The sequence below is a fragment of the Anomaloglossus baeobatrachus genome, chromosome 4 (genome assembly GCF_048569485.1).
Source record: "Anomaloglossus baeobatrachus isolate aAnoBae1 chromosome 4, aAnoBae1.hap1, whole genome shotgun sequence".
Taxonomy (NCBI): Eukaryota; Metazoa; Chordata; class Amphibia; order Anura; family Aromobatidae; genus Anomaloglossus; species Anomaloglossus baeobatrachus.
Genome location: NC_134356.1, coordinates 322,783,093 through 323,071,450, shown reverse-complemented (window position 1 = coordinate 323,071,450; position 288,358 = coordinate 322,783,093). Strand labels below are relative to the sequence as shown.

Below are 288,358 nucleotides of genomic sequence, written 5' to 3'. Positions count from 1 at the left end.
ATGTTAATAATAGAGAGGTGTCTATCAGACACCCTTATTACTAACCAAGTAAGTCAAAAGAAGAAAACACACACAAAAATAGTTTATTTAAAAAAAACAATCACCGAGACTTTCCTGGTCTTCAAATAGAAACCTGAGAAAAAAAACACCCTCCATCATTCACCAATTTATTAGAAAGCAAATTCCCAGATCTGACATAGTTCCGGGGTCCGACGACATTCCTCAATTACCTAGATCACAGACTATGGAGCCTCAGAATGAGGCCCATTAGGCTTTGTGCAGCCGTCACACTGCAGTTCGCAAGATCCGGGACTATGATATGCGGTGACGGTGGACCTTTTTTTTATTAAATGGCAAAACAGGGAAAGTGTGGGGGAGTGTTCTATTTCAAATCAGCTATTTTTCTATGTTTTTTTCTCTCTTCACTCACTGGGTTAGTAATGAGGACGTCTGATCAACACATCTGCATTACTAACCCCTAGGCTTGATGCCATCTGACATTACACAGCTCACATCAACCCCAACTACCAATACCTCAATTGCCACCACACCAGTGCAATGAAGAAGAGCCTAAGTAAAGCACCAGAATTGGCTCATGCAATGTTAAGCACCACTTCTTGAGTGGCGGCTGGCTGGAATTTTTAGGCTATGTGCTCACTTTGCTTTTTACCTGCTTTTTTGCTGCTTTTTCAACTGCAGCGTTTAATGCCAAAATGGTTGTGTTCTGCTTCTCAAGCATAGTCTATGGGAATTTGGGTTTCTTGTGCACACTATGCTGTTCAAAATGCTGCCTTTTTTGATTAAAATACAAGCACAGATCTCATCTTTTGTTTGGCAAGGGAAGGTTCCCAGAATCTCTAAACTTACCTTATTTAAGCATAAGAAAAATGGAGGTATTGGCTTGCCTAATATCCAAGCCTATTATTTGATGAATTTGGTCAAGCAAACCCAAAACACATTACTGGATCATTTCAACAATAGTTGGATATACATTGAGAAAGGCCTGTGCCATATTCGTCATAAACGGGATGTGATCTTGTCATATTTAATAAAAAGAAACAAACGTTTAGTGGATAATCCGACTACCAAGGCAGAAATAAGAGCGTGGAGATTACTGCAAGATATTTTATTACGCCAGGGCGAACCCCTCAGCGAGATTAGAGAGGTCTCATTAGATCTATTAGAATTATTAATCCCACGTATTAAACTAGATGTTGGAAAAAGAAGGGAATTTTAAACGTGTAATTTATTAAGAAATAATTCTCTTTTAGGATTTGAGGCTCTTGCTGAGGTATACCATCTTCCTGATACAGAAAAGATTAATTCGGTTAGGATAAGTAAATTCTTGGCAGATACAAAAACTTCTGCCTTCAAGATTCTGAGATTACTGAATGTTCTTTTGCACAATCCAACTAATGAGATCTTCTGGAAAACTAGTAATTATTCAATGATGATCTCCAATTGACTAAATTACAGTATATGAAATCTTGGGAGAGAGATCTGGATTGCTCATTCTCACTTAAACGATGGCAAACGTCCTTGAAACACACATATATGAATTGTGCTTGTGCTAATTTGCAGGAAACACACTATAAATTACTTAGTAGATGGTAATATATGCCTCAGAGATTGAATGTCATCTCATCCTCTAATTCAAGTCTTTGTTGGAGGGGTTGTGGCTGTACTGGCTCTTTTTTCCATATTTTTTGGAGTTGTCCTTTGTTGGGTACCCTATGGAAAGACTCAGAACATCTTATGACCTCAGTTAGAATTCATTTGACCTCTGAGCTAGTTCTAATATCTATTGGTTTGGAGGAGTTGAAAAAGCGGTGTAAACAAATTACTTGCCATATTCTTTTGGTCATTAAATCTTTACTAGCGTCCAAATGGAAGGAAATAGATGTCCCCTCAATACAAGAAGTTATAGATAGGGTTTCCTTACACAACATAAATGAGTACAACATAGCCCTGAAGGAAGGTAACTTTTCTAGATATGCTGAGAGGTGGTATTTGTGGCCTCTTAAATTTAACCCAACCCTTAACCCCTTAACGACCGCGGGCAGTAAAATTATGTCCTAAATGACATAATGTTACTGCCTGCGGTCCTCCGGCGGCAGCATGCCGCGATCGGCGCACATCTCAGCTGATTTTCACAGCTGAGATGTGTGCCTGCTAGGCACGAGCAGAATCGTTATCTGCTCATGCCGATTAACCCCTTATATGGCGCTGTCAATATGTGACAGCGCCATTATAAGCGCAATCGCGGTAATGTTTTACTTACCGCCTGATACCGGAAGTCACGTGATGCGATGACGTGACTCCCGATAGTTGTCATGGTAGCACAGGGCCATGTGATGACTCCTGTACTACACCTGACTTGGTTTCACTTTCGCTGTGCCAGCAGCACAGCAAAAGAGAAAGACAGCGTATCTGCTGTTTACAGCCGTGTAGCTGTGATCAGCAGATACTGCAGAGCGATCGGAATGCTGATCGCAATAGCCCCCTAGGGGGATTAGTAAAATAAAGAAAAAGTTAAAAAAAGTTTTAAAAAATTAAAAAAAAACAAAAAAACCTAAAAGTTCAAATCACCCCCCATTCGCCCCATTGAAAATTAAAGGGTTAAAAAAATAAAAAATATACACACATTTGGTATCGCCGCGTTCATAAACGCCCGATCTATCAAAATATGAAATCAATTAATCTGATCAGTATACGGTGTAGCGGAAAAAAAATTCCAAACGCCAAAACAATGTTTTTTTGTCGCCACTTTTGCGCAAAATGCAATAAGAGGCGATCAAAACGTAGCATCTGCGCAAAAATGGTACCGTTAAAAACGTCAGCTCGAGACGCAAAAAAATAAGCTGACACTGAGCCATAGATCCTGAAAAATGAGAACGCTACGGGTCACGGAATATGGCGTAAAACGTGCGCCACTTTTTTCGGACAAACTTCCGATTTTTTTTATCCCCTTATATAAAAGTAAACCTATACATGTTTGATGTCTACGAACTCGCACTGACCTGAGGCATCACACCCACACATCCGTTTTACCATATAATGAACACAGTGAATAAAATATCTCAAAAACCATAGTGCTATCGCACTTTTTTTGCAATTTTTCAGCATTTGGAATTTTTTTGCCGTTTTCTAGTACACTATATGGTAAAACTGATGGTTTCATTTAAAAGTACAGCTCGTTCCGCAAAAAATGAGCTCTCACATGACCATATTGACTGAAAAATAAAAAAGTTACGTCTCTCAGAAAAAGAAGGGCGAAAAAAAAAACGGAAAGCGAAAAATCGGCCGGTCGTGAAGGGGTTAAAATATACGACCTTTGATGTTTTTCTCTTGTTTTTTTTTTCTTCATATATTAATTGTTTGAATTTTTTTACTGTTTGCAAAATTTGCCTTATATTTGCAGTATGTTTCTTTTGCATAGTAATAGTTGCTAGGAATCCTGGAGTTGTATATTTTTATTTATTTATTTTTTTAATGTTGCCTTTCAAATTATATCTAAAGCCTATTGTTTGTTAAAAAATGACAAAAATTGTAAAATAAGTAATTTCAATGCTTGCTACACCTCATTTTATGTTTCCCCTTTCCCTTTTCCCTGTTAGAAATAAAGACAGTATACAAAATGCTGCTAGTTTGTGGCAGAAATTTGGGCAAAAACTCTGCTTTTCAAAGAAGCAACATGTCAAGTGTTTTTGCCATTTGCGTTTTGAACTGCAAAGCTGAGTTTTTGCCCAAATTTCTGCCATAAAAAGGCAGCATTTTGAACAGCATAGTGTGCACAAGAAACAAATTCTCATAGACTTTGCTTGAGAAGCAGAACACATCCATTTTGGCATTAAACGCTGCAGTTGAAAAAACAGCAAAAAAGCAGTTAAAAAGCAGGTAAAAAGCAAAGTGTGCACATAGCCTTAGGCCAGAGTCACACTTGTGAGAGACTCGTGCAAGTCTTGCATCACATCACCCGACATGGTCTGCAGCTCTCCGGACAGGAGCATCTCAGCTGCAAAGAAATACATGCAGCTGACCTGCTCCTGTCAGGAGAGTGTGTGGCCATGCCGGGTGATGCGATGTGAGACTCGGGCGAGTCTCTCGCAAGTGTGACTCCAGCCTTAGTCTAAAAAAGGCACAATAACCATGGACCTTCCCAGCCTGGTAATATCAGCCCATAGCTGTCTGCTTTACTTTTGCTGGTTATCAAAAATAGAAGGGCAAAATGTTGGTTTCCTTTCATTATTTCTTTATTTATTAATTAGGCTAAACCAGGCTAAATCACCTTTAGTGCCACATGAAAGGCACTAAAGGGCGCAAGGTTAAATTATGTAAGAGGGTTGGGAAATTTATATAGCTGCAGGATATCTATCTCTCTATCTATTCTCATATATTTTTATATTCTATCTAGCTATATCTTTATATTTTTTGTGTATCTGTATATGTGTGTTTGTGTATTGGGATATGGGCACTAATAGTGTTCTTTATAAAATAATCTGTATAATAAACTTCCATCTTTGCTTTGGATAACTTCCTGGAAGTTGTTTGCTCTGAGACAAAAATGCATGCTTCAAATCACATAGAAAACACATGTGTAAAAAAGAACACATAAAAAAATGCAAGGAAAGATGTAAGTGAACTTAGGTGTGGAATTAGTGCAGAAATTTAGTGTTTACTATTTTAAAAAGTAAAAATAAAATTCTTTATAAAGAAGAATCAATTTAAAAGAATTTGGGATGTGCTGACTTTCTCCATTTTTGTCTATGTCGTCAGAGCACAAACCTCAGAAATAGAAATAGAAAGATATAGGCCTAAAACATAGGACATACTGTATATTCCAGATATGAATTTGTTGGACAACAGCAGCACTGAAGATGATGGGTGTAGTGGTCTGTGAATAATACAGAGATTCACTTGATACAGCAATGCCAGACTCAGTTTAATAGATCACTTACAGTGCCTACAAGTAGTATTCAACCCCCTGCAGATTTAGCAGGTTTGATAAGATGCAAATAAGTTAGAGCCTGCAAACTTCAAACAAGAGCAGGATTTATTAATAGATGCATACATCTTACAAACCAACAAGTTATGTTGCTCAGTTAAATTTTAATAAATTTTCAACATAAAAGTGTGGGTCAATTATTATTCAACCCCTAGGTTTAATATTTTGTGGAATAACCCTTGTTTGCAATTACAGCTAATAATCGTCTTTTATAAGACCTGATCAGGCCGGAACAGGTCTCTGGAGTTATCTTGGCCCACTCCTCCATGCAGATCTTCTCCAAGTTATCTAGGTTCTTTGGGTGTCTCATGTGGGCTTTAATCTTGAGCTCCTTCCACAAGTTTTCAATTGGGTTAAGGTCAGGAGACTGACTAGGCCACTGCAACACCTTGATTTTTTCCCTCTTGAACCAGGCCTTGGTTTTCTTGGCTGTGTGCTTTGGGTCGTTGTCTTGTTGGAAGATGAAATGACGACCCATCTTAAGATCCTTGATGGAGGAGCGGAGGTTCTTGGCCAAAATCTCCAGGTAGGCCGTGCTATCCATCTTCCCATGGATGCGGACCAGATGGCCAGGCCCCTTGGCTGAGAAACAGCCCCACAGCATGATGCTGCCACCACCATGCTTGACTGTAGGGATGGTATTCTTGGGGTCGTATGCAGTGCCATCCAGTCTCCAAACGTCACGTGTGTTGTTGGCACCAAAGATCTCGATCTTGGTCTCATCAGACCAGAGAACCTTGAACCAGTCTGTTTCAGAGTCCTCCAAGTGATCATGAGCAAACTGTAGACGAGCCTTGACATGATGCTTTGAAAGTAAAGGTACCTTACGGGCTCGTCTGGAACGGAGACCATTGCGGTGGAGTACGTTACTTATGGTATTGACTGAAACTAATGTCCCCACTGCCATGAGATCTTCCCGGAGCTCCTTCCTTGTTGTCCTTGGGTTAGCCTTGACTCTTCGGACAAGCCTGGCCTCGTCACGGGTGGAAACTTTCAAAGGCTGTCCAGGCCGTGGAAGGCTAACAGTAGTTCCATAAGCCTTCCACTTCCGAATGATGCTCCCAACAGTGGAGACAGGTAGGCCCAACTCCTTGGAAAGGGTTTTGTACCCCTTGCCAGCCTTGTGACCCTCCACGATCTTGTCTCTGATGGCCTTGGAATGCTCCTTTGTCTTTCCCATGTTGACCAAGTATGAGTGCTGTTCACAAGTTTGGGGAGGGTCTTAATTAGTCAGAAAAGGCTGGAAAAAGAGATAATTAATCCAAACACGTGAAGCTCATTGTTCTTTGTGCCTGACATACTTCTTAATACTTTAGGGGAACCAAACAGAATTCTGGTGATTTGAGGGGTTGAATAATAAATGACCCTCTGAATAAACTTTTCACAATTTAAAAAAAAAAAAGAAATAACATTCTTTTTTGCTGCAGTGCATTTCAGACTTCCAGGCTGATCTACAGTCCAAATGTCACAATGCCAAGTTAATTCCGAATGTGTAAACCTGCTAAATCTGCAGGGGGTTGAATACTACTTGTAGGCACTGTATATGCTTTAGTTGGCATCTGTCCTGCTGCAAATCATAATTTACACGTTTTTCATTATTCTTAGCCCCTTTACCCCAAGGCGATTTTCCTTTTTTTTTTTGTTTTGTTTTATTGCTCCCCTTCTTCTAGGAGTTGTAACTTTTTTATTTTTTCATCAATCATGCCATATAAAGGCTTGTTTTTTGCAGGACAAGCTGTATAGGTTTTCTTTTATCTAAGGGGTTAAAAAATTCACATGTTTGTCCAAAAAAAAGTGGCACACTTTTTGCACCATATTTCGAAACACATAGCATTCTCATTTTTTGGGATCAATGGCTCAGTAAGGGCTTATTTTTTGCGTCTCGAGCTGACGCTTTTAATGGCACTATTTTTGCGCAGATGCTACGTTTTCACTGCCTTTTATTGCATTTTGCGTAAAAATTTGCGGTGACTAAAAAAAGTAATTTTGGCATTTGGAATATATTTGCCGCTACGCCATTTTCTGATCGGATTAATTGATTTATATTTTGATAGATTGGGCATTTCTGAAAGTGGCGATACCAAATATGTGCATATTTTTTATTTTTTTAACCCTTTGATTTTCAATGGGCCGAATGGAGGGTGATTTGTACTTTTAGGTTTTTTTATTTTTTTAAAAAAATGTTCAACTTTTTATTTTTACTTTACTAGTCCCCTAGGGGCTATAAGGATCAGCAGTCTGATCGTTCTTCCATTTCCCCAGATCACAGCTACACAGTTGAGATCTGGAGAAAAGATGCTTTATTCTCACAAACGGCAGTCTGCTGGCACTGAGAGAAAGTGACTCATGATAGCTACAGGAGCCATCACATGACCCTGTGCTACCATGGCAACCACCGGAAGTCACGTGATCACATCACGTGACTTCCGATGGGGGGTGGGTAAGTTATCCTTAAGGCAGCGTGCTGCTGCATCTCACTGTCAGAATTTGACAGTAAGATGTAAGGGGTTAATAGGCATGGTTGAATAGCGATTCCACTTGCGCCTGGCACGCAGACATGTCAGCTGTTGAAATCAGCTGATATGTGCGCGGATCACCACGGACTGCACACAGCAGCCCGCGGGGATTAACCTCACAAGATCCATGACATACCCAGTACGTCATGTGTCGTGGAGAAGTTAATGCATAAAAAGCAGCAAGCCAACACAACAAAAAAAAATGAAATCTCTGTCAGGCAGTGTGCTTATTTGTCACAAGCAACTGTACTAAGTTTTTTTATTTTTTTATGCAATTAGTTTTGTGAAGGTCATGGGGGTAATTACTTTTTAAAAATACAAAAGAAGAGTCTCCAAAATACAGACATTTAACTGCAAATATCTACCTCATACACCATTTGTATTTTTGCAGATTTGCTTTAATAGACAAATTTTACATCCATACAATACTCTGTTGCAGGTTCTGCCTTTCTTGATGTGTACCTTCCTGATACTCTAATTTTTTTGTGTAATTTTTGTGAAAAAGGTTGAATTTTATTAAGTCCTTTTTTCATAATTTTTAAGTATGCATTTTTGTTTTTGCACACATGCTTTACTAGTTAATAGGGATCAGCGAATACTAAAATACTCGGTTGCTCCATACTTGAATCGAGCAAATCAGAATTCTTGGGTGCTCGTCTCAAATATAATGGAAGTCAATGGGAAACTTGAGCATTTTTCCAACAGATCCTAACAGGAGGTCTGAGGGCTAGTAAAAATGCTGAAATGAATGGAAAATGTGCTCAAATGGAATGGGAACAACATGGAGAAGATGCCTAGACACATCTCTGACAACACCGTTCCCAACAGCGGACCTGGGAGTCAGACCTAAAAACATACAAAACTGAGGATAAAATTAATTTTACAGGAAAAAATGTTAGGAAACATTCTTTCCTGTATAATGGCTTGCATATAAGGCAAATGAAAAAAAAAAACAAAAAAAAAACACCTCCACCCCTTATGCTATGTTTTGTTTTTTTTTCCATTTCTGATTGTTTTAATTGATGAAAAAAAAATATTCACAGGTAAATGTAATTTTAACATTTTACTACCTTATCTGGTCGTGTGGTGTGTGTGTGACATAGTCACACCCTTCCACTAGTTCACCAGGAAATGTAATCTTTGTGAGTTCAGGGCTTACAGGTCCAGCTATCCAAGCCAGCAGAACCCTGCTTTTGGCAGTACCCACTGACAGGAAATAACGGCAAGCTTTGAAAGCTGACCAAACACAGCAAGTAAGTAAGTAGCCAGGTGATAGGATTGTCTCAGCCTGGGTTCTAGAAAGCAAATTCATGGGCTCAGTATTGGGCAGTGAAACAGTCCTGCATAATGTTGTTGGTCACAGGAGAAAGACACTAAGGCGGGCTTTGCACACTACGACATCGCAGGTGCGATGTCGGTGGGGTCAAATTGAAAATGACGCACTTCCGGCATCACATGCGACATCGTAGTGTGTAAAGGCTCGATGATACGATTAACGAGCGCAAAAGCATTGTAATCGTATCATCGGTGCAGCGTCGGCGTAATCCATGATTACGCTGACGCGACGGTCCGATGTTGTTCCTCGCTCCTGCGGCTGTACACATCGCTGTGTGTGAAGCCGCAGGAGTGAAGAACATCTCCTACCGGCGTCACTGCGGCTTCCGTAGGATATGCGGAAGGAAGGAGATGGGCGGGATGTTTACATCCCACTCATCTCCGCCCCTCCGCTCCGATTGGCCGCCTGGCGTGTGACGTCGCTATGACGCCGCACGACCCGCCCCCTTAACAAGGAGGCGGGTCGCCGGCCAGAGCGCCGGTCGCAGGACAGGTGAGTCCATGTGAAGCTGCCGTAGCGATAATGTTCGCTACGGCAGCTATCACAAGGAAATCGCTGCTGTGACGGGGGCGGAGATTATCGCGCTCGGCATCGCAGCATCGGCCTGCGATGTCGCAGCGTGCAAAGTACCCCTTAGAGTGATGGCAGACTTCCTGCCTTCTGATCGTGCACCCCTTGCCCGTTAGCGACAGGTGTTTTTCTTCTCTAGTAGCAGGTTCATACTTGCCCATATGTACCGCCCCGCGTCAGCAGCCTGCCGCCGCTGCTCGGATCCAGGTCCGCGGTGGGTCGAGGGGTCTCCGACCCGGGGGTCGGCGTCACGCGGCCACTTGGAATAAAAGGGTGGTTATTCACAGGGGATTGTAAGGACAGTTCGTGACGCCACCCGTGGTGTGTGGTAAGGTGTAGTACCACCGCTGCAATGGGGAGTACCTGGTGGCGATGGTGTGGGCAGCCAGATGTTTAACCGCTCCACGGGTAGGGTGGATGCCCCAGGACTCAGTGTTGGTGACAGGGAGGTGCCGTTGGGACGGTCAGGGATCACTTTAGTACTCACTCAGTCCAATAACGCTGACACCGAAAATTGTGGTAAACCAAAGTTCTTAGCACCGCTGCAGCAGGGAGGGAGCATGCCTGGATCCCGTGCCCATTGGTGCTGCTTGTTAGACTGTGGCCTTTTCCGAGGCACCTCACTTCTAATTGGTCCCTCTAGCTTGGAACTAGTAAGGCTAACTGGGTGAGCTTGCTCTCAGGGTTCACGCTTAGGATTTTCTGGACTATGTAGTAGGAAAGTCCTATCCCCCTCGTTGCGCTAGTAACCTGATTTTGGAGCGGGTGGAGAATGGATCTTGAAGGCTCCGTCCTCGTTGAGTAAATTGTCAAGACGCTTGAAGTTCCTTTTTGAACTAGGGTCCACATGCCCGGTCGTGCCCTGGCCCCTGCCCGGTGATGGAACAAGGCCGTCGGCTGTCCTCCTTGACAGTCCGTGCCCCTTGTCAAGATCCCCTGCGACCGGGGTCCAGCTCATACCAGGCCCAGACCAACGTCTGCCACCTAGTAACCAAGGAGCCCAGCTCCTGACCTCCTTTCCCTTTCACCTCCAACACTACACAGTTCTGCTCCTAACACTCGTGACCTCCCCTTAACCAACCCCCCAAGTGGGCGACCCTATTCCCTTCAGGTCAGCCACTGGTGTGTCTTATAGGTTTGGTGCAGAGTGTTCCTAGGAATTTTGATTAGCTTGTTCTTGGCAAAACCAAAGGACAGGGACCCGTAACCAAGGAGTAGGTGGATACTGTGCAGAAGGGCAGATTGTACAATACCCTGTGACAACCTGATAGGCCAGGGCGTCACACATACACATGGAGGTTTGTAATCCCAGAGAGAGGCTTCAGTTCAGAGTAGGTACCCAGTAATATAAGATTGCCTTGACAAAGCTACTGAGCAGATATAGAAATGGCCATTTTGTATGCTAAATATCTCAATTTTTTCTTTGATTTCCTTTAGCAGTAATGTATGTTTCTATTTTTATATTCAAGGTTTGCATGCTTTAGCATTAGAGTGCAACTGTCTTTTTGTCATTGTATCTCCTGTTCAGTTATGATCAGAAGTGCCATCAGTCTTTTTGTCTAGACTTTCATTTGAAATATGGGCAAGCCATTTAATTATAAAATTAAGTGTGACACCCCTGAACTAGTCAGGGTGTCACAGGGTCCTGCACCCCCTTTCACTTCTGGTGCAGGACTCAACCTCCCATGGTACTGGGATCCTAACTTTTGGTATTTCTCTATCAGCATGCAAATCCTAGTCACACCTCACACCACATCCTGTCAGGCACACCAGTGGGTGGTCTTGCTAGAAAAGGGACACTCGCCTAAGGGTCAGGCAGACTGGTGGGAGGGAGGAAGTCAGAGAGAGGAAATGGAGAGCACAGCTTAGTCAGTGTAGTAGTAGCCCCCAAAGAGTGAGGAGCTGGGAGTTGGAGCTCCCTGGGGACTTTTGACTAGATCGCGGACGGTGGTCTGGGACCGAAGGAGTTGGCGAACCCAGTCGCAGGGTACTGGAGAAAGTTGCCAGGCTTAGTTTTAGAGAATGGCGGGCAATGGAGTACCTAGTAATTGAACCAGTACCGAGCACGGCGGGGTACTGGACCCTAGATCAGGGAGTAGCTTCACGCAACCTGATAATTAACCTGTGGAGGATAGTCTCTTTTTGAACTTTCCTCAAGAGCTCAGAGATCGAAGGCATCAACACAAAGAGGGGGATAGGGCTTTCCAGCTTATGCGGCCAACTGAAATCCCAAGTGTCAGCCATCGAGAGCACAGCTTCCCTACTTAACAGTGGAGAGCGGGACACCAACAGCTTCTAGCATAGGGGTCACAACGAACACTAAAATATTGTGCATGGAAGCAAGGTACAGATCATCAGCAATACTAAAGGGAGCGGACTCCCGGTTGAGCTCCCCTGAAGTGGCAGCAGCACCCAGAGACTTGGTTTACTCCTGTGTCAGAGTCTGCTCTGCGGTCACATCACTACCAACACTGCCTGAGTGAGTATGCTGTCCTTCTCTGCTTCCAATCTGCACCACGCTCCCCTACACTACCTCCATCATCCTGAGTCCCGGGGCCTCCCCTACCCGTGGATGGAATGTCATCTGGCTGCCCCACTCCATCTCCCCCAGGTACTCCCATCGGCAGCGGCGGTACTCCCCTTACTGCAAATCACGGGTGGCGTCACAAACTTTTATCCCCTGTAAATACCCCCTTTGCATTTGAAGTGGCCGCGAGCCCCCGGGTCAAGAGACCCTCGAGCCACAGCAACCCCCGGATCCGAGCAGTTCGTCCGCTGCAGAGGCGGCACATAAGCACTATGGCATGTCAATCCTAACAGCATGTAATATTCTCACTGTCAGGATTCAGCTCTGCTTGCTGGTTCCAGCAGTTATCACATGGCCATTTCACTCATTTGCGACTTTCACACTTATGATGATGTGACAACTAGCTTTTCTTCCTGCTTCTCTCAGTTTTTCATAGAAAATTGAGAGAATTATTAAGAGCAGCCCGTAAGCATGTGAGTGTAAATGTGCAAATCATATATGAATGATTGATAACACGATGACTACTCAAACCACTTGGGGGCCAAAATGTAACTTTGCACCAGGTTCCGGAAAATCTTGATTAGTTACATAGTTACATAGGTTGAAAAAAGACCTATGTCCATCTAGCTCAACCTTCCTCCACCAGTTCTACATTTTGTCCCTAAGTCATTTATAACCAACAATGTTGTGTGTACTGAGAAAATCATCCAGCCCTTTTTTAAAAGCTGTTATAGTACCTGCCATTACTACCTCTTGTGGTAGGGCATTCCACAGTCTGACTCCTCTAACTGTAAAGAACCCTTTCCTATTTAGCTGCCGGAATCGCTTTTCTTCCACTCGCAGTGAGTGCACCCTGGTCCTTAGTACTGTCTTTGGAAGAAATAAGTCATGTGCCAGTCCTTTATATTGACCACACATGCATTTATACATATAAATGAGATCTCCTCTGAGACAACTTTTTTCTAAGCTAAACATATCTAACTTTTTCAACCTCTCATCATATGTGAGGCCTTCCATTCCTTGTAGTAGTCTAGTTGCCCCATTTGAACTTATTATAACTTCTGTATGTCCTTCTTAAAATGCGGAGCCCAAAACTGGATCCTATATTCCAGATGTGGCCTTACAAGTGATTTATAGAGGGATAACAATACGTTGGGATCACAGGATCTAATCTCTATTTTTATGCACTCTAAAATCTTGTTTGCTTTAGCAGCTACTGCTTGACATTGAGTGCTGCTGCTCAGCTTGTTTGTAATGAGAATACCCAAGTCCTTCTCCTGTTCTGTAGTCCCGAGTTTACTTCCATTTAATGTATACGCAGTTATAGGATTACTACGTCCTAGGTGCATTACTTTACATTTATCCACATTAAATCTCATTTGCCAAGTATCTGCCCATTCTGACATCTTATCCCGATCTTTTTATAATATTGTACTATCAAGGTCAGTTTTTAATATCCTACATAGTTTAGTGTTATCAGCAAAGACTGACACTTTACTTTCAATCCCATCCACAAGGTCATTAATAAAGAGATTAAACAGAATCGGTCTTAGCACAGATCCCTGTGGTACACCACTGCTGACTATAGTAGGTACATAAATGGTATATGTACCATTTATGACTATTCTTTGTTTCCTATCTTTTAGCCAATTCCTTACCCAGTTGCATATAGTTTCCCCTAGTCCTTGCTTCTGGAGCTTTAGTATAAGGCTATTATATGGTACAGTATCAAATGCCTTTGCAAAGTCCAAATAAATCACATCAGCTGCATTACCAATATCCAGATTTGCACTTACCCCCTCATAGAACCCCAACAGATTGGTTAGACACGACATATCTTTCATGAATCATACTGTCTGTCAATTATTATATTATTTTCTGCAATATATTTTTGCATGTCATCCCTTAAAATGCCCTAAACAATTTGCAAACTACTGATGTCAGGCTTACTGGACGGTAGTTGCCTGCATCTACCCTCTTACCTTTCTTAAATATCGGTAGCACATCAGCAATCCTCTAATCTTGAGGCACCAACCCTGTTACAAGTCTAAAAAGATGAGATACAGCGGTCTGTCGATTACAGAGCTCAATTCCCTCAATATTCGTGGATGAATGCCATCTGGCCCTGGGGATTTGTCAATGTTTAATTTACTCAGATGCAGGCATAGGTGCTCAGATAGGATCCTACTCCATGTTATAATGTAGAAGAGAATCTGGCACTCAAAATATGTTGCAAAGATTTATTTCAATGGTTGTTGGAGAAGTATACAAACGTGTGACATTCTCTTCTGCCTTAAAATCCAAAAAATTGTTGACAATCGGATCTGCCTTGAATCTCTGATTTCAATCAAACCATTCTCTCCATATGTGATCTATAGTAAAAAAAAGTAAAGAAAACGTATGTTAAAAACACATATCTAAGAAACAAAGTAATTAGAAAAGTCAGACCAATGTAATATTAAAAAGGACAGCTATATATATTATAGTCACTATTTTGCCCTTTTGGTTGAAGACAGTCAAGTTCATGAATTCAATGTACAGAAATTCCTTTTTCTTAAACAATCTCGATCTATCTTCCCTTCATCTTGACAATTGGATAACAAAATGTCTATATTACTCTAAGGGGTACTTTACATGTTGCGACATCACATCCGAAATATCGTCGGGGTCACGTCGTTAGTGACGCACATCCGGCGTCGGTGATGACATCGCAACGTGTAAATCCTAGATGCGCCGATAAATGATCGCAAAAGCGTCGTAAATCGGTGATCTGTGTAGTGTTGGGCATTTTCATAATGTCGGGTCGACCGCAGGTACGATGTTGTTTGTCGCTCCTGCAGCAGCACACATCGCTGTGTGTAAATCCGCAGGAGTGACAAACATCTCCTTACCTGCATCCCGACAGTAATGCGGAAGGAAGAAGGTGGGCGGGATGTTATGTCCCGCTCATCTCCGGCCCTCCGCTTCTATTGGCCGGCCGATTAGTGACGTCGTGGTGATGTCGCTGTGACGCTGAACGCAACTCCCCCTTGAAGGAAGGATAGTTCGGCAGTCACAGCGACATCGCCGAGCAGGTATGTGTGTGTGAAGCTGCCGTAGCGATAATGTTCGCTACAGCAGCAATCACCACATATAGCATGTGCGGCGGGGGCGGGTACTATCGCGCTCGGCATCTCTAGTCGATGCTAGCGATGTCGCAACGTGTAAAGTACCCCTAAGTGTTAGGTACTAGTACATCTACTAAGCCTCTTCTGATGGTACTTTCATGTTTGCTGATATGCAAGAAATCACATAAATCGCAAAGCAAGACGAGCAGGACCCTAATTCAATTTTTTTTATCACTTTTTAAGATGGTAAAAGTTGGCACAACATGCAAACCCCAAGCATGGGAAATTAACCATCCTAGGGGTGATAAAAATTGTTTGGGCTAGTTTTTTTTTTTTGTTTTGTTTTTTTTAAATCCCACATTAGATTTAACCAACTAAACATGTACTAGTCTTTGAAGACAGTTCCCTGAAAACTCCCCACTGAAAAATTGCCCACATGTAAAATTGCCCACATGGAAAAATGCTCACACAGACAATTGCCAATTGCAACATCACAAAGTTTCATATCTATGATATTTGAGGTGCAAGGTAAGGATGTTCACATGATAGGTGATCATCTTTTGATTTACAGTTCACCTTGTGCAAAACGGCAAAAATGTTGAATATCTGTGGTTTGTAGCAGTCTATCATTATCGTCCCAAGTTCTGTCTTCTCCCTTCTGATGATGCTGCGCTCATGCGCAGAAGCGCGCCCGCATCACCGCTGACGTCACGCGTGCATGCGCAGTGACGCTCGTGACTCATACCAGGAAGTGTCACCCATCATTTAAAAAGACGCTCCTCTGCACACAACAGCGCCACACGCCTCCTGCCTGCTCCTCTGGGACCCTGTCCCCATTCCATGTGCCCGTAAGGTAAATCTTTGTCACATTATATGCTCTGCTTTCTAACTGCATACATGTATCTGGTTTTCCTTAACATAGCCAGTTAGCTTTATCTTATCTTGTTTTTCCCTCAGGCACCTCCTCTACCTCTTCATTAGCCTCTCGCTTCTCCCTGACTCTGGGTATGTTATGTTTTTGCATATGATCTCATGCCTCGCATAAGTTGCCTGTATGCCATCACGCTAGGTTTTGACACAAACCTATATATAGCCATCCTCACACTTGGTTATACCCATTACATGCTTGACTGTACCTATATTACAATGCCTCCTTACTAGCCTTTTCATTGTCTAGTCGGATACCTCCTCATGGTTTTTGCCCTCTGATTACACATTACCATAATGATGCCTATTCCTCTGTTACTCATCTTACTATTTTTGATTACTTACCATGATGCTGTCCATATGACACCGTCCCACTACAGGACGATCTGGGTTTATTTACGTGTTGTGCCCCTTTAAATATTGACAAGTATTACCTATTGGTATACCTTCTCTTGATCTACAGTTATACCAGCGCACGCTTGTGCTTGCTATACAGTCTGTTCATACTATGCCTGTGGTGCTAAATTATTCCTCTCATTTAGCGAACTACGCCTGAAAAGTAAAAACGCCCTACCCGTGGTACAATCCTCGGATGTTTAACTCATCCATATTCACCGGTCTCTTACAAACGTATGTGTATATACATTACCTGTAAATATGTAAATTGTTACAATGTGTTACTTTTGGTGTGTAAATAATCTTTATTATTTCTTATAGGCAAGACCTTGACAAAGGCCTAACACAGGCCGAAACGTTGGCTTGGCTTTGCTCTATTGGTAGTGGCATTTTTTCTTTTTGATTATAATCCACAAATAAAAAAACTTTTTGCATTACCTTTGCGTCTGACTGAGTGCTTGGGATTCATCACATTACCTGTAGATTTTTCCTTTAAGCACCTCCCCTATATAACAGTTGAGCCAAGCTTTACTCCTACTATAGGTACTAGTACATCTACTAAGCCTCTTCTGATGGTGCTTTTGTGTTTGCTGATATGCAAGAAATCACATAAATCGCAAAGCAAAAAGAGCAGGAATATCTGACCCTAATTCAATTTTTTTTTATCACTTTTTAAGATGGTAAAAGTTGGCACAACATGCCAACTCCAAGCATGGGAAATTAACCATCCTAGGGGTGATAAAAATTGTTTGGGCTAGTTTTTGTTTTTTTGTTTTGTTTTGTTTCTTTTTAAATCCCACATTAGATTTAACCAACTAAACATGTACCAGTTTTTGAAGACAGTTCCGTGAAAACTCCCCACTGAAAAATTGCCCACAGGAAAAATACTCACAGGAAAATTGCCCAAACAGAAAACTGCCCACATGTAAAATTGCCCACATGGAAAAATGCTCACACAGACAATTGCCAATTGCAACATCACAAAGTTTCAGATCTATGATATTTGAGGTGCAAGGTGAGGATGTTCACATGATAGGTGATCAACTTGTGATTTACAGTTGACCTAGTGCAAAACTGCAAAAATGTTGAATATCTGTGGTTTGTAGCAGTCTGTCATTATCAGCAATAGATAGATAGTCTGCTCTCATCTCTCACTGATTCTGCCTTACTCCTCCCACCAGCCCAAAACAGCAGCACATGCAGAACCAGCAGCAGTGTGATCCAGAGGAGCAATCACTACTATCTGTATGCACAAAAGTATCACTGTATTTGTTGCGGGCGGAGGGGACGCGCTCGCCACGCTCGAGTCCGGGGCTTCTGCTGCTGCTGCTCGGTGGCTCGAGTGGTGGACCGGACCCGGGGACTCGAGCAGTGCTCCTCACCCGTGAGTGAAAAGGGGGTGGTTTGGTTAGGGAGATTGTTCGTGACGCCACCCACGGGTCGTGGTGATAATGGCACCACCGCTGCTGGTAACGGGGATCCCAGGAGAGATGGTAGGGTGCAGCTGAGATGTTGTCCCCTCCGTGGGCAGGGTTTGGTGCAGGATTGCAGGGACAGCGCAGCGCAGTGCCTGACGGCACTGGTGTACTCACTCAGACAATCACTGAGAAAGTCTCTGGTAAACCAAAACGGCCAGATGGACGGGTCCCGCAGCCGGCTGCCGTGTTGTTGTTGTGCTCTCCCCAGACGGCTGATGGTGGCTGTCTTTCCCTGCACCTTTTAGAATGTTCTAACTCCTGCCCACCGGTAGGAGCCCATTTTGCCCGCAGGCGCTGGCCCTTGGATCTTTAGCCTGTGGCGGTGGCTGTATATCCTCTCTGGGAGAACGGTTGCCTTCAATCGGGACTTGGTAGTTGGGAAACCCCTGGGGTTCCTGTCACATTCGGATTTGACTATTGACGGCGGCTCCAAGCCTGGTCGGGGTCCGATGGCCCTGCCTGTGTGCTTAGCTTCACTCCGTTCCACGGTCCGGTATCGGTGGGCCGACGCCCGACCCCAGTCCTTACGGCTCTGCGGAGTTCCACTAACTCATGCAGACGGCCACCACCATCTGCCAACCTTGCTGTTAGTGTCTGGGCTCCTACCCAGACACCCAAGTGTTCACTCCTCTCACTTTCACCTCCAAGACTAATCTCTCACTTTTCCCGCCTCCAGGCCTGTGAACTCCTCGGTGAGTGGGGCCAACCGCCTGGCCCCGCCCCACCTGGTGTGGACATCAGACCCTGGAGGGAGGCAACAAGGGTTTTGTGTTTGGCTGCTGTACCTGCCTAGGGTGGGGGTGTGTGTGTTGGTATGCTTGTGACTACCTGGCTAGTCCTGGGCGTCACATATTATCTGTTGAGTTACTTGAGACTGCAGGTCACATCTAATACTTTATCATCTCAGTGGGAGCCCACCAAAAGCAGGGTGCTACTGGCAGAGATAGTTAGTCCTGGAAGCCCAGAAGGCACAGCAGAAAGGTGAGACTCTGTCACTTGCACCACCTTGTGTTCTTGATGAGAATGTGTGATATGTTTTTGCAGTGGTGTAACTAGAGTCCAATGAGCCCCAGTGTGAAATTTGGACCTGCCTCCCCACACACACGTTTTTCAGGTGTATGGCCCCTTGTAGCATGCTAAATTCTATAAAGATTTATGAATTTCACCCCTCCCCCTTCATTATGTAATAATGCCCCTTATCCTGGTATATATGTCCATCATTCTGGTGAATATATCCGCATCCTGGTATATACCTCTAATGGTGTATATATATATGGTGACCATCCTGGTATGTATGGTCCACATGGTCTCCATAATCGTATATATGCCCCCTTCCTGGTACAGTTAGGTCCAGAAATATTTGGACAGTGACACAATTTTCACGAGTTGGGCTCTGCATGCCACCACATTGGATTTGAAATGAAACCTCTACAACAGAATTCAAGTGCAGATTGTAACGTTTAATTAACTTAATTTAATTAACGTTAAATATCTGATAGAAATTGTAGGAATTGTACACATTTCTTTACAAACACTCCACATTTTAGGAGGTCAAAAGTAATTGGACAAATAAACCAAACCCAAACAAAATATTTTTATTTTCAATATTTTGTTGCGAATCCTTTGGAGCCAATCACTGCCTTAAGTCTGGAACCCATGGACATCACCAAACGCTGGGTTTCCTCCTTCTTAATGCTTTGCCAGGCCTTTACAGCCGCAGCCTTCAGGTCTTGCTTGTTTGTGGGTCTTTCCGTCTTAAGTCTGGATTTGAGCAAGTGAAATGCATGCTCAATTGGGTTAAGATCTGGTGATTGACTTGGCCATTGCAGAATGTTCCACTTTTTTGCACTCATGAACTCCTGGGTAGCTTTGGCTGTATGCTTGGGGTCATTGTCCATCTGTACTATGAAGCGCCGTCCGATCAACTTTGCGGCATTTGGCTGAATCTGGGCTGAAAGTATATCCCGGTACACTTCAGAATTCATCCGGCTACTCTTGTCTGCTGTTATGTCATCAATAAACACAAGTGACCCAGTGCCATTGAAAGCCATGCATGCCCATGCCATCACGTTGCCTCCACCATGTTTTACAGAGGATGTGGTGTGCCTTGGATCATGTGCCGTTCCCTTTCTTCTCCAAACTTTTTTCTTCCCATCATTCTGGTACAGGTTGATCTTTGTCTCATCTGTCCATAGAATACTTTTCCAGAACTGAGCTGGCTTCATGAGGTGTTTTTCAGCAAATTTAACTCTGGCCTGTCTATTTTTGGAATTGATGAATGGTTTGCATCTAGATGTGAACCCTTTGTATTTACTTTCATGGAGTCTTCTCTTTACTGTTGACTTAGAGACAGATACACCTACTTCACTGAGAGTGTTCTGGACTTCAGTTGATGTTGTGAACGGGTTCTTCTTCACCAAAGAAAGTATGCGGCGATCATCCACCACTGTTGTCATCCGTGGACGCCCAGGCCTTTTTGAGTTCCCAAGCTCGCCAGTCAATTCCTTTTTTCTCCGAATGTACCGACTGTTGATTTTGCTACTCCAAGCATGTCTGCTATCTCTCTGATGGATTTTTACTTTTTTTAAGCCTCAGGATGTTCTGCTTCACCTCAATTGAGGGTTCCTTAGACCGCATGTTGTCTGGTCACAGCAACAGCTTCCAAATGCAAAACCACACACCTGTAATCAACCCCAGACCTTTTAACTACTTCATTGATTACAGGTTAACGAGGGAGACGCCTTCAGAGTTAATTGCAGCCCTTAGAGTCCCTTGTCCAATTACTTTTGGTCCCTTGAAAAAGAGGAGGCTATGCATTACAGAGCTATGATTCCTAAACCCTTTCTCCGATTTGGATGTGAAAACTCTCATATTGCAGCTGGGAGTGTGCACTTTCCGCCCATATTATATATATATATATATATATATATATATATATAATTGTATTTCTGAACATGTTTTTGTAAACAGCTAAAATAACAAAACTTGTGTCACTGTCCAAATATTTCTGGACCTAACTGTATATATGTCCTCATGCTGGTTTACATAGTCCCCAATCCTAGTGTATGTGTCCCTGTTCTGCCCCTGATGCATAATTAAAAACTAAAACATTCTATTCACCTTTACTCTGCTCCCACATCACCTGGTGTCTTCTGTAGCCACCGCACAGCCCAGCATCTGACATGGGTGTGTGCCTTACTGTCATGTTCCACTCCCTGTGGCTGCACCTCCGACATCAGCTCACAGCCACTGTGCCGGCAGCATGTATTGCAGTGCAGGGACCCAACGGTCTCTGCCACACGATACATGTCACCTAGATCTGCGTCTTCAGTGAGAACGCAGATCCAACAAAAACAGGTACCGAAGTTGGCAGGCCCCTGTACCCCCATGCGTGGTCATGGCCTTGATCACTGCGACCATAGTCATTATACCTATGTGTTTTTTTCCCACATTTATTAATTTATTTTTAATAAAAGTGTATTTTGAGTTTATCTAAAGTATTCTATTCCTTCTTGTAGTGCAAACAATGGAGTTTTCTAGAAGCCAGAGGAACAACAAAGTCATGATTTACTTGGGGTTTGAATATTTTGAATTATCAGCGCAGTGGTGATTGGAGATGCCAGCTGCATCGCTCTTCAATGTTGCATTCATTGCTCAAAACAAAAGATAATAACATAGTTCAAGAACCAACAGAACTTTGTCATGACTCCTGTCTTCAGAAAGCAGATGCAAACATTGGCAGAAGCAAAATGAGAGACGGCATGAGGGCAGTAAACAACACTCCTCGCAATGTGATGGGAAATGTGTTGTCTGTGTTGAGTAATGATGTATTGGCCCATATGCCAAGACAATCTTCTCTTGCAAGAAGCCTGGTCTATCATAGAACAGATGGTAATTTGCCTAATCCAAAAACTATACATTTTTGCATTCTGGAAAAATATAGTCAACTGATACTTCATGATTCAGGAAAGGATGATCTAAACAGAATTCTAGCTTTAGGAGATAGAGATCTTATGCTTGAACTGAACAAAGATACAATCTGTGAGCATGGCACCTTTGATAAAGTGCCCAATGTGTTTTACCAACTGTATACTTGGCATGCCAAGGTGGGTAACTCATATTCACCATGTTTGTACATTTTACTACAAAGAAAGGACACGAGCATGTGTAAGGGAATGTTTGAAGTAATGAAGCTATTGTCTGGCACCTCAAAAGGTTTTAGTGGATTTTGAGAAGGCTTGTATGACTGCAGTAAGGCTAGGTTCGCACACTGCGTCTTTTTGACGCTGCGTTTTTGTGCGTTTTTGGCTGCTAAAAACGCACAAAAACGCACCTGCGTCAAAAAAACGCATAAAAAAATGCATGCGTTTTTGCCGCGATTTGGTGCGTTTTTGATCTCTGCGTTTTGCTGCGTTTTTCCAATGCATTGCATGGGCGGAAAACGCAGAAAAACACAGGAAAGAACTGACATGTCCATTTTTTTTTTAACTCAAAAACGCAGGTAAAAAAAACAGATGTGTGCGGACAGCAAAAATGAAAACTCATAGACTTTGCTGGGGAAGCAAAGTCCTGCAGTTTTAAGGCCAAAAACGCAGCCGAAAAACGCGCAAAAACGCCGCGAAAAACGCACTGTGCGCACATAGCCTAAGGGTGGCCTTTCCACACGCTGATGTTAAAGGGTGTTATTTTCATCTTTGTCAGAGTCTCATTAGAAAAATAAAAAATGTTTTAAAAAAAATATGAATCTAATATCAGCATAAAAATTACACTGAAGTCTCTTGCTGCATTAGCATTTGTGCCAATTGAAGATTTGAGATGTTTTTTGACAAGCTTGCTGCCACATTCCCAGATGAAGAATGCTATAATGATGTGCCACATAATTTTTATCTACATATATTGAGGGTGCACCTGGAAGAAATTCTCAATTTCCTATAAGAATATGGGATCATCATTATGCAGCCCTGGAACAGTCACCAAAAACCACAAACTGTTGTGAAGGATTTCACAATGGACTTAATTCCATGTTCCACTGCAGTCATCCCAGCTCGTGGTTTCTTTTTGATGGATTGCAGAAGGACCTGGCTTGCCCCAAATTAACACTGGCTAATGCACAGGCAGGTCGCCTTGAGATAAAAAAGAGGAAGTATGAGGCGCTGTATGACATGGTTGCAACTTCTGTACAGGACTATCACCAGGTGGAAGATAAACTAAAGTACTTAAGGAGAATAGCTAATTTGCAGTGAAATGGCTAATTTGCAGGTGTGCAATGATTGTTTAATAAACAGAAGTTATTGCTGTTATTAGACCTCATTAATAAACTGTTCTTAATAAACTTGTGGGCAATTTCCTATGTGGGAAATTTTTGCCAACATTCTTCTGTGCTGCAGAGCATCTCACCTATAACTATATTATTCTGTCCTGCAGAGCATCTCATCTATAATTCTATATTATTGTCCTGCAGAGCATATCACATATACCAGCATACTATCCCCTGTCCTGCAGAACATTCAACCTATAATTCTTTACTATTCTCTGTACTGAAGAGCATCTGACCTATAACTTTATACTGTTTTCCTGTGGGCATTTATGTCTGTGGGCAATTTTCTGTGGGCATTTGTCACATATCATGTGAACATCCTCACTTTGGACCTCAAATATCATAGATCTGAAACTTTGGGATGATGAAATTGGCATTTTTCCATGTGTGCAATTTTCTGTGTGGGCAATTTTCCATGTGGGCAATATACCATGAGGGCAATTCTCCGCGTGGTCAATTTTCCATGTGGGCAATATTCCATGTGGGCAATTTTCCTGTGGGCATTTTTCCTGTGGGCATTTTTCCCGTGGGCAATTTTCCCGTGGGCAATTTTCCAATGGGGATTTTTCCTGTGGGCTTTTTTCTGGTCACCCTCGAAGACAACCATGTAGATGTTATCAGAAGTGGTGGCTACATTGGACCCAAAAGCTGTCCCTATCTGCTGCCGGAAGAAGTAATAAAAAAATAGGAAATAAATCCTCTACAGAATGAATTCCAACAGTGAAAGGACAAGTTATACACATTCTGGTACCATGTCAGAGCCAGAAAGCAGATCAACAGCTGCTAATAGGTCCTCCTTATCATGCTCAATTTAAGGGCATAGAGACACTCAAGCAAAAAGGCAAAATAGTAGTAACCCCTTTAATTTAACTCAAAAAGTCATTAGTGTCTCTAATGTACTAGTAGTAACAGGCATTAGCAGCAAATTTCTGCAACAGCCAGTCTAGAAATATCGCCACCTTATTAAGGGAGTCAAGGAGTAGGAGCTGCAGAGGTGGAAGCACAGAAGGAAGGGGGAGAAGACTGGATCAGAAGTTGATGAAACTAACTATGAAGAAGATGCAAGGGAAGAATGGAAGAAAAGACACACTTAACTACTAGCGAATTGGTGGTAAACATCTCATTCATTACTTTGATCAATGTGCAATTGAAATTATCTAGAAAACTCTACATTTCTCCATCTAATAAGCATGAGTGGTTCCAATTGGAGAATGATTTATATGTCTTTTTTAGGAGATTGTTTAACATCTTTCTTTTGAGCATTAACAGATAAGTAGGCAACACAGAGTGAGAACTCCTCTAATAGGTTCTCTTTGCAAGGTTTGGGCCTTTATAATAATAGTAATTTTCAGCCCCCTTGTACTGACTAGATTGTGAAGTCATATATTAAATTGGTACAAAACAATATTACCACAGTGAAAAGGCACTCCTCTAGAGGTTGTAAGGAAAAAATATAGCCACCTTGGAATGTGAAGCATCAAAGGAATACTGTAACTATCAAGCAAGCCGATAAAGATGGGAGTATTGTTGTATTGCATTAATTATGTAGATATGTAGCAAAAGAATTTCTAATATTCTTGGAAACATAGTCTATGGCTTCTGCTTACCATGGTAGGGGGTGTGAGTTTTAATCCATGGAAAGGAGAGAGTTAATCAATGAATGGGCAGAGCACAGACAGATGTTACAGCTCCCCAAAGCTTCTGAGTCTGAGGAGGGATTGAAAAATCACAAAGCTTAAGTAGGGACATAGCCCTGACCTCTTATCATAGTGGACATCTTGCCCAATTCAGGACAGTTCTGTTGGCTTTTACCATATAAAGTACAGACCAAAAGTTTGGACACACTTTTCCATTCAAAGAGTGTCCTTTATTTTCATGACTCTAAAAATTGTAGATTCACATTGAAGGCATCAAAACTATGAATTAAAACATGTGGCATGAAATACTTAAAAGAGTGTGAAACAACTGAAAATATGTCTTATATTCTAGGTTCTTCAAAGTAGCCACCTTTTGCTTTCATTACTACTTTGCACACTCTTGGCATTCTCTTGATGAGCTTCAAAAGGTAGTCACCGGAAATGGTTTTCCAACAGTCTTGAAGGAGTTCCCAGAAATGCTTAGCACTTGTTGGCCCTTTTGCCTTCACTCTGTGATCCAGCTCACCCCAAACCACCTCGATTGGGTTCAGGTCTGGTGACTGTGAAGACCAGGTCATCTGGCATAGCACCCCATCTCCTTCTTAGTCAACTAGCCCTTACACAACCTGGAGGTGTGTTTGGGTCATTGTCCTGTTGAAAAATAAATGATGGTCCAACTAAACACAAACCGGATGGAATAGCACGCCACTGCAAGATGCTGTGGTAGCCATGATGGTTCAGTATGCCTTCAATTTTGAATAAATCCCCAAAAGTGTCACCAGCAAAGCACCCCAACGTCATCACACCTCCTCCTCCATGCTTCACAATGGGAACCAGCCATGTAACGTCCATCCGTTCACCTTTTCTACAAAGACACGGTGGTTGGATCCAAAGATCTCAAATTTAGACTCATCAGACCAAAGCACAGATTTCCACTGGTCTAATGTCCATTCCTTGTGTTCTTTAGCCCAAACAAGTCTCTTCTGCTTGTTGCCTGTCCTTAGCAGTGGTTTCCTAGCAGCTATTTTACCATAAAGGCCTGCTGCACAAAGTCTCTTCTTAACAGTTGTTCTAGAGATGAGAAGGTATGTCCAAACTTTTGGTCTGTACTGTACGTTTCACCCTAAAGGACTGTATGCCTCATGTCAGGTGGGGTGACACTGACAAGTGTAGTGCCCTGAGCCATCAGGAGCTACAGGGAACTGCATCCTGTCAGATATGCAAGGCCTACCCCCATTGGTTGGAACCAATGGATGGCCACCTAGGGGTGAAACCGATCCAGTCCACTAGACGACAACCAGGGAGGATGGGCCAGACAGTCAGTAAGTGGAAGTGAAAGAAGAAAAATGTAACGGTACTGATGGGGGAGTGTAGCAGTGACCTGTCAGGTTCAGGCGTGTGGTTGCCGAAGAAGTATGGTGGAGTACTCTCGGAACCATAGCACCGACGGGGTGCAGAGTCCTAGGTCAAGAAAATGCTCCAGGCAGACCTGATAAAATCTGCATGGTGAGGGGACCATCCTGGACCTCACCGATTATAAAGTCCGAGGCACAGTAACAACGGGAGAACCTGGGAACAAGACAGAGATCTGACCCAACAGGGTTCAAGTTACCTGCCATACGTACTAAGACTGAAAGACTACCAGGAGGGGACCCTCAGACACTCCAAGCCACGGTGACCCAACAACTAGAGACAGGTCCTGGTGATGTAAGCCACCAGATCATCATGCCGACACTGGAACAAAGGAGACCAGTGGTGAGGACAGGCCTCCATCAGGTTTCAAGCAACATCTCTGTGAGTAAAGAACCAGATACACTGCAATCCCTTGTGTGGCCTACCTTATTTCTGCGACCCAGTATTATCAACGGACATAAACAACCACACCATCATTTACCCCTAGGGTCCAGCCCTACTTGTGGAGGGCCTCAACATCCAGACTGCCATTAACATCAGTCCCAGTAGTGAGAAACTGTGCAGAGGCGGCTTCATCTATATAGCTGCAACCTGCAAGTAGTGTCACGACAAAAACTTTGTTGATAATGCCTGTAAATATCCCCCTTTTAAAAGCGACCCCCCCTCCAGGGTCATGGAACCGGGCACCGGCAATTACACCTGTGACACATCCCAGTGAAACCAGGCCAGGGACCAAGTACCCTATAGCCCTGGGGTGCGACACAAGCAAAAAGGGTAATATGTTTTGAACTTTTGAATTTCAGATTACATATCTCTCCTTCCACTACAGTTTTGTCCTTCATTTTATTGACAATCATCTTTTCTATCTCATAGAAAAATGTGACTTGCAGCTATTTAGTATATAATTAATTATGCAGATTCTTTTCAGGTAACTGCATTGTTACTGTTTTGCTCCAGGTGGTGGAAAAATCTTTTTCTTATTATATACTACAAATTACAACCTGTACTCCCATTTCCTAATAGCTCAGTGTGTTATTAGGGTTATTTCCAAGTGAAATGTGACTGGTTCAAATCGAGGAGCAGCCATGATTTCTCAGGAAAAGAGAAACAACATCATCCAGCTCATCAATAGGGGTCCCTCGGCCAAGACAATTGCTAAACTATAATATGTGAGTGCTATGACAGTTGAAAGACTCTGAAATAATGTCCAACAATCCATTCAAAAGCCAAGAGATTGATGTCCAGGTAAAATATCGGAGTCAACAAGTCAGTTCATTGTAAGATCTATCAGTTCCCGCACGACAAACACAGTAGTGGAGGTGGCTCATATACTTTGTAATAGTGATATCACAGGTGTCCATGCAAGTACTGTGCAAGTCTGTAATGGTACCAAGAAAAAAGTTGAATAAGCCTCTGCTTTAATATATTGTCATAAGAACTGTTGACTCAAGTTTGCAATAAAGTATGAAAAGTGGACAGTAGATTGAATTGGGGGATGATTCCGCCTCTGTTATCCCCTTTGGTTCCGACAAGGATACCTGATTCTCCTGCCAACCTGTCCCATTACCCAGTGCCCCTGTGTAAGTCCAGATCCCTGTAAAGGAGTTAAAGATTGAAGGTCTGTGTTCCCCGGGACCTGATAATCGAAGTAGCTAGCACAAACTCTGTTCATCAAAGGTCTATTTAAAGTTGCCATAATACCACAGATAGAGCCCCTATTAGAATTCCATTAATGTGCATATTGGCCCTGATTCATCATCAATTTTGAGCCTGATTATTATCTACTTTTGACTATTTTGCAACCTTCTTGAAGTCTATTTTATATGTGCTCACTTGTTTTGCTTTGTTTTCTTTTGTTTTGTTTTTGCTTAGGCTACAGAGTTTAGTGATTCCAAATATCTTTGCCTGATTCATCAGCAGTGACTTTTTAAAAAGTCCCAAAACATTGCTCAAAATCACTTCAAGTTTGGAATAGATTTAATGTGTACATGGTTTATCTTTTAAAATCATGTAGAGGGCATGTATGTGGTTCATGGATATCTGAATGATGCGTTATATTAAGAACTAGTTTAAGTAACCTACAATTTCATGAGACAGTAGCAGCTGAAGACCTCTGGACAGCTTGCACATTAGTCTCTCTTTAAATCTGCCTGGCTATAATCATCACTGTTATGACAAAGGAATTTAAAGAAAATGTCAAAGGATGTGACCTACAAAAAGGTCTTCACTTTTTAATTTTGGACCATATCAAACTGCTTATGCCCTTCACGACAGGGGGACGTATGGTACGTCCTATTTTAATGTGACTTAACGACCAGGGATATACAGGTACATCCCAAATATCAGGGGCCTGTGCAGCCACGATCACGGACGGTGACTTGGCTTACCTGACAGCCAAGCCTATCCCACTAAAAGTGTATTTTAGTGTGATAGTCACCAAGCCTAAAAAAAAATATAAACCTGGTATCGCTGTAATCATACTAAGTGGAGGAATAAAGCAGCCTAATAACCTATACCGCAAGGTGAACGGAATAAATAAATAAGGCCAGTTCTTCAACTGCTACTAATTTGTTCATTCAGTCTCTAAAAGATCACAGTATGGCGCAGCTCATATTTATCCTGCACTCCATGCTGATCGCTCACATGATTACATGTATGGGTGCGTTCCCATGATTAGGAATAGTAGCATATTGTACGCAGCGTGCTTTTGCTGCTTCCAAACCACTGTGTTGTGTGGTACATGCACAGTGGATGGATTGATAGAAATCCCATGCACACTGCTTCTTTTCTCTGCACCATAAACTGACATGCAGTGCAGCTTCCCTAGATGCAGTATGTCAAATTATGCTGTGGAGACGTGAGTGTCGTCAGCTAGGAAAACAGAGTCTGCTGCCTCATTAGTTTATAGATCTGCCATGGGTTTCACCTAGATCTTATATTTCAGAGATGTAGATGGAAACCCCAATGAAAGTGCTTAGCATAAAGCACAAGAAAAATGTGAAATGGTTCAAAATGTTCTGTACCCAAATTGTCACCAAACAGCATTCAACTCAACCCAAAAAAAACACAAGTCCTCACTCAGGTACATCATCAGCTAATGGAAATATAGGGGACTTTCATATACAGTAACTGGTATCACAAAAGCTCTCAAAAAACACTACAGCTCCTCCCCTCAGAAAAAGAAATGCAGCAAAATCTGCACTCCCAATCCAAATGCCCCCCTCTCTTCTGAGCCCCACAATGTGCCTAAACCACAGTTGGCCCACTTAAACGTATGGGGTGCAGGTTTACAGAAGAACAAGCTGGGAACAATGTACATGCACTACATAGTACAGGGCACAAGGGCTTATTTGCAATTTTTATTTCTGCAACATTCACTGTGTTTGACACCATTGGTGTTTTCCAGAGACTAAATCATCACTACAGCCATAGATGAATTCCAAGAGGGGTGTAATTTTCAAAATTTGTCACTTGAGATGGGATTTCTTCTATTCTGTCACTTAGGGGCTCTGCAAATCGAGTCCGCAAACTATTATAGAAAAATCTGTGCTCCAAATATCAAATGGCGCTCTTTCTCCTCCGAGCCCTATGGTGCACCCAAACAGTACTGTACGGTCACATGTGGGGTATTTCCACGTTCAGGAGAAATTGTGTAACACATTATGGGGCCTTTTTTACTTCATCTCTTTGTGAAAATTGGAAATCTGGGGTTAACCCTTTCACGACCGGCCGATTTTTCGCTTTCCGTTTTTTTTTTTCGCCATTCTTTTTCTGAGAGACGTAACTTTTTTATTTTTCAGTCAATATGGTCATGTGAGGGCTCATTTTTTGCGGAACGAGCTGTACTTTTAAATGAAACCATCAGTTTTACCATATTGTGTACTAGAAAATGGCAAAAAAATTCCAAATGCTGAAAAATTGCAAAAAAAGTGCGATAGCACTATGGTTTTTGAGATATTTTATTCACTGTGTTCACTATATGGTAAAACTGATGTGTGGGTGTGATGCCTTAGGTCAGTGCGAGTTCGTAGACACCAAACATGTATAGGTTTACTTTTATATAAGGGGTTAAAAAAAAATCGGAAGTTTGTCCGAAAAAAGTGGCGCACGTTTTACGCCATATTCCGTGACCCGTAGCGTTCTCATTTTTCGGGATCTTAGGCTCAATGACGGCTTATTTTTTGCGTCTCGAGCTGACGTTTTTAACGGTACGATTTTTGCGCAGATGCTACGTTTTGATCGCCTCTTATTGCATTTTGCGCAAAAGTTGTGGCGACAAAAAAACGTCGTTTTGGCGTTTGGAATTTTTTTGCCGCTACGCCGTTTACTGATCAGATTAATTGATTTTATATTTTGATAGATCGGGCGTTTCTGAACGCGGCGATACCAAATGTGTGTATATTTTTTATTTTTTTAACCCTTTAATTTTCAATGGGGCGAATGGGGGGTGATTTGAACTTTTAGGTTTTTTTGTTTTTTTTTAATTTTTTAAAACTTATTTTTTTACTTTTTTTTTTATTTTACTAGTCCCCCTAGGGGGCTATTGCGATCAGCATTCCGATCGCTCTGCAGTATCTGCTGATCACAGCTGGAAGGCTGTAAACAGCAGATACGCTGTCTTTCTCTTTTGCTGTGGCCCGGGCACAGCGAAAGTGAAACCAATTCATGTGTAGTACAGGAGTCATCACATGACCCTGTACTACCATGACAACTATCGGGAGTCACGTGATCGCGTCACGTGACTTCCGGTTTCGGCGGTAAGTAAAAACTTTACCGCGATTGTGCTTATAATGGCGCTGTCATGTATTGACAGCGCCATATAAGGGGTTAATCGGCACGAGCAGATAACGATTCTGCTCGTGCCTAGCAGGCACACATCTCAGCTGTGAAAATCAGCTGAGATGTGTGCCGATCGCGGCATGCTGCCGCCGGAGGACCGCGGGCAGTAAGATTATGTCATTTAGGACGTAATTTTACGGCCCGCGGTCGTTAAGGGGTTAAAACAACATTTTAATGGTAAAAATGTAATTATTTTTTGTTGACCGCCCAATAGTATAACATTTTATGACACACCTGTAGCGTCAATATGCTCATTGCACCTCTGGATTAATTGATTGAGAGGTGCAGTTTGTAAGATGAGGTCATTTAGGGAGGGGGGGGTCTGCTGTTCTGGCACCTCCAGGGGCTTTGCCAATGTGACATGGCATGCCCACACCTTTCCAATTAAATCTGCACTCCAATATGGAGCTTCTTCCCTTCTTCATTTTGTACTGTGTAAAAGTAGTTTTCGTACAGATATGGGGTACTGGCCTATTCAGAGAAATTGAGAAATTGCACAACAAATTGTATGTTTCATTATCTCCTGTTACCCTAGTGAATTTGAAAAACTTTGGCATTAACGCAACATTTTTGTGAATAAAATTTTTTCTTTTGTTTTTCACAGCTCAACATTATAAATTACTGTAGAGCCCCCAGGGATTCCAGGTGCTCATTAACCAGCTAGATAAAATCCTTGAGGGGTCTAGTTTCCAAAAGGGGGCACTTGTGGGGGGGCTCAGCTGTTTAGCCTCATCAAATGCTCTCCAGATGCATCATGGCGTCCGTTAATAATTCAGGCCATTTTTCTTGGCCAAATGGCGCTTGTTCCCTTTTGAGCTCTGCTGTGCGCCCAAAGAGTTGATTTCCACCACATATGAGGTATCTATATACTCATGAGAAATTGCACAATAAATTTTATGATGCACTTTTCCCTGAAACTCTTGTGGAAAAAACGCTACTTGGTTGAAGTAACAATTTTTTGTGGTAAAATTATATTTTTTTTATTTTCATGGCTCAATGTTATAAACTTTTATAAAACCCCTGAGGGTTCAAGGTGCTCACCAAACATCTAGATACATTCCTAGAGGGGTTTAGTTTCCAAAATGGGGTCACTTGTGGGGGAGCTCTATTGCTTATACACTTCAGGGGGTCTCCAAATGCAACATGGTGTCTGCTAATGATTCCAGCTAATTTTGCTTTCAAAAATTCAAATGGCACTCCTTCCCTTCCGAGCCCTGTGTGCACAAACAATTGATTATCACCCCTTATAAGGTATATGTACTCAGGAGAAATTGCACAATAAATGTTATGGTTCATTTTTTTTGGTACCCTTGTGAAAATCCAAATGTTTATGGCTAAAGTAACATTTTTGTGTAAAAAAAAAGTAAAATTTTCATTGCTTTGGTTCCTGAGAAGGGTTAGTAAACTTCCTGTATGTTGGTTTGAGCAGTGTGAGGTGTGCAGTTTATAATGGTGTCACTTTTGGGTATTATCTGTCACCTAGGCATCTCAAAGTCACTTCAAATGTAATGTGGTCCCTTTAAAAAATGATTTTATAAATTTTGCTGGAAAATTGAGAAATTGCTGATGAAATCTGAACCCTTTTAACTTGCTAACAAAAAAAATGATGTTTCAAAATTGCGCTGGTGTAAAGTACACGTGAGAAATGTTTTTTTTTTTTAAACTCGTTTTATTGAAGGGTATACAAATATACAAAAATACTTTGTTTCAAATATGAAGACATGGAATCAAAACATAGATATCAATCATTACAGTTTGAAAGAATACGTATCATAACATATATAATTTAATATACTCATGACAAGTTAACTTGTATGTCACAAACTCTTTGAACAGTCCCCAGAGTTCTATTCAACTCAAGGGTCAACTTAAGGAAACCAGAAATAAACCCAACCTTAAAACAAGTTGGTGTGGATCACATAAACACGATTACAATATAACTATAAAGGATTCAAAACAAAAATGCGATCATCATATCAAGGGCTTATCAGGTCCTTGATCTGAGATCTAAAGCCCGATACAGTTCCCGCAGTCAGTAGTGAGTTCAGCCATCCTCCCCATACCCTGTCAAACTTCTGCAGGTAACCTCTATTTTTGTAAATGAAGTGTTCAAAGGACGACATAATGTTAACCAGCTGTATTCAGTTAGATATGCTAGGAGGGCGTCTGTCCATCCATCTTAAGACTATCCCCTTACGTGCCAAGAATAGCGTCTTCTTCAAGAAAATATTATTATACCATGACCATTCCTCAACATCAAGAACTCCAAAAACACATAAGGCGTCAAGAGGGACTTCGAGATCCAGAATCTCCGATAAGAAAACTACCAACCTCCCTCCAATATTGCTAAAGGTTTGTGCAGCCCCAAATCATGTGAAAAAAATTTGCTGCCTCCTCCCTGCATCTCGGACAGCAATGACCCCTAGCACCACCCATTTTACCCAGTCTGGCAGGAGTAATATAGCTTTGGTATACAATATATAATTGAATCAGCTTATTATTTATAGCAGCTGAGACCAGTGTATGAGATTCAAGAATGTTGCTTTCAATAATGTCATCTAAAGCAGGAATTTGTGATCTCCATTTATCCATAACTGGGTGGGGAGAGCTGTGAGCCTTGGCCATGATAAGGGAGGAGTATAGACCAGGCCCTGGGATTGGAATGCATGACATATCTGGAGGTATTTAAAGAAATGAGAGTGCGGTAGCTCAACTGTTTCTTGAATTTGGGCAAAAGATTTCAATGAATTATCCCGTATTAAGTCCCCAAACATAGCTATTCCTCTAGTCTCCCAGTCATCAAACCCTTTGAGTTGACCAAACTGAGGCAGACTCGCATTGCACCAAATCGGGGTTTCCAGGGGGACATCCATGTGGTTATAAATTAATTTTGCCTGCTTCCAGGTGTTAACTGCTAACCTGTGTACCGGGAGCAACTTGTTGGAGGGAACAGATTTAAGCCCCTCCAGCATTGGCCACAGCAGCTTCAGATAAACATTTTTCACCAGACAGGACTCAAGGAATCTAAGGGGGCTCGTCCATGTCTAGAATCCCAAATACTTAAGCTGCCCTGCAACATAATACATATATAGGTCCAGGACCGCGATACCGCCAAGAGTTTTAGGTTTCTGCAGTTTGGCGAATTGAAGCTTTGGTCTAGCTGGGCCCCATATGACGGTAATTATCATTGACCTGAAGAATGAGCGAGGGATCCACACAAAGATATTCTGGGTGATATATAGTCACTTTGGCTGCACTATCATCTTAATTAAATTAATTCTCCCTGCCACCGAAAGAGGAAGGGAGATCCATCATTTGAATTTATCTTTAAATAGAGGGAGCAGAGGGGAGACATTGGAGGCTATTATCTCTGCTGAAGATCTAGACAGGAGAGCCCCCAGGTATTTGAATTGATTTACCACTTTGATTCCATGCATGCTGAAGCCCAGCAGATGCTCTCTGCCATGAGACATGAAAAGTGCATAAGATTTGGCCCAGTTTATTACTAGGCCTGAAAATTCTCCAAACCTGTAAATCAACTCCATGGCCCTCGAAATTGAGGAGTCCGGGGTTGAGGAAAAGAGAAGCAGGTTGTCTGCATACAATACCAACCTCTCCTCTCCCAGCCCACACCGCACTCCAGCATACAGGTGATCTCCCCGAATACGCTTCACCAGTGGTTTGATTGCCAGTGCAAACAAGGGGGGACAAAGGGCAACCTTGCCGTATGCCTCTACCCAGACGAAAAGTATCTGATATATCTCCATTTAACTGAATATTAGCGCTAGGGCACTTGTATATTAATTTGCACCATTGTTCCCAAAATTGCTCCCAAACCTCGAGACCTCATATAGGTATGGCCATTCGATGGTATCAAAGGCCTGGGCTGCTTGGGCTGCATCTCGATACACCAAGGCCTAGTCCTTCTCCTCTCTGTCCCCCATATGAAGAACTATCTGTGCCCTCCTCAAGTTGTCTGAGGTGCTCCTATCCGGCATGAACCCCGCCTGATCTTTGTGAATAATGGCGTCTATTACTTTATTCAGACTACTAGCTAGGACTTTGGTGAGTAGTTTGTAATCTGTATTTAGTAGAGATATGTGGCAAAAGGAGCCACAGTCTAGTGGATCCTTATCTGGTTTCAAAATTAATACTATGGTCGCTTCATAGAAAGAATCTGGCAGACACCCATTCTGGATGGAGGCACTAAAAAGTTTCAACAGGGTGGAGAGAATTTCTGCACTATACTGGGAAAATATCTCAATAGGGAATTCATCTGGTCCCGACGGTCTTCTCCAATTCATGTCTGATAATCCATTCTCTAGCTCCTCTAAGCTGATATCATAATTAGAATTGAGCCACCCACCTAGTGTTCGTGTTCAGTTCGGTTTGTCGAACAGCGGGTGTGTTCGGCGAACGTTCGACGAACACCTTCGAACCCCATTGAAAACAATGGCAGGCAAACACAAACACATACAAACACATTATACATGTGCACATACAGTTAATAAACATTGCCATTATATTTACAGGTCCCTGCGATGCGTCCTGCAGACTGTTACGGGGGAACCGGCAGATTAGGACCAGGGGGTATATATCCCAATCGCCAGTCGGGGCCCACCGTGCTCCAGATGGCAATGGAGCTGCTGGCACCCTGTGGGTTAGGCGGAGACTATAGAGCTGGACGGCTCTGAGATAACCCAGGGACACGGTCACGTGTGTAGGGACACGTCAGACCGGACGACAACCCAGTTAGTGTTTCGGTGGAGCGGACGCTACTCCGACCACGTGTGTAGGGAATACGTCAGGCCGGATGGTGACCAGTTAGCGTTGACCGAGAAGACCGCTGCGACAGCGCCCTGTCGGCCACATGTGTAAGACACGTCAGGCCGAGCGGTCTTCCGATTAGCGTTTCTGGCCACCAATCGACTGGCCACGTGTGTAAAGGACACGTCAGACCAGGTAGTCACACCAGTAGCATTTGACTGGGAAGCCGAGGAGGATAATAGGGTTCACACACCCAATCCAGGAACACCCTGTTAACTTCACAGGGGTTCTGGGGTGCGCTGTCTGTGCGCGTAGGAGGCACAACCGGACAGGTGGCGCAACAGGTGCGTTGTCCGTGTGCGTAGAGGGCACTCTCGGACAGGTGACGCAACAGGTATGCTGTCCGTGTGCGTAGGAGGCACAACCGGACAGATGACACAGCAGCCGCAGCCCAGTTAACGCCACTGGATTGCTATAGCACAACAGGAACGGTAGCAAGGAAGCACGGGGCCTGACCCTCATGTGCTGAGCCACGAATCTTGGCGTGACAAGCACCGTTCGCCCCTACCTACCGTTTCCAACAAGGCTTATGCCACCATTAACACTAAATGAAGACTGCGCACCTCCATGTTGTTTCCAGCCCCTTTCACAACCTGGGTCCACCCCAAACCCAGGGTGGAACCACCAAGGTCCAACAGCAGAGTGCCATGTCATCAGTGACGTCACCAGCGACCTATCCGGAACCGCCACGTCAGCGATGACCTCATGGCAGCCACACCCCAAACACCTCACCAGTCATCGTCCGACGACCAATACCGAGGTGCCAGATAATAGGGGCGGGCCTCTGCGAGCCAGTCCGGAGTTGCCATGCCATCAGGACACCTGACACCCTCTGCCCCATCAGGGCCTGCCACCTCACGGACATGCTCAGTGAGGTCCCTACCGGACCTAGCCTCTGATGCACCAAGTGCCTGAGCATGCCCAGTAGCCTGAGCAACAGGCTCAGAAAGCAGACTATCAATTTGAGCATGCTCAGTAGGCACATCCCAGAACTTAGACACAGCACAAAGTCCAAGTACCTGTGCAAAGAGGCTGTTAGGGTTAATTGTGGGAGCATGCTCAGTAGCCTGAACTCAGGACCTAGTCTCAGACATAACACAATCAGGCTGAGCATGCTCACTAGGCAAAACACCGGGCTTAAACTCCGGCTGGGGTAAATCGGCGCACGCATGCGCACCAGCCGCCTCGCCCCACCTAGACGTGGTGGAAGGAACAGCCAACTGGACGACCCGAGGCACGGCCAAGAACGGCAGCCGGCGCCTGGGCGCAACAGGAAGCGCAGCAGGCTGTTTGCGGCTATGGCAGCGCCGGTTGGTAACACAGACTCTGTCTCCCGCCGCTTTTCCTTCCGATCATTGCTGCGCCCTCCCGGTAACCAGCACTGATGATAGGATCTTCCGTGATGTTACCATAGCATGTGACCAGTCACGTGTCTATTATCTTATTGGCTACAGACTGGTCACATGGCTAGACATCATGCTAGGTCCTGTCAGTGCATCTCTCCGGTACGCGGTGCTCATTTGAGCGAGATACTTGGGCACACGCTTGGCTCCTCATTCCTGTATGTCGGCGCTCTTTACACAGTCAGCCCACGTGCACAGACTGGATGCCACAGCCGGTGAATAGCAGCACTGGGAATCAGGTGATCAGAGATCCCCATTGCTATAGTAACCTGCCTGTCAGATTACTATTGCAACGATGGCAGTGGTGACATCACCGCTTACAACCCGCAGCCTCTGCTCACTCACTGAGTAATTAGACAACACGGGAGCAGCAGCGTCTTTCACCCATGCAGTGCTGTCTGATGAAGCCCATGTAATTTTTTTGGGCACAAAAAACTACTGCATACAGTCCTGGATGGAGGATGCTGAGCCTTGTAGTTCTGCTGCTACTGTCTGCTCTCCTCCATACAGACAGCAGACAGCAGCTGCAGAACTACAAGGCTCAGCATACTCCATCCAGGACTTAATTGAGGGATTTCACCAGCACAAAACTCCAGGCACTTTGTTCTTTAAAATAAAAACTTCTTTATTTTCTTGTCATTAAAAAGTCCATGCTATAGTGGTTAAGCCCATGTCAGAGAGGACGCGTTTCGAACATCCAGTTCTTATTCAGTCTCTAAATCATCTAGTCACAGGATTTTATATTTTACATCAATAATAATGCCCACAATCTTTTTTTCACTTTTTTTCATGATGTATCAAAAATTAATTTTTTGGATATACAATTTCATGGGAAGGGTGACAATGGAGAAATTAATTGCAGCCTCTACAGAAAACCTATATCAGGCAACTCGCTACTACATGCGGGAAGCTGCCATCCAAAACATGTTATAGATAACATCCCTACAGGTGAATATGTCCGTGCTAGGAGGTGTTGCAACACCCAAAATGGTTTTGAGGTGGAATGCAGCACTATTGAAAAAAGGTTTTTGGCAAGAGGTTATAAAATGAAAAATCTCCAAAAAGCCAAAACCAAGGCAACTAAAGTGAGTAGGTCACAATATTTGGACATGAATAAAATCAAAGATAGTCCCCAGAAAGAATTGTCAGTTGTTTTTTCAACAACATACAGTAAGAACTATTATGATGTAATTAAAATTATCAAAAAATATTTACCCATTTTATCTACAGATGACACATTATATCAAATCTTAAAAAATGGAGTTAAATTTGTTTCAAAAAGGAACATTACATTGGGATCCATGTTATCACCTAGTGATCACATGAATAGGTGCGGTTCCACTAAATGGGAAAAAAATACCGGCAATTGGTTACCCAGTACAGGTTCTTTTAAATGTGGCCACAGATCGTGTGGACTATGCGGTTATATGTTAAATGTGAAGGATTTTTCTTCATTCACTGATAAAAAAACTTATAAAATAATGTCACTCATAAACTGCGGTTCAGACCATGTGGTTTATTTAATATCTTGTACTATTTGTCAGTTACAATATATAGGCAGCACTTGTCGTTCTCTCAGAAAGAGGATATCTGAACACATTTATGATGTGAATAATGCCACCACGAGAAAATTATCAGGAGTGTCTCAACATTTTCGCGACGCACATGCAGGTGATTTGAAAGGCATGAAAGTCAATGCCATTGAAAAAATCAAACTACCTAGAAGAGGTGGAAATTTGAAAGATATCCTTTTTCAGAGAGAAATAAAATGGATGTTTTTAATGGGCACAAGATTTCCTAAGGGTCTAAATAAAAGAAATGAATTGATGTTTGCATATTAATCTTGCTTAAATACTATGTATGTATATAAGTGTTATGGCACTATATGGAGTGATCCAACTTAAGGGGTTAATGTTTTTGTAATTGTCTTGCTCTCTCCTTGCATTTGATCACATGTTTGGGTTCAGCCCTTTTTAAACAGTTCTGTGACTAGATGGTTTAGAGACTGAATAAGAACTGGATGTTCGAAACGCGTCCTCTCTGATATGGGCTTACCATTATAGCATGGACTTTTTAATGACAAGAAAATAAAGAAGTTTTTATTTTAAAGAACAAAGTGCCTGGAGTTTTGTGCTGGTGAAATCCCTCAATTACTTCCTATGCACATGGACTGGCTCTCCAAACCTCTTCTCCGTGCACAGCCCAGGATTACTGGCTTCCATTGCACAGGTGAGCTGGGCAAAAAACCCTTTTTCACTATCCATCCAGGACTGTATGCAGTAGTTTTTTGCGCCGAAAAAAATTACGTGGGCTTCGCCATATTTTTGTATGCTAGCCAGGTACAGCAGGCAGCTACGGGCTGCCCCCAACCCCCAGCTGCCTATTTGTACCCGGCTGGGAACCAAAAGTATAGGGAAGCCCTTTTTTTTAATTATTTCACGAATTTCATGAAATTAAAAAAAAAAAAATGACGTGGGCTTCGCCCAATTTTTGTGTCCAGCCGGGTACAGCTAGGCAGCTGGGGATTGGAATCCTCAGAACAGGGTGCCCAAGCTTTCTGGGCACCCCTGCTTAAAATTGCAGTCTGCAGCCACCCCAGAAAATGGCGCTTTCATAGAAGCGTCATCTTCTGGCGCTGTATCCAACTCTTCTAGCTGCCCTGGTGATGGGTGGCTTGCTGGGTAATAATGGGGTTAGGACTAGAGATGAGCGAACCGGTCGCAGTTCAATTCGAGTCGGTTCACCAAACGGAGGCCGCAATCGAGTTTGTTTCGGCGAACCGTTAGACGAACCACTTGAACCCCATAGGAAACAATGGGAGGCAATCACAAACACATAAAAACACCTAGAAAACACCCTCAAAAGGTGTCCAAAAGGTGACAAACAACTCACAAGACAACACAAACACATGGGAAAGTGACAAGAACGAATTCTCATGCAAAAACAAAACAGCTTGACGAGGAAAAAGAGGTCGAGACACAGATATATGAGTATATGCAAGGGAACATCAATGCCATTACTGAGCAACTTGAGCCTTGCTCATTTTAGGCTTCCAATCTGGATAAATTGCCTGAGCTCGCCACGTACGCCTTGGGGATCTTGTAGTGTCCCGCAGCCAGCGTTCCCTCGGAATGTGTCTTCAGTGCTGCTGGGGGTGTGCTGACAGATAAGGACACGCGTCTGTCCACTGACAAGGTGGACATACTAACGTTCACCAAGATGAGGAAGTCATTGATCACAGAGAACTTTTCTTCCCCTGGGTCATCCAAAGGAGGCGAAAGGCACGTGCATTTTTGATAGTGCTTCATGCAAAGCATCTTTGTAAGCTTGAAAATGGGGGTCAACTGATGCCAGTCAAGTGGGGTGTGTGTGGACCAATTAGTGGAAACGAGGGAGACTGTGGTTGGAGTCCCATCGTTATGTTTTACATGATTTTTGAAGGGCATGACATGCCTAAGAGGTTGAGTTTCAGCATCTGCAACTTGTTGGCTGCAGAAAGGCTACCTTTACACCCTTTTGAGACCGAGGATTTTCGAGACCTTATGCCCATTGCAGTGCCCCAAGAGCCGATGCCCAGTCACCACTCCTTCTCCAAGAAAGGCATGCCCGCGCTACCACAGCAGGTCGCACACAACATCACCGCTTCCTTGAGAAACTCTGTGTGTGACAGGGTGCATTTCACCACAGATACTTGGACCAGTAAGCATGGACAGGGGAGTTACATGTCGCTGACTGGGCACTGGGTAACTATGGTGAGAGATGGAGAAGGGTCTGCTGTACAAGTCTTGCCGTCCCCACGAGTTGTGTGTCAATCCTTTCTCTGTATGTAGAAGTTAATACACTGCTTCAGTCTCCTCCACCTCGTCAGGGTCCTCCACCTCGGCCCAAACCCTGTGTGGTCAGGCCACCCTTCCTTGTAACTGCACACAAGGAATCCCACACACCTCCTTACTATGCTGGCAGTAGAGCTCAATGCCATCAGGCGGTCAAATGTTTGCTTTGAAATGTATGGGAAATGTGAGACACCGCTGAGGAGTTGTGGACGGTTAGCTCTGGAGACCGAGTTTCATCAATGGTTGTCTCCACTCAACCAGCAGCCAGGGAAGGCCTGGTGCGACAATGATGCAAACCAGGCTTCGGCCCTTCTTCAGGCCAATATGACACACGTGCCTTGTATGGCTCACGTGTTGAACCTGATTGTCCAGCAATTTTTAAACCACCATCCCGGCCTACATGGCCTTGTGCAGCAGGGCAGGCTCACTATGTGCTCACTTACATCATTCGCATCCAGCAGCTCAACAACTTTCAACGCTCCAGAATTCTTTTGGTCTGGCGGTTCAACGCCTGAAATGCGATGTGCCGACAGGCAGGAATTTGAAACAGCACATGTTGCAGCGACTGTGGCAGCACCGCCAAGCCGTGCTGCAATACGTTATGACGTATACTGTCACGCTCCCCGGGTCCTCGGCTCCCCTCCCCGGGTCCTCAGCTCCGCTCCCCGGCTCACCTGCCATGCTCCCCGCTCTCCAACCTCCGGTGCCCGTCCTTCCCAGGCCCCCTGGTCTCCGCTCCCGGCGCCCGACGGCTTCCCAGGTCCTGGCCGGCTCCCCTGCGTCCTCCTCTCAGCTTCCTTCCCTGGCTTCTGGCACCCGGGCCGCGCGCATGCGCATTAGGGCGCGCGCGCGGTCACTGACCCTTTCTTAAAGGGCCAGTGTCAAATTACAGGAAATGATGCACATAGGTACAGGGTATATAGGGGGTTAATGTCCAAGGGAGCGGGGCCTGTTCTTCGTGTTTTCCCAAGCTAGGAGTCAGGTCTCCTTGTGTTTTGTGAGATACTTACCTCTCTATCTTCTAGAGCCGATCCTGCATCGCCATCCGGTCCTGCGGTACCTCGAACCCCGAACGCTGCCCATCTGCCATCCTGACAGTCCGTACCATCTCGGATCCCTGCGGTGACCCGTCATCTCGCTCCAACGGTTCCGGACCCCGCCTGACACCATCACGGCTTCCGAACCTGAGCTCCGTCACCCGGACCACCATCAGTGACCTCGTGGTCCCAGGGACTTCTCCATTTTCTCCCAGTGCACGGACTGTCCTGCTACCTACAGTGCTCCGGCTACCGGACTCCTTTCCCTCATCCGGGAGTTCGGCCCAGTGGATCCACCTCCAGGGTCTACCCGTCCATCTGGCCCTAACAGTAAGAACAGGCCATGGATCCCGCCGAAGCACTAGTGGCCTTGCATGAGGAACTCCAACGCCAGCGTGAAGTTCAGACCCGCATGCTGAACTTTATGACTTCCGTGGACACCCGCCTGACCACGCTACAAGCGGCAGTCACGTCTTCAACATCCCGAGCCTCCACTAGTCAAGCCACGACCCCCGCTCCCGTGGCTGCCTCTTCGGATGCTTCCAGACTGCGTTTGGCCTCACCACCCCGGTACGCCGGAGATCCCAAGACCTGCAGGGGGTTTATAAACCAATGCTCCCTCCATTTCACGCAGCTGCCACATCTGTTTGCCTCCGACCAAGCCAAGGTCACCTTCATCATGTCTCACCTAGAGGGCGAGGCACTGGAGTGGAGGAACCTATGACCAAGAACCTCCAGGAGTTCCTGCAGGCCTTTCGCAGCACCTTTGACGAACCCGGACGCGCCTCCGCGTCTGCGTCATCACTTCTCCGGTTACGTCAGGGAACATTGACGGTGGGTCAATACGCCATCCGTTTCCGCACCTTGGCTTCAGAACTCGGGTGGAATAACGAGGCCCTAACCGCCGCCTTCTGGGAAGGACTATCGGGTCGAATCAAAGATGAGCTGGCTGGACGTGATGTACCGTCCACCCTGGACGCCCTGATTACCCTAGCGACTCGAGTGGACATACGCTTTCAGGAGCGGTCCAAAGAGGTATCCCGTGAGAGACGTCCGGTACGGCATTCCTCTCCTCCACGGAAGCCCGCCGTACTCCAGTCAACGGCCTCTGGTGTCTCCGTCCATGAGCCCATGCAGATCGACCGTGTGCGACAGTCTGAACAACGTCGAGCAGAGTGGCTCGCCAAGGGTCTCTGCTTTTACTGCGGAGAGGGCACACACCTGCTACGCGCCTGTCCAGAGAGGCCGGGAAACTCCAAAGCCTAGGGTTGGTAGGAGAGGCCACCCTAGGTGCTGGGACTCTCTCAGACCCAGTTACATGGACTGTGCAAGTAACAACGGGAGAGACGCGGTTTACGGCTGAGGCGTACCTCGATTCTGGGGCAGCAGGCAATTTCATCCAGCAGGCCACGGTGGACAAGTACCAGGTGCCTGTTACTCCACTCGACAAGCCCCTCGTGATTGCCTCTGTGGATGGGAGACCTCTCTCTGACACCATCTCCTGGATCACCAAGCCGCTTGAACTGCGTATCGGTGCTCTGCACACCGAGAACATCGCTCTCTACGTCCTCCCACGTATGTCACATCAAATTCTGCTGGGCCTTCCCTGGTTGCGGACACACGAGCCTTCAGTCAGCTGGGGCACTGGCGATATTACTCGATGGGGGCCTTCTTGCCATGAGAGGTGTCTGAAGACCATACAACCCATCCGGCGACCTCCGGTTCCCGAGTCCCTACCGGGACTGCCCTCAGCCTATTGGTCCTTCGTGGACGTCTTTGACAAGAAGAAGTCCGAAGTACTTCCACCACATCGTCCTTACGATTGTGCCATTGACCTGCTCCCGGGAACTACACCACCTCGAGGACGGATATATCCACTGTCTCCAGCCGAAACAAGGGCCATGTCTACGTACATCACAGAGAGCCTGGCTAAGGGATTCATCCGGAGATCCTCCTCTCCTGCTGGAGCAGGCTTCTTCTTCGTAAAGAAGAAAGAGGGTGACCTATGCCCATGTATAGACTACCGGGGATTGAACCTGATCACCGTGAAAAACAAGTACCCCCTGCCGCTCATCCCCGAATTGTTTGATCGGCTCAGAGGAGCTCGTGTGTTCACCAAGTTGGATCTTCGGGGTGCCTACAACCTGGTCCGTATCCGCTCAGGGGATGAATGGAAGACCGCGTTCAACACTCGCGATGGGCACTATGAATACTGCGTGATGCCCTTCGGCCTGTGTAATGCACCAGCTGTCTTCCAAGAATTAGTGAACGATGTGTTTCGGGACCTTCTCTACGTCTGTGTGGTGGTATATCTGGACGACATCCTTGTCTTCTCTCCGGACCTCCAGACCCACCGAGAGAACGTGCAACTGGTTCTACAACGACTGAGAGAGAATCGTCTGTACGCCAAGTATGAGAAGTGCGTCTTCGAACAGTCTTCTCTCCCCTTCCTGGGGTACCTCATCACCGATACCGGACTGCAGATGGATCCCAAGAAGGTCTCCTCCATTCTCAACTGGCCTCCTCCTTCTGGACTGAAGGCAATCCAACGCTTTCTGGGATTCGCTAACTATTACCGCCAGTTCATTCCTCACTTCTCGGCTCTGACTGCTCCTCTCTCCGCCTTGACCAAGAAGGGGGCTAATCCAAAGGACTGGTCACCTGCGGCCGACGCCGCGTTTGGCGCTCTAAAGCGAGCCTTTGCCTCCTCTCCTGTACTCCACCGTCCAGAGTTAAACCGCCAGTTCACCTTGGAGGTGGATGCCTCCTCCTCGGGAGCCGGAGCAGTGCTCATGCAGAAGTCCTCCTCCGGGAAGATGGTGACGTGCGGTTTCTTCTCCAAGAGCTTCTCCGCGCCTGAACGCAATTACACCATCGGTGACCGAGAGCTATTGGCGGTCAAACTGGCTCTGGAGGAATGGCGCTATCTTCTGGAAGGAGCAGTGTACCCTGTCATTGTTTACACGGACCACAAAAACCTGGAATACCTGCGGACTGCTCAGCGACTGAACCCACGGCAAGCCAGGTGGTCCTTGTTCTTTGCCCGGTTCGACTTCCAGCTTCATTTCCGACCCGCAAACAAGAATGTACGCGCTGATGCCTTGTCTAGGTCTTTCGTGCCCATGGAACAGGAGGAAGAGACATCTCAACCCATCATCTGTCCAAGCAAGATTATTCCGGTGACTCCTGTCACCCTGGCTCAGATACCGCCCGGGAAGACCTATGTCTCTGAGACTGACAGGCAAAAAGTGTTACACTGGGGCCATGCCTCGAAAACAGCCGGTCATGCAGGTCAGAAGAAAACATGGAACGCTATTGTACGTCATTACTGGTGGCCATCCCTGCGCACGGACGTCGCCTCTTTTGTCTCTGCCTGCTCCTCCTGTGCCAGGAACAAGACACCCAAACACCTGCCATACGGCCGTCTTCTGCCTCTGCCCATACCCTCAGTTCCCTGGCAACACATAGCGATGGACTTTATTACGGACTTGCCATTGTCCTCCGGACACACAGTCATATGGGTCGTGGTGGATCGATTCTCTAAAATGGCCCATTTCGTTCCTATGGCTGGATTGCCCTCTGCTCAGGAACTCGCGGACGCCTATATACATCACATCTTCCGCTTGCATGGCTTTCCATCACACATCGTGTCCGACAGAGGAACTCAGTTCACCTCCCGCTTCTGGAGGGCTCTCTGCAAACATCTGGGAGTGACTCTAGACTTTTCATCTGCCTACCATCCTCAGTCTAATGGCCAAGTGGAGAGGGTCAATCAGATATTGACCTCTTTCTTACGTCACTACGTGAACGCCCATCATGACGATTGGTCCACGCTTCTTCCTTGGGCAGAATTCTCCCATAATCACCACGTCAGTGAGTCCTCCTCCAGTTCTCCCTTCCATGTCGTCTACGGACTTCAGCCGTCTGTCCCATTGCCTGTATCCTCGTCCTCGGACATCCCTGCTGCAGATGCAGTACTCCGTGACTTTACTACCATTTGGGACTCAGTTAAGGCATCCCTTGCACGGGCAACCCTGCGGATGAAGAGACACGCGGACAAGAGACGCCTAGATCCTCCGTGTTTCTCTCCGGGAGATCTCGTCTGGCTTGCTTCCAAGTACATCCGACTGAAGATACCATCCTACAAGCTGGGACCTCGCTACATCGGGCCGTTTAAAGTCCTCGGCAAGATCAATGAGGTTTCCTACAAACTACAGCTCCCGGCCACAATGAAAATACCCAACTCCTTCCACGTCTCTCTGCTCAAGCCGGTTGTCCTTGGTCCCTTCTCCGCTGCCGCCAGCCCGGCTCCTCCTCCTATTGCTGAGGACGACATCTATGCGGTAAGAGATATCGTGGCCATGAAGACCGTACGTGGTCGGCAGTTCTTCCTGGTGGACTGGGAGGGGTATGGTCCTGAGGATAGGTCCTGGGAGCCCAGGGAGAACGTGGGCACTCCTCTGATTCGTGCCTTCATGTCCCGGTTGCGGGGAGGGGGGCGTGGGGGGGGTACTGTCACGCTCCCTGGGTCCTCGGCTCCCCTCCTCGGGTCCTCAGCTCCGCTCCCCGGCTCACCTGCCATGCTCCCCGCTCTCCAACCTCCGGTGCCCGTCCTTCCCAGGCCCCCTGGTCTCCGCTCCCGGCGCCCGACGGCTTCCCAGGTCCTGGCCGGCTCCCCTGCGTCCTCCTCTCAGCTTCCTTCCCTGGCTTCTGGCACCCGGGCCGCGCGCATGCGCATTAGGGCGCACGCGCGGTCACTGACCCTTTCTTAAAGGGCCAGTGTCAAATTACAGGAAATGATGCACATAGGTACAGGGTATATAGGGGGTTAATGTCCAAGGGAGCGGGGCCTGTTCTTCGTGTTTTCCCAAGCTAGGAGTCAGGTCTCCTTGTGTTTTGTGAGATACTTACCTCTCTATCTTCTAGAGCCGATCCTGCATCGCCATCTGGTCCTGCGGTACCTCGAACCCCGAACGCTGCCCATCTGCCATCCTGACAGTCCGTACCATCTCGGATCCCTGCGGTGACCTGTCATCTCGCTCCAACGGTTCCGGACCCCGCCTGACACCATCACGGCTTCCGAACCTGAGCTCCGTCACCCGGACCACCATCAGTGACCTCGTGGTCCCAGGGACTTCTCCATTTTCTCCCAGTGCACGGACTGTCCTGCTACCTACAGTGCTCCGGCTACCGGACTCCTTTCCCTCATCCGGGAGTTCGGCCCAGTGGATCCACCTCCAGGGTCTACCCGTCCATCTGGCCCTAACATATACCCTGGTCTAACTTGATCCAGAGGTGGTGAAGATCACGCTGCTGGAGTGGTGTCAGATCAAGGACCTATGCACCCTTCTACACAGTTTACAAATGTCGACGAAGATGTTTAGCACTGGCGATGCCATTCTCAGCGTGACAATTCTGGTCATCTACATGATGGAGCACACTGTAAGCATTATTCGGAGTCAGGTGTTGGGACAAGAGGAAGGGGAGGAAGTACAGGAGCAGTCATATGCGGAAGGGATAACAAGATTTCCAAGGTCCAGACGGTCAGCGGCACCTAGGCGGCAGTCATGGGACGGTGGGGGAGAGGGATTAACAAGGTCACATAGTATCAGCAAAACTGTTAAGGAAAGTGCAGGAGCCCATGAAGAAATGGAGGACGAACTGGGGATGGGCATGGAAGACTCAGCAGATGAGTGAGAGCTTGCTCACATTTCGGTTTTGCAAGGTTGAGGGGAGAGGGCAGAGGAAGGAGGCACGATTCTCACCTCTCCGCCACCAACACACCAAGGACTTGGTCCTCCTGGATGCACAAGACACATGAGCACCTTCTTGCTGCACTACCTACAACATGACCCTCGGATTGTACGAATTCCAAGTAATGCTGACTACTGGGTTGCCACACAGTTAGATCCCCGGTACAAGACAAAATTTGGCGAAATAATTCCTGCCATAGAAAGGGACGCACGTATGCAGGAGTATCAGCAGAAGGTGGTACGCAATCTTAGATCTGCTTTTCCACTAAACACCAGTGCTGCACAGAGTGTATCTCAACGCTTTGTCATGGATAGGAGGAAATGGTCTTTTACTTGTCCACATCTGAGGGACCTAGGGCTGGCTGCTGTGCTGAGACGGCGTTGAGTATGGTGTCCCTGCAGAGTTGCACTTTTGGTCATATACCAAAATGAGTTGAAAAAGGACAGATGCAGGTGGAAAGGGGAACTGGTGTGTTGGAAAGGGGAAAAAAGTTTTTGGCCGTGGGTTTGGTGGTTAAGCAACAGTAACATTTGCTGAAGAAGCACAATCTGTTATGGTGGGACTGGCAGATTTGAATAAGGTGGTATATACTAGGTTACCGCTATATAAAAAAATTAAGACGAAAAGAAAGAGAAAGGTATATATCCCCATCGCCAGTCGGTGTCCACTGTGGTCCCAGATGGAAAAGGAGAGGTTGGAAAAGGAGAGGTTGGCAACTGGAAGGTTAGGTGGAGGATACAGAGCTGGATGGCTCTGAAACAAATAGTAGCCTGAATTGAGTTAGAGGACACTCGGATCTAGAGACTGGGAGCCCTGTTAGCGTCACAGGGTCCACACGCCCACCCAGCCCAGGAACTCCCTGTTAACAACACAGGGGCAATTGGGTACGCTGTCCTTGTGCGTAGGGGCCACACCTGTGGACAGCAGGCGCATCAGCAGCAGGCCTGTTAATGCCACTGGGCTGCACTAGCAGGACTGGTAGGACAGGAGCTGGTCTTAACCGTTCTGCGTTACCAACTGTGGTGGCGGACTGCATCGATGTCCTATCCTTGCCTACCTCTGGCCTAAAGCCACAATGGGTTCAACGCATGGAAGTGTGCTCTTTCGGAGCATAATAGAAGACTGCGCACCTCCTTATTGGCTCCAGCCCCTTTTATAACCTGAGTCTGCCCCAAACCAGGGTGGACCACAATGCACCTCCTGGAGACAAAAGCAGAGGGACATGTCATGAGTGGCATAACTAGCGTCCTATTCGGAACCGCCACTTCACTGATGACCTCATGGCTGCCACGACCCAAACACCTCACCAGTCATCGTCTGACCAACAATAATGAGGTGACAAGTCATAGGGGCGGGCCTCTGCAAGCCAGTTGGGAGTTGCCTGGCCACATCGTCAGGACACCTGATGCCCTGTGGTCTATATGTGCCCCCCACATCAGGGACAGGGCCAAAGAGTTCATTACTGGACCTAGCCTCTGATGCAGTAAGTGCCTGAGCATGCTTAGTAGCATGAAATACAGTCTCCGAAAAAAGACTATCAGCTTCAGCATGCTGTCTAGGCACAACACAGGACTAAGGCGGGCCTTGCACATTGCGACATAGCAAGCCGATGCTCCGATGTTGCACGCGATAGTCCCGGCCCCCAACGCAGGTACGATATCTTGTGATAGCTGGCGTAGCGAAAATTATCGCTACGCCAGCTTCACATGCACTCACCTGCCCTGCGACCATCGCTCTGGCTGGCGACCCGCCTCCTCCCTAAGGGGGCGGGTCGTGCGGCGTCATAGCGACGTCACACGGCAGGCGCCCAATAGCGGCGGAGGGGTGGAGATGAGCAGGATGGAAACATCCCGCCCACCTCCTTCCTTCCGTACAGCCGCCGGCGGCAGGTAAGGAGATGTTCCTCGCTCCTGCGGCTTCATACACAGCGATGTGTGCTGCTGCAGGAACGAGGAACTACATCATACCTGTCGCGGCACCGGCATTATGGAAATGTCGGAGAATACACCGATTATACGATAACGACGCTTTTGCGCTCGTTCATCGCATCATCTAGGATTTACACACTACGACATCGCAAGTGACGCCAGATGTGCGTCACTTTCGATTTGACCCCACCGACATCGCACCTGCGATGTCGTAGTGTGCAAAGCCGACCTTAGAGCCGGCCAGAAGTCCAAGTACCTGTGCAAAGAGGCTTTTCACACAAAGTGTGGGAGCATGTGCTGTAGCCCGAAATGAAGGCTTAGCCTCAGGAATGGCACAGTCAGGCTGAGCATACTCACTAGGCAAAACACTGGAGTTAGGCTGCGACTGGGGTAAATCGGCACACGCATGCGCACTAGCTGCCTAGGTTATTCAGGGGGGGCAATGTGTTTTGTCTATCTTTAGGTACATAACTTTGAAGCTCTTGTGATGCGCCACTGGTAAGTCGTGTTCGCACACACACGCACACACACGCACACACGCACAAACACAATTACTGCTGCTACGCAGAGGGATTAGCAGGTAGTAGGCAACTGAATAGATTGTTCTATTATTTCAATTTTATGCATGGTTCTTCTTGTTTGTTTTGGGAAAGTTAAACAATCATTTATCAACCCAACTGCCTAGAGTTCTTTTCCTGTTGCGTGGTTTTGCTGCATACTGGGGAGCCCACCAAATACAAGACTTAAAATGAAGCATAAGTTGCAATGGGAATTTCACTATGCTACAATGCGGCCTAGCGGGGCTGGGCAACCACCGCCTGTCCCATCAAATGCATCAAATGCTCTTCATCCTCTGTGACTGTGGGGACAGCAGTCACACATGCTTTTTCACGCTGAACTTCCACCCCTTTACCCGTAAGCGGGAGTGTGATTGGCAGGTCGTCACTTGTTTTGGAATTGGAAACAGATGGTATTGTTGAGCTGTCAGACAGCGAGAGAACCACCATTGGATGAAGGCAACATTATATCCACGCCTGCACCTACCGTCACAGATTGGCTGGACTACCTGCAGTTAATAACTGCGTTCCAGAAATGGAAAGGAGTGTAGAATGCACATGTGTTGTACCTTGCTTGGCAGCAAAGGAACACTAACTTAGTATTCCAGACAATTTTATGATGGCAGAAAAAGTGTCAGCTCTTTGGGCAAATTAAATAGCATGGCAAAAGTGGGCAGGTGGGTACAGTGGCCGTGTTCTGTGGGTACCAGGACAGTAAAGGAAGCCTCACTTTCTACCCCTCCTAATGATGAAATGCAACGTTTGCTATAAAAATAGCGTAGTAAAATGTGCAAGAGGGTTGAATGCAGAGGTGCTGGAAAATGCTTGCCACCAGTGGGACACAAAATTAGTATAGCAGCCACTTTGTGGATGCCACTTATGTTTAGCACTCTTTGCTATTAAAATAGCTTTGCAAAAAAGGGCAGCATGGTACAATGCAGAGGTGGTGGGACTTGCTTGGCACAAGTGGGACACAAATGGAGTACAGCAGCCACATTTTGGATGGCACTAACTGGCAGCACTCTGCTATTAAAATAGCTTTGCAAAAAAGGGCAGCATGGTACAATGCAGAGGTGGTGGGACTTGCTTGGCACAAGTGGGACACAAATGGAGTACAGCAGCCACTTTTTGGATGGCACTAACTGGCAGCACTCTTTGCTATTAAAATAGCTTTGCAAAAAAAGGAGGAGGGTACAGTGGCTGGGTTGTGGGTCAGTGTAGAGGAAAGGAAGCCTCACTTTCTATCCCTCTTAATGGTGAAATGCAGCAAGGAATTCCCTGAGCTTAGGTACACAGACGCTGTTATCTGAAGCTGTATACAGCATTTCCACGGACCTGACTGTCACCTATGGCTCTGAGCCTGAGGAAATGAGCCCTGAAAAGGGCTGAAATAAACTTCTGTCCCTATTCTGTAGAGCGCTTTGTGTATAGCATACACAGCAGGACCGGCGACAGGAGCTGCGTGATCGGTGACTGCCACCCAGACACAGAAGGCAGATAATGGCGCCATGAGGGAAAATGGCCGTATTTATAATGCAAGGACATGTGACATTCACAACCTATGACACATGCCCTTGCTTGTCTGGCAAAAAGTCCACTTACCTGTGTGTGTGTGTGTGTGTGTGTGTGTGTGTGTGTGTGTGTGTGTGTGTGTGTGTGTGTGTGTGTGTGTGTGTGTCTGGGATTGGCTGACATGCTGGCCCGCCCCACTACACGCGCACTTAGGGAAGAAGAAAAAAAAAGGCGATTGGCATTCTTTCAGCAACACAGATCTAAACCCCGTCCCCCCGCATACTATACGCTGAAATTTTATTAGGCTACGTGCGCACGTTTTTCGCGGCGTTTTTGCGTGTTTTTCGGGTGCGTTTTTGGCCTCAAAACTGCATGACTTTGCTTCCCCAGCAAAGTCTATGAGTTTTCATTTTTGCTGTCCGCACACAACTTTTTTTTTAAGCTGCATTTTTGAGCTTAAAAAAAAAATGGACATGTCAATTCTTTCCTGTGTTTTTCTGTGTTTTCCCCCCATGCAATGCATTGGAAAAACGCAGCAAAATGCAGAGATCAAAAATGCAGCAAAACGCAGCCAAAAATGCACCAAATCGCGGTAAAAACGCGTTTGACGCATTTTTTCGACGCGGGTGAGTTTTTGTGCCTTTTTAGCGGCCAAAAATGCACAAAAACGCAGCGTCAAAAAAACGCAGTGTGTGAACTTAGCCTTACAGTGAAAAGCCATCTAGTAATTAGCTAGGCTTTTTGCTGATCGAACCGTTCTCGAACGTAACTCGAGCTGCCGAACTTTTAGCAAAAAGCTCGAGTTCTAGTTCGATCTAGAACACCCCCCAAAATCACTCGAACATAAAATTGGCGAAACTCGAACCGCGCTCAACTCTAGTTATAATTAAAGTCAATGGTTCCATTAATGGATCCATTATTGTATTTTATTACTAGATAAAAAAGTAGATTGCAAAATAGATAAATTAGATAGCTGGATAGATAGCTAATAGAAAGATAGAGAGATATAACAGATAAAAAGCTAGATACATAGGTAAATACAGTAGATACATGAATAGAAAGAATACATCGATAGAGAGATAGCTAGATAGCTTAGACAGCTGTTTAGCTGATTTAAAAATTAATTTTTGAATAAAAATGACGTGGGGTTCCCCCCAATTTTCATAACCAGCACAAGTATAACAGTAGCTGCAACCCTCAGCTATCAGCTGTACCTTGGTTGGTTATCCTTAAATAAAGGGGATACCATGCTTATTTTTTTAATTATTTGACTAAATAATTTAAAAAAAAAATGACATTAAAAAATGGCATGGGGTCTCCCCTATTTTTACAAAACCAGCCAAAGGACTGCAGGCATCTGGGGCTTATATTATTAGAGTGTCAAGGGCCATGGTTATTTGGCCCTTACCTGCCTAACAATAGCAGCATCAACAACCCCAGAAGCGGCGCATCCATCAGATGCTGGTGCTCTACTCGACTCTTCCCATTCCCCTGGTGCTTTGGAAAATGGGGTAATATATGAGGTTGAAACAAGCTGTGAATAGCTAGCTGGCATCAAGCCCTGGTATTAGTAATGGGTGGGCATCTAGCAGACACCCTCATTACTTATTCCAGTTGTAGTTAAAAAAAAAAAATATTTGGATAAAGATCCCCGACTCAAGCCCTCAATCACCAATTTATTACAAAAAAAACCCAAAACGTTCCACATAATCCATAGTAATGGCCCACGATGATCCCCAAAAGCGAATCTGAATGACGTAAAGGGAGAAAATCAATAATGAAATAAAGATAAGAGACACTCTCTTTCACTAATTTATTTCCCTATCAAATCTTTGTGAAATAAAAACTACAACTCGTCTCACAAAAACTAAGCTGCCATATGTTTATGTTGATGAAAAAAAAAAGTTATGGCTTTTGGAAGAAGGAAAAGAAAAAAAACTAAAGAGCAAAAATGAAATGTTTTCATTTGTTAACCTGCCAGTCCTTCATTAGAAGCAGGCTTCTTAGCTTACTGTCAGATGTGAATCAGTTCTGTAAGTACAATAAGCTGCATATTGAATATAGGAACAAGAAAACAGAAAACACACTTTTAGATTTTTCAGTGCAGACTACTATTTATTTTAACCCCTTTTTGAAGCTTGTCTTACATATATGTGTCCCTCAACTTAACATATAAGTATATACTAATGAGTATATGTCTGTGGGTAACAGTGTGTGGTATTTGTACGTAGACTAAAACTTTTTCTTGTGGTTGTACAGACTAAGAACAAGAATAATGTCCATAAATTATACAAATTGATGTGCATGGTTTGATTTTTAACATGGTAAGTAACACTCAGGCATCAGAAATGAAACCTTTAGGTGGAAGGCCAGCATAGTTTACAAGCCACCACGCTTATTAATAGGCCTGACTACCCTTTGCAATGTCATGTGTAATGTTAATCCTCATCCTAAGTCACACAGTCTCAAATGTCAGCTGTCAGAAGCCGTTCTGTTTGTCTCCTGAGCACATCTAGGAGAAAGATGGAGAGTTTTGAAGAAAGTAATGCAAGTAAAGATAACCTGTTAGAGCCACCAAGTATAAATAATTTTACTATAGATGATGAGGATGTAAAACCTACAATCAAACCTCGTTTATCTCCGCTTCCTAGAAGACGTAGCTCTGTATCTTCAGATGATGGAGACCTGGAACCACCACCAACTGTTGCAAGGAAGGTGTCCTTTGCAGATGCGTTTGGATTTGATCTGGTATCGGTAAAAGAGTTTGATACCTGGGAAATTCCAACTGTAACACAAACCTTTGTTATGGAAAGCGTTAAAATTGAGGAATTTTATTTAACACCAGACTTTATATTACCTCCTGTTGGTGGTATTGTGGAAAAGCTGAATGCAAAGAAAGTGACCCTGGAAGCAGTGGATTTCATACCAGGAACATCATCCATGAAAGGGATTATACGAGTTCTTAATGTTTCATTTGAAAAACAGGTTTATGTTAGAATGTCCTTGGATAGCTGGCAAAGCTACTATGACCTATTGGCAGAGTATGTACCCGATTCTTGTAATGGGGAGACAGATCAATTCTTCTTTACGATAGCATTGGTCAGTCCATATCAAAAAGAGGGAGCAAGAGTGGAATTCTGTATATGCTATGAAACAACAGCGGGTACCTTTTGGGATAACAATGATGGACAGAATTATGTGCTAACATGTCAAAAGAAGGAACTAATTGTAGAAGTTGATAAGCCCTCAGAGCAGGTAATAGACAAAAATAAGAAAAGCTGTTTGAAGCCATCACTAAGGTAAGTCAAATAATGAAGCTTTAAATTTCATGCTTGAATAATTGCTACTAATGTGATACAGGTGTCTGCAAATATAGCAACTACATCATGTAAAGCATGATAAAATAGGTTATGCTGACTTTGTTTCACAATTCAGATTTGCTTCTCACATTGTCTTAAATGGGAGAGCTCTATTGCGCCATGGGTTTTCCGCTTGCTTTTAGAAGTGACTTGTCACTTATTGGAGTATTTTTTAGCCTATATTGATTTTTTTTTAACATTTATCAGTAACTACAATAAAACTAAAAAAAAAGAATAACATAAGTTTAGTTAAATATAATATTTGTTGTGCTCGCTATTTTTCTTTTTTTTTAGGAAATCCATTAAATAACAGTGTGTTATTTCTCTGCACATTTGTTTTTTATTGCTTTGTGACTTACTTTGTTTTATGGCTTTGTGAATCTGTAGTAAACTGCTGCATTGGTGTACTAAAAAAATTAGGGCGCAGCTTTTTAAGTTGTCCATAATACAAAGTATGATCAACCTTAATTATACAAACCTAAACAAAAAACTGTATTAACATGGTATTTGATTTTTTTTTTTTATAATATATTTCAGTCATTTATCTTTAAAGGTTTTAAGCTGAGTTATTGATACCCATTAATATATGGTGATGTGATCTGACACAAAGGTCACTCTTACGTATATGAGAATGTGAGCTTGGCTATGGGGTTTGTTCTCCCTTTTCTCGAGAGTCATGTGACACAAGTAGAAAGTTTGAAAGGAGAAGGTGAAAGGGTTTCATCAAGGTCAGGAGTGCTTACAATCTCTTTTAACAAGACAATTTTATTGAGGTGGCAGTCAAACTAGCAGAGATTTTAAGGCATGCTGTTTTTTTCCCTTTTTTTATACCATATTTTTTCAATGGTTAGTAAAATAAAAAAAACATCTACATGACAATGGTATATTTCTAAACACATTTCTCTATTAATTGTGTCAACAGGAATTGATTTGGCTTCAATATACTTTTACTTTTCTGTACTGTGATTTTCATGATAGTCAGTTTAATATTAATGTTAGTTCATAAGGATTAGGAGTTATAGCTATTAACAAAGATTGTTTAACATGAGACCCAAATTTATCTTATTAAGGCATCACAGTATGTCTAAATAAACTTCAGATATGGGCATGAAAACTAAAGAGATGACATGTCTCTCCAAAATTATTTCCTTTTAAATAATGTTTTTTTTTGTCTAGCCTTCAAGTATAGGTTGAAAAAAATTGATACCATAATGCGGTTTAATCTCTCCCATTCATGCAAGTTCACTAATGTGAACACACACTAAGGCGGGCTTTGCACGTTGCGACATCGCAAGCCGATGCTGCGATGTCGCACGCGATAGTCCCCGCCCCCATCGCAGGTACGATATCTTGTGATAGCTTGCGTAGCAAAAATTATCGCTACGCCAGCTTCACATGCACTCACCTGCCCTGCGACCGTCGCTCTGGCCGGCGACCCGCCTCCTTCCTAAGGGGGCGGGTCGTGCTGCGTCATAGCGACGTCACACGGCAGGCAGCCAATAGCGGCGGAGGGGCGGAGATGAGCAGGATGTAAACATCCCACCCACCTCCTTCCTTCCGTATAGCCGCCGGCGGCAGGTAAGGTGAAGTTCCTCGCTCCTGCGGCGTAATGCACAGCGATGTGTGCTGCCGCAGGAATGAGGAACAGCATCGTACCATCGCTGCAGCAAAATTATGAAAAAGTCGGAGCTTGCAACGATGATACGATAACGACGCTTTTGCGCTCGTTTATCGTATCATTTAGGATTTACACACTACGACATCGCAAGTGACGCCGGATGTGCGTCACTTTCGATTTGACCCCACCGACATCGCACCTGCGATGTCGTAGTGTGCAAAGCCGCCCTAAGGCTCATTTTGAATGGCTGCAACTTGAGGGGCCAATAGTAACTATTCATGTTCTGATAATGCTTACCGAATACCAAGTAATGTTCCAGTTTTCATCACACTAAGAAAAATACCTGGGTTCCTCATTGACTTGCATTAGGTTAACTAGTCATGACACATACAGAATTAGTACTTTGGGATTCATTACAAATAATCCAAACACAAATAGTTACTATTCGCAAATCACTAGTTATCACATGCCGAAATATTGATGTCCAGATTTTGGTTTTACTCAGCCATGCTTAGACTGCCATAAAACTATGGTGATCTATGTTTAGTTTAGAAAAATCATTGATAGACATGGTGCAAATCAATAAGAAGGACTCTGTCCAGTGGCTATGACAATAATCTGTGGCCCTGCAAACTCTCCTACCTGCTAGCATCCACATCTCTTTTTGGCTGAGCAAGTGCAATGTCATATGTGCTTCTTTCTACAAGTGTTCCACCAGGTCAATTAATCAAAAAAGAGTGTGGGGATGCTGACAGGTATGCATAGCAATTCAGTCCATCTGTGTTGATGAATCATTCTAAGCTCTGTGTGAAATGCTCACATACAGAACTAGAGTTTTATTGTGATGCCAAGCATTTAAGTGAGAACAGTGGAAAGAATCTTAATCTGTACCCCAACTCCAGTCTTCAAAAGCCACCAACGGTGCATTTTTTCAGGATTTCCTTAGTATTGAACAGGTGATAGAATCATCCCCTGGGCAGGTGGTTAAATTATCACCTGTGCAATACTAATGAAATACTGAAAACATGCACTATTGTTGACTTTTGAGGATTGGAGTTGGGGAACACTGCCTTAAGGCTGTGTGCGCACATTGCGTTTTTTTCTTGCGTTTCCGCAGTGTTTTCAACTGCAGCGTTTTAATGCAAAAATGCATGCGTTTTGATATTCAAGCAAAGTCTATGGGATATTGGGCTTTCTTTTGCACACAATGCTGTTAAAAACACAGTGTTTTAGTTGCAGAAAATTTGTCAAAATCTCTGCGTTTAAAGAAGCAGCATGTCAATTGTTTTTGCCATTTTGGCAGCGTTTTGCTAACATTAGAGTCAATGAGAAGTTTCAAAACGCAAGCAACATCAAAATACTAGCGTTTTACATGCTTTTTTTGATGCAGAAAGCATGATTTTTTGACAAAATAAACGCATGCGAAAATAAACGCATGCGAAAATAAACGCATGCGTTTTTGACATTATATTAAGGGGATGATATGTCCCTTTACACACACACATAGTCCGGCAATTAAATTAATGAAAATCCATAAATTAACATTATTTCAAATATAACTATTAGATCACAGTTATCATTTTAATAAAATAAGCTATTTTGTGTAAGATTTTAAACATGATTTTTGTTATCATTTTTTTTCCTTTTTTTCATAGTGTTTGAATGTTTAATCTTTATTTAGCAGTGTATTTGTATTGAAAACGCATCTGACTTTAAGCAATGAAAAAGCATGTAAAGCGCGGTAAAAACGCGGCCAAAACGCAATATAAATGCAAGTGTATTTTTAGCATTTTTGTGGTCAAAACCAAATTTGATAAAGACTATTTCTGCCAGAGGATGCGTTTAGAACTGAAACTAACTCAATGCAAAGTGCGCACATAGCCTAACAGATAAAACAGGGATGAAGATTCTTTCCACTGTTCTCACTTTCATTATGGCTCACATTACGTAATAACTTGACGTGACCCTCGGGAGAGCGAGTCATGCCACCACTGGAACGGTGCTGACACTGGAAGTGAATATGCTACTTTCTCATGATCAGTGTTTGTTGCGTTTTTGACGTTGAAGAATTTCTGCACCTTAGTTTACTTGCGTTTTTTCATTGCATTTTTGAGTGTTTTTTTTATCACGTCTTTGTTTCGTGTGCCATGCATCAGAGATAAGTACAAGTGCTTTTATTTCAATGGGAGCACTCTAAATGAAAAGTCGCTGTCCGAGTAGTGGAAAATGTTTAAGAAGTAAAAAATTAATTCTGTGGGTGCATACCTGAAGAAAGTTATTGGCTTTAGTAGGGCATAGAAATAATCCAAAATGGAAGCATATTGGGTAAATGTAATCAGCATCTAAACGTCATTTTATCAAACTACAAGTCACCTCTTCACAAAAGAAAAGCATTCATAATAGTGTAAAAAAAAACTACAGCTAGTTCTGTATTTATGTCAGAAAGTAATACATATATATATAACTGATTCAAACAACATAGTGGGTGGCTGGAAGATATTTCATGAATTCTGCAAATTCTGTTATGCCTGGCAGATAAATTAAAAAACATATAAATACATATGCCCATGCCCAAGTAACTTGTTTCTAAAAACAAAATGCAGTGATAAAAGTAGTAACAACTATATATACATGAATGATATAATTCCTCCGGCTGCTGGCGTCTTCTTGTCTAAAACAGAAATCCACTTTGCTTTTCATATGAGAAGTATTTTAATCTTTTTGTTGAAGAGGTTTTGAAAAAAAGTACTTGTCACTTCATTAAAGCGTATCCTGAAGTAAAAGTCTCCAAATTAGGCATTGTCCAAGGCTGGAGTCACACTTGTGATAGACCCACGCAAGTCTCGCATCACATTACCCGGCACGGCCGCACACTCTCCTGACAGGAACAGGTTGATTGCATGGACTTCTATGCAGCTGAGACACTCCTGTCCGGAGGGCGTCAGGCCGTGCCAGGTGATGCAATGCGAGACTAGCACAAGTATCTCACAAGTGTGACTCCAGCCTAAATAAAAGGCTGCCAATAAAGCTACAGGATGAAAAAAACCTTTTCAAAAATTTTTCAAAATCTTTTCAGAAAACTGTTCAGGAAAACAAAAACTCTTCCTTCCAAAAAAGTTTCTTGAAGTAGTTCCACCTTGAAAAACTATTATTTTTTTAATGCCTCAAGCTGGACAGAAAAATGTATGCTGTTTCTGCATGTGACTATACATTTTTAGAAAGATGCACAAAGTGCAACCTTTTTTATCATTTTTTTCAGCTCACATAAAAATCCCACTGTACAAAATACAAAACATATATGTAAAAGTGAAACTCTTCCCTCACTTGACATATCCGCTTTAACAAATTGTCTTAAGGGCACTTTACACGCTGCAATATCGCTATCGATATCGCTAGCGAGCGTACCCGCCCCGTCGGTTGTGCGTCATGGGCAAATCGCTGCCCGTGGCGCAGAACATCGCTAACACCCGTCACACATACTTACCTGCCTAGCGACGTCGCTGTGGCCGGCGAACTACCTCCTTTCTAAGGGGGCGGTTCATTCGGCGTCACAGTGACATCACTAAGCGGCCGCCCAATAGAAGCAGAGGGGCGGAAATAAGCGGGACGAACATCCCGCCCACCTCCTTTCTACCTTATTGCGGGCGGCCGCTGGTACGAGGTTGTTCCTCGTTCCTGCAGTGTCACACATAGCGATGTGTGCTGCTGCAGGAATGACAAACAACCTGCGTCCTGCAACAGCAACAATAATCGGGAATGGAACGACGTGTCAACGATCAATGATAAGGTAAGTAATTTTGATAATTAACGGTCGTTCGTGCGTTTCACAAGCAACAACGTCACTAAGGAGTCCGGATGTGCATTACGAATTCCGTGACCCCAACGACATCTCGTTAGCAATGTCGTTGCATGTAAAGCAGCCTTTACTCCCCATGAGATAACAATTCTGAAGTAACTTTCCTTAAAGCTCTACTTTCTGCTGTTCCTCTAGTCCTTATAGAAACTTATGAAAAAAAAATGCCAACTTCATGTTAACTATTAGTGAAGGATGGTCACACTGTCCATCGTGGTTCTGTCAGTGCTGATAGTGTCACATTGTGTGAAGACACACCTTTTTGACAAAGAGAATGATAACAGCAAGTTGTTAATTACGTATACATTTCTTGGAGAAATAACAAAAATTAATGGCACAACAAAGAGTTATAATAGAATTTTTCTTTCATAAGGAATACAATATATACAGTATACTGAAATTGTCATGACATAAATAATGAACAGTAAGGTCATCACTTCACACTTAGATCCGGGGCCCTTGCACTGGATCTTAGGAGTATTGCTCCGAAATGTCAGTGAAAGAAGAAGGGGTTATCCAGCTCCTTCAAAAAACTAGATTAAATTCTTCTATAAAAACATTAACTTTATTGGAATAACAATTATTAAAATTACAAACCCTGAGCAGTGGGGAGCGGGATACACCCTTCCTCTTTCCTTCAGTTACTGCTGGGAGACGGCCTATTCTGTGCACCGCACTCTGTGTTGAATCTCCATATGGATATGGTGGTCTGATGTTTGAAACTTACACTGTTTATCCAAAACTTCAGTGACTTTTTTTTTTAAAGAAAAGTAAATAAATTGGATTTGACAGACATAGCCCTGCAAGGTTTTTACCTCCATGATTCCTCCTCATGGCTCTCCAGTCTTCCTCCAAGTAAAGCTGGACTCACACGAGCGTATGGCATCCAATGCGAGAGCATCAGATGCGATATGCTAATGACCCCCGCCTCAGGCTCGGCTGTGAGCGTGAGCCGAGTGTCATGCGACTGTGACCCAATCCTGCAATCAGGTCCTAGCTGTGAAGCTGAGGACGGGCGCTGCTGAGGAGAGGGAGGAGATAATCTCCCCATCTCCTCCATTGTCAGCCTGTGCGTATATCGCACTGCACTGGAATAACATCCGAGTGCAGTCCGATGTATCTCTCACATCCATTCACTTGAATGGGTGCAAGAGATATGGCTGTAGCAGAAAATCGCAGCATGCTGACGCTTTTCTCGCATCCAGAATCTGGATGCGATAAAAGCTGCCCAACTGCTCACCCTCATTGATTAGCTTTGGTCATAGTGCAATGCGAGATTTTCTCGCATTGAACTCATCCGATTTTCACGCTCATGTGAGCGTACCCTAAGGTGGTGTCTTTTCTTCAACTACTTGCATGGTGCGCACACTTGCCCAAAACAGCAGGAATGGTGCAGGCAGTTCAAAAGTTGACAAAGCTCTGGGTCAGGCTGGGGTCACAATAGCGTACAGCATCAAATGCAAGAGAATAGGATGAAATATGCCAATGACACTCAGCTCAATGTCTGATGCGAGTGTGAGCCGAATGTCATCTACTGTGATCCAATTCTCTCCCATGCGAGAATCGGAACACAGGTGAGGAAAAGGAGAGATTAATCTCACCATCTCTTGTCCCTGCATATATTGGACTGCACTCTGATGTCATTAGTGCAGTCTGATGTTTCATACGCACCCATAGACTCATATGGGTAAGTGTGATCCAATATGAGCAGGCACTCGCAGCATGCTGCGATTAATAATAATCTTTATTTTTATATAGTGCCAACATATTCCACAGTGCTTTACATACATCAGCAACACTGTTCTCATAATATAAATTCCCTATCTGTGTATCTTTGCAGTGTGGGAGGAAACCAGAGAACCTGGAGGAAACCCACTGAAACATGGAGAGAACATACAAACTCCTTGCAGATGTTGTTCTTGGTGGGGGTTTGAACCCAGGACGCATTGGTCAGGGCAGATATATATGTTGACGCGTTTCGATTAACTGGTCTTAATTGTAACAAAATCTACTTGTACAATGAAACAGTTTAAAAACAATTGTCCATTCCCATTTCATGACATCATTTCATGTTAACATAATTAATTGGTTAAAACAGAGTCTGAACAATGATACTGAGAAAAAAAGGGTTCAATATATATACATCAAGTCATTATGAACATTTAACCCATAAGGCATTCTGGTATTAAAATTCACTATCCAAAGGGCTTCTGCTTCTAACAATGCTTTTCTCTAATTGCCTCCACGCCTGCGTTTATTAATACTGAGAAAAAACATATATTTAAAATCATTAAGATTACCATCATATTGTTAAGAAAAGTGTTTAGCCACACCTAAGGTGTTAATAATCTTTTCTTTTTGATGTCAGCAATGTTTTCCGCCGTTCTATATTTCAACTTTCTTGTTGTATATACAATATGACTAAGCAGAGATGTAGTTCTAGAATATAAATCGTTAAGATCCTTCTCTACAAAAGTATGAAACTGATCACATGCTGGTGTTCTTTGTGGGATGGATAATATTTGGGATTAATTAAGTCATAATAAATTTCCTATGGTTCACACAATTGCTATCATCCTCCATATTTGACTTTTGTGCACATAACTCATTCAAAGTGGACAATGCTATCTGTTCCTGAAAGGATAAACCCACAAATGGATTATTGGCATCCATTTCTGTAACAGACCCCTCCAATTTATTAACATTAGTATCATTTTCCAATTTTTTATTTTTATTTTTTTTTTTTTACTATGAGAGATCTTACAAATTTATTAACGTCCATAACAGTGTCCAATAACTTAAACTTACAGGATGGTACAAAAATTAAATCCTTTGGACAAAACAGTAATCTGTGCTATTGTACCAATTGTCAGTGTCAATATAGTAACATTATTCAGTTCATGCGATTCCGATATTAGCGTCTCTTGTTCCAAAACGGATAAGGATCCCTGGTAGCTTGAACATTTTTTGGGTCCTTTAATATTAGCATGTGAAATCACCTCACCTGAAGAATAAGCAGGATCCTCCATGTCACCTCTATCCCTAAACAAAACATCTGAGACAGAACCTGAAGAATCCAAATCCGTAGATGTTACAGTGCTGGCCAAAAGTATTGGCACCCCTGCAATTCTGTCAGATAATACTCAGTTTCTTCTTGAAAATGATTGCAATCACAAATTCTTTGGTATTAACTTCATTTATTTTGCTTGCAATAAAAAAACACAAAAGAGAATGAAACAAAAATGAAATCATTGATCATTTCACACAAAACTTCAAAAATGGGCCAGACAAAAGTAATGGCACCCTTAGCCTAATACTTGGTTGCACAACCTTTAGCCAAAATAACTGCGAACAACCGCTTCCGGTAACCATCAATGAGTTTCTTACAATGCTCTGCTGGAATTTTAGACCATTCTTCTTTGGCAAACTGCTCCAGGTCCCTGAGATTTGAAGGGTGCCTTCTCCAAACTGCCATTTTGAGAACTCTCCACAGGTGTTCTATGGGATTCACGTCTGGACTCATTGCTGGCCAGTTTAATATTCTCCAGTGCTTTCTCTCAAACCATTTTTAGTGCTTTTTGAAGTGTGTTTTGGGTCATTGTCCTGCTGGAAGACCCATGACCTCTGAGGGAGACCCAGCTTTCTCACACTGGGCCCTACATTATGCTGCAAAATTTGTTGGTAGTCTTCAGACTTCATAATGCCATGCACACGGTCAAGCAGTCCAGTGCCAGAGGCAGCAAAGCAACCCCAAAACATCAGGGAACCTCCGCTATGTTTGACTGTAGGGACCGTGTTTCTTTTCTTTGAATGCCTCTTTTTTTTCCCTGTAAACTCTATGTTGATGGCTTTTCTCAAAAAGCTCTACTTTTGTCTCATCTGACCAGAGAACATTCTTCCAAAACGTTTTAGGCTTTCACAGTGGAGTTTTGGCAAACTCCAGCCTGGCTTTTTTATGTCTCGGGGTAAGAAGTGGGGTCTTCCTAGGTATCCTACCATACAGTCCCTTTTCATTCAGATGCCGATGGATAGTACGGGTTGACACTGTTGTACCCTCGGACTGCAAGGCAGCTTGAACTTGTTTGGATGTTAGTCGAGGTTCTTTATCCACCATCCACACAATCTTGCGTTGAAATCTCTCGTCAATTTTTCTTTTCCTTCCACATTTAGGGAGGTTAGCCACAGTGCCATGGGCTTTAAACTTCTTGATGACACTGCGCACCGTAGACACAGGAACTTTCAGGTCTTTGGAGATGGACTTGTAGCCTTGAGATTGCTCATGCTTCCTTTCAATTTGGATTCTCAAGTCCTCAGACAGTTCTTTGGTCTTCTTTCTTTTCTCCATGCTCAATGTGGTACACACAATGACACAGGACAGAGGTTGAGTCAACTTTAATCCATGTCAACTGGCTGCAAGTGTGATTTAGTTATTGCCAACACCTGTTAGGTGCTACAGGTAAGTTACAGGTGCTGTATATTACACATATTAGAGAAGCATCACATGATTTTTCAAACAGTGCCAATACTTTTGTCCACCCTCTTTTTTATGTTAGGTGTGGAATTATATCCAATTTGGCTTTATGACCATTTTTTTAAATTGTTTAATTGAAGACAAATTAAATGAAGATAATAATACCAAAGAATTTGTGATTGAAATAATTTTCAGGAAGAAACTGAGTATTCTCTGACAGAATTGCAGGGGTGGGAATACTTTTGGCCAGCACTGTATATCAAAATTCACATGGCTGGAGTTGAAGGAGCGTCCCCTTTGTCATCTGTTATTCCTGGGAATGGATTTGGGGGTATGCAAATGATCCTTCATCCATGAATAAACTCGATTCTCCTGATAATCCAAATAATCCCTGTTGTGTTTTTGCTTTTTAATGCGCATAATGTCCTTCTCCATTTTATCTAATCTCTCCTTCATCTTAATATGGAGCTCGTTATACTCAGTAATGTTCACATATTTGTTTAAAGATCTCTCCAAATCAGAAATCTTGCCCTGTTTTTCATTTAGTTTGAACTCCTCATTCTTGTAAATGTAAATGTAATGTATAGTTAGGTAGAGAAATATTTAGACAGTGACTGAATCTTTGTGATTTTGGCTCTGCATGTTGCTATTTTTTATTTAAAACGAAACAACTCAGATGCATCTCAAGTGTAGACTTGCAGGGTTAATTAAAGTGGTTGTACAAAAAAAACTTGTGAAATGTTTAAATGTTAAAAGGGGTTGGCTTGGTTTTCTCTATTACTTGTGTTTGCACCTAGGCTACGGAATGCTGACAGTTTGTAAAATACTCATTGTCAGTATTCTGCTACCTAGCTACCAAACTTAATCTTGTGACAGCTCTCTTCTGATTTTGAGCTGCTCCCCAACCCTGCTAGAGTTTTCCTGCCTGGCAAAGACCAGTCTTAATGTCACAAATTAGACTGCCGAGATACTACTAGACCCGTCTCATGAAGCCACGCCCAGTCTCTGCCAGCCCTGCCTCCTGCTTCAGCCTTCCCATGCACCACACACTGCAGGCAGCAGGGGAAGGACTAACCAGACCAATCAGCTGTTAGCAGGGGCAGAATTGAATAGTGGAAAATAAAAATGAAGGGTTTTTTTCTAAACCCTTCAGTCTCAGGAAAGCCTGAAGAGCCTGCCAGGACTTTTGTTTCATATGACAGAGTCATGTGAGTGGTATAAATAAACTTAATACCCACTGCTCTCCTGAAACCCAGGAAGGAAAAGACTTTGATGAGTATAATGTGCTGTGTTTATCTATCTATCTATCTATCTATCGATCTATCATTATCTTTACATATCTTTAACACATAAAAATCAGTCATTTCTTACAAGCACTTTATTCCGGTATGTATCACACAGAACACACAGGTATGATGCATGGATGACATACCATATTTTTCGGACTATAAGTCGCACCGGACCATAAGACCACCCTGGTTTTAGAGAAGGAAAATAGGAAAATAACATTTTAAGCAAAAAATGTGGTCATGACTAGAGTTGAGCGCGGTTCGTGGTTCGAGGTTCTCCAGTTCGCGGCTCGAGTGTTTTTGGGGGCTGTTCTAGATCGAACTAAAACTCAAGCTTTTTGCTAAAGCTCAATAGTTCTAGATTCGTTCGAGAACGGTTCTAGCAGCAAAAAGACCAGCTAATTCCTAGCTGGCTTTCCGCTGTAATAGTGTAAGTCACTTTGTGACTCACACTATTATGAAATTTCAGCATATAGTGTGCGGGAACAGCGCATTCAGATTACTGCTGCTGGGATAATGGCGATTGCCATTTTTTTTTTTCCTTGACTTCCTTCCCTAAGCGCGCGCATGTAGTGGGGCGGGCCAGCATATCAGCCAATCCCAGACACACACACAGCTAAGTGGACTTTTAGACAGAGAAGCAACGGCATGTGTGATAGGATGTCCATGTCACATGTCCCTGCATTATAAAAACGGACATTTTCCTCCAGCACGCCATTATCTGCCTTCTGCGTCCTTGGTGTCAGTCATCACTGGCGCAGCTCCTATCTCCGATACTGCTGTGTACGCTCCATACACAGCACTGTACAGAATAGGAATAGAAGTTTCTATCAGTCCTTTTAAGGGCTAATACCGGCAGGGTCAGAGCCATAGGTGACAGGTCCGTGAAAACAGAGTTTAACAGCTACACAAGATGACAGCGTCTGTGTAGCTAAGGTCAGGGATTTCCTCGCTGCATTTCCCCATTAGGAGGGGTAGAAAGGCAGGCTTCCTTTCCTCTACCCAGAGACCCACAACCCTGGCACTGTACCCTCCTGCCCTTTGCACACTCAAACTCATTGTTACTAAGCCATTATACTAGCAAACATTGAGTGAACTTAGTGGCACCCTAAACGTGGCTGTTGGACTTCTGTATTGTCCCACTAGTGCAAAGATATTTGCAGCACGTCTGCCTGCATTGCACACTCAAACTCATTGTTACTAAGCCATTATACTAGCAAACACTGAGTGAACTTAGTGGCATCCTAAACGTGGCTGTTGGACTTCTGTATTGTCCCACTAGTGCAAAGATATTTGCAGCACGTCTGCCTGCATTGCACACTCAAACTCATTGTTACTAAGCCATTATACTAGCAAACACTGAGTGAACTTAGTGGCATCCTAAAAGTGGCTGTTGGACTTCTGTATTGTCCCACTAGTGCAAAGATATTTGCAGCAGGTCTGCCTGCATTGCACACTCAAACTCATTGTTACTAAGCCATTATACAAGCAAACACTGAGTGAACTTAGTGGCATCCTAAACGTGGCTGTTGGACTTCTGTATTGTCCCACTAGTGCAAAGATATTTGCAGCACGTCTGCCTGCATTGCACACTCAAACTCATTGTTACTAAGCCATTATACTAGCAAACACTGACTGAACTTAGTGGCATCCTAAAAGTGGTGTTGGACTTCTGTATTGTCCCACTAGTGCAAAGATATTTGCAGCACGTCTGCCTGCATTGCACACTCAAACTCATTGTTACTAAGCCATTATACTAGCAAACACTGAGTGAACTTAGTGGCATCCTAAACGTGGCTGTTGGACTTCTGTATTGTCCCACTAGTGCAAAGATATTTGCAGCACGTCTGCCTGCATTGCACACTCAAACTCATTGTTACTAAGCCATTATACTAGCAAACACTGAGTGAACTTAGTGGCATCCTAAAAGTGGCTGTTGGACTTCTGTATTGTCCCACTAGTGCAAAGATATTTGCAGCATGTCTGCCTGCATTGCACACTCAAACTCATTGTTACTAAGCCATTATACTAGCAAACACTGAGTGAACTTAGTGGCATCCTAAACGTGGCTGTTGGACTTCTGTATTGTCCCACTAGTGCAAAGATATTTGCAGCACGTCTGCATTGAACATCAAAGCTCATTGTTACAAAGCTATTATACTAGCAATTTATGCTGCCAGTTTAAGGGCCGTAGTTGCATTGTCAGGGATAATTATTGTTGTTTATTTTGCTGTTAATAAAGCTAGACCACCGCTGCAATCTACACTACCTCTCAATTTTTACTACCACATTTTAAGTGCACAATCTTGTCGCAATCAACATGAGTGGCAAAATGACAGATGCTGGAAAGGGGAAGAGGCGTGTTGGAAAAGGAAAAAAAGGGTTTGTCCGTGGGGAAGGTGGCAAAGCTCCATTAACATCTGCTGAAGATAGACCATCTACCAGCAAAAGTAAGATGTTTACTACCTACCGTGGACAATCCGATGTGCTCCCTTTTTTATGGACACGAACAACTGGAACAAAGGTAGATGATGGCCAAAAAAGGAAAATGCTTGAATGGATCTCAAGTGGTCCAACAAGTGCCCTCTCAGCCACCTCAACTACCGCATCCAAAAAACTCCAGTCCTCTGAGTTGTCATCCCAATCAAACTTGCTTTCTCCCAGCTCTGAAGTCTCCATCCGCCCTGCAGAGTATGGTGGAACTGAGATGGCTGAGTCTGCAGAGCTGTTCAGTCACACTATAGCCTGGGAATCAGAGGTCTGCTCCCAAGCTACAGTGAGTACAGACCAGGAAATGGTCTGCAGTGATGCCCAGAACCTTTGTGACTCTGATTCAGGCCGTGAGGATCAAGTTTCTGAGCATAATGTTGACCCTTTGTCACAAACTGTAACACCTGTGGTTATAGACAATGAGGAACATACTGATGATGATGAGACGCAGATACCAAATTGGGATGACAACTTAAATATTCGGTCAGGGCAAGAAGAGGCTCGGTCTGAGGGTGAGGGGAGTGCAAACACAACAATTGATGAGGAAGTTCTAGATACCATCTACTGTAAACCCACAGTCAGGCACTCGAGGAGGTCAACAGAGGCGGTGGAGGAGGATGCAACCGACGATGAAGTTACCTTGCGCCTTCCTGGACAGAGTCGGAGCACTGGTAGCACGTCTACAACTGCATCATCAGCCACCACTTTGCCTCTGAGCACTAGTCGGGGTGGATCAGCAGGTCGCATGCCCTCTAAGCCTTGCCTAGCCTGCTCCTTTTTTGACATAGAAAAAGATCGCCCAAATTATGTGATCTGTAAAATTTGTCGTGATTCTGTTAGTAGAGGGTAAAACCTCAGCAGTTTGACAACTTCTTCCATGAATCGTCACATGAATAAATATCATATGTCCCAGTGGGAAGCTCACCGTGCTGCAATGCGGCCTAGCGGAGCGAACCATCCACCGCCTGCCCCATCCAGTGCATCCTCGCGCTCTTCATCTTCTAGGACTGTGGGGACAGCTGTTACACCTGGTTTTCCACGCACAACTTCCACCACTGTAACCGCAACAGGCAGTTTGCTTGGTAGGTCGTCAGTTGGTTTGGAAGGGGAAACAAGTGAGTGTGTACAGCTCTCTCAGACATCGATAGCACCAACGTTGGATGAAGGCAACATCATGTCTACGCCTGCACTTTCCTCACAAACCTGCATTTTTCCAGGGACACCCTACTCAACACCGTCTACACACAGCAGCCAGATCTCTGTCCCTCAGATGTGGACAAATAAAAGGCCATTTCCTGCGACCCATGACAAAGCTAAGAGGTTGACTTTATCCCTCTGTAAGCTCTTGGCTACCGAAATGCTGCCTTTCCGCCTGGTGGACACACAGGATTTTAGAGACCTTATGTCTGTCGCTGTGCCCCAGTACCAGATGCCCAGTCGCCACTACTTCTCTAAGAAAGGTGTGCCCTCGCTACACCAGCATGTTGCACACAACATCACCACTTCCTTGAGAAACTCTGTCTGTGAACGGGAGCATTTCACCACCGATACTTGGACCAGTAAGCATGGACAAGGACGTTACATGTCGCTGACTGGGCACTGGGTAACTATGGTGATAGATGGTGAAGGGTCTGCTGCACAAGTCTTGCCGTCCCCACGACTTGTGTGTCAATCCTCTGTCTGTCCAAGTTCCGCCACTGCTTCTGCCTCCTCCACCTCATCTGTGTCCTCCACCTCCACCCCAAGCCTGCCTGGTCAGGCCACCAGCATTCTCACTGCGCAGAAGGAATCACGCACCCCTCATTACTATGCTGGCAGCAGAGCGCAACGGCATCAGGCGGTCTTTAGCTTGACATGTCTTGGGAATAAGAGTCACACAGCTGAGGAGTTGTGGTCAGCTCTGCGGTCCGAGTTTAATAAATGGTTGTCTCCACTCAACCTGCAGCCTGGTAAGGCCGTGTGCGACAATGCTGCAAACCTGGGTGCGGCCCTTCGCCTGGGCAAGGTGACACACGTGCCTTGTATGGCTCACGTGTTGAACCTTGTTGTCCAGCAATTCTTAACACACTATCCCGGCCTAGATGGCCTTCTGAACAGGGCACGAAAACTGTCTGCTCACTTCCGCCGTTCAACCGCCGCAGCTGAGCGACTTGCATCGCTCCAGAAGTCTTTCGGCCTGCCGGTTCATCGCCTGAAATGCGATGTGGCGACACACTGGAATTCGACTCTCCACATGTTACAGCGACTTTGGCAGCACCGCTGAGCCCTGGTGCAATACGTCATGATGTATAGCCTGGGCCAACGAGATGCAGAGGTGGGGCAGATCACCCTGATGGAGTGGTCTCAGATCAAGGACCTATGCACCCTTCTGCACAGTTTCAACATGGCGACGAATATGTTTAGCGCTGACAATGCCATTATCAGCATGACAATTCCAGTCATTTACATGCTGGAGCACACGCTAAACACTATTCGGAGTCAGGGGGTGGGACAACAAGAAGGGGAGGAACTACAGGAGGATTTATATGCGCAAGGGACAACAACATCACCAAGGTCCAGACGTTCATCAACACCAACGCGGCAGGCATGGGACCATGGGGGACAGGGATCAACAAGGGCGCATGGTAGCAGGCAAAATGTTGAGGAAGGTGCAGGAGAACAGGAAGAAATGGAGGACGAACTGTCAATGGACATGGAAGACTCAGCGGATGAGGGAGACCTTGGTCAAATTTCAGTTGAAAGAGGTTGGAGGGAGATGTCAGAGGAAGAAAGAATGGTTAGCACCTCTATGCCACAAACACAGCGTGGACTTGGTCCGCATGGCTGCGAAAGACACATGAGTGCTTTCTTGCTGCACTACCTCCAACATGACCCTCGTATTGTCAAAATTAGAAGTGATGATGACTACTGGCTTGCCACACTATTAGATCCCCGGTACAAGTCCAAATTTTGTCACATAATTCCAGCCATAGAAAGGGACGCACGTATGCAGGAGTATCAGCAGAAGCTGTTACTCGATCTTAGCTCGGCTTTTCCACCAAACAACCGTGCAGGTGCAGGGAGTGAATCTCCCAGTTGTAACTTGACAAATATGGGACAGTCTTGTCATCTTCAACAGTCTACCCGTACCAGTAGCACCGTATCTGGTGCTGGTAACAGCAATTTTATTGAATCTTTTCATAATTTTTTTAGACCCTCCTTTGCAAGGCCAACAGAGACAACAAGTCTGACACATAGTCAACGGCTGGAGAGGATGATACAGGAGTATCTCCAAATGAACATCGATGCCATGACTTTGCAAATGGAGCCTTGCTCATTTTGGGCTTCAAATCTTGAAAAATGGCCAGAGCTCTCCACTTACGCCTTGGAGATTTTGTCGTGTCCAGCTGCCAGCGTTGTCTCTGAACGTGTCTTCAGTGCTGCTGGGTGTGTGCTGACAGATAAGCGCACGCGTCTGTCCAGTGACAATGTGGACAGACTAACGTTCATCAAAATGAACAAGTCATGGATCCACAAGGAATTTACTACCTCTGTGTCATCCTGGGGAGAGTAAATGCTTGTAGATTTGGAATGTGCTTGATGCAAATCAAAACATCCTGTTTGCAACTAGGGCACAAGTGCTGCCACTGATGGGGTGTCTGTGTGGCCCAATTTTTGGAAAAAAGGGAGACTCCGCTTGGAGTAACCCTTGCTTACAGTGTTTTTAAAAAGGAGCCAAGATGAACAGAGCTGGGATCAGGAAAGACTTAGCTACCTACCCCGGTGTCATGCTGGGGACGGTTAATTATGGCGTATTTTTGAATGTGCTTGATGCAAATCAAAACATCCTGTTTGCAGCTAGGGCACAAGTGCTGCCACTGATGGGGTGTCTGTGTGGCCCAATTTTTGGAAAAAAGGGAGACTCCGCTTGGAGTAACCCTTGCTTGCTATGTTTTTTAAAAGGCGCCAAGATGAACAAGTCATGGTTCAGCAAAGACTTTGCTACCTACACCGGTGTCATCCTGGGGACGGTTAAGCATGGCGTATTTTTGAATGTGCTTGATGCAAATCAAAACATCCTGTTTGCAGCTAGGGCACAAGTGCTGCCACTGATGGGGTGTCTGTGGGGCCCAATTTTTGGAAAAAAGGGAGACTCCGCTTGGAGTAACCCTTGCTTGCTATGTTTTTTAAAAGGCGCCAAGATGAACAAGTCATGGTTCAGCAAAGACTTTGCTACCTACACCGGTGTCATCCTGGGGACGGTTAAGCATGGCTTATTTTTAAATGTGCTTGATGCAAATCTAGCTGTGAAGTGTACAACTGGGGCACAACTGCTGCCACTTAAGGAGGGGGTGTGTGTGGCCCAATTTTTGGAAAAAAGGGAGACTCCGCTTGGAGTCACCTTGCGGTGTTTTACATGATTTTAGAAGGGCGTGCCATGCCTATATCTGTGTCTCCTCCTCTTTTTCCTTGTCCAGCTCTTTTGTTTTCGCATGAGTATATGTCCTTGTCACTTTCCCATGTGTTTGTGTTGTGTTGTGAGTTGTTTGTCACCTTTTGGACACCTTTGAAAGTGTTTTCTAGGTGTTTTTATGTGTTTTTTAATGCCTACCATTGTTTCCTATGCGGTTCGAGTTCGGTTCGTCGAACGTTCGACAAACCGAACTCGAACGGGACCTCCGTTCGGTGAACCGAACTCGAGCCGAACCACGACCGGTTTGCTCATCTCTAGTCATGACACACTGTTATGGGGCGAGGATCTGCTGCTGACACTATTATGGGGGTAATACCCCCAAATTCTCTTCTAAGGTACCCCATCTTGGTAATGATCCTCCTGCCTTGTGTATATATTTATGTCCCTGATCCTGGTATAGCCCCATCTTGCTATATACTGCATCCTGTTATGTGCTCCCATCCTGCTATATACGCCATCATCCTGCTCATATACGCCATGATCCTGCTCATATACGCCTATCATCCTGCTCATATACCCCCATCATCCTGCTCATATACCCCTATCATTCTGCTCATATACCCCCATCATCCTGCTATATGCAATCATCCTGTTCCTATACTCCCATCATCATGGTATATGGCCCCATCCTGCTCATATACCCCCATCATCCTGCTATATGCCATCATCCTGTTCATATACCCCCAGCATCCTGGTATATGGCCCCATCATCCTGCTCATATACCCCCATCATCTGCTCATATACCCCCATCATCCTGCTATATGCCATCATCCTGTTCATATACTCCCATCATCCTGGTATATGGCCCCATCATCCTGCTCATATACCCCCATCATCCTGCTATATGCCATCAGCCTGTTCATATACTCCCATCATCCTGGTATATGGCCCCATCATCCTGCTCATATACCCCCATCCTGCGGCACACACAAAAAAATAAATAAACGTTTACACTCACCTTTCCTCGTTCCACGCAGCGTCGCTCCTCCTCCTGTCTGTGCCGGCAGTGCTGTGTTGAGCCAGCCACGTTCCCTGCAGCACTGCGATGTATTGTCCTCCAGTCTGCTGGTGCGGCTGTGAAGACATACGTGCGCACAGTGATGACGTCATCGCTGTGAGCCCCGCTAGTCTCCACAGTACAGCACGGCCGGAAGACTGGAGGACATCGCGGTGCTGCAGGGGAACAGTGAGTACTTTGATTCACTGCACCCCGCGCTGATGATGATGCGCGGGGAGCAGTGAATACAGCCGCATGATCACTCTAGGCTGTAGTTACCAGGGGTGATCACGGCCGGCTGTTACTTATGCGCGCATCCCCGCCCATCATCCCGCCCACCGCGGGAGGATGAGCATACATATGTAATGAGAGGGCCCTTGTGTTCACGGCAGGCGCTACTGCTGCCTGCTCGTGCCCCCGATGACCCGCTCCACCGCAGCACCCTCATTCCCCGCAGCCATGCCCTACATTCAGACCATTAGAGGCCCCCCCCACTTTCCCCCAACATTTGGGGGAAAAAAAGTGCGTCTTACGGTCCGAAAAATACATTATGTGATGACACAGGTCTGTGGGGTAATCGGTCCCGGGCGGGCGGTGCGCAGGGGTATACAGTCGTGGGCACGGCCGATTCCTGGTTCCGTGACCCTGGGGGTCGGTCCGATAAAAATATGGGTGGAAAATAAAAGGGGATAAAATAAAAGAGTTCTCAACTACGCCACTTGTGGTGTGCGGCCAGGATATTGAGGCCGCCGCTGCAGGGTCCTGCTGGGGCTGATGGAGTAGTGCAGCTTAGGTGTTTTGGGCCCTCTGCAACAAGGACAGGAGCAAGCAGTGGATGGTGAAGGATTAATGATAGGGGACAGTCAGTATATGTGCAGAGGTGCAAAGGAAACAGTCCACATTAGTATTGCAGTTTCAACTTTCCTTTACTGGCCTGGTACCTGGACTCACTGGTGCCGGTTACAGGTGTTCCTGCTCCCCTTGTTCTCCGTGCCAGCTGTGACCTGGGTTGGCTGTCCTTCTTGCACACTTGCTGTTAATGGGCTCCCGTGGCCTAGAGCTGCTTGGGAGTCCCTTCTCCTTAGTCTTATTGCAGGCAGCCTGGACTATTTGAGAGGTTCAGTCCCCAGTCCCCTCTTTGCTGCTGATGCTTCAGACTCTTTGGGTTGGCAATGGACCCTGGAGATCTTCTCACCTGGCAGATTTAACAGTTGACCATAAAGTGTCCTGCTGTCCTAGGGTCTGCACCCCACCTTGTGCTGAGTCCTGTGAGCCTTGGTCCCAGACTTCCACAGGTGTCCCGTGGTTCCGAGAGTCTTACACTTCCACAGGTAACCCACGGTTCCTGGATCTGTACTCCGCAGTCCCTCACTCCTACTACAGCACTCCGGTGTTACTTCAGGTCTTTCTGTACTTTTGCTCTCGCTCCTTCTCTCTCTTCTCACAATTCCTTCTTCTACTCCTCACACTTAACTGACTACTTCCTCCCGCCAACTTCCCAACTGACCACTGGCCCCTCCCCCTCACTGGGTCTCTCCCTACAGATTGGGTGGTGACTGTCCAATCTTTATTTTTTTCTCTATATAGCGCTAACATATTCCGCAGCGCTTTACATACATCAGGAATGCTGTCCCCATTGGGGCTCACAATCTAAATTCCCTATCTGTATGTCTTTGGAGAGTGGGAGGAAACCGGAGTACCCGGAGGAAACCCACACAAACACGGGGAGAACATACAAACTCCTTGCAGTTGTTCTCCTTGGTGGGATTTGAACACAGGACCCCAGCGCAGCAAGACTGCAGTGCTAATTACTGAGCCACCGTACTGCCCAATCAGTGCCAATCCCTTTTACCTGTTGCTAGGCAGTCTCCCAGTCTGGTGTTGGGGTTGTGCATGTGGCCTGAAGGTGTTGGTGTACTGGCTGTCATGGATATTCCAGGGTTTGGGTTTCCACAGGTTACATTTTGTGGTACCTGATACCTCGGGGGTGCTACACATACATGTAAACACACATGACCACACAGATGCTAAAAATGGACCCATGTCACAAGTTCGTGTTTACACATGTGTACATGTGTAAAAGACCTAAGATATATTGCGAGTTACTATGAGATTCTGAAGCAGCTGAGGTGTGAATTTTAAGGTTCTGCAGCAGCTGGGGTTTGAGTTATGAGATTCTATAGCAGCGAGGTGTGTATTATGAGATTTTGCAGTTGCTTACGTATGAATTATGAGGTTCTGCAGCAGCTTATGTGTGTATTAAGAGGTTATTATAAGATATATATTGTCACGATTCTTCCACTTAGTGCGTCTAGGATGCAATTAATGACTGCTGCTGTATCTATGGAGTCAGGGTGTGCTAAGCTGTCAGTGTATTGAGAGACAGCTCAGTCATCCAATCTGATTATGGGAGTTGCTGGTGTCACACAGAGTTTTACACAAAACTCACCGACTGTCATGGTGGCATCAGACGCTGTTCACATTGCAGATTCTGATACTGCCCGATTGTATCTCTGGGGTTTCTGATCTTCTCAGGCTGACTCGTGTGTCGACCAGTAGTGTGCTAAGTCATAGACAGGCTAACAAGAGTTAACCTCTGCTAAGCTGCTTGTCAGGCTGCTGGGATCATATGTTGTAAGGAAGACTATCACATTTCCTCCTCTCATAGTTAGGTTGGAGGAGATCTTCCACACAGTCAGTATAAAGACCAGTTCATTGGTTGTGCAGACATATTGCTGTGAATAGCGCAGGAATAGGATGCTATTGGAGTGAGGAACAGTGATAAGTTGCAGTGGGGCATACTCTTACAAAAGGCTCTGTGTGGTGACTCTGCACCAGGCTTTGTGGGCTCAATCGCTAAAAAAGCTTTCAGTGCACTGCACCAGGCTCTGTGTTGCAAACCTATAACAAGCTCTTTTTTGTCACTGTGCACCAATTTCTGTGGGCTTAATCTCTAAAAAAGCTCTGTTACTCCACTACATCGGCTCTGTGTGGGTAAAAGTGTGTAGATACTCTTCAAAAAGGGTCCGTGGGGGCACTGACCGTAGAGGTAGTGTAATACTGCTGTGCAGTCTCTTTCTGTGTACAGTCCATCTAATAATTTGCACATTTTTGAGGAGCAAAGAATTAGGAGAACATCCAATAGGGAACTTGTTAGTGCTGCTGGTCATGGGAGCTGCTTCAGGGTAGGATGTGGTAGATCTATGCCTGGCTCAAACCTGTCACACACACAGATAAATCTTTGGCAGATCTGTAGTTGCAGTGAAATTGTGGACAACCAGTGCTAGGTTTGTGGCTGTGTACAAATGGAACAATATGTCCATGATTTCACTGCAACCACAGATCTGCCAAAGATTTATCTCTGTGTGTGACATGGCCTTTAAGCACCAACATTAAACATCTCCTCTGGGCCACGCAGGCCACAGGCCATTCGTCTTCATTGTGTAGGCCCAAACACCGCTGCACGAATGTCGAGGCCAGAAGATGTTGAGGTGGTTTTATATTATATGGCAAACAGTGCCTCCAGTTCCTTATCATTATCTTCCACCCAGTCCACAGCTGAAAGCACAGAGTTGGCCCCTGAGGTCCATGGTCCATGGCACATGGTCAGCGGCCCACCACAGCACATCTTAAGGAGGGCAGGGGTAAGGAAGGAAGATGATGCAATGGATGATGAGGCACTAGACTCCACCTATAGCAAAGGACTTGACACAGATGTGCACAGTTCAGAGGAAGAGGAGATGTCCACAAAAAGAGGGAGCAGAGGTCAAAAGCACAGTACGTCAGCTGCTACAGTCCATCATGCCAGGGAAAACTCACACCAAAGGCAGGTGAAATGAGCTCCCTGGTGTGGAATTTCTTCTGGGAATGTGCTGATGACAAGAGGCGTTTACTTTGCATGCTTTGCCATCAGAGGATGACGTGAGGCAACAATTTTGTGAGCCTCAGCATCACCTGCATGATGCATCATCTGACTTCCAAGCTTCAGTGGAGTAGTTTCCATAAAAGCAAAGGAAGAACTGAGTCTCCTCCTGCTCCCTCTTTTGCTACAGTGCCGACCTCTTCCTCATGCTCATGATCACCAGGGTCACCTGCCTTCCTGCAAACACATGATGTGCCAGCAACAGAACCAGCAATGTCACTTAGCATCTCCACACCTTCCCATATAAGTCTTCAGCACTCCAATCCCCCAAATGTCACGGATGTGTCACGCTTGACAGACAGTCCTATGGTGTCCGGCTGTAGATGTTTGCCATGTTTAGCTAAACAAGCTGCTCCCTGACTTTCCCTTCTTCCCTTACTGGGGTTTATCCATTCCTCTTTGCTGGAGATAGACTTAGAAACCTACACAGGCCCTGGATGCAAGTGTACCACCCCAGCATCAGTCGAACCGCTCAGATATCACTGCTCGGGGCTATTTACAGGGGAAGCTATATAGTACTCGGGGTGATGGAGTGGGGCAGCTAGATGACATTAACCTCCATGGGTAGGGAAAGGCCCCGGGACCCCGGATGGTGATATAGACTGCAGGGGGAGCGCAGGCTCACTGGTTGCAGGGGCTAATCAGGTACTCACTCAGCAAGAAAGCAGATGCTGACAATGTAGTAAACTAAGTCTCTGGGTGCCACTGCCCTCTTGGGGGGAGCTCATCCGGGTCCTGTCCCCTGCAGCACTGCCTAGTGGCCTGTGGCCTGCCTCCTGGCAAAGTAATTTTAGAGTGTCCAAGTGGCCCGTCAGCTTGGAGCTTTCCGGGCCCCACTCCCTGCCAAGAGTAGCAGAGGAGCTTGCTATCAGGAGCTCACGCTCGGGGTTTCAGTGGGCTGCTTTGCTTGGAAAGCCCTATCCACCTCCTTGCGCTAGTGCCCCCAATCTCTGAGCTTCGTGGGAACAGTGCATAGAGGCCCTGTCCTCCGCAGGTTAAATGCCGGGTTGATTAAAGCTTCTCCCGACCTAGGGTCCATGTACCCCAACGTGCCTTCGGTCCCAGCCCGGCTATTGAACTCTGGCTTCTGGCTATCCTCCAAGACTAGCCAAGCACCCAGTCCAAATCTCCCGTGACCAGGTCTCCGACTCCTCCGGGTCCAGACCACCGTCTGCGACCTAGGCTGCTTTTCCCCTGGGAGCTGCAACTCCCAGCTTCCTCAAGCTCCTCACAGCTCGAGGGCTACCACTGAACTTCCTCTCACTTTGCTCCCCTTGAGCCGTCTGACTTGTCACCTCCCATCTCTCGGCCTTATTCCAGCTTAGCAGCCCACTGGTGTGCATGACAGGGTGTGGTGCAAGGTGTCACTAGGATTTGTAGATGCTGGTGGAGGCAGTACTGCAGATGGGAACCCAGAACCATGAGGGGTTGAGTCCTGCACTGGGAGAGAAAGATTGTGCAGTACCCTGTGACGATCTGACTAGTCCAATGCGTCACATTCCCTCTTGGTTAAACGTAGATCGTCTCCGAGCTACAGGACATCCAGAGGTTTATTTTTTTAACTAGAAAAAGAGAAAGATAACAGGTTTAATAAATAATTTCTCTTCCCTCACAGGGGAGGCACATTACTTAAATGTTACATTTAAAATTTTTAGAGTTAATTTTTGTTAGCTTGTAGCCATCTCAAGAAACTTGTGGTTTGTTGCTCCATCTCTCCCTGAGTCTTCCTTGAGAAAAGCTGTTTATGTGCTTTCTCCTTTGTGTGCTCCCTGTGTCTTCTTTAGAGCTTAGTGGGTTGACTAAGTGCTCATCTCATCCGTTACCTACCTAGGGCCAGTTCTACGGTCAGTCAAGGTGCGATATTTTGCTTGGCTCATAGGTATGGAACCTATCTAGAGTGGTCAAGGGAGCAGGGGCCAGCAGAAGGTTTGGTTAGAGGTTACCATCTCGCCATTCTCCAGCCACAGGGCTTCCCTTCCCTTTCCTGTCACCGTACGCATGGTACTTCTCCATACTGAGTGTGACACCAAACCCTTGATTAGAAAGAGGAAATCCCCCCTAATCACCCACGAGCCTTGGCCCTGAATGACAAGCATATCAAAATTGCTTGCCTTTGAAATGCTGCCATTCCAGCTGGGGGTGACCGACAGATTTAAAAAATGTCAGATTTCAGTGGCTGTCCCGCAAAATGTTGTTCCATGCCACCACTACTTTTTCAGGTGTTCCATTCCTACCCTGCACATACATGTTTTCCGAACAGAATCTGTTGTGCACTGCACAACACCATCAGTAGAAAGGTCCAAATAACCACAGATACGTGGACTAGTAAGCATGGACAGGGACATTGTATCTCCCTAAATGCCAACTGAGTAAACGCAGTGGTGGCTGGGCCAGAAGCGGAAGGTGTTCTGACTAATGATGAGCGGACCCAGACTGTAAGGGGCACTTTGCACACTGCGACATCGCAGGTGCGATGTCGGTGGGGTCAAATTGAAAATGACGCACTTCCGGCATCGCATGCGACATCGCAGTGTGTAAAGGCTGGATGATACGATTAACGAGCGCAAAAGCGTCGTAATCGTATCATCGGTGCAGCGTCGGCGTAATCCATGATTACGCTGACGCGACGGTCCGATGTTGTTCCTCGCTCCTGCGGCTGCACACATCGCTGTGTGTGAAGTCGCAGGAGCGAGGAACGTCTCCTACCGGCCTCACTGCGGCTTCCGTAGGATATGCGGAAGGAAGGAGGTGGGCAGGATGTTTACATCCTGCTCATCTCCGCCCCTCCGCTCTGATTGGCCGCCTGCCGTGTGACGTCGCAGTGACGCCGCACGACCCGCCCCCTTAACAAGGAGGCTGGTCGCCGGCCACAGGGACGTCGCACGGCAGGTGAGTGTGTGTGTGAAGCTGGCGTAGCGATAACTTTCGCTACGCCAGCTATCACCACATATCGCTGCTGCGACGGGGGCGGGCACTATTGCACTCGGCATCGCAGCATCGGCCTGCGATGTCGCAGTGTGCAAAGTGCCCCTTAAAGTCCAGATCAGAGCGGTTTCAAAGTTGCCCGGGTGCCGAGCGCTTCATACTTACCAAGGCTCCATCACACTGTACATTGCTCTCGCACGGCTGTCATACTGCTCCTGTGGCCTCAGCTCATCATTGATCATACATATGCACTCCTTTCCCTGCTTTCCCCACCCACCGGCAGGCCTGGCCTCTGTGATTGGTTGCAGCCAAACATATCCCCAGCCTGTGTGACATCGTCGGCCTGCAACTAATCACAGATGCTGTCTGAATCATGAAGCAGGCTGCCCAGGCTGAGCAGAGGAGGACACATCACGGGCACAGCTCATCCTGAGCTGCCTGCTTCATGAAGCCGGCCACTCAGGCAGAGCAAAGGAGGACACATCATGGGTGCAGTTCATCCTGAGCCGCCTGCTTCATGAAGCCAGCCGCTCAGGCTGAGCAGAGGAGGACACATTGTGGATAGGTCATGAAGCAGGCCACTCAGACCGAACAGAGGAGGACACATCGAGGGGACAGAGATCTGCTCATCCCTCTACCACGCATCTAGGGGTCTTACCCCCAGACTCCTGATTTAATTATAAACAACTCCATGCCCATGTGGACTTAGAAAAAGAATGTTTATTTTAAACCGGGTTGCATTTTGAACATGCCCCCCATCACGTGACAAATTATGTCATACCTGGAAGGAGTCCGTACATTCCAGCATCTACCTTTACTTTTAGTGAACGATCTAGATTCAAGCAGCTCCAGAAGTGAATGTGTGACCTGGAAGCAGCTATCTGCCATGACATGGAGCTTTGGTGAGTACACCACGTGCGCTTCTTTACCTCTATCCCATCCACCAACATTTTTAATCCCCAGTTCCCATATACTTCTATGGGTACCGGATTCTGGACCGAAACTGTTTTTTTTTTTTAAAAATCAGCAGGGTCCCGCCGGTCCTGTTTTTGCGATTCTGCCAAGCTCTAGTTCTAGCGAATGTTCTAACACCCACTTGGATTGATGGACGCTGCTATGTCAATGTTGCCTCCTACTCCTTTCCTCCATCCTACTCCTCATTTGGTAGGAGTTAAGGCCCTGTTACACGCAACGACATTGCTAACGATATATCGCTGGGGTCACGAAATTCATGACCCACATCCGGCCTCGTTAGCGACGTCATTGCGTGTGACACTTACAAGCGACCACTAACGATCCCTAATACTTACCAAATCGTTGATTGTTGACACGTCATTCATTTTCCAAATATCGTTGCTCGTTTGGGACGCAGGTTGTTTGTCGTTCCTGAGGCAGCACACATCGCTACATGTGACACCCCAGGAACGACGAACAACAGCGTTCCTGCGTCCTCTTGCAACGAGGTGGGAGTGAAGTTCATGCGGCTGCTCTCCGCCCCTCCGCTTCTATTGGAGGCCTGCTGTGTGACATCGCTGTGACGCCGCATGAACCGCCCCCTTAAAAAGAGGTTGTTCGCTGGCCACAGCGACGTCGTTATAAAGGTAAGTTCGTGTGACGCGTTCCTGCGATATTGTTCGCCACGGGCAGCGATTTGCCCGTGACGCACGAACGACGGGGGCGGGTGCTATCGCTGGTGACATTGCTAGTGATGTTGCTGCGTGTAAAGCGGCCTTAAGACCTGCATCACCAACTTCAGCACAGCCAGGGGGAAATAGTAGACTCTTCTCAAACTTATCTGTCTGGGGAACAAATCTCACACTGTGCAGGAGCTGTGGACGATGATCAAACAGACAGATGAGTGGTTGTTGCCGGCGAACCTATAGCCTGGCCTGGTGATGTGTGATAAAGAGGGAAATCTTATAGCAGCTCTGGGCCTAGGTAGTTTGACACAAAACCCTTGTCTGGACACTCCTTGCCCCTGATGAAGCTGCTCTAAGCGACACGCGTTGGGCCAGGTCTTCCTTATTATAAGCTAAGTATTTATCATTACAGGGATTGTGTATATTTAGATCAGTGGATCTGGATCTTTTGACTACTGGGTCAGGATTTTTTTTTTTTTTGCTGCCTCAAACTGGGGTCCAGTCAAGGACTTATAGGTACTAGTATCAGTGTGCTATATTATCCTCTGATGATTAGGTTATTAAGTCTGTACTGTATTGTTTGAATTCCAGTGCTTTTTGATTTGAAGTAAATGGCTTGATATTCAAATTTTTATATAGATCCAATCCCTGTGAACCTTATGGAAAATTCATTATAAATATTTTATAGGAAGACCAACTGGGTATTGCTTGTTGTCTTTGGTGCTTTATCACACTTTGTGCACTTTATCATGTTTGTTATTGTTGGTTTTAATATTTTGTACACAAATAAAATTGTTTTTTAACCCTTTATATACCTTGTGGAGTGAGTGCCTTTATGGTCAAGCTTCTTGTTTCTCCTGTCCGAATTAGGCAATGTAGAGCTACCTTAAAAATTACCCATTTATGAAAGAGCTGCAGCGGGATTGTCTTTTTATGGAGTTCCCACCAGACAGTGGGGGCTCTGTTGATAAACAAGGCAGAGGAGGAAGTGGCCAATGCATCAGTTACACTGGCATTACCATGGACAAGATTTATCATGACTGCAATGTGGCATCAATTCATCTGCAGCATGCCACACCATCCGGCAACACCATCTGCTATGGTGCGTATTAGCAGGAGACAGCGTTTATCCAACATGATCTAAGAGTCTGTGTCCACAGGTCTATGTGTGCTTACTGATGGGTCGACACTAGGGATGATCGAATACTTCGTTTATTCGGCTTCGCGAATATTTTCTGAATACCTCGCGACTATTCGATGCGCAATGTAAGTCTATGGAAAGTTCAGAATAGTTGTTATTCGGGTTTCCCATAGACTTACATTGCGCAACGAATATTCGTGAATAGTCGAATAGCGGCGAGGTATTCGGAAAATATTTGCGAAGCCGAATAATCTAAGTATTCGATCATCCCTAGTCAACACCATTCCATTAAACTTCTGGTTCTTGAAATTGGACACATGACCTGAGCTTGTTCAAAACAACTTGGAAGTGTTGGCCTCCTCTACTGCAAGTGTACTATCTGTACATGTGTTTAGTGTGGCAGTGGAGGTGATCAAAGACAGGCAAATCCACCTTTTCTCAGCTAATGTGGACAAGCTCACTTTCATTAAAATGAATAAGTCGTGGATTACTGTATATCAGACTTCTCAGTACCTTTGGCTGACTATACAACTATACCAGCCACATGCAGACATTGGTATACACTATTTGTCACTCTTAATGTTTTGGGGCTTTAAAAAATACCGTAACTCCCTAAAAAGCAATAAAATTGAAGGCCCCCCCCCAAAAACAAAAATGGTTAGCTGCTTTTTCCTCTGCCTCTTTGAATGTCCACCTTAACCTCATCCTCCACTTGGACCTCCTCCTGGTTCAATTTTTTGCTGTTATGGGGGGATTCTAGCTTTCAATGAGATCTTTTCAGAAATAAAACCTAAAGAAGAACTGCAAAACTACATTTGAAAAAAAACCACAAAACCCACAAAAAGTGTTGCCTACCTACTCTTCATGGTTCAAACCTTTTTTGGGGGATTCTATCCTATTGTATAGCGCTTCTTGGTACTCTGTGTGTCAACTGAGAAAACAGGCTCTGTAGGGTCTTTTGTTTAAAATTGTTAATTTAAAGGGGAACTCTGTTGATATAGTCTGTCTCTGGGTCAACTCAGAAAAAAGGCTCTGCAGGGACTATGTGAGGAACACTGTGGGGAACCCCTGCCAAGCTTAGCTGTGTGGGTCACTTGTGGACAGAGGCTCTGTAAGGGGGTTTTGATTAAAATTTTTACTCTGCGAGTGAATTCTGGCTTTCTTGGCTGTGTGGGAAGAGGCTCTCTGGGGGGGGTCTATATTTAAATTTTATGCTCTGAGGTTAAACTCTGACAATTTTGGTTGTGTGGGTCAACTGTGGAAAAAATTTCTATTCGGGCTGATATATAAAATGTATGCGCTGTGGTAAACTCTGCCAATACTGGCTGTGTGGGTCAACTGTGAAAACAGGCTCTATAGTGAACTTTTTTAAAATTTTTGCTCTGTGGGTGAACTTTGTCATATTTGGCTGTGTGGTTAAACTGTGTAAAAAAGCTCTGTAAGGGCCTTGTTTAAAATTGTTGGTCTGTTGAGAAACACGGAATTGTGTCTCTGTGGGCTCACTGTTAAAATGTTTAGTTTATTAATTTACTTGCTATGTAATTATGATTGCAATGGTGACAGAACCCCTTTAAGTCATTTAACTATCCATATTTGTTTGAAGAATAATTTGTATGCTCTTATCCCCATTTTGCTTCCTTTTGAGCCCCCTAGCCTTTACTATGACTATTTTACAGTCATTTATCAGCACAGAAGTTCGGGTCCCCATTGACTTGTATGAGGTTCGGAGTCCGGGAGCATGTTCAGGTCAAGCCCAGTAACCAAATCAAACTTTTTTATAATGTCTGGCTGAACCCAGCGAATCCGAACATCCACGGATCTGCTCATCTCTAATCACAACTTCTCACTAGTAACTAGCGTCACACTGCAACTAGCTGAATACTTTTTTCCCCCAACTATGGATCCAATTGGCACACTCTGTGTTCAGGTGGTGAATTTGAGCCAGATAGTTCACAATTTTGCCATGGAACACTGGAAGCTAGAATCTTCACAGTCCACGTTGCATGGTCAGTAGAGATGAGCGAACCGGTTGAGTTCGGTTTGCCGAACGGAGGTCTCGTTCGAGTTCGGTTCGGCCAACCGGATCGGCGAACCACTCGAACCGCATAGGAAACAATGGGAGGCAATCACAAACACATAAAAACACCTAGAAAACACCCTCAAAGGTGTCCAAAGGTGACAAACAACTCACAACACAACACAAACACATGGAAAAGTGACAAGAACAAATTCTCATGCGAAAACAAAACAGCGTTACAAGGAAAAGAGGATGAGACACAGATATAGGCATGGCATGCCCTTCTAAAATAATGTAAAACACCGCAAGGTGACTCCAAGCGGAGTCTCCCTTTTTTCCAAAAATTGGGCCACACACACACCCACCCCTTCAGTGGCAGCACTTGTGCCCCAGTTGTACACTTCACAGGTAGATTTGCATCAAGCACATTCAAAAATACACCATCCTTAACCGTCCCCAGGATGACATCGGGGTAGGTAGCAAAATCTTTCTCGATCCCAGCTCTGTTCATCTTGGATCATTTTTAAAAACACAGCAAGCAAGGGTTACTCAAAGCGGAGTCTGCCTTTTTTCCAAAAATTGGGCCACACACACACCCACCCCTTCAGTGGCAGCACTTGTGCCTCAGTTGTAAACTTCACAGGTAGATTTGCATCAAGCACATTCAAAAATACACCATCCTTTACCGTCCCCAGGATGACCCCGGGGTAGGTAGCAAAGTCTTTGCTGAACCAAGACTTGTTCATCTTGGCTCCTTTTAAAAAATACAGCAAGCAAGGGTTACTCCAAGCGGAGTCTCTCTTTTTTCCAGAAAATTGGGCCACACACACACCCACCCCTTCAGTGGCAGCACTTGTGCCCCAGTTGTACACTTCACAGGTAGATTTGCATCAAGCATATTCAAAAATACGCCATCCTTAACCGTCCCCAGGATGACACCGGGGTAGGTAGCAAAGATTTTCCTAATCCCAACTCTGTTCATCTTGGATCATTTTTAAAAATACAGCAAGCAAGGGTTACTCCAAGCGGAGTCTCCTTTTTTTCCAAAAATTGGGCCACACACACACCCACCACTTCAGTGGCAGCACTTGTGCCCCAGTTGTACACTTAACAGGTAGATTTGCATCAAGCACATTCTAAAATACGCCATACTTAACCGTCCCCAGGATGACACCGGGGTAGGTAGCAAAGTCTTTGCTGAACCATGACTTGTTCATCTTGGCTCCTTTTAATAAACACAGCAAGCTAGGTTTACTCCAAGCGGAGTCTCTCTTTTTTCCAAAAATTGGGCTACACACACACCCACCCCTTCAGTGGCAGCACTTGTGCCCCAGTTGTACACTTCACAGGTAGATTTGCATCAAGCACATTCAAAAATACGCCATCCTGTTATTATCCGGAACCAAGACCATCACAAATCATTGGCAAAAAGGTGACAAGAGCATTGGCAACTAATCTGACCGCCATCCCCTTACTAACCAACACAACTAGAAGTAGCCGAGGGGTGAACTAACATCCTGTGCACCGCGAACCCAGCCGGAGAACTAACTATCCTAAAGGTAGGAAAGATGAATAACTCTCTGCCTCAGAAAATAGACAAGAATAGCAAGCCCCCCACATTCAAAGACTGCGGTGATATAGGAAAAACACAATACACAGGTAGATGACAGGATTAGCAAAAGGTGAGGCCCCCGCTGACTAAAATAGGAAAGGACAGGAAAGGGACTGATGGTTGCCAGAGAAAAACCCTGCAAAAGACCAACTTCCTGATAGTACAAAAGGCCGTCAGATCGCTCGATTTGAACTCCGTCCTATACCAGGTGCCCTTGTCATACCAATGAACAGAAAACAAGAATTATAACAAATTCAACAAGCCATAAACACATGGACCCAAAAAGGAGCTATACTCCACACAGAACTGCAGGGAGTTCCTCAACAATCCACTGAGGGGGAAAATCCCTGGAAGGAAATAAACTGAAACCAACCACAACAAATGACAAACCCAGATAAGCAAAGAACCAGACAATAAATAAAGGGCAAGCACTTATCTGGGGAAGATGTGGTGTAGAGCAGGATTAAGCAGGTTAGAGATACAAAGAAAAACTGACATCCGGCAACAGCCTGCAATCAGACCAGGACTTAAATAGGCAGAGAGTTAGGAAAGGAAACACCCACTGCACAACACACCTGGTCTCTATCCAAACCCTTCCTGGCCACCAGAGGGAGCCTCCCAGCAGCCAAGACATAACTAACATTCCCAACAGTACCCCCCCCTTGAGGAGGGGTCACCGAACCCTCACCCACGCCACCGGGTCGCTCGGGATGAGCATGATGGAAGGCGCGAACCAACCTGTCCACATGAATGTCAGAAGCCACCTGGCCTGCCGAGGATTCAACCTCTTGGCCGATTCCAGATAGATGAGATTCTTGTGGTCCGTAAGCACCACAACTTGATGCCTAGCCCCCTCCAACCAATGCCTCCACTCTTCAAATGCCCACTTCATAGCCAATAATTCCCGGTTCCCCACATCATAATTCCGTTCAGAAGGAGCAAATTTCCGAGAGAAAAAGACACAGGGCTTAAGTTTACCCGAAGTAGCGTCTCGTTGAGACAGAACAGCACCTGCTCCGATCTCTGAGGCATCAATCTCAACTTGAAATGGGCGAGACACATCAGGTTGCTGCAGAACTGGGGCAGAAGTGAATCGCCTTTTAAGCTCCTGAAAGGCCACAATAGCCTCAGGGGTCCAATGCTCAGCATCAGCTCCCTTCTTTGTCAAATCTGTCAGAGGTTTGACAATGGCAGAAAAATTGGCTATAAATTTACGGTAAAAATTAGCAAACCCCAAAAACCGCTGCAGGGATTTTAAAGAAGTCGGTTGCACCCAGTCATAAATAGCCTGAACCTTAACCGGGTCCATTTCAATAGCGGAGGGAGACAGGATGAAGCCCAAAAAGGAAATCCCTGGAAGGAAATAAACTGAAACCAACCACAACAAATGACAAACCCAGATAAGCAAAGAACCAGAGAATAAATAAAGAGCAAGCACTTATCTGGGGAAGATGTGGTGTAGAGCAGGATTAAGCAGGCTAGAGATACAAAGAACAACTGACATCCGGCAATAGCCTGCAATCAGACCAGGACTTATATAGGCAGAGAGTTAGGAAAGGAAACACCCACTGCACAACACACCTGGTCTCTATCCAAACCCTTCCTGGCCACCAGAGGGAACCTCCCAGCAGCCAAGACATAACTAACATTCACAACAGTACCCCCCCCTTGAGGAGGGGTCACCGAACCCTCACCCACGCCACCGGGTCGCTCGGGATGAGCATGATGGAAGACGCGAACCAACCTGTCCGCATGAATGTCAGAAGCCAGAACCCAAGAGTTATCCTCCTGCCCATAACCCTTCCATTTTACAAGGTACTGAAGCTGACGCCTACTGCGACGGGAATCCAGAATTTTTTCACAACACACCTGGTCTCTATCGAAACCCTTCCTGGCCACCAGAGGGAACCTCCCAGCAGCCGAGACATAACTAACATTCACAACACCATCCTTAACCATCCCCAGGATGACACCGGGGTAGGTAGCAAAGTCTTTGCTGAACCATGACTTGTTCATCTTGGATCATTTTTAAAAACACAGCAAGCAAGGGTTGCTCCAAATGGAGTCTCTCTTTTTTCCAAAAATTGGGCCACACACACACCCACCCCTTCTGTGGCAGCACTTGTGCCCCAGTTGTACACTTCACAGCTAGATTTGCATCAAGCACATTCAAAAATATGCCATACTTAACCGTCCCCAGGATGACACTGGGGTAGGTAGCAAAGTCTTTGCTGAACCATAACTTGTTCATCTGGGCTCCTTTTAAAAAACACAGCAAGCAAGGGTTACTCCAAGTGGACTCTCCCTTTTTTCCAGAAATTGGGCCATACACACACCCACCCCTTCAGTGGCAGCACTTGTGCCCCAGTTGTACACTTCACAGGTAGATTTGCATCAAGCACATTCAAAATCCACAAGCATTTACTCTCTCCAGGATGTCACAGGGGTAGTAAATTCCTTGTGGATCCATGACTTGTTCATTTTGATGAACGTTAGTCTGTCCACATTGTCACTGGACAGACGCGTGCGCTTATCTGTCAGCACACACCCAGCAGCACTGAAGACATGTTCAGAGACAACGCTGGCAGCTGGACACGACAAAATTTCCAAGGCGTAAGTGGAGAGCTCTGGCCATTTTTCAAGATTTGAAGCCCAAAAAGAGCAAGGCTCCTTTTGCAAAGTCATGGCATCGATGTTCATTTGGAGATACTCCTGTATCATCCTCTCCAGCCGTTGGCTATATGTCAGACTTGTTGTCTCAGGTGGCCTTGCAAAGGATAGTCTAAAAAAATTATGAAAAGATTCAATAAAATTGCTGTTACCAGCACCAGATACGGTGCTACTGGTACGGGTAGACTGTTGAAGATGACGAGACCGTCCCATGTTTGTCAACTTACAACTGGGAGATTCACTCCCTGCACCACGGTTGTTTGGTGGAAAAGCCGAGCTAAGATCGAGTAACAGCTTCTGCTGATACTCCTGCATACGTGCGTCTCTTTCTATGGCTGGAATTATGTCACAAAATTTGGACTTGTACCGAGGATCTAATAGTGTGGCAAGACAGTACTCATCATCACTTCTAATTTTGACAATACGAGGGTCATGTTGGAGGTAGTGCAGCAAGAAGGCGCTCATGTGTCTTGCGCAGCCATGCGGACCAAGTCCACGCTGTGTTTGTGGCATAGAGGTGCTAACCGTTCTTTCTTTCTCTGACATCTCCCCCCAACCTCTTTCAACAGAAATTTGACCAAGGTCTCCCTCATCCGCTGAGTCTTCCATGTCCCATGTCCATTGACAGTTCGTCCTCCATTTCTTCATGTTCTCCTGCACCTTCCTTAACATATTGTCTGCTACTATGAGCCCTTGTTGATCCCTGTCCCCCATGGTCCCATGCCTGCCGCCTTGGTGATGATGAATGTCTGGACCTTGGTGATGTTGTTGTGTCTTGCGCATATGAATCCTCTTGTAGTTCCTCCCCTTCCTGTTGTCCCACCCCCTGACTCCGAATAGTGTTTAGCGTGTGCTCCAGCATGTAAATGACTGGAATTGTCATGCTGATAATGGCATTGTCAGCGCTAAACATATTCGTCGCCACGTCGAAACTGTGCAGAAGGGTGCATAGGTCCTTGATCTGAGACGACTACATCAGGGTGATCTTTCCCACCTCTGCATCTTGTTGGCCCAGGCTATACGTCATGACGTATTGCACCAGGGCTCGTCGGTGCTGCCACAGTCACTGTAACATGTGGAGAGTCGAATTCCAGCGTGTCGGCACATCGCACTTCAGTCGATGAACCGGCAGGCCGAAAGACTTCTGGAGCGATGCAAGTCGCTCAGCAGCGGTGGTTGAACGGTGGAAGTGAGCAGACAGTTTATGTGCCCTGTTCAGAAGGCCATCTAGGCCGAGATAGTGTGTTAAAAATTGCTGGACAACAAGGTTCAACACGTGAGCCATACAAGGCACGTGTGTCACCTTGCCCAGGCGAAGGGCCGCACCCAGGTTTGCAGCATTGTCACACACGGCCTTACCAGGCTGCAGGTTGAGTGGAGACACCCATTTGTTAAACTCAGTCTCCAGAGCTGACCACAACTCAGCCGCTGTGTGACTCTTATTTCCAAGACATTTCAAGCTAAAAACCGCCTGATGCCATTGCACTCTGCTGCCAGCATAGTAATGAGGGGTGCATGATTCCTTCTGCGCAGTTAAAACACTGGTGGCCTGACCAGGCAGGCTTGGGGCAGAGGTGGAGGACCCAGACGAGGTGGAGGAGGCAGAAGCAGTGGTGGAACTTGGACAGACTGAGGATTGACACACAAGTCGTGGGGACGGCAAGACTTGTGCAGCAGACCCTTCACCATCTATCACCATAGTTACCCAGTGCCCAGTCAGCGACATGTAACGTCCCTGTCCATGCTTAGTGGTCCAAGTATCGGTGGTGAAATGCACCCAATCACACACAGAGTTTCTCAAGGAAGCGGTGATGTTGTGTGCGACATTCTGGTGTAGCGCAGGCACACCTTTCTTAGAGAAGTAGTGGCGACTGGGCATCTGGTACTGGGGCACAGCGACAGACATAAGGTCTCTAAAATCCTGTGTGTCCACCAGGTGGAAAGGCAGCATTTTGGTAGCCAAGAGCTTACAGAGGGATAACGTCAACCTCTTAGCTTTGTCATGGGTCGCAGGAAATGGCCTTTTATTTGTCCACATCTGAGGGACAGAGATCTGGCTGCTGTGTGTAGACGGTGTTGAGTAGGGTGTCCCTGGAAAAATGCAGGTTTGAGAGGAAAGTGCAGGCGTAGACATGATGGTGCCTTCATCCAACGTGCTAACGATGTCTGAGAGAGCTGTACACACGCACTTGTTTCCCCTTCCAAACCAACTGACAACCTACCAAGCAAACTGCCTGTTGCGGTTACAGTGGTGGAAGTTGTGCGTGGAAAACCAGGTGTGACAGCTTTCCCCACAGTCCTAGAAGATGAAGAGCGCGTGGATGCACTGGAAGGGGCAGGCAGTGGATGGTTCGCTCTGCTAGGCCGCATTTTAGCACGGTGAGCTTCCCACTGGGACATATCATATTTATTCATGTGACGATTCATGGAAGAAGTTGTCAAACTGCTGAGGTTTTGCCCTCTACTAACAGAATCACGACAAATTTTACAGATCACATAATTTGGGCGATCTTTTTCTATGTCAAAAAAGGACCAGGCTAGGCAAGGCTTAGAGGGCATGCCACCTGCTGATCCACCCCGACAAGTGCTCAGAGGCATAGTGGTGGCTGAGGATGCAGTTGTAGACGTGCTACCAGTACTTTGACTCTGTCCAGGAAGGCGCAAGGTAACTTCGTCGTTAGTTGCATCCTCTTCCACCGCCTCTGTTGATGTCCTCGAGTGTCTGACTGTGGGTTGACAGTAGGTGGGATCTAGAACTTCCTCATCAATTGTTGTGTTTGCACTGCCCTCACCCTCAGACCGAGCCTCTTCTTGCCCTGACCGAATATTTAAGTTGTCATCCCAATCTGGTATCTGCGTCTCATCGTCATCAGTATGTTCCTCATTGTCTGTTACAACAGGTGTTTCAGTTTGTGAATAAGGGTCAACATTATGCTCAGAAACTTGTTCATCACGGCCTGAATCTGAGTCACAAAGGTTCTGGGCATCACTGCAGACAATTTCCTGGTCTGTACTCACAGTAGCTTTGGAGCAGACCTCTGATTCCCAGGCTATAGTGTGACTGAACAGCTCTGCAGACAAAGCCATCTCAGTTCCACCATACTGTGCAGGGTGGATGGAGACTTCAGAGCTGGGAGAAAGCAAGTGTGGTTGTGATGACAACTCAGAGGACTGGTGTTTTTTGGATGCGGTAGTTGAGGTGGCGGAGAGGGCACTTGTTGGACCACTTGAGATCCATTCAAGCATTTTCTTTTTTTGGCCATCATCTACCTTTGTTCCAGTTGTTCGTGTCCGTAAAAAAGGGAGCACATCGGATTGTCCACAGTAAGAAGTAGACATCTTACTTTTGCTCGAAAATGGTCTATCTTCAGCAGATGTTAATGGAGCTTTGCCACCTTCCCCATGGACAAACCCTTTTCTTCCTTTTCCAACACGCCTCTTCCCCTTTCCACCAGCATCTGTCATTTTGCCACTCATTTTGATTGCGACAAGATTGTGCACTTAAAATGTGGTAGTAAAAATTGAGAGGTGGTGTAGATTGCAGCGGAGGTCTATCTTTATTAACAGCAGAATAAACAACAATAACTATCCCTGACAATGCAATTACGGCCCTTAAACTGGCAGCATAGTTTGCTAGTATAATGGCTTAGTAACAATGAGTTTCAGTGTGCAATGCAGTGGTGCTGCAAATAGCTTTGCACCAGTGGGACACTAATGGAAATCCAACAGCCACTTTTAGGATGCCACTAAGTTTACTCAGTGTTTGCTAGTATAATGGCTTAGTAACAAAGAGTTTGTGTGTGCAATGCAGTGGTGCTGCAAATAGCTTTGCACCAGTGGGACACTAATGGAAGTCCAGCAGCCACTTTTAGGATGCCACTAAGTTTACTCAGTGTTTGCTAGTATAATGGCTTAGTAACAATGAGTTTGAGTGTGCAATGAAGTGGTGCTGCAAATAGCTTTGCACCAGTGGGACACTAATGGAAGTCCAACAGCCACTTTTAGGATGCCACTAAGTTTACTCAGTGTTTGCTAGTATAATGGCTTAGTAACAATGAGTTTGAGTGTGCAATGAAGTGGTGCTGCAAATAGCTTTGCACCAGTGGGACACTAATGGAAGTCCAACAGCCACTTTTAGGATGCCACTAAGTTTACTCAGTGTTTGCTAGTATAATTAAGCAAGCATTGTTGACCTTAGGGAGATCAACATATCCACTGCGGAGACACCATCACGTGTTTCTCAACGCAGTGATTCTAGAGCAAAGCCCCCTGGGAAGTATGCAAATGAGAAAGCCGTGGAGACACCATCACATGTTTCTCAACGCTGGCAGGAAACTAGCCAGGTCTTTCACCGGGAAGGAACAACCACGGGAAGGGCAGTCTCCAGTCAAGGAGACCACCTATACCAAACATGGTATCCATCCACAGACAGCCGTTTCGGGGTATTTGCCCCTCATCAGTGTGGAGTAGGAATCTGGCTAGTGGGGGCAATGCCTAGTAAAAGACTACTTAAGCAATCATTGTTGACCTTAGGGAGATCAACATATCCACTGCGGAGACACCATCACGTGTTTCTCAACGCAGTGATTCTAGAGCAAAGCCCCCTGGGAAGTATGCCAGCGTTGAGAAACATGTGATGGTGTCTCCGCGGCTTTCTCATTTGCTAGTATAATGGCTTAGTAACAGTGAGTTTGAGTACGCAATGCAGAGGTTCTGCAAATAGATTTGCACTAGTGGGACACTAATGGAAGTCCAAAAGCCACTTTTAGGATGCCACTAAGTTTACTCAGTGTTTGCTAGTATAATGGCTTAGTAACAATGAGTTTGAGTGTGCAATGCAGTGGTGCTGCAAATAGCTTTGCACCAGTGGGACACTAATGGAAGTCCAACAGCCACTTTTAGGATGCCACTAAGTTTACTCAGTGTTTGCTAGTATAATGGCTTAGTAACAATGAGCTTGAGTGTGCAAATCAGTGGTGCTGCAAATAGCTTTGCACCAGTGGGACACTAATGGAAGTTCAACAGCCACTTTTAGGATGCCACTAAGTTTACTCAGTGTTTGCTAGTATAATCGCTTAGTAACAATGAGTTTGAGTGTGCAATGCAGTGGTGCTGCAAATATCTTTGCACCAGTGGGACACTAATGGAAGTCCAACAGCCACTTTTAGGATGCCACTAAGTTTACTCAGTGTTTGCTAGTATAATCGCTTAGTAACAATGAGTTTGAGTGTGCAATGCAGTGGTGCTGCAAATAGCTTTGCACCAGTGGGACACTAATGGAAGTCTGACAGCCACTTTTAGGATGCCACTAAGTTTACTCAGTGTTTGCTAGTATAATGGCTTAGTAACAATGAGTTTGAGTGTGCAATGCAGTGGTGCTGCAAATATCTTTGCACCAGTGGGACACTAATGGAAGTCCAATAGCCACTTTCAGGATGCCACTAAGTTTACTCAGTGTTTGCTAGTATAATGGCTTAGTAACAATGAGTTTGAGTGTGCAATGCAGAGGTGCTGCAAATAGATTTGCACTAGTGGGACACTAATGGAAGACCAACAGCCACTTTTAGGATGCCACTAAGTTTACTCAGTGTTTGCTAGTATAATGGCTTAGTAACAGTGAGTTTGAGTATGCAATGCAGAGGTTCTGCAAATAGATTTGCACTAGTGGGACACTAATGGAAGTCCAACAGCCACCTTTAGGATGCCACTAAGTTTACTCAGTGTTTGCTAGTATAATGGCTTAGTAACAATGAGTGTGAGTGTGCAATGCAGAGGTGCTGCAAATAGATTTGCACTAGTGGGACCCTAATGGAAGACCAACAGCCACTTTTAGGATGCCACTAAGTTTACTCAGTGTTTGCTAGTATAATGGCTTAGTAACAATGAGTTTGAGTGTGCAATGCAGAGGTGCTGCAAATAGATTTGCACTAGTGGGACCCTAATGGAAGACCAACAGCCACTTTTAGGATGCCACTAAGTTTACTTAGTGTTTGCTAGTATAATGGCTTAGTAACAATGAGTTTGAGTGTGCAAACGGCAGGAGGGTACAGTGGCAGGGTTGTGGGTCAGTGTACAGGAAAGGAAGCCTCACTTTATATCCCTCCTAATGGGGAAATGCAGAGAGGAAGTCCCTGAGCTTAGCTACACAGACGCTGTTATCTTCTGTAGCTGTTAAAATCTGTTTCCACGGACCTGACTGTCACCTATGGCTCTGAGCCTGCTGTTATTAGCCCTTACAAGGGCTAATAGAAACTTCTATACCTATTCTGTATAGCGCTGTGACTAGAGCGTACACAGCAGTATTGGAGACAGGAGCTATGCCAGCAGTGACTGACATTCAGACGCAGAAGAGATAATGGCGTCCGGATGGGCAGATACCCGTTTTTATAATGCAGGGACATGTGACATGGACATCCTATCACACATGCCGTTAGCAAAAAGCTCGAGTTCTAGTTCGATCTAGAACAGCCCCTAAAATCACTCGAACCGCGAACTGGAAAACCACGAACCGCAAACCGCGCTCAACTTTAATGGTCAGCTTTCTAGTTCTCTGTGTGCTTCCTAAAGTTTTTCACTACCTACTGTAATTATGATTTCTGAACTTTCTGACATGCAATTAGTCTCTCCTGAACCTGTGTCTCCTGAACCTGTGTCTCCTGAACCTGTGTCTCCTGAACCTGTGTCTCCTGAACCTGTGGTGGAAGAATTACAAGTTTAGAGTTTTTAGGGACAGGGATTGACCAGGCTGTGGCTCAGCAGGGAAGGAAACTGCACAAAGTCACTAGATTGAGTTCAGAACTAGAGGCATGACACTTCTTCACTATAAGCAAGTATAGCTGCTGACTTTCGTGAATGTCCAGGCCTTTGTGAGTTCTCAAGCTCACCACTGTGCTCTTTTTTTTTTCTATTGCATAATGCACCAAACTGTTCATTTGGCCACTCCTACCAATTCTGCTATCTCTCTGATAGATTTCTTTTTTTCAGCACAATGATGTTGTGTATATCTCGAATCAACTCCAGTCTTTCACTTGCTTAATCGATGATGGATAAACACCCCTTCATCCCTGGGTGATTTTCTCCATTTTCTTTTTTTCCTGCTCTTCTTCCAAGATCCATCATTTTTTCACTTTTCCATCAATATAGCCATATAAGGGCTTCTGCGGTCTGTGTTGTACTTTTGAATGACACCATTCATTCTGCCCTATATTGTACTGGAAAACAGGAAGAAAATTCCAAGTGCAGTGAAATTGCAAAAAAAGCGGCAGCGATTCTCGGCGCTTGCACCCCCATACAAGTCTATAGGAGCGTTTGAAACATTGCACTGCACTCGCATGTCATCTGAGTGCAATACAACATAAGTAGAGACAGGCAGCGGAGGAAAGAGAGAAAGTGCTACCTCCTCCTTCTCTGCAGCTGTGATACGATTGCAAGATCGCATCACAGTCACATGACCCTAGGCTGATGCTCACAGAAGAGGGCCATTAGGATATCATCTCCCATGCTCTTGCATCGGAAGCTGTGCACAAGTGGAACTGTACCCTTAGGGAACTTTATACCTGCTCTGTCCACTCACTTCCGCTGATTAGATTGTGCTGTCAGAGTTTGACAGAGATATCCAAGGAGTTAACAGACACGGGTGGATTTCTGATCTACCAATGCACGTTAGCTGCACATGTCTGCAGATCAGATCAGCAGACGTGTGTGGGGAATAAATAGGCTTGCATGTGAGCTCACATTTCAGGGACAGACATGGTCAAGGACATATGTATACAGTATACATCCTTGCTCATGAAGGTATTAACGAGAGAATAGGAAAGGAATCCCATTAACCCCTTAACGCCATAAGTCCTCTATCTGCCTTTGTTGCAGGCTCACAAGCTGAGTCCACATCTTTACCTGCAAATAAAGGCTCCATCCAAGCCTATAACAGCTGTGGATGGAGCGGTGGCTTGCACAGGGCTATTAACCTGTTAACAGACACTGTTAATCTAACAGCGGCAATAAATGCATGCTGGCAGGATGGTGAGCTGTTCTCAACTCTCATCAGCACATTCTAGTGTGGCGCCCTGGGCAAGCCAGGACGTCACAAGCACTACACCAACACACCCCACACTCCCGGTCAGGCACACCTAAGTCAGACAAAAACCCTTGTTGCCTCCCTCCAGGGGCTGATGTTCACACCAGGGGGTGGGCCAGGCGGTTGGTCCCGCCCACTGAGGAGTTCACAGTCCTGGAGGCGGGAAAAGAGAGGAGTTCTGTTTTGGAAGTGAAAGTGAGAGGAAGGAAAGTGGTAAAGGAGGAGACAGAAAGTGGTCCAGGTGTGTGGCCCGGACGGAACAGCAAGGTTGGCAGACGGTGGTGACCGTCTGCAGGAGAGGCCGATCAGAGCTAGCCGTAAGGACCGTGGACAGGCGGTGGCCCGGCGGTACCGGACCGGTACGCAAAGAGAAGCCAGCACCATCCGGCAGGGCTTACGGACCCCGGCAAGGCTAGGAGTCGCCGTGCAATTTGCCAAATCTGTTAGCGAAGGGAACCTCCTGTGTTTCCCAGCAGCCAAGTCCCGACAGAAGGCAACAGTCCAACCAAGAGAGGGAAACACAGTCACCGCCAAGGCTAAAGTTCCCAGGGCCAGAGCCTGCGGGCAAAAGGGGCTCCTTCAGCAACCTTCAAGCTGGGGAGCGGGTTACAGGTGGGAACCCATAGGAACCGTTTACACTACAAAGGTGCAGGGAAAGGCAGTCACCATCAACCTGCCGGGAGAAACAACACCGCAGCCGTCTGTGGGACCCGTCCATCCAGCCTTTTGTTTTACCGTAGACTCTGTGTACATCATTGGCTGAGTGAGTACCACCGTGCCGTGCGGCACAGTGCTGCCCCCGCGACCGTGCACCCCACCAGGCCCCATAACCCACCTGCCATCCATCCCTCCCCATCACCGGGCCCCGGGACAACCAACCCCCCTACCCACGGAGGGGAGAACTAACATCCAGGCTGCTCCCTGTCATCGCTCCCGGGATCCCCGTCCAGAGCAGCGGTGGTGTCACCAATCTCACCACAACCGTGGGTGGCGTCACGGACAATATCAACTCCCCACAATCAATCCCCCCTTTTCACTCACGGGCGAGGAGCGCCGCTCGAGTCCCCGGGATCTGGCCCACCGCTCGAGCCACCACTGAGCAGCAGCAGCCGGACCCGAGCAGTGGGAGAGCGCAGCGTCCCCTCCTCCGCCCGCGACAACTTGGCGTCACGAACAGGATCCTACTGCTCTGCCGTTTAGTAGCAGCCCCGTATTGGGACAGGGAGCTGACACCGCTGGGCCCAGAGATCGCGGAAAGGGAGAGGAAGAAAGCCGAGTTGGTGGCCCGTACAATCCGGGAAAAAGAAAGCCTCCGGCAAGCAACCTTCCGCGTCCGGGGCCCCCTGTATGAAGGGCAGGTGAGGCGGTTTGATGTCCGCTGGGGCTATGGCTTTATCTACGAGCCGGGCCTGGAGGCCGAAGTCTTTGTCGCCCGGCGGGATGTCAACGCCCACCTGCCAGAGGAGCACCCTGGCCATAACTTGATGCCGGGAGACCTGGTCCAGTATACCCGCACTGCAGGGAGAGGGGGTGGTTCGCATTGGATGCAAAGCTGAGGGGCAGCCAAGAGGCCCGAGTGTCCACCGCGCCCCCTCCCCCATCCGTCACCAAAGAGTAGGAGTAAGGGCAGCGGAGTCCCGTTGCAAGTTGTCCCCGTCGGGACCACCAAAGTACCATTTTAAAAGTTTAAAGAATGATAAGAATGATTACCAAAGATTCATCTGACTTGCAGAGTGATTGAAACCGGGCGCTGCCGGCACCATTGTCCCCGTGGGGACTGTTTTATAAGTTTTTGCGTAGAGACTACTACAGACAAGCCCGAGAACTCGCAGGGCAACCACGAACTTGTGGTTTGTAAATAAAAATGTTTTATGGCTTTACCGTGACCGCCTCCGGAGAGGCAGATTGGAGGAAGGGCCCGCAGTGGAGCAGGCTGGGGCCCAGCCACCACCGGAACCGGTGGCGATCCTCTGGGGGTTTCAGGGGTTCCCCATGGACGTGGGTCCCCTGAAAAGGACAGAACCCGCTCGGGCAACTTGTGCTGGACTGGGGTCAAGGGGTGCTGCCCATTTGTTTAGGGGCAGCATCAGGGCCAGGTTGCTTGGGTGGGAGAGAGCGGAAGCCGAAACCGTTTAGTAATGTTTAAGTACCGTACCTCCCGATGTGGGAAGAAGTTATTATACTTGTAGCATGTTTTACCGTTTATCCTTTCAGTTTGTGAAAATAAAACTGGTGATGGACGGGCAGCCCGCGGACGGTCTGCGTTTTACTAAGGGGGAATGTGGCGCCCTGGGCAAGCCAGGACGTCACAAGCACTACACCAACACACCCCACACTCCCGGTCAGGCACACCTAAGTCAGACAAAAACCCTTGTTGCCTCCCTCCAGGGGCTGATGTTCACACCAGGGGGTGGGCCAGGCGGTTGGTCCCGCCCACCGAGGAGTTCACAGTCCTGGAGGCGGGAAAAGAGAGGAGTTCTGCTTTGGAAGTGAAAGTGAGAGGAAGGAAAGTGGTAAAGGAGGAGACAGAAAGTGGTCCAGGTGTGTAGCCCGGACGGAACAGCAAGGTTGGCAGACGGTGGTGACCGTCTGCAGGAGAGGCCGATCAGAGCTAGCCATAAGGACCGTGGACAGGCGGTGGCCCGGCGGTACCGGACCGGTACGCAAAGAGAAGCCAGCACCATCCGGCAGGGCTTACGGACCCCGGCAAGGCTAGGAGTCGCCGTGCAATTTGCCAAATCCGTTAGCGAAGGGAACCTCCTGTGTTTCCCTGCAGCCAAATCCCGACAGAAGGCAACAGTCCAACTGAGAGAGGGGAAACACAGTCACCGCCAAGGCTAAAGTTCCCAGGGCCAGAGCCTGCGGGCAAAAGGGGCTCCTTCAGCAACCTTCAAGCTGGGGAGCGGGTTACCGGTGGGAACCCATAGGAACCGTTTACACTACAAAGGTGCAGGGAAAGGCAGTCACCATCAACCTGCTGGGAGAAACAACACCGCAGCCGTCTGTGGGACCCGTCCATCCAGCCGTTTTTTTTACTGGAGACTCTGTGTACATCATTGGCTGAGTGAGTACCACCGTGCTGTGCGGCACAGCTCTGCCCCCGCGACCCTGCACCTCACCAGATCTCGTAACCCGCCTGCCATCCATCCCTACCCCATCCCTACCCCATCACCGGGCCCCGGGACAACCAACCCCCCTACCCACGGAGGGGAGAACTAACATCCAGGCTGCTCCCTGTCATCGCTCCCGGGATCCCCGTCCAGAGCAGCGGTGGTGTCACCAATCTCACCACAACCGTGGGTGGCATCACGGACAATATCAACTTCCCACAATCAATCCCCCCTTTTCACTCATGGGCGAGGAGCGCCGCTCGAGTCCCCAGGATCCGGCCCACCACTCGAGCCACCACCGAGCAGCAGCAGCAGCCGGACCCGAGCAGTGGGAGAGCGCAGCGTCCCCTCCTCCGCCCGCGACAGTAGCACAATCACAGGAAGTGTTGTCTTGACAGTCAGGGGTCTGCTGAAAACCTCTGTGTCTGTCATCATCGTACTCCTGTAAAAATCAACCTGCGGCTGGTGTTCATAGGGGACTGTGAGATTTATTCAGTATAAAGCAATGCTGTGGCATTCCTGTATAGAGAATGAGTGATCAGACCATTGCAGGTTCAAGTCACCTAATGGGACTATTAAATACAGTAGAAAGTAGGAGAAAAGTTTTATAAAAGAATATAAAAGTTTAAATCACTCCCTTTTATTACATTACATTTAGCATAGCTACATTTGTAAAAATCTAATCTACCAAACATAAAGTAAATTAATCCGATCGGTAAGCAGCATAAATAGAAAAAAATCAAAATGTCAGAATTTTGCCGTAACAACAGGAAAAAATGTAATAACAGGGTATCAAAACATTGGATATACTCCAAAATAATATCAATAAAAACACCAGCTCAGGCGCAAAAACTAAGTCTTCACACATCCCCCATATCCCAATAATTGAAAACGTTATAGCTCCCGGAAAGTCGTGACACAAGTAAGATTTTTATTTTTTCAAAATTCCTGAATTTTTTTCACTACTTAAGTAAAAAAAAAATATACATTTTTGGAATCTCGGTAATCGTACTGACCTGGAGAATCAAACTAACATACTTCCAGGTCAATTTTATGGTACAATAAACGCTGTAAACAAAACGAAAAAAAAAAAAAACTATTGCAGGATTTCTCTCTTCTGCTATTTTACCACACTTGGAATTTCTTTCACACTTACCATTACATTATATATATATATATATATATATATATATATATATATATATAAAGTATACTACGGTAAAGTTATGTATTGATGTGATTATGGTCAAACACTACAATTACTTTCATATCTTTTATAAGGGACAACCTCTACCTCATATGCATGTGGAATTCTGCATTATGATGAGATATTGGATTGCAAAAGGTCCAAAGATTACTCTTACACAGGGAGCAGCTTCTGTCTGTGTTCTCATATACATATACAGTGGGGAAAATAAGTATTTGATACACTGCCGATTTTGTAAGTTTTCCCACCTACAAAAAATAGAGAGATCTGTAATTATTATTGTAGGTGCACTTCATTATGTCAGGCAGAATTAAAAAAAAAAAAAGAGAAATTCATTATATGATTTTTAAATAAATAATTTGCATTTTATTGCAGGAAATAAGTATCTGATACAATAGAAAAACAGAACTTAGTATTTGGTACAGAAACCTTTGTTTGAAATTACAGAGGTCCGACATCTCCTGTAGTTCTTGACCAGGTTTGCACACATTGTAGTAGAGATTTTGGCCCACTCCTCCATGCAGATTCTCTTCAGATCTTTCTGGTTTTGGGCCTGTTGCTGGGAAACATTAAATTTCAGTTCCCTCCAAAGATTTTCTATTGGGTTCAGATGTAGAGACTGGATAGGCCACTACAGGACCTTGAAATGCTTCTTATGGAGCCACCTCTTAGTTGTCCTGGCTATGTGTTTCGGGTCATTGTCATGCTGGAAGACTCAGCCACGACCCATCTTCAATGCTCCTACTGAGGGAAGGAGGTTGCTGGACAAAATCTTGCAATACATGACCCCATCCATCCTCCCTTCAATATGGTACAGTTGTCCTGTCCCCTTTGCAGAAGCATGATGTTTCCACACCCATGCTTCAGAGTTGGGATGGTGTTCTTGAGGTTGTACTCATCCTTCTTCTTCCTCCAAACACGGTGAGGGGAGTTGATGTCGTTATATTTTGGTCTCATCTGACAACTTGACCTTATTCCATGACCTTCTTCCATGCCTCATCTGGATAATCATTGGCGAACTTCAAATGGGCCTGGACATGTGCTGGAGTGAAGAGGGGGATCGTGAGTGCCCTGCAGGATTTTAATCCATAACAGCGTATTGTGTTAATAATGGTAATCTTTGAGACAACTCACTTCAGGTCATTGATTAGGTCCATGTGCGCAGTTCTGCGCTGATTCCTGACCTTTCTCAGAATCATCCTTACCCCATGAGGTGAGATCTTGCAAGGAGCCACAGACCAAGTAAGATTGACAATTAACTTGTGTTTCTTTCACTTTCTAATAATTGCGCCAAACGTTATTGCCTTCACAGTAACCTGCTTGACTATTGTCCTGTAGCCCATCCCAGGCTTGTTTAGGTCTAGAATTTTGTCCCTGATGTGCTTAGACAGCTCTTTGAGCTCGGTTATGGTGGAGAGGTTGTAATGTGATTGATTGTGTTTATAAGTGTTTTTTTATACAGGTGAGAATTTAAGACAGCTGTCTTCATTGCAGGAAACAAATTGATTAGGAGCATCTAAGTGGTCTGTAGGAGCCAGAACTCTTAATGGTTGGTTGGGGATCAAATACTTATTTCTCTCTGCAGAATGAAAATAAATTTATATAATTTATACAATGTGATTTTCTGAATTTTATTTTGCATATTCTCTTACTGTTAAAATTAACCTACCCTTAAAATTATAGATCACTCATGTCTTGTCAGTGGGCAAACTTACAAAATCAGCAAGAGATCAAAGGTGTGTGTGTGTGTGTGTGTGTGTGTGTGTGTGTGTGTGTGTGTGTGTGTGTGTGTGTGTGTGTGTGTGTGTGTGTGTGTGTGTGTGTGTGTGTGTGTGTGTGTGTGTGTGTGTGTGTGTGTGTGTGTGTGCGCGTATTGATGATTTGGATAGATCGCAGGGTGGATAACTGCATGCCATTCTGAAGACCTTCAAAAGAGAATGGTACTTCCTTCCTCCTCCCATTATTATGTGAGTAGGCATAATGTACAGAAGCCAGCCTTCATTAGTCTTCATTCCACGGACACTAACAGATTAGCATTAGATTGATTTGGTTAGTGAACCAGTAGTACAGCCATTGTTCCATGTTTTACCAAAATAATGACAGGCCAAATGATGTTCATGCTACTATGTGCAGCCTGCTTGGCCTAGACATGCTACAATGGCCTGCAGCACCACTGAACTTGGCTCCTAGATGCCATTGTCAAGTAATTGAAAAGGAAGCTGCCAGTAGTGAATATTAATCATCAAAAAAGACTGCTGGAACACCATTGTAAATGTGAACAGGGTGCTAGCTAAAAAATACACAATCTATATGAAGTGAAAGCTGCACACTAAATTCAGAGAAATATGAACAAGCATAACTGCTTTATAATACATAAGGAATGAAAAATACAAGTAGCCATATGAAAAATTGAAAATGTGACATTGCATAACTGCTGAGGATTATTTGAAAAAAATAAATATTTAGCTAATGTATTGATCAATTCATTACTGCCCCATAACCAACTTCACTGTAATCTCTTATTTATGGGGTCCCTAACCAAATTTTGCCTCTATATGCGGTTAAAACCCGTTTGTGTGCATGGGTACCTAACCAAATGTTACTTCTATGTGCGTTTGAAACCTGCTTGTGTGTGGGAAACAAGGGACCTGGCTATATAGGAAATTGAATAAACATGGCTAAATGGTGGGACTGGGTTCTCAGACAGAAAAAAACTGCATAACAATCAAAAATACTGCTGGAAAACCATTGTAAATGTGAACACGGTGCTAGCCAAAAAATACACAATCTATATGAAGTGAAAGCTGCACACCAAATTCAGAGAAATATGGACAAGCATAATTACTTTATACTACATAAGGAATGAAAAATACAATTAGCCATATGAAAAATTGAAAAAATTGAAAATGGGACATTGCATAACTGCTGAGGATTATTTGAAAAAAAAAAAAAAAAAGATATATTTAGCTAATGTATTGATCAATTCATTACTGCCCCATGACCAACTTCACTGTAATCTCTTATTTATGGGGTCCCTAACCAAATTTTGCCTCTATATGCGGTTAAAACCTGCTTGTGTGCATGGGTGCCTAACCAAATGTTACCTCTATGTACGGTTGAAACCTGCTTGTGTATGGAAAGCAAGGGACCTGGCTATATAGGAAATTGAATAAACATGACTAAAGGGCGGGACTGGGTTCTCAGACAGAAAAACTGCATAACAATCAAAAATGACTGCTGCAACACCATTGTAAATGTGAACAGGGTGCTAGCCAAAAAATACACAATCTATATGAAGTGAAAGCTGCACACCAAATTCGGATAAATATGAACAAGCATAACTGCTTTATAATACATAAGGAATGAAAAATATAATTAGCCATATGAAAAATTGAAAAAATTGAAAATGTAACATTGCATATCTGTTGAGGATTATTTAAAGAAAAAAATAGATATTTAGCTAATGTATTGATCAATTCATTACTTCCCCATAACCAACTCTCTTATTTATGGGGTCCCAATCCAAATGTTGCCTCTATATGCGGTTAAAACCTGCTTGTGTGCATGGGTACCAAACCAAATTTTTCCTCTATGTGTGGTTGAAACCTGCTTGTGTATGGGAAGCAGTTAGGCTATGTCCGCACGTTGCTTTTTACCTGCTTTTTACCTGCTTTTTTGCTGCTTTTTCAACTGCAGCGTTTAATGGCACAATGGTTGTGTTCTGCTTTTCAAGCAAAGTCTATGGGAATTTGGGTTTCTTGTCCGCACTATGCAGTTCAAACTGCAGCCTTTTTGTTGCAGAACTTTGGTCAAAAACTCAGCTTTGCAGTGCAAAACCCAAATGGCAAAAACAATTGACATGTCAACTAGGACACAAAGTTTTTTTTAACAGTCTGTGTTCGAATCCGAGACCCTTTCACTTGATGTCCAGTACAAGCCTCGAACCTTACCATTTACGTTCTCTCCTTCCTATTTGTGAGTTTCAGAGTCCTTCATAAATAAAACAGGATATTTCCGACCATCTTACATACAACACATGCCCAAATAAGGTAGCAAAATGTTAAAATTACATTTACCAGTGACTACCGGTGGATGTAGATTTATTTCCCCGCTCTACTATGTGATCTAATGTAACCATAGGTGATGGGGAAATACATGTAATTATACAGGTTAGAACATTTTCTATTAATTTTTCCTGTAAAATCCATTTTATCTTCGGTTTTGCATGTCATTTTGTCAGTCTGTAAATGTAGACTACTACTCTGACAATATTGTTCCCAGAAGGAACCTGGGAGTCAGAGATGTGACCAGGCATCTTCCCCATGCTGTTCCCATTCCATTTGTGCACTGTTTTCATCCATTTCAGAGATTTTTCTGTCTCCTCATCCCTTCTGTTAGGTTCTTATGTAAAAATGATTGAGTTTTCCATTGACTTTCATTTTACTCAGTACTAGAGTTAAGCCTGTCCAAGTGTCCAATCTGCTCAATTAGAGTTCTGAGCAGTAGAAAATTGATTTTACTGCTCACTCATCATGAATAACCAACAAAGGTAAAGCAGATAGCTTTGAGCTTATATTATCAGGCTGGGAAAGTCCATGGTTATTGGGCCATTCCCAGCCTAAAAATACCAGCCCGCATCAGCCCCACAAGTGGTTCATCACATTAGATGTCCCAATTCTGGCACTTCACCTAGGCTCTTCCTGATTGCCCTGGTGCAGTGCCAGTCAGGGTAATGGTTTATGAGGTTGATGTCAGCTCGCTGTGTAGTGTCAACTGGCATCAAGCCCTGGTATTAGTAATGGAGAAGTGTCTAACAGACATCCCCATTACCATCCCACTAATCCAAAAAAAGACACACATACGAATTTTTTTTTTTAAATAAACATTCCCCAAAACATTCCCTTGTTTATCATTTTATTAAAAAAAACCATGTAGCTATACCATAGTTCAGGGAATCCATCATATTCCAAAAGGATATCTGCAACCCCCCACAAGCATAAGATATAGAAATAAAACAAGACACTTTCCCTAGTTCACTACTTTATTTAAAAGACAAAAAAATCCTGGCTGGTCCAATGTAGTCGAGACATTCTGACAAATAAGGCCTATGGAGCACCATTCTGAAACTACATATACTTTGCTTACATGCAATTTCAGGTCACACTGTGCTGCATGTGGCCTGGCACATCTGAAGAGCATGACATCAGTATCATTACTTCTCAGCAGAGGCCCAGGTTCTCAAGCACAGCGCAGAGTGACCTGAAGTGACCTGATGATTCGGCAACCCTAATGGGTCGTGATTTCAGTAATGTTACCACTATTCATGGTTGCTGGGTCACCACGTCACTCCGAGTCATGCTGCGCTGTGTGTGACTTGGCAACTGCCGATGAGCGCTAAATTTAATGATGGCACTGCTCTTCAGAAGCAAAAGGTCTCACAGAGCGCAGCATGACCCAGAGTGAACTGGTGACCCAGCGACCTTGAACAGAGGTTAATTTACTGTTGTCATCTCTTTTCTGTGGTGCCGAGGCTCATACAGCACAGTGTGACCTGCAATTGCCTGTAAGCAAAGTTTATGGAGTGTCAGAATACTGCGCCATAGACTGCTTGTCAGAATCACTGGACTACGTCACACTAGATAGGATTTTTTTTTTGTTTTTAAAAAAGTGGTGAAGGAGGGTAATTGTCTTGATTTATTTCTTTGTGGTTGTATGTCTGGGTTTTTTTTCAGCTATCATTTTGTGAACTGATTTGATGGACTACGCTAGATTTCCTGGATGATGATAGAGATGCATGATTTTTGGGAGGGAGACTGATCAAATAGACAGCAGTATACAGAATAGCTCTTATTTATTTTTCCCCAGTTCACCATATGGCATAAGTGGTGATTATAGGGCTTTATTCTATGGTCAGCATGATTGTGGTAATATCAGATTTATATAGTTTTTTATGTTTTGCTATCACTGTAAAAATGATTTTTTTTTATAAACTATCGTTTTTTGTCACCATATTATGAGAGCTGTAACTTTTTTATTTTTTGGCAAACAGCTGTATAAGAGCTTATTTTTTGCATGACGAGCTGAAGGGTTTTTTGGTACTCTTTGAAAATATGCAACTTTTTTAGCTTTATATTCAGATTTTTCAGACACAGAATGAAGAAAACCCAGGAATTCAGTTTTTGTTTTTGCTCTGTTTACGATGTAGTACACTTGTTAAGACCAACTTATTTTTTAGGTCAGTACACCAGATTAATATAGCTATTTTTTATGGTTTATGACTTTTACACACGAAAAACAGTATTTTACAAAAAGTAATTTGTTTTTGTATTGCCATATTCTGAGATCTGTAACTTTTTTTGTCAAATGAGCCATATTAGGGCTGTTTTTTTGTAGAATAGTTTGCGATTTTTCATTTCTACAATTTCTTTACATAATACTTTTTGATCGCTTTTTATTCAATTCTTAATGTGTCAGTTTCATGAAAAAGTGACTTTTTTATGTTTTGGGGTTTTTTTTTAAGGTGTTGGCCATATTGAATAAATAACATGTCAATTTTATAGATTGCGTCATTCCAGACATGAGGATACCAATTATGTGTAAGTTTTTTATTTTTGTTTTGAAACATTAGCTGTGTTTTAAGTGGTAAAACAGGTTATCGTGATGGCTGTGATTTTTTGTGTGTGTTTTTTTTTACATATCTTATAGAACTTTTTTTATTTTTTCACTTGGTTGCACAGTGGGAAATAAATATATTTTTTCTTTTATCACTGGCCTTTTGCACTGTTATACTCGTGTACAACATTTCAGGAGACCTGTTAGTAGTTCACTCACTGTGCCTGTTAGACCCTCAAGGTGCCATGGCAATAATCGCCACCTGCGAGAAGGGGTCTTTTTACTGCTGTTGGGATTGACAGTTGTATTTAAGGGGTCCATTGGCCACAGTCACTACCAAAACTGGTCAAAGCGTCTGTCAGTGGATGCCAGCTGTAATGTACAGTTGTCACCAGTGGGATTTTCTGCTGTGGGGAGTGTGGGTAAGGGGTGCTATAGACTTATTCCAGACTTATTCCAGATTGTCACGTTAAAATGGTGATGAGAGAATAAGTCCCCTAATGATTGCCACTTTTATGTGTATTAGAAGTCGTTAAGAGGTTAGTCGTCTGTATATTAATTGACTGTGCTAAACTGTGTGATGTAATAGCTGCAAGATATTATATAGAAGGCCATGCAACTATGCCTGATGTAATGTGAGAATTCTGTGACTAATAGAATCTTTTGCTTTGTGTAAAATGGTGGTACATTTTTTTGTCTATTCATGAGAATGAAATTGTAATGCCCTGCGCTCGGCTGCAGCCGAGCCGCTTGGATCCGGGCTCGTTTGGTGGGTGGCTCAAGCGCCTCTGGTCCCGGGGGTCACGTCGCTCTGCAAGGGGGTTGCTGGTGATCTCAACAGAGGGTGATTAGGTAGGTGTACGGCCAGAGCCGTGTTTGAGTTCGTGACGCCACCCACGTGACGTGGTGAAAGTGTAGACACCACCGCTGTAGTTACGGGGGCACTCGGGGGAGATGGTCGTGCAGTAAGATGTTAACCCCTCCATGGGCAGGGATGGTGGCCCTGGGACCCGTTTGGGGAGAGCAGTGGCTGGGCGGCGCAGGGCGGTGCGCAGCTGGATGGCACTGTTGTACTCACGATTATTGACACACACAAGTCTCTGGTAAAAAAAAGTTGAATGTGGTCGGTGCCCGCAGCTGGCTGTGTCTGGTCCCCCACCCGGGTTGGTGGTCTTGGCCTTTCTCCTGCACTGTGTTGTGTTTGTGTAGACTGCCTGTGCTTCAGCAACGGGAGTCCGCTCCCCGGCTATGTATGTGTCGGTGGAGTCCGTTTGCCCGCAGACGCTGGCCCATGGGATCTCTCTGCCTGTGTGGTGGCTTTCTATCCCCCTCGGTGGGCTGTTTGTCTTCAGTCGGGACTTGGGATGAGAATGGACCTAAAGTCCAGACCTCAATCAGTAAATTCGACGTGGTCCAGTGGCTTCTTGGCCTCGTTCCGGGTCTGAGTACCCCTCTGGTGCTCCGGTTTCCAGTCGGTTCCCCGGTTTGGTACCGGCGGGCCACTACCCTTTCCCGGTCCCTCACGGTTCGACCTGGCCGTCTTCCCGTCTCCTGCAGGCTAAGGCCACCGCCTGCCTCCTAGCCAAGGTGTGTGGCCTACGACCCTCACACCTATCAGTTTCCACTGCAGACCTGTCACCACAGGCCTGCTGCACTCTACTCCTCTCCTCTCAACTACAACTGACCACTGTCAACTGTCAACTAGCAAATGACAACTAACAACTACTGTTTCTCCTGCCTCAGGCCCTCTGGACTCCTCAGTGGGTGTGGCCAACCACCTGGCTCCGCCCCCTGGTGTGACCATTAAACTCTGAGGGAGGTGACTTGGTTTAAATGTGGTTGGCTGCTGTTACCTTTTTAGGGGACCGGTGTTTGTGCAAGGGCCTGTCTGTGACTACCTGGCTAGTCCAGGGCGTCACAAAATCATATTTATTTAATTTCATTGGGTCCAACTAAATTTACAAAATTTAACAGGAATTCATTAAATTGATTCACTTATCTCTAAAATTGTATCAATGAAAACAACTTCTTATCGCAGGAAAAACAAGCTGTCATTTTCTCCTATAGATTTCACAGTCCCCCAATCCTTCTCTCAAACTATCCAAAACTTTTAAGATTAATCTTCCTGCCCTCTCAAATGCGGATCTTGAAGTCCTTAATCTACCTTTCACTATTGAAGAAGTGCAGTCTACTATGATTAGATCCACCAAAACTCAATCTGCTCCAGGCCTCGATGGTTTACCTAATGAATATTATAGGTCCTTTGGCCCCTCCCTGGCAGCTTATCTGCTTAGACTCTTCTCTCTTTGGAAAGATAAAGGGGAAATAGCCACGTCTTTCCTGGAGGCCATCATCTCCACGATCCCCAAACCTGGTAAACCCCCCACCAAACCAGAAAATGTTCGTCCAATTTCCCTTTTAAACTGTGACCTTAAACTTTACTCTAAACTTCTTGCTAGTAGGCTAAATACAATTCTCCCTTCTCTGATTTCTCCTGACCAGGTAGGATTTGTTCTGGGTCGACAGGTCAGAGATGGAATTAGAAGAATAATTTACTTACTCCACATTGCTGAGGGTCGGGGGTCCCAAGTGCACTTATGTCACTTGATGCTGAGAAAGCTTTTGACAGAGTGCATTGGGGATACCTGCAGCCTACTCTTGTGAAATTCTGGATTGTGGGTCCAATGGGGGAGGGTAATTATGGCCCTATATACTAAACCAAGTGCCAAAGTACTGGCATCGGGCTATCTCTCGACTCCATTCACGATCTGGAACGACACCCGCCAGGGATGTCCCCTGTCGCCGGGAATCTTTGTTCTCGTTATGGAGCCTCTGGTGGAAGCCATTTGTACATCATCTGAGAGCCAAGGCATTAGATCGGGAGAGACTTCTCACGTCATAGGACTTTATGCAGATGACATATTTATCTCGTGTGTGGACCTGGAGAGATCCCTTCTGGTTCTTCTTAACACCCTAAGACTCTAGAGTCTCTTTTTATAAACTTAATGCCTCTAAATCTGTTATTCTCCCAATTAACTGTCTTTCCCAGCTAATCTCCTGGCTGAGAGACGCTCTACCTTTTACTTAGACTAATAATAAGTTAAATTATTTAGGTATCAGCCTATGCTCTCCTTCCTTTAATCTAGTTGTGGAAAATATTAAAGACCTCATATCATCAATTAAACCTGACATGGATAGAATGGTCCTTTTAGAATTGTCATGGATTGCCAGAATAAATACCTGAAAAATGTTGTTCCTCCCCAAAATACTGTATTTTCTTAGATGTATCCCTCTTTATATACCCAAGTCTAAGCTATCCTTCCTTCAATCTATGCTATTCAAATTCATATGGCCTAATAAAACCCCAAGAGTTGCCATTCTTCACTATAAGTCTAAGGATAGTGGATTGGGAGTCCCCAACCTTTCACTGTATTATAAGGCATGTTTAGTGCATTCTTTTTGGTGTTGGTGGGACACAAGCTCAGTCCATGGATGGGTGACAAAAGAGAAGGCGTTTACAAAATCTCACCCCACCAGAAGACTTCTAGAGGCTGATTACCTCAGACCCTCTCCCTGTGACAAGAGCCTTCCTGTTATGCAGAATTCCCTGGTGTTGTGGAGAGAGATGGGGAGAGATTACCTCAACATGCCAATTGACTTCATCTCCCTGAAGAGTCTCGAACACTTGATTCCTGATATTTCTCTTTCACAGTGGAGTTTCTCAAGGGTTGAGAACTTGGGCGAATTGTTTGAAGGGACTATTATGTGTTCATTTGAGAATTTAAGAAAGAGATTTTGTCTCCTGTAGCAATGTTTTTATCAATATTTGCAGGTGAGGAGCTTCCTAATGTCCTGTCCAGCATCCAAGACACATAGATCCCCATCTATACTTCAATGATTTATAATGGGTAAAAAAGGCCCAACTAAAGGCCCGTCGACTGCATATAATATATTTAACGCCCTGCCGTTTAAGAGAAATTGTCATTTATGTTGAAATGTGAACAGGACTTGGGTGTGTCTTACCCATTAGAACAGTGGTCTAAGGCTTTGGTGTGGTCCTCGGGTTGCTGGAAAAAATGTGGGAATATGGGCAGGGTCCTTCCCGTCCGGTGGACTTGCCCAAAAATCACCTCTTTTTGGAACCAAGTTTTCTCCCTTATAACTAAATGTAGGATGGTTCAGCTTCCCCCAGCCCCGGCCATGGCGTTGGTTAATATTGGAATCTCAGACCTACCAAAAGAGATTAGATGGATCTGCTCATTTATTTTTATTGCAGCTAGGCAAAGCATTACTTCCTCATGGAATTAACCCACAGTTCCATCCCTATGGGAGGTCATAGATAGAGTTAACTCTTCAAAGTTATATGAATTCACCCTCTCTTATAACCCTCAGAGACGTACCACTCTGGAGGAGCGCTGGGCTCTCTGGTTGTCTTTATGCTTCCCTTCCTCCCTGAGACGTAGCTTTCAACCTAAGGTTTAATCTGGCCCCCTCCTCTGATAGTAACCCTTCTTATTAAGGCTTTCTGTGGATCCTAAGGCTGTTTCCAAGTGGCATTACACCTACTTCCCCTCCCCCTCTCTCTCTTCCCCCCCTTTCCCTCCCTGCCCCTTCTCTCTGCCCCTTCTCCCTCTTCCACCTTTTACTCCTCCGTTTTGTGGTTATGACCTGATATCTTGGTTGTGTAAAATGTGTAACTACTGCAGCTATTACTTAATATCTTGTCATGTTTGAAATGTAAATATTTACCCTATTATTGAAAAATGTAATAAAAACTTTATTGCTTAAAAACAAGAAATAAATAATTGAAAAAAATGGGAAAGGGTCACCTGTATTTTGATACTCAGTGCAGATAAAGCAGATGGCTACACACTGCAGCCCCCAGCTGTGCACTTCGTCTTGGCTGTGTATCAAAATATGAGGGATGCCATCCTGGTTTTCTCAGGTTCGGGAGCCCCATGGTTATTGGGCCCCACAGCCTAAAAATATCATCTGATAGATGCGCCAATTCCGGCACTTTACCAGGCTCATCTTGATTGCCCTGGTGTGGGGCAATCAGGGTAATATAAGAGGTTAATAATAGCTGTGAATTGTCAAAATATCACAGCTGTCATCAAGCCCAAAGTTAGTAATGGGGAGGGGGCTATAAGATCCTCATTACTAAACCTGCAAGTCAAAAGAAATAAACACAAAGAAAAAATCCTTTATTTAAAAAACTAAAAAACCTATCCTCTTTCTTCAATTTATTAACCCCCAAAACACTCCTGCATGTCCGACATCCACAGACAGGACTTCCTATGATTTTCCTGGCTCTGCTACATCTAAGGTCGCAGTGCGCATTCACATTAGAAAATGCGACCAAGCACTGCAGCTTCAGAGACACAGTGACGGAGCCTCAGCTGTGACCAGTGATGTCAGTGTTTTTACCTGGTGTAACAGCTGTTAGATCCCGTGTTAACCCAGCTGTGGCCTCAGGTGAACTTACCTGAGGGGCAGTCATTAAACTGCAATGACTTCACCTCAGGAAAGCTTGCATTAGGTTCATTATTTGTTACAAATACTCAAATAATAGAAAATATAACAGCTTTATGTTCATATTGTCTATTGACAGTGAACTGCTTATCAAAGAAGAGGGCATGGTTAGTCTAGCAAGAGCATGAGTTGTAGTCTGGGCAGTGATAATCTCCATCTTATAAAACAATAATTATAAGTTAACAAAAACACATAGCCTAATAAGTGACACATCAATAAAATCTGTGTCTCAGTCCTGTCATTTGCTGTTTTCAGTTTATACATCAAAAAGCTGCTGACCGATTTCCTTTAAACGTGTGTGTGTGTGTGTGTGTGTGTGTGTGTGTATATATGCATGTAATGTAGTGTGAGTGTTTTTAATATACAGCTGTGACGCCCTGGCCTATCAGGTCTTAACAGGACATTGGGCAATCTGCATGGTGTCCATCTCCTCCTTGGTTATGGGTCCCTGGCCTTTGGTGTTGCTAAGAACAAACTGATCAAAACCCTAGAAACACTCTGCACCAAACCCACCATACACACCATGGGTAGCCTGAAGGGAATAGGGCCGCTCACTTGGATGGTTGGTAAGGGAGGTTCAGGAGTGTCAGGAGCAAGTCAGTTGAGTGGTGACTCTCGAGAGGAGAGGTCACAAGTTAGTTGGAGAAGGTTAGGAGCTGGGCTCCTCTGTTACTAGGTGGCAGACATTGGTCTCGGCCTGGTAGGAGCTGGAACCCCGGTCGCAGGGGATCGTGTCAAAGGGCACGGAACTGCCGAGGAGTGCAGCCGGTGGCCTTGAGCCATCTCCGGGCAGGGGCCATGGCACGGCGGAGTTCGTGGACCCTAGGCCGGGAAGTAGCTTCAAGCGTCCTGGTAATTTACCTGACGAGGACGAAGACTTCATGATTCATTCTCCACCCGCTCCAAAATCGGGGTACTAGTGCAACGAGGGGGACAGGACTTTCCCAATACATAGTCCACAAAATCCCAAGCGTGAACCCTCAGAGCAAGCTCACTCCGTTAGCCATATGGGTGAGCGGGACCCGACTAGTTCTATACTACAGGGGCCAACCAGTAAAGAAAGTGCCAAGCAAAAGGTCACAGGCTAACAAGCAAAACACCATCGGGCACGGGACCCCAGCATACTCCCTCCCTGCTACAGCGGTGCTAAGAATTCCGGTTTACAAGTTGTCAGTGTCAGCGTTATTGGACTGAGTGTGTACACAGTGACCCTTTCCTCCCCAACAGTGCTCCCCTCTCACCAAGCCCCACTTCCCCCTACCCACTGAGGGGTTAAACACCTGGCTGCCATTCCATCACCACCGGGCGCTCCAACAGCAGCGGTGGTATTCATCCTTACCACACACCATGGGTGGCATCACGAACTCTAACCACAACATCCCCTGTAAATACCCCCCTTTTATTTTGAGTGTCCGCGTGACCCCTCCCGGGTCCGGAGATCCCTCGAGCCACCGCGGATATGGATCTGAGCAGCAGCCTGGCTTATGGCACTGGGGTGGTACACAGCACTATTCTGCTCTTCTCAGTGATATCACCCCCTCTGAAGACTCTACAGGTCATGTGCTCTGCATGACCCGAAGGTAGATACAATGCAAGTCTATGGAGCATCAAAAAGAGGTTCCATAGGCTTTCTTTGTAAAGGGACTTTCGTGACTGATAAGTGTAGAACAGCTTGAGGGCTCATGCGCACATTGCGTAATTGCATGCATTTACGCTGCGTATAGCACTGCAGTGTAAATGCATGCGTCCTGCGTCCCCAACACAATCTATGAAGATTGTGCATGACATGTGCGCACGATGCTTTTATGAACGCAGCGATTAGCGTGCTAAAATTTTGACCCAAATTCGTGCGTTCATAAAATGAGCATGTCAATTATTCCGTGCATTCTAGATGCAGCTCCCACTCTGTCTATGGTGGGGGCAGCAGCCAGAGCGCATGAAATCGGCTTTTTTCTACAAAAAAACTGCATCCATTATGCAGTGTTTCTGCAGCGTTTTGAAATGCACTTGTGCTGTCAAATCGCTGCAGAATATTCAGCAGGTAAGTGCGCATAAGCCCTTAGACACCAGAGAGCAGTAGGGAAATGTTTCAAGTGCAGTGAAAGTGCAAAAAAGTACAATTCCACAAATGTTTTTTTTTTCTTATTTACTGTGTTTACTATATGGTAAAACTGACCAAGTAATATTATTCTGGGCGGCACGGTGGCTCAGTGGTTAGCACTGCAGTCTGGGTTCAAATCCCACCAATGACACCATCTGCAAGGAGTTTGTTTGTTCTCCCTGTGTTTGTGTGGGTTTTCTCCGGGTTCTCCGGTTTCCTCCCACATTCCAAAGACATACAGATAGGGACTCTAGATTGTGACCCCCAATGGGGACAGTGTTCCTGATGTATGTAAAGCGCTGCGGGATATGTTAGCACTATATAAAAATAAAGATTTATTTATTTATTCTCCAGATTAGTTTCATTATACATATACCAAACCTACAGGGGTTTTTTTTATTCTAGTGAAAAAACTTTGTAGGGAAATTTGTAAAGAAAAAAACAACAAAAAAAAACTTTTGTGTTGCCATTTTCTGAGAGCATTTTCAATTTTTGGTCCATGGGGCTGTATGAGGGCTTATTTTTATTTATTCAATTTTAGGCTAGATACAATGATTGCTCGTCTCTTGTTGTATTTTGTTGCAATGTTGGGGCAGTCAAACAAGCTTAATTGTGTCATATCAAATTTTCTTCTCTTTACCAATCAAGTCAATTAATTTTATATTTAGAGAGATTAGACTTTTAATTTTGTAACTATACAAATTCTATGTAACAATTAAAAATTTACTAATATAAATTTCTGACATAAATTAAAATAAAAAATATCAGTGACCAATATAACCACCCTCCCGTCAATAAGTCATAATCTTTCCATCCATTGAGTCTGTCATTTTCTTACTCTGTTGACGATCAACTTTTTGGACAGCACCAATCACAGCCTCCCAGACACTGTTCAGAGAGGTGTACTGTTTTCCTTCACTGAAAATCTCCCATTTAAGATGGGCCACAAGTTCTCAATACAGTTTAGGTCAAGGGAAAATGGGCCATGTCATTATTCTTTCATCTTTATGGCCATTATTACCTAGTCAAGCAGTGGAGCACATTATTTAAAGAATGTGTGCAGAGAAATACACACACAAGGAGTACTATATTCAAAATGTATAAATATTTTATTGGTTACAAAAAATTCACAATCAAGAATACATTTAAAAACATCATGTTACAAAATGATTGTTAGGGGACTCCTAAAGAGGGGAGAATAACCATGTGTCCAGTACCAAATGTAAAGATGGTTAATAAAGTGAGCCGTCTTCTATGTACAGATATAGTGCTTCAATGTGAATATTCATATGTGACTATGTCCAGCCTAAGCTGGGAAGCACAAAATAATATTCTATGAGCAGCTCATTGAGGAGAGTATATTCAATAGTGAAGGGTTAAATACCCTGTGTATTAAGCTCACCCATAGAGAAAGACAGCCAAAATGCTGGTAACTGGGCGCAATGGTGATGTACCAACCCGTCTTGCACGTGCGTATCGCGTAGGCGTCTTCTTCAGCAGAGTGGGGTAGGCCAGTGGAGCGCATTGTAGCATGTGATGAAGCATTGTCCTGCATAAAAATCATGGCTTTCTTGAAAGATGCACACTTTTCCTGTATCTGGCCACGTACACACAGTGAGTATTTGGTGAGTTTTGTACTTCAGTAGTTGTGAGCCAAAGCAGGACAGGAGAGAGTAAAAAATACAGAAGTGGTGAGTGTGTTTCTATTATACTTTTCCTCTGATCATTCCACTCTATGTTTTGTCGTACTAATTCTGAGGTAAAAAACTCACCAAATACTCAGCGTATGCACGTGGCCTTACTACTTTAAGAAACTGTCTTCTAAACACTAGTAGTGGGTTTGGAAGTTGATTTTGAGATCATCTTTAACCTAAACTGGTGAACCCAGCTCCTCTTTAATCACACCACTCCATAGCAGTACCTTGCTGGTGTTTGAGTGCTATAGGTCTGTGCCCATTATTGAGTCAACCACAGGCCCATCCTTCTGGTCGCTGTAAAGTCACTCTCATTTTATCAGTTGTGAAAACCATTGAAAAATCTGTCTTCAGCTATTTCTTGAACCAGTTTAATTTTCCTGATGGTTCAACTTATGTGTCTTGTTTAGTGGTGCTTGGGATTCAAACTTCCTTATCTTGGCCAAGACTCTTGGCACTTAGCTTCTCCTGGGCAGTCCAAGGAGGTTGCAGTTCTGGAATATGACATCAATGGGAGATAATGAGTTCAAGGTTGCTTGATTCTTCTCAAATCTTTAACAGTTAATGTGCATTTTTTTCCTCAATATGTTTTTTTGTTACCCTGATGACTAGGTGCAACAAAACATTTAACTTTTCTGTCATCAAGCCCCTATATATTAGCAATTTTAAGAGTGCTGCATCAATCTGTAAGACTTTCAACAATGTTTGACTTTTTAGTGTAACATTTTCTGGGGGCCCATTTTTCATAAGGAAAACAAGCTGTCTACTATTTATGCACATTTTTATAAGGGGGGTTATATTCTTAAGCCTTACCCTCTCTCATTACACAAATACATATATGCTTCAAAAAAGCATTCAAATTTATTGAGCTTGGAGTTTGAAAATATGCATAAAATAATAATATGGTAAAAATTCTCACTTGCCAAATACAGAAACAGTGTAGTAGGGTCTTTTAACATACCAGTGGTCTGTACACAAGCCTACATTGCCCTAAATCAAGATGAGCACCTCATCATCTTAGGATACCTTCTCACTAAACGACGTACCAGCGTTTCTGATCATGATATGACCTGGCCAAGATCGCTGGTGCGTCGCTACATGGTCACTGGTGAGCTGTCAATCAGGCAGATCTCACCAGCGACCAGTGACCAGCCCCCAGCCACCACCACTGCTCGGGTCCGGCTGCTGCTGCTGCTGCTCGGTGGTGGCTCGAGTGGTGAGCCGGATCCCGGGGACTCGAGCGGCGTTCCTCGCCCGTGAGTGAAAGGGGTGGTTTGGGTTTAGGGATATTGTCCGTGACGCCACCCACGGTTGTGGTGAGGTTGTGACACCACCGCTGCTCTGGACGGGGATCCCGGGAGCGATGACAGGGAGCAGCTTGCATGTTGGTTCTCCCCTCCGTGGGTAGGGGGATTGGTTGTCCCGGGGCCCGGTGAGAGGTAGGGATGGATGGCAGGCGGGTTACGGGGCCTGGCGAGGTGCAGGGACGCGGGGGCAGCGCTGTGCCGCACGGCACGGTGGTACTCACTCAGCCAATCATGAACACAAAGTCTCCGGTAAAACAAATGGCTGGATGGACGGGTCCCACAGATGGCTGCGGTGTTTCTCCTCCCACGGTTGTGGTGAGATTGGTGACACCACCGCTGCTCTGGACGGGGATCCCGGGAGCGATGACAGGGAGCAGCTTGGATGTTAGTTCTCCCCTCCGTGGGTAGGGGGGTTGGTTGTCCCGGGGCCCGGTGATGGGGGAGGGATGGATGGCAGGTGGGTTATGGGGCCTGGTGGGGTGCAGGGTCGCGGGGGCAGCACTGTGCCGCACGGCACGGTGGTACTCACTCAGCCAATGATGTACACAGAGTCTCCGGTAAAACAAATGGCTGGATGGACGGGTCCCACAGATGGCTGCGGTGTTGTTTCTCCCGGCAGGTTGATGGTGACTGCCTTTCCCTGCACCTATGTAGTGTGTACGGTTCCAATGGGTTCCCACTGGTAACCCGCTCACCAGCTTTGATGGTTGCTGAAGGAGCCCCTTTTGCCCGCAGACTCTGGCACTGGGAACTGTAGCCTTGGCGGTGACTGTGTTTCCCTCTATCGGTTGGACTGTTGCCTTCAATTGGGACTTGGCTGCTGGGAAACCCCGGAGGTTTCCTTCACTAACGGATTTGACAATTTCAGCGGCGACTCCTAGCCTTGTCGGAGTTCGTAAGCCCTGCCGGTTGGTGCTGGCTTCTCTTTGCGCACCGGTCCGGTACCGCTGGGCCACAGCCCATCCACAGTCCTTACGGCTCACTCCAATCAGCCTCTCCTGCAGATGGTCACCACCGTCTGCCAACCTTGCAGTACCGTCCGGGCCACACACCCGGACGCTGTCAGTCTGCTCCTTTACCACTTCACTTCCCTAACTGATCTGAAACTCAACTCCAACTAAACTGACTCCTTTTCCCGCCTCCAGGACTGTGAACTCCTCGGTGGGCGGGACCAACCGCATGGCCCACCCCCTGGTGTGGACATCAGCCCCTGGAGGGAGGCAACAAGGATTTGTGTTTGACTTCGGTGTGCCTGACCGGGGTGTGGGGTGTGTAGGTGTAGTACTTGTGACGTCCTGGCTTGTCCAGGGCGCCACACACTCGTAGCCAGGGTACACATTGAGTTAATAAGCAAAGTGCTTTGCTTATTTACCCGATGTGTACTCTGGCTACGCCTGCAGGGAGCAGGAGCAAGCACTGGCAGCCTGAGAGCAGCGTATGCTGGTAACTAAGGTAAATATCGGGTAACCAAGCTAAACGCTTCGCTTAGTTACCCGATGTGTATCTTGGTTACCAGTGTCCGCAGCTTCCACACGCTGGCTGCCTGCTCCCTGCACATTCAGATCGTTGCTCTCTCGCTGTCAAACACAGCGATGTGTGCTTCACATCGGGAGAGCAATGTCCAAAAAATGAACCAGGGCTGTGTGTAACGAGCAGCGATTTCACAGCAGGGGCCAGATCGCTGCTCAGTGTCACACACAGCGAGGTCGCTAATGAGGTCACTGGTACATCACAAAAACCGTGACTCAATCTCGCTAGCGATCTTGCTATGTGAGAAGTACCCCTTAGGCACTACTAGTCCTTGACTAAAGGACGTGTCAAATAAATAAAATTATACAGCCCACTGAAAAAATGTTCCTTTTGTGGTTTTGCCACAATTTACACAAAATAAAAGCAAAATAAATTATATGTAAGATTCACATGATTATGATCATGCAGGTCACATAGACATGACAGAGGATACGTTTAAATAGTGTGTGAGACTACTGCATTGTCTGTGTTATGTGTAGTGTAATTTTTGTTTGTTTTTATTGTCCGTAGTGAGGTATACATAGCAGGTTTTAGTCTAAATTTTTTTAGTTTTAGTTGGAATTTATGTAAAGTTCTGATGTCTCATTAATTTAGTTGGTTTGTTCAGCAGTTTATATTTGATTGGGATCATATTATGAAGAAGATCTGCTTTGCAGTCTAAATTAATTTGGCAATCTGAAAATTGAATTTGGTGTGGTATCAGAATGAATGTAAGGGTCTGATATGGGATATGAAATTATTTGGGGTTGTGGTTTGAGATAGCCATTTACTAATTTACAGGGGTCTTAGGATTGAAATACATTTTGGATTCTGGTCTTGGGACTACAAGTATTTCTGGTTCCTGCTCCCAGGGCTAAATTATTTTTTCTGACTCATATATAAATTAAAAAGTCTAAAAGGGGCTTTACACGCAGCGACATCGCTAACGATGTCACTGGTGAAAGCACCCGCCCCGTCGGTTGTGTGTCACGGACAAATCGCTGCCCGTGGCGCACAATATCGTTAGGAGCCATCATACGGACTTACCTGCCTAGCAATGTTGCTGTGGCCGGCGAACCGCCTCCTTTCTAAGGGGACAGTTAGTGTGGCATCACAGTGGCATCACTAAGCGGCGTCACTAAGCGGCCGCCCAATAGAAGCGGAGGGGCGGAGATGAGCGGCCATAACATCCCGCCTACCTCCTTCCTTCCTCATTGCCGGCAGCCGCAGGTAAGCTGTAGTTCGTCGTTCCTGAGGTGTCACACGTAGCGATGTGTGCTGCCTCGGGAATGACGAACAACCTGCGTCCTCAACAATCAATGATTTGTTTAAAATGAACGACGTGTCAACGATGGCGATTTGGTGAGTATTTTCCATCGTTAATGGTTGCACGTTGGTGTCACACGCAACAACGTCGCTAACGATGCCGGATGTGCATCACAAAATCCGTGACTCCGGCGATATATCATTAGATACGTCGTTGTCTTTATATAAGCTGTGAAATAATTAATTAAGATGTCTGGCATGGGTTTTTTTTGGGGGGGGGGTCTGACATGGAGTTTCAGTTAAGTTAGGGAGTCAGGCCTGTTCCATATTTATATTTAAATCTGGACTGTAAGTTAATAATGACTACTTTGCCCCATCCTGCATATTTAATATATGCAGGTTTATGATTGTGGTACTATTATCATAGTATATTCTTATCATTTGGCAGATTAGGTTACACTGGCAGTTGTAATTGACTAAAGTTGTGTTTTTTAACAAGTGAGCACGAGAGTGTGAAAAATAGTGCGCCATCACCTTAGCGTTTTACAAGGATCTGAAAAATGCTAAAGTGATGGGGGTGAGGGTAGTGGTGATCATGTAAATGTGTCTTCTTGGTTTCATCAAACAGGTGGCTGGAATAGAATCAGGAAGAAGCAGGATTTCAATTTGATTGAGTTCAATAATGTTTGCTAGCCATTGTTCTATTATGTAGTTACTAGGCTTTTTTCCCCACCTTCAGACTTATATGTGATCAACAAGAGGGGAAAGCTGTGGCTGGCCACTCCCGTCTTGTTTTTCACTTATAGGTCCAAAAGTGGAGAGAGAGAAGATGGCAGTGATTGGGCTTGGGGCTTAGGCCCGGGAACGTGAGCACTGACACCGCAGAAACTGCGCCGGCATAGGAAGTGAGTATAATATTTTTTTATTTTAATGGGGGAAAACATGAGGAATGAGAAGGGGTTGTCCGAGTAGTGGACAACACCTTTAAGAACTGAGCTTAATACTTATACAGATAAGGAAGAAAATATGGGGAAGATGCATCACCGAGCTGTTCTAGATATCAGAACTTGTTGCTAGGTGGGTGCAGAGATCCAAAACTGTTTGAGCCAGTCAATTAGCACAAAAAATAGAGTAGAATCAGCAAATCCTTAAAATCGTTTGTCACTCTTTATTAGTGACAAAAATATCCTTTAAAAACTATGTCTATCCATTAAAATGCATCATTTCTCTGATGCATTTCTGGCTATAAGCTCTCTTTTTTTTTGATTCTTATACAGTATTTATTTAGACTCATAGAATCATAGAATAGTAGAGCTGGAAGGGACATCAAGGGCCATCGGGTCCAACCCCCTGAAAGTGCAGATTTTCCTAATTCATCCCAGCTATATGTTTTTCCAGCTTCCTCTTGAAGATTTCCAGTGATGGAGAGCTCACTACCTCCAGTGGTGCCTGTTCCACTCTCTGACAGCCCTCACTGTAAGAAAATTCTATAATTATTTAGGTATAATAGTTAGGTACTGAGCTCAGTTCTGGTATCTTATTTAGTTTCTACTGCACTTGATACTTTTTACATATTTTATTATTGATGATACCATACTTATATTCTTAGCTTGAGTCTGGTACGGTATTACCATTACATTGTACTGGAATATAGAAAAAAAAATTCCAAGTGCGGTAAAATTGAAAAAAAATGTACAATTGCACAATAGTTTTTTTTTATTTACCATATTCTCTATATGGTAAAACTGACCTGACATTATGATTTATGATTTCCTAGGTTGGTACAAGTTCGTAAATACCAAAGATGTGTAGATCGCCTGTCATTACATTTTAATGCAATGTTGCAGCGACCAAAAAAACGTAATTTTGGAGTTCGGAAATTTTTCTCTCGCTATGCCCTTTACCGATCAGATTTATTGTTTATATATTTGATAGATCGGCCATTTCTGAACTCGGCGATACTAAATATGTGTGGAGGTTTTTTTACATTTGTTTTATTTTCAGTGGGGAAAAAGGGGGATGATTTGAAAAAAAAAATAAAATATATATATATATATATATATATATATATATATATATATATATATAAAACTCTTTTTTTACAAATTTTATTGATTTTGCTAGTCTTTTAGGGGACCTTATGACTGCACTCCTGCAGTCCTGTTGCACTGTCCTGTACAGGACTGCTTCATCATCTCTCTGATCAGGAGAAATGCTGTGTTAGGCCTCAGTTCCAGTTGCGTATGTCGTGGGCAGGGACGAGGATGGCAACGCTGCGCTCTCCCACTGCTCAGGTCCGGCCGCCGCTGCTCTGCGGCTGCTGCTGCTCGGTGGCTCGAGCGATGGGCCGGATCCTGGGGACTCGAGCGGCGCTCCTCGCCCGTGAGTGAAAGGGGGGTTGTTTTGGTGGTGGGGAATTTGGTTATTGTCCGTGACGCCACCCACGGTTGTGGTGATTTCAGTGACACCACCGCTGCTCTGAACGGGGATCCCGGGAGGGGTGACTGGAGCAGCTAAGTGATAGTCCTCCCCTCCGTGGGTAGGGGGTTAGTGGTCCCCGGACCCGGTGATGGGGTAGGACAGGATAGCAGGCGAGTTATGGGGCCTGGTGAGGTGCAGGGACGCGGGGGCAGCGCTGTGCCATACGGCACTGTGGTACTCACTCAGCCTGAGACGTTGACACAGTTCACGGTAAAACACACGGCTGGAAAGACGGTTCCCACGGACGGCTGCTGCTGCTTTTCCCCAGTAGTTAACGGTGACTGTCCCTTTTCCTGCACCTATGTTCAATGTTGGTAGCGATGGATTTCCACCGGTAACCCGCTCCCCGACTTGGATATGAGCCGGAGGAGCCCCTCTTTGCCCGCAGGCGCTGTCCCTGAGAAACTGGTGCCTTGGCGGTGGCGGTGTCTCTCTAATATGGTTGGACGGTTGCTTTCAATCGGGACTTAGTTGTTTGGAGACCCGGAGGTCCCCTTCACTGACGGATTTGGCAAATTCACGGCGACTCCAAGCCTTGCCGGGATCCGAAAGGCCCCTGCCAATGGTGCTGGCTTCTCCTTGTGTACCGGTCCGGTACCGCCGGGCCACCACCCGTCCACGGTCCTCACGGCAACTCCGATCAGCCTCCACTGCAAATGATCACCGCCGTCTGCTAACCTTGCTGTCTCAGTCCGGGGCACACACCCGGACCAACTTCAGGCTTTCAAACTGTCACTTTTCTCTTTCACTACTTTTCCTCCTTCTGCTTCCCTCCTCATACTTGCAACTCTAACTGCCTGTGTTTTCCTGCCTCCAGGACTGTGAACTCCTTGGTGGGTGGAGACCAACCACCTGGCTCCACCCCCTGGTGTGGACATCAGCCCCTGGAGGAAGGCAACAAGGATTTCTGGTCTAGCTTTGGTGTACCTAACCGGGGTGTAGGGTGTGGTGATGTAGTTACCTGTGACCCCTGGCTTGCCCAGGGCGTCACACGTATATCTTCTGATGCAAGAGCATCGGATGCAATATGCTAATGACCCTCTGCTGAGAGTGTCAGCCGAGGGTCATGTGACTGTGATGCAATCGTGCGATGGTATCACAGCTGCGGAGAAAGAGCATTTTCTTCCCATCTCCTCTGCTGCCTGTCTTTGTGTACATTGCACTTCAGTTGGATGACATGCAAGTGCAGTGCAATGTTTCACACGCTTCCATAGACTTGTATGGGGGTGCGTGAGCTGAGACTTCCTGCCAAACGCAGCATGCTGCGATTCATTTCGCATGCAGCTATGGCATGAGAAATCAATCGCAGATGGACACTGCCTGATAGTTTTGCACTAGCATGACAGCAATCCGATGTTTTATCAGATTGCACTCGTCCGTGCAAAACACGAGTGGAACCATACCCTTAATGTGAGTTCTGGCACTCTGCTAGCATTCACAGGAAACACATCATGACAGCAACAGGGGTCATCCAATGACCCCATGCTGCCATGGCAACCCATTGGCACCCCTTGATCATGCCATGGGGGCCACCGATGGCAGCGGGGAACAGCGCAATCCCTGCAAGAACAAGTTACTGTATATCCTGCTGTCAGAGTTTGACAGCAAAATCTAAAGGTTTAACAGGCGTGGGTAGGTTTCCGGTCCACCTGCACCTGTTAGCAGCACATGTTTGCTGATCAGATTAGCCAACATGTGCGACGATGACCGCCCTAGGTTGTGAATGGGTTAAATCAGAAATTATGCGCATGACTGCTAAAATTGGTTGATTGTTAAATGAGTTCAGTAAATTTGCTGAAACTGTAATAGTCACAACAGAACAAGAAAGGAAAATAATTATAATTGGTAGTCTCAAAAGAAAATGTGAAAGTAAAGTCTATTACATTAATAATGTTAAAAGTAGTAAAATAACAATAAGACTTCTTCTTCTTTTTCACTAGACAACCACTGTAGTACAATCACAGTAAAAATACATTCTCACATATTTTTCTGTTTTCAATCCTTGATCATGCCTTTTCCCTAATAATAATTATTCACTTATTCGTCAGAAATAATAAAATAAAACCTAGCAGAGGTCACAAACAGTTCTTTGTTATACACGGCTTTCCATGAATGATGTATAAGATGGGAGGACGACCATGGTGGAAAGGAAGAAAACAAGTAAAACAAATGCAGCAAGGGGCACGGATCTATAGATTTTGCAATATTGTTCCAAAACTCAGGGTCTAAGTACATTTAAGTTTAATAATAATAAAAATAATAATAATAATAATAATAAATAAAAAAAACTTTTGATAATTACAAGTTTTCATGGGATGTGAAGCACATTAGCACAATGCCTCTGGACCATGTTCAAAAAGTTATTTTTCCTAATTCTCTTTCAATAAAATAGCCTCTTGTATAATAAATAAGTTTTATTTCCTTCCAGATATTACTGCCATGTTTAAATTAGACATTTTGTTAAAAATAATATTATTATGACAATGATATGTCTTCATAGAACTAACTGGTCACTTTATTGTCTTCATCTGTTAATTGGAAACCAGAATTGGCATGAATTGATGCATTCTGCTAAATGTACAGTATATGGACAAAAGTATTGGGATAACTACACATTACACCTACAGAAGCAGTTATGCATTTTATTCAACATGCATAAGCATTTATCCCGTAATATCAGAAAGGATTTAGGCCTGAACTCAGTCCACCAGAAGCAGAAACTGGCTATATTAGCCCCTTCACCCCAGGGCGATTTTTCGTTTTTCATTTTTGTTTTCTCCTTCCCTTCTTCCGAGTCATAACTATTTAATTTTTCCATCAATCTTGCCATGTGAAGGCTTATTTTTTTTCAGGACAAATTGTACGTTTGAAATAAATCATTAGTTTTACCATATAGTGTACTGGAAATGAGAAAAAAATTCCAAGTGTGGTGAAATTGCAAAAAGAATTAATTAGCACATAAGTATTTGGGTCTTTTATTCACAGTGTTCACTATATGGTAAAGGGTACTTTACACGCTGCGACATTGCTATCGATAGCTAGCGATGTCGTGCGTGATAGAACCCGCCCCGTCAATCGTGCGACATTTGGTGATCGTTGCCGTAGCGAACATTATCGCTACAGGAGCGTCACACGCACATACCTTGACAGTGACGTCGCTATGACCGCCGAACAATCCTTCCTTCAAGGGGGAGGGGTGTTCAGCGTCATAGCGGCGTCACTAAGCGGCCGGCCAATAGAAGCGGAGTAACATCCCGCCCACCTCTTTCCTTCCTCATTGCCGGTGGACGCAGGTAAGGAGATGTTCCTCGTTCCTGCGGTGTCACACATAGCGATGACAATGACAAACAACATCGTACCTGTGGCAGCAGCGATATTAAGGAAAGGAGCGACGTGTCAACAATCACCGTTTTTGAACGATTTTGCGATCGTTGATCGTCGCTCCTTGGTGTCACACGCTGCGATGTCACGACCGGCGCCGGATGTGCGTCACTAACGACGTGACCACGATCATATATATCGGTAACGATGTCGCAGCGTGTAAAGCACCCTTAACACTGATGTGTCAGTATGATGCCTCACATCAGTACAAGATAGATACCAAACACGTATACTTTTACTTTTTTCTAAAGGGTTAAAACATTTTTTTTTAATTTTGTCCAAAAATGAGTAGTGCTTTTGTCACCATTTTCTGAGACCCGTAGGGTTCTCATTTTTCAGGATCTGGGACTCAATTATGGCTTATTTTTTGTGTCTTGAGCTTACATTTTTAATGATACCATTTTTTGATCGCCTGTTATTGCATTTTAAAATATTTCACTGCGACCAAAAAATGTAATTTTGGCATTTGGATTTTTTTCTCACCACGTCATGTACCGATAAGATTAATTGACTTTATATTTTGATAAAGAGGGCATTTCTGATTGTGGCTATACCAAATATGTGTATATTTTTATTTTTTTAACTGTTTTATTTTCAATGGGGAGAAAGGGTGGTGATTTGAATTTTTTAGGGCTTTATTTTTTCATATTTTTAAAAACTTTTGTTTCATTTTTTATTTATTTTACTAGTCCCCCTAGGGGACTTTATCACTGCACAGTCCGATTGCTTGTTCATTTCTGCTGATCAGAGCAGCATCACTCTGATCAGCAGAAGTGCACTGTTCCTGTGAGTGTCGGCGCTCTATTGGCATTCACAGGAAATACGTCATGCTAGTGTGGAACCAACCTGCAGTAGTTGCCCCAGGGACCTCATTCCACCTTCAGGGAGGACGCCACAGGGTCTTCTTTTGGGTATATATGGCAACAGGTATGTTAGTTCTATATATATATATGAGTCATGACGCCACTCACTGTTTGCGGTCAGGGATATGGGTGACCGCTACTGCAAATTTAATGAGCGTCTGAGGCTGATGGAGTCTGCAGTCGGATAGTGTGGCCTCCCGTGAGTGAGGCGAGCCCCAGGGGCTCGGGTATGTAGAACAACAGGTCCCAGAATAACTCAGGCTCAGTCCGGAAAGTCTTTCAACTTGTTTTTACTCACTTTTGCTGTTATCGTGAAGTAACCCAGGCGATGCTGAGACAGACCAGGTGGACTCAAGAACTCCTTCAGGCTGATCTGAGGTTAACCATTAACTCGCCTTCCTAGCACTTCTTTGTTCGGATAACCCCTGACTTGAAGTACCGTGGGGTCTATCCAGGGAGTTGCTACTGCCTTTTCTCCCTTTTTGGCCCGTTTGCCGGCAGAGTGGACCACGTGAGATGGCTTCAAGCTCTGTCTCCTTATGGGTCCCTGCGTTGCTGCTGAGGTTTGGACTCTGTATAGTTGGTGAGGTACGTCTAGTCTCCTCACCGGCAGGTTTAGCAGATCAATAAATGGACGTCTACCCTAAGGAACTGTTCCCCGTGCGTGCCTAGTCACCAGCAGTCCCCGTACTCGACTGCCTCTCTCCAGGTGTCTTTCTGACTGAATCACTGGTTACCGTTCTCCCTCGCTAACGGCTACTCCACATGCAGGGTCTGACTAGCGTGCGCGCGCCCTGCGTCTCTTAGCAACCACGCTCACTGCTACCAGACTGGCTCACTCCACTTCCTTCCTGACAGCCTCTGCAACTTACATTCCAGCCCCTCCACTACACCCCTTGATAAGAATTGAAGGCCAGACCCCTCTGGGGACTGCCCATGGGTCCCATCTAATGGTGTGGGAGACCTAGTTGCTATGTGTCTGTGCGTACACACCTCATTCTGGCCTTTGGAATTACCTGAAAGCACTGTCCCAGCATGGGTGCAGTACTCAGTGGTGCCTGACCAGGTCAGGGGCGCCACATTAGCATCAGGGGTCATCAGCTGACCCCGCACTACCATGGCAACACATTGGCACCCCATAATCAAGTGGTGGTGGGGGAACAGGGCGATCCCCACCGCAGTTATTTAAATCATTCTGTCAATATTTGACAGCGCAATTTAAACAATTAAGAGTTTTGATCCACCTGCGCCTGTTAGCCACACATTTCTGCTGATCAGATCAGCAGAAATGTACAGGAATTACCACGGGTTTGATGCCGGAGCCCACGGTAATGGGAGATACTGTATGTGATCAAGGACATACCGATAGTAGAGGTAGTAGAGGTTGAATAGCCAGCATCTGTCACTAAACAGCCGCCAATCTCTAACAGTATTTTAATGGAACACTTGCTGCTGCACATGCTTATGAGATGTGAATATTGCTTTAACTATTACTATGAGTACAGTTGTCAGTTAATAATTCATTGTTTGTATGAAAAAGTTAACTTTTTAAACATTTTCTCTTTTTATTTATATTATATCATGACTGCATTTCTCCTGATTACAGAAAATGTACACTACACCATTGCAAAAGGTATATTCCACACAATTACGAGTCTAAAGCCCGCTTTACACGCTTCAATATATCTCACAATCCGTTGTTGGGGTCAAGTTGTAAGTGACGCACCTCCGGCATCGTTCGTGACGTATTTGCGTGTGACACCTACGTGCACTCAAGATTGAACGCAAATACGGTGATCGCATACACGTCGTTTATTCGTCATACATTGGACATTTTGTTGCACGAACCTAGTCAATTGAAACGTGTGACATCCCTCATACGATTTTGATGTCTGAGGCTATGTGCGCAGGTGTGCGCTCTGCACCGCAGCTTAAAAAAGGTCCGCTTCAGAGCGCAGCTGAAAAGCTGCGTTTTGAAGTGCCTCACAATGTCTGTCATTCACTAATCTCTGTCAGTCCATCACTATCTCGGTCCCTCTCTCTCTGTCCATGTCAGTCTATCCCTCTCCCCCTCTCTCATACTCACCGATCCCCGATCTCTGGCGCGGCGCTGCACGGCATTCACACTGCTCCGGCGGCTTTTACTATTTTGAAAAAGCCGGCCGCTCATTAAACAATCTCATATTCCCTGCTTTCCCCGCCCACCAGCGCCTATGATTGGTTGCAGTGAGACACGCCCCCATGCTGAGTGACAGGTGTCTCACTGCACCCAATCACAGCAGCCGGTGGGCGTGTCTATACTGTGCAGTGAAATAAATAATTAAATAATTAAAAAAAAGGCGTGCGGTCCCCCCTAATTTTAAAACCAGCCAGATAAAGCCATACGGCTGAAGGCTGGTATTCTCAGGATTGGGAGTTTAACGTTATGGGCAGCCCCCCAGCCTAACAATATCAGCCAGCAGCCACCCAGAATTGCCGCATACATTAGATGCGACAGTTCTGGGACTGTACCCGGCTCTTCCCGATTTGCCCTGGTGCGTTGGCAATCGGGGTAATAAGGAGTTAATGGCAGCCCATAGCTGCCAATAACTCCTAGATTAATCATGTCAGGTGTCTCCCCGCGATACCTTCCATGATTAATCTGTAAGTGACAGTAAATAAACACACACACCCGAAAAAATCCTTTATTAGAAATAAAAAACACAAACATATACCCTGGTTCACCACTTTAATAAGCCCGAAAAAGCCCTCCATGTCCGGCGTAATCCAGGATGGTCCAGCGTTGCTTCCAGCTCTGCTGCATGAAGGTGACCAGAGCTGCAGAATACACCGCGGCTCCTGACAGCTCCATGCAGCTAATGAAGGGAATAGCGCAATCAGCTGAGCTGTCACTGAGGTTACCCACTGTCACTGGATACAGCGGTGGCCACGAGTAACCTCAGTGACAGCTCAGCTGATCGCGCGGTTGTCTTCAGTTGCTGCGTGGAGCTGACAGGAGCGGCGGTGTCTTCTGCTGCTCCTGTCACCTTCATGCAGCAGAGCTGGAAGCGACGCTGGAGGTCCGTGGATTACGCCGGACATGGAGGGCTTTTCCGGGCTTATTAAAGTGGTGAACCAGGGTATATGTTTGTGTTTTTTATTTCTAATACAGGATTTTTTGGGGTGTGTGTGTTTATTTACTGTCACTTACAGATTAATCATGGAAGGTATCTCGGGGAGACACCTGACATGATTAATCTAGGACTTATTGGCAGCTATGGGCTGCCAATAACTCCTTATTACCCCGATTTGCCAACGCACCAGGGCAAATCGGGAAGAGCCGGGTACAGTCCCAGAACTGTCGCATATAATGTATGCGGCAATTCTGGGTGGCTGCTGACTTATATTGTTAGGCTGGGGGCCTCCCCATAACGTGGGTCTCCCCATCCTGAGAATACCAGTCTTCAGCCGTATGGCTTTATCTGGCTGGTATTAAAATGGGGGGGGACCGCACGCCGTTTTTTTTAATTATTTATTTTACTGCACAGTATAGACACGCCCACCGGCTGCTGTGATTGGGTGCAGTGAGACAGCTGTCACTCAGCGTGGGGGGCGTGTCTGACTTCAACCAATCACAGGCGTCTGTGGGGGGGGAAAGCAGGGAATACGAGATTGATTAATGAGCGGCCGGCATATTCAAAGTAATTGTTGCCGCGCATTCTCTGCACAGCTGTTCCTCGCTGCGCTGGTTATCGGGGAGCGGTATGAGCCGGGGGAAGAAAAAAAATGAGCGCCAATGTAAGTATGACTGAGAACAGCAGAAAAAAAGGTAAGTATACTGAAGTTAATTAAAAAAAAAATTAAATAAGATCGCTAGTGTAAAAACGCACATGCACGAAACGTGTTGAACACAGACATACTCCGTGTGCGGTACGTGCAGGCACGGACCCATAGACTAAAGCGGGTCTGTGCCTGCGTGCTGCCAGCCAAAAACCGACATGTTGTCCGTGTAGAAAAGCGCGCACACGTACTTACCTCACGGACACACGTTCTGTGCGATTTTACGTGTGTGTGCCATCTACCATAGAACAACATGGGTCTCCGTGTGTACGTGTCTCCTGTACGTGCAAATACGTACCGCACACGTACAAATTAAACGGATGTGTGTTGCGGGTCTGACAGATTAATCATGGAAGGTATCTCGGGGAGACGCATGACATGATTAATCTAGGATTTAGTGGCAGCTATGGGCTGCCAATAACTCCTTATTACCCCGATTTACCAACGCACCAGGGCAAATCGGGAAGAGCCGGGTACAGTCCCAGAACTGTCGCATCTAATGTATTCGGCAATTCTGGGCGGCTGCTGGCTGATATTGTTAGGCCGGGGGGCTCCCCATAACGTGGAGCTCCCCATCCTGAGAATACCAGCCTGCAGCCGTATGGCTTTATCTGGCTGGTTTTAAAATTGGGGGGGACGGCACGCCATTTTTTTTAATTATTTAATTATTTATTTCACTGCACAGTATAGACAAGCCCACCGGCTGCTGTGATTGGGTGCAGTGAGAAACCTGTCACTCAGCGTGGGGGCGTATCTCACTGCAACCAATCATAGGCACCGGTGGGCGGGGAAAGCAGGGAATACGAGATTGTTTAATGAGCGGCCGGCTTTTTCAAAATAGTAAAATCCGCCGGAGCAGTGTGAATGCCGTGCAGCGCCGCGCCGGAGATCGGGGATCGGTGAGTATATGAGAGAGGGCTGCTCAATTCAGTTACTCAGGAGTTTAGCGGTCACCGGTGAGTCCTTCACGGGTGACCGCTAATCAGGACGTGACACAGACAGAGCCGCGGCATGACAATGAAGTCGGGTGAAGTTCACCCGAGTTCATTCTGAGTGTGTGGCTCTGTCTGTGTCTGCTCTCATCTGCCATTCAGCTCTGCTACATGGCTGTCTGTGTCTTCTGTTAACGGCCATGTAGCAAAGATGAATGGCAGATGACATAGTAAAAACGCATCCCTACACATTACACATGCTTGGCAAGTCAATAAATAAAAAAAAGGGTGCCCAATGCATACATCACAGAACACATGATCTAAAGGATCGCACACAAAATTGATCAATTTAACATACACTACTAACGCACGTGTGACAGCAAATGAACGACCTACGTGCAAGCTCATTAAATCGCATATGCGACCTGGGCGTGTCACATCGTATACGAGATCGCACACCTAATTGTAAGGTGTAAAGCTGGCTTAAATGGCCAACCTAAAATTGTTGAAAATAATTTGTTCTCTTCCTTTATTTCTACTTTGCTACAATTATTTTGCTTCCTATAATTAGTACAATTCACTCAGAATTGCCTACTTGCCATTTATTCTTGTTAAGAGAATGAGAATAATGTGATTTTTGTATTTCCAAATTAAGAAAATGTTCTGAAAGTAATGTCAGTGTTATTTTTTTTTAACTTCTGCTTCCATTGTCAGTTTAAAGACAAAAAAAGATGCCCGTACTTCAGTTCAAACATAATGAGGTCTTCATGACATAGGAAGCACAATCACTGACATTGCAATAATGTAGACAGCAAAGAACATATTTCACACCCTTCGCGAAGTCTGACCCATCACAGGTTGCTTTGCTCCTAATAAGTGATTTCTCTAGGTTGAAAGGCTTATAGATAAACTGATAATTCTATCTGAATAACTCCTTTTTCCCACATGCAACAATCTCATTTACTAGCTAAAAGACATAAATGTGTCTCCAGCTCTTTTATTTCTTAATCAGTATTTCTTTGTTGTCAAACAAATAGTTGAGGACCTAACCTTATAATGTCCTTGTTTGTGCAGTATCCTTGTGGGAGTAGTCTCTTGAGCTTTTCTTCCCATTTAAAGGTCTGTTAAATAAATATATGTTTGTACTACAGATTCCTAGTGTCTAAAGGCCGCTTTACACGCTGCGATATCGGTACCGATATCGCTAGCGTGCATTCCCGCCCCCATCGGTTGTGCGACACGGGAAAATCACTGCCCGTGTCGCACAACATCGCCCAGACCTGTCACTCATACTTACCTGCATAGCGACGTCACTGTAACTGGCGAACCATCTCCTTTCTAAGGGGGCGGTTTGTTCAGCATCACAGCGACGTCACAGCAGCGTCACTGAACCGCCGGCCAATAGAAGTGGAGGGGCGGAGATGAGCGGGACGTAACATCCCGCCCACCTCCTTCCTTCCGCATAGCGGCCGGGAGGCAGGTAAGGAGAGCCTCCTCGTTCCTGCGGTGTCACACGTACCGATGTGTGCTGCCGCAAGAACGAGGAACAACTTCGCTACTGCTGCAGTAACGATAATTGAGAATGGACCCCCATGTCACCGATGAGCGATTTTGCACGTTTTTGCGACGATGCAAAATCGCTCATAGGTGTCACACGCAACGGCATCGCTAATGCGGCCGGATGTGCGTCACAAATTCCGTGACCCCAACGACTTCGCATTAGCGATGTCGTAGCGTGTAAAGCCCGCTTTAGTCACGGTGTCTGTGTTTTCATTTTTGTAATTTTCAGAAATGTATCATAATTTTCAAAAAATTACCAATAACTACCAGCTGTTAAACCATTTAAAATTTGTTATCACTCCCTTGCCAGAAGATTCTACAGGTAATGATATTATCAGAGAGTGACATTGGATTGAGACCATCAAAAATAAGCTGTATTTGAGGCAAAGGGGGAGTGCCCACATGTTCTTACTTCCATGCAACATCATTGTCAGATAAAAAAATGACTCAGTTCTCAGTTAAACCAATGGACTGTCCATATATTGAATAATTTGTGAAGAAATATTGGTGTGCACTCAGCGTGGTCCTGGTGGCGCAGGTTATACGGAGTATAAACCCAAAATTCACAGTGAAGAAAAGATCACCCACACTTCACAATGGTTTGAATGCAAAAAGTGTGTCTCTCAGTAGATGTACTAATTGTTAGAATAGGGCCTTCTAGTATTGTACCATTTTACTTGCCCTCTCAGCTGCAGGAAGGAGAGATGGAAACTTCTCCTTCTAGTGTGGGCTGAGAAGGGTGCAGAACCAGATATCAGTGCTGGTCAAAATTCATCTAAGGGGAAGGTCACAGGAAAGGCAGCAGAACATAAAGTCAGCCATGTGTGACAGATTCCAAACAGGCAAGACTTTCCTGTTTCCACCAGGATGATAACTCTCCTCCTTTTCAGCCCATATATGCTGAACAGAAGGGATGAAGGTGGTGTGGGACATCCATGCCCACTCGGTTCTTATGTGTGGAGGCTGACCGGAATACTTAGGGGCATGTTTTAGGTAGTGCTCATCTAGTTCCCTCTGCTGCTCACAAAGCCTTGCCAACATGTGTAATGTGGCATTTCAGCCTGTGGTCACATCGCACACCACTTGGTGAGCTGGCACTTGTAAGTGCTGCTGCAGCCCTGCCACACCGTTGGCAGCTGTATCTGACTTGCGGAAATGGCTGCATATGAGGCTCACCTTCAAAAGTATCTCATTAAAATCTGGGTAGGTTTTCAGAAATCACTAAAGTCCACAAGTCCAAGTCTTTTGAACATTTCGGGTTACTTGCATTTATTCACCTGGTCTAATGTGGCATATTTAGGGGTATTTTGAGTTTGTTTTCTTACTAGTCATGGATCCTCTCTTTTTACACTTTTCAGAGATATTCACTTATACCACCCCCCCACCCCCCCATTTTAATTTCTTCGAGTAATATCTATGTCTTTATTGTATACAACCTGCATACTATTTATGTGCATATTTTTCTCAGGTCACCCCAAAATTGGGATTTGCATTATTATATGGTTGTCTCTCTTTCTTTTTGGGTGGGTCATAGACATGGTTGGTTATTATATACAACTTTTGTGGATTGTATTGTATATTAATTTTATTTAATTTGGGGATCATTATTATCTTACCTTATGTTGTACATTTACCGGATACTATGTTAACCTATTCTTTTTGGGATGTATTGATTTCTTACTAGTATATGCAAACTTTGCATTGTTCTGTCATTTATTGACTATTGAGAAGAAATTATTGTGGCATGTATCCTGATACTTTTTTACTAAACATCTATGGGGACCTTAGCTTTATTGTAGGCATCATGTACATGTATTTATACATGTTTTACCTTTGGGTATTTTAAATATTTTTAATCTGTGTGTTTGTGCTCTATTTCAAATAAAACATTTGTATATATTTTTTGATGATCCCTTGTTCGAGTCAATTTATTTTTCTGTTCAAGCATTAACACAAGATGTTACAGGAAACAAAAATGATGCTTGTTATTTTTTCTGTCTTATTTAATCCAAGTGAATCCTGTTTTTTGTAAAAATAGAAATTGATAGTAAGAATTAATCGATTTGCTTTGAAAGACAATTTTTTTTTTTAATATAGAATCACTTTATATTCACCATATAATCATTTAATAATAATCACTGTTGTGGAGTTGGGTCATATGGGTGTCTCCGTTCTCCAGTGCCAGTGCCTCCACTTTTGGTTATCTACGTCCTCCTTCTGAAGCCAGGGTACATAAAGTGTCTTACGTCATACGCACTTGCCGGTCCCGCGCAGGCGCACTACAATACTTTCATCTGCCCTGGTCTTACACCAGTTCTCTTCAGTCCAATCCCGGTACTTCCAGCAATTTTATTTTGGTATAATTAGTTAGTCATACACCTGACTGTAATTCTACAAAATCACTGACTTTGTGTGAGTGTATTTAAGGAATTGATGCTGCTTTAAGGGTAATGATGAGCAAACTTGGACGTAAATGTCTGCACGGTTTCATAGATACTCGGGTGCTGGACCCAGGCCCTGAACTCCGGGTGTTTGATCTAGATTCGCACCTGAGAAATTAAAAAGAAAAGAAAAATAATCAAAATAAGAATGAAGCAAGCGCTTCATACTTACCAAGGCTCTATCACGGCTGTACACTGCTCCTGCAACCTCTCCTTCACTTCCTAGGCTGCTCATCATTGCTCATCCATATGCACTGCAGTCTAGAGATGAGCGATGTTCGAGGCTCGAGGTTCGCCAATTTCATGTTCGAGTGATTTTGGGGGGTGTTTGAGACGTTCGACTAACTCGAGCTTTTTGCTAAAAACTCGACAGTTCGAGTTACGTTCAAGAACGGTTCGAGCACCAAAAATGTGGCTTTTTACACTAAGGCTATGTGCACACATTCCTGTTAGCATGTGTCCTGCGTCCCCAGCACAATCCCTCTCTCCTTCCTACTCACCGATCACGGGCGTCTCGCTGCACAGCTGTCACAAATCTGCGGCGTCTTTTCCTCTTTTGAAAATGGCTGCCGCTTCATTATTCAATCAGTTATTCCATGCTTTCCCCGCACACCGGCGCCCATGATTGGTTGCAGTCAGACACGCCCCCACGATGAGGAACAGCTGTCTCACTGCAACCAATCACATCCGCCGGCGGGCGGGTCTATATTGTGCAGTAAAATAAATAAATAATAATAAAAAAAAAATTCGGTTCCCCCCATATTTGATACCAGCCAGGATAAAGCCACATGGCTGGAGGCTGGTATTGTCAGGATGGAGAGCACCACGTTATCAGGAGCCCACCACCCTAACAATATCACCCAGCAGCCGCCCGGAATTGCTGTATGCATTAGATGCGACAGTCCCGGGACTCCACTCAGCTCATCCCGAATTGCCCTGGTGCGGTGGCAATCGGGGTAATAATGAGTTAATCATGCCAGGCGTCTCCCCGAGATACCTTCCATGATTAAACTGTAAGTGAAAGTAAAGAAACACACACAGCAAAAAATCCTTTATTTGGAATAAAAGACAGAAAAAAATCCTCTTTCACCATTTTATTAAAATCCCCAAATACCCCTCCAGGTCCGAAGTAATCTACATGACACTGTCAGCTCTGCTACAGAACACGAGTGCTCTGTGTCCGCTCCATGTAGCACATGTAGAGAATCGCACTGTCACCTCAGACTTCAGTCTGCATTGCAGACCTCAAGACTACGAAATCTCCTATGTTCCTCATTGGAGCCAGTGGCTGAATGCATAGAGCGGTCGCCTAAGAAGCATAACCTCACGAGTTCAAGTCCCGGCTGTGTCGGCAAAATTTTTTTTTATTTTCAATTAATTAATTATTCTTTATTTATAATTGCATTTTAATTATGCACAGAGGGGAGTAGCCGGACATCAGCTGTAAGCCGCTTCACGGAATGAGGCTGCATTCATTCATTCTCTCTCTCTCTCTCTGTCTTTCTCTCTCTCTCTTTGTCTTTCTTTCTTTCTTTTTGTCTTTCTGTCTTTCTTTCTTTCTTTCTTTCTGTCTTTTTTTCTTTCTTTCTTTTTTTATTGCACTGATACATCAGCTGATTGTATAAAAGCCGTTTATACAATCAGCTGCTGTATCGTGTGATTCAGGCCCTTGGACCTGACACATCATCTGATCGCTTTGCCTTCCAGCAAACCAATCAGATGATATTGGATCCGGATTGGACGGCGCGGGACCCTTGACCCAGGATTACTGCGGAGGGGGGTACTTTATTTCAATAAAGATGGCGTCATTAATTGTGTTGTGTTTTATTTCTAATAAAAATATTTTTCTGTGTGTTGTGTTTTTTTTATCTGTACTAGAAATGTATGGTGGCCATGTCTAATATTTTCATGACACCATGAATTTCGGGCTTAGGGCCAGTTGATAATATACAGCTAGCCCTAACCCCATTATTACCCAGCGAGCCACCCATCACCAGGGCAGCTGGAAGAGTAGGATACAGCTCCAGAAAATGGCGCGTCTATGAAAGCACCATTTTCCCGGGCGGCTGCGGACTGCAATTCGCAGCAGGGGTGCCCAGAAAGCTTGGGCACCCTGAGCTGCGGATTCCAATCCCCAGCTCCCTAGTTGTGCCTGGGTGAACACAAAAATTGGGCAAAGCCCACGTCATTTTTTTTTTTAATTATTTCATGAAATTCATGAAATAATTAATAAAAAAGGGCTTCCCTATATTTTTGGTTCCCAGCCGGGTACAAATAGGAAGCTAGGGGTTGGGGGCAGCCCGTAGCTGCCTGTTGTACCTGGCTAGCATACAAAAACATGGCGAAGCCCACATAATTATTTTGTGGGGCAATAAACTACTGCATACAGTCCTGGATGGAGTATGCTGAGCCTTGTAGTTCTGCAGCTGCTGTCTGTCTGTATGGAGGAGAGCAGACAGCAGCTGCAGAACAACAAGGCTCAGCATGCTCCATTCACTAGTGTATGCAGGAGAGCAGACACCAGCTGCAGAACTACAAGGTTCAGCATATTCCATCCAGGACTGTATGCAGGAGTTTTTTGCCCACCAAAAAAATGATGTGGGCTTCGCCATATTTTTGTATGCTGGCCAGGTACAGGAGGCAGGTATGGCTGCCCCCAACCCCTAGCTGCCTATTTGTACCCGGCTGGGAACAAAAAAAAATAGGGAAGCCCTTTTTTAATTATTTCATAAATTTCATGTAATAATTAAAAAAAAATCGACGTGAGCTTCGCCACATTTTTGTGTCCAGCCAGGTACAACCAGGCAGCTGGGGATTGAAATCCGCAGCACAGGTTGGCCCGAGCTTTCTGGGCCCCTCTGCTGCGAATTGCAGTCCGCAGCTGCCCCAGAAAATGGCGCTTTCATAGAAGCGCCATCATCTGGCGCTGTATCCAACTCTTCCAACAACCCTGAAGCCTGGTGGCTTGCTGGGTAGTCATGAGTTAATACTAGCTTTCTTATACTAGCTAGTATTAAGCCAGAGATTCTTAATGTCAGGCAAGTTTGACTTGGCCATTAAGAATCTAAAATAAAGGGTTAAAAAAAAACACACAGAGAAAAAATACTTTAATAGAAATAAATACACAGACACACTTAGAGACTCCATGTTTATTACTCCCTGTCACCCCTCCACGATCCATGGTCTTCTCTCTTCTTTCTCCTTCAACCCATGCAGCTCTGCTACATCAGACAGTGCTGCATGGGAGGAATACGCTGCTGCTCCCCGTGCAATCTATTCACTCACTGAGTGAGCGAGCAGAGGCTGCAGGCTGTAAGCGGTGACATCACCGCTGACAGGCGGGTTGCTATAGCAACGGTGATGTCCGTTATTGACCGGCTTTGGCAGCCGGTGAATAACGGAACGGGGAAGCAGAACGGGGAAGCCGACCATGTGCCAGAGCATTTTGCCGGCATACGGAGATGCTGGAACGATCACCGCGTACCGGAAAGATGTAATGACAAGACCTAGCATGACGTCATAGCAATGTGACCAGTCTGTAGCCAATGAGATAATAGACACGTGACTGGTCACATGTTTTTTTTACATCACGGAAGGTCCTATCATCAGTGCTAGTTACCGGGAGGACGCAGCGATTATCGGAAGGAAAAGCGGCGGGAGACAGAGTGCAGGACACATCGTGGGGACCTGTAAGTGTAATGGCAATGTTTATTAACTATATGTGTACATTTATAATGTGCTTTTATGTGTTTGCCTTCCATTGTTTTCAATGGGGTTCGAGAGGTTCGTCGAACGGTTCGTCGAACTGTTTTCGAACGGGGCCTCCGTTCGAGGAACCGAACCGAACTCGAGCCTTCAGAGGCTCGCTCATCTCTACTGCAGTCAGATGCACCCTAGCCTGTATAACACCGTCTGCCTTCTACCAATGATAGGCGCTGTCTGCGTGTCAGTATCGTGGTATAAAAATTAGTGTAGGGTCCCCCCATAATATGATGCCCAGCACAGATAAAGCATATGGCTACAGGGTACAGCCCCAAGCCCTATGCTTATTTAGGCTCTGTATCAAAATAAGAGGAACCATATGCGACTTTCTTTTTGTTTAACTATTTAAATAAATATTTTAAAGACCGGCATGCGGTCCTCCAATTTTGATACCCAGCCATAATAAAGCTGGGGGCTGGTATTCTCAGACTGAGTAGGCCTATGGTTATTAAGCCCCCCTGCCTAAAAATAGCCAACTGTAGTGACCAGAGATTGTCGCATCCATTAGATGCGACAAGCTCGGCACCTTACCTGCCTCTTCCCGATTGCCCTGAAGCAGTGGCAATCGTGGTAAGGAGGGTTTAATAACTGTGCAAAACTGTCATCAAGCCCAAAATTAGTGATGGGAAGGGGTCTATGAGATCCCATCACTAATCCTATAAGTAAAAATATATAAACACAAACATCAAGATAAATCCTTTATTTGGAATAAAATACAAAAACACCCTCTTTCACCACTTTATTAACCCCAAAAAGCACCTCTGCAGGTCCAACATAATCTACACGAGGTCCCGCAATGGTCCTGGCTCTGCTACATCTAAGCCTGCAGAGACTGAAAACATGTCCAATCTCTCCAGGCTCCAGGAAACACTGACAAGAAGGACCTGGCTGTCAGCAATGATGTCACTCAGTTCACCAGAGGTCATACCCGGGATCCCATGGTATGACCTCTGGTGACCTGAATCACTTTGGCTTAAAGTACAGGGCCGTTCCCCGCACCCTGCTAGCTCTTTAACACTGACAGTGCCATCCGGGGGTCAGGAAGTGCAGCCCACAAACCCCTGCTGGCACTGTCACTGTTAAAGTGCTGCTCATCTATTCATGAACCAGGAAACTGAGGATGAGCAGATCTCTGTGCCCACTCAGAGGAGTTCTGCATGTCTCATGAACCAGGAGGCTCAGTATGAATAGATCTCCTCAGATGTGCAGCCCTCCTCTATGTGAGAGGGCGCAAGGATCTGCACATTCTGAGCCTTCTGCACTCGCCAACTCCAGCCGGCACTTTCTCATTAACCAGGAGGCTCAGGATGAGCACAGCAGGAAACATCATGGGTGCATAAATCTGCTCACCCTGATCTCTGTGCTCCATGATGTTTCCTCCTCTGATCTTCTTAAGCCTCCTGGTTCATGATTCATGAACCAGGCGGCTCAGGATGAGCAGATCTCTGCGCCCACAATGTTTTTTCCTCTGCTCATCCTGAACCACCTAGTTCATGATTTATGAACCAAGAGTTTCAGGATGAGCAGATCTGTGCATGTTTCCTCATGTGCACTATAATCATGCAAGGGGAGGGGTCAAGTTCCCCTTGCAAGATTATAGTGAACAGGAGAAAACATTGCGGGCACCGAGATCTGCTCATCCTGAGCCTCCTGATTCATAAATAGATGTGCAGTACTTTAACAGTGATAGTGCCAGCCGGCACTGAATCAAGAGTCAGGAGGCTCAGGATGAGCAGAGGAGGAAACATTGTGGGCTCAGGATGAGATCTCTTAGCTTGCGATGTTTCCTCCTGTCCACTACAGCCATGGAATGGGGGCTTCACCTCTCCGCACCCCACCTTGGATGATTATAGAGGACAGGGGGTAACATTGCGGGTACAGAGATAAATCATGAACCAGGAGGCTCAGGATAAGCAGAGGAGGAAACATCGCGGGCGTAGAGATCTGCTCATTCCCCCATCTAGGGGTCTTACTCCCAGACCTCCGCTTCTATTATAAACAACTCCATGCTCACGTGGACTTAGAAAACGAATGTTTATTCCATTTGGAAAACATCGGGCTGCATTTTGAACATGCCCCCCATCACGTGACAAATTACATCATACCTGGAAGGAACCCGTACATTCTAGCATCTACCTTTATTTTTAGTGCACAATCTAGACTCACACAGCACCAGAAGGGAATGCATTACCTGGATGCAGCATGCCTCCATGACACGGAGCTTCGGTGAGTACACCGTGCATGTTCTTAGCCCCCATCCCTTCCACCGACTTTTTTAATTGTCGATACTGATTCCCGTAGACTTATATGGGTACTGAATTCTGGACTGGAACCAGATTTTTAAAAATATGTTTAGCAGGGACCCACTGGTTCCGGTTATCTGTGAGACTGCTCATCTCTAGTAAAGGGTGTTCACAGCAGAAATTGATATGATTTATATTTCCCGTTTATTCATTTTACATTATTGTAATTGTCAAAAATAAACGTATAACTCTCTTATCTTTTAAACCATTCTTACTTTGCAGCATTTATCCACAATTTTGTACAGTATTATACACTGATGAGCAAAATGGTAACAATGTTTGAACTTTTGACTTTCAGGCTCCATATCTCACTATCCACTACAGCTTTGAATGTTAGACTACTTTTATTTTATAGGCAATCATCTTGGCTATCTCATGCATTTGAATTCAAACTATTTAGCATATGATTATGCAGATTCTTGTCAAGGAACTGCCTTATTACTGTTTTTCTCTTAAAAATCTATATTTTAATTTTTTATTATTTTTTTAGCATTTAGAAAATTCCACCTTTTGGCTTTCAACACTGCCTGAATCCTTCTGAGCATGCTCTGATTTGGATTTAAGCATGTCACAACTGAAATCTGATCCGGGGTCTCTTCTTCCCGATCCCATTGTGGGTTTATACTGGTTGACTCAATTGGGTATGTATACAGCTTTCTCTTCAACTCTACCCACAAGTGTTCGATTAGGCTGAGCTCGGTGGACTCTGGGGGTCAATCCAGCACCTCTACTTTATTGGCAAAGAAATGGTTCAGTGACAATCTCAACATATGCTTCGAGCCATTGTCCTGCTGGAACACTATGTCATCATTTTTATACCCATATTACTCGAGTGTATGCAGTAACTTGTCTTGTAGGATACTCACATACTCATATAGCTCAGTATTGAGATCAACATCAATCCTTGTCAAGTATCCAATGCCTATGACTGTGCAACAACTCCATATCATCAGGCTTCCTCCACTGAACTTGACAATTCCTTCAAATTCTTGATCCATTAGCTTCTTTTTCCCTTGTTTCTCCCAAACCCATTTGAGCATATCAGAGCCTTGTCCTTTAACTTTCATCTCATTGTTCCATATCACCTATTAGCAATATTCTACTGTACACTTTTGGTACCTTTTTGAAATTTTGAGCCAACGCTCCTTAAGATGATATTGGAGCTGAGGATTCTTCAGCTTTTTAGGGCCACCATTCCAGACTTGTATAACATGCATAACACGGTGCTTGCGTTGATGTCTGTGATCTCACTTTTACGAAGTATGTGAGTTGCCCCCACTGCTGTATTTGCCATGCCAGAACTGATGGACTTTGTAATGAACCGACTTGTTGACTCCGATATTTTGCTTGGACGTCCACCTCTTAGATTTTTAATGGATGGACATCTTCATTTCATATTCTTCAAATTATCGTGGCACTGATATGACGCAGTTTAGCAATTTGCTTGACCGAGAGACCACTATCGATGAGCTGGCTGATGCTGTTTATCTTTTCCTGGGAAATCTTCTCCATTTGAACCAGTGACCTTTTGCTTTAGAATCAATCTAAAAACACACTGAGCTATTAGGGAATGTGAGAACAAGTTATAATTTGTAGTATACAAGAAGAAAAAGTTTTTTCCACCAGCAGAAGCAAATCCGTAACATTGCAGTGACAAGAAAAGAATCTGAATAATCAATTATATGCTAAATAGTTGCAAGCTAAAATTATGTATGAGATAGCCAAGATGATTGTCTATAAAATGAAGGAAGTCTCATGTTCAAAGCTTTAGTGGATGGTGGTGAGATATGGAGCCTGTCAATCGTCACCCTTTTGTTCATCGGTGTATGTATATACATACTGTGTGTGTGTATATATATATATATATATATATATACATTGTGTGCAGAATTATTAGGCAAATGAATATTTTGATCACATGATACTTTTTATACATACTTCTTTTCCATTGGCAAAATGGGTCAGAAGAGAGATTTGACGGGCTCTGAAAAGTCCAAAATTGTGAGATGTCTTGCAGAGGGATGCAGCAGTCTTGAAATTGCCAAACCTTTGAAGCGTGATCACCGAACAATCAAGCGTTTCATGGCAAATAGCCAACAGGGTCGGAAGAAGCGTGTTGGGTAAAAAAGGCAAAAAATAACTGCCCATGACTTGAGGAAAATCAAGCGTGAAGCTGCCAAGATGCCATTTGTCACCAGTTTGGCCATATTTCAGAGCTGCAATGTTAATGGAGTATCAAAAAGCACAAGATGTGCCATACTCAGGGACATGGCCAAGGTAAGGAAGGCTGAAAAACGACCACCTTTGAACAAGAAACAAAAGATAAAACATCAAGACTGGGCTAAGAAATATCTTAAGACTGATTTTTCAAAGGTTTATGGACTGATGAAATGAGAGTGACTCTTGGTGGGCCAGATGGATGGGCCAGAGGCTGGATCAGTAAAGGGCAGGGAGCTCCACTCCGACTCAGACGCCAGCAGGGTGGAGGTTGGGTACTGGTATGGGCTGGTATCATCAAAAATGAACTTGTGGGACCTTTTCGGGTTGAGGATGGAGTGAAGCTGAACTCCCAGACCTACTGCCAGTTTCTGGAAGACAACTTCTTCAAGCACTGGTACAGGAAGAAGTCGGTATCGTTCAAGAAAAACATGATTTTCATGCAGGACAATGCTCCATCACATGCATCCAACTACTCCACAGCATAGCTGGCCAGTAAAGGTCTACAAGATGAAAAAATTATGACATGGCCCCCTTGTTCACCTAATCTGAACCCCATAGAAAACCTGTGGTCCCTCATAAAATGTGAGATCTACAGGGAGGAGAAACAGTACACCTCTCGGAACAGTGTCTGGGAGGCTGTGGTGGCTGCTGCACGCAATGTTAATCATAAACAGATAAAGCAACTGACAGAATCTATGAATGGTCGGCTGTTGAGTGTCATCATAAAGAAAGGTGGCTATATTGGTCAATACATTTTTTGGGTTTTGTTTTTGCATGTCAGAAGTGTTTATTTCTAAATTTTGTACAGTTATATTGGTTTCCCTGGTGAAAATAAACAAGTGAGATGGGAATAAATTTATTTTTTATTAAGTTGCCTAATAATTCTGCACAGTAATAGTTACCTGCACAAACAGATATCCTCCTAAAATAGCCAAATCTAAAGAAAAACCACTCCAACTTCCAAAGATATTAAACTTTGATATTTATGTGTCTTTTGGGTTGATTGAGAACATAATTGTTGATCAATAATAAAAATATCCTCTAAAATACAACTTGCCTAATGATTCTGCACACGGTGTATATTTTTATATATATATATATATATATATATATATATATATTTATTTATAGCTACAGTACATAAACTACTCGTGTGTGTGTGTATATATATATATATATATATATATATATATATATATATATATATATATATAAAATTAGAATTTAATTCTACTCAAGTTTTCCAAAGATTCACATTGTGCAGAGTACTTTTTTTTTAATTCAACGAAATTGCAGCGAGCTATTAATAAATTTTTGCTGAACCATAGAAGGTCAGCCTTAAAAATAAAAAATAATGATATTCACTTCATTATTCAATTCAACCAACAGTTTCATCATGCATACATCTGCTTTTTTTTCTGTTCCCATTGCACATATCTTTTTCTGCCTATTTACCCTACGTCGTGGCATCTGGCTCAACGAAGCCTCTGACATCATTGTGTGTCATGCCATTACAGCACATAAGGGCGTGATAGCATGGCACACAGAAATGTCTGAAGGCTTAGGCAATCCAAGAGATGATGTGAAGAGGCTATGCACAATTGGAAGAAGGGAAAAGGACAGATATTAATAATATTTATATTATATATTTATAAAGCGCTATTAATTCCATAGCAGATGTGGATAACCAGACAGCGAGTTGTGAGCAGTGACTTGAGTGGTAATTTTTTTTTTACAACCTATGTGCAATATGCTCTGGGTTTTAAAGGGACCACAGAGCATAAAAATAAATATCCAAGTACTGATCTTTGCTATGAGTCAGTTTTCACTGTAAAATCCATGCAATATTTCAAATTCAATTTTTAGTAGATTTGATTATCTCAAATAGATTGGTAGATATTTATAAAATAACTCCACAATGTTGATATTGCAACATTAAGAAGAAAAAGTAGTGAAATTATGAAAAATACTGGATTGATAAAAATATTAATGATTTGCAAATTCTAAAAAATAAAATCAAAATTTTCAGAACTTCCACAAACTTACAGTCAATTATGTGCTATCAATAAAGTTATTAATGATTGAAGAGTGTTCTGGCACACTGAATGCACTTAAGCAGAAAAATCATCAGGATTTGCTACAAGCAGCTCCTTTTGCAACTACCGACCAATGTCTTCCCAGATTTTCTCAATGGGAAACAAGTACGGAGATGCTGAATGCCGTAAAAGCACATTTAGGCCTCCGTTGTCATGTTGAAAAGTCGCTCCTAGGACACTTTGGAGAAAAGGTTGTAGCACTGGAACATGAAAGTGTCCCAGGAATATTTTTTCAACATGACAATACCAGGCAACATGTCACTAATACTACTGTGAGCAGCATGCATGGCCTAAACATGCTGCAATGGCCTGCTATGTCTTCAGACTTGTCTTCCATAGAGCTCATCTGGGATGTTATTGACCAGAAATTGCAAAGGGAGCTTACAGCATTGGATCTAGAAAACTGATAGCATATTAAAGTGCAAATATTTCTGTGCATGATGTTAATACTCAATTCTAAATAAATGGAGATGTTTTGAAAATTGTATTTACATTTCTTCAAAATTTGCAAAACATTAACATGTCTATCGATCCTGTGATTTTCGTAACTCCAATAATCTCCCTTAATTTCCAATAGTTTCTAATAATTTTTCAATAATCCCAATGTTGAGCAGTGTATGTGTGTTGATGTGTGTGTGTGTGTGTGTGTGTGTGTGTGTGTGCCTGTGTGTGTCTGTGTGTGTATGCAAATATATATATATATATATATATATATATATATATATATATATATATACAGTTAGGTCCAGAAATATTTGGACAGTGACACAAGTTTTGTTATTTTAGCTGTTTACAAAAACATGTTCAGAAATACAATTATATATATAATATGGGCTGAAAGTGCACACTCCCAGCTGCAATATGAGAGTTTTCACATCCAAATCGGAGAAAGGGTTTAGGAATCATAGCTCTGTAATGCATAGCCTCCTCTTTTTCAAGGGACCAAAAGTAATTGGACAAGGGACTCCAAGGGCTGCAATTAACTCTGAAGGCGTCTCCCTCGTTAACCTGTAATCAAGGAAGTAGTTAAATGGTCTGGGGTTGATTACAGGTGTGTGGTTTTGCATTTGGAAGCTGTTGCTGTGACCAGACAACATGCGGTCTAAGGAACTCTCAATTGAGGTGAAGCAGAACATCCTGAGGCTGAAAAAAAAGAAAAAATCCATCAGAGAGATAACAGACATGCTTGGAGTAGCAAAATCAACAGTTGGGTACATTCTGAGAAAAAAGGAATTGACTGGTGAGCTTGGGAACTCAAAAAGGCCTAGGCGTCCACGGATGACAACAGTGGTGGATGATCGCCGCATACTTTCTTTGGTGAAGAAGAACCCGTTCACAACATCAACTGAAGTCCAGAACACTCTCAGTGAAGTAGGTGTATCTGTCTCTAAGTCAACAGTAAAGAGAAGACTCCATGAAAGTAAATACAAAGGGTTCACATCTAGATGCAAACCATTCATCAATTCCAAAAATAGACAGGCCAGAGTTAAATTTGCTGAAAAACACCTCATGAAGCCAGCTCAGTTCTGGAAAAGTATTCTATTGACAGATGAGACAAAGATCAACCTGTACCAGAATGATGGGAAGAAAAAAGTTTGGAGAAGAAAGGGAACGGCACATGATCCAAGGCACACCACATCCTCTGTAAAACATGGTGGAGGCAACGTGATGGCATGGGCATGCATGGCTTTCAATGGCACTGGGTCACTTGTGTTTATTGATGACATAACAGCAGACAAGAGTAGCCGGATGAATTCTGAAGTGTACCGGGATATAGTTTCAGCCCAGATTCAGCCAAATGCCGCAAAGTTGATCAGACGGCGCTTCATAGTACAGATGGACAATGACCCCAAGCATACAGGCAAAGCTACCCAGGAATTCATGAGTGCAAAAAAGTGGAACATTCTGCAATGGCCAAGTCAATCACCAGATCTTAACCCAATTGAGCATGCATTTCACTTGCTCAAATACAGACTTAAGACGGAAAGACCCACAAACAAGCAAGACCTGAAGGCTGCGGCTGTAAAGGCCTGGCAAAGCATTAAGAAGGAGGAAACCCAGCGTTTGGTGATATCCATGGATTCCAGACTTAAGGCAGTGATTGCCTCCAAAAGATTTGCAACAAAATATTGAAAATAAAAATATTTTGTTTGGGTTTGGTTTATTTGTCCAATTACTTTTGACCTCCTAAAATGTGGAGTGTTTGTAAAGAAATGTGTACAATTCCTACAATTTCTATCAGATATTTTTGTTCAAACCTTCAAATTAAACGTTACAATCTGCACTTGAATTCTGTTGTAGAGATTTCCTTTCAAATCTAATGTGGTGGCATGCAGAGCCCAACTCGCGAAAATTGTGTCACTGTCCAAATATTTCTGGACCTAACTGTATATATATATATAATATGTGTGTGTGTGTATATATATATATGTATATATATATATATATGTGTGTGTGTATATATATATATACAGTTAGGTCCAGAAATATTTGGACAGTGACACAATTTTCGCGAGTTGGGCTTTGCATGCCACCACATTGGATTTTTTCTTTTTTTTCAGCCTCAGGATGTTCTGCTTCACCTCAATTGAGAGTTCCTTAGACCGCATGTTGTCTGGTCACAGCAACAGCTTCCAAATGCAAAACCACACACCTGTAATCAACCCCAGACCTTTTAACTACTTCATTGATTACAGGTTAACGAGGGAGACGCCTTCAGAGTTAATTGCAGCCCTTAGAGTCCCTTGTCCAATTACTTTTGGTCCCTTTAAAAAGAGGAGGCTATGCATTACAGAGCTATGATTCCTAAACCCTTTCTCCGATTTGGATGTGAAAACTCTCATATTGCAGCTGGGAGTGTGCACTTTCAGCTCATATTATATATATATAATTGTATTTCTGAACATGTTTTTGTAAACAGCTAAAATAACAAAACTTGTGTCCCTGTCCAAATATTTCTGGACCTAACTGTATATATATATATATATATATATATATATATATATATATATATATATATATATATATATATATACATATATATATATATATATATAAATATATATATAAATATATATATATATATATACATATATATATATATATATATATATATATGTATATATATATATATATGAGAGAGAGAGATATACACACACGTGAATGTATTTATACTATGTCACTGATTTGCTGGTGTTTCTTACCATTTCCAATGTCAAACCAGTCTGTCATGAAACATTTTACTTAATGCTATTTCCAAAATGGGGAAGAGGAGATATGCTAAATGACTAAGGATCTGAATCAGTTGCTGTCTGTGAGAGCCAAGTTCCAATTAACAAGTGGCTGTGAGTGATAGCCAGTATCCAATTATTCAGGGTATCAGGAAAGCAGCTTACTGTTGAAAGTAGAAAACAAAGACCTATAACTTGTTAGACTACATCCCAAAGAAGAATGGTAAGTGCTGAATGAGGAATAGAAACAACACTGATGTCCCCAATCCATCTGACGTAAATACACTTAATGTGGTAAATATCTACTTTTTATCTAGTTACAAATTCATCAGATGGATTTTTATGGTTCATATAACAAAGTTTCAAAGTGTTAACTAAGATATATTCGCCCTAATTTAGTATTCTCATTGCAGCAGAACTAATTTTTACTTTTTATACTACATACTAATCATAATAATAATACTTATTACTAGGACAGATATATACTCTGACAGAATAAGGCCCCTGTGCAAGAAAAGTATATGGGTTCTGTGCACTAAAATAGCTTCTGATATAGCTACCACATATGTCTCTCTCCATAAGACTATGCCAGTAATTGTAAGTTATATTCAATAGATTTTTAAGATTGTAGTGGACCCCTATATCTCCAAGCCCCCTGTAAAATGACACAGGTTGTACTGCACATGTAGTAGGTCAGTATGTCCATTCTTTATTGTGCTATGTAATTGTATTGGCCCAGATGTTCCCTGCTATCCACCCCCACACAGTATCCACAGCTGATGAACAGTCCACAGACACGGTCTTGGGGATAACAGTTGCTTTAATAAAGCAGGAACAAAGCAAATCAATACGGAATATATGTTTCACAGTCTCTCGTGGGTAGGCCACTGCAAATACAGCTTGGAGTTGAATGCTGAAGTGCAATTAGGGTACTGGAGCTTTAAGAGCACGATTTGTTTCAGAATTAATACTGGTATGCTTTAGGTTCAGAGTCTCCTGAGTTTAGAGGGTAGATATGATAAGATTGTACAGACCTGGAGTCCTGGGGTTAATTTCACTGCTAGTTCAGACACGTGCAGTACTTGTAAGCAAATGAAGACAGTTGCCCAGCGCGCTACGGGGCCCGGACGGCTGGTGCGTGGACAATGGCATCCAAGCCACTAATATTGCAGTGGGGCGGGAGACCCTCAAACTTTCCCAATCTACATGCAGTAGGGTCTGGCATATACTCAGTATGCCCTACTATCTGAAGAGATGCAGAATGTATATCTGGCCAGTGAGAATTCAGGATAGGAAACCTTCAGCATATTGGCTGTAAAAATCAGGAAATGATGAAATTCTAGGCCTCAGGCCTAGTAGGAGTCTTGTGGTGAAGAGATTCTCCACATAATGTCTTCCCTCAGAGGAGACTCAGCCAGAACCAGCTCATTCCAGTTCTTTCCAGACAAAGGCTGGAGAATAGCCCCACCTATTGAGCCATGTGACCAAGAACTAGCCAATAGGATAACACCCAACGAACACTTCAGATTCTTACAGTTTTCACCAGTAGATGGTGCTAGAACACAACAAATGAAAAATGCTTTACTTATAACATATAGCATAATATTACATATAAGTGAATGTACCTAAAGAAACAAACACAATCTGGACCGGGCCACTACATACTCCACCTCTGAAGGTGAGCCGTCCTCGGCGATTGTGCGAGTGGAGTACTGCTAAGAAAGGAAGGAAATATATATTTAAGGCACAGTAACAATAAGGCAAGAATATGTAGCCAGACGGAAGAACAATAGGCAATGAACAAATGCAAAACATGAATGTGGTAGTGCCAATATGAGATAGAGTCTCTTTCTGCAATATACTATCGTCCATATGAAAGGCTTTGGAAAGGCACTTTAGTGGTCCAGTCCATAAGTCCATGGCTGTATACAAAAAATTGTGCAAATAATAAACAAGGTGCTTGGTATTACCCAGGTGCAGAGGCTTAAACATAACTAAATTGACCATCCAGCTAAATAAATAAACACAAGATTATATACTCATGGAAAAGGATATGACCTTTTAGTCTCTGTAACGGGCTGAAAGTGTTCCTTTTGTGCTTTGCTCTGAACGCCTCAACACTTAATCTTCCTCTTGAGCAGGAAAGATATTGTTTGCTGGCTCAGGTGAAGTTGGCAGAGGAGCAGCAACTGGAGCAGGAACCGAGACGGGGACATATTGATAGCATGGAAGGATAAATTGAGTGTTGTAGAGCGACACTTCCACAGTAAGTTGTCTGGCTGGTGTTTCCATTGCAGGAATTGGTGCGTAGACCGGCAAGACTTGTGGAGGAGGTGATGACATCACCAGTAGATCCTCTTTGGTGCATAGCTTCATGCGGTTCCTGTGCACTGTCTGTGGGGCCATTCCGGGTTTATTCACTTCATAGACATCTGACTCAGGATATGGGATAGCTGTAACTGTGTATGGCTCTGTTTCCCAGAGTGAGTCGAGTTTTCCTGTACGGTGGTACTTCTTTAGCCATACCTTGTCTCCAACTTGAAGTGGGGAAGCATTAGCTCTTTGATTGTAGCTCTCTTCTTGTTGACGGTGAGCTTCACCCATGCGGTAATCAACAATCTGTTGGGCTTCGTGTATTCTTTGCTGATGCTCTGAGACCCAATCAGTTTTTGGCAGGGGATTGATCACGTCAGGGACTTGGATTCCAAGAGAACGATCTTTTGGGAGCTGACCTTGTCTTCCAAACATCAGATAATATGGCGAGTAGCCTGTAGAACAGTGGACAGTATTGTTGTAGATTTCCACTAACTCGTCAAGTAATTGAGGCCATTCAGCTTGTTTGGTAACAGATGCTGTTCGCAGCATATTGGCATATTGATGAAGGTCTGGTTGACTTTCTCACAGAGGCCATTCCCTTGGGGATGATAGGCGGTTGTTCTCAGCTTTTTGCACTCATGGAATTGGCAGAGTTCTTGAAATAATTGTGACTCAAAGGCAGATCCATGATCTGTGAGGACTGCTTCAGGGCAACCATAATGTCTCACATATTCACGGTAGAAGGTGATAGCTGTAGTCCGAGCTGTAAGGTCTTTTACTGGCACAACAGCAACCAACTTAGTATAGTGATCCACCATGGTTAAGGCATACGTGTAGCCTGAACGAGTTCGTGCTAGCTTCACATGATCAAGAGCGACTAACTCGTTTGGTTTCTGAGAATGGATTGGATGAAGAGGAGCTCTGGCATCTTTATTACCGATTTTGGTGAGGTTGCAAGCTGGACATTCACTACACCAATTTTCTATGTCTGACCGCATCCCAATCCAATAGAAGCGTTGGCGTATGGTGGCTTCAGTTTTGTGCACGCCAAAGTGCCCAGACTGGTCATGGTAGGCATCAAGAACAATTCTGGCATCTCGCCATGGGATTAGAATCTGATGTAGCCTTTCACCTGAAACCGGGTCTAAGGTATTGCGCAGGATCAAGCCCTTTTGAATGAAGAGTCTTTTGCGCTGTCTCCAGAGACGATTAAGCTCAACATCAGGACATCTTCTGCGTCATCTGAAAGGTATTCTCCCAGTAGTCAGGTAATCATAGATCTCACCTAGGACACGAGATTCATTTTGAAGAGTTTTCCATCTCGATGGATCTTGGAATAGGTCAAGTTTCTGTGGAGAAACATCATCAGTATGTGTAGCAGCAACAGCATTTTGTATAGCAAACCTTTTGATAGAAGGGAGGCATCTCAACATCTTCCCACAGATCTTCCTCAGGAGGCTCTTCTCCTTCGGGCAAACGGGATAACATATCAGCATTGATGTTGATCTTGCCACTGCGATACTTAATATCAAAGCAGAAATTCGCTAATCTTGAAGCCCATCTCTGTTCAAGAGCACCTAGCCGTGCAGTATTGATATGAGCAAGAGGATTATTGTCCATGTAAACTGTGAAGGGTGTAGCAGCGAGGTAATCTTTGAACTTCTCTGTGACTCCCCACACAAGAGCTAGCAGCTCTAACTTGAACGAACTGTAATTGCTATCGTTTTTCTCTGCACCTCTCAAGCTTCGGCTGGCATATGCAATGACTCTCTCTTTGTCACCCTGGACTTGTGATAGTACCGGTCTGAGGCCTTGGTGGCTGGCATCCGTGTAGACACGGAAAGGATGATGGTAGTCATGGTACGCCAGAATTGGAGGTGAAGTCAATAGACTTTTCAACATCTGAAAGGCAGTTTCTTGTCGCTCAGACCAATTAATTGGAAGTCTTCTGTCGTAGTTTTCTCTAGGGCAACCTCGTAGGAGCTCTGTAAGGGGTTCTGCTATTTGCACAACATGAGGTAAGAAGCGGCGGTAGTAGCCCGCAAAACCCAGGAAACTTCTGATTTCTTTGACGGTTCTTGGGGTGTTCCAGTTGTTCACAGCTGAGATCTTTTCAGGGTCAGGCTGGATACCTTCGGCACTTACAACATGACCCAGGTAGTTGACTTTCGGCTTGAGCAGATGACACTTTGACGGTTTTAGTTTCAGGCCATGTTCAATAAGTACCTGGAATACTTCTGCAAGGTGGCATAGGTGGTCTTCATAAGTGCGAGAGTATACGACAAAATCATCAAGATATAACAGAACGCTCTGGAAGTTGAGGTGACCAAGACATCTTTCCATGAGTCGCTGAAATGTAGCAGGGGCGTTGCATAACCCAAACGGCATACCGTTAAACTCAAAGAGTCCCATTGGGGTGGTGAAAGCTATCTTCTCTCTATCCTCAGGAGCCATGGGTACTTGCCAGGAACCGCTGGTTAAATCAAGAGTGGAGAAGTATGCAGCTGAGCCAAGAGCGGTGATGGATTCTTCAATCCGTGAAAGAGGATAGGCATCTTTGTGTGTAACATTATTCAACTTTCGGTAGTCGACACAAAATCTGATGTTACCATCCTTTTTCTTTACCAGGACGATGGGTGCAGCCCATGGGCTTTGACTTTCTCGGATGACTTCAGAATCTTTCATCTCTTTTAACAGCTTCTTTACTTGTTGATAGTTAGCAGGAGGTACTGGACGGTGTCTTTCTTTGATAGGAGGATGATCACCTGTGTTGATCTTGTGCTGGATCAGAGTAGTCTTGCCGAAGTCAAGGTAGTGTTTGCTGAAAGCTTGGCTGTGTCACTTAGCAAGTTTAGTTACACCATTGATGTATTCGATAGGAGTGTTAGCATCTCCAACATTAAGTTCATTCCACCAGAAGGTAGTGGGTGTATTAGAGCCTTTGGGAGTGGCTTTTAATGACTTTTGATGAGCAAGTGTCTCTTCATCTATGATGTCTTCTGGATCAAGACTATACCGTTGAGCAACTGAATTAAACTTGTATAGCTCGATGGGAATATCACTTAGGTTGACTAGCCGTACTGGTACTCTACCATTTGAGACGGTGACAATACTTCTGGCAGCTTTTACCAAGGGCTGTCCTTCAATCTGGATGGAGTCAAGAAGAGCTACATAGTCCTCATTGTCAATTCCTGGTCGAGCTCGACACCAGACTAGAGTCTCGCTGTTGGCTGAGAGGGTAACTGGTCATGCGTCGGTGATTCGAACACGGCAGATCTCACCTTTACTGTTGGCAAACTTCTGTTGGGCACAGAGCACTTTGATAGCCCGCTGAACAGCTTGCCTGTAAGGGGAAGAAGCAGAAGGGATAGAAGCATGCAAGGCAGCGAGCAATTCAGTAAACACATGGCGAATGACATTCATGCCTAACACTACTGCTGTTGTATCTCCCTCAGCCTCAGTAACAATTACACCTTGACCTGGTAACTTGCGATCACCAATTTGGATTGTGGGTTCCCAGTAGCCTAGCTGGGAAATAGGTTGACCATTACTTGCAATTAAGTCTAACTTTGCTTTACCCACTGGATTCAGGAGATCAAAGTCCCAATTCTTTTCAAAGGCTCGTCGCTCAATTGTGGTGACTTGTGAACCAGTGTCCACTAAAGCTTCTAGAGGTACACCATCGATCCATATGGTTATATATGGGCATTTGGAGATGAACCGGGAAATCCATTGTGATTGTCCCTTTGGGCCCTTATATTCACCTCCCGAGGGATGGCCCTTGGCCTTGGGGGTGTCCCGTTTAACTTATAACATTGATACTTGTAGTGTCCAAGATGCTCACAATAAGTACAATACACACAATCACCAGATGGAGGCCTTCCAGGAGGGGGGGCTCTCAGGACTTGACCTACTAGAATGTGGCTTTTGGGACAATGTCCGATTTACAGATGATTCACATGATGCAGGGGGTTGGCCTTTTTAGCTCCTTTAAGGCTTGGCATACGGATTCAAGGACTTGGACAAGTGCATCCGTGGTAGGAGGTGCATGAATGAGAGTAGGGGCTTGCACAGACTGTGTGGCCTGCATAGGGGAAACAGGTGAAAGAGGAGATACAGTAGAAGTTCCAGCAGCAAGGTCTGAGGAACGAGGTGCAAGAGCATAGCTGGTACAAGGTGAGTCAGTACCCACTACTTGCAGGGCTAGAGCTTTAAAGTCTAAGAAAGTCATGTTTGGATTTTGTGCTACTAGCATGTGGAGTTGACTTTGTACTAGTCTGGAGTCCAAACCTTCTATGAATCTGTCGGTGATTATGTTTTCTGCAGCAGCAGGATTTATAGTGTCTATTTGCTGTAAGGCCCTGTATGCAGACTGAAGGGCTAGTGCGTAGTCCCTAAGAGTCTCACCTGGTCCCTGACGTCTGTTGTAAAATTTGAGACGAACCTCGGTGGGTGATTGGCGTCCAAATTCTTTTCTCAGACGGGTAAGGATCTGTTCTACATTGGTTTTCTCAGTAGATGGCCAGGAACGGACTTCCTCAGCAGCTGGTCCATCAAGCTGTCCCAGGAGAAGTTGTACCTGCTGATGGGGAGAAAGTGAGAAAAGCTCAAGAGTATGCATCATCTTTTCTTTGAACCCAGCAAGTGTATGAGGATCTCCTCTGTAGCTTGGGAGACTAGAGGTTCCAATGAAGAATGGCATGCCGGTAGTCATGACAGGGGCTGGAACTGGGTTGGCGGCATTAGCCCGTTCCACTGGAGCACTAGCTGATGAGGATGATGATGCAGAGTTAACAGACTCGGCCTGGCCATTATGAAGAGGTTCAGACATTTTGGTGATGAAGCAAGTACTGTCTCTTTAAGAATAATGATGACACTGTTGCTTTAAGGGATGCACTGTTATGCACCAAACAGTCTCTGAGATGGAAGGCTCCCCCTCTTGAATATAGCACTGCGGTGAATGAGGATTTGCACTTATTTGAGTAACTTGAAAGGCAGCAGCGTAGAAGAGCTGGTGCAGGTGTTGTTAACCCCAGCATGAAACAGGAAACAGTCTTTGGCAGTATTCACTGGCAAGATAGAAGTTAATGAGCAATGCTGAGACTTGTAGTGTAGTAAGAGAAGATAGGCACAGAGGAATGATCCTGTTCGTGACACCAAATTCGACCTTTGTAAGGGCCCAGATGTTCCCTGCTATCCACCCCCACACAGTATCCACAGCTGATGGACAGTCCACAGACACGGTCTTGGAGATAACAGTTGCTTTAATAAAGCAGGAACAAAGCAAATCAAAACAGAATATATGTTTCACAGTCTCTCGTGGGTAGGCCTCGGCAAATACAGCTTGGAGTTGAATGCTGAAGTGCAATTAGGGTACTGGAGCTTTAAGAGCACGATTTGTTTCAGAATTAATACTGGTATGCTTTAGGTTCAGAGTCTCCTGAGTTTAGAGGGTAGATATGATAAGATTGTACAGACCTGGAGTCCTGGGGTTAATTTCACTGCTAGTTCAGACACGTGCAGTACTTGTAAGCAAATGAAGACAGTTGCCCAGCGCGCTACGGGGAGCGGACGGCTGGTGCGTGGACAATGGCATCCAAGCCACTAATATTGCAGTGGGGCGGGAGACCCTCAAACTTCCCCAATCTACATGCAGTAGGGTCTGGTATATACTCAGTATGCCCTACTGTCTGAAGAGATGCAGAATGTATATCTGGCCAGTGAGAATTCAGGATAGGAAGCCTTCAGCATATTGGCTGTAAAAATCAGGAAATGATGAAATTCTAAGCCTCAGGCCTAGTAGGAGTCTTGTGGTGAAGAGATTCTCCACATAATGTCTTCCCTCAGAGGAGACTCAGCCAGAACCAGCTCATACCAGTTCTTTCCAGACAGAGGCTGGAGAATAGCCCCACCTATTGAGCCATGTGACCAAGAACTAGCCAATAGGATAACACCCAATGAACACTTCAGATTCTTACAGTTTTCACCAGTAGATGGTGCTAGAACACAACAAATGAGAAATGCTTTACTTATAACATATAGCATAATATTACATATAAGTGAATGTACTTAAAGAAACAGACACAATCTGGACCAGGCCACTACATAATATATGTGCTGCATAAGTTATCTGCTTGTAACTTATGCAGATTTAGATTTAAAAAATGTAATCAATAAGGATTAATTCTAAAGAAATCAAACTTATTTACAACTTCTCAAAATTTGCTGATTCCAGAAAATACAACTTTATGGGAATTTTAATTTTTGTGAATTCAGCAAGATGGCACTAAATGGGGCTTTACACGCAATGACATCGCTAACGAGATGTCGTTGGGGTCACGGAATTCGTAATGCACATCCGGCCTCGTTAGCAACGTCGTTGCGTGTGAAATGCACGAACGACCGCTAACGATCAAAATTACTCACCATATCGTTGATCGTTGACACGTCATTTTAATCTCAAATATTGTTGCTGTTGCAGGACGCAGGTTGTTCGTCGTTCCTGCGGCAGCACACATCGCTACGTGTGAGACCGCAGGAATGAGGAACAACACCGTACCTGCGGCCGCCGGCAATGAGGAAGGAAGGAGGTGGGCGGGATGTTCCGGCCGCTCATCTCTGCCCCTCCGCTTCTATTGGGCGGCCGCTTAGTGACATCGCTGTGACGCCGAACAAACCTCCCCCTTAGAAAGGAGGCTATTTGTCGGCCACAGCGACGTTGCTAGGCAGGTAAGTATGTGTGACGGGGACTAACGATGTTGTGCACCAAGGGCAGTGATTTGCCCGTCACGCACAACCCACGGGGGCGGGTGCGTTCACCAGTGACATCGCTAGCGATGTCGCTGTGTGTAAAGTGGCCTTTAGTGCCACAACATTTTGCTGGATTCTTTAGGGTTGGTGAGAAATAAACCCTTTTATGATCTTTGACGTAACTTTGCATCATGGTAACATAGGGGCTCACGACCTATGAGATAAATTTACATCAAGCCGATCACGCAAGCACAGGAGCTGTGCCCGCATGATCACTGCCAGGAGCTCGATGTAAAGTATAACCAAGCTCCAGCTGTCACAACCAGTGACAGTCCCCATGCCGTCCCTGGCTGTTTAACCCCCAAAATGCTGCTATCAATAGTGATTGCAGTATTTAATGGCTGGATGGATGTGCGTCACGAATTCCGTGACCCCAACGACTCCGCATTAGCGATGTCGCAGCGTGTAAAGCCCGCTTTACACCATTTCAGGAACAGGGTCTAAAAAAACCTGTGTCAGTGTAAAACTGACTTGTATAATCTATTGCAGTGATTCTGCTTTGCAATACATTATGGCAGTGATTAGAGTAATAAATGTTAATGTCCCATGTAGGGAGTAAGTAAAAATTTTTAAAAAATTGAAAAAATATTTTAAAAAATATGTAAATAAAAAAAACAAAACTTGAAAAATATGTTACAAAAAATATATATGTATATTTATGTAAAGACAAAATATAAAAAAAAGTATACACAGTTTGTATCACCGCTTCCAGAACAACCAGATCTATAAAGCTGTCACACTAGTTAACCCATTCATTGAACACTGTAAATATAATATTAAAAAATATAGCAAAAACTATGTCTTTTCATCATACAGCTGACAAATATATTGGAATAAAATGCAATCAAAAAGTCCTATGTAAATAAAAATGGTATCTCTGAAAACATAATCTTGTTCATCTGAAAACAGGCCAGTATAAAGCTCCATCAGCAAAAAAATACAACAATGGAAAAACATTTTTTTTTCTAAAAAAGGTTTTTATGGTATAAAAGCGGCAAAACATAATAAAACTAATATAACTGTGATATCACTGTATTTGCACTGACCCGAAGAAAAAAGTTGTCTTATCTCTTTTAAGAACATGTAAAAAATAAACAAAATAAACAAAAAATTCTGAATTGCTGCTTCTTCTTGATTCTGCCTCACAAAAAGCAAAATAGAAAGTGATCAAAAAATATTATGTGGGTCTACATGGTAGCAATAAAAAGTCAAACTCCTCTCTCAAATATCAAGCCCTTACCTGACTCTACAGAAAATTTAAAAAAGCTGCAGCCTTCAAAATTTGATGATGCGAAACACCTCTATTTTGTAAAAAAAATGGTTTTTTTTAGTGTAATCATAGCCAAACCTAAGACACCTATATAAGTCTGTAACTCGCTGTTATTGTACTGATTTAAAAAATAAAGCCGCCGTATCACATATACCACAAGATGAATGGCGTAAAAAGTTGTAACAAAGCTAATTCTTCCACTGATGTTGGTTTATTGATTGTGACTCACAAGCATCGCTTTAAAGGCTGCTTTATACGGTACGACTGATTGTGCAATTTCGATCGTACCCACCCCCGTCCTTTTTGCGTCACGGGCAAATCTTTGCCCGTGTCGCACAAAGTCAGTAACCCCCGTCACACATACTTACCTCTCGTGCGATCTCGCTGTGGGCGGCGAACGTCCACTTCCTGGAGTGGGAGGGACGTTCGGCGTCACAGCGACGTCACACGGCCGCCGGCCAATGGAAGCGGAGGGGCGGAGATGAGCGGGACGTAAATATCCCGCCCACCTCCTTCCTTCACATAGCCGTCTGCGGCCGCGTGACGCAGGTGAGCTGCTGTTCATTGTTCCCGGGGTGTCACACGGAGCGGCGTGTGCTACCCCGGAAACGATGAACTACTAAATTAAACGATATTATGGAACCTAGCGAGCAGTACACGACTCACGATTTGTGAGCGATACTGCGTCGCTAGGAGGTGTCACACAGGCCGGCATCACCAGCGATGCCGGATGTGCGTCACAAAAACCGTGACCCCGACGATCTATCGCACGATAGATTGTCTGGTTTAAAGCAGCCTTAAGACTTGGCTCACATTTATCCTGTACCCTATGCTGAGAACTTACGCCAGGGATTGCATGCAAATATCTGAAAAATGTGATGCAGACAAAATTCCAAATGGAAAAATCACTGTAGTGAAGCAGATCAAGTCACTTTGACCTCTAGTCTAGCTTGTCCTTCGGCACTGTCCAACTTTTTATGCACAAAAGCATGGTCAGTAACAGTTTTGTGCACCTTTGAAAAGACAGACACCGCTGAACAAAGGCCAAAGAGTGCCCGGAGTATCTCTACTGCATCATTAGTGAATGGATACAGCAGGGGATTCACCTGAATCATGTATTTCGAAGAGATGCAGATGGAAACCTTGGAGTGTATGCTCAGTATAGAGCACACGATAAATGAGAATTAATTCAACATGTTCTGTACTCCAAATTACCAATATATAGCATTTAACTTAATTCACAAAAACACATCGCAGCGGTGATGTCGGTGGGGTCAAATCGAAAGTGACGCACATCCGTCACAGTCGATATCGTAGTGTGTAAATCCTTTTTGATACGATTAACGAGTGCAAAAGCATCGTTATTGTATCATCGGTGTAGAGTCCGGCATTTCCATGAATTGTGAAATACCGATGTTACGATGTTGTTCCTCGTTCCTGCGGCAACACACATTGCTGTGTGTGAAGCCGCAGGAGCGAGGAACATCTCCTACCTGCGTCCTGCGGCTCACGCCGGCTATGCGGAAGGAAGGAGGTGGGCGGGATGTTCACGTCCCGCTCATCTCCGCCTCTCCGCTTCTATTGGCCGCTTGCCATGTGACGTCGCTATGACATTGCACGATCCGCCCCCTTAATAAGGAGGCAGTTCGCCGGCCAGAGCGACATCGCAGGGCAGGTGAGTGCATGTGAAGCTGCCGTAGCGATAATGTTCGCTACGGCAGCTATCACCATGATATCGCAGCTGCGACGGGGGCAGGGACTATAGTGCACGGCATCGCAGCATCGGCTTGCGATGTCATAGTGTGCAAAGTGCCCCTTAGAGTCAAATAGCGCTTCTTCCCTCCTGAGTCTCGCCGTGTGGCTAAGCAGTACTATAGATCCACATATGGTGTATTACCGTGTTCAGTAGAAATTGGGTGACAAAATTTGGTGCCATTTTTACCCATATGCCAAAGTGAAAATGCAAAATCTGTGATAAAAATGTAATTTTTTCTTCACCACCCCCTGTTATAAAATTCTGTGAAAGGTCTGTAGTGGATGTCAGTGTATTCTTACCTAGGATTGAATACATTGGGGAAAACCCTTGATTTTAGGCTTAATCATTGAGTATTGATGTTCTGGACGGATTTGTTCAAATAAGGTGTATATAGTGTGAACAGAGGTTGCTAGTACTTGAAGTAAGATATAGTGAGGGTGAATCTAGTTTCTATCACCCACGTGACACTTCTTCCTGGTAGGACAACCCGTTTGTGTTGTGGTTTTGTGGACTGAGGTAGAAAATTTGTGTATTCTGTGGATGTGTATAGTCTCTGGTCCGAGAGAGAAGGTGTATAATGGCGCAGACCAGACATCCAGGTTGACGTGTTAGTTTAGGTTGTTTACCCTTTTGAATATGGGGTCTAATCAGTCCACACTTGTCAAGTTAACGGCAGATGAATTAGTAAGCGAGCAAAAAGGTAAAAAGTATATTAAAAATATGAAATCGCTCCTTCAGGGATCACTGCCAAGAGGGAGATTAGAGGAGCAAGAATGGAAAGATGTCTTGTTAAATAAGCGAGGGATTTTGAAAGATAAAGATCTCCTAATGGATGCTAAGGCATGGTATAGAACGTCAAAGATGTTAGAAAATTGGCATGGAAAGAGGAATGGGATGGGGATAGTAGATATTTCTATATTGCACCAACTCAGAAAATGGCACCTTAGGAAGTGGCCAAGCCCATTAGGAAACAACGCCCCCTCCTTATCAGTCGTCCCCAGAGGGTTGGACTTGTGTAGTTTGTCCCACTGCCCACCAAACGCCCTCCCTAGCCTGTCCAGACATCATTTCAGGTCGGGCCACACCTATTTCCCTTTTCCAGCCATCTTAAGTCCCAAGGCCACTGGCCTATTTGTTGCTGGAGCAACAGAAGCCACCGAGGGGGGAGCAGGAAGATGACAATGATTTAACAATGATCCACCCCACCACCAAAACTGTCCCTAGTAGAGATAAACCACAGGTGCTGTCCTTATTTGAGGACATCAGCCCACACATGGCATCGCACCATTATTCCTATAGTCCCGGACAAGAACGCCCTAAATATGTGACGTGGAAGCCTCAAGAGGCTGCAGTCCTTGTGAAGGAACACTGAGATATATACACCTATGAGTGACGTGTCATCAATAATTGAGGTTTGATAAGGCCTTGGACCTGGTCTTTGTGGATAGAAGATTTGAAAGGGGGGGGTTTCTATGTACAGGTGCAGTGTTAAGGAAAAGGAGGGTAGAGAAGCCCTGACTGTTACCTGGTACGGTTTTCCTGCTAAGCAGTGAGTTGAACGTTGTATGCGTACTCACTAGTCTTGTTTTAGTGGATGTCAATGTATTCTTACCTAGAATTGAATACATTGGGGAAGACCCCTAAACTTTGGCCTTAATCAGAATTATTGAGTATTGGATAGACCGTTCTCATGGAGGTGTATGTATATCGTGAATTCTCTCCCTGACATAATATCTCATATATAGTTTTCCTGGAAGATGTTTGTATGTATAATCTACGCAGTTTCTGGTGTGGAACACCGTAGCAGGAAAAAAAAAAAAAAAGAAGTGTTAGTTTCTATTTCATGGGGGCTCGTCATGTGAATAAAGTTCTGTGAAGTTTACTTGTAAGTCACACGTATGTCAAAAAGGGAAATGGAGAATTCTCCCAAGGGGGGAGATAAGATGAGAATTGATGAGTAATTCTGAATCTAGCAACTACACTATGTGTATTGTACCTGCCTGTGAAAATGGCTTGTCCAAGCCCATTATTAGAAATACTAGAAGGTGGCCCGATTCTACGCATCGGGTATTCTAGAATTTACGTATTGTGTAGTTCATGTATGATTTTTGCTATATATATATATATATATATATATATATATATACATATATAATATATATATATGTTGTTGTGTGTAGTTACCAAGTGTTTGTGTAGGGCGCTGTACATGTTCTGGGTGTTGTCTGGGTGTGATGGGGGTGAGAGCGGTGTTGTTTGTGTGTTGCGTTGTTTGTGTGTTGAGTTGTTTGTGGAGCGCTGTGTCTGTAGCGTTGTGTGTGTGTTGTGCGGTTTGTGTGTGTGGTGTGTTTTGTGGGGAGGTATGTTTTGTGCAATGTGTGTGTTGTGCAGTATGTGCGTATATTTGTGTGTGCAGCGTTGTCTGTGTGTGGGTGTCTGTGTAGGGCAGTTGTTTGTGGTTCCCAGTGTGTGTGTGGTGTGTTGTGCAGTGCGCGCGTGCGTGTGTGTTGGGGGGAGGTGTGCACTTCCCATCGTGCTCCATCCCCCATGCAGCGCACTCCCCATCGTGCTCCATCCCCCATGCAGCGCACTCCCCATCGTGCTCCATCCCCTATGCTGCGCACCCCCCATCGTGCTCCATCCGCCATGCAGCGCACTCCCCATCGTGCTCCATCCCCCATGCTGCGCACTCCCAAACGTGCTCCATTCGCCATACTCCGCACTCCCCATCGTGCTCCATCCCCCATGCAGCGCACTCCCCAGCGTGCTCCATCCCCTATGCTGCGCACCCCCCATCGTGCTCCATCTCCCATGCTGCGCACTCCCAAACGTGCTCCATTCGCCATGCTGCGCACTCCCAAACGTGGTCCATCCGCCATGCTGCGCACTCCCCATCGTGCTCCATCCCCCATGCTGCGCACTCCCCATCGTGCTCCATCCGCCATGCTGCGCACTCCCCATCGTGCTCCATCTCCCATGCTGCGCACTCCCAAACGTGCTCCATCCGCCATGCTGCGCACTCCCAAACGTGCTCCATCCGCCATGCTGCGCACTCCCAAACGTGCTCCATCCGCCATACTCCGCACTCCCCATCGTGCTCCATCCCCCATACAGCGCACTCCCCATCGTGCTCCATCCCCTATGCTGCGCACCCCCCATCGTGCTCCATCTCCCATGCTGCACACTCCCAAACGTGCTCCATCCGCCATGCTGCGCACTCCCAAACGTGGTCCATCCACCATGCTGCGCACTCCCAAACGTGCTCCATCCACCATACTCCGCAGTCCCCATCGTGCTGCATCCCCCATGCTGCGCACTCCCAAACGTGCTCCATCCGCCATGCTGCGCACTCCCAAACGTGCTCCATCCGCCATGCTGCGCACTCCCAAACGTGCTCATTCCGCCATGCTGCGCACTCCCAAAAGTGCTCCATCCGCCATGCTGCGCACTCCCAAACGTGCTCCATCCGCCATGCTGCGCACTCCCAAACGTGCTCCATCCGCCATGCTGCGCACTCCCAAACGTGCTCCATCCGCCATGCTGCGCCAGCATCAGCCTCTATACCCGCAGCATCAGCCTCTCTCCTCCCAGCATCAGCCTCTCTCCCCGCAGCATCAGCCTCTCTCCCCGCAGCATCAGCCTCTCTGTCCCCAGCATCAGCCTCTCTGTCCCCAGCATCAGCCTCTCTGTCCCCAGCATCAGCCTCTCTGTCCCCAGCATCAGCCTCTCTGTCCCCAGCATCAGCCTCTATCCCCAGCATCAGCCTCTCTGTCCCCAGCATCAGCCTCTCTGTCCCCAGCATCAGCCTCACTGTCCCCAGCATCAGCCTCTCTCATCCCAGCATCAGCCTCTCTGTCCCCAGCATCAGCCTCTCTGTCCCCAGCATCAGCCTCTCTGTCCCCAGCATCAGCCTCTCTCCCCGCAGCATCAGCCTCTCTCCCCGCAGCATCAGCCTCTCTCCCCTCAGCATCAGCCTCTCTCCCCGCAGCATCAACCTCTCTGTCCCCAGCATCAGCCTCTCTGTCCCCAGAATCAGCCTCTCTCATCCCAGCATCAGCCTCTCTCATCCCCAGCATCAGCCTCTCTGTCCTCAGCATCAGCCTCTCTGTCCCCAGCATCAGCCTCTCTGTCCCCAGCATCAGCCTCTCTCCCCTCAGCATCAGCCTCTCTCCCCGCAGCATCAACCTCTCTGTCCCCAGCATCAGCCTCTCTTTCCCCAGAATCAGCCTCTCTCATCCCAGCATCAGCCTCTCTCATCCCAGCATCAGCCTCTCTCATCCCCAGCATCAGCCTCTCTGTCCCCAGCATCAGCCTCTCTGTCCCCAGCATCAGCCTCTCTGTCCCCAGCATCAGCCTCTCTGTCCCTAGCATCAGCCTCTCTGTCCCCAGCATCAGCCTCTCTCTGTCCCCAGCCTCAGCCTCTCTCATCCCAGCATCAGCCTCTCTCATCCCAGCATCAGCCTCTCTGTCCCCAGCATCAGCCTTCCCCAGGATCAGCCTCTCTCCTCCCAGCCTCCTCCAGCACGCCATGCTCCTCTGCCGACACTCACAGATCCGATCGCATACACTCACACACACCCGATCGCATACACTCACACACACCCGATCGCATACACTCACGCACACACACATTGACGATATTGCACATACGCGCTCATACTCACAACATCCGGAGATACCACATGCTTCTGGCCATGTGATCCTCCGGCAGGTCCTGGAAGGTCACAACAGCACAGTATCGAGGCCGAGAAGCAAGCGTTATCGCTGGATGCTGTGAGTGTGTGGATGCGATGTGATGTATGTGTGAGGTGTGTGTGAGAGTGAGTGTGAGCCGGTGTACACTGGTAACTATGATACACATCGGGTAACCAAGGGACCTTAGTTACCCGATGTGTATAATGGTTACCAGCGTTCACGGCCTCCGTCAAGATCCCAGCATCGCAAGGTTATGTCTGGCGCTGCTGGGATCGTGACGGAGCCGGTGTAGAAGCAAGCAATATCCCAGGATGTTGTGAGTGTGTGGATGTGATATGTGAGGTGTGTGTGAGAGTGAGTGTGATCTGATGTGTGTGTGTGTACTCACCTGGGAGTCGGAGCTCCGTGTCAGTTGGGCCAGAGCAAGCGTGCATTGCGTGAGGGGGGCGGGGCCTGCAGAGAGTCAGGGCGAGAGGCCAATCCGTGTGGGGGGGCGGGGCCATGGCGAGCCCAGCGGCCAATCAGCTTTGTGTCACCGTAAGGACACAATTTTGGAGCATGACAGACAGACAGACAGAATAAGGCAATTATATATATAGATAAGCTGATATATAGGGTGGACTTGTGTGCTGTCTGTGGAGCACTGTGTCCACGTAAGCCCACCCCATTATTTCCTGTCCTGAATGTAGATTTCTTTCTGTCACTCTGTGTTTTTGTGACGCCCTGGGCAAGCCAGGGGTCACAGGTTACAACACCACACGCACCCCACATTCCCTGCAGGTACACACTAGGTCAAAACACAAATCCTTGTTGCATTCCTCCAGGGGCTGGTGTCCACACCAGGGGGTGGGCCAGGCGGTTGGCTCCACCCACCGAGGAGTTCACAGCTCTGGAGGCAGGAAAACCAGGCAGATCAGTTAGGGAAGTGAAGGAGTAAACAGTGAAGTGGAAGGAAGTGGTAAAGGAGTAAGAGAAAGTGACAGCAAAAAGCCTGAAGTTAGTCCGGGTGTGTGCCCCGGACTGAGACAGCAAGGTTGGCAGACGTCGGTGACCGTCTGCAGGCGAGACTGATTGGAGGTTGCCGAAAGGACCGTGGACGGGTGGTGACCCGGCGGTACCGGAGCGGTATACGAAGATTAGTCAGCACCAGGGCAGGGGCCTTTCGGATCCCAGCAAGGCTAGGAGTCGCCATAATTTGCCAAATCCATCAGTGAAGGGGACGATTGTCTCCCAACAACCAAGTCCCGTTTGAAGGCAACAGTCCAACCGTTAAGGGGAGACATCACCACCGCCAAGGCACCAGTTTCCCAGGGCCAGCGCCTGCGGGCAAGAGTGGAGCTCCTCCGGCTCATATCTAAGCTGGGGAGCGGGTTACCGGTGGGAACCCATCGCTACCAAACAACAACACATAGGTGCAGGGAAGAGACCGTCACCGTCAACTGCAGGGGATATCAGCAGCGCAACCGTCTGAGGGACCCGTCCAACCAGCTGTTTGTTTACCGAGAACTGTGTCGTGTTTACTGGCTGAGTGAGTACCTCCGTGCCGTGCGGCACAGTGCTGCCCCTGCGCCCCTGCACCTCCACAGGCCCCATAGCTCGCTTGTCCACCATCCCCAACCCCATCGCTGGGCCCCGGAATCACCAACCCCTAACCACGGAGGGGCAACACAACAACTGGCTGCTCCACACCATCACTCCTGGGATCCCCAGCCAGAGCAGCGGTGGTGTACACTCAATCACCACAACCGTGGGTGGCGTCACGGACAATAAGCAATCCCCACACCCAAACCCCCTTTCACTCACGGGCGAGGAGCGCCGCTAGAGTCCCCGGGATCCGGCACATCACTCGAGCCACCGAGCAGCAGCAGGCCGCGGCAGCAGCGGCAGCCGGACCCGAGCAGTGGGAGAGCGCAGCGTCCCCTCCTCCGCCCACGACATTTTGCACAGCCCTGGGTGGGGTATGGTATGGGGATAGTTATCAGGGTCTGACAGGAGATAGGGATACGCTGGAGGCTCGGCCCTGAACAGCATTAGGTCTACCGTCGAGATGAGGGCAAGCACAGGGTCCCTAGTTACAGGGTCAGCCCAGGGGTCCCTATATAATCCATATTCCCAGTGACAGATTGAATACCTCCTGAATGTAGATGTCATAATACATGTCACTCCCTCCCAGGCCTCTTCAGACGCCATTTTTTGGCCAACACCTACTTCCTCTTTTAGCAGCTGTTTCTTATCGGTAATTATCTTTAGTGGACGTTTTAACTCAGACACTACATAGTTCATCTTTTGACGCCATTTTAGTCCAGCCGACACCCAGTTCCCTATTTTTTGTTTCAGCAGCCAAAGCCACTGCTCTGTTTATTGCTGACATAGCAGGGACTGCAGAGGGGGGAGACAGGGACCTGAAACACACACTCCATTTTTGGTCATATATGCAGTTGTTCCCCATTGTGTTCCCACTAATGAACCTTAGCAGAGGTTATTGCTGATAGTCCTGTGGAAACCTTTTCATTTCACTTTTGCATGTTTGTTTTTGCTGTATCTAGTATACAGTTTAGTAGACCATATAGACTGCTCACTATTAGTCCTGGTGGACAGTGAATATTTTTCTGCCTATGGCAGTTGCTGCTTAGCCTAGTTTGAGATATTCTCACTTGTATGTTATCCTGCCTGGTATCTTGCACAAGAGTTCCCTGATAGAGAGGGTGGAGGATCACGTGGTCCCAAGGGGACATTGATCATCAGGAGTTGGCATATATTAGGGTTTTCGTTGGCAGCACCCAGTAATCCTTTGTGTCTTAGTTTGCAGGGTCTGACAGGAGAGAGGGATACGCTGGAGACCCGACCCTGACCACCATCAGGTCTACCGTCGGGATGAGGGAGAGTGCAGGGCCCCCAGTTACAGGGTCAGCACAGGAGAGGTAGAGTAGATACGCTCCACTGCTTTTTCCTAGTTGTGTATATGTAGTCAGGGGGTGCTGCTTGGTAGTTTCCAAACCCTCTTGTGCTCTTTTCTCTTTCCCCGGGGTTTTAGGGGATCTTAGTTTTTAGAATTTCAGTGTTCTCCTGACTAGAGATGAGCGAACCAGCCGTGGTTTGGCTCGAGTTCGGTTCGTCGAACGGAGGTCTCGTTCGAGTTCGGTTCGTCGAACGTTCGACGAACCGAACTCGAACCAATAGGCTATAATGGGAGGCAATCATAAACACATAAAAATGCATTATAAATGTACACAAACAGTTAATAAACATTGCCATAACACTTACCGGTCCCCGCGATCCCTCCTGCACTCTGTTTCCTGCCGCTATTCCATCCGATGATCGCTGAATCCTCCCGGTGACCAGCACTGCCAGAAGTGATGCAGGACCTATCGTGACGTCAAAATCGCCATGTGACCAGTCACGTGGCTATTATCTCATTGGCTACAGACTGGTCACATGACTATGACGCGTCATGTAGGACCTGTCATTGCACTCTCCGGTACACGGTGCACATATGTGTATCGCCGTGTACCGGCGACATGCTCTAGCACACGGTCGACTCCCCATTCCGTTAGGGACCGGCTGAAACAGCCGGTCATTAACGGAGATCACCGTTGCCATAGCAACGCAGTTAGCGGGGACGTCACCGCTAACCGCGGCTCCGAGAGCACCATTGCTATGGTAATGCGTCTGTCAGCGTTACCGCTGTTACCGCTGACAGCCAGCAGCACTGATCTCTCATGGAGTGAAGGCTGCACGCTGCTTCCCGATTGTAGTGAGGATTGTAGTGAGGATGAGGTGCCCCAGCTCATCAAGTGATGAGCTGGGGCACCTCAACCTCACTACAATCCTCACTACTACTACACTAGTGAGGATTGTAGTGCGGATGAGGTGCCCCAGCTCATCAAGTGATGAGCTGGGGCACCTCATCCTCACTACAATCCTCACAACAATCCTTAAGTGCAGTTTCTTCAAATTCATTTAAAGGCACTTGGAACGCTGAAATTGCTGCTTATAATTTAAGCCTCTATTAAAAACCTTTTTGCTTATGGATTGAAAAAAACTCTCCAGGTATCTGAAAAATCATATTGCAGTGATAGTTTCAATTGGCATTAAATATCATATGCCTTGAAGCATCACTTAATATACTATACTAGATTTAATAATTGCTCTACTACCGGCCGGGGTACTGCAACCAGACACCTGGTATCTGTTTGCTGCACTATCAATTACTTTTCATTATTTTTACTTTTATTTTTATTTCTACCATATGTGGTTTATTCTTCTTTCTTTTTCCTTGTTCTATTGTGTGAATTGTTTTGAATAAATTTGTGTCTAAAACAAGGATAGCAATAAAAAGTATAAAATATTAATAAAAAAACCTCTTATCAGCGCTGGTTTATTGGGGATTTATTGGGCTGACAGGGGGTAATAAAGATGGAGTCTCTAATGTGTCTGTGTATTTAATTCTATTAAAGTATTTTTCTCTGTGTGGTGTCTTTTTTTTAACGCTTTATTGGAGATTCTTAATGGCCGGGTCAAACGTGCCTGACATTAAGAATCTCTGGCTTAATACTGGCTAGTAAAACAAAGCCAGTATTAACTCATGATTACCCAACAAGCCACCCGGCTCCAGGGCTGTTGGAAGAGTTGGATACAGCGCCAGATGATGGCGCTTCTATGAGAGCATCATTTTCTGGGACGGCTGCGGACTAAAATTCGCAGCAGAGGCGCCCAGAAACCTCGGGCTAACCTGTGCCATGGATTCCAATCCCCAGCTGCCTAGTTGTACCTGGCTGGACACAAAAATGGGGTGAAGCCCACGTCATTTGTTTTTTAATTATTTCATGAAATAAGTGAAATAATTAAAAAAAAACGGGCTTCCCTTTATTTTTGGTTCCCAGCTGGGTACAAATAGGCAACTGGGGGTTGGAGGCAGCCCGTGGCTGCCTGCTGTACCTGGCTAGCATACAAAAATATGGCGAAGCCCACGTCATTTTTTTGGTGGGCAAAAAACTTCTGCATACAGTCCTGGATGGAGTATGCTGAGCCTTGTAGTTCTTCAGATGCTGTCTGCTCTTCTCCATACAGACAGACAGCAGCTGCAGAACTACAAGGCTCAGCATACTCCATCCAGGACTGTATGCAGAAGTTTTTTGCCCCCTGAAAAAATTATGTGGGCTTCGCCATATTTTTGTATGCTAGCCAGGTACAGCAGGCAGCCACGGGCTGCCTCCAACCCCCAGTTGCCTATTTGTACCCGGCTGGGAACCAAAAATAAAGGGAAGCCCTTTTTTTATTATTTCATGAATTTCATGAAATAATTAAAAAACAAATAACGTAGGCTTCGCCCCATTTTTGTGTCCAGCCAGGTACAACTAGGCAGCTGGGGATTGGAATCCGCAGCACAGGTTGGCCTGAGCTTTCTGGGCCCCACTGCTGCGAATTGCAGTCTGCAGCCGCCTCAGAAAATGGCACTTTCATAGAAGCGCCATCTTCTGGCACTGTATCCAACTCTTCCAGCACCTGCCTGCTATACCTGGCTAGCATACAAAAATATGGCGAAGCTCACGTCCTTTTTTTGTAGTTTTTTGGCAAAAAAAATAAAAAATGCTTTCCTGGATTTTCCATTGCCAGTGAAGGTAACACCAAGCAGTGGGGGTTAGCAGCCAGTAGCTGCTTGGATTACCCTTAGCTAGCAATACAAAAAATGCAGCGGCAGCCCATATATATTTTTTTTAATTATATATTTAAATAACTAAAAACAAAATGGGCTTCCCTGTATTTTGATTGCTGGACATCACAGTGCTGTAAAAATAAATCTTTAAAAAAAATGACGTAGCGCTCCGCGGTATTTTTGATTCTCAGCGCAGATAAAGCAGACAGCTATGGGTTGCCACCCACATCTGCCTGCCGTTACCTTGGTTGGCAATCAAAATACAGGGAAGCCCATTAATTTTTTCTATTTAAAAAATAGTTAAAAAAAAAATGACGTTGGGTCCCCCCATTTTTGATAGCCAGCTAGGGTAAAGCAGACGGCTGTAGCCTGAAAACCACAGCTGGCAGCTTTACCGTGGTTGGGGATCCAATGTGGAGGTCCCCCCAGGCTCTTTTTTTATAATTATTTTATAAATAATAATTACACAAAAAAAGTAGGGTCCCCCCCAAATTGGATCACCAGCCAAGGTAAAGCGCACAGCTGTGGTCTGGTATTCTCAGGGTGGGAAGGTCCATAGTTATTGGGCCTTCACAGCCTAAAAATAGCAGGCCGCAGGCACCCCAGACGTGGCGCATCCACTAGATGCGCCAATCCTGGCGCTTCACCTCAGTTCATCCCGTGCCCTGGTGCAGTGTCAAACGGGGTAATAAATCGGGTTGATACTAGCTGTAAAGTCATCTGAGATCAAGCACAGCAGTTTGTGATGTCATGGAGTCTATTAGATACCCAACATCATAAACTGTCAGTACTAACAAAAAAAAAATCGACAAAAGAAATTTATTTGAAAAAACAGTCCCCAAAACATTTCCTCTTTCACCAATTTATTGTAAGAAAAAAAATAAAGGGGTCCCACGACGACTCTGGACCGTCTAGAATATGGGGGGGAGACACTCAGGGAATGTATCCCCCATTTTCTAGGAGTGCGGACCCTTCATGTGAGGAGTGTGGGTGCAATGAATCTGCACTCACTCTCCCCGGGTCCACAGCAGCAGAGTCCATGTCGTAATGGTTGCTACCAAAGGAGAACTACTGTAGAGGAAGCTCTGCTCACTGGTATATAGGTGCTCAGAGGTAATAATAGATAAAATTAGTGAGTAACCTCAGCACTCTAAATCTCCCAGAAAGTCAGTAAGTCACAACGGATAGTAATGCAAAATCACTCTTTATTGGTCCGTATTAAGAAAAAAAAAAATTTCATAAGCATATATGTTTTTGTCCAAAACAAGTTACAAATGACGTTTCGGCCTGAGCCTTCGTCAGATTGGACTTATCTGCATGTAATCATGAAAAATGACAATAATCAGTATCACATAAGAGTGAGAGAACAATAACATAAACTCGAACAATGTAGAGGTACAATTGGGATGCAGCAAAAAAATTGCAACACAGCAAGAAATGAAACACATGATACAAATGTCATAATACAGTACAAGGACAATATAGTAATGACAAATATGGGGTCAGAGTAGGCTAAGACAGCTCTGGTACGAAAGAGATGTCAATCATAAAGTAACATGTGCAGTAGGTGTAGAGCTACACTATGCATGGCAGAGCTAATGGGTGGAAAAAGAACGGAGAAAAAGTGGCGAAAAAGTGGAGAAAAAATGGAGAGGAAGTGGAGAAAAAATGGAGAAAAAGTGGAGAAAAAATGGAGAAAAAGTGGAGAAAAAGTGGAGAAGAAGTGGAGAAAAAGTGGAGAAAAAGTGGAGAAGAAGTGGAGAAAAAGTGGAAAAAAAGTGGATAAAAAATGGAGAAAAAGTTCTGAAAAAGTGGATAAAAAATGGAGAAAAAGTGGAGAAAAAGTGGATAAAAAATGGAGAAAAAGGTGAAGAAGAAGTGTTTGTTCATGCCAGATGGGAGATAAATAATTTTTTACCGGCGCTGTCATTTACTGTAACGTGATCATCGGTGTACGGTGTATACCTGTGATCACGTGAGCGGGGACCGGAAAAACCATCCTGAATCATGATCTCCAGGGTCTCAGCTAGCCCTGAAACCTCGGAGATTTTCTGACGCTGGGGGGCACTATTCACTTATTTCTGCCTGCTGTTTATAAACGGCAGATCAGAATAAGGCTACATTAACACGACCGATCCATTTTTGCGGTCTGCAAAAAACAGTCCGTTTTTTTTCACGGGTGCATCCGTGTGGCATCCGTTTCCATTCCGTAGACGGTCCGTATGTCATCTGTTTGTCATCCGTGTGCCTTCCGTTTTTTTTGTGTACTGCAAAAAAACTGAAGGAGGGTAAATGCATAAATTTACCCAGGATCCATAGCTTCATCTTACATGAGGCGGTCACATGTTCACTCCAGTGCCAGTTTCTACTGCTTTTCACAGCGTAGAGCGCTCTGGTGATTTTCTTGTGCTTGTGCACTTCATATCAGTCTTTTCTGTCATTATAATGGCAGAAAGACACATAATGTCCCACTCTCCTGCATTTTGTAATTTTGCACCCTTTGGTGCCTTTCATGTGGCACTAAGGGGTGCTTAGCTTTGTATTTAGCCAAAAAAATGAAAAAAAAAATGACGTAGGGTTCCCCCTATTTTTGTAGCCAGCTAGGGTAAAGCAGACGGCTGCAGCCTGCAGACCACAGCTGGCAACCTCACCTTGGCTGGTAATCCAAAACTGAGGGCACCCCACGCTGTTATTTTAAATTAAATAAATAATTAAAAAAAAAAAACACGTAGAGGTCCCCCAAAATTGGATCACCAGCCAAGGTAAAGCAGACAGCTGGGGTCTAATATTCTCAGACTAGGGAGGTCCATGGTTATTGGACTCTCCCCAGCCTAAAAATAACAGGCCGCAGCCGCCCCAGAAGTGGCGCATCCATTAGATGTGCCAATCCTGGTGCTTCGCCCCAGCTCATCCCGCGCCCTGGTGCGGTGGCAAACGGGGTAATATATGGGGTTAATACCAGATGTGTAATGTCACCTGGCACCAAGCCCTGGGGTTTTGAGGTCAGGCGTCTATCAGATACCCGACATCACCAACCCAGTCAGTAATAAAAAAAAAATAGACGACAAACACATTTTTATTTGAAAAAACACTCCCCAATACATTCCCTCTTTAACCAATTTATTAGAAAGAAAAACAAATCCAGGTCTGGTGTAATCCAAGGGGTTGCCATGACGATCCACACTATCCCAGTCAATGAAGAGCAGGATGTTCCCCATTGGCTGGGAGAGCAATGCAGTGACCTGAGCTAACATCAATGGGTCAGCCCAGGTCACTGCAGAGGGATGACAAGTGCTGCTGTCAGCGAGGTACATTACCTGCGCTGATCTCCAGCACTGCCGACAGCACCTGTCACTGAGTTCAATGACCGCCGCCTTCACAGCCAAGTATCGCGAGAGGCCCGTGACGTCACCGCTAGTCAGTCTCGGGTCGGAAGCGAGAGAAGGTGATGTGACAAGCGCCGGCCATGGAGGACAGTGACAGCGCTGAGGTCGGGACTTCATCACCGCAGGTAAGCCGAGCGGGACCATGTGTGCAGAGTGACAGTAGGACATCAGTGTCGTGGACTGCATGGCTGGGGACGTGTGTGAGTGTGTGTGTGTATGTATGTATGTGTACATGCCGCGTGCAGGAGGGGGCGGAGTGAGCTGAGCGGGGAAGTGTGGGCTTCCTGCACGTAACTAGGATAAACATCGTGTTACTAACCAAAGCGCTTTGCTTGGATACCCGATGTTTATCTTGGTTACCAGCTTCTGGCAGGCTGCCAGCGATGGCTCCTGCACACTGTAGCTGTAAAAAGCCCTGCTTTTTGCTGCTAGAACCGTTCTCGAACGTATCTAGAACTATCGAGCTTTAGCAAAAAGCTCGAGTTCTAGTTCTATCTAGAACACCCCAAAAATCACTCGAACCGCGAACTGGAGAACCGCGAACCGCGCTCAACTCTACTCCTGACCCCAAGTTACACTCATTGCTCTTTCTTACAAACCTAGGTATAGACCTTTGTATCAGGTCTCCGAGAGCCCATATGCAAACAACTACAGCTGGTAACTCCTGAGTTACAGTCACAGTCATCTGAGTTACAGTCACCGTCACCTGAAGAGTATCATCACGTCATCTCCAGCCCAGAAGTCATTCTACATGTTTGCCATGGAAGAAGACAGCAGTCCTTTGAATACTACTCAGCCAGATTTAACACCTACCGAAAGCACCAGTTGAAGATCAGTGCCCGTATGACATCACTGCTCCCTGACAAAGTCACCAACTCCCGGTGTCCGGTCCTTAATCCTGCTAAACTTCTCCCTCTTCCAAGGGGGGAGGAGTGTCCCACCTCTGACACCTTGGTGGAAGAGGTAGTCGACTCTGGCATAGCTGAAACTCTGGATTCAATACAGTGACGGATACACCTTTGGACCCTGACTTAACCCCTTTGTGGATGGATCAAGATGTGCATCAAGAAGACGGTTCCACATGGGTATGGTGCTGATAGAGCAGTCGCTACCCGCATGCCTGTCTGTGAAGAAGCAGATGTATGTGCTCTCGCTGAAGCCTGCAAGATGGCAGCCAGCATCTACTCTGTATGGAAGACAAGAGACTTGATCACTGCCAATGGAACTGTACGCCGCCATGAGGCCATAGAAGAACGGATGGAAGCTTTGCTATTGCCAGACAGAGTCGCGGTGAGCAGGGTTGAGGCCTACATTGAAGGAGTCAAGGGAAGCAGTAAGAAGTGCCCTCACTGACAGAACATCCAAAGAAACCCCAAGACCACTTACCAGAGAAACAGTCAGTCAATCTGTGTTCTTTGAATGACCCCGATGTGAAGAAGAAAGGAAAGATGGAAAGTCTTGAGAAAACGTTGTCCTAAACCCTAAAAGAGCAAGTCTCAGAAGAAGAAGAGGACTGAGATAGGGTGCAGCTGTGGGCTCCCGGAGACTATAGAAAGTGGCTAGTGACCTGCTTTCACTGCCAGCCAAAGAGATATGGCAGGCCTTAGACACAGAACTGACTCTACACACCCCATACCAGCCACAGAATAGAGGGAAGGTTGGGAGGATGGGGCAGTGTGGAAGGCAACGGCATGAGAGTCTTCCCCTTGAATTGTTCAGTGTCAGACACACCCCAGCAGGGACCACTAGGTTGAGACCCTATGAAATCCTGTTTAGAAGTACCCCCAGATACTTCAACTAAGCTTGTTGTTTGTTTAAACATTTGCCTAATACACGTTTGAGTTTTCTTCTCCAGATCCAACCAGATCTAGATTTTTTTCTCTTTTCTTTTTCTCTCACTCCTCTTTTCCTCTCTCTTTTTCTCTCTTTCTCTCTCTTTCCTCAATCTTTCTCTCTCTTCCTCTGTTTCCTCAAATCTTTCTCTCTCTTCCTCTCTTCTCAATCTTTCTCTCTCTTTTCCTCTCTCTTCTCTCACTCTTTTTCTTCCGGACGAAGATCCATGCATTTCACAACACCGAGATGTTGGACCTGAGACCAGGAGATGGCTGTCTTCCCTCTTCTACCCGATACTTTGTGCCAGGACGATGATATCTAAGCATGTGGACCAGAAGACGACTGTGCATCCCACCTTTGATGATGTCCCACCATTACCGCCTGAGGACTGAGGAGCATGAGACTTTGAGTGAAAGCAACCCTGATAAATATTAGCCAATTAAAGGACTACTGCCACGTTCCCCCTTCCTGAATAACGTGAGCCAGTGGAACATAGCCATGAGGACAGTCTAGAGAATACGGTCAGGATCTGGCTTCTTATGCATAGTCTGTTGGGTGGGGAGATTAATCCACAGTGGATGGGTTATCTCGTATGTGAGTGAGGTAACCATCGGCATTAGGACAGATCAATCGACTCGGGAAAAGTAAGGAAAGACTTTTTGGCTATCTCCAAAGGGGGGGCTGTTATGGACAAGATTATGAGTATATAGGAGTATATATGGAGATATCCATAAAGAACAGGATTTAAGATGGTGTTTGAACTGTACCACACATATATCTCTTGACATAAGACTCAGACAGACAGTCTGGGCTATTCATGTGACAAGTGAATCATGCTGACATTGCTTAATATAAATGAGGAACCAAGCACATTACAGTAAATTGTATATCACAGAATAAGCTGTTCTACTTTATCCAATAGGAGACGTGTTATGTATTCTTGGCACCTAGCCAATAAGCCCGGTTAAATATTTGTACAACTTCCGTAATAAACCAGTCTTACTTTCTATTCATATCTGAGTACGTCTCTAGTGTGAGTGAAAGAGAGTGGTATGCATGCTACCACGAGTGACTCATAATTTGGACTGCAGACAGTTTAAGAGGGATGCAGACTGAATGGCATCAACCTAAATTAAGGCTTTATCAGCAGGAGCGAGGAACATCTCCTACCTGCGTCCTGCGGCTCACGCAGGCTATGCGGAAGGAAGGAGGTGGGCGGGATGTTTACATCCCGCTCATCTCCGCCTCTCCGCTTCTATTGGCCGCCTGCCATTTGACGTCGCTATGACATTGCACGATTCGCCCCCTTAATAAGGAGACAGTTCGCCGGCCAGAGCGACATCGCAGGGCAGGTGAGTGCATGTGAAGCTGCCATAGCGATAATGTTCGCTACGGCAGCTATCACCATGATATCGCAGCTGCGACGGGGGCGGGGACTATAGCGCACGGCATCGCAGCATCGGCTTGCGATGTCATAGTGTGCAAAGTGCCCCTTAGAGTCAAATAGCGCTTCTTCCTTCCTGAGTCTCGCCATGTGGCTAAGCAGTACTATAGATCCACATATGGTGTATTACCGTGTTCAGTAGAAATTGGGTGACAAAATTTGGTGCCATTTTTACCCATATGCCAAAGTGAAAATGCAAAATCTGCGATAAAAATGTAATTTTTTCTTCACCACCCCCTGTTATAAAATTCTGTGAAAGGTCTGTAGTGTCAATATGACCTCTTCACCCTTAGGTGAATTAATTTGAGAACAGTAGTTTGTAAAATGAGGTCAATTATAGGAATTCTGCTGTTCTGTCACCTCATTGGGCTCTGCCAATGGGACATGGCACCCAGAAACAATAATGGCAAAATCTGCACAATAATATGGTGTTTCTTCCCTTCTGAGCTTTGCATTGTGCCCCAGAAGAAGTAGTTTTCAACCACATATGGGGTGTTGGTGTACACAGGGGTGTTAGGGTATATGTACGTTTTTTCACTGTGGAATGCAAAATACGGTTAATGTAAACTGTTCAAATTAATTTTGCCTGTATTATACATTAATTGCAATTTGCTGGCCTTTTAGGCAGGACTTTTATTGCTAGCCATACTTGCATATCCATTTTCAACTATTTCAATAGGGCTGCAGGTTATTACCGGTGGTTACAAAGAATATCATGTTTTCAGAGATATGTGCTATGGTTTATTTGCTTGCTACTTGTGTTCCCTTGTGCAGTGTGCTTTACCCCTATTTTGCATTCCAAAGTGAAACACTTTGTCTTTGCTTTTGTTAACTTTGGAACGCTATTTATTCCTAGTTCTGGGTTAAGTGTTCTACTGTGGAACGCATATCTGATCCATTCTGGTCACCTGGTCATTTGGAATGAATACCACGCATGCGCTCTATCTCTAGCTTGCGTCCCCCATTGACCCGCACACAGACCATGACTCTAACACACTGACATCCCTTTCTGCCTTGTGGCTGCATGCTCACACATTCTTACGGAATGCACACTGCGCATGCTCTCCTTCCTTAGTTTACGTCCCTCTTCAGCTTGCAGTTAGTTGAGGACTTACACACACTGGCGTAATTTCCTGCTCTGCGGCTGCGCTCACTCTGAGCGCGGTCGCGGGACGGGATGTGACATCAGACGCCACACGGCCATGCACACTTTTACATTGGCACCATTCTAAGATAAAAAGGAGACACTTCCACATCACTACCATGTTTCCCATGAGAAAGACAGCGAAACATGTGTTGGGAGCATCCCTGGGGTCCCTGGTATGTACTAAAAATGTTTTGGCTATTGTTGGTGTTGTTTAGTATTCACTAATCACCTTATCATCCTGAGTTATGTTATGCGCTGTGTATTCTCTACCACTGCATAGTTTCTATGTGTATCCTTGTGTGGAAATCCCATATTGATACATTATAGGATATAGTTCACATGGAATAAACACAATAGAGACATTTTATTTTTTATCCATATAATCCTTTTAAATAACGGTATACAATTAGTGTGAGGTTATTTTTGGTATTATAATACCTATTTATAACATTAATTATCTATTTATTCATGTACCTATTTATTTACTTATTTAATATTTATACTAGTAATTAATTAGATTTGATCCCCCACTTGTATGAATTTGATGTTACACCAGTTGTTTATAAGGATTATAATATTTTTTTCATTTATATTCAGTATTTCATGCCAACAAATATAATTTATGTTAATGGAACTAACTCAGGGAATTCTTTTTTAGCTGTATATTCTCTTCAAACATAACCATAATTGTATGACATTTTATTCTCTTTTAATCTTAAAATAAACCTTGTTTACAAGGTGGTTTTATTTAGGCCTCTGCTGATTTTGGTATCGCAAAGGTTTCAAATTACCATTTTTTTATAGTTCTCACTTTCTTTAAAAACGCACCAGACTGGGGAACAACCCTTGGCCTTGGACCTTGCCGCAACTGTGTTATGGGGAAAAGTAAAACGCCTACTCCCTCCTGCCACTCCATAGTGCATCTTCATGCCTGTTGAGGTGCTGTTGATCCCTCCCCCTATGCACAGCTGTCTTTGCTCTACATGCAACCTTCCCAGGTTGGGTTAGTGACGTCATTGTCCAACTCCTCATCTTCCATTTACGCACTTTGGTCTCCTCCTGACTTGTTGACTTAATGACATGACTTGTTTGCAATGGTATCTCATCATTATCCACTTCTTGAGACAGTAAGGGGTGCTTCACACACAGCGAGCTCGCTGCCGAGATCGCTGCTGAGTCACGCTTTTTGTGACGCAGCAGTGACCTCATTAGCGATCTCGCTGTGTGTGACACTGAGCAGCGATCTGGCCCCTGCTGCGAGATCGCTGCTCGTTACACACAGCCCTGGTTCGTTTTCTTCAAAGCCGCTCTCCCGCTGTGACACACACATCGCTGTGTGTGACAGCGAGAGAGCGACAAATGAAGCGAGCAGGGAGCAGGAGCCGGCGTCTGACAGCTGAGGTAAGCTTGTAACCAAGATAAACATCGGGTAACCAAGGTGGTTACCCGATATTTACCTTAGTTACCAGCCTCCGCAGCTCTCACGCTGCCTGTGCTGCCGGCTCCGGCTCTCTGCACATGTAGCTGCTGTACACATCGGGTTAATTAACCCGATGTGTATAGCAGCTAGGAGAGCAAGGAGCCAGCGCTAAGCAGTGTGCGCGGCTCCTTGCTCTCTGCACATGTAGCTGCATTACACATCGGGTTAATTAACCCGATGTGTACAGCAGCTAGGAGAGCAAGGAGCCAGCGCTCAGTGTGCGCGGCTCCCTGCTCCCTGCACACAGCGCTGGTAACTAATGTAAACATCGGGTAACCATACCCGATGTTTACCTTAGTTACCAGTCTCCGCAGCTTCCAGTCGGCGGCTCCGTACAAGCGCAGCGTCGCTTGCACGTCGCTGCTGGCTGGGGGCTGTTCAGTGGTCGCTGGTGAGATCTGCCTGTTTGACAGCTCACCAGCGACCATGTAGCGATGCAGCAGCGATCCTGACCAGGTCAGATCGCTGGTCGGATCGCTGCTGCATTGCTAAAGTGTGAAGGTACCCTAATTGTCATTCCTCACCATTGTCTTCTTCTGCTCGTGGCTGCTCAAATATTTGGGCATCACTACACATGATATCCTCATGTCCTTCTTGAAACATGCAAGGCGAAAGGCCAAAATCAACACATGCAAATGTAAAGAGCTCTTTGGAGTGTTCGAGTGTGGGGTCACTTGTCATCTGAGACTTGCCATGGTGTGTGGAAGAATGATTAGGGTGTGTATTATGTGTTCCAGACTCTTGGTTAGTGAAACTGGACCTTGTGGAAGACAGGGTGGTGCTAAGAAAAAGATCTTTATCTATTATCCAACTAACCACCTGTTTGCACTGTTCTGGCTTTAACAGTGGTGTACAGTGCCCCCTGTGAGACAGGAAGATGGGTGTAATGGATTGTTTGGCTCCAGTAGGCACAGTTTTAACCTGGCATATGGCCTCTGCTTGCACCATCAGCAACACATCCACTTCACCATCTAGTACTGCGTGCATTACTCATATTAAATTTGGTATCGGCAAAAACAAGTATACTGTCTCCTTCAAGGATTTTCTCCCTTGAAAAAACATTAGCACCTTCACGAAACGCGCGTTGGTAGGCAATCCTACTCCTTCTGGGTATGTGCACTTTGTATTTTTTGGCTATCAGAACCTGTCTTTGTTCTACCTTTTCATTGTAATACTTCTTCATCCCAGTTTTTACTTGTATGAGTCCTTTGGGACCCTGGTTGTTTGATGCACTTGCACTTTAATGATAACCTTTTGCCACGCTGTTATTAATTGACCCAGGTATTCCCACTGAGCTACATCCCTGTTGCTCTACATGCAACCTTCCCAGGTTGGGTTAGTGACGTCATTGTCCAACTCCTCATCTTCCATTTACGCACTTTGGTCTCCTCCTGACTTGTTGACTTAATGACATGACTTGTTTGCAATGGTATCTCATCATTATCCACTTCTTGAGACAGTAATTGTCATTCCTCACCATTGTCTTCTTCTGCTCGTGGCTGCTCAAATATTTGGGCATCACTACACATGATATCCTCATGTCCTTCTTGAAACATGCAAGGCGAAAGGCCAAAATCAACACATGCAAATGTAAAGAGCTCTTTGGAGTGTTCGAGTGTGGGGTCACTTGTCATCTGAGACTTGCCATGGTGTGTGGAAGAATGATTGGGGTGTGTATTATGTGTTCCAGACTCTTGGTTAGTGAAACTGGACCTTGTGGAAGACAGGGTGGTGCTAAGAAAAAGATCTTTATCTATTATCCAACTAACCACCTGTTTGCACTGTTCTGGCTTTCAAGGATTTTCTCCCTTGAAAAAACATTAGCACCTTCACGAAACGCGCGTTGGTAGGCAATCCTGCTCCTTCTGGGTATGTGCACTTTGTATTTTTTGGCTATCAGAACCTGTCTTTGTTCTACCTTTTCATTGTAATACTTCTTCATCCCAGTTTTTACTTGTATGAGTCCTTTGGGACCCTGGTTGTTTGATGCACTTGCACTTTAATGATAACCTTTTGCCACGCTGTTATTAATTGACCCAGGTATTCCCACTGAGCTACATCCCTGTTTCTGGGTTTTTCCATGACAATTATGACTTACTGAGGTTACCCGCGGCCACCGCTGGATCCAGCGGTGGCCGCGAGTTACCTGACTGACAGCAGCTGATCGCGCTACTCACCTCATTTGCTGTGTGGAGGTGACAGGAGCGGCGGTGTCTTCTGCTGCTCCTGTCACCTCCATGCAGCAGAGCTGGACGCGACGCTGGAGGTCCGTGGAGTACGCCGGACATGGAGGGTTTGTCGGGGTTAATAAATTGGTAATGAGGGAATTTGTGTGTGTTTTTTATTTCAAATAAAGGATTTTTCGGGTGTGTGTGTTTTTTTACTGTAACTTACAGATTAATCATGGAAGGTGTCTCATAGACGCCTGACATGATTAATCTAGGACTTATTGGCAGCTATGGGCTGCCAATAACTCCTTATTACCCCGATTTGCCAACGGCACCAGGGCAAATCGGGAAGAGCCGGGTACAGCCCCAGAACTGTCGCATATAATGTATGCGGCAATTCTGGGCGGCTGCTGACTGATATTGTTAGGGTGGGGGGCTCCCCATAACGTGGAGCTCCCCATCCTGAGAATACCAGCCTTCAGCCGTATGGCTTTATCTGGCTGGCTTTTAAATTGGGGGGAACCGCACGCCGTTTTTTTTAATTATTTATTTTACTGCACAGTATAGACACGCCCACCGGCTGCTGTGATTGGGTGCAGTGTGACACCTGTCACTCAGCATGGGGGCGTGTCTCACTGTAACCAATCATAGGCGCCGGTGGGCGGGGAAAGCAGGGAATAGGAGATTGTTTAATGAGCGGCCGGCTTTTTCAAAATAGTAAAAGCCGCCGCAGCCGTGTGAATGCCGTGCAGCGCCGGTGATCGGGGATCGGTGAGTATGAGAGAGGGGGGGACACTTCAGTCAATCGGGGGATTAGCGGTCACCGGTGAATCCTTCACAGGTGACCGCTAATCAGTACTCGACACAGACAGAGCCGCGGTATGAGGATGAAGTCGGGTGAAGTTCACCCGAGTTCATTCTCATCGCGCAACTCTGTCTGCTGTCAGCCGACATTTATAAACGACATTGTGCATCACACACACGGACATTACACACGGACATTACACGTACACATACACGTTAATTCCACACGCACACACGGACGTTCTGCACACAAACACGGCTAGCATACGCAATTCACACAGGTGCCACACGGACCATAAAAACGGACACAAAAACGGGACACGGACCCGAAAAACGGCCCGTAACACACGTGCGTGTTTTTCACGGACGTGTGAAGGGGGCCTTACATAGTGGCCCCTTTTTAAGCCATTCCCTCTGTTTGCTCTACGTCTGTGCCGTTTATACCAAATAAACTTCGGTACTACCTCTCACACGGCTAACAGAGATAGTAGGTATCTGGGTTCCACCTCTCCCACGGCTAGTTGTGATTATAAGTAATCCTTACATGCCTCCTTATACTCTGTGCCCCCCATGACTTATTGGTAGCTGTTTTTAACCTATTCTTGCTGTCTATACGTGTGCAACTTCATCAATAAATTTGTATTTTTTGCATAATACTCGGGGTTCCTACTGTTTCTCTTGTAATTGAGTAGTGCATGCACTCTGCCGGTATACATATGCCAGCAGAGTGTACATTACATGGCTCTTCATGTGAGAATTTTTCTTACTGTCTCCTTCAGTAGCTCTCCCTACACTGTTCCGAGATAGTGTGCCGAGCATCACATCACTGGGTCTTATATAGACCCCATGAAGCAATGAGGTTGGCCAAACACAGTAATATCAGTAACCAATTACCATGATTGGCAGACAATTCCCACATGTTTAGTGGCTGATAAACAATAGCAAAACAGACAGGGTGGGAACTAAGCATGGCCCTAGAGCACACACAATACTCAATTGAATAACAGGCATACCCGAACACCTCAATGAACAATTGAATATTGTGCAGTGGCAAGCACTGTCGTCATCACTTTTAATAAACTTCTTGAATTTTGTTTTGAGCAGTTTGAGGGGTGTAGTTTTTAGAACAGTGTCACTTTTGGGTATTCTCTGTCACAAAAGCCTCTTAATACTGTAAGAGAAGAGTAAAAGATCAAGGCGTTCCCTGTGTGAGGTCGTGCAGTTCAAGATATGGGAGCTGGTTATTAGAGGAGCTTACCAGAAACAGTTGCACAATCTTCAGGCACAATTCTGGTAAGTGCAGGATTAGGATTGCAGTAGTTGTCAGCAATCCCACAAGGGGGATAGTAGATGTAGATCCAAAAAAAATAAAAAATTGACTAGAATTTGGCTGCCCAACAATTAAGTAAATGTTGGAAAAATGTATTTAAAAACTACATAAAACTCAGTTTTAGAGCGGATCGCTCTTTTCCTTAGGTATAAAGAAGCTCCCCCATAAGTATTGGTTTTATAATGGGCACAGGAGGTGTTAATAGCAATTAATTCTTAAATTCCTTAACCCCTCACAGGGGAAGAACCAAACCAGAAACATAGAAACATAACAAAATCACACTTTGCATATATTACATGAAAGTGTTTGTTTTCTTTAAATAATGAAATTAAAAATTGTATTTATTTTTTGCACATTGTGTAGCAACTTTATTAAATCCTTAAATGAATTAACCTTTTACTTGGTGTGGTCTATACACTCATTTAGCCTTCTGGCACTAGGGAGGACCCTTTAAAAATCCCAAAACTCTGTTAATTAGTTTTAATATCTATTGGTACAATTATCAAATACTTGTTCTATTATAGTAAGTTCAAGATCAGTAGATTTTTTTTGTCATGTACTTGAGCAAAATGTCTAACCAGGCTATGGTTCATGATCTCATTTGCAACGTTTGACCTATGTTTAATCATCCTAACATGAACTGACACAGTAGTGCATCCCACATACTGCAATTTACATGAACATTGGAGTAGATAAATAACATATGAATTGTTGTAATTTAAAAAACTTTTTATCAAAAAAATTTCCTCAGTGTTTAGTGAACTAAATTGTTTTTTTTTCCAGAACGTATACACTTGCAGCATTTACATTTGTGGTTGCCACATTGGTAATTGCCAACATGATCCATAAAATTCCATAAATGCTTACCAGTGTCTGTATTTTTTTTTTCACTCAACACAAAAATGTTTTTAAGATTTTTTTAGCATCTGAACACTACTATGGGATTTTTTTTGGCACAATCTTAGATAAAATTGGATCCCCCTCAAGGATAAACCAGTATTATTTTAATTTATACTTCACTTTTGTATGAGCTTTATTAAAAGTAGGTATAAAACTGTATTTAAATCTATTCTTTTCTGATTGAGCCATTTTATCTGCCTCATTGATCATCTTAGGGTTCTCTTTCTGTTAATACCTTGTTTATTTTGAAAGTGTATGAAATACATTTTTTGGGGTCTCCTTTTCAATGAATCTTCTTCCGATTTCTTTCAAGAAATTGGAATATGATGAAAAGTTTTTACGAATTCGCCAGAATTTACCACATGGTACATTTTTAACCCAACATGGTAAATGACCACTGATGAACTCCAGGTAGCCATTCACTTCTGTTTGAAATGGGTAGGGGTCTGAATAGTCCCATCTGTATTTTTTTAAATGACCAGGTCTAGGAAATTAATAGAAGTTGTGGAAACAGTAGAGGTAAATTGTAAACTCCATAGATTATTATTAAGGTAATTGACAAAACACATTGCCACCTCCAATGAAACAGTCCAAATAAAAAAGAAATCATCTAAAATTATTTATAAAATAAAATAAAATGCGACCAATCGGCAGGAAGGACTGTGCGATGTGTATCGATTTGAATAAATCCATAAACAGATTTGCATAACTGGGTGCGAAGCTAGAGCCCATTGCACAATCCCTCAACTGCAGATAGGTTGCACTCTTAAAATTAAAAATATTATGATTGAGTATAAAATCAGTCCCATACGGAAGAAATTTTCTCTTTGCCAATTTTTCAGAAAATTGCTTGTGAATCTCAATACGAACGAGCCAAGGCTTGTACCGAATTTAAAATTAGCAAACCTTTTTCAAACAAATTTACTCATCTCCAATCTTGATGTCCTTTGTCCACAGTGTGCAACATAATCAAAACGTTTATAACCAATGGCACTATAGCTAATCTCCTCGAAGACAACATAGAAAAATTGAAAAAAGGTTCAAACTCTGGATAGTCCAGATAGTGGAAAAAGCAGCCGTAATCAAGTTTTAAATAAATTCAAGCTGTCCTGCAGGCTCAGGGTGCATCAATGTCAACAGGGTGCCTATCTGTCAACATTTGAAATAAATTAAATGGTATGGCAGGAGACCCAGGAGGACCCCAATGCTAACAGAGTGACATAACAAGGCTAGACTCCAGTTTGCCAAAATTTATGTAAGGTAAAATTCTATTGTGAAAGCATCTTTTGGACAAATGAGACCAAGATAGAGCTTTTTGGTAATGTACTTTATTCTTTTGTATACTGAAAATAGAATGAGGCCTACAAAGAAAAAAACACAGCATCTACTGTCAAATAAGGAGGTTCAAAGATATTTTGGGATTGTTTTGCTGCAATTGTCACGGAGTGCCTTGACAGTATGACAGGCATCATGAAATCTGAAGATTACCATGGAAGTTTGGGTCGCAATGTAGTGTCTAGTATCAGAAATCTGAGTTTGCATCCTAGGTCATGGGTCTTCCATCAGGACAATGACCACAAACATACTTCAAGAAGCACTTACAAATGGATGGGAAAAAAAGTACTGGAGTGTTATGAAGTAGTCAGCAATGGGACCTGATCTAAATCCCATTGAACATCTGTGGAGACATCTTAAAATTGCTGTTAAGGGAAGGCACCCTTTAAATATGACAGACCTGGAGAAGTTTCATAAGAGCATCATGGCCTGATGTGATCTCAGGGGGATCTGGAATCAAAAGGTCACAGCGTACTGTGGATCACAAATCCGCTTTAGTGTTCACTCGTCATATACCCTGAATTGGAGCGTATTTAATTCCATCAGTTACTAAAAGATTTTGATTTATTTTTATCCTGCAGTGATCTAACAGGTAGTTGTAAACTCAGCTGCAGCCACTCTTTTCTGCTAAAAATATCCACTCCTCACTCCTCTCTATGCTGTCTATAGCTCATACCTAGCTGACCATGTGGATGGAACTCATAGCGGGATAACTGTACTGTCATTTGTATTGCAACTGCAAAGATTTCTACTGAAGAAACCAAGGAGTGCTTTTTGTTGAATCTTTCCCCACGTGTTTGTCTTTCCTACCTCGTGGTGTTGTAGTGGCCAGACTCACTGGCCCTCACTAGTCAGGGTTAGTTCAGGGTGTATGAGGCCTTAGGCATGTGATTGGAAGCAATAGTTCAGTCTAGAGATGTTAGGGAGCGCAGGGATTTACCTTCGGTGAGTGTTAGGACATGACCCTGCTCCTTAAGGGCCTAATATTATATTATCTACCCTTTGTGTTGCATTGCTCACAGGAGGTTTTCCCCTCCCCGTTGTAACACTACCCAGGTGCACCGTTGGCCGAGAGGCCTTTCATTCCTGGCATGACACCTGTAGTCACATTATAGCTGGCCCAAAAATGTTTTCAGGATTTCAATATAAATCCAGTTGAGGCTCTTGCACAACAAATGCAGAGTTTCTCTCTGGAAGTGATGAAAATGCAGTTGCAGGTTGTGAAGCAGCTTAAGAAGATTGCTAGTCTGGAGGTCTTGGCTTAAAGTCAGACTAAACCAGAACCAAAGATAGCCCTCTTGGACAGGTTTTTTTGGGGGAGGGACATGTTTGTGGTTTTCAGGGAGGCTTGTAAATGGTACTTAAAACTTCAACCTTGCTCCTCATGGGGTGAGGAACAGAGGGTAAAGATTGTTGTCACTCTCCTGCAAAGAAATCACTAGTCCTATGCCTTCTCTCTTCTGACTAATTTGCAGTTCTTTTTATCACTGAATGAGTTTTTTGTGGTCCTGAGTCTTATTTATCATGACCTATGCTGAGTCTCCCTTGCTGACGCCAAGCTACATAAGCTTCGGCAGGGGGCTCGGTCAGCATAGGAATTTTGTTTGGAGTTCCGCAGATGGGACACTGAGACCAGGTGGAATGACCCCAGCCAATGACCCTAGCCTAAGAAGCCATTTTTACCATGGTCTGTCTGAAAGGCTTAAGCATGCTCTGGCTATATATGAGGTGCTGGAGCCTTTAGACGTTGCCATGGCTTTAGCCATCTGGATTTTCAGATGCCTAAGGGATATACCTATGTTGACCCTTTTTTCTATATATCTCCCTGTGCGTGAATGCTCTCCCATGATTCCAGATGAAGCCATGCAGTTAGGGAGAGTTTTTCCTCAATCTGGGTCAATAGTGGTTCACCACAAGAGGGGGGTTTGGTTTTTTGTTGTGAAAATGATAATTTTATTGGTACCTGTCCTTTGGTACACAAACCGAAAAATAATTTGACTGAAAAACCTCTTACCCCAGGTTGTGTGGAGGATCACAGTCTGGGATTGTATATCTCTTTCACATGTCCATTTCGGTTTGTCCTACATGTAGAGGTTGCTATAGACATGGAGACAGATTTTTTCTGTTCTGTTGGAAAGTGGAGTGGGGGCCAATATGGGGGATGCTCGGTTTGTTCAGACTCATGATCTCTCTTGTAGTGATCTGGTGAAACCTATCAACATAATCATTATCAACTTAGCCAATCGGACAGAAAAATTTGACGTGAGTTGTGCATAATTTGAATCTTCTCAAGGGGTCCTTCACAGTGAACTTATGTCGTGTCATGTTCTTGAAGGCCTCCCTACCTCTTTAGTACTAGGCCTCCCCCTGGCTGGTTAAGCACAATCTGGTTGTTGATTGGCAGTCCAGGGAGAATATTGGGTGGAGTGTTTTCTGTAAGGATAACTGTCTGAACACTCTTTTCTCTACTGTCTCCACCATGTGCTGTGATATTGAGGGTGATATGTTAATGCCCCTGCTGCATGTCAACAAGGGAAATTGTTTGTGATTTTGCATTTCAGCCTAACAATTCAGGGGAGCATCATAACTCGGCTCTTGTGGGTCAACCAGGTAGTAAAGCGACATTGTACTTCCTTTCTCATAGTCTTTGGTTGCCAAGGTTGTGTAAGTATGTGGTCTATTTTGTGGCTATTGCAATATTGTATTATAAACCCCACATACTCGTCCATCTGAGTCTCTCCTGCCATTGGCTATACTTGACAAACCATGGACACATTTATCCATGGATTTTATAACTGACCTTCCCTCATCCACTACAAAATATGCCACAGTTCATTGCCTTACCTGCTCTTCCTAACGCCACAATTTTAGCTAAAAGGAACCTGTCAGGTCCAATATGCATCCAGAACCACGAGCAGTTCTGGGTGCATATTGCTAATCCCTGTCATTCCTGTATACACTAGCATAGCTAAAGAGATTTTTAGAAAAAGTATTTCTAAAGATCTTTTACCGTATGCTAATGAGCGGGAGCAGTAGCCCCCTGGGCGTTAGTTCCCCTGGCTAGTCTGCTCCATTAGCATGTTAGTACACCCCTGTGGGCGTGCTATCATGCTAATGAATATGCAGCGTCACAGGATCATCTCACTCACCTCTCTGACAACATCGCTGCCTGATGGAGGATTTTGGCTCAGTGCGCATGACCCCGGAGTTCGGGTCATGCGCAGTACTTCAGTTTGAAGCCAGGACGTGTACACCTGGCTTCACAGTGCACATGACCCAAACTCTGCGATCATGTGCACTGAGCCAAAATCCCCCGTCGGGCAGCGATGGCGGCGGAGAGGTGAGTGAGATCATTCTGCGGCGCTGCGTATTCATTAGCATGATAGCAAGCCCACAGGGATGTACTAACATGCTAATGGGGGCGACTGTCAAGGGAAGCAACACCCTGGGGGCTACTGCCCTCACTCATTAGCATACGGTAAAAGATCTTTAATAATAAAAAAAGTGTTGCTCTAATATGGTTCTGCTTTTAATTAGGAGGGCACATGGCACAATGGAAGTATAAAATATAGAGTATAACCCCCCCCCCTATTGAGATTTGCTGTGATGTGGCAATTGTTTGGTAAAAATCTCATTTTGCATCATATTACAGTTGGAATAATTTGTGAATTTACACTTTTAATTTGTGCATGCCATTCTCAAGCAGTGCTGGCTCCCCCCCTTTCTGATCTTTAGAAATACTTTTTCTAAAGATCTCTTTATCTATGGTAGTGTATACAGGGATGGTTAGGTAGGGATTAGCAATGTGCACCCAGAACTGCTTGTGGTTTTGGGTGCATTTTGGACCTGACAGGTTCCCTTTAAGTGTTTGTGAACCTTCACCGAGTTCCCTCTGATGTGGTGTCAGATTGGGGACCTAGTTTGTATCTAAATTTTGGAAAGTGTTTTGTAATTGCCTGGGGGTACATGCATCCTTTTCTTAGGTGTTCCATCCTCAATCAGATCCTCAATCATAATAAATCAGGTCAAACAGATTATCTGAAGGGTATGGGGACTGATACAAATACATAACTGATAAAAGATGTTCAACAGGTCGAGACCTGTGTGTAAATGATTGTGTGGCTTTCCACCCGAAATATAAATTTGAAGATTCCTTCTTGGAAACTTGGCCCTAGAATCATTGGTCCATACAAAGTGATAGCCAATATTAATTCTGTGGCCTTTGTCTTGAGCTTCCTCAAGAGCTTAAAATCCATAATGTTTTTTAAGAAGTATGTCACGTCTTTGGAGCCATCTCCCTTACAACTTCCTCCAGTATTGTTGATGGTAATTTAGAATTTCAGGTGACAAGTGTCATGGATTCTCATTTTATTTTCCATTCTCTCCAATATCTAGTACATTGGGTTATGGTTTGAAAGAAAGGATGTGGGTACCAGCCTCATAATGCTTCTGCTGGAGGCCCCTTATAGACGGGGGGTACTGTGACAAGCGCGTCACAGCCTGATGTGTGATCTTTGGAGTATCTGGGACCAGAAAACCACAATGTACTGTGGACTGCAGATCCACTTTAGTGCCCGCTCATCAATTACCCTGAGGTGGAGCGTATTTCCATAAGGTACTGAAGTGGTTAAGGTTCATTTTTATCCTGCAGTGCTCTAACAGGCAGTTGTAACTTCAGCTGCAGCCACTCCCTTCTGCTTTAAATATTTGCTCCTCACTCCTCTCTATGCTGGATATATCTCATACCTAAGATGACCATGTGGAAGGAACTTGTCGCTGCATAGTTGCGGTGTCATTTCTATTGTAGCTACGAAGGTTCTTACTGAAGAAACTAAGAAGTGCTTTTCGTTGTGTTTTTCCACACGTTATTGTCTTTCCTACCCTGTGTAGTCTTATTGTAGCGGCAAGACTAGCCTAGACGTGATCAGTGCATGGGGAAAGGACTAGTGATGAGCGAGTATGCTTGTTACTACTCGGTACTCGCACGAGTATCACTGTACTCGGGCTACTCGGCGGGTACCGAGTAATTTCGCGATACTCGTGCTGTACTCGTGGTCTTCATCCCTGCATGTTGGCGCTCTTTTGAGAGCCAGCCCTCATGCAGGGATTGGCTGGCAGACCACTGCAATACCACAGCCCTGTTAGTTGTGGAATTGCAGTGATTGGCCGGCCCGCACAGCGTGACCGAGCCTTTATACCGGCGGGCGCGCTGTGCTCTGCACACAGCCATCTCATATTACCTGCTTTCCCCGCCCACAGACGCCTATGATTGGTTGCAGTGAGACACGCCCCCACGCTGAGTGACAGTTGTCTCACTGCACCCAATCACAACCGCCGGTGGGAGTGTCTATACTGTGCAGTAAAATAAATAAATAAATAATTAAAAAAAATGGCGTGCGGTCCCCCCAATTTTAATACCAGCCAGATAAAGCCATACAGCTGAAGGCTGGTATTCTCAGGATGGGGAGCCCCACGTTATGGGGAGCCCCCCAGCCTAACAATATCAGTCAGCAGCCGCCCAGAATTGCCGCATACATTAGATGCGACAGTTCTGGGACTGTACCCGGCTCTTCCCGATTTACCCTAGTGCGTTGGCAAATCGGGGTAATAAGGAGTTAATGGCAGCCCATAGCTGCCACTAAATCCTAGATTAATCATGTCAGGCGTCTCCCGGAGAAACCTTCCATGATTAATCTGTAAATTACAGTTAAAAAACACACACACCCGAAAAATCCTTTATTAGAAATAAAAAACAATAACAAAGTCCCTCATCACCAATTTATTAACCCCGACAAAGCCTTCATGTCCGGCGTACTCCACAGTCCTCCAGCGTCACGACCAGCTCTGCTGCATGCAGGTGACAGTAGCTGCAGAATACACCGCCGCACCGGTCAGCTCCATGCAGCAACTGAGCTGAGTAGCGTGATCAGCTGCTGTCAGTCAGGTAACTCACGGCCACCGCTGGATCCAGTGGTGGCCGTGATTAACCTCAGTGACAGCTCAGCTGATCGCGCTACTCACCTCAGTTGCTGCATGGAGCTGACCGGTGCGGCGGTGAGGAGCGCGATCAGCTGAGCTGTCACTGAGGTTACCCGCGGCCACCGCTGCATCCACCGCTGGATCCAGGTAACCTCAGTGACAGCTCAGCTGATCGCTATACTCACCTCAGTTGCTGCGTGGAGCTGACCGGAGCGGCGGTGAGTAGCGCGATCAGCTGAGCTGTCACTGAGGTTACCCGTGGCCACCGCTGCATCCACCGCTGGATCCAGGCAACCTCATTGACAGCTCAGCTGATCGCGCGGCTGTCTTCATTAGCTGCGTGGAGGTGACAGGAGCGTCGGTGTATTCTGCAGCTCATGTCACCTTCATGCAGCACAGCTGGATGCGACGCTGGAGGACTGTGGAGTACGCCGGACATGGAGGGTTTGTCGGGGTTAATAAATTGGTGATGAGGGACTTTGTTAGTGTTTTTTATTTCTAATAAAGGATTTTTCAGTTGTGTGTGTTTTTTAACTGTAATTTACAGATTAATCATGGAAGGAATCTCGGGGAGACGCCTGACATGATTAATCTAGGATTTAGTGGCAGCTATGGGCCATTAACTCCTTATTACCCCGATTTGCCAACGCACTAGGGTAAATCGGGAAGAGCCGGGTACAGTCCCAGAACTATCGCATATAATGTATGCGGCAAATCTGGGCGGCTGCTGACTGATATTGTTAGGCTGGGGGGCTCCCCATAATGTGGAGCTCCCCATCCTGAGAATACCAGCCTTCCGCCGTATGGCTTTATCTGGCTGTAATTAAAATTGGGGGGACCGCACGCCGTTTTTTTTAATTATTTAATTATTTATTTCACTGCACAGTATACACACACCCACCGGCTGCTGTGATTGGGTGCAGTGAGACACCTGTCACTCAGCGTGGGGGCGTGTCTCACTGCAACCAATCATAGGCGCCGAAAAGCAGGAAAGCAGGGAATACGAGATGGTTTAATGAGTCGGCCGGCTTTTTCAAAAGAGGAAAAGCCGCCGGAGTTTAGTGAACAGCTGTTCAGCGCCGCGGCAGTGATCGGGGAACGGGAAGTAAGAGAGAGGGGGGAGAATGACTGACAGACTGTGAGAGGGGGACAGACAAGACAGAGAGAGACAGACAGAGCAAGACCGACCGACGGGAGATAGAATGAAAAAAAAAAATGACCGACATCGCTAGTAAAAAGCACAAAACGTGCGTTTTGGACATCGGAGTGCCACACAATGTTTTACGTAAAATTTTTCATGTATTAATCTCAAAAAGTAACATACACCAGCTCTATCTCACTATTGGGTATGTGCCCTTAACATTTCCGCCATGAAAATTCATTTTGGTGTCATTTTGGAAGGTTATCTGGTGAGTCTGTAAAAATGGCGTAAAACTCGGACAAAATTGTTCACAGCTGTGACTTTTGAGTGATAAATGCTTCAAGGGGTCTTCCCCATGCTGTTGCTGTGGCGCTCCTGACCTGGTCAGGCACCACTGAGTACTGCACCCATGCTGGGGACAGTACAAAACAGGTAATCCAGAAGGCTGACCAAGGTGTGACTACACAGGCGCATAGTGATCAGGTCTCACACATTTACCTTTGAGAGGACCCCTGGGGATCCCAGGAGGGGGCGAAGCCTCCATCTCCACTCGAGGGGTGTGGTAGAGAGCCTGGTTGCTAGGTGACGTAGGCAAGAACAGGAGAGGAGGGAAGAGTGAGCCGAAGACTGTTGAGTGGTGAAGTTCAGGGAGGGCAGAAGCAGACCCTGTAGCTCTACACAATTCTGACAACGTACGCGCAGTGACTACCAACGGGGGAGAACGGTCACCTGGTAGTGCTGCCCGAAATCCACCCACGACTAAAGAGAGAGCAACGGAGTGGAGAGTAAGGAGACTGTCAGGGAGATACCAGGCCCAAACGGGTAACAGGTCCCAGTGCAGGGATAGATCTACCTGTCCTTTGCCAAACCTGCATGAGGGGGCACTTTCCACCCCCAAGACAACACCACAGAGTCCGCAGCCACGTAGCCAAAGTGAGGGCCCATAGCTCACAGGAGGCAAGCAGCCGGAGTGACCTGGTCCAGGCTACAAGCAAACGGGCCAAAAGAAGGGGAGAGAGGCACCAGCAACTTCCCTGGGAGACCCCAGCAGGGCTTCAAGCAGGGGTTACCCCAAAACACAACGGGCTAAGGAAGGCGAGTTGGTAGCCACCCTCATAAGTCAGCCTGAAGGACACCTGGTTCCAGCCTGGTTCATCCCAGCTACGCCCGGGTTACTCACCCTGCCACCATCAGTGAGTAAAAACCCCTGAAAGACATCCTGCTTGTGCGTGTGAGTCATTCTGCGACTTGTAGTTCCACACACCTACACGGGACCCTGGGGCATGCCTCACTCTCAGGAGGCTATTACAACTGACTGCACCTACTATCAGCCCCAGGCACCCCTAACCTGCAGTGGCGGTCTCCACTGACCGCAATTCTGAGAGTGGCGTCACGACAATCAAAATAGAGGATTTCCTACCTGTGACAAGATCCAGCCGCGTTGAGTCCCTGAAGGTAATGCACCGCTGCACCGACACCGAACCTCGGGGCCCCACACATCTGGCGTCACGAACAGGATAAGGACTAGACCTGTTCAGACAGGTGACCATGTGCCTGGGCGGTCCGCTTGGAAAATTGGAAGCGCCGCCATATTGCCACCATGAAAAGCGCGCAGGAAAACAACAGCAGCCCGCGCTGGGAGAAGTTACCGCCCACGAAGAGGTGTGGCTACCCAGAGATCCCCTGGAGGGTCCTGGCCTCGCAAGTGATGAGAGCGGAGGCGTTCAGAGACGTCGGGAAAGAAAGGGAGCCAGAAGCCTGCTACTAGAAGAAGGAGACGCAGAGGAAATGGCGTCTGAACGCAGAGACCCAGAGCCAGGCTCCGCTGCCTGGTGGTATCGGGAACTTGCCCAGTTTTGCGACCAACTGGAGGCCAGGGTCGTATGGCAGATCAGCGAGGGACGCACGGAGCTTCTGGAGATGGCTGCAGCGGTTCAGGCCTATGAGAGGGGAACCGCACGACGAGTGCCAGACCGAGCGGCGACGACTCAGACCCCGATGATGTTACCGATGGGTGAGTCCTGTGTTGCCCCTGTCAGCGCGAGTGCCCCGACCCCTGCTGCCATGCCCGCGGTCCCTGGGGAGATGCCCGGCGCGGCGACGCTGAATCAGGCCGCAGCCACGCCAGGTGCGGCCCGCCGAGCCCAGGCCGCCGCAACGATGCCCAGCCCGGCCCGCAAAGATCTGGCTGCCACCGCGACCCTCCTCCACGCCGCAGGTGCGGCCCGCCAAGGACCGGCTGCAGCTGCGACGCCAATCCAGGCCGCAGGGGCGATGCCCAGCCCGGCCTGCACCGATCCCATCGCAGCTGCGACACCAATTCAGGCCGCCGCAGAGATGCCCTGCCCGGCCCGCCAAGATCCGGTCCCTGCAGCGACTCCAACCCAGGCCGCCGCCACGCCAGGCGCGGCCCGCCGAGCCCAGGCCGCCGCAACGATGCCCAGCCCGGCCCGCCAAGGACCGGCTGCAGCTGCGACGCCAATCCAGGCCGCAGAAGCGCCCAGCCCGGCCCGCACAGATCCCATCGCAGCTGCGACGCCAATCCAGGCCGCCGCAGCGATGCCCTGCTCGGCCCGCCAAGACCAGGCCGCTGCCACGCCAGGCTCGGCCCGCCAAGACAAGACTGTACAATTATTTACCCCGGCCTGCCAGGTCAGAGCAGACACCGCTCCCCAGCCCAAGGAAGTCCCTGCTAGGAAGTCCCTGCTGGGGGAGGACCCCGAATACTGGAAGCTGAAGGCTGATCTAGAGGCCCACTTCCCAAAGGAGATGGTGGACTGGTATCTGCTCCCTCCGCATACTCACAGGAAGACTCCTGCAACATTCATGCCAAAGGGTCCCCCGTCCTGGCCTGCTGATGAAAATCCATCCCTAGCGCTGCCACAAGAGGAGTGCCCAGAAGAACTAAGGGGGAGGGGAGGCCAGGAAGCTGAGAAGCTGACCCCAGAGCCATCAGCAGTGGATGCAGCACCAGTCCAAGAGCCAGAGATGCTGCCGTACTCCCGCTGGGATGAAGAGAGCCCGACATCCTCCGCTGAGGAAGATTTGTCCAGATACCTCACCTGGGAGCCTGCAAGCGGTGAGATAGCAGCCAGGCAGGACCCAGCCCGCAGGACACGGCGCCGCAGCAGGATAAGGGATCCACCTGCACAGCAGTCTCTCGAGGAGAAGGACGAGGTCACGGCCAGAGACTTAGAGGAAAAGCGGTCCTTGAGAAGGGCCAAATCGCAGGTCAGAGGCCCACTTTGTCGAGGAGTTGTAGAAGACTTCAGTCTAAGGTCTGGATATGGCTTTATAGTAGCACCTGGTGTAAAAGAGGGCATCTTTGTGAACAGAAGGGATGTGAGAGCACATTTACCTAGAGGACATCCAGGAAGAAACCTACAGATAGGAGACTCAGTAGAATTCACAAAGCACCAAGGAGAACGCGGATGGTACGCACTAGATGTCACACCCTGCCCCAGAAATCCCTACAGTAAACCTGCTATCTCAACAACAGAAGATGAAGATACAGAAAAAGAAACAGATGACAGAAACATAGAAAATGTCAGGTGCCAAAGCCCAATAGGCAAAAGCCCTGGTGGAACGGAGTAGAGAAAAGTAAAGAAAACTACAGCAGTTTGAAGTTTGCAACGTTCAAGTTTAAGCACGTGCCCACATGAACTTGTGTGAGAAACCCTTTTACACTTTAACCCATGAACCTTAAGGCTATGAACTGGCTATAGCCACAAACTCTCGCAGTGTTTATAGTTACCCCAGAGGTACAACCACTACCAGGGAGCACGCCTGTTTATGGGGCTTGGCTCTCCACCACAAAGAGGGTACCTGGTTAGCACCAACTGTGGAGGCCGCCTCTACATCCTGCCAGAAGAGGCTGAAGGCGCGGCTCCACCAGGCCAGGTATACCCTGAAACCACCAGACCATGAAAGCCGCCTCTACATCCTGCCAGAAGTGGCTGAAGGCGCGGCCAACGGGAGAGGCAGATGGGAAGAAAGGTCTGGGGAAGCTGATGGCCCAGACCTGGTTACCAAAAGAAACCGGTGACCTGCCGCCTGAGACAGTGCCAGTGCCATGCTGGGGACAGTACAAAACAGGTAATCCAGAAGGCTGACCGAGGTGTGACTACACAGGCGCATAGTGATCAGGTCTCACACATTTACCTTTGAGAGGACCCCTGGGGATCCCAGGAGGGGGCGAAGCCTCCATCTCCACTCGAGGGGTGTGGTAGAGAGCCTGGTTGCTAGGTGACGTAGGCAAGAACAGGAGAGGAGGGAAGAGTGAGCCGAAGACAGTTGAGTGGTGAAGTTCAGGGAGGGCAGAAGCAGACCCTGTAGCTCTACACAATTCTGACAACGTACGCGCAGTGACTACCGACGGGGGAGAACGGTCACCTGGTAGTGCTGCCCGAAATCCACCCACGACTAAAGAGAGAGCAACGGAGTGGAGAGTAAGGAGACTGTCAGGGAGATACCAGGCCCAAACGGGTAACAGGTCCCAGTGCAGGGATAGATCTACCTGTCCTTTGCCAAACCTGCATGAGGGGGCACTTTACACCCCCAAGACAACACCACAGAGTCCGCAGCCACGTAGCCAAAGTGAGGGCCCATAGCTCACAGGAGGCAAGCAGCCGGAGTGACCTGGTCCAGGCTACAAGCAAACGGGCCAAAAGAAGGGGAGAGAGGCACCAGCAACTTCCCTGGGTGACCCCAGCAGGGCTTCAAGCAGGGGTTACCCCAAAACACAACGGGCTAAGGAAGGCGAGTTGGTAGCCACCCTCATAAGTCAGCCTGAAGGACACCTGGTTCCAGCCTGGTTCATCCCAGCTACGCCCGGGTTACTCACCCTGCCACCATCAGTGAGTAAAAACCCCTGAAAGACATCCTGCTTGTGCGTGTGAGTCATTCTGCGACTTGTAGTTCCACACACCTACACGGGACCCTGGGGCATGCCTCACTCTCAGGAGGCTATTACAACTGACTGCACCTACTATCAGCCCCAGGCACCCCTAACCTGCAGTGGCGGTCTCCACTGACCGCAATTCTGAGAGTGGCGTCACGACAATCAAAATAGAGGATTTCCTACCTGTGACAAGATCCAGCCGCGTGGAGTCCCTGAAGGTAATGCACCGCTGCACCGACACCGAACCTCAGGGCCCCACATTGCCATGTCATTTGAGCACTCTTCTGAGACTTTTGTGACATTTTTAGGGTTTCTACATGCTGCCGGGGGTCATTTCAGAAAAATACTCGGGTCTCCCATAGGATAACATTGGGCTCGGTGCTCGGGCCGAGTACACGAGTATCTCGGAATGCTCTGCCCGAGCCTCGAGCACCCAAGCTTTTTGGTACTCGCTCATCACTAGAAAGGACCCATCTAGTGACATTAGGGTATGCAACTGATCAGCCTCAGGGGAGTGTTTTGGAGGTGATCTGACACCTCTTTACCTTTTACAAGGGCCTACATTTGTGTTGTGTATCCTTTGTGTTGTGTCGCTTTCGAGGGGTTTTCCCCTCCCCTGGCGTATTCCTGCCCAGGTGTTCCCACTGTGTTGCGCTGTTCACTGGGAGACCTCACACACCTGGTGTGACACCTGTAGTCACATCGTGACAAGCAGTTTGCAAAAGAGCGATCCAAAATTCCAGTTGAGACATTTAAGAAGTTTGTTGATGGCTATAAGAAACGATTGACTGCAGTTATTTATTCCAAAGTGTGTGCATCCAAATATTAAATTGAGGGTGCCAACAATTTTGTCTGGCCTATTTTTGGAGTTTTGTGTGAAAATTTTTCCAGTTTCCATTTTTTTTGTGTTGTTACAATAATTTTAAAGGAAATTAACATGTGTATAACAAAAGTGTAATTACAATAACGTTCTAGGAGAAATACTTCATGTTCAGGAACAGTTTTGACTATGAATGTAAATATTCACATCTGTTTTGCTTTTTAAAATATCAAATTGGAGACACCATCATGCCACATTAATAATAAAGGAAGGCTGTTGTCTTGAGGTGTTCAGCGTTGCACTCATAGGGTGTCATGGTGGAATCAGACTCTGTTCAAACTGCTGAGTCTGACAAGCAGCCTGGGATCACTTAGTTGCAAAGCCTGTAATGGGCGTTGGCTGGTTCTGGTTTCACTGCTCTCCAGTACAGCAGAAGTTAATTCTTGCTGGCTTGTGATCATCTACTGGGAGTCCAGGCTGCTGATCACCACCAGCTGCCTTCACCCTTTAAAAGCTTCTGGATTCTGGGGCAGAGTGCTGGATATATGATTAGCCAGCTGTTTGGTGATCTACAAGTTGCGGTTCACCGTGGTGTGTGAGTTCTCTATATGTGTATTTATTTCCTACCCCTTTTTGTTTCTCCCCAGTGCACATACGGTCCCTCCTTTATTCAGCTAATTGTAGAGAGTAGAGAGATCCAGCATCTAAGTCCATATATAATAAAACTTCGATTTATTAGAAATTCATGTTAAAAAAAATCCATAAAAACCCATCATGATAGCATGGTACAGAAGACACGTTTCGCACGTGCTTGCGTCCATAGTCATCAGATGACTAAGGACGCAAGCACGTCTGAAATGCGTCTTCTGTACCATGCTACCATGATGGTTTTTTTATGAATGTTTTTTTAAAATTAATTTCTAATAAATCGAAGTTTTATTATATATGAACTTGGATGCTGGATCTTTCTACAATTATCTGAATCTGGAGTTTTCTCCCTATCCATGCACTGTCCCAGGATTTACTCCATGTTTGGTAAACTAGATTACTTATTTTGGTGTCCCTCCTTTGTGTATGAGGGCAGAGTGTACAAGTTTTCATTTACCCTTGTCTGTGATTATTTGTGGGTTTTTGTGACTGGGTTTGCGACAATTAGTATCAGTGTAACATTGGAGTCTGGAATCTGGCTGATATCAAGTCTACCTTCGAGATAAGGGACAGCACAGGGGCCTCAGTCTTAGGATTAGCCTATGAGCCCCTGTTCCATCTGTACATCCCCTGAAAGCTGTTGTTGGATTACCTTTTTTGTCATTCACATGAACTCTGCTAGTGTCAAGCAATTCTGGTGTCACACCTGTGACAGGCACGGCTGGTATGCACCTTCATACTCACTACTGGCACCGGCCTTTGCCTGACTAGCTATCTGAGCTTTCTCATGTAATTCTCCCTGCTCTGTTGTATCCACATGTTGCTGGGGAGTCTCCTCTTGGCTGTAGTCTCCTACACCCTGACTCTCCAGTCACCTGCTGCAGCCTCAGGAATACAAATGAGGGAACTTTTCAGGTCTAACTTCAATTTGGATTTGCTGAATGACACTGTGTTTGCCAAATAGTTTGGCAAACAGTTCGATGCACATACCGAACCCCAGCGGATTCAATGGGAGGAAAAACGTATGTGTTATAAAATGGTGTAGGGGAACTACAAATGGTATAGGGGGCTGCAAAAGAAAGAAAGTAAGGGTTACCAGAGCTCAAAGCCATCAGATCCTGTGGTAGATTTCAACACGGTAAGTTTAAGGGAGCCTTTAAGAGAGACTTTAACGTTCCTTGAGTTACTAGCTGGTGGGACATCTGGAGGCTTTTAATTGTTACCAGAGTTCATAGCTTCCAGGTGTACCAATAGCTGAGAACTCTAAGAAACTTAAAGGCTCACTTAAAGGCTCATTTAAGGTTTCCTAGCCTCCTTAGAGACTTGGGGGCTATGAACTCTGGTAACATTAAAGCCTGCTTTACACGGGTCGACCGATCGTGCAATTTCACGATCGATCGTACCCGCCCCCGTCGTTTGTGCGTCACGGGCAATTAGTTGCCCATGGCGCACAAAGTCGATAACCCCCATCACATGTACTTACCTGCTGAGCAACCTCGCTGTGGGTGGCGAACGTCCACTTCCTGAATGGGGAGGGACGTTCGGCGTTACAGCGACGTCACACAGCCGCTGGCCAATAGAAGCGGATGGGCGGAGATGAGCAGGACATAAATATCCCACCCACCTCCTTCCTTCCACATTGCCGGCGGGTGCCGCGGGACGGAGGTAAGCTGCAGTTCATTGTTCCTGGGTGTCACACGGAGCGGCGTGTGCTACCCCGGGAACGATGAGCAACCGGCGCCATTTTAATTAAACGAGATTATGAAACCGAGCGACGAGTACACGACTCATGATTTGTGAGCGATACTGCGTTGCTTGGAGGTGTAACACAGCCCGACGTCGCAAGCGATGCCGGATGTGCGTCACAAAAACCATGACTCCGACGGCATATCGCACGATAGATCGTCTCGTGTAAAGCACCCTTTAGATTACCGGAGCTCACAGCCATTAGGTCTCACTGCAAATTTCAATCCAGTAACTTTAAGAGAGCCTTTAAGAGACCCTTTCAGTTTGGGCTTTACCACTGTCGGCATCCTTGGTGGGAGAATCTGTCTCCGTAGATACCGCCTCCACTTCAGGAAGTTTCTATCCCATCCGGTCCGGTCCATCCGGTCCCAGCTCTGGATCTGGAACTCGCTGCAGACAAGGCCTGGTACCGGGTGCTTTACCATCCCATATATGAGGGATGCATTGTCCATGCCTGCTGCTCAAGGAGCAAAAGGTTCACCTGAGCCCCAGGGGTCATCAGCCAGATGTTGTCCTCCAGCTCCAGCTCACTTCCAGCATAACTCATCTTCTCCAGTAATAAGTCTGCACTCAGGTGATCAGGGCAGCAAGCTTCTACTTTTCCAACGTACAACACCAAAATGGTGCTGGCCCATGATGTGACACTATCTTTCGGCGGGTGTGCTCTGCACTCAGCCCTCACTGCTGGAGTAACCAAACACAGACTGCTATACATAGAGTATGGGTGAGGAAAGCATTGAATATTCATGACGTTTAGTAAGTGGGCCCAAAGAAGAGTCTGACTGCAGTGATTTCCCTGGCCAATCATAGCCATGCCGATACATGACATAGCTGTGATGGGGCCAAGAGTAGAAGGTTTCTGCAAATCGAACAGTTACCAAACAAAAACAAACATTGATGACTTTTGGGAGAAGTGTTTGGATGTCTGAGCTGGAGCTGAGCATGCTAAGGCTTGTTCCGAATTTGAAATTGGCGAATCTTTGTGTCCAAAATATATGCTACACCCAAAATTAATATCATTGCTAAGAATTAGAGATGGGCAAATAGTCAAATATGCGGGTTTGGCTTATTCGAGCTGAATAATTTCTATTATTCATGAATTCGTTACGAATAACGAACCCAATGCAAGTCAATGGGAAACTGAAATCATTTTCAGGAGGAGCTGGGAAGTCGGTCTGGGAGGGGTGTAAAAATGCTGAAATGGATGGGAAAGTGTTGAAACAGAATAGGAACTGCATAAGAAAGATGCCTGCATGCATTTCTGACTCACATTTGGTTTCTTGGAATAATATTGTCAGAGTATTATGTGGATTAAAAGCATGACAATAACAATTACTGAGATAACGTTCAGCTGTCATACTACTTGTAAGTCCGTTCATTATTATTATTATTATTATTATTATTTACTATTATAGCGCCATTTATTCCATGGCGTTTTACAAGTGAAAGAGGATATATGTGCAACAATCATTAACAATACAAAACAGACTGGTATAGGAGAGAGGACCCTGTCCGCGATGGTTCACAGTCTACAGGGAATGGGTGATGGTACAATAGGTGAGGACAGAGCTGGTTGCCCAGTGGTGTACTGGACTGAGGGTTGTAGGCTTGTTGGAAGTGATGTGTCTTGAAATTCCTCTTGAAGCTTTCCACAGTATATGCTGAGGTAGAGCGTTCCAGAGTATGGGGGAGGCACGGGAGAAATCTTGTACGCGATTGTGGGTAGAGGAGATAAGAGAGGAGTAGAGAAAGAGATCTTGTGAGGATATGAGGTTGCATGCATGTAGGTATTGGGAGACTAGGCCACAGATGTAAGGGGGAGACAGGTTGTGGATGGCTTTGTATGTCATGGTTAATGTTTTGAACTGTAGTTGTTGGGCGATGGGAAGCCAGTGAAGGGATTGGCAGAGTGGCGAAGCTGGGGAATAGCGAGGGGAGAGGTGGATTAAGTGGGCCGCAGAGTTTAGGATAGATTGTAGGGGTGGAAGACTGTTCGAAGGGAGGCAAGAGAGCAGGAGGTTGCAGTAGTCGAGGCAGGAGATGATGAGGGCATGCACTAATGTTTTTGCTGATTTTTGGTTAAGGAAAGCACGGATCCGGGAGATATTTTTGAGTTGTAGTCTGCATGAGGTGAAGACGGCTTGGATGTGTGGCCTGAAGGATAGGGCAGTGTCGAGGGATACTCCAAGGCAACGAGCTTGTGAGACTGGGGAGAGTGAGAAACCATCAAGTTTGATGGAAAGGCTTGTTGGAGGGGTTGAGTGAGGAGGAGGAAAGACAATGAACTCTGTTTTGTCCATGGTAAGCTTTAGGAATCGCACAGAGAAGAAGGATGAAATATCAGACAGACATTGTGGAATTTTGGTTAGTAGAGAGGTAATGTCAGGTCCAGAGAGGTAGATCTGTGTGTCATCAGCATAGAGATGATACTGAAAGCTGTGGGACTCTATGAGCTGTCCCAGGTCGAAGGTGTAGATGGAGAACAGAAGGGGTCCAAGAACTGAGCCTTGGGGGACACCGACAGATAGGGGGCGAGATGAGGAAGTGGTGTGAGAATGGGAGACGCTGAAAGTTCGGTCGGTTAGGTATGAGAAGATCCAAGATAGGGCCAAGTCTGTGATGCCCAGAGATAAGAGAATCTGTAGTAGGAGGGAGTGGTCTACTGTGTCGAAGGCAGAGGACAGGTCCAGGAGGAGGAGGAAAGAGTAGTGTTGCTTGGCTTTGGCACTTAATAGGTCATTGGGGAATTTGGTTAGATCAGTTTCAATAGAGTGATGCTGTCGGAAACCAGATTGTAGCTGGTCAAAGATGGAGCAGGAGGAGAGATATGAGATTAGATTTCATACATATGCACTGCTTCACCCATCCACCCTCTCTGCTTGTGTCCGTGATTGGCTGCAGTCTGCCGGCGTGCCGGCATCTCTGATTGGCTACCCTCACAGTAGCTACATGGGTCCCCAAATGGAATGTTAAAATAAATAAGTGAATAAAAAAATATTTCTGTGTCCCCCATAATTGTATACCAAGCACAGATAAGGCATGCAGCTAAAGGCTGCAGCCCCCAGTCGTGTATGTTATCCTGTCTGTATATGAAAACAAGAGGGACTCCTTGTGGCTTTTTTATAACTGTTTAAATAAATAATACATAAAAAGTGTGCATTGCTACCAATTTTGATACCTAGCAAAATAAAGCTGACATCCGGGGGCAGGTATTCTAGGGCTGGGGAGGCCCATCGTTATTGGGCTCCCTCAGCTTAAAAATATCAGCCCTCAGAAGCCTAGAAATTCAGCTCTTTACCTGGCTCATCTCGATTGCCCTGGTGCAGTGGCAATCAGGGTAATATTAGGGGTTAATGACAGCTGTCATTTGTCAAAAATCACAGCTGGCACTGAACTCTGGATTAGTAATTGGGAGGGAGCTATGAGACCCCACCTCCATTACTAACCCTGTAAATATAAAGAAAGAAACACAAAACAGAGAAAAATCCTTTGTTTAAAAAAACACCCCCTTTCTACAATTTACAAACCCTAAAACACCTAAGTCCGACGTAATCCACACCATGACATTCCACGATGATCCCGGCAGTGTTAAATACTTAAGTCTCAGCATGCGGGCAAATTAGAAAAATGGATCACCAGCTGCGGCTTCAGGCAGACACTGACTAAGCTGCAGCTGTGAGCAGTGACGGCACTGAATTTACCTGCGGTCACAGCTGGTTGTTCCCACAATACCTCAACTGTGACCACAGGTAAACTGACCTCACTTAGATTCATTGAACTCAATAAGACTTGCATCTTCTGGCAGAAAACCACCCTCTTTTGCCAGGAGATGCATATTTGTTGCTAAAATTTATACACCAGATTCCTGCACCAAATTGCATCTCCTGGCAAAAAAAAACGCTTCTAAACATGATGCGGTATTAATGCAGTTTAGATGTGTTATTTGCAATGAGATATAGACTTGGTGCAGGAATTTTGTGTACAAATTCCAGCACCAAATCTGCATCTTCTGGCAGAAAACCCACAAAAGACACGTTTTTGATGCCGTTTCATTGCAGTTTCCTGCTAGGAGCTTCAAATTTAGTGCAGAAATCTGGTGCAGATATTTCTGCACCAAATCTGCATGTCCTGGCAGAAAACTGCGCCACACATAAAGTTCATTTTTTTGCCAGGAGATGCAGATTTGGTGCTGAATTTTATACACCTGTTGGGACACCTACAGCCTGTGAACTCTGGTAATAGATAGCCTCCAGATGTCAAAGCAGTTCGGAACTCAAGAAACGTTAAAAGCTCTTTTAAGGTTTTTGTGCTTCACGGCAGCCACGAGAGTCGGTGGCTGTGAGCTCTGGTAACCTAAAGAGATGTCTATTAGTTTCAACAATTCTAGGTGGCTGCGAGTTGCTATTTTTAGGCTGGGGAGTCCAATAATCATGGGTCACCCCAGCCTGAGAACACCAGGCCCCAGCTGTTGGCTTTATCTTGGCTGGGTAACAAAATTAGCTGGGACCGCATACTTTTCTTTTTAATTATTTATTTAAATAATTTTTAAAAACCATGGGGTCCCTCTTATTTTGATACACAGCCAAGATAACACACATGGCTGTGAGCTGCAGCTTGTAGCCATCTGCTTTATCTCTCCTGGGTATCTATATATGGGGGACCCTGCAACAGTTATTACATTTATTCTTACACTCCATTCGGGGACCCAGACTGGTAGTGTGAGGGCAGCCAATCAGAGACACAGGCAGTCTGACTACAGCCAATCACAAAGGCTGGCAGAGAGCGTGGGTGGGGGAAGCAGTGCATATGTATGAGATCTAATGAGCAAACTCGGAGGTATTGTGACTCAGTAAATATTTTTTTTTCCTTGCGCCTCACAATAATGCAAGTAGCAAAGATGGTTATGCCATTACTGTGATTGGAAAGCAATCCCAACATCTTTTGTGACTGAAAATCAGGCACGAAACATACTGAGAGAGGTCTCAAATCTCACCAGGCGAATACTAAAATACTGGTGGACGTGTAATGGATATTAAAAATACCTTAATATTCGAGTAAGTAACGAATAGTGCCAAATACAGTGTGTCCACCTATATCATGTACACCGCCATTAATTTGAGAATGGCGGCAGCTATAGGCATAGAAGTGGTGTCTAGGTATAGTAAATTATCCATGCGCTACGCAATGAAACCACCTATAGCGCCACCTGGTGGAAAACAACGGAGTTAGCATTTTTATCTCGATAACGGAACGAGATAGAGCAAAAAAGTGAATTACAAAGTTGTAGGGCATCATCCATTCAATATTTATCAACACCTTGCATACAGAAATGCTATTGTATGAAACCCATGACCCCCGAAAACATTGACTGCTGGGACAGTCCCTAACTCTTGTAGTTCACCTGACTATGTGCCAGGAATGTCACAATAGATAAGACAAATACCTGACTGTTCAGACACCTGCCCATGGAAAGTCATATAAACAAAATGAACAGCTGAAAAAGGGGGCTTTTACAAAGTAGAAAAAACTAAAGTCAGACACCCCAAAAATGAGCCAGAGCACATTGGTATAGGTTCAATGCGTAAATGTGCATTCACACTGTGGCCATTTAACAGACTGAACATAAACATAGCAACATAAAACCAAAATGAACAAATACCCTGTAATAAGTAAATAATAATAGTAAATGTAAATAACATAGGGTTCTTACTTAACACTATTTTGATCTAAAAATATAAAAGCCATCCCATCAAAATAAGGTATACCCTATTGGGAGGGTCCTTACCTCATGTAGTTCACCTCATTATGTGGCAGCAGACTTCAAAATAGATAAGAAAAAATAATCCGGAGTACAGGTGCAGGTACCTTATAACTCCAGATGGGTATATCATGTATGTATCAATTTTTTTTACTATGCAATTTTTCGTCCTTTCATAAAGTCGTTGACTTTTTATTATTCATACTTTGTACATTTGTATACACGTAAATATTCCATGCACTTATTTATGCAATTTCTTTCATAGCAACTATGTGAAAAAGACACGCGAGAGTATAAACGTTATATAATTTGGTTGCCTCTGCATAAAAATACCCCTGTTTATTTATTGTATAAAAAGGGTATTAAAATGTTAAGGTTTTTTTTATTTGCTTCTATCCAAGATGTCAAAATAGATAAAAGCAGAGCAGGACAAAAACCCAATTGCTCATACACTCACTCGTGGAAAGCCTTATTAGGGCTCATTCACACGTTGCGTAATTACATGAATTTACGCTGCATATTGCACTGCAGCGTAAATGCATGCAACTTGCATCCCCAGCACAATCTATGTATATTGTGCATGATATGTGCGCACGTTGCTTTTTTGAATGTAGCGATTTGGGTGCTAAAATGTTGACCCAAATCCATGCGTTCATAAAAGCAGCATGTCAAATAATTTATGCGCTTTGGATACAGCTCCCACTCTGTCTATGGTGGGGGCAGCATCCCGAGCGCATGAAATCGGCTTTTTTTCTACAGAAAAACTGCATCCATTATGCCAAGTTTCTGCAGCAATTTGAAGCGCACATGTGCTGTCAAATCGCTGCAGAATATTCAGCAGGTACGTGCGAACAAGGCCTTAATTAAATGAACAGCCCAAAATGGGGGAGCCACTACCCCTTTGTGCAAAGTAAAAAAAAAAATTAAGAAATGAAAAAAAAATGAGCTGGAGTACATGTTGGTATAAGTCCATTGCATACAGTTAGGTCCAGAAATATTTGGACAGTGACACAATTTTTGCGAGTTGGGCTCTGCATGCCACCACATTGGATTTGAAATGAAACCTCTACAACAGAATTCAAGTGCAGATTGTAACGTTTAATTTGAAGGTTTGAACAAAAATATCTGATAGAAATTGTAGGAATTGTACACATTTCTTTACAAACACTCCACATTTTAGGAGGTCAAAAGTAATTGGACAAATAAACCAAACCCAAACAAAATATTTTTATTTTCAATATTTTGTTGCGAATCCTTTGGAGGCAATCACTGCCTTAAGTCTGGAACCCATGGACATCACCAAACGCTGGGTTTCCTCCTTCTTAATGCTTTGCCAGGCCTTTACAGCCGCAGCCTTCAGGTCTTGCTTGTTTGTGGGTCTTTCCGTCTTAAGTCTGGATTTGAGCAAGTGAAATGCATGCTCAATTGGGTTAAGATCTGGTGATTGACTTGGCCATTGCAGAATGTTCCACTTTTTTGCACTCATGAAATCCTGGGTAGCTTTGGCTGTATGCTTGGGGTCATTGTCCATCTGTACTATGAAGCGCCGTCCGATCAACTTTGCGGAATTTGGCTGTATCTGGGCTGAAAGTATATCCCGGTACACTTCAGAATTCATCCGGCTACTCTTGTCTGCTGTTATGTCATCAATAAACACAAGTGACCCAGTGTCATTGAAAGCCATGCATGCCCATGCCATCACGTTGCCTCCACCATGTTTTACAGAGGATGTGGTGTGCCTTGGATCATGTGCCGTTCCCTTTCTTCTCCAAACTTTTTTCTTCCCATCATTCTGGTACAGGTTGATCTTTGTCTCATCTGTCCATAGAATACTTTTCCAGAACTGAGCTGGCTTCATGAGGTGTTTTTCAGCAAATTTGACTCTGGCCTGTCTATTTTTGGAATTGATGAATGGTTTGCATCTAGATGTGAACCCTTTGTATTTACTTTCATGGAGTCTTCTCTTTACTGTTGACTTAGAGACAGATACACCTACTTCACTGAGAGTGTTCTGGACTTCAGTTGATGTTGTGAACGGGTTCTTCTTCACCAAAGAAAGTATGCGGCGATCATCCACCACTGTTGTCATCCGTGGACGCCCAGGCCTTTTTGAGTTCCCAAGCTCACCAGTCAATTCCTTTTTTCTCAGAATGTACCCGACTGTTGATTTTGCTACTCCAAGCATGTCTGCTATCTCTCTGATGGATTTTTTCTTTTTTTTCAGCCTCAGGATGTTCTGCTTCACCTCAATTGAGAGTTCCTTAGACCGCATGTTGTCTGGTCACAGCAACAGCTTCCAAATGCAAAACCACACACCTGTAATCAACCCCAGACCTTTTAACTACTTCATTGATTACAGGTTAACGAGGGAGATGCCTTCAGAGTTAATTGCAGCCCTTAGAGTCCCTTGTCCAATTACTTTTGGTCCCTTTAAAAAGAGGAGGCTATGCATTACAGAGCTATGATTCCTAAACCCTTTCTCCGATTTGGATGTGAAAACTCTCATATTGCAGCTGGGAGTGTGCACTTTCAGCCCATATTATATATATAATTGTATTTCTGAACATGTTTTGTAAACAGCTAAAATAACAAAACTTGTGTCACTGTCCAAATATTTCTGGACCTAACTGTAGGTGTACAGTCACATTGTGGCCTTTAAGATACAGAACCTAAAATATAAAAAAAAAATATATAGGCAAATACCCTTTAGTAATTCAATTAAAAATAGCAATAATACATATAAATAACATAGGGTAGTTTATTAACATTATTTTGATCACAAAAGCATAAAATCCAACCTACCGCGACAAAAGATGTACCCAACCGGGACAGTCACTAAAGCGGGCTTTACACACTGCGATCTCACTAGCGAGATCGCAAGCGATCGTACCCGCCCCTGTCGGTTGTGCGACACAGGCAAATCACTGCCCATTGTGCACAACCTTGCTTACCCCTGTCACACAGACTTACCTGTCCTGCGATGTCGCTGTGGCTGGCGAACTGCCTCCTTTCTAAGGGGGCGGTTCGTGCAGCATCACAGTGACATCACATGGCAGCCATCCAATAGAAGCGGAGGGTCGGAGATGAGCGGGACATAAACATCCCGCCCACCTCCTTCCTTCCGCATAGCCGGTGGAGACAGGTAAGGAGATGTTCGTCGCTCCTGCGGTGTTACACACAGCGATGTGTGCTGCCGCAGGAACTAGGAACAACATCGCTAATTAGACGAAAATGATTTTTTGTTTTAGGACGACCTCTCCGCAGCAAATTAATTTTTCCGTTTTTGCGATAGTTTTAGGTCGCACATAAGTGTCACACATTGTGATATCGTTAATGACGCCGGATGTGCGTCACAAACACCATGACCCCGACTATAATTCATTAACGATATCATAGCGTGTAAAGCCTGCTTAACTCTGGTAGTTCACCTCACGGACATCAAAATAGATAAGGGCACAGCAGATCCAAGCCCCAACTGTTCAGACACCTATCTGTGGAAAGTTATATAATTAAATAGGTTTTCAAAAAAATAAAAAAGCCTTTTCAATATTAAAAGTGAATAAACCATATCCAAGTGTTTTTTAAAAGTAAGATGGGACCAGAAAATCTAGGTAATAACATGTCCTAAAAGCAAGCACCTGCAACTGCCTGTTGTATTTAGGTGTTGTGCATACACATCTAATATTAGACTGTAGTGAAGCAAGGTAATAAAAATTTGAACATTTGAAACAAAGTAAACACTTTGGTAGATAAACAGTTGTCTATAAGTTGCAGGATTATAGAGATTCATCTTTTATTTAATAAAATAAATAAAGAACATTTGTCAAACATTTCTCAAATTAGATGTATCTTACTTTCAGTGAAACACAAGCCTTGAAATCAGAATGTAGTTTAATTGCAAAATTTGCAATGAAGAATTAAATACTGCCCTTCCTTGCTTGCACTGTGTGAAAACATACAGCTATTAAGGTGTTGCTACTGAAGTATATCACAGAATTATTAATTTACAATCACATAGTGAGTGATGATGCTATATAACCATAGCATTTTCCCTATATATCTTCTGAATCCTTGGGTTAGTATTCACAGAATGAGGCTATCACTCCCATATTTATTCTGGTGCATCAGCACTGAAGTAGTACACCACTATAGTATTTGGTATTTTTCTATCAATATGTTGTGTTCCATGAAATCCTATCCCTACACAGTACAAGCAGAAGATGGCACTCCTCTCCCAGCCCTTATTTTTAGTACTGGCTATGATAGCACTCCTGATTATTATGGACACAGCATTAGAATGCTCACTGAGTTTCCAGTAGTGTGTGAAATGGCATTGGGAATACACTGTAAGGGCTCATGCGCACGTAACTGCTAAATATTCTGCAGCGATTTGACAGCACATGTGTGTGTGTCAAATCGCTGCAGAAAGACTGCATAATGAATGCAGTTTTTTTTTGTTAAAAAAAAGCCAATTTCATGCGCTTGGGATGTTGCCCCCACCATAGACAGTGGGAGCTGCATCCATAGCGCACGGACTAATTGACATGCTTTTATGAACGCACGGATTTGGATCAAAATTTTAGCACCCAAATCACTGCGTTCATAAAAGCATCATGCGCACGTCTCATGCACAATCTTCATAGATTGTGCAGGGGACGCAGGACACATGCATTTACGCTGCAGTGCAATACACAAGCAATGTGCGCATGAGCCCTTAAGTGTTTGAATTTACTTCAATCTGCAAATTTTAGGAAATTCGACTCAAATTTGATCCTCTGTGAAGGAATCTGCTCAGCTCAAATAGAAGGTTGATATTTGACTTTTGTTTGAGTGATAGGTGTAAACCAAATACTGTGATAATCGCTTTCTCATACCATATGATGCAATTAAATTCAGAGGTGAAAAGTTGTTCTAAGCTAACATGAACAAACTCAATAAAATCTTAAACACAAGCATAGAATTATAAAAAAAAATTATGAAATCAAAGAATTGAGTTTAAAGTGCCATTTAACAGACAATAATAAATAATAATAATAATAATCTTTATTTCTATAGCGCCAGCATATTCCGCAGCGCTTTACAATTCAGGAGGATCATATACAAACAAGTAACAGTTATAGAAATACAATATTTAGAGGGAAAAAAAAGAAAAGACACAACCCTGCTCATGAGAGCTTACAATCTACAATGAGATGGGGGGAAGAGGCAAGGTTCAAGTGCTTATTTACAATGACAATCCAGCCATCTCACGGAAATGGGGCTAGATAGTGGTTTCCTGGACCAGTGGGCCCAAGCCTTGAGATGCCTTTGGGTGCCATGGAGTTTGATGTGGAGTTATGTTGTGAGAAGTTGTAGAGGGACTATGTGAATCGAATCTGATTAGGGAGTGTGATAGGCCGCCCTAAAAAGATGCATCTTTAGGGTGCGTCTGAAGCTGAGTAAGTTGTGATTTGTCCTAACTTCCTAGGGTAGAGCATTCTAGAGGGTTGGTGCAGCTCGGAAGAAGTCTTGGATCCGGGAGTGGGAGGTTCGAATTAGTGTGGATGTTAGTCGAAAGTCGCTTGCAGAGCGTAGAGAACGGGTGGGGTGATAGACAGAGAGGAGGGTGGAGATGTAGGGGGGTGCCGCACTGTGGAGAGCTTTGTGGGTGAGAAAAAGCAGTTTGAATTGGATCCTGTAATATATGGGCAGCCAGTGCAATGACTGGCACAGAGCAGAGGCATCCGAGTAGCGGTTAGCCAGATAGGTGACCCTGGCTGCTGCATTAAGGATGGACTGTAGAGGAGAGAGTCTAGTTAGGGGGAGACCAATTAATAGAGAGTTACAGTAGTCAAGGCGAGAGTGGATGAGGGCCACGGTGAGGGTTTTTGTCGTTTCCATAGTGAGAAAGGGGCGGATTCTAGAGATGTTCTTGAGGTGCAAGCAGCAGGAGCGGGCAAGAGATTGTATGTGGGAGGTGAAGGAGAGATCAGTGTCAAGTATAACACCCAGACAGCGGGCCTGCTGCCTAGGATCGTTGTGCCACACACAGAGAGCGAGATGTCAGGTTGAGAAAGGTTGGAAGATGGAGGGAAAAGAGGAAGTTCAGTTTTGGAAAGGTTAAGTTTCAGATAGAGAGCAGTCATGACATTGCAAACTGCAGTCAGGCAGTCACTTGTGTTCTGTAGTACAACGGGGGTGAGCTCAGGGGATGAGGTGTATAGCTGTGTGTCATCAGCATAAGGATGGTACTGGAAGCCAAATCTACTGATGGTCTGTCCAATTGGGACAGTGTAGAGAGAGAAAAGAAGAGGGCCAAGGACTGAACCTTGAGGGACCCCAACAGTAAGAGGGAGAGGAGAAGATGTGGAGCCAGCAAATGATACACTGAATGAACGGCCAGAAAGATAGGAAGAGAACCAGAAGAGCACAGTGTCCTTTAGGCCGATAGAATGGATCATAGAGAGAAGGACACAAAATCTGAGATAAAAACAAAATGAGCAAATGCTCTGTTTTATGTAAATAAATGAATAGTAACAGTATATAAATAATACCATAACATTTACTTAACATTTTTTATCAAAAATGCATAAAAGCAATCCAACAGGGAAAGATGTACCAAATTCATATTGTTTTGTCTTCTAAAAAAAATTAGTCTTTTTGAATGATCATTTATTAGTATTATTTTTTTTTTACTTCCAAATGATCTTCTATTGACAATTGTACTGGATCAGAAAACAAGTATAAAAATAACATTCAATTCTGTTCAGTCACAACTACAGTTGTAGATAGATAAAATAAGTGAAGTATGCTGTAATGTAATGGAGATGTTTCAGTTCTGTGGGGTTGTCCTGACATCTGACATAAGTGACCTCTCCATAGAAGAGGTCATCAATATTACATTGGTAGTGGTCTGTCATGCAGCACCCTCACTGATGGGAAGTAAACATTGAACAGAGCTGGACAGCTGATCTCTATTGAATTTATAATGCGTAAGGCAGATCAGCTCCTATTAACTTAAACTGCATTGGAACCTCAAGTGTATGATATTAATATTCTATTCAAGAGATGACATCAATATCATATGCCTCAATAATCCCTTTAAGTATACAAGTACTGTACCACTGTATATTGTAAGTTATATAATGTATTGCTTATACTGTACGTGATCGCAAACATACGTACTGGATCATGAACATATAATTACACAGGTAGGCAAAACTTGGGTTTATGAAAATTGTTTCAAATCCAATAACTGATTTTTATATTTTTTATGCCCTGATTAAAAAAAACAAAACAAAAAACACTTCTTTTTTTAACTATCAAGTATGAAATTTGTATAAAACGCAAGTGAAGTTACATAAAAGTAAGATGAACAGAAAAATATTTGTTATAGCCACAAATGGACACAATATTATATATATATATATATATATATATATATATATATATATATATACACATATATATATATATTTATTGAACATTCATTCTGCACCTTTATAGGAAATTAATTCTTGCGCCTTTTCCATTTCTCTTCAAAGCTTCTCTTGATACCTTTTCTCTCTAGAGGGCCTGCGATCTTCTCTGTGAAGCATCCAGCAGTAGTCCCCCATCATATTCACCCTCCATCTACAGTACCTTGAAATTGGTCCATCTCCTTGATTTCCTGATGAAATCTTTTTACTTGCTAGTCACTAACAGCACCAAGGTTTTCAGTAAAGTAGTCCAAATGGAAATATAAAAAATTTAACTTCAAATTAATCAAACAACTCAAGGTTTTAAAACATTTCAGCATGTTCTCCACAATTTACTTACATTTGGATATTTGTTGTTAACTACAAATTTCTTCACGGCTTCTTTAAAAGATTCCCAAACCATTGTTATTTTTGTTTCTTCATGAGTTTCCAAATATCTGAACCCAGAAAAATGCCTTCCTTCAGTTTTGTTTTGGACAGGCCCTGAAACTTGGTACAGTTCTTTCGTTAGAGCTTTCACAAACTGCTTCATCTGTCTATTGTTAATGTGGAATTGTGACAGAAGCACTTTAGTGGTGTCAACTAAACTTTCCAACTATGCTCTTTCGTCCCGGTTGCAAAGCTGTACTTGTCAACAAACATTTTTGGCTCCAGAGATGAGTGCTATCCTAGCTGCCCCTGTCAAACAAAAAGCATGGGTACTTTGTGTACACTCTCTGTTTCCCAGGGAGCAAAGATAAAACTTCCAAATCACCACATATTGACCATCCTTGATCCTTTGAGAACAAAGTCTAAATTCTCATAGCTTTCCATCAAGTGCGTAGAGTGGCACTGAAACATGAGCCTTTGGAGTCAGAGTTTGCGAAAAAAAAAAGTGTATGTGATGGAATTTTTTATGATATTTTTACTGAGTTTAGTCATCAAAAGTATATAAAAATCACCTTTTACTTTTCAAACTTTACCCTTACATACCTGTGTTATTAGTATTAAGGGCCCCGGTCAGTGTAGTTTTTCAAATGAATTCCACTCACTTTGTTTTTTTATAGAAAAAGACTTCAGATTTTGTAGCTCATGCTTTTCATTGAATCCATACTCCATGCCACGTGGGCTCCTTTGTGTTGAATAAGGCAGTGTCCGCACTTTGCGTTTTCACCTGCGTTTCCGCAGCGTTTTGAGCAGCAGCGTTTTCATGCCAAAACGCATGCGTTTTGATTCTGCATGTTAGTCTATGGAAAATGTAGATTTCCTGTCCGCACTTTGCGTTTTAAAATGCTGCGTTTAATTTGCATATTTTGTGGCAAAAAACATGCGTTTAAAGAAGCAGCATGTCAATTGTTTTTGCCATTTCTGCAGCGTTTTGCTAACATTGAAGTCAATGAGAAGTAGGAAAAAGCAACAAACATCAAAATTCCAGCATTTCACATGCTTTTAGGTGCAGAAACAGTGCGCTTTTTACTTCAAAAACGCATGCTTTTCAGACAAAAAAATAATGGAATAATATGTCCTTTTACATACACACATAGTCCGACAATGAAATTAATGAAAATTATGATTTTATTGCTATTTTAGCAATAGATATTAAAAAAACGCTATAATTTCATGAAATTTAACTATTTTCTTTATTAATTAAAAAATGATATATGTGTTATTCTTTTTTCTCTTTTTTCATTCTGTTTGACTATGTAAACTTTATTTAGCAGTGTCTTGATGTTCAAAACGCATCTGTCAAAACGCAGGTAAAAAAGCTCTGAAAACGCATCTAAAACGCGGTAAATACGCATGCGTTTTTGGCGCTAATTTAAGGAAAAAAGCAACTTTGGCAAAATCAATTACTGCCAAAATTTGCGTTTTGAACTGCAAGTAGGACGACGCAAAGTGCGGACACTGCTGTGGGATATTTATTGCATGATTGGTTAGGTTCTCTGGACTCAGACCACCAGCAATCTGCAGGCTATTAAACCCTTCACCCCTGGGCAATTTTCCATTTCTTGGGGGGGTTTTGCTCCTTTTCTTCCGAAAACCATAACTGTTTTATTTTTCCGTCAATCTTGCTATATGAGGCCTTGTGTTTTGCAGAAAATGTTGTATTTTTAAATGAAATCATAAGTTTTACCATATAGTGTACTGGAAAATGGCAAAAAAAAATCCAAGTTAGGGAAAATTGCAAAAAAAAGTGCAATTGCACGATTGTTTTTGGGGTGCTTTATTCACCATGTTCACTATATGATAAAACTGATGTGTAATTATGATGTCTCAGGTCGGTATGAGTTTATAAACACCAAACATGTATAGGTTTATTTTTATCTAAGGGGTTAAAAAAATCAAAACTTTGTCCAAAAACAGTGGCGCACTTTTTGCACCATTTTCCAAGACCCGCAGCATTCTCATTTTTCAGGATATAGGGCTCTGTTATAGCTTATGTTTTGTGTCTTCAGCTAATCCATGTTTACGCAGATGCTACATTTTTATCCAGTGTTATTGCATTTTGCACAACATTTGTGATGACCAAAACATGTAATTTTGGTGTTTGGAATTTTTTTACCGCCACGCCGTTTACCAATCAGATTTATTGATTTTATATTTTCATAGATATGTCATTTTTGAATGCAGCTATACCAAATATGTGTATATTTTTTTCTTTTTTAACCCTTTAATTCAGATCGCTGTGTGTGACAGCGAGAGAGCGACGAAATGAAGCGAGCAGGGAGCAGGAGCCGGCGTCTGGCAGCTGCGGTAAGCTGTAACCAAGATAAACATCGGGTAACCAAGGTGGTTACCCGATATTTACCTTAGTTACCAGCCTCCGGAGCTCTCACACTGCCTGTGCTGCTGGCTCCGGCTCTCTGCACATGTAGCTGCTGTACACATTGGGTTAATTAACCCGATATGTACTGTAGCTAGGAGAGCAAGGAGCCAGCGCTAAGCAGTGTGCGCGGCTCCCTGCTCTCTGCACATGTAGCTGCATTACACATCGGGTTAATTAACCCAATGTGTACTATAGCTAGGAGAGCAAGGAGCCAGCGCTAAGCTAAGCGGTGTGCGCTGGTAACTAATGTAAACATCGGGTAACCATACCCGATGTTTACCTTAGTTACCAGTGTCCGCAGCTTCCAGACGCCGGCTCCGTGGAAGTGCAGCGTCGCTTGCACGTCGCTGCTGGCTGGGGGCTGGTCACTGGTCGCTGGTGAGATCTGCCTGTTTGACAGCTCACCAGCGACCATGTAGCGATGCAGCAGCGATCCTGACCAGGTCAGATCGCTGGTCGGATCGCTGCTGCATTGCTAAAGTGTGAAGGTACCCCTAGTCCTCTAATGATGATCTCCTGTTTACAAAACACTGATTACACAGGTCTGCAAAAAATTTTTTTCGAGAGCTGTTTTGGTTATTCCACTTAATCCTTATGTTTTTGAGTGCGTTGAATCCGAAAATGACCTCCGTTTTGTCATAGGACATCACGTTTTCTAACAATTTAAGTAACTATGTTAAATAAGACAACACCTCAAAATAAATGAAAATAGAATCATAAAATTAATTTTTTGTTACAAATGTTTCATGAAAATCATTTTTTTAACTGCAATGAGCTCACTAACACACACTAAAATCGATTCTTCTTCCCTGTGAGGCTTCTCTTGGTATATTTACACTTGTGAGTAGCATCTGTAATGTCTATCTGAAGCATCCAACAGTAGTCTGCCATCATTGTAATGCTCCATCTTCCCTGGTATCTTCTTTCCATCTCTTTAATGTCCTGGTGGAATCGTTCACCTTGCTCTTCACTCACAGTTCCCAAATTTTCAGGAAAGTTGTCAAGGTGGAAATGGAGGAAATGCACTTTCAAACTCATCAGGCAACCTAAAGCTTGAAATGCTTCCAGCATTTGTCCGATGATTTGTTTGTAGTCAGGGTCTTTGTTATTGCCTAAAAATGTCTCTACAACCTCTTTAAATGCAATCCACCCTTTTTTTTGAGGATGCGTCATGATATTGATAAACTCTTGATCAACTATAAGCCTTCTAGTGTCTGGTCCGACAAACACACCTTCCTTCAATTTTGCCTTCGAGAGGCCTGGAAACTTGGCGACCAAGTATTTGAAGCATTCTCCATCTTTTGGAAGTGATTTTATGAATTGCTTCATCAATCCCAATTTGATGAGGAGAGGTGGTAGAAGAACTTTATGGGGAGGAACCAAAGATTCTCGGAGTACATTTTTTTCACCAACTGTGAGCACCCTCGGCTGCCAATTCTTCTTGGTCCAGTGATTTTGTCGGTCTCGACTGTCCCATAGACACAGAAAACAAGGGTATTTGGTATACCCAGCTGGTTGCCCGACCAGCATGCACAAGACTTTCAAATCCCTGCACACTTGCCAACCTTGGTCTTCATATTTAAATTTACGAAGAACCAATTCCAAGTTCTCGTAGGTTTCCTTGAGGTGTACAGAATGACCTACAGGGATGGAAGCATAAAAACCGCCGTTGTGGAGTAAAACTGTTTTGAGACTTCTTTTTGAAGAATCTATAAAAAGACGCTATTGCGCTGAATCATATTGGATTTTGAATTGACCCATCAAACCTTCGACATCGATGCAATAAACCAACTTTTATTCCTGGGCAAAGAAAGGAACGAACTCGTCTTCATGATGTCTGAACCATGAATAAGACACTCCTGGCAACAATAAATTCTTGCTTTTGAGCCTTGAGCCGAGTAACTCAGTGGCATCTTTGGGAAGATTTAAGTCTCTTACCAAATCATTCATCTCCTCCTGGGAAAACAATTTTGGTCTTTTATCATCTTCAAAGTCAGAACTTGATTCATCTGTTTCAGGTATGACTCCACCTTCATCGGATATAGTTATCTCTTCCAAGGTAGCAGGGGCCTTGGGTACTGGTATATCTGTGGGGGATGGGACGAATTGCTGAGTGAATATTGGGGTATGAAATGGAATGCTTCCATTTTCAATTATAACCTTTCACATCGCATGAACAAAAGTAACAATCGTCACTATGGCTCTTTTGCTCTCACCATACCATAGGAATCCCATAACGGAAAGCTTTTTTCTTACCCTTGAACCAATTTTGGAGGTCCTCAACACACCATTTGCACACTTTATGAGGCGCCCAAGCTTTATTTTGATCTCCAAGTTTTAGTCCGGAATATGCAAAGTATACTTTTTTCACAAAGTCTGTAATATTCAGCTGTTGCTTCAACACTGTATATTCACCACAAATGTAACAGAAACTGTCAGGCAAATTAATACACTTCCGCTGAGCCATAATGCTAATTTTGGGAAACACGGTTGAATATGAAGAGCTAACATGAACTGAGATTAAAAAGTTTGAACAGGCGAGAACAAAGATAAAACAATTGAAACAAGCCCGGGCATGTCAGAGCCCGCTCATTCAGCTTGCAAAATGTTGATGCTAGTTTCATTAGCTCACTCTGAGAATTCTTTTCTTTGAAAGTTATATTTTTTTGGTATTATATACAGTATCTTCAATTAATTGATGTGAATTAATTAATAGTAATTTTGACTTTCAAAACCCTAAAAAAAAAAAAAAAGAACAAAAATTATGAAAAATTTATTAAATTTGAAGAGAATTTGGCATTTTGTGGCAAATCCTGACATCCTGGATTTTTTTCAATATTTTTTTCATTTTCAGCACACCAAAATACATGGAAATTAGATGAAAATAATCAAACAGCTTTTTAGTCGCAAACCTGTGTTATATTATATTGAAACTACTGGATATATCCTAGTAAGTGACACATGCTCCTACTCTCAGATTACATATGAACAATATTTTGATAGATTCCCTTTAATTTGTTAGTAGGTGAACTTACTAATATAAAAATTGCAGCTATCCAAAATGTTATTATAATCTCATGCTTACTAAATGTTATCAGATAAAACATATATACATTTTTCATTTATTTCATATGCATATGGAATATCTAAGAATGGGCAGATGACTAACAATAAATGTTTATAGTAGAAATGACCAGAATCCTATAGAATATCGTACATTGTACAGTGGTGAATCACTTACCAGGTGGATAAGATGGTTAAAATACTTTTAGAATTTATATTAAAAAAGATATATTTACATTTTCCACCATGCTATTGTGCTAGTGCATCTAGCAATAAATTAATCTAGTAACCAAGGACTATATAAGTGCTCCCAGGTGAATTGCTAGATAATGAATAGTGATCCATGAGCATGCCTGGCACTATTTGATACTCAATCGAGCATCGAGGTGCTCAGGCAAGATCAGTACTTTATTGAGTATCATGGATCCTTGAGCGCCACACTCATGTCAACAACACGCATGTTTTATGGCTGTTTTTCAGCCACTAAAAATGTGGGTATTGCCTTCCAATAACGATAATGCTACAGCCATGTTGGTTACAGGCATTACTGTGATTGGCCAGCCACATTGTAACAATGAGTCTCATTTTCAGCAATACAATTAAAGGACAGTTGATGAAGGAGGGAGAGCTTACATCAGAACAGGCATATAAGTGGGGATGTACACTTGCACCGTTTAGTGCCTTTCATGTGCCACTAAAATGTGTTTTTACCTGGTTTAATATAATAAAAGAATCATTTAAAAAAATGGCTTGGGGTCCCCCCTATTTCTGCTAACCAGCCAATGTAAAGCAGACAGCTGTGGACTGCTATTATCAGGCTGGTAAGGTTCATAGTTATTTGGCCCTTTCCCACAAAAAAACTAACAGCCTGTAGCTGCCCAAAAATTGGCACATCACCTTAGATTTACCAATTTTGGTGCTTTGCCCTGGCTTTTCCTGATTGCGCTGGTGCAGTGGTAATCGGGTAATATTTTTGATGGTTGATGTCAGCTGTGAATTGTCAACTAACATCAAGCCCATGGATTAGCAATGGATAGCAGAATATCAAACACCTCCATTACTAACCCAGTAAGTGTAAATTGAAAAAAACACCCACATAAAAAATAGCTTTTTTTAATAAACACTCCCCACACTTTCCCTTGATTAGCAATTTATAAAAAAAAAGGCCATGAAGATCCAACATAATCCATGATGTAGTGGTCCCACAACATCCCTTGAGTCCATTCTCCAACCTATGAAGCCTCCTTCAAAGGGCTGTTTCTCACTTGCGAGTTTCTCGCAGTAGAGCAATGCGAGAAAATCTCTCATTGGAATCGGACACATGTTAGGGAATGATTCAGCTCGCATTTGGACTGAGAAAAAAATCGCAGCATGCTGCTTTTTTGCGAGTTTCTACTGCGAGTCTCTCCAATGCAAGTCTATGGGAGCGTGTAAAAAAATCGAATGTCACGGGATGGCACTGACACCATCCTAGTGACATCCGATTTTCTAAATACATTTCTCGCATGTTTCCTAAAACACTGGAAACGAGTGAGGTCTGACAATGTCTGTCAATCACTATTCTCTGTCTGTCGGTCTCTCCCTCTCGGTCTCTATTCTCTCTCTGTCGGTCGGTCTGTCAGTCGGTCACTATCTCTGTCCCTCACTCTCTGTCCATGTCGATCTATCCCTTTCCCCCCTCTCTCATACTCACTGATCCCCGATCACCAGCGCAGTGCTGCACGGCATTCACACTGCTCCGGCGGCTTCTCCTCTTCTGAAAAAGCCGACCGCTCTTTATTCAATCTCATATTCCCTTCTTTACCCGCCCACCGGCACCTATGATTGGTTGCAGTCAGACATGCCCCCACGCTGACTGACAGCTGTCTCACTGCAACCAATCACAGCAGCCGGTGGGCGTGTCTATGCTGTGCTGTAAAATAAATAAATAATTAATTAAAAAAACAACGTGCGGTCCCCCCCCCAATTTTAATACCAGCCAGATAAAGCCATACGGCTGAAGGCTTGTATTCTCAGGATGGGGAGCTCCACGTTATGGGGAGCCCTGTAGCCTAACAATATCAGCCAGCAGTCGCCCAGAATGGCCACTTCTATTAGATGCGACTGTTCTGGGACTGTACCCGGCTCTTCCCGATTTGCCCTGGTGCGTTGGCACTCGGGGTAATAAGGAGTTAATGGCAGCCCAAAGCTGCCACTAAATCCTAGATTAATCATTGCAGGCGTCTATGAGACACCCCCAATGATTAACCAGTTAATTAAAGTTAATAAACACACACAGTGAAAAAATCCTTTATTTGAAATAATAAACAATAACAAAGACCCTCGTTCACCCCTTTATTAGGTACGCAAAAAACTCATCCTTGTCCGACGTAATCCACGGAGGTCCCGCGTCGCTTCCAGCTCTGCTACATGAAGGTGACAGGAGCTGCAGAAGACACCGCCTCTCCTGTCACCTCCACGCAGCAACTGAGGTGAGAAGCACGATCAGCTGATGTCAGTCAGGTTACTCGCGGCCACCGCTGAATCCTACAACAGTGACAGCAAGTCGCCCGAGTGACAGCAATAAAGTCACAGGTCAGTTGCGGTCACTGAGGGAGGAGCCATCTGGCCACGGGTAACCTGAGTGACAGCAGCGCTAATCGCGCTGCTCAATTCAGTCACTCAGGGGATTAGCGGTCACTGGTGAGTCCTTCACGGGTGACCGCTAATCAGGATGCGACACAGACAAAGCCACGGCATGACAATGAAGTCGGGTGAAGTACACCCGAGTTCATTTTGATCGTGCGTCTCTGTCTGTGTCTGCTGTCATCTGCCATTCAGCTCTGCTACATGGCTGTCTGTGGCTGCTGTCAGCGGCCATGTAGCAGAGCTGAATGGCAGATGACAGTTGCTGAGAAAAAAAAGGATCAACACTGATCACACACGCATTGCACATGCACTGCAATCATGAGAAAAATCTCAGGATCGCAGTGCAGTTGCATTGCACTCTGACCTAACGTGAACTTAAATCTGCCGAGTTTTTTTTCAGCCAACTCGGACCGATTTTACTCGCATAAATGTGTTTCCAGCCAAAGAATGAAACTCCATATGTCAGTCGCGGTAAGCATTAAATCCAGAAAGCACTATGCCATCAATGAGTTGCTGACGTCACCATGTGTAAGAAACTCTGTGTCTGGCATTGACCAGTAGTTAGTTATGGAACATTGATCGTTGAACGAGGCTCCATAGGTTGGAATATGGATTTGGGGGATGTTTTGAGACCACTACACCATGGACTATTATATTGAATCTTCATGGCTTTTTTTAGCTAAACAGGTGAACAAGGAATAGTGTGGAAGAGTCATTATTCAAATAAACTATTATCCTGCATGTCTTTTTTTAACTTTATGCTTACTCGGTTAGTAGTGGGGTTGTCTGATAGACCAGTCTCCATTACTAACCTCTGCCTTGTTGCCAGCTGACAATTCACAGTTGACATCAACCCAAAAAATATTACCCTGATTGTCACTACATTAGGGCAATTGTGAAAAGCATGACAAATCACCAGAATTGTTGCATTTAATGTGATGCGCCAATTCTGGGGTGACTGCGTGTTGGTATTTTTAGTCTGGGAAGGGCCCAATAACAATGGATGTTCCCAGCCCTATAATACATCCAGCTGTCTTGCTTTACCTTGGCTGGTTATCAAAAAATAGAGGGGCCCATTGTTGTTTTATTTATATATTGGATCAAACTAGGCTAAACAAGGTCCATGTGTAATAACCGCTCTCAGCCTAAAAATACCAGCCCACAGCCACCCCAGAATGAGCACATCCTTTAGATGCACAAATTCTGGCAGTGTGCCTGGTTCTTCCTGATTTCCCTGGTGTGGTGACAATCTGGGTAATATTTTTCAGGGTTGTCAGCTGTGAATTATCAGTTGGCATGAAGCCCAGAAGTTAGTAATTAAGATGTGTCTATCAGACACCCCCATTACTAACGCTGTAAGTGTAAAGTTAAAAAACCCCACAGGAAAAAATTATTTATTGAATAAAGACTCCCCTACACTAACCATCGTTCACCAATTTATTTAAAAAAAAAGCCATGAAGATCTGACGTAATCCATGGTGCATTGGTCCCATGACATCCTCCGCATCCATACTTCATTCTATGGAGTATTGTTCCGAGGACAATACTTCAGAGGTCACTCCCAGTGAGTGCAAGACCCAAAGTTTCTGACATTCTATGATGTCAGTAAGCCAGTGACGTAACCGTGCATGAGAAATTCTGGGTCTGGTGCTGAGCAGCAGTGACTTATGGAACATATTTCTCTAAACAAGACTCCATAGGTTGGAGTATGGATTTGGGGGATGTCGTGGGACCACTACAGCATCACATCGGATCTTCATGATTTTATTTTATAAATTGGTGAATAAGGGATAGGAAAGTGGTGTCTTTATTCAAATAAACAGTTTTTTTTCCTGTGTGTCTTTCTAACTTTATTAGACACCTCCATTAGTAATTCAGTAAGTGTAGACTCCTCTCCAGATTTTCATATGCCCCAGAGCTCTTCTAGGGGGTCTGCTAGAAGTATTCTCTAGTTCCCTATAGACTTCCATTATGCTCATTACTCGAATCGAGCCAGTCCAACCATCAGACCCGCTCGATTCAAGTAACGAGCACTCAAACGCTTTAGTGCTCGCTCATCACTTATAATGAATAGTTAAAATCTTTGTCCTAGGCACTATCAGTATTATTAGGACGATTCTCACATAAATTTAATTAAACCTTTATCAACTCTGAATAGATACAACTAATTGTATCATGAATATGTTAGGGATTATTGTACTTCCTCAACCTTTTAGTCATATATATAAACGGATATCAGCCAGGGTCAGCATCAGACTCATATAATGAATATCTAACTATTTATTTACCAGATAGTCTCCTGATGAACCCACTGGCAATAATGTGGGTGAAACACGTAGAGACATGGATACATACAGACACTGTACAGAGTTACTGTACATTTATAGGCAGGGGTCATATTAGTAGATTAGCAGGCAAAGCCATTATGTTTGTGCCTCCATAAAAAATGTACATAGGGGAATAAATTTAAGATTTACTAAAATTTAAGTGTTGTAGTGTACACCATTTTCCTTTTAAGCTGATAATTTTCAGCATTGATGTTCCATCACTAAAATGTTGTTGCATTTATTTTATTACTTGAAGGTTGGAAAAAGTAAATATAAATTTTTTAATATAAATTATAAAGTATTTTAACCATTGCATCTACCTAGTCAGTGATTTAGTTTTGTGGTTTGTGGATTTAATAAAAAGGTGATCAGCAGTGATAACTTGTACAGTGGTGGTCAGTTCCAGGGCCAGTTGAGCACAGTTAGTACGGCAGAGTCGTTTTCACTCTCCAGAGTCACTATGTGACTTTTTATCTTCATTAGATTGTAAGCTCTTTTGGTCAGCAAGGTTTTCTCCTGTAATGTGTAAGGTCTTATGATCAGTGGTGTTCTTAAGGGTGCTTTACATGCTGCGACGTCGCTAGCGATCTCGTTAGCGATGTAAGACGCCAGACCGCACATGTGACCGGCGCTGCAAAAAATGATCTATGTGCGATCTTGGCAAATCTTATCTGCGATCTGGCGTGTCACATTGCTAACGAGATCGCTAGCAATGTCACAGCATGTAAAGCACCCTTTACTCTCTCCACTCCCCCACATCTATTTTACGAGCAATTACAAGTTTTCCACTATAGAGAGTCACCGCAAAATTATTTTTGGGGAACAAAGTAGGCCAACTAGAATTTCTAAATATGCACTAATCTCTAGTTTGTAACCTAACCTAATTTTGAGCAATGCTGTATATTACAGGCAGATTGGTTGACAATATTATTCTTTTATAAAGTAAATGAAAAATAGCTACAGACATTTAGCTACTGCTTCAAGGTACCAGAAGATTTAGCATTATCTATTACACTCTATTGAAAGTTTATGTCATCATTGGATGTCATTGATGATTACATGAATCACATTTTTGTAATTATATATACATTACACACCATAAATAAACATAGTAACAAATATATATTTATTGATATGCATACACATGGCTAAGGTTTAAGTATTTTTTATTAATGGCTGTTCATCTTTCGTTGTACAGCAAAGAAAATGAAGATTATGATGAATTTGAGGGAGAAAATCCTGATGCAACAGGTACTATATAGATTTAATATTTCACCTAAATACCGATAGCATAACTAGCGCTACTATGTTCTGTGTCCTTTTAACTTAAACCACTTTTTAAAATATCTTTCTTTTCCAGAGAAATATATTCCCAGAATAATTTGCTCACATGATGATTTTTCTGAAGACAACAATGATGAAGTAACAGAAGATAAAAGTAAAGCAAAGAACAATGAGGACGAAAGTGATGTGCAATTGTTTGTAAGTCTTTTTTGGGGGATATTGAATCTGTCAATGTTCTTGTTTTAATTCTAACAAATTGGGGTAATTTACTTTTCTTTTATATACATGTAGTTTTGAAAAGATAAAGATAGTATGCTTTTTACTGCATTCCATTCTTTGTTGGAAAGGTATTCCATTGTCATTTCATTTTGTACACTTGGATTCTTTTTACATCTTTACAAAGCATTGGCTTTTTTGTGTGGGCTAGAATATGCGCGTTTAAATATATTCTTCCTATTTATCATGTTTAATAGGAAATGGATCTATTGTTCACTTTATATTTTTATTCACACTGGGGATAATTGTGTTGTTCGCTTCAGCTCATATTTATGTTCAATTCTTTGTTAATTACCGTTTATTTTTATTCTATTTTGCTGTTTTTCAGTACTATTGACTGAAATGTTAAAGGGAAACTAACGTAAAATTAGCTTATTTCCTTTCATTGTATAGTGTATGCTACAAAAGACCTTTATTATGGGTTTCAAAAAGAGCGCTTGCAAAGGTTGATTATAGCAGGAATACATGTCCTCCTACTCTCCTCTTCACCCAGCAGAGAAACCATAGCAGTCTGTGCTCTGGGCATGAATGCTTGCTCAGTTCGACATTTAGATTGTATTGTATTTTCAGAAAGGTAAAATGATGCTTAAGAAACACCACACAAATAATGTATAAGTGGGAAAATGGCATTAATTTATTAAAAATTATTGAGATGGATGGATGGATGGATGGATGGATGGATAGACAGAGTAATACAGCCATATAGACTGGATATAATTAAATTATATAAAATTATAAAAATAATTATCTTGAGAACTGTAGAAACAGTATACAATAAAAGCAGCAAAATTAGCAAAAATATACTTCTGTATAATGCAGCATGTACACCTTAATGAACCATTGTTGCAACATACAGTTCCCCAATATTAACCACTTTAATTAAATTAATGGGCTTATGCATAATCCCTGCTCCAGAGGACTGTTAATGCATACATTTTGTCTTATGGCGGCACCATCAACAAATTCTGGCTGTCACACTGACAGATTCTACACTGTACAAGGAAGTAAAATAATCAGTCCATGTCTCTAAAAAAATATGTATATTGAAAGTAGCGTCCCCAAATACATTCACATAGTCATTAGGGAACTGTGTGACATCAGTAATGTTGTGAAAAGGAATTCCCTGTGCACATTTTGGAAGCATGCAGAGGAGACATTACCGGTGTCTTTTCTGCCTGCTTGTGAATACAGATAACTGCAATCAAGTTAACTAATTTATTTATTAACTAATAGATACAGCAAAGCATGAAAAAAACTAAAACAAGTAAAAAGCCTCCAACTCCAAAAAGGTGTCCCAAATATGTTCTTTCCTTCACACCCATACCTCTTCCCCCCAACTCCCCCCCCCCCTTTAAGAAAAAAGAGAAAATAAATGCAAAACATCTTGGGGTACACAAAAACAAAGAAATAACTTCACCTTAATTTAGTAACCATGAACATTAGATTAACATTGGCTGAACATGCCAATTATTGTAAGAATGGCCAACTATATAATGTATATAAGGCTACCTAAGGATATTTGGTTACCTATGTTAATCTTCCATGCTGGATATCAACGAGGATTGAAAATAACTAGAGATGGAAATTTAAAAATCAAATTCACCAGCTTTGCCAAATTTTCCAAAAACATTTGCATCATAATACATAGTGTTATACATGTATTTTCTGTATAAAGGAGTCTAAGTTCTCCTATGGGTGTATTGAACCTGTTTTTAGATTTTTAATGCAAATGAAGCCTTATTGTTATCCAACTGATCCTGACTTATTTGGATAGGGAAAGTCAGATGGTAACCAGAGGGGACCAACTGCAGTATTTGGGTGCTGTGTACAGATCTAATATTTGACTATTACAACAAGGAAGTGTGCAAAAAAAAAGTAAATGTACATTTCTTATGTTTTAGGAGGTAGACAGTTGTGTTTTAAGTTTCTGGATTATGGAGATTTTTCTTTTAGTTTAAAAATAATACAGTTACAACTTGCCTGTTTCACAAAGCAAGACGCACACTTTCTGTGATACAAAAGCCTTGGTTTCAGGATTTTAGTTTAGTAGCAAAATTAGGGCTGATGGAGTTTAAAGTTGCCATTTTAGTTTTTACTGTAAAGAATAAAAAAGTCTGATATATTTCTTTTACTACAATATATATCAGAGGATTCTCAGTTAAACTGAGGGACTATGCAGGTTCAGCCCTTTTCTGCATCTCACGAATCTCTGGACTATTTTTCTCTGAATAAGACTACAACTCCCATTTTCAATATGATTCATCACTGATGTAGTACATCGTCATTAGATCTTTTCCTACCTCTATGTGGAAAGAGTTGTGCACTCTGACCTCCTATTCCTATGATTGAAGAAGAGCTTAGAATTAGTGATGAGCGAACCCGAACTTTAAAGTTCAGGGTTCGTACAGATCACATAGTGATTGTGTACAGGATCCCGAATATGAGCTTTCCTGGGAAGCTCGTGTTACAGTTCGGGTCCAGGGGCTGTAATAAAAAAGCACATTATCAAAAAACATTATGATTATAATTACAGGTCCAAAGACACGTCCTGCACACTGTCCCCCAGCTGCTTCTGCTTCTGCATCCGATCATTGCTGTGCCGCCATTAACCACCACTAACTTACAGGACCTGCCATGATGTCATAGCCATGTGACGAGTCTGGTATGAATGTTGTAAAGACATTGAGTTAGACTGGTCACATGGCTATGACGTCAAGGCAGGTCCTTTTAACTTCTGGAGGTATGCACTGCTCATCACTCAGTAATCTTCGGCAGTTTTTGGCCGTGTTCGCTGTGACTTCAGGGTTCACCTGAGTCTATGGCTCATGGACTCAATTGAACTTTGATTGTCACTGTGCGAGTCTTGCATCGCATCACCCGGTATGAACACACACAGTCCTGACAGGAGCGGTTAGCTGCATGTATTTCCATGCAGCTGAGGTGCTCATGTCCGGAGAGTGTTAGCCCGTGCCGGGTGATACCAATGCAAGACTGCAGAGTCATACATAAGTGGAACTCAGGCCTCAGTGTACGCCTGCTTCTCACTCTGTATAGACTATTGCCTGTGCAGAGTGATGAAGCAGAATGGACAATGCTCTCTCTGCTTCTCACTCTGTATAGACACTGTCTGTAGAGAGTAATGAAGCAGTGCTGACAATGCTCTACCTGTGGACTACGTCGGACTAAGGATTTTTTTTATAATAAAGAGGAAGTCTCTAAATGTTTTTATTTTGTTTTATTTCTAACAAAAAAATTCTCTGTGTTGTGTTTTTTTTTACTGTTTACTAGAAATTCAAGGTGGCCATGTCTTATTTGGTGTGACACCATGAATTTAGGGCTTAGTACCAGCTGCAAATGCAAAGCTGGAATTAAGCCCTTTATTACCCAGCGTGCCACCGCCATCAGGGCCACTGGACGAGCCGGGTAAAGAGCCTGAAAATAGCGCTAAGAAACAATGTGCCTTTCCAGGGGCGGCTGCGGGCTGTATTTTTTAGCGTGGGGGTTCACAACGCTTGGGCCTTACCATGCTAAGATTTCCAGCCCCTAGGTGCCTAGTTTTACCTGACTGGCGCTCAAAATATGGTGAGAGTCCATGCAGTTTTTTTATTAATTTTTAAAATAATTAAAAAAAAAATAAAAGGCTTTCTGTATTTTGATTGCCAGCCAAGGTAAAGCCAGTCAGATGGGGGTAGACATCCATTTTATCTGTGCTGAGACAGAAAAATACCAAGGAGTGCTACATCGTTTTTTTTAATGATTTATTTCTATACAACTATATATTTTGTACATATACAGTATACAGTATATATATATATATATATATATATATATATATATATATATATATATATATATATATGTGTGTGTTTACAGCTCTGGCAAAAATTAAGAGATCACTGCAAAAGTGTCAGTAAATGAAATTGTTCTTTCGTTCCATAAACTACTGTTACATGTCTCCGAATTTCCAAGCAAAAAAATTTTGAATCTATTTTCTGAAAATAGTAGTTTATAGAATAAAACAACAATCTACAGTTTACTCAAAAATATACCTATAAGTAAAAAGATCTGAAAAACTGAAAATTTTGCAGTGGTCCCTTAATTTTTGCTAGAGCTGTACAAATATGTATGTGTATATATATATATATATATATATATATATATATATATATATATATATATATATAAAAATATATATATAATATATATATATATATACAGTACAGACCAAGCATTTGGAGACACCTCATTCAAAGAGTTTTCTTTATTTTCATGACTCTGAAAATTGTAGATTCCCATTGAAGGCATCAAAACTATTAATTAACACATGTGGAATGAAGTACTTAACAAAAAGTGTGAAACAACTGAAACTATGTCTTATATTCTAAGTTCTTCAAAGTAGCCACCTTTTGCTTTCATTACTGCTTTGCACACTCTTGGCATTCTCTTGATGAGCTTCAAGAGGTAATCACCGAAAAATGGTCTTCCAACAGTCTTGAAGGAGTTCCCAGAGATGCTTAGCACTTGTTGGCCCTATTGCCTTCACTCTGTGGTCCAGCTCACCCCAAACCATCTCGATTGGGTTCAGGTCTGGTGACTGTGGAGGCCAGGTCATCTGGCGGAGCACCCCATCACTCTCCTTCTTAGTCAAATAGCCCTTACACAGCCTGGAAATGTGTTTGGGGTCATTATCCTGTTGAAAAATAAATGATGGTCCAACTAAACGCAAACTGGATGGAATAGCATGCTGCTGCAAGATGCTGTGGTAGCCATGCTGGTTCAGTATGCCTTCAATTTTGAATAAATCCCCAACAATGTCACCAGCAAAGCACCCCCACACCATCACACTTCCTCCATGCTTCATGGTGGGAACCAGGCATGTAGTGTCCACCCGTTCACCTTTTCTGCGTCGCACAAAGACACGGTGGTTGGATCCAAAGATCTCAAATTTGGACTCATCAGACCAAAGCACAGATTTCCACCGGTCTAATATCCATTCCTTGTGTTCTTTAGCCCAAACAAGTCTCTTCTGCTTGTTGCCTGTCCTTAGCAGTGGTTTCCTAGAAGCCATTTTTCTATGAAGGCCTGCTGCACAAAGTCTCCTCTTAACAGTTGTTCTAGAGATGTGTCTGCTGCTAGAACTCTGTGTGGCATTGACCGGTCTCTAATCTGAGCTGCTGTTAACCTGCAATTTCTGAGGCTGGTGACTGAGATAAACTTATCCTCCGCAGCAGATGTGACTCTTGGTCTTCCTTTCCTGGAGCGGTCCTCATGTGAGCCACTTTCTTTGTAGCATTTGATGGTTTTTGCCATTGCACTAGGGGCCACTTTCAAAGTTTTCCTAATTTTTCGGACTGATTGACCTTCATTTCTTAAAGTAATGATGGTCACTCGTTTTTCTTTACTTAGCTGCTTTTTACATGCCATAATACAAATTCTAACAGTTTATTCAGTAGGACATTCAGCTGTGTATCCACCAGATGTCTGCACAACGCAATTGATAGCCCCAACCCCATTTATAAGGCAAGAAATCCCACTTATTAAATGTGACAGAGAACACCTGTGAAGTGAAAACCATTTCCAGTGACTACCTCTTGAAGCTCATCAAGAGAATGCCAAGAGTTTGCAAAGCAATAATCAAAGCAAAAGGTGGCTACTTTGAAGAACCTAGAATATAAGACATTTTTTCAGTTGTTTCACACTTTTTTGTTAAGTATTTCATTCCACATGTTTTAATTCATAGTTTTGATGCCTTCAATGTGAATCTACAATTTTCAGAGTCAGCACAGATAAAATGGATGGCTATAGGCTGCCACCCCACCCCAATCTCTCTGGCTTTACCTTGGCTGGCAATTGAAATAGAGGGAAGCACATTCATTTTTTTTTAATTATTTAAAAAGAAAAGCGTGGGCTCCAGCCATATTTTGATCACCAGCCAGGTAAAACCAGGCAGCTGGGGACTGGGATTCTCCATAGCCCACAGCCGCCCTTGGAAATGATGCATTGTTTCTTAGCACCATTTCCAGGTGCTTTACCCAGTTCATCCAGCAGCCCTGATGTCAGTGGCAAGCTGGGCAATAAAGGGTTAATACCTGTGTTATATTCTCAGTTGGCACTAAGCCCGAAATTCATGGTGTCACGCCAAATTAGACATGACCACCATGAATTTCTAGTAAACAGTAAAAAAACCACAACACACAGAAAAAATCTTTTTATTAGAAAGAAATAAAACAAAAAAACATTCAGAGACTCCATCTTTATTATTAAAAAAATCTTAGTCTGACATAGTCCACAGGGAGAGCCATGTCAACTCTGCTTCATCACTCTGTAAAGACAAATGTCTATACAGAGCAAGAAGCAGGGAGAGCCATGTCAGCTCTGCTTCATCACTCTGTATACAGCGAGAAGCAGGCTGACAGTGAGGGTATGATGCCACTTGCGACTCGCATCGGTATCAGCCGGTACGGCCTAACATTTTTCAGACAGGAGCACCTCAGCTGCATGGAAATACATGCAGCTGAATGCTCCTGTCAGGAGAGTGTGCAGCTGTACCAGGTGATGCAATGCCACACTCGCACAGTGACAGTAAAAGTTCAGTTAACAGGACATTCGATGACGTCATAGTCATGTGAGCAGTCTGTAAGCCAATGTCTATATAACATTCACACCAGACTGGTCACATGGCTATGACATCATGGAAGGTTCTTTAGGCAGTGGTGCTCACTTACCAGGGGACACAGCAATGATCGGACGTGGAAGCAGAAGCGGCCGGGAGACAAAGTCTGGAGAACGCGTCGCGGGACCTGCAAGTATAATCACAATGTTTATTATTAACTATATTCTTTATTTTACAGCCCCCCGACCCATACAATAATTGTAAAGCCTGAGTTTAGTGTTCGGACGCAGGTTTGCGTTATCTTTGAACACAAACTCGATCTCTACAAAACGTTCAGGCGAGGCTTCCGATCCCGAACATCGGGGAGATCACCCATCACTACTTACAATGCTTGGCCAGCTTCATTGTTTATACTGGCTGTAATAGTCCACCATGATTGACTTTTTTTGGTGATCCTAATAAATTCAATCTCTGAGTTTAGAACTCATTGGAACTTGCAAATTTCAGGAAATTCAACTAAAAATCAATCCTCCACAGATCGATCCACTCATCTCTAGACATGACACTTTGTAACTGGCAGTAGATTATATTATTATCCTAGTTAAGAACCCATACACACTCTAGACTGAGCATGCATGTATATGGAAAGGTTCGGAGAAACAGCTGTTCCCCAAATGAACATTTTAAGCTATGTAGCCAGTGCAATCTGTGTAAAACACTAGTCATAAATTCCCATTTGTAAAAGGGTTAAACATGAAAATACAGATCATGGAAATTATATGTTCATTTGTTCACTAAAATCTATCAAATATAGGGAAAACAATTTAGATAGTTTTCCTTAGTGTCTCAGAGACACACGTTTTCTTTATTACATAGCAGTATTCCATGCATATAATACAGTGGAGCATTAATAACTGTGACTCATCTATTTTTCAACCTGAATACAGAAGGAGTATACTTCAGATACAGTAATTTCTTTTCTATGGAAAATGGAGACTAAACTTTTTTTTGCTGTGTTTACTACTTTCCATCTATTGTGGAAAAACAACGAAAACAGCAATTGATGATTTTCCAAAATATGTTGTTCCATCCAAAACTATATATTACAAATGTGCTTCTGCCTAATATATACTAACATGCATCTACTAACATTAGTTTCACAAGAGAAGGGGCAATTTTGCATTTACAGATACTTTTGTTTCTTGGTAATGTGTGTGACATAGTCATAGGGAGGCAATATATAAGGCTGCAGACTTGACATTTTTTAGACAGAATAATATTATAAAGTAATTATTTAATTTATTTAGGTAGGGATAAATTAATAAATTAAATTTTACATCATTAGTATTTTGCTATTAGATGGGTCTCTTGATTTGGAGCCACATTTGCTACATGCACAAAAGAAAGCTATACCATATATACTCAAGTATAAGTCGACCTTAGTATAAGCCAACACCCCTAATTTTATCACAAAATACTGGAAAACCGTCTTGACTCCAGTATAAGCCTAGGGAGGGAAATGCTGCAGCTACTGATAAGTTTAAAAAAAAAAAAAATAAAATGTACTGTGCCCATCCTTGTCCCCCCTTGTAGTAGTGTCTTGTTCTTGTGCCCCCTCCCCTTATTGTAATGTGCCCATCCTTGTGTCCCTTCCTTGGACCCTCTAGTAATATTCCCTACAGTAATATGCTCCTATTGGTCCCCTTCTTGTCCTCTATTATGAATACAAATTATTCTCACCTGTCCTCCATTCCCGCGGAGACCTCAGCTGCTGCTTGTAGACCCCTCTGTGATTGCGTCCAATGCACGGGGCTGCAGTCTGCCATCGTAGCTTTACTGCAGTTGAATGCTTTCCGGCGGCAGCGGTGCAGTAAAGCATTCAACTGCAGTAAAGCCATGACAGCAGCAGCGGCGGCCCCATGTACAGGACGTGATCACGGACGGGTCTATGTGCATGCGTTCTCCAAGAGGCACCGCTTGATGATCACGTCCTGTGCACGGAGCCGCCGCTGAAGTATGCCAGCGTGACTTTACAGCAGTTGAATGCTTTAGAGTGGCAGCGGTGCACATGGGACCACCGCTGTTGTCCACCGCCGCCGTTGTAAAGCATTCAACTACTGTAAAGACATGACTGCATCCTGCAGCCCCGTGCATCAGACGCTATCGTGGAGGGATCTATGTGCCTGTGGTCTAAAAGAAACAGCTGAGGTCACTGCAGGAACAGAGGAGGACAGGTGAGAATATGAGAATAATTTTTTTGTGGGACCCTGACCCGGGTATAAGCCGACGGTGGCATTTTCAGCTTAAAAAATAGGCTGAAAAACTCGGTTTAAACTCGAGTATGTACGGTGTGTATGTATATATACCGTATTTTTCGGACTATAAGACGCACTGGACTATAAGACGCACCCTGGTTTTAGAGGAGGAAAATGGGAAAATAAAACTTTAAGCAAAAAATGTGGTCATGACACACTGTTATGGGGCGAAGATCTGCTGCTGACACTGTTATGGGGGTAATGTCCCCAAATTCTCTACTAAGGTACCCCATCCTGGTAATGATCCTCCTGCCTTGTATATGATCCTGCTATAAACCCCCATCCATCCTGTTCACATATCCCCCCATCCAGCCTGTTCACATACCCCCCCATCCAGCCTGTTCACATACCCCCCCATCCAGCCTGTTCACATACCCCCCCATCCAGCCTGTTCACATACCCCCCCATCCAGCCTGTTCACATACCCCCCCATCCAGCCTGTTCACATACCCCCCCATCCAGCCTGTTCACATACCCCCCCATCCAGCCTGTTCACATACCCCCCCCATCCAGCCTGTTCACATACCCCCCATCCAGCCTGTTCACATACCCCCCATCCAGCCTGTTCACATACCCCCCCCCATCCAGCCTGTTCACATACCCCCCCATCCAGCCTGTTCACATACCCCCCCATCCAGCCTGTTCACATACCCCCCCATCCAGCCTGTTCACATACCCCCCATCCAGCCTGTTCACATACCCCCCATCCAGCCTGTTCACATACCCCCCCATCCAGCCTGTTCACATACCCCCCATCCAGCCTGTTCACATACCCCCCCATCCAGCCTGTTCACATACCCCCATCCAGCCTGTTCACATACCCCTCCATCCAGCCTGTTCACATACCCCCCCATCCAGCCTGTTCACATACCCCCCCATCCAGCCTGTTCACATACCCCCCCATCCAGCCTGTTCACATACCCCCCATCCAGCCTGTTCACATACCCCCCCATCCAGCCTGTTCACATACCCCCCATCCAGCCTGTTCACATACCCCCCATCCAGCCTGTTCACATACCCCCCCATCCAGCCTGTTCACATACCCCCCCATCCAGCCTGTTCACATGTTCACATACCCCCCATCCAGCCTGTTCACATACCCCCCATCCAGCCTGTTCACATACCCCCCCATCCAGCCTGTTCACATACCCCCCCCATCCAGCCTGTTCACATACCCCCCATCCTGCCTGGTCATATACTCCCATCCTGCTATATGCCCCCATCGTGCTCATATACCATCCTGGTACATGGCCTGTATCCTATAGCACAGAGAAAAAAATAAACGTTTATACTCACCTTTTCCTCACTCCCTGCAGCCGATCATCTTCCTCTGTGCGCCACTGACCTGTGTGTGTGTGTGTGTGTGTGTGGAGCCGTTCCCCTGCTGCATCGCGATGTCTTCCTGTCTGTGCCGATCAGCTGACCAGCATAGATCAGCTGACCGGCACAGACAGGAAGACATTGCGTGCAGCAGGGGGACGGCTCCACACACGGGGACGGGTGAGTGTACTGATTCACTGCACCCCGCGCTGGTAATGACGCGCGGGGGGCAGTGAATACAGCCGCACATGATCACTCCAGGCTGTAATTGCCAGGGGTGATCATGCGGCCGGCTCTTTGCTATGCACGCGTCCCCGCTCATCCTTCCACCCACCTGTCAGTGCCGGCTTCAGCGCTGAGAGATGGGCGGGAGGATGGGCGTGCATATGTAATGAGCGGGCCCACGTGGTCACGGCAGGCGCTGCTGCTGCCTGCTCGTGCCCCCGATGACCTGCAGCACCCTCATTCCCAGCCGCAGCCCTATAGTCAGACCATAAGATGCACCCCCAACTTTCCCCCAACATTTGGGGGAAAAAAAGTGCGTCTTATGGTCCGAAAAATACGGTGTATATATATATATATATATATATATATACATACAGTTAGGTCCAGAAATATTTGGACAGTGACACAAGTTTTGTTATTTTAGCTGTTTACAAAAACATGTTCAGAAATACAATTATATATATAATATGGGCTGAAAGTGCACACTCCCAGCTGCAATATGAGAGTTTTCACATCCAAATCGGAGAAAGGGTTTAGGAATCATAGCTCTGTAATGCATAGCCTCCTCTTTTTAAAGGGACCAAAAGTAATTGGACAAGGGACTCTAAGGGCTGCAATTAACTCTGAAGGCGTCTCCCTTGTTAACCTATAATCAATGAAGTAGTTAAAAGGTCTGGGGTTGATTACAGGTGTGTGGTTTTGCATTTGGAAGCTGTTGCTGTGACAAGACAACATGCGGTCTAAGGAACTCTCAATTGAGGTGAAGCAGAACATCCTGAGGCTGAAAAAGAAGAAAAAATCCATCAGAGAGATAGCAGACATGCTTGGAGTAGCAAAATCAACAGTCGGGTACATTCTGAGAAAAAAGGAATTGACTGGTGAGCTTGGGAACTCAAAAAGGCCTGGGCGTCCACGAATGACAACAGAGGTGGATGATCACCGCATACTTTCTTTGGCGAAGAAGAACCCATTCACAACATCAACTGAAGTCCAGAACACTCTCAGTGAAGTAGGTGTATCTGTCTCTAAGTCAACAGTAAAGAGAAGACTCCATGAAAGTAAATACAAAGGGTTCACATCTAGATGCAAACCATTCATCAATTCCAAAAATAGACAGGCCAGAGTCAAATTTGCTGAAAAACACCTCATGAAGCCAGCTCAGTTCTGGAAAAGTATTCTATGGACAGATGAGACAAAGATCAACCTGTACCAGAATGATGGGAAGAAAAAAGTTTGGAGAAGAAAGGGAACGGCACATGATCCAAGGCACACCACATCCTCTGTAAAACATGGTGGAGGCAACGTGATGGCATGGGCATGCATGGCTTTCAATGGCACTGGGTCACTTGTGTTTATTGATGACATAACAGCAGACAAAAGTAGCCGGATGAATTCTGAAGTGTACCGGGATATACTTTCAGCCCAGATTCAGCCAAATGCCGCAAAGTTGATCGGACGGCGCTTCATAGTACAGATGGACAATGATCCCAAGCATACAGCCAAAGCTACCCAGGAGTTCATGAGTGCAAAAAAGTGGAACATTCTGCAATGGCCAAGTCAATCACCAGATCTTAACCCAATTGAGCATGCATTTCACTTGCTCAAATCCAGACTTAAGACGGAAAGACCCACAAACAAGCAAGACCTGAAGGCTGCGGCTGTAAAGGCCTGGCAAAGCATTAAGAAGGAGGAAACCCAGCGTTTGGTGATGTCCATGGGTTCCAGACTTAAGGCAGTGATTGCCTCCAAAGGATTCGCAACAAAATATTGAAAATAAAAATATTTTGTTTGGGTTTGGTTTATTTGTCCAATTACTTTTGACCTCCTAAAATGTGGAGTGTTTGTAAAGAAATGTGTACAATTTTTACAATTTCTATCAGATATTTTTGTTCAAACCTTCAAATTAAACATTACAATCTGCACTTGAATTCTGTTGTAGAGGTTTCATTTCAAATCCAATGTGGTGGCATGCAGAGCCCAACTCTCGAAAATTGTGTCACTGTCCAAATATTTCTGGACCTAACTGTATATATATATATATATATATATATATACAGCGTCGGACTGGCTACCGGAGGAATCTCCAGTAATGCCACGCCTGGATTCAGGTACCTGCATTGCACTCCGGAGCTCTCACCTGAGCTCCAGGCTGCAGGCTAAACTGTACCGCGAGCGCTGAGTGATTGATTCCCTGGCGATTGTGATTCAGTTCATGTCAGCTGCAGACGGGCCGGGGTGATCCCGGTGCTCTCACCTGAACTCCGGAGATCATCCCGGCCTGTCTGCAGCTGTTATATATATATAATATACATACACAGCTCTGGCAAAAATTATGACTACTGCTAAATTTTCAGTTTCTCTGATTTTTCTCTTTATAGTTATATTTTTGTGTAAAATGTAAATTGTTCTTTTATTCTATAAACTTCTGACAACATGTCTCCGAATTTTCGAGCAATAAATTTTGTATTTATTTTCTGAAAATTAGAAATGGTCAAAATAACAAAACAATGCTTTGCTTTCAGACCACAAATACTACAAAGAAAACAAGTTTATAATCATTTAGAAACAACAATACTAATGTTTTAACTCAGGAAGAGTTCAGAAATTTATATTTTATGAAATAACCATGATTTTTAATCACAGCTTTCATGCATCTTGGCATGCTTTCCACCAGTTTTTCCACACTGCTTTTGGATGACCTAATGCACTCCTGGTGCAAAAATGTAAGCAGTTTTTCTTTATTTGATGGGTGGTGAGTATCCATCTTCCTCTTGATTACATTCCAGAGGTTCTCACAGCTGTCATGCGTTTTGGCATGCTTTCCACCAGTCTTTCAGACTGCTTTTGGGTGACCTTATGCCACTCCTGTAGAATGAGGTGGACTCTGGTTGGAATTCAACTGACACTGGAATTGAGATGTAGAGAAGCTGATTCTTATAAAACTGTGTAGGGATGTCTTAATTTTTGCCAGAGTTGCTTTAATATATATATATATATATATATATATATATATATATATATATATATATATAATAAATCATTTTTTTCCAGTGTTCAGAATGCTGAAAAAAGTAAGTTTCGCAAATGTACTTTCTTTACTTACCAAGAATCAATAACTTCACTAAACTCCTAATCATTCAGTTTTCAGCTTTGATTTTTACAAAATGTTGTCATTATCATTGAGATTTACAGCTCTAGCAGCTCATTTGTAGCAGTTCGATTGTTCATTTGTGTGCACAACCTTTGTTTGCTTGTTTTCTTTTTTGTTTACTGTTTTTTTAATAGTTTATTTAAAAATTATTCTCGTTATTCCTATAAAAAAGTTCAACCACTGACTGTTGGAGATTATTAAAGATTAAGCATTAAGAATAAATTTAGGTTAAGTATTGTTAGCAAAACACAGCTTTACAAGCATTTAGAGTGAATGCTTCTATTACTATTTCTAAAATAGAAACTTTAATTACTATGTTTCTTCCTGATTCAGGATACATGTCACTTTTTTCATATTATTATTGTAGACTAAATTAGCCCACATCAAAACCTATTTTTAAAATAAAATACAAATTATAAAAAAAGTAAATAATAAAATCTAATTGTCACATGTAGCTATTATGATACAAGCATGAGTGACATAATGTTCAATAATATACAGCATAACTTATTGTTCTGTAATCATTATGATTATGTGTCCATTTTTATAGGTCAAAGAGGTTGAAGGACAGCTTTTTCCTACTCTCCATGAATATTTTTGTGCATGTTATAATTATGTCCTATGATATGTTTGTACTTGTTTGAAGGTTTGTTTGTAATGAGTCAAGCAATGGAAATATCAGTGGTCAATTTTGTTCACCATGTTTTTCTTCCCTTAGTATTTTGTTACTTCAATAAGCAACTTCTTTTTAATAATTACTATCACGTTTTAAGGTACAAGAAATCACCAACGCATGTGATATCTGCTTTCATTTTTACTAAACTCTGATGTGTTATAATCAATTTTTACCTCCACTTTGCCTGAATCGAAAAATTAGATTTAACACAAATGACAATCATGTACACCGTGTCCCATTACTGTGCCAAAGCAAGTTATCAGTACATTTTCTGTAGCGTAAAAGGTTCAGATGAGGTAATAAAACAAATTTTGACCATCTCATTTGATTTTTCTAGAGGTATATTCCTTAGATATTTGTAATTTAGATTTGTACTTCCAACACTTTAATGACTTAAACAATGAAGCAGTATAAGACCTTGAAATACAGCCATCTAGCATGGTTGAAACCCACAGGCATTAGCTCACTAGACAGCTGAGCAGTTGACAAGTAGCATGAACCTTATGTTAGAAAAAGAAGAAATTGTAAGATTTGCATATAATTACCGAGATCATGCAAATGTCAGTTATGAATATAAAAAAACACAGGCATTTCACTGTTAAATCCTGACAGTTGGCATCACTGAAAAGCTCAAATGCATTTGAGTACTAGTTGGCAGAAGGTCATTAAAACAGAATTTGCAGATACATTAACACTCTCACTTTTCTTTGAGTGATAGTTTGCTATTTATAGTTGGCTGAGAGTTTCCAGAAAACATACTAGCACGATAAGTTGTAGTGGGCTTCAACATAAAAATTGCATGGAGAAGTATGGGGATACTGAGCCTTTTTTAATTGATTTGAAAGAAGCTATCAATATACAGTACGTATGCATAAAGTTGAGATCGAAATGATGGTTCTGACATTTGAGGGAAAAAAGACCTGAATGATTGGAGGCTTTCCATAGGAATGACAAAATTAACTAACTCCATAAAGAATACCAACAATAGCTAACAGAAAAAAAATTGAAAGAAAGAAAAAAAAATCATAGTTTGCAAAACTTCCAAAAATTAAGGCACCACATTGGCAAAAGCATCAATATGGAATCACCTGTGATATTCATGGACATCTGTAAGATATTAAATATGTCAAAGCAGCCATGCAAATAAGGTGGAGTAAATGTGTCATCATTATGGTAATATCAGATGATTGTACTAATAATAGTATTATCGATACATCAAAAACATTGGAATTTGAACATAGTAAATACAGATGAGAAAATTGTCTTCTACATTAATTTACCATAATAAAACCTAATGAATGTGGATCTCTGACCTAAAAAAGTATTTATACTTAGCACCTGAAATGAGAATCCACATATCTGTAAGTTAGTTTTTCCATTTCAAATAGCACAAAAAATTAGCAAAACAATAATGCAATCTCAGCATTCACATGACCTGAAATAAGACTAAAGAAATGAAACCTGCTTCTGTCTACACCAGTCAACTTTAGTAATGTTCAATATAAGTATAGTAACAGATTCTTTAGAGCAGTAGTGTACATTGTTTTATTGCCTATAGATCTCATTATTATCTTAAATACAGAAAAGATTCAGGTTATAATTTAAAGACCACCTATTATGAGTATTGGTATCTACAGATGAGTGGATCCATGGAAGTTTGGGTTCAGCAGGTTCAGCCGGACTGTAGTTAAAAGTTCCTTTTGGGATGTGGACTTGACCGAAACTTGATCCCGAATCTCAAACCCCATATAAGTAAATGGGGACCAAAACTTTAGTGCTGTGAAGTGGCTGTAAAATAGTCATAGTAATGGCTAGGGGAATGCAAAAGGAAGCACACAAATATGTGCGGTCCCCCCTATTTTTGATAACCATTGCAGGTAAGCAGACATCTGGGGTCTTCAGCTTACCTTGGCTTGTTATCAAAAATAGAGGGAACCGCACACCATTTTTCAAAATTATTTATTTAAATTATGTTAGAAAATGGTGTGGGGGGGTCTCCCTATTTTTGATTACCAGCCAGGATAAATCAGACAGCTGGGGGCTGGAATTATAAGGCTAGGAAGACCCATGTTATTTGGCCCTTCCTAGCCTACAACTAGCAGCCTGCAGTCACCCCAGATGTGCTGCATCTATTAGATGTGTCGATTCTGGTGATTTGCCTGGCTCTTTCCTGTTGCCCTGGTGCAGTGCAAATTGGGGTAATACCTTTGGGTTTGATGTCAGCTGTGAATTGACAGCTGGTATGGATGCCAAGGTATAGTAATGGATAGTCATCTATCAGACACACCCTTTACTAACCTGGCAAAAGTACAGTTAACAAATACACACTCAGAAAATAGTTTATTTGAATAAAGACTCCCATACACTCCCTCGTTCACCAATTTATTAATTAGGAAAATACCTCAATGTTTTTTGCTTGATAAGTTGTACCTTTTAGGCTATGTGTCCACGGTAGAATGTACCTGCGGATTTTTCTGCATGAAAATCCGCGACTTTCGCGGCAAATCCGCACCCGCGGATTTACCGCGGATTTGCCGCGGATTTTGATGCGGATTTTTTTTTTCCCCATTCTATATCCAAAATCCGCACCAAATCTGCAACAAACAATTGACATGCTGCAGATTTTTCCGGATCAAAATCCGCGGCAAATCCGCAGCGGAAAAATCCGCAGCATGGACACAGCATTTCCAAAATGCCATTGAAATGGCTTGGAAGTGCCGCTGCTGCAGATTTTCGGGAAATCCGCGGCAAATCCGCGGCAAAATCCGCGGTAAATCCGCAGCGTGGGCACATAGCCTAAAAGAAACCATTCATTTTATCATATAGTATACTGGAAAATGGTTAAAAAATCCAAATGCAGTTGAAATTGTAAAATGGTGCAATTCGACAGTGATTTGGGGTTTTTATTATTTACAGTGCCTTGCGAAAGTATTCGGCCCCCTTGATTTTTTTTTTAATCTTTTCCCACATTCAGGCTTCAAACATAAGGATAAAAATTTAAATTTTATGATGAAGAATCAACAACAAGTGGGACACAATTGTGAAGTTGAACAAAATGTATTGGTTATTTTAAACTTTTTAAAAATAAAAAACTTAAAATTGGGGCGTGCAATATTATTCGGCCCCTTTACTTTCAGTGCAGCAAACTCACTCCAGAAGTTCATTGAGGATCTCTGAATGATCCAATGTTGGCATAAATGACTGAAGATAAATATAAGCCACCTGTGTGTAATCAAGTCTCCGTATAAATGCACCTTCTCTGTGATAGTCTCAGTGTTCTGTTTAAAGCACAGATAGCATCATGAAGACCAATTAACACAACAGACAGGTCCGTGATACTGTTGTGGAGAAGTTTAAAACTGGATTTGGCTACAAAAATATTTCCAAAACTTTAAACATCCCAAAAAGCACTGTGCAAGCGATCATGTTGAAATGGAAGGAGTATGATACCACAGCAAATCTACCAAGACCCAGCCGTTTCTTTAAAACTTTCATCTCAAACAAGAGAAGACTGATCAGAGATGCAGCCAAGAGGCCCATGATCACTCTGGATGAACTGCAGAGATCTACAGCTGAGGTGGGAGAGTCTGTCCATAGGACCACTATCAGTTGTACACTGCACAAATCTGGCCTTTATGGAAGAGTGGCAAGAAGAAAGTCATTTCTCAAAGATATCCATAAAAAGTGTTGTTTAAAGTTTGCCACAAGCCACCTGGGAGACACACCAAACATGTGGAAGAAGATGCTCTGTTCAGATGAAACCAAAAGAGCTGAGACTGGGATGGAGATTTGTCTTCCAACAAGACAGTGATCCGAAACATAAAACAAAATCTACAATGGAATGGTTCACAAATAAACATATCCAGGTGTAAAGGCCCCGTTACACGCAACAACGTATTAACGATATATCGCCGGGGTCACGGATTCTGTGATGCACATCCGGCATCGTTAGCGATGTCGTTGTGTGTGACACCAACAAGTGGCCGTTAACGATGGAAAATACTCACCAAATTGTCCATCATTGACACGTCATTCATTTTCAAAAAATCGCTGATTGTTGAGGACGCAGGTTGTTTGTCGTTCCCGAAGCAGCACACCTGTGGCCGCTGGCAATGAGGAAGGAAGGAGGTGGGCGGAATGTTATAGCTGCCCATCTCCGCCCCTCCGCTTCTATTGGGTGGCCGCTTAGTGACGCCGCTGTGACGCCACACGAAGCGCCCCCTTAGAAAGGAGGCGGTTCGCCGGCCACAGCGACATCGCTAGGCAGGTAAGTCCGTGTGACGGCTCCTAACAATATTGTGTGCCACGGGCAGCGATTTGCCCGTGATGCACAACCGATGGGGGCGGGTGCTTTTGTACCACCCCGTGGGCTCGGCTGCGACCACCGAGCCGCTCGGATCCGTGCTCGCACTATGGGTGGTGGCTCGAGTCTCTCACGGACCCGGGGGTCACGTCGCTCTGCAAGGGAGTTGGCGCTACACACGGTGGTTTGGGTGAGGAGTCCCACGGCCGAGGCCGCAGTAGCTTGGTTTTTGGGGATTATAGTTTGTGATGCCACGCACGTGTTGTGGTGATTGTAGACACCACCGTTGCGGTGAAGATATGGGGACTCCTGGGAGCGGTGTAGTGGCGCAGCTAGGTGTTGACCCCTCCGTGGGTAGGGAATGTTGATCCCGGGGTCCGGCGGGCCAAGGTCCGGGTGCATGGTATAGTGTTGCAGTGCAGCGAGGTGCGGTACCTGACGGCACTGGTGTACTCACTCTGACATAAGACACTGGAGTCGCTGGTAAACCAAACGGAGTGATGAACGGGGCCCAAAGCCGGCTGCAGCTTTTCCCAGATTAGGTTGGTGGTTTCCGCCTTTCTCCTGCAGCACTGTGTGTGAATCTTGACTCCTATGCCTAGACACCGGTAGTCTGCTCCCCGACTTGTATATGTCGTAGGAGCCCGTTTGTCCACAGACGCTGGCCCTTTGGATCTCTTGCCCTTGGCGGTGGCACTTATAAGGAATGGTTGGGCTGTTGCCTTCAGTTGGGACTTAGGTGGGAATGAACCCCTGAGGTCCAGACCGCAATCAGTTAATTTGACTATATCGGTGGCTTCTAGCCTAGTTTGGGGTCTGAGAACCCTGCCTGGTGCTCCGGTATCCAGTTGGCTCCCCGGTTCGCTTCCGGCGGGCCACTACCCTTTCCCGGTCCTTTGCGGTTCGACTGGTCATTTTCCCGGTCTCCTGCAGGTGGCCACCACCGTCTGCCTCCTTGCCAGTGGTGAATGGGCTACGACCCAGCTACCTGGTAGACGCTTGGCAGGCCTGGACACAAGTCTGCACTTCCACTCAACTCCTCCACTCCACTGTCACAGCTAATCTACCACTCTCTGTTTCTCTCGCCTCCAGGCCTGTGAACTCCTCGTTGGGTAGAGCCAACCACCTGACTCAACCCCCCCTGGTGTGGACATCAAACCTGGAGGGTGGTGACAAGGCTTTTAAGTTTGACTGATGTTACCTAACTGGGAGGGGGGTGTGGTGTTGTGTGTGACTACCTGGGACGACCTGACTAGTCCAGGGCGCCACACTTTCACCAGCAACATCGCTAGCGATGTTGCTGCGTGTAAAGCCCCTTTAGAATGACCAAGTCAAAGTCCAAACCTGAATCCAATCAAGAATCTGTGGAAAGATCTGAAAACTGCTGTTCACAAACGCTCTCCATCCAACCTCACTCAGCTCGAGCTATTTGCAAAGGAAGAATGGGCAAGAATTTGGTACCTGCAGTACTACTGGCTGACTGTAGTGGCATGTGTCTTCCAGCTGATGTTACCACCCTTCAGGTACAGCCAATAGGAAGACACCACACCGTTCTTAATCTCCCTCCTATCTGCTAGTCAATTCCAGAGATGGTTTTCATTTCCTAGTTCCCGCTCTGTTCAGAATAGTGATTCCTGTATTTTAACCTCTTCCTGTTCTCTGACAACCCTCTTGCCTGCCATTTTTGTACCTCGCTGACGGATTTGACCTTTACCTGGTTTCCTGACTACGTCCTAGTCTGCCAATTTTGTCCCTGTTCTGCATTTAATGGTTCGACCCTGCCGGACTACTACTCTCATCTGGAATGCAGCCTTCCACACGTAGTGATCTCCGGGATTATGGGGATTATGTGTGTAAATATCTGAAAAATGTGATTCAGACAAAACTAGCAGAAAATTCACTGTAATTCGGAAGAGTAAAGGCCACTTCACACACAGTGACATCGCTAGCGATGTTGCTGCCGATCGCACCCGCCCCCGTCGTTTGTGTGTCACGGGCAAATCGCTGCCCGTGGCGCACAACATCGCTTACAACAGTCACACATGCTTACCTGCCTAGTGATGTCACTGTTGCCGGCGAACCGCCTCCTTTCTAAGGGGGTGGATTGTTCAGCGTCACAGCGGCGTGACTAAGCGGCCGCCCAATAAAAGCGGAAGGGCAGAGATGAGCGAGACAAAAATCCCGCACACCGCCTTCCTTTCTCATTGCAGGTGGCCGCAGGTAAGGTGATGTTCCTCGTTCCTGCAGTGTCACACATAGCGATGTGTGCTGCCGCAGGAACGACAAACAACCTGCGTCCTGCAACAGCAACGATAATCGGCAAAGGAACGACGCGTCAATGATCAATGGTTGTTCGTGCGTTTCACACGCAACGATGTCGCTAACGAGGCCAGATGTGGGTCATGAATTCCGTGACCCCAACGACATCTCGTTAGCGATGTCGTTGCGTGTAAAGTGGCCTTTAGTCAATTTAAACTCCTGTGTGACCTGTGATCCGGTGGTATCCATCTCTTTACGTGTCTTTTTAGGCATACACAAAAATGAGGTCAACAACAGTTTTGTACACCTTTAAAAAGATGGATAATGCTGAAAGGAGGCCAAATGGAGTCTGGAGTAACTGCTGTCTCATTAGAGAATAGATCTTTTGGGGGTTTCACCTGAATCATGTGTTTCAGAGATGTAGATGGCAAGTCTGATGCATAAAGCACAGAATAAATGTAAACTGATCCAAAATATTCTGTATCTCAAATTGCCACCAATAGCATTCAACTCAACCCACAAAATACAAGTCTCCATTCAAGTCCATCATCTGTTAACAGAAATATAGGGGGCTTCCACGTTACTGGCAGCACTAATGGTCTGGAAAAGCGCTATGGCTCCCCCAAGAAAGAAATTACGCAAAATTTGCACTCTAAAATCCAAATGCCCCCCCTCCTTTCTCAGTCACACAGTTTTGTTAAACCACATTTAGCATCTACAAGTTTGGCATTTCTGTAGTGAGAAGAGCTTGCCTAATATACAGGGTGTGTGTCTCCAGAAGCACAAGTTGGGCACAATCTATGGATACTACAACGTACTGGGCATTACAATGTACTGTACAATGGCAAATTTGCACTTTTCACTCAGCAACATCTATTGCTTCTTGTTTCTGGAAAACACCCATGGAGTCAAAATCATCACAACACCTGTAGATAAATTCCTAGAGGGATGTAATTTCCACAATGTGGTCACTTGAGGGAGATTGTGCTGTTATGGTACTCATGGGCTCTCTCTATATGGAGTCTGCAAAGTATTGTATGAAAATCTGTACTCTAAAGAGTACTTTACACGCTGCGATATCGGTACCGATATCGCTAGCGAGCATACCCACCCCCGTCGGTTGTGCGACACGGGCAAATCACTGCCCGTTTTGCACAACATCGCTAACACCCATCACACCCACTTACCTGCCCTGTGACGTCGCTGTGGTCGGCGATCCGCCTCCTTCCTAAGGGGGTGGGTCATGCGGCATCACAGCGACATCATACGGCAGCCGTCCAATAGAAGAGGAGGGGCGGAGATGAGCGGGACTTTACCTCCCGCCCACCTCTTTACTTCCGCATTGCCGGTGGAGGCAGGTAAGAAGATGTTTGTCGCTCCTGCGATGTCACACACAGTGATGTGTGTTGCCGCAGAAACGATGAACAACATCGTACCTGTCGCAGCAGGGATATTAAGGAAATGAGCAATGTGTCAACGAGCAACGATTTTTCACGTTTTTGTGCTCATTGATCGTCGCTCATTTGTGTTACACACTGCCATGTCGGTAACGGCGCCGGATGTGCGTCACTAACGACGTGACCCCGACGATATATCATTACCGATATCGTTATCGTTATCGCAGTATGTAAAGCACCCTTGAAGGCCCCGTCACACACAGAGATAAATCTTTGGCAGATCTGTGGTTGCAGTGAAATCATGGACATATTGTTCCATTTGTACACAGCCACAAACCTGGCACTGATTGTCCACAATTTCACTGCAACCACAGATCTGCCACAGATTTATCTCTGTGTGTGACAGGGCCTTAAGAGTGAAGCAGCGCTCCTTCCTTCCTGAGCCTCATTGTGTGGCTAAGCAGTACTGTCCAGAAATTGTGTGACAAATTTTGGTGCAATTTTTCCTGGTGAGTAGTATTTTCCAGTGTGAAAATATAAAATCTGGGGCTAAAACAAAATTTTTATGCTAAAAATGTCATTTTTCTTTTCTTCATCGCCTAATAGTATAAAATTCTGTGATACATCTGTGGTGTCAAAATGACCACTGCACCCCTAGATGAATTCATGGGGAGGTGATGTTTGTAAACGTAGGTCACTTATTGGTGATTCTCTTGTTTTGGCACCTCACATGCTCTGCCAATGTGACAATGCACTCAGAACCCAAAACAGTAAAATCTGCATTACAATATGGCGCTCCTTCCCTTCTGACCTTTGCATTGTACCTCAAAAGTTGTTTTCGACCACATATGTGGTATTGATGTACTCAAGCAAAATTGCGTAACAAATTTAAATTATTCATTTCCTCCAATTACCCTTTTGAAAATTTAAATCTTGGGGCGAAAACATTTTAGTGTAAAAAATGCAATTTTCATTTACTCAGCCCAATGTTATACAATTCTGTGAATCACCTGAGGAGCGGATCCCCTAGATAAATTCATTGAGAGGTTTAGTTTCCAAAATGGGGTCATGTATGGGGTTTCTGTAGTTTTATCTTGTCAGGGGCTCTTCAAAATGACATGGCATCTGCAATCTATTCCAGCCAAAAGGGTGCTCCTTCCCTTTTGAGCCGTGTTATGCATCCAAACAGTAGTTTTCCACCACATATGGGATATCACTCTACTCAGTAGAAATTTCACCACAACAAATTTTATGGTCCCCTTTCTCCTGTTACCCTTTTGAAAATTCAACATTTTTGGCTAAATCAACATGTTTGTGAGAAAAATATATTTTTTTTACTTTCCCAGCTCAACATTATAAAATTCTGTGAAGCATCTGGGGTTCAAGCTGCTCACCACACCTCTAAATAAATTCCTTGTGAAGTCTATTTTCCAAAACAGGGCTACTTGTGGAGGGTTTCCACTGTTTAGGCACATCAGGGGCTCTCCAATTTTGCATTACAAAAGTCAAATGATGCTCCTTCCCTTCTGATCACTGCCATGCGCTCAAACAGTATTTTTCCACCACCTATTATAGAGTATCTGTGTACTCATGAGAAATTGCACAACAATTTATATAGTGCATTTTCTCCTGTTATTCGAGTGAAAATGCAAAATTTGTGGCTAAAGCAACATTTTGTGGGAAAAAGTAGTTTTTTTTTTCTTCTACTTTGTTTTAGTTCCTGAAGGGTAATAAAGTTCTTGAATTTGGGTTTGAGCAAATTGACATGTGTAGCTTTTAGAATGGTGTTGTCATGAGTATGTCTTGCGATGAGAGATTTGTGATGGTTCTTTGATCCGAGATTCACATTTACTTGTGAGTCTCTGCATATTAAACATATATGCCTTCTGTTGGCACAGGGTTAATGTCTTTCTTCCTTGCTGCTAGCTCCTAACTAGGTGATCTCAGCTACAGCTGTTTTGAGACCACTCTTCTCGTCTTTAAATAGTCACAATCCATTATCTGATGCCAGCGACAGATTCCCTGTTTTCTGACCATCTCTGGAGACAGGAAGGCTTTTGTGGTGTCTGAAGATCCTGCTATTGGAGCTGTGTCATGCATTTGGTGTTTTGCTGCAACAGTTTGTTGTTTATCCTTTTGTTTGTATCCCCATGTTTGTTTATGTACCCTTGTGTTGTTTATTGTAGAGGTGGGACTAGCGCTCTTGCTGGCCTGCTCACTAGCCAGGGTGAGTTTAGGGCAGGTGAGGGTCTAGGTTTCCTGCTTGATGATGGCTTTAAAAAACCCATACAGGGATGTCAGGAAGTGCAGGGATCAGTCTTAGGTGAGTGCAGGTTATCTCCCTGCTTTCCTCTTCCTAGTGCCAGAGCTCTCTGTTGTATCATGTACCTGTGTGTTGCTTTGCTCACCAGGGATTCCCTTGTCCCTGGGGGAACCCCGATAGTTACTTTGTGACATTATAGCCAGCCTAAAAATATTTTTTAGTCATTTTGACTTAGGCTGCAGCATTTATACACCTGGTCCAACCTTAACACAGGAGGTTAAGAACCTGCGGTCTCAGGTCGTGAAGCAGCTGCAACAAATTGTTGTTTTTTGGTCTTGGCTCATGCCCAGACTCAGATAGCACTCCCAGATATGTTTTCTAGGGAGATAGTTAATTTCATAGTTTTCAGGGAAACCTGCTACCTATACATACAAGCTCAAGCATTATTCCTCAGGGATCGAGGATCAGCGAGTGGGGATTGTAGTCTCTCTCCTTTAGAGAGATCCCCAGGCCTGGTTCATCTCTGCCGACTGCCTCACAGTCGTTGCAAACAGTGGATAATTTTTTGAGGTTTTGGAACTTGTTTATGATAACACTGATAACATCTCCCTTGCTGAGTCTAAATTTCTCATGCTGCAGCAGGGGGCGTGGCAGGCTGAGGAATACTGCTCATAGTTTCACAGATGGGACACTGATATTCAGTGGAATGACCCTGCTCTTAGGAATCATTTCTGTCAGGGTCTGTCAGTTAGGCTTTGTGATTCTCTAGTCCAGTATGGTAACAGTATGGAGTTGTTGGAGGCTGTGATGGCCCTTTCTATCAGGGTGTATAGATGCCTCAGGGAAAGATCTACCTGCACCGGTTATTCTCCTTAGAGAGACGGTCCCACTATGGTAGTTTGATCAACCTACGCAGTTGGGGGGGCTCCTCACTTACTAGGTCGTTTGCTGTTTTGGTTTCTCCTTCGATACCAAAGACTTTAACACCATCCAAAAAACTACGTCCACCTGGTTTTGTGGAGGGAAGCAAACGGGGGATGTATATTTCACCCATATAAATATCTCAGTTCCCCATATTTACAAATATGGCTATTGGTGAAAAAACTGAGACAATTTCTGTCCTTGTGGACATTGGAGGAGAAGCCAAAATGGTAGATTCCCGTTTTGCTCAGATGCATGGTCTGGCCTGTAGTCTTTTAGCGAGATCTAGCCCCATATTGGCCATTGATTCTGCCCCTCTCAGCCAGAGATTATTTTAGGGTAAGCAAAGGTCTAGGTTTTCTGCTTGGTGATGGGTATAAAGAACCCATATAGGGATGTCAGAGAGTGCAGGGATCAGGCTCAGATGAGTGCAGGAGGTGTTCCCACTTCCCTCTCCCTAGTGCCAGGGTCCTCTGTTGTATTGTGTATCCTGTGTGTTGTGGCACTCGCCAAGGGTTCCCTTGTAGCTGGTGTAATTTCGATAGTCACTCCATGACTGTTATCAATTTTGAGTATTTTCTATCATATAGAAAGTCATTTTAAATGTGATGTGCTCCCTAAAAATGGTTGTCATTTTTCCAACAAAATTTGCAAAAATTGCTGAAAAACTTTTAACCCTTCTAATTTCCTTACCCAAAAAAATGATGGTTCAAAAATGGGGTTTATGTGAGGTAGACATGTGTAAATGATATTTATTAACTATTTTTGTGTGACATAACTCTCTGGTTTAAAATCATGCAAATTAAAAGTTTAGAAATTGTGACATTTTCCGATATTTCACAGATAAATGCAAAAAATGTCAGTATAAATTTATCACTATCATGAAGTACAATATCAAAAGGTACAACAGTCATGAAAAAAACAATCTCAGAATCACTGGGATTCTTTGAAGCATTTCAGTTATTACCTCATAAAGTGACACTGATCAGAATTTAAAAACTTGGCTGGACAGGAAGGTAAAAACAGGCTGGGTTAAGGGGTTAAACACTGCTTATATGCCTGCTCTAATCTAAGCTCACTCTCCTAGATAAACTCTCTCTTAACCTCTTAGGAGAGTGTGTAGAGCATCACATTACCCGGTCTCATGTAAGACGTGATGACTCAATGCAGTCAGCCAATCACAGGATTGCCAGTACCCAACATGGCTACGGCATTACCTTGTATGACAGGCAATCCCCGCATGTTGATTGGCTGTCTAACAGCTGTGAAACCTGAGGGGTGGGGACTCAAGCGTCTCGGTCAAGCACTCGCAATACTCGAATGAATAACAAGCAAACCCGAGCAACCCAATGCTCAATCGATTATTGAGAAGTTACGAGCACGCTCACTCATAGCTAGTTTACGTATGTCATATTTCCTATGTATGGATAACTAAAATCATGCTAAAAAATAAAGCATTAAAATCTTCCACCTGGGACCTCCAGAGGCGAAGATATCCTGAAAGTTGGGGATCCCAAAATATTCAAAAAAACTGGAACCCCCTCCCATGACAAACCCTATCTGAGGTCACCAAGGGAAGGTATGTGGGAGTTAGAGTTCTTTAATAAATAGAGATGTTAAGTTGACACCTTTGTTCGATGCTGGAAGATGCATCTCTGTGTAGGATTGTTCCATATTTGCTAAAAGGAGAGCTTCCCTCCAAAAAGAGAATTTTGCCACCCCAAGTACATTTTCTTTTGTTTATCCATTTTATTTTTTTGTATCTGTATATACTTTATTATTTTGTCCACCTTTGTAATAGTTTTTGTATATTTTTATAAACACTGCCAATTTCTATGATTAAATATATAACATTTCATAGTTTTGTTTTGTTCTTCTTGCTTATTAAACTGCATCCCTTGAGTATTGTGAGGTCAAACGTTACCAGGAACATGTGTCCAATCAGTCTATATAAACAATTTGTGGTGGAAATTAGTTTTTCTTGAGTTATTGTGGAGTTTGTCAGTGACCATACTGAGGTATATACAATGTATATATTCCATGCATTGGAATCTAGTGTGTATACTTTTCATTGACTGTCAAAGCACCTGAGGACCACAAGGAAGGTGGTCAAGTGCAGCTTGTCAGTGTTACAACAGACTGTGACATGGCCGTTTGTAGCTGCCCTATAATTAACACTGATTCTGAGGTTTTATGGGAAAAGAGGAGAGCGTTTCCCACAACCTGGCTGTATGGTGGTAAGTGGTACCAAGAGCCTGTCAGAATGGTGGGAAAATTGTACCCACTACCTGTTAGGTTGATGGTAAAGTGTTATGTGTAACCTGTCAGAATGCTGGGAAAGTGTTTCCCACAGCCTCTCATAGTGATGGGAATGTGATACCCACTGCCTGTCAGGGTGATGGGAAGGTGTTACCCATAATCTGTTGGGATGCTGGAAAAGAGGTACTCACAGCCTATCAGGTTGATGTGAATGTGTTTCCCACAGCCTGTCCAAATGATGGGAAGTGATACTTACAGCCTGTCCTGTGAATGGTTCCACTCATCTCTAGTCCCAACCATCCTGGATACAGTGGTACAGTCCCAGACTTGGGTCTACACCCTGCAGTCTTGGTGTTTGCTAAATGTCCCTTACTGATGCCACTCCTCTGACATCTCCTTCCAGGGAAGAAAGAAATAATAAAAGAGTGTGGCTTTGGGGGCGTGGTCCAATTTTGCTGTGGCATACATAACATAATTTGTCCCTCTTTTTGTACCTCAAAAGTTGTAAGGTATGATATCAATATGTACTAAAGTTAGTTATGCTATGCAAAAGTATAGAGTGTAGGAAATTAGTACAAGGATGTTAAAAAGAGAATCTGGTTGCGGAATACAAATAAAAACACCAAATCAGCTCCGAAACCCTTGTTAAAGGTATCATGCTCTTATCACTTTGCAGCAATGATGTGCTGTGATTACAATGTATTCCTACAGCCAATCAGTGTTAGACAACAGTAGTATCAGCAATGGAGAAACTGGGGGTTTAAAAGTTGAGTATGGGCTCTTTTAGTATTTTCTAGCGGATTTCCAGGTATGATATTGATAACCATTCCAGTATCAGAATGATTGAGGTCTACTCAAGACCACCCTATTAGCTGTTAACAGCTTTCACTGCAGTAAACAGCAAACAAAGTGGAGCACCTTCACGCTACTTAGTGGCTGCTGACAGATACTAAAGATTGTCCTAAGGGCAGGGGCTGACAGCCATAGAATGTCTCATCTAAATGACACTCTGATCAGAGTTTGATGCAGATGTCAGCATAGTGCACTCCCATGCTCTTGAATGAGAGAATCACGTACACTGCGAGAAGAAAATGGAGAAAAACATTTCTCCATCCTCTCCATTGTGTCAGTGCACAAAAATCAGACTGCTCTCAGATGTCATCCAAAAACCAGATGAAATTCGGACATGCAAAGATTTTTTCCTCAGAACAGACACTGTGCAAGGACAAAAATCTGACATGTGCTCGGCCCCATAGATCAACATTGGTCCAAGCACTATCTAATGTCTTGTAGGTTCGCACTTGGACCAAAAATACAGCTGTCTGCCCCTGCCCTTAGAATAGGTCATCAAGGTAAGGCCACATTCATGTGATGCGTATTTGGCGAGTATTGGCAAGTTAAATGCAAGAGTGGAACAATCGGAGAAAAAGTATAACAGAAACATGTGCACCACTTCTGCATTTATCACCCACTCATGGTTTTGGCATACAAATACCGATCCAAAATACTGACCAAATATTGATTGTGTGAATGTGGCCCGGAACTGGAAAACCTATTCCTGCATTTACATTTTGTTTACAGTTCAACAATACTCAGTCTTAAGGATTATGCATTGGATGCCTGTGGAGTGAGAAAAAGAAGTGAGAATAAAGACACTGCTTGGCTATAATTTAGAGAGTGAAGGAATTGTTAAGACTGAAGGTGCCATAAAACTTGACGCCCTCCTTTCAAAGACAACCTAAACTCCCTTCTAGTACTATGGCGCCAAATAAACTCTCAGGACACAATATTCGTTTTGCACAGGGTCGGCCACAGCTTTATTCTTTATACCTTTGTATAACCATTATTTTTTTTTAACTATAAAACCATGTGAACACCAGAATACAATATGGTATACACCACTGGACTCTCTGCGAGTGTGTCCATCTTCAGCGCCATACACTCCATCCGAGTTTTATACCACCACCTGTAACTGGCATCATTACTATAATATTGAAAACTGTACTAGTAAACCAGTAATAAACCATTAATATATAAGTGACGCTGAAATAAGGGAGTGGGGGAGGGAAGTTCGCTCAGCAGGTACTGGAGAAGGGGCAAGAAAAACCTTGGAAGCCATATTTATTATGAGTAGGTACCAACTTCAAATGACAAGAGGGGGGTAGATGCAGTAACCCATAACAATGAATAGGCAGCCTAACATTGTAAGAGGGAGGAGAAAAGAGGAAAAAGTGGAAGACCTCTGCAGCAACTCCAGTGCATCATCCCCACCAGCAACAGGAAGGAGGAAATAAGGCTGTGTGCGCACCTCTGCGTTGTGCATGCTTTTACGCTGCGTATTGCACTGCAACGTAAAAGCATGCATCCTGCGTCCCCAGCACAATCTATGAAGAGTGTTAAAATTCCATCCGCACGTTGCGTTTTTGAACGCAGCATTTCGGCTGCTGAAATATTTTTCACAAACAATGTGTTCTAAAAAGCAACATGTCACTTCCTTAGTGAATTCTGGATGCTTTTCCCACTCTTGTCTATGGCAGAACGCATGAATTCTGCAAGAATTCTGCATTCACAATGCATTGAAACGCTGCTTTTCGGCTGTGTTTTGAAACGCATATACAGTGATTTAAACGCTGTGGAATAGAACGCAGATGTGCACACATACCCTTAGAGGAAAACAGAAAGAGGGAGAAAATAAGCTGAAAAAATCCACATAAACATCAGTGCCTCTACAGTCATGGACCCCTTCCCTACTTGGCTTGTGGACTATGTTATTCAAGGACGAAAGAGTAGCACGGGATAGCAACAGTGTGGGATTAAACCTTTTTAGGCTAGTATGATATAAAGGAGGTTAAATTTGAGTATACAGGAAAAGAACAGACCCAAGGGCTTCCTGTTCTAGTCTTCCTCCCACATGTGAACTTCAGCTGCGTCCTCATTGACTGCAGATTTATGAGGGGAGAATGAGAGAGAAAGCCTCACATCTCCTGCTATGCACACAGAGGGCTTGTCTGTGCCAAGTAAGACCTAATGACAGTTACTAAGAGCTGGAGGTTCTATTTTACCGCTCTCAGGGCTAGAGATGAGCGAACCGGTCCCGGTTCGGCTCGAGATCGGTTCGCCGAACGGAGGTCCCGTTCGAGTTCGGCTCGTCGAACGTTCGACGAACCGAACTCGAACTGCATAGGAAACAATGGCAGGCAATCACAAACACAGAAAAACACCTAGAAAACACCCTCAAAGGTGTCCAAAAGGTGACAAACAACTCAAACACATGGGAAAGTGACAAGGACATATACTCATGCGAAAACAAAACAGCTGGACAAGGAAAAAGAGGAGGACACACAGATATAGGCATGGCACGCCCTTCTAAAGTCATGTAAAACACCGCAAGGTGACTCCAAGCGGAGTCTCCCTTTTTTCCAAAAATTGGGCCACACAGACACCCACCCCATCAGTGGCAGCACTTGGGCCCTAGTTGCAAACAGGATGTTTTGATTTGCATCAAGCACATTCAAAAATACGCCATAATTAACCGTCCCCAGGATGACACCGGGGTAGGTAGCAAAGTCTTTCCTGATCCCAGCTCTGTTCATCTTGGCTTCTTTTAAAAACAATGTAAGCAAGGGTTACTCCAAGCGGAGTCTCCCTTTTTTCCAAAAATTGGGCCCCACACACACCCACCCCTTCAGTGGCAGCAGTTGTGCCCCAGTTGTACACTTCACAGCTACATTTGCATCAAGCACATTCAAAAATACGCCATTCTTATCCATCCCCAGGATGACACCGGGGTAGGTAGCAAAGTCTTTCCTGATCCCAGCTCTGTTCATCTTGGCTTCTTTTAAAAACACAGCAAGCAAGGGTTACTCCAAGCGGAGTCTCCCTTTTTTCCAAAAATTGGGCCACACAGACACCCACCCCATCAGTGGCAGCACTTGGGCCCTAGTTGCAAACAGGATGTTTTGATTTGCATCAAGCACATTCAAAAATACGCCATAATTAACCGTCCCCAGGATGACACCGGGGTAGGTAGCAAAGTCTTTCCTGATCCCAGCTCTGTTCATCTTGGCTTCTTTTAAAAACAATGTAAGCAAGGGTTACTCCAAGCGGAGTCTCCCTTTTTTCCAAAAATTGGGCCCCACACACACCCACCCCTTCAGTGGCAGCAGTTGTGCCCCAGTTGTACACTTCACAGCTACATTTGCATCAAGCACATTCAAAAATACGCCATTCTTATCCATCCCCAGGATGACACCGGGGTAGGTAGCAAAGTCTTTCCTGATCCCAGCTCTGTTCATCTTGGCTTCTTTTAAAAACACAGCAAGCAAGGGTTACTCCAAGCGGAGTCTCCCTTTTTTCCAAAAATTGGGCCACACAGACACCCACCCCATCAGTGGCAGCACTTGGGCCCTAGTTGCAAACAGGATGTTTTGATTTGCATCAAGCACATTCAAAAATACGCCATAATTAACCATCCCCAGGATGACACCGGGGTAGGTAGCAAAGTCTTTCCTGATCCCAGCTCTGTTCATCTTGGCTTCTTTTAAAAACAATGTAAGCAAGGGTTACTCCAAGCGGAGTCTCCCTTTTTTCCAAAAATTGGGCCCCACACACACCCACCCCTTCAGTGGCAGCAGTTGTGCCCCAGTTGTACACTTCACAGCTACATTTGCATCAAGCACATTCAAAAATACGCCATTCTTATCCGTCCCCAGGATGACACCGGGGTAGGTAGCAAAGTCTTTCCTGATCCCAGCTCTGTTCATCTTGGCTTCTTTTAAAAACACAGCAAGCAAGGGTTACTCCAAGCGGAGTCTCCCTTTTTTCCAAAAATTGGGCCACACAGACACCCACCCCATCAGTGGCAGCACTTGGGCCCTAGTTGCAAACAGGATGTTTTGATTTGCATCAAGCACATTCAAAAATACGCCATAATTAACCGTCCCCAGGATGACACCGGGGTAGGTAGCAAAGTCTTTCCTGATCCCAGCTCTGTTCATCTTGGCTTCTTTTAAAAACAATGTAAGCAAGGGTTACTCCAAGCGGAGTCTCCCTTTTTTCCAAAAATTGGGCCTCACACACACCCACCCCTTCAGTGGCAGCAGTTGTGCCCCAGTTGTACACTTCACAGCTACATTTGCATCAAGCACATTCAAAAATACGCCATTCTTATCCGTCCCCAGGATGACACCGGGGTAGGTAGCAAAGTCTTTCCTGATCCCAGCTCTGTTCATCTTGGCTTCTTTTAAAAACACAGCAAGCAAGGGTTACTCCAAGCGGAGTCTCCCTTTTTTCCAAAAATTGGGCCACACAGACACCCACCCCATCAGTGGCAGCACTTGGGCCCTAGTTGCAAACAGGATGTTTTGATTTGCATCAAGCACATTCAAAAATACGCCATAATTAACCGTCCCCAGGATGACACCGGGGTAGGTAGCAAAGTCTTTCCTGATCCCAGCTCTGTTCATCTTGGCTTCTTTTAAAAACAATGTAAGCAAGGGTTACTCCAAGCGGAGTCTCCCTTTTTTCCAAAAATTGGGCCCCACACACACCCACCCCTTCAGTGGCAGCAGTTGTGCCGCAGTTGTACACTTCACAGCTACATTTGCATCAAGCACATTCAAAAATACGCCATTCTTATCCGTCCCCAGGATGACACCGGGGTAGGTAGCAAAGTCTTTCCTGATCCCAGCTCTGTTCATCTTGGCTTCTTTTAAAAACACAGCAAGCAATGGTTACTCCAAGCGGAGTCTCCCTTTTTTCCAAAAATTGGGCCACACAGACACCCACCCCATCAGTGGCAGCACTTGGGCCCTAGTTGCAAACAGGATGTTTTGATTTGCATCAAGCACATTCAAAAATACGCCATAATTAACCGTCCCCAGCATGACACCGGGGTAGGTAGATAAAGTCTTTGCTGAACCATGACTTGTTCATCTTGGCTTCTTTTAAAAACAATGTAAGCAAGGGTTACTCCAAGCGGAGTCTCCCTTTTTTCCAAAAATTGGGCCCCACACACACCCACCCCTTCAGTGGCAGCAGTTGTGCCCCAGTTGTACACTTCACAGCTACATTTGCATCAAGCACATTCAAAAATACGCCATTCTTATCCGTCCCCAGGATGACACCGGGGTAGGTAGCAAAGTCTTTCCTGATCCCAGCTCTGTTCATCTTGGCTTCTTTTAAAAACACAGCAAGCAAGGGTTACTCCAAGCGGAGTCTCCCTTTTTTCCAAAAATTGGGCCACACAGACACCCACCCCATCAGTGGCAGCACTTGGGCCCTAGTTGCAAACAGGATGTTTTGATTTGCATCAAGCACATTCAAAAATACGCCATAATTAACCGTCCCCAGGATGACACCGGGGTAGGTAGCAAAGTCTTTCCTGATCCCAGCTCTGTTCATCTTGGCTTCTTTTAAAAACAATGTAAGCAAGGGTTACTCCAAGCGGAGTCTCCCTTTTTTCGAAAAATTGGGCCCCACACACACCCACCCCTTCAGTGGCAGCAGTTGTGCCCCAGTTGTACACTTCACAGCTACATTTGCATCAAGCACATTCAAAAATACGCCATTCTTATCCGTCCCCAGGATGACACCGGGGTAGGTAGCAAAGTCTTTCCTGATCCCAGCTCTGTTCATCTTGGCTTCTTTTAAAAACACAGCAAGCAAGGGTTACTCCAAGCGGAGTCTGCCTTTTTTCCAAAAATTGGGCCACACAGACACCCACCCCATCAGTGGCAGCACTTGGGCCCTAGTTGCAAACAGGATGTTTTGATTTGCATCAAGCACATTCAAAAATACGCCATAATTAACCGTCCCCAGGATGACACCGGGGTAGGTAGCAAAGTCTTTCCTGATCCCAGCTCTGTTCATCTTGGCTTCTTTTAAAAACAATGTAAGCAAGGGTTACTCCAAGCGGAGTCTCCCTTTTTTCCAAAAATTGGGCCCCACACACACCCACCCCTTCAGTGGCAGCAGTTGTGCCCCAGTTGTACACTTCACAGCTACATTTGCATCAAGCACATTCAAAAATATGCCATTCTTATCCGTCCCCAGGATGACACCGGGGTAGGTAGCAAAGTCTTTCCTGATCCCAGCTCTGTTCATCTTGGCTTCTTTTAAAAACACAGCAAGCAAGGGTTACTCCAAGCGGAGTCTCCCTTTTTTCCAAAAATTGGGCCACACAGACACCCACCCCATCAGTGGCAGCACTTGGGCCCTAGTTGCAAACAGGATGTTTTGATTTGCATCAAGCACATTCAAAAATACGCCATAATTAACCGTCCCCAGCATGACACCGGGGTAGGTAGATAAAGTCTTTGCTGAACCATGACTTGTTCATCTTGGCTTCTTTTAAAAACAATGTAAGCAAGGGTTACTCCAAGCGGAGTCTCCCTTTTTTCCAAAAATTGGGCCCCACACACACCCACCCCTTCAGTGGCAGCAGTTGTGCCCCAGTTGTACACTTCACAGCTACATTTGCATCAAGCACATTCAAAAATACGCCATTCTTATCCGTCCCCAGGATGACACCGGGGTAGGTAGCAAAGTCTTTCCTGATCCCAGCTCTGTTCATCTTGGCTTCTTTTAAAAACACAGCAAGCAAGGGTTACTCCAAGCGGAGTCTCCCTTTTTTCCAAAAATTGGGCCACACAGACACCCACCCCATCAGTGGCAGCACTTGGGCCCTAGTTGCAAACAGGATGTTTTGATTTGCATCAAGCACATTCAAAAATACGCCATAATTAACCGTCCCCAGCATGACACCGGGGTAGGTAGATAAAGTCTTTGCTGAACCATGACTTGTTCATCTTGGCTTCTTTTAAAAACAATGTAAGCAAGGGTTACTCCAAGCGGAGTCTCCCTTTTTTCCAAAAATTGGGCCCCACACACACCCACCCCTTCAGTGGCAGCAGTTGTGCCCCAGTTGTACAATTCACAGCTACATTTGCATCAAGCACATTCAAAAATACGCCATTCTTATCCGTCCCCAGGATGACACCGGGGTAGGTAGCAAAGTCTTTCCTGATCCCAGCTCTGTTCATCTTGGCTTCTTTTAAAAACACAGCAAGCAAGGGTTACTCCAAGCGGAGTCTCCCTTTTTTCCAAAAATTGGGCCACACAGACACCCACCCCATCAGTGGCAGCACTTGGGCCCTAGTTGCAAACAGGATGTTTTGATTTGCATCAAGCACATTCAAAAATACGCCATAATTAACCGTCCCCAGGATGACACCGGGGTAGGTAGCAAAGTCTTTCCTGATCCCAGCTCTGTTCATCTTGGCTTCTTTTAAAAACAATGTAAGCAAGGGTTACTCCAAGCGGAGTCTCCCTTTTTTCCAAAAATTGGGCCCCACGCACACCCACCCCTTCAGTGGCAGCAGTTGTGCCCCAGTTGTACACTTCACAGCTACATTTGCATCAAGCACATTCAAAAATACGCCATTCTTATCCGTCCCCAGGATGACACCGGGGTAGGTAGCAAAGTCTTTCCTGATCCCAGCTCTGTTCATCTTGGCTTCTTTTAAAAACACAGCAAGCAAGGGTTACTCCAAGCGGAGTCTCCCTTTTTTCCAAAAATTGGGCCACACAGACACCCACCCCATCAGTGGCAGCACTTGGGCCCTAGTTGCAAACAGGATGTTTTGATTTGCATCAAGCACATTCAAAAATACGCCATAATTAACCGTCCCCAGCATGACACCGGGGTAGGTAGATAAAGTCTTTGCTGAACCATGACTTGTTCATCTTGGCTTCTTTTTAAAACAATGTAAGCAAGGGTTACTCCAAGCGGAGTCTTACTTTTTTCCAAAAATTGGGCCCCACACACACCCACCCCTTCAGTGGCAGCAGTTGTGCCCCAGTTGTACACTTCACAGCTACATTTGCATCAAGCACATTCAAAAATACGCCATTCTTATCCGTCCCCAGGATGACACCGGGGTAGGTAGCAAAGTCTTTCCTGATCCCAGCTCTGTTCATCTTGGCTTCTTTTAAAAACACAGCAAGCAAGGGTTACTCCAAGCGGAGTCTCCCTTTTTTCCAAAAATTGGGCCACACAGACACCCACCCCATCAGTGGCAGCACTTGGGCCCTAGTTGCAAACAGGATGTTTTGATTTGCATCAAGCACATTCAAAAATACGCCATAATTAACCGTCCCCAGCATGACACCGGGGTAGGTAGATAAAGTCTTTGCTGAACCATGACTTGTTCATCTTGGCTTCTTTTAAAAACAATGTAAGCAAGGGTTACTCCAAGCGGAGTCTCCCTTTTTTCCAAACATTGGGCCCCACACACACCCACCCCTTCAGTGGCAGCAGTTGTGCCCCAGTTGTACACTTCACAGCTACATTTGCATCAAGCACATTCAAAAATACGCCATTCTTATCCGTCCCCAGGATGACACCGGGGTAGGTAGCAAAGTCTTTCCTGATCCCAGCTCTGTTCATCTTGGCTTCTTTTAAAAACACAGCAAGCAAGGGTTACTCCAAGCGGAGTCTCCCTTTTTTCCAAAAATTGGGCCACACAGACACCCACCCCATCAGTGGCAGCACTTGGGCCCTAGTTGCAAACAGGATGTTTTGATTTGCATCAAGCACATTCCAAATCAACAAGCATTTACTCTCCCCAGGATGACACAGGGGTAGTAAATTCCTTGTGGATCCATGACTTGTTCATTTTGATGAACGTCAGTCTGTCCACATTGTCACTGGACAGACGCGTGCGCTTATCTGTCAGCACACACCCAGCAGCACTGAAGACACGTTCAGAGACAACGCTGGCAGCTGGACACGACAAAATCTCCAAGGCGTAAGTTGCGAGCTCTGGCCATTTTTCTAGGTTTGAAGCCCAAAAGGAGCAAGGCTCCAGTTGCACAGTCATGGCATCGATGTTCATTTGGAGATACTCCTGTATCATCCTCTCCAGCCGTTGACTATGTGTCAGACTTGTTGTCTCTGGTGGCCTTGCAAAAGAGGGTCTAAAAAAATTATGAAAAGATTCCATAAAATTGCTGTTACCAGCACCAGATACGGTCCTACTGGTACGGGTAGACTGTTGAAGATGACGAGACCGTCCCATGTTTGTCAAGTTACAACTGGGAGATTCCCTCCCTGCACCTGCACGGTTGTTTGGTGGAAAAGCCGAGCTAAGATTGAGTAACAGCTTCTGCTGATACTCCTGCATACGTGCGTCCCTTTCTATGGCTGGAATTATGTCACAAAATTTGGACTTGTACCGGGGATCTAATAGTGTGGCAATCCAGTAGTCATCATCAATTCTAATTTTGACAATACGACTGTCATGTTGGAGGTAGTGCAACAAAAAGGCACTCATGTGTCTTGCGCAGCCATGCGGACCAAGTCCACGCTGTGTTTGTGGCATAGAGGTGCTAACCGTTCTTTCTTCCTCTGACATCTCCCCCCAACCTCTTTCAACTGAAATTTGACCAAGGTCTCCCTCATCCGCTGAGTCTTCCATGTCCATGGACAGTTCGTCCTCCATTTCTTCATGTTCTCCTGCACCTTGCTCAACATTTCGCCTGCTACTATGCGCCCTTGTCGATCCCTGTCCCCCATGGTCCCATGCCTGCTGCGTTGGTGATGATGAACGTCTGGACCTTGGTGATGTTGTTGTCCCTTGCGCATATGAATCCTCCTGTAGTTCCTCCCCTTCATGTTGTCCCACCCCCTGACTCCGAATAGTGTTTAGCGTGTGCTCCAGCATGTAAATGACTGGAATCGTCATGCTGATAATGGCATTGTCAGCGCTAAACATATTCGTCGCCATGTCGAAACTGTGCAGAAGGGTGCATAGGTCCTTGATCTGAGACCACTCCATCAGGGTGATCTGCCCCACCTCTGCATCTCGTTGGCCCAGGCTATACGTCATGACGTATTGCACCAGGGCTCTGCGGTGCTGCCACAGTCGCTGTAACATGTGGAGAGTTGAATTCCAGCGTGTCGCCACATCGCATTTCAGGCGATGAACCGGCAGGCCGAAAGACTTCTGGAGCGATGCAAGTCGCTCTGCTGCGGCGCTTGAACGGCGGAAGTGAGCAGACAGTTTTCGTGCCCTGTTCAGAAGGCCATCTAGGCCGGGATAGTGTGTTAAAAATTGCTGGACGACAAGGTTCAACACGTGAGCCATACAAGGTACGTGTGTCACCTTGCCCAGGCGAAGGGCCGCACCCAGGTCTGCAGCATTGTCGCACACGGCCTTACCAGGCTGCAGGTTGAGTGGAGACAAACATTTATTAAACTCAGACCGCAGAGCTGACCACAACTCCTCAGCTGTGTGACTCTTATTCCCAAGACATGTCAAGCTAAAGACCGCCTGATGCCGTTGCGCTCTGCTGCCAGCATAGTAATGAGGCGTGCGTGATTCCTTCTGCGCAGTGAGAACGCTGGTGGCCTGACCAGGCAGGCTTGGGGCGGAGGTGGAGGACCCAGATGAGGTGGAGGATGCAGAAGCAGTGGCGGAACTTGGACAGACAGAGGATTGACAAACAAGTCGTGGGGACGGCAAGACTTGTGCAGCAGACCCTTCACCATCTATCACCATAGTTACCCAGTGCCCAGTCAGCGACATGTAACGTCCCTGTCCATGCTTACTGGTCCAAGTATCGGTGGTGAAATGCACCCGTTCACACACAGAGTTTCTCAAGGAAGCGGTGATGTTGTGTGCGACATGCTGGTGTAGCGCGGGCACACCTTTCTTAGAGAAGTAGTGGCGACTAGGCATCTGGTACTGGGGCACAGCGACAGACATAAGGTCTCTAAAATCCTGTGTGTCCACTATGCGGAAAGGCAGCATTTCGGTAGCCAACAGCTTACAGAGGGATAGAGTCAACCTCTTAGCTTTGTCATGGGTCGGAGGAAGTGGCCTTTTATTTGACCACATCTGAGGGACAGAGATCTGGCTGCTGTGTGTAGACGGTGTTGAGTAGGGTGTCCCTGGAAAAATGCAGGTTTGTGAGGAAAGTGCAGGCGGAGACATGATGTTGCCTTCATCCAACGTTGGTGCTATCGATGTCTGAGAGAGCTGTACACACTCACTTGTTTCCCCTTCCAAACCAACTGACGACCTACCAAGCAAACTGCCTGTTGCGGTTACAGTGGTGGAAGTTTTGCGTGGAAAAACAGGTGTGACAGCTGTCCCCACAGTCCTAGAAGATGAAGAGCGCGCGGATGCACTGGAAGGGGCAGGCGGTGGATGGTTCGCTCTGCTAGGCCGCATTGCAGCACAGTGAGCTTCCCACCGGGACCTATGATATTTATTCATGTGACGATTCATGGAAGAAGTTGTCAAACTGCTGAGGTTTTGACCTCTACTAAGAGAATCATGACAAAGTTTACAGATCACATAATTTGGGCGATCTTTTTCTATGTCAAAAAAGGACCAGGCTAGGCAAGGCTTAGAGGCCATGCGACCTGTTGATCCACCCCGAATAATGCTCATAGGCAGAGTGGTGGCTGAGGATGCAGTTGTAGACGTGCTACCAGTGCTCCAACTCTGTCCAGGAAGGCGCAAGGTAACTTCGTCGTCGGTTGCATCCTCCTCCACCGCCTCTGTTGACCTCCTCGAGTGCCTGACTGGGGGTTGACAGTAGGTGGGATCTAGAACTTCATCATCAATTGTTGTGTTTGCACTCCCCTCCCCCTCAGACCGAGCCTCTTCTTGCCCTGACCGAATATTTAAGTTGTCATCCCAATCGGGTATCTGCGTCTCATCTTCATCAGTATGTTCCTCATTGTCTATAACCACAGGTGTTACAGTTTGTGACAAAGGGTCAACATTATGCTCAGAAACTTGGTCCTCACGGCCTGAATCAGAGTCACAAAGGTTCTGGGCATCACTGCAGACCATTTCCTGTTCTGTACTCACTGTAGCTTGGGAGCAGACCTCTGATTCCCAGGCTATAGTGTGACTGAACAGCTCTGCAGACTCAGCCATCTCAGTTCCACCATACTGTGCAGGGCTGATGGAGACTTCAGAGCTGGGAGAAATCAAGTATGATTGGGATGACAACTCAGAGGACTGGTGTTTTTTGGATGCGGTACTTGAAGTGGCTGAGAGGGCACTTGTTGGACCACTTGAGATCCATTCAAGCATTTTCCTTTTTTGCCCATCATCTACCTTTCTTCCTGTTGTTCGTGTCCGTAAAAAAGGGAGCACATCGGATTGTCCACGGTAAGTAGTAGACATCTTACTTTTGCTGGTAGATGGTCTATCTTCAGCAGATGATAATGGAGCTTTGCCACCTTCCCCACAGACAAAACCTTTTTTGCCTTTTCCACCACGCCTCTTCCCCTTTCCACCAGCATCTGTCATTTTGCCACTCATGTTGATTGCGACAAGATTGTGGACTGAAAATGTGGTAGTAAAAATTGAGAGGTGGTGAAGATTGCAGTGGTGGTCTAGCTTTATTAACAGCAGAATAATAAAGAATAAATATCCCTGACAATGCAACTACGGCCCTTAAACTGGCAGCAAAAAATGCTAGTATAATGGCTTAGTTATAATGAGTTGGAGTGTGCAACGCAGGCAGATGCGCTCTGCAAATGTCTTTGCACTAGTGGGACTATAGCAAAGTCCAATAGCCACAGATAGGATGCCACTAGGTACACTGAGTGTTTGCTAGTATAATGGCTTAGTTATAATGAGTTGGAGTGTGCAACGCAGGCAGATGCGCTCTGCAAATGTCTTTGCACTAGTGGGACTATAGCAAAGTCCAATAGCCACGTTTAGGATGCCACTAGGTACACTGAGTGTTTGCTAGTATAATGGCTTAGTTATAATGAGTTGGAGTGTGCAACGCAGGCAGATGCGCTCTGCAAATGTCTTTGCACTAGTGGGACTATAGCAAAGTCCAATAGCCACGTTTAGGATGCCACTAGGTACACTGAGTGTTTGCTAGTATAATGGCTTAGTTATAATGAGTTGGAGTGTGCAACGCAGGCAGATGCGCTCTGCAAATGTCTTTGCACTAGTGGGACTATAGCAAAGTCCAATAGCCACGTATAGGATGCCATTAGGTACACTGAGTGTTTGCTAGTATAATGGCTTAGTTATAATGAGTTGGAGTGTGCAACGCAGGCAGATGCGCTCTGCAAATGTCTTTGCACTAGTGGGACTATAGCAAAGTCCAATAGCCACAGATAGGATGCCACTAGGTACACTGAGTGTTTGCTAGTATAATGGCTTAGTTATAATGAGTTGGAGTGTGCAACGCAGGCAGACGCGCTCTGCAAATGTCTTTGCACTAGTGGGACTATAGCAAAGTCCAATAGCCACGTATAGGATGCCACTAGGTACACTGAGTGTTTGCTAGTATAATGGCTTAGTTATAATGAGTTGGAGTGTGCAACGCAGGCAGATGCGCTCTGCAAATGTCTTTGCACTAGTGGGACTATAGCAAAGTCCAATAGCCACAGATAGGATGCCACTAGGTACACTGAGTGTTTGCTAGTATAATGGCTTAGTTATAATGAGTTGGAGTGTGCAACACAGGCAGATGCGCTCTGCAAATGTCTTTGCACTAGTGGGACTATAGCAAAGTCCAATAGCCACAGATAGGATGCCACTAGGTACACTGAGTGTTTGCTAGTATAATGGCTTAGTTATAATGAGTTGGAGTGTGCAACACAGGCAGATGCGCTCTGCAAATGTCTTTGCACTAGTGGGACTATAGCAAAGTCCAATAGCCACGTTTAGGATGCCACTAGGTACACTGAGTGTTTGCTAGTATAATGGCTTAGTTATAATGAGTTGGAGTGTGCAACGCAGGCAGATGCGCTCTGCAAATGTCTTTGCACTAGTGGGACTATAGCAAAGTCCAATAGCCACAGATAGGATGCCACTAGGTACACTGAGTGTTTGCTAGTATAATGGCTTAGTTATAATGAGTTGGAGTGTGCAACGCAGGCAGATGCGCTCTGCAAATGTCTTTGCACTAGTGGGACTATAGCAAAGTCCAATAGCCACGTTTAGGATGCCACTAGGTACACTGAGTGTTTGCTAGTATAATGGCTTAGTTATAATGAGTTGGAGTGTGCAACGCAGGCAGATGCGCTCTGCAAATGTCTTTGCACTAGTGGGACTATAGCAAAGTCCAATAGCCACGTATAGGATGCCACTAGGTACACTGAGTGTTTGCTAGTATAATGGCTTAGTTATAATGAGTTGGAGTGTGCAACGCAGGCAGATGCGCTCTGCAAATGTCTTTGCACTAGTGGGACTATAGCAAAGTCCAATAGCCACGTATAGGATGCCACTAGGTACACTGAGTGTTTGCTAGTATAATGGCTTAGTTATAATGAGTTGGAGTGTGCAACGCAGGCAGATGCGCTCTGCAAATGTCTTTGCACTAGTGGGACTATAGCAAAGTCCAATAGCCACAGATAGGATGCCACTAGGTACACTGAGTGTTTGCTAGTATAATGGCTTAGTTATAATGAGTTGGAGTGTGCAACGCAGGCAGATGCGCTCTGCAAATGTCTTTGCACTAGTAAGACTATAGCAAAGTCCAATAGCCACGTATAGGATGCCACTAGGTACACTGAGTGTTTGCTAGTATAATGGCTTAGTTATAATGAGTTGGAGTGTGCAACGCAGGCAGACGCGCTCTGCAAATGTCTTTGCACTAGTGGGACTATAGCAAAGTCCAATAGCCACAGATAGGATGCCACTAGGTACACTGAGTGTTTGCTAGTATAATGGCTTAGTTATAATGAGTTGGAGTATGCAGAGGACACGAGGGTACAGTGCCAGGATTTTGGGGCTCTGGGTAGAGGAATGGAAGCCTGCCTTTCTATCCCTCCTAATAGGGAAATGCAGGGAGGAAATCCCTGACCTTGGCTACACAGACGCTGTTGCTGTTTGCAGGACCTGTCACCTTAACTCTGACCCTGCCGGTTTGAGCCCTTAAAAGGACTGCTATAAAGTGCTCTCCCTAAGCTGTCTAACGCTGTGTATGCAGCGCATACAGCTGTATCGGCGATAGGACTCAGGAGGACGGAGCTGCGACAGTGATGTCTGACACCAAAGACGCAGAAGGCAGATAATGGCGTCCTGGAAGAAAATGTCCGGTTTTATAATGCAGTTACATGTGACATGGACATCCTATCACACATGCCGTTGCTTCTCTGGCTCAAAGTCCACTTAGCTGTGTGTGTGTCTGGGATTGGCTGACATGCTGGCCCGCCCCACTACACGCGCGCGCTTAGGGAAGGAAGACAAGAAAAAAAAAAAAAAAATGGCGATCGCCATTATAGAAACAGCAGTGATCTGAAGGCGCTGTTCACGCACACTATACACTGAAATATCATAATAGTGTGATTCACAGAGTGACTTTCACTATTACAGCAGAAACCAAGCTAAGATTTAGCTGTTTTTTTGCTGCTAGAACCATTCTCGAACGTTTCTAGAACTATCGAGCTTTTGCAAAAAGCTCGAGTTCTAGTTCGATCTAGAACATGCCCCAAAATCACTCGAGCCTAGAACTGGAGAACCACGAACCACGAACCGCGCTCAACTCTACTCAGGGCAAACCCACATGAAACAAAAATCTTCTAATTCTCCTAAATACCCAAGTTATTTGTTGTCTGGTGTAAGTATTTTAACACAAACAAAAGATTCCCATCCTCCATTACCATCAATTTGGTATCTATACATGCCAATGATGAAATTGGGTACAGGAATTGCAAAAATCAGTGACAATTTTTTTTGTGTTGAAACCTCCATTCTGCATGATGTGGGCATACTACAATGTGTGGTCGCATTTTAGAACGGCATTTATTTAATCCAGAATGTAGGATAAATGTGCATCTCGTCTAGAAAGTGTGGAGCTTTGATTGGCTTTTTCTTTTATAATTTTTAAATAGAAATAAGAAGTATTTACCAGTAATTTCAATGTTTTTATTCACACACTTAATCATAGCTGATAAACAGAGAACCATTAGCAATAGGTGTTCTCCCTCTCCCAAGATTGAGATTATCTATGGGCAGATCTACCATGTTCAACCATAGATACAGTGTACATATATGCAAAGGTACCCTTGATAAGCTTGATTCATGACGCAGATTGTGTTGGAAGTTGTTATTACAAACTGAAAAATCTTCTGCAAGACAAGGTCTTCATTAAAACCGGTGGAGACTGCAGTCATCAGAATTCAACAGTAGAACAGAGCATTGAAAAGAACCTGTCAATCAAGCGAGGTTGGTGGAGATAGAGTTTGCAACTTGAAGATACTTGTACTCATAAAATCTGTCAGTGTTTAGTTTGACTTATAAAACCTGAGTGTTTAGAAAGGATTATAGAATAATTCTGGGATGGATTTGTAAAGTAAGGACCAGGTTATCTATTCCATGATGTATCCAAATTATATTGCTAGATTTGGTGACAATTCCTGTCATGTGAGACTATGATGATAGCGGGAAACCAGGACCCTTAAGCTGGCTAGGGTGCCCAGTGCTCTCTCTAATCTCAGGGAGACTACTAAAGGTGGGGATGCCTTAGTGTCCTTCCTGTTCCTGCTCCTGATGAGCACTGATCTTATACCTTCTCCTCAGAGGGGGGCCTGGGCAGTAGTGTGATTTAACCTACAGAAATAGACAAACAGGGGAAACCAAAACTGTCATACCATACTCACACACAGAGGTATGACAACAAGAGATTATTAGGAAAACAAAAGCAGGGTGGAAACAAGCCTATGGGGAAACTCCACAACAACACCAAGCACAGGCTGCTCTTCAGCAAATCTGGGACACCACAGCACACAGACCAACACAGCTGAAACTATAGTCAGTGTTGGTAGAAGATCTCCTCAAACCTAAGTATGAGATGAGCACATGTGATAGGCTTCCTTACAACATGTGATCCCAGAAGCTTAACAAGCAGGCTAGCAGAGGTTAACTCATGCTAGATTGTCTATGAATGACCACACAGCTGGTTGATGCCCGAGTCAGCCTGCATACATCAGAAACACCACAGGAAATATAGAGCGAAGTGTCATAATCTGCAATGTGAACAGCATCTGATGGAGCCATGACAGTCGGTGGGTTTTGACAATTCCACTTTAAGTCCATACAGAAGTAATTTTATCTGTCATTATGATATTTTAATTTGTAGGTGTGCAATAGCAGGAGAATAATGGCAGACATAGATCAAAAGTTTAATTCCAGCATAACTTCATACTTTTACTTTTCACAAAGATCCAGACACAAACAAGCATGTTAGCATAGTTACAGGGGTGAAAATATAAGTTCACATAACGTGACAGTTTAGCTTAGAGCCAAAATGGGTTCTTAGGTTAAGGATTCAGTAGGATCATTATAGTCAGAGACGGACATATCATTGGGGCAATCTGTGCAGCACAGGGGCCTAAAAGGTAAAAGAGCCCATTACCACTTTCAAGGCAGTAGAATTGTGCATAATAGTGAGCTTTTAGATTGCAAAGGGTCCTTTTCTGTTTTTGTCCGCTGCTGATTACAGTTGTTCAGTTATGTCCATAAGGCCTGCATTCTGTGTCTTTACTTCCTTCCCAATTACTTAGGCCCTTAGCTTACATTTTCAGTGAAGCCGAAGTGCATAGACCTAGATTATTGTGCAGTGTCAGGGAGGCAGATATTGGTAAAGACGTTCGGTGACACCACCCTTACAATCATATAATTCTCTCATACCATAGTTAGTGAGATATTTAGTCTTGGGACAACAACACACCCACAACTAGTCCCCCATTATTTAGCATATCACTACTGCAGTTATAAAATACATTTTTGGCATACAAAGAAATCAATTGGACAAGGAATTGGGCATTTTAGGAAGGGTACAATGGTCAGGTTCATTTCAAACCTGATGAATTTTGAAAACCCATGTTAGAAAGATTGTACAACTCTGAAATTGAAACTAGCTTTTGATGAGTACAAGTAAAGAGCTTGAGAGCTCATGGGACCAAATGTAGTCAGTCTCCATCCACCCAGCATGACTGACAGCTGTAGATTGAACTGAGCATTATAAGCTTTCAGCAGCAGCGGGGAGGAGGGACACTGAGGAACTATCAATTTAGAGTTTGAGTTTAAACTTAAACAAATGTATTCTGACATGGATTTTCAAAAGAACATCAGCCTCATCAAGATCTATATAATAATGTATACAGTTTGTATTGTAATCAGTATTGTGCTGCCACTTCAAATAAAACAAGCATATGCTCGTGTGAGTTATTGGTAATCTTTATTTATAGACAAAAAGGAACAAATAAGATTTTTTTAATATTTTTTTTTAATAAGTAAATTTGCATAAAGGTGTATATTAACACCTATTTTAATACTGCTACAGTCTATATTGAATTAAGTCAAGTGCATTCAATTCCCTCAGCTATCAAGCCCAGGCAAATGCAGCCCTTGTTCGCATGAGCTGCAAAACGTCTCCTACACGCATCATGGGCAACATTCAGAGTGTCTAGGATATAATGACAGGTATGAATCTAGGTGATTTACTCCTTATGAAGATTTACTGATAAATATTAACTTGCTTGTTATGCATAGGTCAATGAAGAACACTGAATATGAAGATATGTTTACTACCCTCACATAACCATTGCATCCTAAAAGATAAAATGTTTCTAACCGCTTGATTGTTATCCTACTTTGGACATTACAGGAGCATGGTTGTATTTATTAAATCTTCAAGATGATTTTGTTTGTTTCTTTAAATGGTTATGTTTTTAAAAGAAATATATTTTCTGATTATTATAATCATTTTTTTTAATTTTTTTTAAATCACAGCTAAGTCAGCGACTTATGAATGCCAGAATTACTTCTATTGAAGAAAAATACAGTACTGGGTTTCCTGAAAACTCAATTTCAAGAGCTGATCGACAACTAGATGAAGAAATTCCATATCTGAAGAATACTTATACTGGCATATCAGACTATAATTCAGATCAGCCAAAAGAGTGTGATCATAGTGAGGAACGTCTTCCTATCACTGAGGTCACCTCATCTAAGGAGACTGAAGACTTCATCTCTTTGTTAAGCAGCAATCATCATTCTGGACACTATAAAGCGCTCACAAGAACACAGGAATGTTTAGATGAAAGTGAAAAAACAGAATTATATTTACATGGCTCAGAGTTAATTGAACAGGAAAAAATCTCACCAGTGACTTTAGATGAGGAATTACACCGGGAACCATGTCAGCGGTCATCAACTGTAGAGCAAAGTGAGTACTCTGTAAGTGACAGCTGTCTCAAAATATCAGAAGATCCATATGCTATACAAACTGACATTACACAGTTAACCGAGATAGTAGAAGTTTGGGATGATAATGCCAATCCAAATTATGGCCATAGCATAGCTACTTTACCATACTTTTCAACTCAAGACACAAAGGGAATAAAAGATGAGCAAAGTGAGAAAAGTAAAAGTGAAACAATTGAGAATGACACTCTCCTGCCAGCAACAGTAGAACATACAGAGAGAGAACATCCCATGTTATTTTCACAGCAGGAGGAATTCCAAAATCCTTTATATAAATGTAAATCTTCTGGTAGCGATGTCCTTGAAACGGAAAATGCAGAACAAATTCAAAAGATTTGCGGCTTTACATCTCCAGGTGACGCTTACCTGTTTAGAGATGGCCAAGAAGAAGCAACTCAAAATACAAATCTTTCTCTTTCCTTTTGCCAAAATACAAAAAGCATAGATAATATCACCGAACCTGAAAAACAATATATTACTACTGACTCAGATGCGGATATTAATTCTGCCTCATTGGACAAACAATATAATAGTATAGGCCAAGAGAGTCGCTGTGTTAAAGGACATAAGAAAATACAGGTTGCTGATGACAAAAATGTGGTATCAGAAACAGACGATCACATAGATAGACCTATACATGCAGGTAATGATTCCGAAAAAAAATCACCAGTGCTTGAAGCCTTACCATCAATAGCTTGTGCTGCAGCTGAAAATGTGACACAGAGCACATTTCATAAAGGGAATGCAATGCTGGGAACTCTTCCAAGTGAGCAGACACAGGGATACAAGGTCATAATTGCTAAGATAACAGAAGAAAAAGGTCAAAGTCAAACAAGTGCTCAAGATAGACAGGGTAGCAAAGGTTCCGCTATAGATATTGGTGAAAATGTACGAGCACAACAGGGGTCTGATGAGAAATCAGAAGAAGAATCATCAGGGAAGAACATGGAGGTCAGCGAGTCTGATGAGATATCAGAAGAAGAATCATCAGGGAAGAACATGGAGGTCAGCAGTGATAGCATTGTATCTAGTGATACAAAGAGGGTGGAAAGTGTAGCAGAGGAGAGTACATTAAAAATACACAATATTTCACATTTACCTACAGAAAGTATACATTATGGGGATGTGGCATATATTCCCAGAGGAAAAAATGAATTAGAACATCATGAAATCAGGTCAGATGGCTTGGTTGGAGACCGTATTGTAGAAAATGATTTTCCAGTTATAAAGTCCAGCAATTCATTTACAGCACTGAGGCAGGTTCTAGATGTAATTACAGAGGAGGATGTTGTAACTGAAAAGGAGACAGTAGATTTCACTAACGTGTCACAACTGGTTATCACAGACGACATAGCAAACATAGATAATGTGCGGGCTAAAATGGAAGAGGGATATGTGGGGCCATCTATTTTTATCAGTGAACATGAGGATGAAGCAGATACTAAATATCTAGAAGCAGAACAACAGAATGAGCTGCAGGATACAGAATATTTTCAGAATGATCACACATATCCTAACCAGCAGACTCCGTCTGGCACAATTGCCACAGAGCCCACAAATATGGGCCATGTGAGCTCTAAAGTCTTCTGTGTTATAATGTTTGTGGTGTTTGCTGGCCTTATGTACCATTTCGATTTTCTGGTATGTTTTGCCCTCTACCTTTTCTCATTATACTGGCTATACTGGGAGGGAGGCAGAAATAAAAATCCTGTTCGAAAAGAATAACAATGTTGCTCCAAAACAAAAGGAACATCAAGTCTAGCAATAGGTGGATATTAGTGGAAGTACATACTTATCATCATCTTTCTTAATTGTTACTTGAGTTAGGACCACATAATAGGGATATCTGGAGTAAGTGCTTACATCTGCAAAAATATGAGATGTTTATTATCGAATATGTTTCATTTTCATTATATATAGAGTGAAACTCAACCTAGTCTGCAAGCCGCACTAACAAAGTTTACTGATTTTTGAAATATGGTTCATAGAAGAGAAGAGCTGTTGGTCATAGCAACCAGTCAGAGTATTGCCAAATATTTAACAGTTTTTTTGTCTTATAATATCAAGAATATTGATTCTCTACAAAAATTAATGTAGAACAACATAATTTCAATGGTCCGGACTTGGTGACCACATTATTAATTTCCTCAAATTTCAAGTTCAAAATGGAAGTCTATTGTGAGTCCCAGCATCATCTTTTGAGCTAGTGAGATGCACTCTACTGTATTAATGTCAAACACTGTCATCTTTTCCAAAGAAACAAGTTGAATACATGGTGAACATGGTTGAGAAAAAACTTGGCAGATAAGAGTAACTTTTGTACTGAGTGCCTTGCTATGTAATTGATAATACTGGTATATTTTCTTCTGTGAGAGAATGATTTATGTCAAGCTTGCTGCTTCTACTTTTAATATAGACCATGTGGGATAAATGTTTTGTTTTTAGTTAAAGGGGTTGTCTGAACACGTGCAAATCAGAAAAGTGGTTAATTACTATAAAGCAATGGTTTCCAATCTTCTGTAGGGCATGGGTCATTTTAAAATAAAACAGATGATATTTAGCCACACTGAGTATCAAAGGGGGAAAAAAAGCATAAATGTTATCACTAAGTGATATGCTTTTACCCTAGTGGTTTTGTCAATGATTATGACTTTCATTCTAAGGCTGGAGTTACACTTGTGTGTAATTTGTGCGAGGACCGCATCGCACTGCTCGGACCAGCTGGCGGCTCTCTTGACAGGAGTGTGTCAGCTGCATAGAAATACATGGAGATGACCCACTCCTGTCAAGAGAGCTGCCGGCTAGTCCTGGCGATGCTATGCGATCCTCGTGGGAGTCACACACAAGTGTGACTCCAGCCTAACATCAAGTTCTGATAATACTATGCCATTTCCAAAGACCCTAACGCACAATAGTACATCAATCTGCCAACAGCTAGGGAACAACATACAGGAGTCCTAAGAGAGAGGTGCCACGAAGTATGTCATAGTTCAATTTTACCTGCTGGCTGTAATGTTTACATAAGGAATTTTGATAGAGAAGTTAACAATCTATCCATCCACCAACTACCTCTCCCATGCTCACCGGCTGTTGGTAATTTTAATTTTTCTCTTGGTCTAAACATCAGCTCAATTTGCCCATCAAACAAAAAAAAATCCTTTAATCTATGATGTGATTTCTGTTATCATGTACAGTCATATGAAAAAGTTTGGGCACCCCTATTAATGTTAACCTTTTTTCTTTATAACAATTTGGGTTTTTGCAACAGCTATTTCAGTTTCATATATCTAATAACTGATGGACTGAGTAATATTTCTGGATTGAAATGAGGTTTATTGTACTAACAGAAAATGTGCAATCCGCATTTAAACAAAATTTGACCGGTGCAAAAGTATGGGCACCTCAACATAAAAGTGACATTAATATTTTGTAGATCCTCCTTTTGCAAAAATAACAGCCTCTAATCGCTTCCTGTAGCTTTTAATCAGTTCCTGAATGAAGATATATTTGACCATTCCTGTTTACAAAACAATTCCAGTTCAGTTAAGTTTGATGGTCGCCGATCATGGACAGCATGCTTCAAATCATCCCACAGATGTTCAATGATATTCATGTCTGGGGACTGGGATGGCCATTCCAGAACATTGTAATTGTTCCTCTGCATGAATGCCTGAGTAGATTTGGAGCAGTGTTTTGGATCATTGTCTTGCTGAAATATCCATCCCCTGCGTAACTTCAACTTTGTCACTGATTCTTGCACATTTTTTGTCAAGAATCTGCTGATATTGAGTTGAATCCATGCAACCCTCAACTTTAACAAGATTCCCGGTGCCGGCATTGGCCACACAGTCCCAAAGCATGATGGAACCTCCACCAAATTTTACTATGGGTAGCAAGTGCTTTTCTTGGCCTGCCACTTCTGGGCTTAACAAGAACTGTACCTGTGTTCTTCCATTTCCTTACTATGTTGCTCATAGTAGAAACTGACAGTTTAAATCTCTGAGACAACTTTTTGTATCCTTCCCCTGAACAACTATGTTGAATAATCTTTGTTTTCAGATCATTTGAGAGTTGTTTTGAGGAGCCATGATGCCACTCTTCATAGGAGATTCAACTAGGAAAAACAACTTGCAAGTGGCCACCTTAAATACCGTTTGTCATGATTGGATACACCTGCCTATGAAGTTCAAAGCTCAATTAGGTTACTAAACCAATTTAATGCTTTAGTAAGTCAGTAAAAAGTAGTTAGGAGTGTTCAAATAAAAAAATGATAAGGGTGCCCATACTTTTGCACCGGTCAAATTTTGTTTAAATGCGGATTGTACATTTTCAGTTAGTACAATAAACCTCATTTCAATCCAGAAATATTACTCAGTCCATGAGTTATTAGATATATGAAACTGAAATAGCTGTTGCAAAAACCTAAATTGTTATAAAGAAAAAAGGTTAACATTAATAGGGGTGCCCAAACTTTTTCATATGACTGTATTGTGCTTTGTAAAATTTCCCATACACAATGTCTAGTTATTAGTGATAAGCGAGCACTACCATGCATGGGTGCTCGGTACATGGTACGATCAGTTGGATGCTCTGACGGGCTCAACTCGTGTACCGAGTAAAATGGAAGTCAATGGGTGACTCGAGCATTTTCCGGAAGATCCTCGTAGACTTATATTATACTTGGTTAATGGGTTGAGCCTGTCCGAGCATCCAAGTGCTCATTACTAATACCAAGCACCCGTGCATGCTACTGCTCTCTCATCACTAATAATTTGCCAATGTGTGTAGGTGGATCCCAGCTTAGTATAGATGGCATATGGGGGAAGAGAATTATTAGATTGAATTTCAATATGTGCAATCCTTTGTTCCTGTAGGATATAATATGCTGACAGAGTAATCTGACAGTGACCTGTTCCTTAGTTTTCCATTGAATGCATACATATTGGCAATGTTAAGTGTGCAGAGATAAGGAGGATTCAAAAGGAATTCAGTGAGTATTTGGGGAGTTTTTTACCTCAGTATTTGTAAGGACTTGTGCATACATTGAGTGTTTGGTGAGTTTTTACCTCAGTATTTGTAAGGACTTGTGCACACATTGAGTGTTTGGTGAGTTTTTACCTCAGTATTTGTAATTCAAAACCAGGAGTGGGTAAAAAATACAGAAGTGGTGCACGTGTTTCTATTATACTTTCCCTCTGATTGTTCCATTCCTGGTTTTGTCTTACAAATACTGAGGTAAAAACTCAACAAATATTTAAGGTGTGCACGTAGCCTTACAAATACTGACGTGAAAAACTCACCCAGTACTCAAGATGTGCATGTGGCCTTACAAATACTGAGGTAAAAGACTCAACAAATACTCAAGGTGTGCATGTGGCCTAATATACAACTAGTATTTTTTGCTGGGGGGAATGTGCATAAAATGAAAATGCATTATTTTAGAAAGCTCTTAGAGAGTTCAAGATAAGGATAAACAGGTTATGTTTAGCTTTCTTTCTCAAGGATGGCTGTGTCTTTCATATTCCTAAAAAAAAGACACATGACAAGTCAAAGGGGAATAAACAACGCAATTGTACGTATTTATTTATAAGCTATTAGTCACTGTAACAGGCTCATGTACTGCATCTATCTTTCATATTGTTTCAATTATTAGCTTAATTTTAATAAAAGCTGTTTGGAAATATATCTCTGTCTTCACCACATTTCAATAAAAAAATTCAGCTAGAAATTTTGCAGTGTGAGGTTTATGCTTACTACTAAACTAACCAAAAAAAGGACCAGGGAAATGTCAAAATTTAGCCAGGTAATGTAAAAATAAATAAAAATGATATATTTTTGACAGCGTGGATTCAATTTTGGGACATCTTTGAAGTATACAAATACTAGCTGTAGCACCCAGCATTGCCCAAAATAGTAACTGTCTCTCTCCCACTCTCTCTCTCCAAGCCTCTGTCTGTCTCTCTATCTCTTTGTTTGTCTCTTTCCATGTCTGTCTCTGTCTGTCTCTGTGTGTCTGTCTGTCTCTGTCTCTTTTTCCCTGTTTGTCTCTTTCCCTGTTTTTCTCTGTCTGTCTGTCTCTGTGTGTCTCTCCTTGTCTCTGTCTGTCTCTATCTGTCTCTTTCCCTATCTGTCTCTTTCCCTGTCTGTCTCTTTCTCTGTCTGTCTCTTTCCCTGTCTGTCCCTCTCCCTGTCTGCCTCTTTCCTTGTCTGTCTGCCTCTCTCCCTGTCTGTCTGCCTCTTTACCGGTCTGTCTCTGTTTCTTTCCCTGCCAGTCCGGCTTTGGGACCAGGATCTTTAAGTGAAATCTCCTTGGACTGCTTATCGGATCCCAAACACTGCTTCGCTGTACCACACGCCTGAGTCTCCTATCTTATACACATATTATAATTTGGTTCAGCACTAGGTTGTGCAATTCTGCTACAATACCAATGATTTCAAATGCATAAATTACCAATGTGCTATTTTTTTTCTGCCCACATTTGTTTTCTGTACACATTTTTAACTGGTTAACTGCCTGTTTTTTCAACTCTAGTGCACCACCATTGATTTTCATTTAATAGCTTGTAATTACAAGTTGGGCAGTTTCTATTGATACCCACAGTATCCCACAGAAAGGCATATCTATTGATTTATCGATTTATTTATATATTTGCTCATCTATTGATACACAGACCTTTATATATTTAAGCTTAACACTACTCTGTATTGAATTTGGACACACTCATTTTGACACGTGGTAGTCCATTCTTATTTAACCTAAATACATTCCCTCAAGGAGTGAACAATTGAACATAATAGTGACAATCAGCTATTAAACAAGAGAAATCACCAGCAACAACAGCCTTTATTCTAAAGTTAGGTATTAGAAGCATCCTCCCTTCTATTTCCATCCTAATAATCGATTAAAAAAAAAAAAAAAAAAAAAATACACATATATATTTAATAATATAATATATATATATATATATATATATATATATATATTTATATATATATATATATATATATATATATATATATATACAGTACGGACCAAACGTTCGGACACACCTTCTCATTCAAAGAGTTTTCTTTATTTTCATGACACTGAAAATTGTAGATTCACGTTGAAGGCTTCAAAACTATGAATTACAACATGTGGAATGAAATACTTAGAAAAGTGTGAAACAACTGAAAATATGTCTTATATTCTAGGTTCTTCAAAGTAGCCACCTTTTGATTTGATTACTGCTTTCACAGTCTTGGCATTCTCTTGATGAACTTCAAGAGGTAGTCACCGGAAATGGTCTTCCAACAGTCTTAAAGGAGTTCCAAGAGATGCTTAGCACTTGTTTGCCCTTTTGCCTTCACTCTGTGGTCCAGCTCACCCCAAGCCATCTCGATTGGGTTCAGGTCTGGTGACTGTGGCGGCCAGGTCATCTGGCATAGCACCCCATTACTCTCATTCTTAGTCAAATAGCCCTTAGACAGCCTGGAGGTGTGTTTGGGGTCATTGTCCTGTTGAAAAATAAATGATGATCCAACTAAACGCAAACCGGATGGAATAGCATGCCGCTGCAAGATGCTGTGGTAGGCATGGTGGTTCTGTATGCCTTCAATTTTGAATAAATCCCCAACAGTGTCACCAGCAAAGCACCCCCACACAATCACACCTCCTCATCCATGCTTCAGGGTGAGAACTAGGCATGTAAAGTCCGTTCACCTTTTCTACAAAGACACGGTAGTTGGATCCAAAGATCTCAAAGTTGGACTCATCAGACCAAAGCACAGATTTCCATTGGTCTAATGTCCGTTCCTTGTGTTCTTTACCCCAAACAAGTCTCTTATGCTTGTTGCCTGTCCTTAGCAGGGGTTTCCTAGCAGCTATTTTACCATGAAAGCCTGCTGCACAAAGTTTCCTCTTAATAGTTGTTCTAGAGATGAGAAGGTGTGTCCAAACTTTTGGTCTGTACTTTATATATATATATATATATATATATATATATAAAAAAAAAAATGTTTTTCGCTTTATAAGACGCACTTTAGTTCCCCCAAATTTTGGGGGAAAGTAGGGGGTGCATCTTATACTCCGAATATACGGGTCCAGGCGAGGTGGGGGCAACTCTGAAGCGGTGCTGGGGGGTGCTGGGGGCTGATAGAGGCTTGTGAAGGCTGCTGGAGTCAGCGGGAGATCTCCTGCTCCCGCTCATATAATATGCACAGCCGCTGTCCATCACCGTGGTGCTGAAACCGCACCGCAGCAATGGGCTGGGGAGAGGCACATATTATATCTGCCTACACCCCCCTTTGATCGCACATGCCCCCCCCTTTGTGTTAGATATGGCCCCCATGCTGCTGCCCATCCTAAAATATAAACTCTTTACTTACCTTCTCCAGCGTGTCTCCTGGTGTCTCCCCGATCTCACTGCTGCCGCTGTGATCAGGCGCGCAGAGATCATGTCACTCTGCTGTGCCGATCACATGACCGGCACTGAGAACCAGGAAGGGCAGGAGCTGAGCAGCACGGGAGACACAAGGGATTACAGCACTGGAGTAGGTAAAGTAAAGTGTTTATTTTACTATAGGCAGCAGCATGGGGGCCATATCTAACACAGGGGGACACGTGCCAGCAATAGGAGACCTGTGCCAGCTGTATTGGATGTGTACCAGCAATAGGAGACCTTTGCCAGCTGTATTGGATGTGTGCTAGCAATAGGAGACCTGTGCCAGCTGTATTGGATGTGTGCCAGCAATAGGAGACCTGTGCCACCTGTATTGGATGTGTGCCAGCTATAGGAGATGTGTGCCAGCTGAATTGGATGTGTGCCAGCAATAGGAGACCTGTGCCAGCTGTATTGGATGTGTGCCAGCAATAGGAGACCTGTGCCACCTGTATGGGATCTGTGCCAGCTATAGGAAACCTGTGCCAGCTGTATTGGATGTGTGCCAGCTATAGGAGACTTGTGCCAGCAATATGGGATGTGTGCCAGCTATAGGAGACCTGTGCCTGCTATAGGAGACTTGTGTAAGCTATCGGAGACTTGTGCCAGCTATAGGAGACTTGTGCCAGGTATAGGTGACTTGTGCCAGCACAGGGGGACATGTGGCATCACAGGGGGATGTGTGCCAGCACAAGGGGGCTATATTCAATATAAGGGGCCATATCCAGATTAAGGGGGATAATTATAGGATGGGGGCTATAAGAGACATTTACCCTATATGATTTGTTAGACGGACACTGGCATTATAAGATGGACCCCATTTAACATTAAATAAAAAAAATTCTCTTTTCCTTCACCAAATTTGGGGGTGCGTCTTATAATCAGGTGCGTCTTATAAAGCGTAAAAATACGAGATATATATATATACAGTATAT

At 44.3% G+C, this 288,358-nt stretch overlaps 1 protein-coding gene across 1 annotated transcript; it reads left to right on the top strand.

The window, feature by feature from the left end:
• Positions 1-54,392: 54,392 nt before the first annotated feature.
• Positions 54,393-282,261, top strand: PPP1R3A (protein phosphatase 1 regulatory subunit 3A). The gene is made up of 4 exons (XM_075345012.1): positions 54,393-55,218; positions 230,682-230,734; positions 230,844-230,965; positions 278,530-282,261. The coding sequence occupies exons 1-4, from the start codon at positions 54,443-54,445 to the stop codon at positions 280,726-280,728; spliced, it is 3,150 nt and encodes a 1,049-aa protein (XP_075201127.1). The 5' UTR covers positions 54,393-54,442; the 3' UTR covers positions 280,729-282,261.
• Positions 282,262-288,358: the final 6,097 nt, after the last annotated feature.

Coding starts and splice junctions, on each gene's coding strand:
- PPP1R3A (XM_075345012.1), top strand. CDS start 54,443: ATGGAGAGTTTTGAAGAAAGTAATGCAAGTAAAGATAACCTGTTAGAG. Junction 55,219..230,681: donor TGTTTGAAGCCATCACTAAG/GTAAGTCAAATA, acceptor TTCGTTGTACAG/CAAAGAAAATGAAGATTATG. Junction 230,966..278,529: donor AAAGTGATGTGCAATTGTTT/GTAAGTCTTTTT, acceptor TTTAAATCACAG/CTAAGTCAGCGACTTATGAA.